Source organism: Meriones unguiculatus, chromosome 4 (genome assembly GCF_030254825.1).
Source record: "Meriones unguiculatus strain TT.TT164.6M chromosome 4, Bangor_MerUng_6.1, whole genome shotgun sequence".
Taxonomy (NCBI): domain Eukaryota; kingdom Metazoa; phylum Chordata; class Mammalia; order Rodentia; family Muridae; genus Meriones; species Meriones unguiculatus.
The window spans coordinates 62,801,320-63,073,639 of NC_083352.1; the positions used below are offsets into that span (position 1 = coordinate 62,801,320).

Sequence of the window (272,320 nt, forward strand, 5' to 3'; positions counted from 1 at the left end):
ACGCCAGAAGAGGGCACAAGATCTCATTATAGATAGTTGTGAGTCGTGATGTGGCTGCTGGGAATTGAACTCATGACCTCTGGAAGCGCAGTCAGTGTTCTTAACCTCTGAGCCATCTCTCTAGCTATTTACTTCTTAATTCTATGTGCATTAGGGTGAAGATGTCAGGTCTCTTGGAACTGGAATTACAGACAGTTGTGACCTGCCATGTGGGTGCTGGGAATTGAACCAGGGTCCTTTGGAAGAGCAGACAGTGCTTTTAACCACTGAGCTATCTCTCTGGCCCTCTCCCTTCCCCTAGTTTGTTTTTCTTGAGACAAGTTCTCTCATTATGTAGCTCTGGTTGTCCTGGAACTTGCTTTGTAGATCAGGCTGGCCTCAAACTCACAGAGATCAGCTTGTGTCTGCCTTCAGAAATGTTGGGATTAAAGTGTACACACCGAATGTGTAGCCCAGGCTGGCTTCTAGCTCATGATCCCTCTGCTTCTCTTGTCTGTTTAGCGTGTCTTACCAACATGCACAGCCACAACTGGCTGTAATTTGAACTTCTAACTCTGCTTCAGCCTCCCTGCTGCTGAGGGGAAAGGTAGGCGCCATTACCCTGCCTTTTTTTTTTTTTTTTTTTTAATACATTATTCTGCCTGCAAGTGTGCCTGTACGCCAGAAGAGGGCACCAGATGCCACTAGACAGGGTTATGGGCCATCATGTGGTTGCTGGGAATTGAACGCAGGTCCTTTGGAAGAGCAGACAGCTCTCAAACTCTGAGCCATCTATCCTTGTTTTAAGAGGCTCTGGGGGACTCTCCTCCAGCCAAGGCTCAGTTCCAGCCTCCGGCTGATCCATGGCCTGGGTATAGGCCAGGCTAGCTTCAGGCATGCCGTACACCTCCCTCAGCCTTTTAGTGCCGAGATTACAGACTGCGGCTCCGACCCTGCATCCTTCTTCCCTTTACGCCTTCTCATCCTGGGCTGGTCTAGAGCGCCATACCAAGCAGAAGATGACTTTAAACTGATGAACAGCCATGAGTCACCACCGTAAAATGAAGCGTGAGTCGGACAGCAGGGAGGCTGGTGCACTGGCTTGGCCAACCAGCCTCAGTTCACCCGTCTGCTCACGGCGTGGCTACCTGGGACTCCTGGGCTGCAGAACGCCTGTCATTATTGGCATGGAGTGCCAACTCGGGCCTGTGCGACTCCTCCGCTGGCCAAGGTATCGGAAAGGTTGCAGTGGGTCACTGTCGTCGTGCGCCAGCTAAGCAGTGCGGTGCGCACGCGCGGCCCGTTTGATATCCTACGCGCCCTCCTCCCCTTGCAGGCAGACGCCGGGATTGCAGTAGCCCGCGGGAACTGCGGGCTAGATCGCTGTGCGCGTGCGCAGTCGGGAAGCGCACTGGCCGCTCAGCGGGGGCCACGACCAGGATGGTGAGTGTGGTGCTTGCACTGGGTTCCCGAATCTCCCATTTGTCTCTGTCTGTCTCCTCTCTGCCTCTCTCCTTCTCTCCTCTCTTCCTCTTGCCTCTTCTATTTTTCTTTGGCACTTCCCCCTTCTCGGCCCCTGCAGCGTCCCCCCAGTTGTTTTGGAGGGGTGGGGGAGGAGAGTGCTCACTTAGTCCTTTCCCTGTCTCTTCATACCAGTCTCTCCTTCCTCTCCCTCTGTCGTTCTCTGCATCTCCGATTCTGCATCTCTGTCTCTGTGTCTCGTCTCTCCGTCTCGTCTGTGTCTCTGCGTCTTGTCTCTGGGTCTCCATGTGTCCCTCGCACAGTCTCTCCTGGACTGGCCAGTAGCCCGCTGTCCCCAGCCCCCGCTCAGGCTGCCGGGTTGCTGCAGTCTCCTGGCGCGCGGATAACCTTGCGGCCGGTGCTCGCCGCTGCGCCCCGTGCGTGCGCTCCCGCGGCGGGGGCGGGGACTTAGAAAGCCGAGGGCAGGCTCCCGAGCAATGGGCAGCTTCGCGGACCCCGTCGGCGGGGACCCCTTTGGGGAGGGCAGGCGGAGCTAAGGGTGGTCGAAGCAGCACGGCGGGACGCAGGTCCTGTGCCCGCAGGCGTGTGCTCCGGCGGCCGTCGGTCCCCGCGCGCTCTGGGCTGTCGCCTGGGGGCTCCTGCTGCTGGTCCCCCCGCCCGCCGGTGCGCAGCGGGGCAGGAAGAAAGTCGTACACGTGCTGGGTGAGTCCCGTTCGCTGGTGGCCCTCCCTCCTCTCCCCCAACACACAGGCGGTGGCGATGGGGGTGGGCTGGGGTGGCGGATTGCGGTGGTCCCTGACTCGGGGTCCTTGGAGCTCCTTTCCCATCGCAGGCCTACGCCCCCTCAGGGCCCCTCCCCGCCGACCTTTGACCCCTGCTTGGTCGCCCCGCAGAGGGCGACTCGGGCTCGGTGGTGGTGCAGACGGCGCCCGGGCAGGTGGTGAGCCACCGCGGCGGCACCATCGTGCTACCCTGCCGTTACCACTACGAGGCGGCTGCCCACGGCCACGATGGCGTCCGCCTCAAGTGGACGAAGGTGGTGGACCCCTTAGCTTTCGTCGATGTCTTCGTGGCTCTGGGTCCTCAGCAGCGAGCCTTCGGTGCCTACCGAGGGCGGGCCGAGCTGCAGAAAGACGGGCCTGGGGACGCCTCCCTGGTCCTCCGAAACGTCACCCTGCAGGACTACGGCCGCTACGAGTGCGAGGTCACCAACGAGCTGGAGGATGACGCCGGCATGGTCAAGCTGGATCTGGAAGGTGACCGCAGCATGAGCAGAGAGAAGGGGGACAAGCAGAATTAATGTGGCACCGTAGAGATTTCGCTGGGCAGGGGGATAATAGTTCACTGAAAAAGTTTATTACAGCTTTAATTTATACGTATGTATGTATGTAACTATATGCCAAGTACACGCATGTGGTCGAGGCCAGAGGGGCCTCCGATCCCCGGATCTGGAGTTACAGGTGTTTGTGAGCTTCCTGATATTGGTGTCGGGAACAGAACCCTCAGAGGCTGGAACACAAGCAAGAGCCCCACCCCCACCCCAGTGCCTCTTTTTTATTCCTTCCGTTCTAGATAAGGTATCGTTGTGTAGCCCTGGCTGTCCTGGAACCCACTATGTAGACCAGGCTGGCCCTGACTCACAAGTGAAGGGATCCAAAGCAAGGGCCACTGTGTCTGGCCTGAAGAAGGCGTGTTTGTTTGTTTGTGTTTGTGTTTGTTTTAACTGAGCCATCTCTCCAGCCACAGCTTTATGATTAAGACAGGGTTTAGTGAAGCACGGGTTGGCTTTGAACTCATGATCTTTAAAGAAAAAACTATTGAATTTGTAGTGTGTGTGTGTGTATGAGAGAGTGAGGGAGGTGCACGCACCTGCTGTAGTGCTTTCATGGAGGTCACAAACAGCCTGCAGAGCGGATTCTGTGCCAAGTGGGTCCTGGAAGAGAACTCAGCTTGTCAGGCTTCATGGCAAATGCTCTACCTTCCAAGCCATTTCACTGGCCTCTCTGAACATCTTAACAATGGCAAATATAGCTGTCTTCATTAGATTGCTTTCTGTTTGCCAGCCACTTCGCTGAAAGGCTCTCTGGAGTTTCTCATTTAATTTCCCCAAATCCCCAAGGTAGACAGCTATTAACCTGAAGATGAGCTCTGTCTCAAGGAAGGTATGATGCTGCCCTGGGAATCTGTAAGTGAGGGAAGTGGCCGAGATTTCACATCCTGTCCATCAAAGTTCTAGGTCTTCACCCTGGGTAGAGTTTGTATCCTGTCCTGGGATTGCTGAAAGCAAGAGGTTAAGCCCAAGCCCTGTCTTTTTTTAATGATTTATTTGTTTTTATGTCCATGGCTGTTTTGAATGTACATATGTCTATAGGACGGTGTTGGATCTCCTGGACCAGGAGTTATAGACAGTTGTGAGCTGCCATGTGGGTGCTGGGAATTGAACCCAGGTCCTCCTGAAGAGCAACTAGTGCTCTTAACTACTGAGCCATCACTCCAGCCCCCAAACGCTGTCCTTAGGCACTGAAATGTCCCAGAGCTGGGCTGGCTGCGTTTAGGGAGAGATCAGTTCAGCCTGAAGTTGGAGCTGAAGCACTTTAATAATACTGGCAAGTCAAAGGGCTCAACACCTGCCCAGCCCTTTCGGGGGCCAGCATACAGGAGTCCTGCGCTAGGAACAGGCTTTTCCAGGACCACGGTCGCTTTAGGAAGGATTCCGTTCTAGTGCATTGTCAGAACATTGGGACCAAAGACGATTAAGAGATGAGTTTTGACAGCCAGATGCAGTGGTGCATGCCTGTAATCTCAGCACTCGGAGACAGAGGCAGGTGGGTTCTCTGTGAGTTTGAGGCCAACCTGGTCTACAAAGCAAATCTGGGTCAGCCAAGGCTACACAGAGAAACCCTGTCTCAAAAAACAAACAATCAAACAAACAATAACAACAACACAGTTGGTTGTTGTTTTGAAGGATGAATAAGAGGCAGGTGGAGAACAGAAAGAACATGAGCAAGGAAGGGTCTGTGACCGCAGAAGAGAAGTAGACGTGATTAAAGTCCCAAGCTTAATTCAGAGGACCTATAATGGGTGTGAGCTGGCCAGAGGTGCCGCCAGTTCTGAAGGCCAGAGAGAAGAATGAATTAGGTTCTGGTTCATGGAAGGTGCATGAGAATCCGGGAGGAAGGGCACCCTGACAAACTCCCGTTCGTTTTTATCCAGGCGTGGTCTTCCCTTATCATCCGCGCGGAGGCCGCTACAAAATGACTTTCGTGGATGCGCAGCGCGCCTGCGCCGAGCAGGACGGCATTCTGGCATCCGCGGAGCAGCTGCACGCGGCCTGGCGCGATGGCCTGGACTGGTGCAATGCGGGGTGGCTACGCGATGGCTCTGTGCAGTACCCAGTGAGCCAGGCCCGGGAGCCCTGTGGCGGAGCTGGGAGCCCTGGGGCGGACGGCGGCCCCAACGGGGGTGTACGCAACTACGGATACCGTCACAACGCGGAGGAGCGCTACGATGCCTTCTGCTTCACGTCCAACCTCCCAGGTGGGTTAAGCTTTCCCCCTCCCCCCCCCCCCCCGTGAAGAAGCAGGTCTCCAGGAGAGGGGATCTCTCGAAGGAGGTCCGCCCCAGGCCCGATGCCCCGCCCTCAGGGGAAACCTACCCCAAGCGCACTAAGCGCACCCTTCGAGGAAGACTGGCCCTAACCGCCCATCTCTAGGGCCCACTTCAGAAACAGACAAGAGCTTAGGCCCAGTCCTCTAGGGCACAGGCTCCTCTCTTGAGGGAAGACAACCTCCCAACAGGCTCTGTCCCAAGGACAGCGGCTCATTTCCAGTGCATAAGCCCCGCCTCCTAGAGAAGGCCAGTCCGGAATGCTTAGGGCCGTTTGGAGGTTGGTGGTTGAGGTCCGTTTCAAGACCCTCTTCCCCAAAACACAGACCCTAAAGACACGGGCTCAGTCCACTGGCGGAAACTTTCCAAAATATACGAACCGCTCCAAGCAGGTGGCCTACACAATGGGGCGGAGATCTCCCTGGTGTGCATAGACTCCAAGAGTATCGGCCCCACCCCTAAGTGAGCAGGCTCCGCGCCCTCCTCCTGGCCCTGCGTTACTAGAAAGGTGGCTTTCCAGGGCTGCCACAGGGGGCAGTGAAATGCCACATGGCACCGGCATCGCACTGGAAGAAGCGGAGGTCCCAGGTTGCAGGGGATGGGATGGACCGGGAGCTGGAAGCTCCGGGCTGCAGGAGCTCGGCGGGCCCATCCCGGCCCCTACTGACACGCTCCTGGGTCCCGCAGGCCGCGTGTTCTTCCTGAAGCCGCTGCGGCCGGTGGCCTTGGCAGGGGCGGCGCGCGCGTGCGCGGCGCGGGGTGCGACGGTGGCCAAGGTCGGGCAGCTGTTCGCTGCGTGGAAGCTCCAGCTGTTGGACCGCTGCACGGCAGGCTGGCTGGCGGATGGCAGCGCGCGCTACCCCATCGTGAATCCGCGAACTCGCTGCGGGGGCCCTCGGCCTGGCGTGCGTAGCCTCGGTTTCCCCGACGCTTCCCGACGCCTCTTCGGCGTCTACTGCTACCGTGCTCCGGGCGCGCCAGACCCAGCTCCAGGCGGCTGGGGCTGGGGCTGGGCGGGCGGAGGAGGCTGGGCCGGAGGATCCAGGGACCCGGCTGCCTGGACCCCGCTGCGTGTCTAGGACCGGGAGGATGCGTTTGGGTATGTTGGGAGCTGATCCCGTGGCCCACACAATCCCTGGATACAGACCACTTCTCGAAGATCCCTCGGACACGTGGCACAGCCGTGCAGCGCGCTGCAGGCTGACCCAGCTACCTGTGGTCTTTGGACACCGGACACACCTCCTGAGATTTCCTGGGTGTGTGACACACCCTGCGGTGGCCTGCAGGCTGACCCACCTGTTGTGAGCTTTGGTCGCTGACTATGCCGCCCTCTGAAGTTCCCTGATAGAGGCCAAGCCCACTTCTTTGGATAGTAGATGCCCCATCTCCCAGACTTTGTCTAGAAGGGCCACGCTCTCCCCCAACCCCCAGGATCCCAGTAGACCAGCAGGACCCACAGTTTCCTAAAGAGGAGCCACCCTTCTGTGGCCTCCTGGAAAACAGGTGGACACCCCCTCAGTCACCTGGAGGCTGGACCCCCAGGATTAACTGGACACTGGCCACACAAACCCTCTGTATCTCCGGGGAGCTGGAAAGCTGGTCTTGGATAGTCAGCTGTCTACTGACGTCTCCCATCATCTGGTGAAGACACAGAAAACTCCAGATCACATGGGGACCAGGCCCTGTGCTGTCGGGTGATGCGGAGGCTGGCTACTCCACTCTTCCGGAGTCTCTTTAAGTCTCCAAGGTGGCATGCCTTGCGCCCAGTCACTATGGAGGACAGCTCCAACACCTCTAGCCTCATGGGAGAATATCCCCAGCTGGCTCCCAGGAGCAGCGGCCATGCCTACCCCTCAGGTATTTCTCTGGCTGGAGTGTAGACTCACCTGAATGTTCCTTCCCTTTGCTCCTTGAGGGCTGTCACCAAAGAGATCATTCCCTCAGACCAGAAACCCCTAAAAATGTTACTTGTTGTAGAGACAAACTGCTCAGTTTCGTAAGGTCACAAAGGCCACCAGTGCGGCCTTACCTGTTCTGTCACTCATGATACCCGCCTTCCTCTGTAACCATGGCTATCACACTTTTCCTTTCTCTCTGGCCTAGAGCCCAGACTCCTACCACTAAATTTATGACTATCCCCGCCCTGATGTCCACCATCTTCCCCACTGCATGTCCTCAGGGTCACCCAGCATTCCATTCTCCAGGCCTCTCCATGGAAACAGCTGCAGCTTTCCCAATATGCACCTCCCACTCCTCTCGGCTGTCCAAGCCCCACCCCCAGACAGCTTGGACCCCACAACTGTTGCCTTGGAGACCAAACTCTAGTGTCCAAGGTAACAGAACACCTGTCCCTCCAAGGCTTACCCTTCAGGGTCCTGTACTACTTAGCTGTTGCCATGGAAACCAGTAGTGTCTCCATGACAACTGATCTGCAGATCTCAGGAACTTCTTGGCCATGGGCGGAGTACCTCTTACTGGAGTGGCCTACTGTGTCCATTCTTCAGATGGGCTCAGGCAGGACTCTGCTTCTGGAGCAGCTGCCTGCCACCAACCCTTTGCACGATTACTCCAGCAGGCAGCCGCTGAGCATGAGCCACCGCTGCAACCCCCTCCAGCACTTTAAATTATGGCCCCTCGGAAGAGGAAACTGAGGCTGTGGTACTGCACAAGGCCAGAGCTTTCCTTCCTGGGAGATCAAAGAGGATGGAATGTACCTGAACTCACCAATTCAACCAGTTTCTGATGGCCCGTGTGTGCTCAAGAGTCAAGACCAGCTCAATCAGTCACAGCCCAAAGACTTGTGTATGGACAGGGCCAGCACAGATGCAGCCCTGAGGAGCTGCTTGGAGCAGCGAGCACCCTTGCCCACACGCACCTTCCTGCCTGTCCCATCTATCTTGGAAAAACCCACCCTTGAGACTGGAAGCCAGGCGGCTGTGGGAGCAAACCCCACCTTTTGTTCTAAAATGTGCGACCAAGTGGCAGGACTTGTCCAGGACCAGGATTGTTCTGAGTTCCGCAGTCTGCAGCCCAGGGTTCAATAAACCTTTGTTCCTTTTAATGAATGAGAACATGGCTGCCAGGTCCCTCTGTCATCAGTGCTGTGGGCTTCTCAGGCCAGGTTGGAAAGCAGCTTCCCTTTTTTTTCACTGCCCCCAATACAGACCCTGGGAGACACCCTCTGACCTCATGTGCACTGTGGCATGTGTGCATACCCATACATAACAATAACATGTGATTTTAAAATGTGTTAAGTCAGGATCTGGTTGTAGAACTGAGATACATACGTGTGTGTGTGTGTGTGTGTGTGTGTGTGTGTGTGTGTGTTTTAAGACAGGATTTCTCAGTGTAGCCTTGGCTCTCTTAAACTGGCTTTGTAAACCAGGCTGGCCTTTAACTCACAGTGAGCAGCCTGCCCCTGTCTCCCAGAGGCTGGGATTAAAAGTGTGTGCCACCATGATCGGCCCTATAATTTTTAATTTTTGTTTGTTTGTTTGTTTATTTTGAGGCAGGGTTTCTCTGTGTAGCCCTGGCTGTCCTGGAAAATGCTATGTAGAACAGGCTGGCTTTAACTCTACCTACTGAGTGCTAGGATCAAAGATGTGCGCCAGTTTTTATTTTTAGATTTATGTGTGTTTTGTCTGCACTTCATGGGTGCCTGGTGCTGCTTGAAGCCTGAAGAGGGAGCTGAGCCCTAAAACTAGACTGACCGGTGGTTGTGGTGCCGCCTTTGAACCCCAGTCCTCTGGAAGAGCAGCCAGCACTCTTGGTCACTGAGCCCTCTCTCAGTTTCTAAGTTTTCCTGTTAGGTTTGTGTGGTAGAGTGTACAAGCAGCCTGAGGACAGGACGCAGTCTCAGTGGTTGGCATTCACGCAGTCCTGCACCAATCAGGATTACTCTGGGGAACGGGCCTTGCCTGAGCTGGAAGGGGTAGCTCCGCCCCCTCACTTTCACCCAATGAAAATAAAGAACTTCACATGCACAGGAAAGCTCAGAAGCTGGACCCCACTTCAGGAAGATTTATCTAGAGATCCAGTCCTACTCTGGTACATGCTGTCCCAGCACGCGGTACCCAAATAAGCTGGAGATGGTGGCACACACCTTTAATTCTAACACTCTGAAGGTAGAGGCAGGTAGTTCTCCGAGTACAAGGCTAGCCTGGTCAACATCAGAGGTTCTCGACGTGTGGGTCGAGACCCCCACGGAGGTTTGGTTTGGTTTTGTTTTTTTATATCTCTTTGTTGTTGGTTGGTTGGCTGGTTTTTCGAGACAGGGTTTCTCTGTGTAGCCCTGGCTGTCCTAAAACTTGCTCTGTAGACCAGGCTGGCCTCAAACTCAGAGATCCACCTGCCTCTGCCTCCTGAGAGCTGGATTACAGGCATGTGGCACCACCACACTTGGCTCACACTTCTTGTCCCACCACTCAATAGGCTGAGGCAGGAGGATTGCTGTGAGCTCTAGGGCAGCCTGGGCCACAGAGCAGGGCAAGGTGTGCAGTTGTGTGTGTCTGTTTTGGACAGACGGCCTTCCCGCCTGTGCTTCTGCGCTGCTGGCAGGCAGCTGTGCTGCTCTGTTCCTTATCTAGAGATGTGTGTGCGCGCTGGTTACTTTCTCCTCTCTGTGGCCAGAGGCCAGAGGAAATCAGGGGAGGGAGCGTTTATTAGATTCTCAGTTCGAGGATACAGTCTGTCACAGTGGTAGCATCGCGATGGCAGGGGCACACGGGTCACATTGTGCCCACAGGAAGGAGGCCCAGTGGTGAGTGCTGCTGCTCCCCTTGTTTCCTCCTTTCTCACACAACTTTGTGTGTGTGACATTTCTATATTTTGTGGGGGGAGGGGAGGACCCCCTTATGGTTCTCTCCCTCTACCATATGGGTCCAGGAACTGAATTAAAGCCTCTGGCTTAGCCTCAGGCACCTTCCCTGGCACAGCCATCTTGCCAGCTGCTTTTACATTACTCACAGTTTTTCACGATTTTGGTGTTTTCTCTTCTCGGGTCAAAACTGTGGCCATGTGTTCCCTCCAGCTCCTGTTTGCCTCATTCCACCCACCTTGCCTGTCATGCACATGCACTCCTGGAGGGCTGGGACGGGCAGATCTCGAGTTCAGTGCTAACCTGGGGCACATAGGGAGACCTCGAGGGGGGGGGTTAGTGGTGGTGCACGCCTTTAATCCCAACACTCAGGAGGCTGAGGCAGGTGGATCTCTGAGTTAGAGGCCAGCCTGGTCTACAGAGTGAGTTTCAGGACAGGCAGGGCTACACAGAGAAACCCTGTCTTGAAAAAAAATTTTGCTCTTCTCTACTTTCCTTCTGCACCCTGCACAGTATATGGCTCTCGATAATTGCTCAGGAGCTGTGGCTGCGGCTCATTTAGTGGGATGTTTGCGCCCCAGTTAGCAGAGTGCTCTGCTAGCATTCACAAAGGTCCCAGCACCCCAAAAACTAAGCATGTCAGCTCACACTTTTAATCCCAGCACTGGGGAGGCAGAGACATAGAGGTCTCTGAGTTTGAGGCCAGCCTTGTTCACAGAGAGAAACCTTGTTTCAACGAACAAAAACCAACTGATTAGGAGTCAAGACCTCAGATACACAGAGAATCTGGGCCAGCCTGGGCTCCATGAGTCATCAGGGAAGTGCCGGTGCTCAGGGGCACAGGCAAGGGAATGGGTGAGGAGACAGTATCGGGGCAACAGGCAAGTTGAACTGTTAAAAAATTTATTCAAATGTCCAAGAAGTTTATTAACGTCCACAGTGTCAGATACCACAGCACAGCACAGCAACGCTCCCAGGAGAAACCCAGCAGAGCCCGGAGCTGTTCGCGCTCCTGCTCTTCTCATCTGAGTGGCCCAAGCAGAACACACCACAGAGGGGAGGAGCTGGAGATGAGCTTCCCTCCAGAAGAGCCCAACGCCCACTTCACGGAGCAGGTAGGGCGGGGCCAGGGAGCAGCCACTGAGCCCCCAGCAGGGAGGACAACCGTGTCCCCAGCCACAGCCAGAGGCCTGACAGTGCTGGATACAGCAGGGACCATTAGGGATCAGGGTCCAGTTTGCTGTTCTTGACCGTTTTCCACACTTGCTCCGTGTGTGTGTGTGTGTGTGTGTGTGTGTGTGTGTGTGTGTGTGTATGTATGAGAGACAGAGAGAGAGAAGAGAGAGTGTGACAGCAGGTAAGAGGTTTCAATCTCCTCCTTCATACATAAAGGAAAAATTGGGAGCACAAATCAAGACCAGGGTTTGGGAATGGAGCTCAGTTGACAGAATACTTGGAGCTCAGTTGACAGAGTGCTTGGAACTCAGTTGGTAGAGTGCTTAGAGTTCAGCTGACAGAGAGCTTAGTGCAACAAAGCTCTGGGCTCCATTCAGCACCATATACACCATTCATAGTAGTGCATTCCAGCACTTGGGGAAACTGAGGCAGAAGGATCAGGAGTTTACGGCTATCCTCAGCTACACAGTGAATTCGAGGCCAGCCTGTGATATATGAGGCTCTGTCTGAAAAAACAAGACACAACAACCTTACGGCAGTTACAACGTGCAGAACAAAATCCTTCCTCTAGCACTGTCTGCAATTTTGTCTTTCTCTTATCATCATGTGTAAAACGGGAGACTACAGGCCACCAAGGCTGATGAGGGGACTCAGGGGCATCTCCCAAGGCCTTAGGTGGAGGTTTCTACTCGGTCACTGCCCCAGGCTTTCATTACCTCCTGAGAGGGACGCAGGCTCAGTAAACAGTTCTGTCTGTACTGATCCCTTAGGTAGGCCATGCATTCGCTTGGGAAGAGCTGGGCATGGTGCCCAGGACCTGCGCAGGTCTGCCAAGCACTCATCCCTGAGCCGCCCCGCCCCACTAGCTCCCACACTTCCTGAAATTTTTACTTATTTATTTTGTGCTTGTGCGAGTGTGTGTGTGCATGTGGTGGTAAGGATTGTGCGTGGTGGTGGTGGGGGTTTTCGCCCGTGCTGCATGTGGTGGTTGGATGGTTCCCTTTAGGAGCTGGTCTGGCCTTCCAGGTGTTTCTGCTGGGTGCCATCCTAGGCCTCATCCCCCGGGCTAGCCGGCTCACAAGCTCCCTGTCCCTACATCCTCTTTCACAATAAGAGTGCTGGGATTACAGATTCACCCCCCCACCCCGCCCACGGCTTTTCTTTTTTAAAGCATGAGTTCCAGGGATTAATGTGGCTTCTTCAGGCTTATGCAGCTAGCATCTTTACCCACAGGGCTGTGCTCAGGCCCCGAACTTGGGTTCCAACACACAGATTCTACCCAGACTGGAGGGGCTGAAAGGGGACACGAGCTCAGGAGACAAAGGTCTGACCCCGTCCTCGGCTTGGAGGAGTCTTTTCTCGGGTGAAAATGGAAAGAAGGAGCAAAAGGTGGATTCCGTCACAGTTTTTAAAATGTGAAATAAGGTGTATGTATTCTTGCTTCTAAGACCACTTGTCTCTACAGGACAGCGAAGAGGCGTCCCTTCAAGTTGTAAGCATTTCCAGTGGGCCAGGCAGGGTTTGGAGACAGGAACGGGGTGACGGTGGGACCTGAGGCAGGGGATTTACTGAGGTCTGCTGGAGGGGTTTAGTAAAGACAGGCTCAGGGCTAGAAAACGTGGCACCATCTAGGTTCAGGCAGGAGGTTGTGTGTCTCCCTGAGAGATGGAGGGGGAGGGATGCAGCAGCCTCTGTCTACTGCAGTGATCTCATTTCCACACACACACACACACACATGGGTGTGAGAGATCTGTCATCACAAACCCACAAAGTTGCCACACGTGATGGTGCATGCCTGTCATCCCAGCACTCTGGCTGAGAAAGGAGGATTGCCGTGGGCTGAAATGCAGCCTGGGTTACAGAGTGAGAGCCTATGTCAATAAACCAAAAGAAGGCTGAACATAGTGATCCCAGCACGGAGGCTGGGGCAGGCAGAGCGATAAGTTCCAGGCCAGCCAGGGCTGCACAGTGACGCCCTGTCTCAAATCTAGCCGGCATATGTTAGCACGGCTCCAGACCCAGGGGAAATGAGCAGCACGAACCTCCCTGCCCCCACTGCTCCAGGTAGCCTCCCTGCAGAAGCAAGGAAGCCCGGCTCTAAGAGACATCACTAAAATTCAGTATACAAAAATTCCACACTAGATTTATGCACCACGACCAAAGACCAGGCTGGGCTTAGTTAGTGGAGAGCACTTGCCTATACGCACAGGCCCTGGGTTCCGTGTCCAGCACCAAATGAACCAGGCAGGCATGGTGATGCACACGTAGGAGAATCAGCCTTAGCTACAATAGTGAGTTCAAGACCAGCCTAGTCTATGGGGTGGGGGACAGGGAGAAGGAAGAAGAGAGAAAAAAGAAAGCCAGAGAGATGGAAGACCACCCTTGCGGGCATGGGACTACAGTGCAGTTCATGTCCACACTGCTGGGCCTCCGCTCTGAAGTCAGTGACCTTGAGCCAAAGCGGCACCCTGCATTCAGGGTGGGCCACTGTTTACTAAGCCTGAATCTCTGCTGTGAAAGTCACTCCTCAGAACATACAGACAAGCTGTTGCCCCCCGTGGACACCTAGTAAGCAGACTTTAGGACCCCTTTTCAGTGGCTGGGAATTGATCCTAGGGGTTCAGCCAGACCAGAGTAGCCTCCCTGCCAGAAGGACCTCAGTAGGGAAGGCGGGTGATCTGAGCTTTGTACAGAGGACCACAAGGGTATGGGGCTCAGGGGTATCCCCACCCGCTCTCTCAAGGCTGTCTGAGTTCTGGAGGAGCGTGGGAGTGTGTGCTTGCTTAGCCCGGATCTTCAGCAGAGGTCCTCCCCGTCCTTCTCCCAATCTTCCGCCGGGTGCCTCTTGTGTTTCCTGTGTTCCTTGTGGGATTTGTGGTGCCGGTGCTGGTGGTGGTGGTGTCTGCGCATCCTGTGTGACCGCCTGGCTGTGGGGATGGGAGAGAGATGAAAGGGTGATGGGTGGTGGGGCAGCCGGATGTCGCTGGCCTCCTCAGGGCAACGGGAAGAGAGGCAACACGGGGCAGGCCGGGCAAGGTGACAGAGGCAGAGGCAGGAAGAGGCTAGCCAGAGCTGCACCTTGAGACCTTGTCTCAAGAAACCCAAAAAAACAAAAAGAAACTGACTTGGGGTCCAAAAATCAAAGCAACCCAAGCAGGCACAAGAGTCCACCCAGCAAAGCAAGATCTTTATTTCAGTCAGGAAGCGAAAATTGACCGGTCAGGGACAAACGCACAGGCTCGTGAGCTGGCTGCATCTTAGGACACATCTTACTAGGTATTTAAGCAGATGACAAAAATGTAATGTACCAAGGTCGTCACTGATTGATCAGGGCTGAAGGACAGACTTGGGGCAGAACCGCGACCTCCAGCCAGAATGTAACAGAATTTTTAAGCCTGAAATCCATAAACATCTCTGCCAAGTTCCAGCTACATTTTCCCACCAAACAGGGTTTAGGGATAGGAGGCTTCTTCGGGAGCCTGCCTTTGTGGTATGCTTATCCTGTTCCCACTGGTGAGGTTACTCAGCTGCCCAGCATTCCCATCTCAACTTGGCAACCAGGATGTCAGATATCCACGCACACATCTCTCTCTGCCAATCAGGAGAGGGCTTTCGAACCTGAACTTTATTTGACTCTATTCAAATGGAAATTTTATTCAAAACGGCTTCAGTTTGACCCCTTCTTACAGGCAGAGGCTGCAAATGTGGCTCAGTTTACCAAAAAGCCACATCTGTGGGTGGTGTGGTTCTCACTCAGTAGCCCAGGTTAGCCTGGGATCTGCAGCCCCTTTGCACCAGCCTCAGGGCAGCTGAGAATGGGGTCAAATACCCGTCACTTGGCAGTGGACACTTGTGTGCCCCTGTCACTCAGCGCTGTGAGGCTGGGGAGCAAACCTTAGTTACACCTCACAACTTTGAGGCCAGCCTGGACTCCATGAAATCCTGTCTCATAAACATACAAACAAAGGCACTAGGTGGCCTGGTAATTTTTCACTTTTTGCTCTGTTACCAGGAAGGCTTTTTTTTGAGACAGGGCCTCATGAAGCCCAGGCTGGCCTCAAACTTACTTTGTAGCAGAGGATGATCTTGAACCCTTGATCCACTTGCCTCTACCTCCTGAGTGCTGGGATGATAGGTGTCACCACACGTACCTTATCACGGAAATAGATGCCCTGGCTTGAGCAACTGAGCTTCAAGCACTCCTACACCAACCGAGCTACAAGCACTCCACCAACAGAGCCACTTCCTCAGCTCAGCTTTCTTCTCCTGTGGGTTGCACGCCCAGGCTGACATGGAGCTCGTAACCTCCCGCCTCAGCCCCCAGGTTACTGCGGTTACAGGTGCTACACTACTGCATGGGGCCGGGACATTCCAATCAGGACAACTGGAATCCTGTTGGCCACAGTTATTGGGCACAGCACTTACGTTTGGTGCAGACAATCTGGGGCCTGTCCCACTTCCCGTTGTTCCGGCAGCGGATAGTGGCCACGTGGTGCTGGGAGAACCCTTCGTCACACTGGTATCGCACGGTGGCGTGGACATTGTACTTGGCTTTGCGCACCCCGACCAGGGAGGCGTTCTCCACTGCTGGAGGGGGACCGCACAGCACTGGGGACAGAGGGTCTCTGGTTAAGGAAGTGGCTACCGGTGAGGATAAAGCAGCTTGTTGAATGGAAATCCCTTGTGCCATCAGGCCCCTCCCTCTGCACAGCTCTGGGCTCAGAGTCACACATGGCTGTGCTGTCTCTTCCCTTTCACCTAAACCAGGAGCTCCTTGGGGTGGGGGTGGAATCCTCAGGACACACCCCACTCCCTAGGGCATCAGACACAAGAAAGAGAAACTGAAACACAAAAGAAAAATGGGCAGAATGCAAACAAACACTTTCCTTCATATGTAAAGACATCTTAGAAATCATTCACAGCAAGACGAGAATTGGGAACTGGTCAGGTCACAGGGAAACAGCCGGGAGTGTCTGGGAGGAGAGGGAGAGGCGATACCTGTGCCCTTCTTGCAGACATAGGGGAGGTTGTAGTTGCAGGGGACGTCATTCCAGCGCCCGCTCTCGTGAGCCACCATCACCACACAGTCCTCTCCACCCGCGAAGAAATTATCCGGCTGCTTCTCCCTCCAGTTCTCATATTGCTTTGGAAAGAGAGCTGAGGTCACTCCAGTGCTGGGGTGTAGGTCCAGTTTTTGGCACTTCCTGTGTGATTCTTGTGGCCAGACCCCTCCAGGAGGAGACCTGGTGCCCCCTTCTCTGCAGTGGGCTCCAGCCATCACCCCTTCTCCAGCTGGGAGGCTGCAGCCGTCACCCCTTCTCTGCAGTGGGCTCCAGCTGCCACCCCTTCTCCGGCTGGGAGGCTGCAATACCTTCTCTGTTTTCCTCCGTGCCTCCTCTTTCCCTAGCCCCTCACTATTAGGTAAATGGTTGAACAAATGCTGACCCCAGCCTGGAAGTACAGGAGGGCTTCCCTGAGAAGGAAGCACTGAAGGAGAGGGGCCCCCAGGCAGGGTTCCAAGCACAGGGAACAGGTAGAGGCTCAGCAGCAGGGAAGGCATCAGAGCCAGATGGTGGAGATCCTTGATGGCAGAGAGGGCAAGGCCAGCTCTCACGGCACGGCAGCAAGAGGGGATGGAGAGCTTACTAATTGTGTTAGTCTTGCCTTTAAGCTGGGTGTGATGGCACACGTTGAGACAGGGTTTCTCTGTGTAGCCATGGCTGGCCTAGAACTCACAGAGATCTGCCTGCCTCTGCCTCCCGAGTGCTGGGATTACAGGCGTGCACCACTGCCCAGCTACTATTACATTTTAAAAATCTGGGCAGGAGAGATGGCTCGGCAGTTGAGCCCTGGCTGTGTGAGTCTCCTGACTGTGTGCGAGTCTGGAGTTCGCCCCTGAGCACCCACAGGGTGGCTCACATGCTTCTGTGACTCCAGGTCCAGGATTTCTGGTGCCTCCCTTGGCCTCTACCCGTACATGGTGTACAGTATACACGACGGCAAAGCTCCCTACACACTACAGAAGTAGACAAAACTTTATGAACAATTATTCATTTGAGCTACACATGGTGGCACACACTTTCAATCCCAGCACTCAGAAGGCAGAGACAGGCAAGTCCTGAGTTCAAGGCCGGCCTGCTCTACAGAGCAAGTTCCAGGACAATCAGGACTACACACTGAGACCCTGTCTCAAACCTTTGTATTTCACATATGCACACCGTTGGAAGTCCTTTCTTTCCTTGCACACGTGGAGCCCCAGGGATCAAACTCGGGTTCTCAGGCAGCAAGCCTGCACCTGCTAGGTCGGCTCACCAGCCCGCATGTAAAGAATTAAGAGCCATGGTTTCCGCTGTGACCCCCATTTTTAGTGTTGTATAACCATCTGTATCTATTTCCAGAAAATTTTCATCACGACAAACCAAAATTCCATAGCAATCCAGAAAAAAAATAATTCCTCATTCTGCCTGCCCAGCCCCTAGCACACACCACCTAATTCCCCTCAAAGCCCACCCATGCTTCCATCCCCATGATTCCACTCCACCCCACCCTACCCCCACCCCTACTCTCACCCCATCCCATGGCGCTACTCACCCCCATAGCCCAACCCCCACCCCTGGCTCCCCTGCAGGCTTCCTCTCTGAGTCGGTCCCTGTGCTGATTTTTTTTCTTACTGATTTTTTTTCTGAGACAGGGTCTCACTGCTTAACAGAGACTGGTCTACAACTCACTCTGTAGCTCAAGCTCAAGCTCAGACTTGGAGTAATCCTCCTGCCTCAGCTCCCAAAGTACTAGATGTCAGGCAAGCACCCCAACAAGCACATGACTTCAGCGGTATGTGTTTTTAAATATTTAACAGTGTTGGGACAGAACCCAAAACCTCACAGAAGCTAGGCTGAGGCGCGCCCCAGCCTCACTGCAGTGGGAGTGAGTTGTCGGAGCTCTCTTCTGCTAAGGCACACCCATGGCTTCTGAGGATCCATGAGGCTCCGCAGCCCGAGGACAGGGACCTGCCACTCACCAGTCCTGTGTTGTCTGTCCACTGGAAGTCTCTCTCTACTGTCCTGTCATTTAGGCCGATCCAAGAATTCTCATGTCCAAAACCTGTTGAGAGAAGGGGCTGTGAGAGTGTGCTTCTGCCCCAGAGTGGTGGGGAGGAGATGACGGCCAGGGGCCTCCTCGCTTCCTCAGCCTCGAGGGGACTGGAGCAGGAGCAAGCCTGAGGCCGGGGAGAACCATACGCTGCAGAGCTGCCAGGGAGCGAGAGCATGGTGGACGAGCAAGGGAGAGTTGGGCAGTCAGCACGGGCCTGTGAGTCAGGACACCTGAGCGTGAGGGTACGGAGGAGAAAGGACCAGAGTGGGGCTTGGGGGGGAAGGATGGGAGTTAGGAGAAATAAGTGACCAAGTGTTTGTGGGATGGATGGGAAGGAAGAGGAAGGGGCAAGGAGCCTCGCCCTCACCACACACAGTTTGCACAGGTCCAGTGTGCTCTGGAAAGGAAGGCCTCAACTTTCCCTAGTCTGAGGGCAGGCTGTAGAGTATTGTAGCTAGTGGGGGATTACAGAGGTGAGGGAGGCCCAGAGCCCTGTCCGGCCCTGGGTACAGATGTGAGGAAAGGAGACAAATTCGGCAAAGGAGAGAACAGGCTCAGACCCTGTCAGGTGTCTCTGGAAAGGTGGGAGAGGGAGATGGAGCCACACTGGGCAGTGAGGAGTCAGAAGCCATTTCAGACCATAGATGTGAGAGGTAGGGTTGACACGGTAACCAAAGAGGGTGCCCAGAGGGACAGAGCCACACGACTAGAGTAATGAGAACCACTTCCAATGCCTGTCACTGCACAGAGGCTCCGTGTCCCATCCCCTGGCTCTAGGAATTTCTCAGTTCCTAGTGTGTTGAAAAGTTATGTGGAATAAAAGGATAAATATGGAAATAATCCAAGCATCAGGTCACGTTATCCACTTAGACTTGCTTGATGGTCACATGCCTTGTCCCCTCCTGAATGTCACTTCCTGATGACACGCTTGCTTGTCAATCATGAGGCCTGAGCCACTGGGAAGCTAACATGTGTGCAGAAAATATTTGGGGAGCATTGGTGAGCTAACAAGTGATTCCACAGACATGTGACCCATCATGGAGGCGTGAGTGACTTTCTAAGGGACTATCTCCAGGGCTCCTGTCACATGACAAGCTCCACGCCAGCCCACTGCTCTGTCCCTACCGTTAATGAACTTGTGCTCCTCTGGCGAGTGGACACTCGTCAGGTGGCCGGCCCGGCGCCTGCAGTCTCTCTCGGCATCTTCCCAGGCCCGCCGGTGGGCAAAGTAGCGGTAGCAATGGCCCTGGAACTTGTGCCAGCCACGGTCGCAGCCTTCCGTGTCTGGGGGTGGGGGGAGACAGGAGCATGAGGCTGCAGCACACATGAGGCTGCAGCACACGTGAGGCTGCAGCACACGTGAGGCTGCAGCACACGTGATGCTGACATATGTGCAGCCACAACAACCTTACACATAAAACAGATAGTTAATTAAAATGTTTTCAGTAGGTGAGGGGGCTAGCCACCAAGCCTGAGGAGCTGACTAGACACAATGAAAAGATGAGCCCTGAAGGGTTTTCCCAGCCTCCACACATACCATGGCGTGTGTGCCCTCCCAGGCACATAAACAAAATACGTGTCTTTAAAATGTAATTAAGAAGCAAGCATATAAATGAAATGATGAAACTAACTTCCATCCCCGTGGGACCAGCCGGACCCAGGGAGACTTGAAAGTGTCCGGGGCAGGGACTTACCCTTCTCACACAGGCTGCCCCCATAGCTGGGCAGGCAGAGGCAGATGAAACCGTTCACCTCATCGATGCAGGTGCCTCCATTCTCGCAAGGGCTGCACACGCAGTCGTCGATGTCTGGGAGGAGTGTGATGTTAGAGGTCAGAGGTCAGAGGTCAGCCTCTACTCAGATCCCCACCCACAGGAGAAGATGGGTCAAGTTTCTTCTAACCATTCCTCTGGATACTGGGGATGGGGATGGCAGGATGGTTCTGTGGCCGCGAGGAGCCTTGAGCAATGAGCACTAGTGAGCATGATGGGCAGCAGGTGCCACCGGACAAAAGTGTGGCACTCTGGCATTCAGGGCTACTGTAGCCAAAAGCTGCCTCCTTTGCACACTTGCAAGGGCCCAGAACCCTACGGGCAGTGTTTGTAGACAAAACCTGGCAACTCAGTTAACTCCTTTGACCCTGCTCCGTCTGTATGTGAGTGCACACACGGGTACATCTGTGGGAGGCCAAAGGTCAATCTTGGGTGTTGTTATTCAGTGTCATTCCCTTGGATTTTATTTTATTATTATTATTATTTTGGTTTGTTTGATACAGGGTTTCTCTGTGTAGCCTTGGCTGTCGTGGACTCACCTTTGTAGACCAGGCTAGCCTGAAACTCAGAGATCTGCCTGCCTCTGCCTCCCAGAGTTCTGGAATTACAGGTGTGTATCACCATGCCCAGCTCTCACTTTGATTTTTAAATACTATATTTAAAAAGATATTTATTTATGTTGTATGTGTTTGTTTTGTTTTTGAGAAACGATCTCTCAGCTCTGGCTGTCCTGGAACTCTCTATGTAGACCAGGCTGGCCTCAAACTCATAGAAATCCACCTGCCTCTGCCTCCTGAGTGCTGGGATTTAAGGCATGTTCTACCATGCCCGGCCCTTATTTTTATGTTTTTAGTTATGACTCTATAATTCCTAATGTGGTTGTGAAGGTAAGGAAAGGATGCATAGTGATCAAGAAATTACACATAGGTGCTGGAGAGGTGGCTCAGAGGTTAAGAGCACTGGCTGCTCTTCCAGGGAACCCAGGTTTAGTTTCCTGCACCCACACAGTGGCCATGTATGTATGTATGTATGTATGTATGTATGTATGTGTGCATGCATGTATGTACATGTATGTCTGTTGCACCATTTGTGTGCATTGCCTGCAGAGGCCAGAAGAAGGCATTGGATCCCATGTAACTGGAATTAGACGAGCCCAAACTAAGTTTGTTTTTATTTACACCATTTATATTTAGTGTTATAATCTCATATTTAGCAGTGTGGGTGCCCATACTGCTGTCCACCGAGATGAGGGTAGTCGCCACAGCCTTTTGCTTGCTGGGAAGCACCTGAGCCTTTTGTTGTCCTAATTCTGAGTGCTCTGTTGAGCTCCAGCCCCAGGATGCAGCAGCACATCTACCTCATTTGGGCTCAGCTAGTTTCAGTGGATTCACCCAGACTCACGAGGGACAACACAGTGGCCTCTGGGCTGGCACACTCACCGATCTCACAGTTCTCCCCAGCGTAGCCCTGGTCACAGCTACAGCCGTACATGGTGCCGTTGGCGCGACAGGTGCCCCCGTGCAGGCAGGGGTTGTTCTCGCAGGGATCTGTAGGGTCTGCAGGGAGGACAGGAAGGGAGAGGGCAGACTGGCAACCATGTCATTTTCCATGGATTTCAGACCTCGGCCCTTGGAGCCCCCTTCGTCACCTCCCCAGGGCACACTGGCCCCCATGCTTTGGATAAAGACCTCACGATTTTGACAACTGCACTACAGCCTGTGTGGGGTGTGGGCAGGCTCACAGCAGGGCCCTCTCCCAGGCCATACTAGACTGGCTTACCCAGGGGTCAGAAGACAAACTGCGGAAGTTAACTTTGTCTGTCACCACGTGGGTCTTGGAGCTTGAACTCGCGTCCTCAGGCTCGGCAGCAAGCACCTCTACCCACTGAATCCTCTCAGTAGCCCTTTTTGTACTTACTGCTTTTCGTCTCTGGCTCTCCTGACTGCGGTGACATTCCAGATGGCAGCTGCATACCTCATTCACACTTACACTAGTTAAGTGAGCTGACACATGCAGCCCTAGGAGCCACATGCCACTTTGACCACTGAGAGAATGCAGTTGTGGAATATCGGCTTTCGAGGCACAGAACGCAGCGGGCACACAATCGGTCCTGCCTAACTGAACACGGGGCAGCTGGCTGCCGCGCAGTGGCTGAGGCTCGGGAGACAGAGGGGCTGCCTGATATGTGTGCTGAAGCCCTGCGCAAGCACGTCTAGGGCAGAGGCGACATGCATCAACTGACAGCCGTCAGGGGCCCCGCCATGACACCTGCCCACGGCTGGCGCTGACTCAGCCACAGTGGGTTATTTTTGGCTTTATTAGCATTTGTGCTGTGGGCGTCTCGACACTTCTCCCACCGCAGCCACCAGGGTCTCCCACCTGGAGTCCTGACTGCAGATCTTCCTTTGACTCTCCTGCAGAATTTGGTGCTTTCGGGGACCCACCTCCTCACGGCCCCTCTGACAGCCCAGGCCACACACCCTGGACGCAGCATCTTTCAGGCTCCTCCTCCTTCCTTTCTCTCTTCCTTTCTTCCTCTTTTCATTCATCCTTCCTGCCTCCCTGTTCCCCTCTTCCCTCCTTTCTACAGCCTCATGCAGTAACCCATGCTGTCCTTGAACTTAATACTTAGCTGAGGCTAACTTTGAACTTCTGACCTTTACCTCCCCAGCGATGAGATGACAGGCGTGCACCAGTCCTGACTCACAAGCTCTGTTTTTTTTTCTGTCCTATGGTGATTTCCAGCCACAGCTGTATGAACATATTAAGTGCTCAGATCTCCCCTTTCCTCAGTTTCCCCACAAGTTATGGAGAACCATATGAGAACTTGTCCTACGAAACGTTCCAAAGTTGAGCCAAGCTGGCTGGGCATGGGAACACAGGCCCATGATCCTCACGCTCAGGAGACTGAGACAGAAGGGTTGGTGAGATCTCTGGGCTAGCCTGGACTACAGAGTGAGACCCTGTCTTAGAAATGAGGGTATTCTGTGGAGATGGCTCAGACCTGAATTCAATCCCTTGCACCACTTCAAAAAAGTTGGGTGTAACTGGGCATGGTGGCACATGCTTTTAATCCAGGCACTCAGGAGGCAGAGAGACAGATTTCTGTGTGAATTAGAGGCCAGCCTGATTAATCTGCAGGGGTTCCAGGCCAGCCGGGGCTACATAGCGAGAGCCTGTCTCAAAGCTGGGGGCAGGAGGGAGCTCCGCAGCTAAGAACGCTGTTTTAGAGGCTTGTTCCCGGCATCCACCTGGCATTGCACACTGCTTGCTCCGGTTCTAAGGATGCTCCCCGGGCACTAGGCACATATGCAGTGCACACGCATGCAGGCAAACCTGCAGCCCCCAGCTCTGGGAGGTGGAGGCCGAGGGACCCACATAGTGGAGGAAGGGAGCCCTGTTCCCAAAGCTGTCACCTGATCATTGCAAGAGTGCCTGGCATGTGCACACACATCAAAAGAAGGTAATCGAAAAACAAGCAAGGCCCATAGCCTGAGGATGGACCCTGTGGACTGCTCACGTGTTTACGTGTTCACGTGTGAACAGTGTGCGCACTTACCCACTCACATAAGTAAATAAAACAAATGAATGAATCTTAAAAACCAGTCAGGTATGGCGGTCTGAATAAGGACGGCCCCATAAGACATTCACATGTTTAGTCACGAGGGCTGAGGGAATTGGAAAGATTAGGAGGCGTGGCCTTGCAGAGACGTGTGTCCCCGGAGGTGGCTCGGAGGCCCCAGAAGCCCACGCCAGGCCCAGTTTCCTTCTCTGCGTGTGGCTGGGGATGTAGCTCTCGCTGCTGCCCAGCACCATGCGTGCTGCGTGATGACAATGGATTAAACCACTGAACCTAAGAGCCAGCCGCAGTTAAATGTCTTATTTTCTGTTTCCTTGGCTGTGGTGTCTCTTCACAGCAATAGACAGTGACTAAAGTACTGGGCATGAATGCATAAACCTATTATTCCAGCATGCTGAAGGCTGAGGCAGGAGGATTGCTACCAGATTAAGGTCATCCTGGGTTACACAGTGGCCAAGCAGGCAGGGTTGTTGGTCACTGAGACTGTTCCTGCCCCCTGCTCTCTCCACAGCTCTGGTCTCTGCCACCTCCATGCCAGGATCAATCCAGCTATGGCTCCTGTCCATCCTAGATACTCTTTGAACCATGTCCTATCCTTCCTTTCCTGCCTGGGATGCAACCAGATCCAGGTCTCCCTGGACACCCAAATCATTTAAGGCTAGCCCCCTGCATCACACTGCATTGCCCTCTCAAAGTGATTTGGACATTTGGAAACGGAACTTCGCTAAATCCAATCCCAATGCCTCATGCTTTGGTCAACGACCACATGCTTCAAGTGGAGGAAATGTCCAGTGTTAGTCAGGCAAGGTGCTGTCTACTTTTAAACCCAGCACTCAGGAGGTAGAGGCAGGTGGGTCTCTGTGAGTTTGAGGTGAGCCCGGTCTACAGAGCAAGTTCCAGGACAGCCAAGACTATACAGAGAAACCCTTTCCAAACAAAGCACGATACAATTCAACACAGAAAGGCCCAATCTAACCTGCCTCCTGACCTCTGACCTCCAACACCATTCTTTGTTAGAAAATTCCAGCCCTTCCAGAGCATTTCCTCTGCTCAGGGAACCCCCAGCTACCAGTACCCATATCCTGGCCACATTAGGACAGATGGAGAACCCAGAACTTACCCTCCTGTCCGCTGGCCACCTCTTCCCAGAAGCCCTCCAAGCCTGGACTCCCAGCCACAACATTCAGGTCTGATTCATCCAAGCCCAAGGACACAGGTATCAGCGTGCTGGAGGCATCCCACGGACTTGTGGGCTCCCCTGAGGAAACTGAGGCCACTTCATTCATGCTTGAGGCCAGAGATGACCAAGGATGAGAAGGCAGACTGATGAGAGGCCCTGCTGACCCCTGGGTCACTATGTGGTCCTCTGGCTGTGTGTGGTCTCTGGAGCTTTTGGAGGTCAGTGTGGGCATGCTCTGGGCCTCAGGCATAGTCACAGCCACATGTGTGCTAGAAATGAAACTTTTAGGTTCAGATCCCCAAGTGGCATCAGCCCCGCTGGGGACCAGCTTCAAGGTGGCCTTCATAGGCCCCTCGGTGGCACCTCCCTCCAAAGCCACTGTAGGTTCCACACTCATGGTGACTCCATGGCCTTCCAAGGATGCGGACTGGGAACCTGAGTCCAGTCCTTGGCTGGGCAGTGGTAGCCAGGTGGCCAGCATCTTGTCCACAGTGGCCTGTCCACTGGATATGGGACTCCCTGATAAGTCCCAGGCTCCAGATTCAGTCCCAGTGATGCCAGCATCAGAGGCAACAGGATTCACTGTCACATTACTGGAGTCCATGGACATCCATGGGCCAGAACTGGGGTGCTCTGTAGCCTGGGTAGAGCTGATCCCCCCAGTTTCTCTAGAATCTGCAGCAAGGGATCTGTGGCTGGCTTCAACTGGGACAGCCATAGTGGAACCTCCTGCTCCAAGGCTGGCAGGCCTGGCAGTGGTGATGTCTTCATTCTCTTCTTCCAGGCCCCAGGAGGGGAGTGGGGAAGCTGGGGAGGGCATAATGGGGGCCACACTGGGGACAAGTGTGGAGCGTTCTGGAGGCCACAGTTTGGGGGCACGAAGCATGGCTACAATGGGGAAGTCTGGGGAGCTGTCATCAGGGGACACAGCACTCAGGGCCTCTGAGGAACTGGAGGGAGAGACAGCGGGCTCTGAGGGCGACCAGGGCAGGTGCTGGGTGGTTGATTTCACACTGAGGGCCTCCTCGGCTGCCCCTGGTGGGCCAGGGGTACTGTCAGTGCTTGGGCCACTGGGCGAGATCAAAGATGGGGACCACATCCGGGACTCTGGGGCACCCCTGCTGCCAGGAGAACCTGTGATGTTGAAATGGGTTAAATTAGCAGGGCTTGGTGGCACACCCCCATGATCTCAGAACTTAGGAGCTTGAGGTAGGACCAGGCTGCCCTGCTTGGAGACAGTCTCCGAAGCATTTTAAGCCAGGTGTACTGACAAGTCTGTTAACCACGCAGGCAGGAGGCAGGAGGTTCTGGAGTTCAGTCATCCTCGGATATGGAGAAGTTAGAGGCCAGCCTGGGCTACATAAGAAGCTGTCTTGGGGTTGGAGAGATGGCTCAGAGGTTAAGAGCACTGGCTGCTCTTTCAGAGGTCCTGAGCTCAATTCCCAGCAATCACATGGTGGCTCACAGCCATCTGTAATAATATCTGGTATCTTCTTCTGGCTTGCAGGTGTACATGCAGATAGAACATTATATACATAATAAATAAAATATTCAAAAAAAAGAAGCTGTCCTAACACCTCTTCCAGCAAACAGACAATAAAAGCCAAGCGTGTTGGGGCTAGAAAGATGACTCGGTGGTAAAGAGGACTTGTTGCAGAAGACCCGGGTTCAATCCCCAGTACCTTACAAGAGCCTGCAACTCCAGTTCAGAGGACCCAACACCCTCTTGTGCCCTACAGGGCATGCACGCGTGCGCACACACATACACACACACACACACACACAAAATCACACATGCACACACTCAAACTTACTCAGTCACATGCGTTTACACACTCACACCAGCACATGCATAAACAGAATGGAAATTTGGAGGCAGGACTATGGGCGAGGCCAGGGAGCTGCGGGAGCAGTGTGTGGCTCGGCCACCCTCCATTTCTCCCCGGCTCACTCACCTGCCCCTGGCTCATCCACTTCGTTGGTCAGAATGACCCAGGCACTGCTGTTGCGGCCACTGTCTGAGGCCTCTGTGGCTGCCGAAGGCCCCGTGTGCTCAACGGGAACTTCCGGGGTGGGAGGCTGGGGGCTGGCCTCTGCTGTCTCAGGCTGCTGGCCACCTGGGCCCTGCTGCTGGAAGTGCCGACCATTCAGGCCTTTGAAGCGGCCCCTCCTTGTCGTGGGAGCGGGGGCGACCTGTGTGCCAGAGGGTGTTGCGTCCTCCATTTCCACTGCCATACTGCTGGGGACAGCTGTGGAGCCTGAGGCCCCTGGAAGCAGCCACTTTTCTGAAGAGGGCCAGGAAGCCAGTGTGGGGCCTCCTGGGGCAGAGCTGAGGCTCTCCTGAGACCCCTGGGTCCATGTCAAGCCCAGGGGTTCACCTTCTCCACTGGACAGAAGAGGTTCCTGGAAGTCAGGTGCCACCACCTCCTGCTCCCCCAGGCTGGGCGCTAGCTCTCGGGCTGGGGGCCCCTCTGCTGACACAATCTCCCCCTCATCTCCAGAAGCAGGGGTCTCGGGGTCTCCGTGTTGTGGTGTGAGGTGATGAGCTATAGACAAAGCAGAAGAGGTGTGGGTACAGGCATGCTGGGAAAGTCCTGCACTACGTCTGCGCACACTCCAGCCTGCTCCATCTGGGCGTCTGTCTGTCTGTCTGGGCGGTTTCTGAGATTCCCCAGCCTGAGAAGAGGGAGTGTACCATTGCTGCTACACCAGAAAGTGCTCACATGAGCACCTGAGACAGCTTGGCTCACTGGCGGACGCTGAGACCACACATCAGGGCTCCCGATACACCTCCACCCGGCTGGGCCTGTGGTGTGACTCCAGGTAGGGAGATAAGTCCCACCAAGGGTGGATTTCTAGGGTTAAAGGAAACAGAGCCCGTAGGGGAGAAGGAAACCTTCCCCAGAGCTCCGCCCACCAGTGCTGTCTTCTGTCTGTAGCCCAAGCTAACCTGGAACTCAAAATGTAGCCCAGGCTTGCTTCACAGAGCTCCTCCTACCTCCGCCTTCTGAAGGCTGGATGAGAAGAGTGGCCCGTAGTGGCCACATCTAAGGAAAGATCCATTCAGGGGCGGGGGTGGGGTGGACAGTCCTGCAGAGGGAGTGGCTTGTCACAGGGCTTCTGCCCCTCTCTCTGTGGGTATGGGAATGATCTTGTTGTTTTGTTTCTGGCTTTGTAAAAACAGAATACCAAGTAGCACAGGCTAGCCTTGAACTGACTGTGTAGCCCTGGATGACCTTAATACTTCTGACTCTTTTGCTGCGCTCTCTCAGGTGCTCAGCCCACAGCCAAGAACAAATAGAAAGGAAGGTTTCTGGGCACAGAGGCCAAAGCACTGAAGCCCAGCACTTGAGAGGCATGAGCAGGTGTGCCCCAAGAGGACCAGGTCAGCCAGGGTTGCACAGGGAGACCCTGTCTCAAAAACAAAACAAAATAAGATAAACGGAAATGGAGGCTGGAGTGACGGCTCAGTGGTTAAGAGCGCTGGCTGCTCTTCCAGAGGTCCTGAGTTCAATTCCCAGCACCCACATGGTAGCTCACGACTTCTGGAATGGAATCTGATTCCCTTCTCTGCTGTACACGAAAGACAGAGCATTCATATGCATAAAGTAAATAAACAAACATTTTTTTAAAGAGAGAAATGTAAATAAAAGAAAGCAGGCAGGGATGTGGCTGTCATTTGCCGGGGTCTGGAAGCATGGCCATTGCCCGGTGCGGCACGCGCCTGTAATCCCAGCACTCAGGGAGGCAGAGGCAGGTGGATTGCTGTGAGTTCGAGGCCAGCCCGGTCTACAACGCGAATCCAGGACAGACGAGGCTACACAGAGAAACCCTGTCTCTGAAAACCAAACCAAACCAAACCAAAAAGCATGGCCATGGAAGCATGCTCATCATCAATGATCCTGGTAGGGGTATGTGTACAAGGCATAGGATAGGATACGGCCTCCACATCCTGGTTGGGGACATGATCTGGATGGGACCCGGACTCATGGGGGCACATTAGCAGGATATGGTTTGTTCTGCCCAAAGCAGATGATGGGTGTGGTCTGAACCCATGGAGGCGTGGTTTTCGCTAAGCACTTTCGGGGGAGTGTGTGACGCGCAGCAAGGCCATAACCAAGCTTTCCTGGTGTGGGTGCAATCTCAAGAGAACTTATCCAAACGCACTCCGAGCAGCTGCAAAAGTTGGTCAGGGGACTGTGGCCAGGCAGGGACCCACCCCCCGGACGATGGCTCTGGGCGTGGCCTTCAGGGCCCTCCTGGGGTCACGTCCAACGCACCTCGGAAACAGTAGGCGTCGAAGCGCGCTCCGGGCGCGGGGAAGCCGGTGCGGTTGGCGAAGCGGTAGACTGTGCGCACACCCGGGGCGGGGCCTCCGCACCGCCGGCGGGGCGTCTGGATCGGGTAGCGCACGCTGCCGTCCGCCAGCCAGCCCGGGTCGCACTGGTCCAGGCCCTCGTGCCAGGCCAGGTGCAGCTGCCCCACCGAGGCCAGCTCCGCACCCTGCCGCTGGCACTGCGCCCGCGCCCCCGCCAGGGTCAGTCGGCGAGCGGGGCCCACGTAGAAGACTTCGCCTAGGAGAGCAGCAGGGTGGAGGTCAGAAAGGGGTGGGAGAAGGAGGGACGCTCAAAACTGTGGAGAGGAAGCTCGGGAAACGTGGACGGAGTCACGGCTCCAGCTTTGGAGAGCTTTGAGGGGCCTTGGGAGGACTTGGGGCCTGGGAGACACCTGACACTCAGGGAGAGGTGGCCCAGGTCCCCCCGGCTCTGGGAGGCACTAAGCCTTCGGAGAGATTCATGGGGGCTTAGGGAGATACGGGGCGCAAACGCAGCGTGCCTTACCCCCCAGCTCGCGGGCAAAGCAGTAGACGTCGTAGAGTTCCTGCGGGTCGCGTCTCCCGTAGCTCCGAACCCCGGGCAGACTGCTGCGGTCACCATAGCAACCAGGACGCGACTGCGTGATGGGGTATCTGACCGCGCGAGGGGAGTGGCCATCAGACGCTTGCTCCGGAGCCCCCTTCTCCGGGAGAGCCCCAGTCGCCGCCCCCCGTGCACACCCTCACCGAACCGTGCGGTCCGAGAGCCAGCCAGCGTCACAGTTGTCAAAGCCGTCCTCGAAGGCAGCCTGCAGGTGCCGGGGGGCGGCGATGGTGGCGGAGCTCAGGCGGCAGGCCTCCTGGGCGTCGGCGAAGGTCAGCGCGTAGCGGTCCCGCGCCGCCCGGTAGTGGAACACCACGCCTGTGGGGAACAGCAGGAGGCCTGAGAGGGGCCTATGTGGACTCTTAGCCAACAGACCTCCCTGGAGTAGATTTTTAAAAGACGGGGTCATTTCAAAAAAGAGTGTGGTTGGCACACGTCTTATTCCTGGCACTCAGGAAGCAGAGACAGGCGGATCTCTGTAAGTTCGAGGCCGACCTGGTCTACAGAGTGAGTTAAAGGCCAGACAGAGCTATATAGAGAAACCCTGTCTCAAACAACAACTATGAAACACACAACGAAAACAACAACAACAACAACAAAAGACATCCTCTCATGTAGCCTAGACCACCTCAAATTCCATATGTAGCGAAGAATGACTTTTAATTTCTGCTCCTGACTTCTCAGCCGTGTTTCATATCTGGTTTCATTTCTTACTTTGGTTTTTCGAGATAGGGCTTCTCTGTGTAGCTCTGGCTGTCCTAGACCTAGCTCTGTAGACCAGGCTGGCCTCAAACTCAGAGATCCTCCTGCCTCTGGAATTCAAGGTGAGTGCCACCACTGTCTGGCTTCATTTCTGTTTTTGAGAGGGCAGCTCAGTATGTAGCCCAGGCTGGCCCTAGACTCACAAAGCTCCATCTGCCTCCGCTTCCCAGTTCCCCACCACAGCCCCTATCCCAGCTCATTTTTTCTTAATCAGTTGGCAAAACAGAAATGACTGGAGTTTAGCAGAGGATCTGGGCAGACACACTTACATGGTGTCTCCTGAGGTGTGTTAACTGACATTTTAAATATAGGCTCACTTTAACATTTTTTTAAAAGATTTTTTTTCCCCGATACAGGGTTTCTCTGTGTAGCCTTGGCTGTTCTAGACTTTGCAGACCAGGCTGGCCTTGAACTCACAGAGCTCTGCCTGCCTCTGCCTCCTGAGTGCTGGGGTTAAAGGTGTGCACCGCTTTGGCTATTTACTTATTTTCTCACACATATTACTTATATATGTGTGAGTGTCTGCATGTATGATGTGGGGTCTAGAGCATGAAGAAGGCTCTGGATCCTCTGGAACTGGACTTGCATGTAGTTGTGAGCTGCCATGTGGTGCTGGGAATGGAAGGAGGACCTCTGGAAGAGCAGCCAGGCCCCCCTTAACCTCTGAGCCATCTCTTTCCAGCCCTAATTTACTGAATCTTACGCTTCATGTATTGGGGTGTGTGTGTGTGTGTGTGTGTGTGTGTTGTGAGTGCGGTGCCTGAGGGCAGAATTGACACAGCCCCTAGAGCCACCTGACGTGTTCTGAGAATCAAACTCAGGTCCTCTGGAAGAGCAGCAAGCGCTCTTAAACACTGAGCCCCTGGAAGCCCAGCCTCACTGTTTTCTGTTATTTGTGGTTTTGAGACTTGATGTTTTGGTGATCTTTCTGCTGAGTCTGGTGATCTTCAGACTCCAGAGTGCAAGGATGTATGTACTACCACATGGACATATTAGTATTTTGATGGAAAACCATTAATTTAGTGTTCAGTAAATTAGATGAGGGTAAAGGGCCTTACAGTCCAGCAGCCTCAGGCCCTGCAGTGTGCTCATGCCTCGGGCATAAAGGAGGAGCCTGAGAAAGGGCTGGGCCTAGACCCAGAGGATCAAAACCCTTGAGAGCCCTACTCAGGGCGACTTCTAAGTGAGAACCCAGGGCCTGGGCTTCAGGCTTGGTCCTTTTCACCGACTTAGTCCCTCTGCTTCCATCTTTAAGATTTATTATACATACAGTATTCTGCCTGCACACCAGAAGAGGGCACCAGATCTCATTATAGATGGCTGTGAGCCACCATGTGGTGCTGGGAATTGAACTCAGGACCTCTGGAAGAGCAGCCAGTGCTCTTAACCTCTGAGCCTCCTCTCCAGTCCCCACCCTTTCTATTGGGACTCTTCATCCTCATTCCCTCTTTCCAGCCTTCCTTCAGTCCTACAATGCCCACTTCATCATCAGGCCCTCCCCTTTCATGATTGGCCCCTCCTTTTTTGTCCTAGCTCCTGCTGTACCATTTAGTCCCTCCCCTCTCGGCCCCTCTCCTACCATTCTATCCCCCCTTCTTAGCCCGCTCCCTGCCATTTTGGCCCCTTCCCTCCTGTCATAGTCCCTCTTTTACCATTTTAACTCCTCCCCTTCTTTTCTTTCTTTTTTTTAAATTTTTTTTTTTTTTGAGACAGGGTTTCTCTGTGTAGCCCTGGCTGTCCCAGACTCGCTTTGTAGACCAGGCTGGCCTCAGATTCACACAAATACACCCACCTCTGCCTCTCTGAGTGCTGGGATCCCAGGCATGGGCCAGGTGTCCGGCTGTCCCTCATCTTCTGTCCTTGACTCCTCGCTTGCCGTCTCCCTCCCCTCCACACTCACCCTGCTCCCCCATCTTTGTTTGCTCTTCCTTTAACTTTGGCCCCTCTCCTTCTGTCCTAGGAATCGTGCTTTTCATCCTCAGGCCCTCTTTTTCTAGCTTCCTCTTTCTTCTCTTGTCTCTCTCGCTATGATTCTCTGGCCCCTCCACCCAGCCTCAACCCTTCCTCCTTCATCCTAGGCCCCTCCCCTTTCATACCTGCCCCATCTCACCTGTCACTTCCAGGGTCACCAGGTCCTGCTCATCTTCGATACCTCTCACCACCTGGCAGCGGTACAGCCCGGAGTCGCTGGCCCGCAGCGGCCCCAGCAGAAGCGTGGCATTGGCTCTGTGCCGAGGGTAAGCTGGCAATGACACCCGTCCCTGCCAGCCCTTGGCCACACGCACCACATTGTCTTTGGCCACTAAGATGGGCAAATCCTGTCGCTGACCTGATGCAGTCCGAACCTTGGTCCACTTGATCCGAGGAATGTCTCGAAGGGTGCCTGGCCATGGCTGCAGGGTAAAGAGGCAGGGCAGGGCCACCAGCTCTGCCAGGGCAGCGCGCACGGGTCTGGGCCCCAGCTTCAGCATGTGAAGCCCCTTTTCTGTGGTGGTATCCTGTTTGTCTGGGGTGGAGAGAAAGGACCTGAGTCAGAGGCAGAAGTCAACCGAACACTGATGTTTCTTGCTTTAGTGTCTTTCTTTCTTTCTTTCTCTCTCTCTCTCTCTCTCTCTCTCTCTCTCTCTCTCTCTTTCTTTCTTTTTGAGACAATGTCTCACTATGTAACCCTGGTTGGCCTGGAGACAATGTCTCACTATGTAGCCCAGGCCGGCCTCAAACTCACAGAGATCTTCCTGCCTCTGCCTCCCGAGTGCTGGGATTCAAGGAGTTCAGCACCATACTCGGCTTCACTTTATTATTGTTTTCCTGAGACAGGGTTTCTCTGAGTAGCCCTGGCTATCCTAGAATTACTCTGCAGACCAGGCTGGCCTTAAAGATCTACCTGTTGGCCTTCTGAGTGCTGGGATTAAAGGCATGCACCACCACAGCCCGAGTTACTAACCCTCTTTACAGAGGGATAGAGGCCAGAGAGGCCAGGCTGCGGCACCGTACAATGTCACAAAAGGGACTCCCAGGCCAGGACCATTCATGGTTCTGCCTTACTCACAGTGACTTGCAAAAAGGCTTCTTATGTGGGTGAACTATGACTGTCATCATCACTGGCTTGCTGTGTGGCCCTGGGAAAGTCACTTCCCTTCTCTGATCCTCAAAAGCTAAGCCACAGGCAGACACTGGCTCCCAGTGTTTGTGGGCTATATTTTTTTTTCTTTTTTCTTTTTCTTCTGTTTTCAGACATGGTCTCAAGTAGCACAGGTTGGTCTCACACTACACAGCCAAGGATGACCTTGCACTTCTGATCTACTGCCCACATGCTGGGATTACAGGGCTGCACCACTATGCCCCCTGAGTGCAATCAAGTCCCTGAACTCCCACAGCCATCTGCAGCGCCAATGTCTTGTCTTCTTTTAGGGACGCTGGGGAAACTGAAAATCAGAAAAATAAATATTCTTGCCTATAGCCACAGGGAAACTCAGTAAAGAATCCATGAAGTCTGGACTCTTGACCACCATTGGGGAGGTTCCAGGAGAGGCACAAGCTCTTCCTTCCCTTGTCCCGCCATGGCAGACATCAGTAATCAACGCCTGTGCTGTTGTCTCTCTCTCCCACCTTTCGTCTTCAGATCATTTCAGCAAAAGACAGTGAGAGGCGGGGACCTCCAGCCTCTGCTGGTTATGACTAAAAATAACTTCTCAGGTATCATGTTCCCTTTTGACTGTTCAAAGACTGGTTTCAGCTATTCTTGCTTTATTTTGTAGACCCAGCTAGAGGATCAGCAGGAAAAGGTTCTGGAATGAAAAAAGCTTCATCCATTCCTGCTGACCCATGGCTATGACTGTGGAGTGCAAAGACTCCCCCCCCCCGTAAACCCAACTTACCCTGATCCCCAGTCACTAGGATCAGCAGCCACAGCACCAGGAGGCCTGAGGCCCAGGTAGATTTGGACCCCATACTGGAGCTAGGAGCAAAGGAGAGAGATGGAAGGTGAGTCATGGCAGAAAACTCCCCTCCACAGACATTCAACATGGAGGAACCAGACAGCCCCAGGAAGAATTAGGAACCAGAACTCAGAAAGACCAGCAAGTCACTGAAGGTCACACAGTAAAGGAAGCAGAGGCCAAGCAGGATTTTCTCCCGAGCCTCTCCCTTCAGAGAATCCAGGCCAAGCTGTGGCTTAGTGCTGGGATGCCTGCTGAGTGCACAGGGGGTCCTGGGTTCTGGCCCCAGCACCTTCCAGGCTTACCTAGGCCTTGGGTTCTGTGCCCAGATCTTGACACACTCCTGTGGGGTCCCCAGTTCTAGTCTCTGACTCCAAAACCAGCGGAGCACCTGTGAGGCCTGGGCTGGTTTTGGTGGCTCAGACCTGTGATCTCACATCTCAGCCTGGAAGGGGAGAGACACAGTCTACACAGGTTTAGCCCAATCTGGTCTCCTTGGCAACACCCCTGCCTCTGCCCCTGCCCCTGCCTTGCTGTGAGACTTCAGGTAAGTAGCTTAGCTTCTCTCTGCCTCCCTTTCCTTGTGGGTCAGATGAGGACAACAGCTGGCTGGAAGGACAGATGAATCAACTTATAGACAATGCTTTGAGCAACTTGGCTAGCAGGAGAATATTCTAGTTGTGGCTGATATTATCACTAAACTTCACACTGCCAAATCTGAAATCCTATTTTCCAAGTTAGCTTCCACCATCAGAATGGGAGCTCCTAAGGGAAGCAATGGGTCCGCATCCTTTTGGGGGTCCCCAGGCCCTTCCCAAGCCCAGTTCTCCCAGCTGACTGCAGCCCACAGAAGCTGCCTCCGCCTGGAGCTATCCCCTCCATAGGTGCCAGGCCTCACCTGCTGGGTGGTAAGCAATTATCGAGTGCCTGCTGTGAAAAAAGGTTTACCCCAAATGCCTGAAAAACATTCATTCATTCCCCAAGGATTCCTAAAACTTTGCCCCTCTCTGAACTCAAGCCCCTCACAGAAGTTCAAAGGGGACAGGAGAGGGGAAGCCAGAGCGCAAATCTGCCCTTCAGCCTATCAAAGAAGGGGAGGCCCTCGCGGGTGGGGTCTCTAGAGGCTCCAGGAGGGCAGCCCCCTTCACCTCTCCTCCGGGTTTCTAGGAGCACTAAGGGAGAGCCGGGCGGGGACCTGTCCTTGGTGCTGAACCCTGCCGCCTAATGCGGTGGCTCTGGCCGCAGCCTGCCTTACCCCCAGACACCACACGCTCTTTGCTTTGGGATGCACAGCAGAGCACAGGCTACAAACTTGTAAATAAATATCCACAGCCTCTAACTCCAATCCAGGCCGTTCCCGTTTCTTTCTCTGGAAACGCTAAGCCCAAGCAGGTTATCCTAGTGGCTGAGACTATCCCATTTTAGGGGAGATCAAGACCAGAAAATGTGTTCTCTCTCCCCATTCCTCTCCACATAATTGAGTTTAGCTGGGTACAGTAGCCAAATACTGTCATCTCCATTACTGTGGAAGATGGGGCAGGAGGGTCAAGGGTCTGAGGCCACCCTAAGCTTCATTTTGAGTTTAAAGTCAACCTGTGCTACATGAGGTCCAGTCTTTAAAAAAAAGATCCCAGGCGCACACCATCACACCATTAATCCCAGCTCGGAGGGAGCAGAGGCGGGCGGGTCTCTAGTTTGAGGCCAGCATGGTATATAGGGTGAGCTCCAGGACAGTCGAGGCTGCATAGAGAAACCCTGTTTTGAGAACACCTGTCCCGCTACCCCACCAAAAAAAAAAAAAAAAAAAAGAATCTGTCACACTCTATTTACCCACTATGCAACTCTGCTTCAGGGGCCTTATCCTCCATGCCTCAGTTTCCCCATCTGTAGAATGAGCCCCGTCCAGACAAACCCTCTGAAATTATCAGGAAGAAATGAACTAGGACTTGTAATACATCACCCTTTAAAACAGCTCTGTACACAAAACCTTGGGAACACCCTAAAAATACCTAAAGGTAGTCCAGCACGGTGACAGACACAAAGTCAGCCTCACGCTCCTCCCTTCTCAAACACTCTTTCTCCCTTCCCCTCACACCCTCACACGCCCACATCCTACTCTTAAAATACTTCCTTCCCTGGGCCACCAGAGGTGAGTGACAGCCTTTGGGCTGAGGTCTGGGCCCACCCCCTCATGAATGATGCATTAGCCTCATGTATATGCAAAGAGGAGCCTGCAGGGGAGAGGGGAGACACATCCATGGGCCTGTGTGTGTTTGTGTCCCGGTCCCATTCCCAGCCCCCACCCCACTCCGTCTCCACTGAATTGGAGTTGGACGTTTGTCATCTGGTGTCACTGGATCTGTGACCGGGCGTGCATCTGTGGTTTGCGTCTGGGCAAGGGTATATCTGTGTCTACACCCTGTGGTGTGGGGGCATCAGCTCCACGAGATTTCTGGTCCCTGGCAGAAGCCTCTCACAATCACCCACGCGCCTTTGCACACACTGTGGTTCCTGGCTGGAGACTCACACTGGGTTTGTGTGCACACGCACGAATGTGGAACACGGTGAAGGAATAAAGAAGCTGAGCCGGGGATCTCCATCCCGCCAGCTGCTCCTACGGCGACTCCTCAGGCCACTAGGATAACCTGCTTGGGCTTGCACCTCCACACTCTGGGTCCCCGTTCCCTACCCACAAGACACACCCCAAGAGAGACACACACACAGACTTCCAGAGACATTAACAAAGGGAACCCATGCCAGCATTCACTGGGTAGGCTGTGCGACCTCTACACAAAGGCACCCACAGTCTGGAGCCCTCGCCGAAACCCCTAACGGATCACACAGCAGGGCTGGCTCCTCCCACCGGCTGCCACACCAGCCCTGGGAGGTACAGACTGGGATGCTGTGGCCTTGGTGACCGACCCATCATTGTCACTAGCATTGTGGCCCCAGCAGTTTTGTAACAAAAGACACTAACTGTTAGCAGTTATAGAGACCCCAGACCCTGACATGCTCTGCTCGTGGCCTGCTGACACACAAAGACCCCACTCGCTGGGGGAGAGCCTTCCCTGTTTACCTGTGGGGATGTCCAGGGCCACAAAGACTGCCGGAGCCTGGGGTGGCTCAGTGTTCCCCCATCTCCACATGCCCAGCTTGGGCCATGCCCGCCCTGCCGTGCCCCAGCCTGGCTCCCTCCCCTCTTCCCAGCCACACTTAGAATGAACAAAGCCACACTGTGGTGTGTGCATGGGGGTCACTGACACCCCAGTGCAGGGTCCTTTCCCTTCTCAGACCTGGTCACCCAAACAGAGTTCTAAAATGCACCACACAGACAGACTAGACTAGTAAAATGCTTCACACTAGGTGTGAAGCAGGGTGTGGAGAGCTGAGCTGACGCGTGGCATCAGGGGTCCCTGTCTCTCCGCAGGGTCCGTCTAGGTCCTGGATATCCATTTTGGGGCATACCAGAAGCCCACACCCAGCATGCTCCCTGGGAAAAGGGACTGCACCCCAACTTCGCACCTGATACCCACCCCTCGCTTAGGATGGGCGCCTGAGTCGCCTTCTTAGCTCAGGATTCAGTAAGAAGACAGAGACCTGTCTGGCTTCTCTTCCCAGAGATGAGACTCCGCTGTGCACACTCTAGAATTGGGAGCCACCTCCCCACCCCAGCCCTTCATTCATGTGTAAATTGGAAGGCCCCACTTCAAATTCCCTGGGTGTTTCAGCTAAAACACCAGGGTTCCCAGTCCCAAGATATCCTGGTCATGCGCAGGATGCCCTTGTCTTTTCTCCAAACTCGGGGTGCCCCTGCCCTAGCCCTAGCTCTCAGCGACTCCTGCTTGATCCAGAGAAGTATCCTTAGCCAAAGACCCTCCCCACGGGGGGTTGGGGAGAGACGTTTTTTTCATTCAAGACTCCCATTCCCAACACCACTAAGACCGCCCCTCATGCGTTCCGCGCCCCCCCCCAAAAAAACTTGGCTCCCCCTCCCCCATCGTTCCCTGCCCATCTCCATCTGGGAGAGGGGCTTCTCCTTCATCCTGGTCAGTCCTCCCCAAGTCCGATTCCCTGTTGCCCCCCTTCTTTGCCAGGCCCCCACACCTGGCTCCTTAACGCGGATGCATTCCCACCGCTCCGGGCACAAAGGACGAGCCGCCCGGCTTCAGGTGCTCCTTCAGCCACAGCGCCTGGCGCTCAGCACGCCAGGCGCAGCCTCCTCACTTATAAAGGACCACAAAGATGCCCTGCGCATGCGCAGCTCCAGGCCTCCAGCAGCGTTTGGGAGAGCGGCTGCCTGCCTGAGATTCCTTTCACGTCTGTCCGGACCCGGCCCGAGGGCTGGCTATATCTGACTCCGCCTCCATTCTCTTTGCCCATTTAGCAGGTCATTAAATAGCCCCATCATGCCTCACCAGGCCGCAGGCTCCAATTTACAGGTGGGAAAACTGAGCCTCAGGGAGTTAAGAGTGTTTGCCAAGGTCACTCAGAGGGAAAGGGCAGAGTGGAGATTCGTAATGGACTCTCCAAGGCTCCAAGGACAGTCAACCGTTCCTAGAACAGAAATGCGCATGGGAGGAGGCGCTGGGTCACACAGCTGCCAAGAGTCACCAGAGAGTCAGTGAGATAAAAAAGGGTTTGCTGCCAACCCCCGGGGCCAACAGGTGGAAGAAGAGAAGTGGCTCCTGCTACTCGGCCTCTGACCTCCACAACCTCACACAAAATAACACATAACAAAATAGAAAATGTTAAATCATCACATCAAGCCTGGCTGTGCTAACCGCAGAACTGCTCCAGCGGCCAGCCATGTCCATTCCATTCACTCACTCCCTCACTCAGTCACTCAGTCACTCAGTCACTCACTCACTCAGTCACTCACTCACTCAGTCACTCACTCACTCACTCAGTCACTCACTCACTCATTCACTCACTCACTCACTCAGTCACTCACTCACTCACTCACTCACTCAGTCACTCACTCACTCACTCACTCACTCAGTCACTCACTCACTCAGTCACTCACTCACTCACTCACTCACTCACTCAGTCACTCACTCACTCATTCACTCACTCAGTCACTCACTCACTCACTCACTCAGTCACTCACTCACTCACTCAGTCACTCACTCACTCACTCACTCACTCAGTCACTCACTCACTCAGTCACTCAGTCACTCACTCAGTCACTCACTCACTCAGTCACTCAGTCACTCACTCAGTCACTCACTCACTCAGTCACTCACTCACTCACTCACTCACTCAGTCACTCACTCACTCATTCACTCACTCACTCATTCACTCACTCACTCATTCACTCACTCAGTCACTCACTCAGTCACTCAGTCACTCAGTCACTCACTCAGTCACTCAGTCACTCACTCACTCACTCACTCAGTCACTTTGTCCTATCATCATTTAATGGTGCACACAGGGCCATGTGTTTAGGATACTCCTACTTTAGGCAGGAGAATGTGGGACGTCTTGGTTCTTGTTCTTTAAAAGCCAAAATTTTAGGGGCTGTGGCTGTGGCTCAGTGGGTAGGTTAGGTGCTTGCTTAGTGTGCAGGAGCCTTGGGTTTGGTCCCCTCACTCCATAAACCAGGCACAGTAGTGCAAGCCTGTAATCCCAGCACAGGGGTGGGGAGGCAGGAGGATCAGGAGTTCAAGGTTCTTCTCCAGCTTCACACAAATCGGAGCCCAGCCTGGGCTACATGAGACCACAGCCTCAAAAGCAGTGAGGGTGGGTGTCAGGAAGGGGCTCATGGGTGAAGTGCTTGCCTCGCCCCAGCACCCATGTAGAAGCTGGGTTCGGTGGCGTTCCTATAACCCCAGTGGGGGCAGAGACAGGTGGAGCCTGCCCTGTGTCTTTTTTTTTTTTAACTTTTTATTGGTTCTTTGTGAATTTCATATCATGTACTCCAATCCCACTCATCTTCCCCTCCTCTCATACTCACCCTCCACCCTTGCCATCTCCCCCAACAGAGAAAAAAATCTCACTGCGGAAGCTGGAGTGTTGACAGTATACCCTTTTGTCCACACTTCTTTGCTTGCAAATGTTCATTACAATGACTCGTTAGTCTGGCACGAGGCCTCTGGCTTCTGCTGCTCTATGGACACTGGAACCTCACTGCTCTAAGGACACTGGAACCTCACTGGGACCCCTCTCAGATATTCTGTTGCTGCCCCATGTCGTGGAGACCCTGCAGTTTTGGATCTGCAGGACTGGTCTCCTCATCGATGGGGTAGATGTTGGGGTGGGCCTCCTCAGAGTCCTGGATCTGGGCCTGAGGGGTCTCTGAGCTGAGCAGCCCACCAGCTCTGTCTCTTTCACACCACTGGGGCCAGCTCACCTGCAGCCCCCACTTCCACGGCGGGATCTCCATAGTGCTGCAGTAGGTGAGGGGCAGGGCCTGCTCTCCTGCCTACAGTAGGGGCAAGAGGGGGCACCTCTCCCTCCCATGTCACTGCACAGCAGGCAAGTGGTGGAACAGCTCTTCCATGCTCATAGCCTCAGGGCCAGCTTGCCTGTGCTCCTGCCACCAGGGCCAGCTCTGCTGTTGCTGACCAGGTGAGGGGCAGGGCCTGTTCTCCCAAGTGTTGATGCTGATGAGAGGCAGGGCCGGCGCTCCTGCTCTCATGCCCTCAGGGCGAGGTCTTCTGCCTGTCACAGGTGGTGAGGAGATAGGCAGGACTGGAGGGAATATAGCCCTCATGAATGGTAGAGCCAGCTCTTCCACACCCATAGCCTCAGGGCCAGCTCACCTGCCATGCCAGGATGCCCAGGTGAGGGTGGGGCCAGTTCTGCACAGCCCTCAGACATCAACATGTCCCCAGGTGGCAGCCCACACCAGGGCAACTGCCTGGCCTCTAGTGTGCAGCAGGACCTCCTGCTGCAGCAGGGCCTTGGACCCAGATGTGTGGCCCCTGGTGGCAGCAGGTCAGGATCTGCCCATGGTTCCAGGCGGCATCCCTGGCTGCTCACATCAGGCTGTTCCTTGCTGCCCTCCAGTTCTGCGTCTTTATTGTGCGCACATCCTTCTGTGTCTCTTTCTCTTCCGTTGCTTTATCACTCACTTGCTCATCTCAGTGGCGCCTGGTGTTTCTGAGTGTCCGGGGTCAGCTCAAGCATGTCCTGCCCGCCCCCATGCCTGTGGGGCGCTGGTCTGGTGATCTTCTCAGGTTCGCTTTTTTCAGGTTCACAGGTCAGAGGCTGAATTCAGACACGGCCTCTCTCCTCTCTGCCACCTAGTGATGCTCATGTGACACAACAGCCACTCTTGCAACGCCTCTAGGGACAGTCTTTTTGTTGTTTTTTGCTTTTTGTGTTTTTGAGACAGGGTCTCTCTGTGTAGCCCTGGCTATCCTGGAACTTGCTCTGTATACCAGGCTGGCCTCAAAATCAGAGATCTGTATGCCTCTGCTTCCTGAGTGCTGGGACTAAAGGTATGTGCCACCACTGCCTGGCCCAGAGCCCCAGAGCCCTGTGTCTTGGGGCCAGCTAGTCTAGCCAAAAATGGTGAGCAAGCCTCAAACACAAATTAATGGGTAAACAAGTATGTTGGAGAGAAATAGAGGGAGAAACTCCATGTGGACATCTGACCTTCATCCCCAACCACGTGTACTTTTATCCAGACAACACGGCACACACCAGTGGAACCAGCACTCAGCAGGCTAAGGCACAGGATCCTGAGTCCACATTCAGCCTAGACTACAAAATGTGTCTCCAAAGGAAGCAGAACAAATCTAGAATTCTGAATGGAATATTATTAAGCCGTGAAAAGTTCTACACACAACACCGCAAGGATAAACCTGGAAACAGTGATGCCGAGCCGTCAGGGACAGACAGGCACAGAAGACTGCATCTTGAATGGCCCCAAGACAGGAAATGTCCAGAATGGTCCAATCAACAGAGTCAGAAAATAGAACGGGGCTGGGAGTGACTGCTGCGGGCAAGTGGGCTTTCTCTCAAGGTGTGAAATTTCATTAGAGGAATAGGGGGCTGAAGAGATGGCTCAGAGGTTAAGAGCATTGGCCGTACATCCAAAGGCCCTGAGTTCAACTCCCAGCAAGCACAGCCTGCGGGCACACATGCAGGCAGAATACTGCACAAATAATAAATAAATAAAATATTTAAAAATATTTTAAAAGTAGAAGAGGTTGTGATCTTAAACTATTGTAAAAGTTCTCAAGCCGGCCTCACCGCAGGACCACTACTGGCTGCAGGGTTTTGTTTGTTTGTTATTTATGCTTTGAGACAAGAGCTCAACATATTACCCTGACTGCTATGGACTGGCTATGATGTAGCCTAGGCTAGACTTGAACTTCAAATGAGCCTCCTGTCTCTGCTCCAGAGCAACAGGATTCCGGTGTATACCACCATACCCATCCTTGTCATTGTTTTGCTGGTTTTGTGATTGTTCATAAGATTTTCTATATTTAGGTGTAGGAGTGTGTGTGTGTGTCTGTGTGTGAATACCCACGAAGTCAGAATGAGCCAGGCCCCCTGGGGTACATCCCGGCTTGAGTCTTCCACAAGATCAGCAAGTGCACTTAGCTGCCTGGCTGCTTCTCAGCACCTGCCACCTGCTTTAAGAAACAAAGCCAGGTCCCACATCTCTCGGCCTGGCCTAGAACTTGCTGTGGCGTGGTGGTGCTGGGCTGGAACTACGGGGCTTTGAGTACGCTGGGCAAGCAGGCTACCCATAGAGCCCTAGTCCTAGCCCTCCGGCCTTGGTTTAGTTTGTTCTTGAGACTGGTTGAGCATGGAAATCACACTCAAACATACACACTCACACATATTTACACACACACACACACACACACAAAGTTTTTTGTTTTGTTTTGGTTTGGTTTGGTTTGGCTTGGTTTGGTTTTTTGAGATAGGATTTCTCTGTGTAGCCCTAGTTGTCCTGGACTCACTTCATAGACCAGGCTGGACACAAACTCTCGGTGATCTGCCTGCCTCTGCCTCCCTGAGGAAAAGTTCTTTTAAAATAATGAAATGAAATAAAACACAGAGGCAGAGTTTGCAGAGGGTGCTCTAAAGTAAAGGCAGCAAGCTTGAGTTGAGTTGGTGCCCCATGGTGGAAGGAGAGAACTGACTCCTGCACATTGACCTCTGACCTGCACATTCACACTGGCATGTGTGCACCTCCTCCAATGACTAACAATCTTGCCTATCAGTGAACATGACCCTGCGGCGCAGCACACGCTTTGCATGCACTGTGATGCGCTCAGTCCTCACCGCGCACTCCAGAGTTGTGCTCGTCTGGTAGCTGGGACAAAATATCTGACAATCCTACATGAGAAAAGAAGGGGTTGCTGTGGCTCACAGTGCATGGTGCAGGCCATCATGGCAAGGAAGCACGTGCAGGCACATGGGGCAGCTGCAAAGGCAGGGTGTGCGGCTGCTGCTGCTGCTCTTCCTCCTCCTGCTCCTCCTCCTCCTCCTCCTTGGCAGTCTTTCTCTGTGCAGGTTCTGAGCCCATGGAAGGTACAGCCTCCATTCAGGGCGGATCTTAGCACCCAATCCACTAATCTAGATGTTCCCACATGGCCAAAGGTTTGTTCCCGTAGGGAAACATTTTCTTCCTGGGTCTGGAGCCTGTCAAGTTGACAATCAAATCAAGGTGAACCATCCCTCTCTGCTCCTCACTCCCCCTCAGTGAACTCACCTCCATCAGAGCAAATTACAAATCCTCCAAAATTTATCACCATAAAGTCCTGGGTGTGACAGCTCACAACACTATCACCCTAGTGTTTGAGATGTTATTTTGTCCTTTTTTTTTTTTTCCAGAGCTGAGGACCAAACCCAGGGCCTTCTGGGCTAAATCCCCAACTCTGTATTTGAAATGCTGAGAGAGTCACAATTTTAGGACAGCATGGGTTACACAGCTCTTTCCAGGCTCAACTCAGCTAAAGTAAGATTCAATCCAAACAAGCAAGCAAGCAAACAAACAACAGCAAGAAGAAAAAAAAATAGGTGGTGGTGCACAGCTTTAATCCTAGTGCTTGGGAGGCAGAGGCACATGGATCTCTGAGTGTGAGGCCAGCCTGGCCTGCAAAGTGAGTTCCAGGACAGTCAAGGCTGCCCAGAGAAACCCTGACTTGAAAACAAAAACTTAAGAAAGAGATAAAATGTTCAGAGCTTGGATCAGTACTAGAACTGCCTAGAATCCCCCAGTGAGGGGCAGAGTGCCTGCTTGGCTGGGAAAGGCCGGGTTCCATCCTCAGCACAGGATAAAGTATAGGACCTGCCTTGCTGGGCTGGGGAGGTGTCCCAGTGGTTAAGAGCACCGGCTGTCCTTGCAGAGGACCCCAGCTTGTTTCCCAGCACCCACAACCATCTGTAACTCCAGTTCCATAGCATCCAATGTCTTCTTCTGGCTCCAAGGGCACCAGGCCCACACATGGTGCATATACATACAGGCAAAACAGTCACACACATGAAATATAATACATATATTTTTGAGAACAAATAATGAAAAAAAAGATGTCTTGGCCAGACAGTGGTGACACACACCTTTAATCCTACCACTCAGGAGGCAGGGGCAGGCGGAGCTCTGAGTTCCAGGCCAGCCAGGCCAGCCAGGCCTACACAGAGAAACCCTGTCTCAACAAACAAACAAACACAAGAAATATACTGAATTAATAATTGGAGGGGGCGAACTGCTGTCTTTACCACTCATAATGATGCAACTCTGGACCAGCCATCTCATTCTTTTGTACCTCAGTTTACCCATCTTAACTAAGAATACAAGTAGCCTCCATAGATTGCTGGGAGAATGAAACAGGAAGTGTGTGTGTGTGTGTGTGTGTGTGTGTTTGCTGATTTGTACTTTTTAAGAGCAAGTTCCAGGCAATGCTGCTCATTCGGCAGTTGAGGAGGAGCTTGACTCCTCGATCCTCCTGCCTCCACCTCCTGGGTGCTAGGATGAGGCAAACCACCACACCAAGCAGGGCTACCCATCCTGTTGCTCGTTTTGAAGTTTACTGGGGAAACTGAGGTTTGGGGACATGGGGTGGCCTGCCTGAAGTTATACAGACCTGGGCTGAGGCCCCAGAGCCAAGCTGACCCTCTGGCTCCCCACCAACCCCATTCCTGGGCTGGTGCCAGGGCTAAAAAGAGAGGGCCTGGCCCGGGGCCCAGACCTGCTGTTGCTGGGGCCTGGAGTGAGGGAAGCTTGCCTGGGAATCTGCAAGGCTCAAAGAACTATTTATAGTCCCACTCAGGGATCTAAAAAGTCCCCACCTCCAGCCTGGAAGGCCCTCTTTGTCGCCAGCACCCTGAGGTTGCCATCAGGAGATGAGGTGAGGGAGGGATGAATGGCCTAGTGGCCACACATCCTGAGCAGACAGGTCTCAGAAGCGGTGTTCCTCTAATCGTCTGGGAATGGAGCCAAGGTCACACGTGGACCTCATACACAAAGCGGCCAACCACCTGAGGAGGATTCTTGGCTGCATAGTGAATTGGAGGCCAGGCTGGGCTACAAAAAAAAAAACAAAAAAACAAAAAAACAAACCCATCTCATAAAATAAGCACATCAATAAAAAGGAAAGCCAGGCACAGCAGCACACACCTTTATTCCCAACATTGAGGAGGCAGAGGCAGGTGAATCTCTGAGTCTGAAGCCAGCCTGGTCTCAGAAAAAAAAAAAAAAACAAAAACAAAACAACAACAACAACAAAAAACCGGAGACAGCCAGCCGGGAGATGGGTTGTAGGTGGACCCTGTCCCTCTGGCACCCTCCCTGCCTCAGCGCTGGAAAGTGGTGGGAAGGAGGCGGCTCTCAGGCTCCCTGACTCAGGGGGATGAATGGACCTCATTGGTTGCCTCGCTGGGAACCCAGAGCTACTAATTCCCTGGGGAAACAGCAGGCTCTTTCATGCCCAGGCGCCAGTGGGGTGAGGAGGCGGCGGGAAGAGAGTAGGACTGGCGGTGTCCCAGGAGCCTGGCAGCCTCATGCCTGGGCCAGGAGCAGGAAGGACGGCAGCTGGGATTGGGGGCAGCCTCTCCAGGCACCACTGCCACATTTTTTGTGTTCAGTGCCATAGAGGTGACACCGACAGCCATGGACAGGGTATTGATGAGCCTGTGCCTGGAGACAGACGTTTCTGCGGGCCCCAATGTCTCAAATGTCATTGTTACTGGGGGTTAACTCAAAGAGCCTACTTTTCACAGACAGGAAGCTGAGCTCAGAGGTCAAAGGTTCGCCTGAGATCACACAGCCAAGCTTTTGACTACATATGCTTCCTCCATAGGGCTCAGAGAACAGCCCAGCTGGGTCTGGACCCTGGCAGGAAGTCCTGGCATTTGCAGGCTAGCAGGGCAGCCCTCCTGACGGTGACCCACTTACTCTGCCAGCCTTGCTTCCGGGATGGATTTGGGAGACGCCAGAGAACCCTTCTGGCCTTCACAGAGAGAGGAAAAATCAGAGACTACTTAACCCCAGGGGCTGTTCTATCTCAAGAGCCTTCATTCAGAGAGGCTGGGGTTCCACTGTCTCCCCGAAGCTGCTCCAGACCGGCAGCAGGGGCTCTGCAGGTCTCACTCAGATCTGTAGTCTGTCTCCTGAGGCTGTTCCCTTGCTTTCCTAGTCCCTGAGTGGGAACCTTTCCCAGCCCTCCAGCACGTAGACTTTGTGGTTCATCCCTGAACCCATGAGGTCTGGGGTGTCTGCGTCTTGTTTTCTTTGGTTCCCAATGGAACAAAACCCTCTTCATCCCACAAACCCACCTCACGCCGACTGTTTGAAGAAGCCTTCCATTAACTGATCATTCCTTCACTGAGTGCTGGTGATGGAACAGCACCGAGTTCCATTCCGGGCAGCCCGCTGGCACTGACATCCTTAGCGGAGGACACGGCTCAGGGGGTAAAGCAGCCTGACTGTGCAGTCCCCAGGGCCCACAAGGTAGGAGAAAAGACGTTCCTACACGTTGTGCTCTGACTTCCACATACAAATAAATGCAATTTAAAAAATGTATTTATTTTTTGGGTATGGAGAATGGTTGAGAGCATTTCCCGCTCTTGCAGAGGGCCAACATTCAGTTCCCACAGCCACACTGGAAGCAAGAACAGGAGAGGGATGGACAGGCACCAGGCACGCATGGTATACAAACATTTAAGCAAAAGACTCATTATACATTAAATAGTGTTTTTAATAAAAAAAATTAATCCCAGCACGGAGTGTGGAGGTGCATGCCTTTAATCTCGGAACCAGGCGACAAAGGCAGGAGGAACTCTGGGAATTCCAGGCGACCATTATCTGCGCAGTGAGTTCGGGGCAGCCAAGTCAACACAACGAGACCCTGTCTCAAAAAATATATTAAAATTTTTTTGGGACAGATATTGCTAAATTGTGCGTGTTGGCGCTTCTGGCCTCTTAGAAGGGCAGTGGGATGCTGGGCTCCCAGGCTGCGTCCAGGGAGAGCGAGGCCCGGGAGGCAGACAACACAGGAAGGCGGTGAGAACATTTTGTGGCCTCAAGGTCCACCAGAAACCGTAGGGTGCGGGCCCTTTAAGGGGCGAAGCGGAGGCACATAACCCCGCCCCGGCACCGCGAATGGGCAGGGTCTGTGCTGCACTGCGCGTGCGCTGCCCGCACGCGGTTCCGGGTTCGCGGACGCGCAGTGGGGCTGGGGCTAGGCTGGCTTTCGGTCTCCCTCGGGTCTCCGATCGCCCGCCTGGCCGGATAGAGCTGACCGAGGGGCTAGATCAAGTGGTTTGTAGCGGCGCCGGGCGTCGAATTCGCCGTCCGTGCTGAGCGGGGCGACGTAGAGCGGAGATGACGCAGTCTTTGGTTTGCCCCGGGACCGTGAGCAGGTGAGACTCGGGAAGTGTGGGCCTGGCGGGGGCGGATGAAGCGGGAGCTGAGCGGTGGGGTCGAGGCCAGGTGGAGAGAGCTGGGGTCAGGACCAGCAGCCTGGAGCAGGCTAGGGGCGGGGCCGCGTGCTGGTGTCCCCGCCTGCGGTGTTCCTGGCTGCAGGGGGCGGGGCCGGCCGGCCCGGAGGACTAGCGGGTAGACGCTCAGGAGGGCCGTCCGGAAAGCCTCTATCTAGCCCGGCTTCCTGTCCTGCAGGGTCAGTTCTGTGCTTAATCGCAACAGCCGGCAATTTGGGAAGAAACACCTTTTCGACCAGAATGAAGAGACGTGCTGGAATTCTGACCAGGTGAGCTGCTTCCATGCTCCTCCGTCCCAACTTCGAATTAGATTCAGGGGTGCAGGGTTCCTTGCACTTTGGGGAGACCTAAAAAGCAGGGGTGCTCACACATTCCGGGCTCTGGCCGCGGCACTGAGACTTGAAAGATGAACAGGACGTAATGGGGCCCTGACCTTGTAGTTACCAAGTGCCTCAGTTTACCCATCTGCTTTCAGGGCCCCTCCCAGTGGGTGACACTCGAGTTTCCCCAGCGCGTTCACGTCGCACAGCTGCAGGTGCAGTTCCAGGGTGGCTTCTCCAGTCGCCACAGCCGCCTGGAAGGTACTGGGAAGCCGTGAGAGGTGGGCGTTAGAGGGTCCCCGAGTTCTCAACCCCGCTTTCTCCTCTGCAGGGTCGCGGGGTGGGGAGGCCCTCTGCAAGATTGCAGATTTCTACCCTGAGGACACCAATGCCCTTCAGATATCCTGCGTGGACTGCAGTGGGAGGGTCCTGGAGCTTTGGGCCTTTGGGTGTGGTGGGACGTGCACTGGTTGGCTAAGGCGAAAGGGTCTGGTCAGCCAGGCCAGCCTGACATGACAAGACTAAGAGGGTAAAAGCGTTGGCCTCCTACACCTGAGCAGGAGAGATTGCAAGGGGCTTCAGTGCTCTGGAGGTGAAAGCAGGAGGGTCAGGGGTTCAAGGTCATCCTCTGTTACACAGTGAGTTTGAGGCCAGCTGGGGCTACCTGAGACCCCTCTCAATCAATAAATAAGGTGCTGTTGATTTCTTGCTGGGTATGAGTGGCACCAAGGGTCTGCAGTCACCTGGCCCGTTGGGTGGTCTGAACTGGGAAAGTGAGGATGGACGGGTCAGAAACAAACCATTTCCTTGACTGCACGAGGTCACACCTTCTGTACCCCCACTGTGGAGGTGGACCGGCTGAAGTTGACTTTTGAAGACACCACTGACTTTTTTGGCCGAGTGGTCATCTACCACTTACGGGTGCTTGGTGAGAAGGCAGTGTGAGAGGTCTCGCCGGCCACTTCCTCCAGGAAGCCCCTGGGAGGCACCCAGAAGTCCTTCAAGTTCTGCACAGCTTTATTGGTTCCTGTTGGGGAGGCCTTCCCGCCACTGTCCAGGAGCTGCCTTTCAACACAGTGTGGGCTGACTGGTTCATCCCTGAGTGCCTGGGTTCCCAACAGGCTGTCTTCACTCGGGGTCAGCAGGCCCCAGGCTGCTCTGGAACAGTTTGAGGATGTGGCTCTCCATCACCTGTTGCACTGTGGGAGGAGGTGGCATGAGCTGGGAGAGGGGACTGGAGAGGCTGTTCAGTCGCACATGTAAATGGAGGCAGCGAGCAGGAGGGAAGGGAGACAGATGCAGGAGGCCGCTCACAATGGCTGGTGGTGCTTTGTTCCTGCTGGCTGGGCTCGCTATGCTGAGATCGGTTGCTTCAAGGCAAGGCCCCTGTCTCCCTCCACCCTCTGAACTGTAGCTCTCCCAGCCTCCAGAACCATGAGTCCAAATAAAAAAAATATATATATATATATACATGTATATATATATTTTGGTAAATAAGTCACTCTACCTCTGGTATTCTGTTATAACAACAGAAACAGAAGGCTGGGGCAGCCTCAGTGAAGTGCTCCACCCCCAGCACTGTGAGGCAGGTGGACAGGATGACTAAGATCCACACCTACCCTGGGCTGGGGTTATTTGTATCTCTGTGTCTGTGTTCCCCAGAGTGGCTTCTGTCCTTGACATGGTCTGGTGTCCTACCGCAGCCCAAGAGCCAGGATGAGGAGGTCTACCTGGTGCTAAGGGCCTGGGCACCCCTGGGGACCATCCTTTGTGCCTCCCTGAGGCCACCCCATCCATGGCCCCTGAGCCCACCTTTGCGGTATCCCAGGGCCACCGCGAGGTCCATTGGGGTGTAGCCAGAGTCGGCCTCTGTGGTGAGGTCAGCTCCTCGGGCTGTGAAGAGGAACAGGCTTGGGGCTGGAGTGACCCTCCCCCATGAGAGCTAAAGGTCTGCCCTTTGTCCATGCAGCCCTGGGCAGGGGCCCAACCTCAGCAACCCCCACCGGAAGAACAGGGTTTACAGTCTCAGACATGGAGGGTCGGGCTCAACATGATTGACAGGATCCAACACAAAAACCCTCATACTCCTCTACCTCCTCGTAGTCCCACAGGGGCCCGTGGGCACTGACTCACCCAGTAAGGCCTCCACACACTTCACGTGGTTTCCACGCACAGCATAGAGCAGTGGAGTCCCCCCGTTCTATGGGATAAGATCATGTGAAAACCAATGAATGCAGAGTCTCAGTGCTCTGTCCCTGCCTTCCAGCTGCCAAGTCAGCCTACTTCCTGCCTTCCACCTGGGCTCTCTTTCTGTTCTGAGTCTCTTTAGATGCCCATTCTTCCAGGAAGCCCCCCCTGACTTCTCAGCTGCCTCAGAGCTCTTGCAGCTGCCTGTGAGCCTGCCGTTACAGCTGTACTCATTCTTTCTGTGTCTGTCTCCTAGGCACTGGGAACACGGATCAGGTGTGAGGACAGTTGGCTCATGTTCCTAGAGCCCAGGGCAGGCCTGGCACCTGGCAGGAACTGCACCCGTGTTGGGGAGCAGGAGTGGAAGGCAGGAGGCTGTGACGGGTCTGGGGTGGCAGTGCCTCACCCAGTCGTAGGTGTTGATATCCACGTCACGCTCAAGCAGCAGCCTCACGATGTCCGTGTAACCGCCCATGCTGGCCAGGGACAGGGCGCTCTCCCGCTCCTTGGCCAGGATGTGGGGGTTAGCACCCTGGGAGAGCAGAGAGGGTAGCGATGAGACCCCCGAGATCCCAGAGTCCCTAAGTAGGGCAGCCCGTCTTCAAGGCAGCAGCCTCAGAAGCCGAGACCCCCGCCTGCCCCTGCACCCCTCGGACGTACCCAGTCTAGCAGGAAGCGAACTGTCTCAATTTCTCCAAAGGCTGAGGCCCAGATGAGGGGGGTGAAGCCGCGCTCATCTGGTTTGTTGATCAGGTTGTCGCCTGACAAGTGGGAGGATAGAGCAAGAGTGCCAGCACTCATGAGTGGGTGGGCAGGGTCAGGGGTCCCATGAAGGGGACCGTTACATAAACACACATGCGCACACAAGCCACCCTCCCAAGTTCCTCTCCCAGTCAGGCATGTGCATGCCGGCAACGCGGGACACGCACCCTTCCGCAGATGGTCCTTCAGTTGGCTCAGCTCCCCTTGGGCTGCAAGCTGGTGGATAGACAGGGCTGGGGGAACAGAGACAAGCACAGTGTTCACCACTCCACCTCCTCTTCCGGGCTCAGTTTACCCTGTTCAAAATCGATCCTCTTTCGGGCTTTTTGTTTTGAGATCTCATGTTGCTACAATTTGCTACATGCTTGCTACACATAGCCAAGGCTGACCTGGAACTGCTGATCCTCCTGAGTGCTGGGATGACAAGTACATGCTACTATTTATGAGGAGCCTGAGACTCAAGATATCTGAATGCTGGGTGAGCACTCTACCAACTGAGTTACATTCCTTAATCCCTAGTGGTCTTTTCTTTCTTTCTTTCCTTCCTTCCTCCCTCCCTTTATCTAGGTTGGCCTCCAACTCAGTAAATAGTTAGGGATGATTTTGAACTTCTGACCTCCCTGCTCCCACCTCCCAAGTGCAGGGCCATGGAGTGCCAGGCCAGCCTCATTGGGAATCGTTTAGCCCAAACCCACTTGAGTTCCACTCACAGTCCAGGGTGGCTGGCAGAGCTGAGACCTCATTCCCACGCTGCCGGTTTGTGAGGGTCGTGGAGTGCTTCAAGAAGCTTCCTGCAGGGAGAGGAAGGGCCTGTCACTCTGGTGTCCGTGTCCCCAGGGTGTCTGGACAGATACTGTAGGCTCTGGGCTTAGGAGCCCACCCTCTAATCTCCACGTGCGCACCCACATTCACACACAGACATTAACAGCAGTAAATAAAGAAATGTATTTTGTTTTTTTGATGTTTGGGGGAGGGGCTTGAGACAGGTTTCTCTGTAGAGCCTAGGCTGTCCTGGACCTGCTTTGTTGACCAGGCTGGTCTCAAACTCAGAGATCTGCCTGCCTCTGCCTCCCAAGTGCTGGGATTAAAGGTGTGAGGCACCACCACCCAGCTTATAAAATGATACTTTTAAACAAAGGGTGAAAAGAGCAGGCCTGGTGGCCCAGGTCATGTTCCCACCCACTCAGGAGGCTTGGACCAACAGATCACAAGTCTGGCTACACAGTGATGTCCAGGCCAGTTGCGACTGCGGAACAGAACTCTGGCAAAGCAGCAGCAGGAGGAGGTGGAGGCCTAGGCCTATCACAGTGCAGTGAAGCAGCACTGGCTTAACACATGGGCTGAACTCCAGCACAAAACAAAACAAAGGAAACAGCAGGCTGGAGGTCCTTCATTGGTTAGGAGTGCTCGCTGCTCTTCCAAAGGACCTGGCTCTGGGTCCCAGCACCCGTGTTAGGTGGCTCACAGCTGCCTGTAACCTCACCCAGCACACCCGATGCCTCTGGCCTCTGCGGACACCTGCACTACACTTCACTAAGCTGCGGACGTGGCTGGGGGCTGCGAATACTAGCTGTTCCTCCAGAGAACCTGGGCTTGGCTCACCACACCCACGTTGTCTTACAACATAAATCAATTCCGGTTCCAGGGGGTCCGATGGCCACTTTTGGGCCTTGTGGGGACTGGGCGCGTAAGTGCTGAAGAGACAAGCATGCAGGCACACACCCATGCGGGTAAATGTTTTAAGACTGTAAATAAGGATGAGACCAGGCGGTGTTATGCACACCTTTAATCCCAGCGCTCAGGAGGTGGAGGCAGGCAGATCTCTGAGTTCGAGACCAGCCTGGTCTACAGAGCAAGTTCCAGGAGCACCACAGCTACACAGAAAAAACCTGATTAAAAAAAAATAATAATAAGTAAATAAAAACGAGAAGTAAAAAGGCCATAGAGCAAACAGGCTTTAGGGACACAACCAATCACCCCAGTCCTGGGGAAATAGAAGCAGGAGGGAAATCACAAATTTAAGGCCAGCTGGGGTACACAGTGAGACCCTGCCACAGACAGAAAGAGAAAGAAGCCAGTAGAGGGTACTAGGAAGACTGGACAGTGCACCCTGGGGACTGGAAGTTTTCTCCTGCAGTGATGGCTGTCTTCTCAAACTACACAGAAGTGATGTTGGCACAAGCTGCCGAGTGTGCCAAAATTCACTAAATTGCACTCAGTCATGTTCAAATAGTAAACGTAGATATTTTGCCACAGTAAAGTAATATACAAAATGGCCAGGCCCTCTTTTAATCCCAGCGTTCGGGAGACAGAGGCAGATCGGTCTGGTCTACAGAACAGTCAAGACTCAAAATACAGACACCTTGTATCAAAAGAAAAAAAAATATGAATACAGACATGCCAATATATATGTACACATATACAAACATGTACACATACACACAATAAATGTTTATATGTGTATACACATTTTATATATACACACACACACACATACACACACACACAAACATATCCTGGCTGGCCTAGAACTCACTATGTAAATTAGATTGTTCTCGAACTCACAAAGATCTGCCTGCTCTGTCTCCATGGTGCTAGAATTAAAGGCATGGACCCTGGCTGCTTACCTGTGTAACCCCAGCACTGGAGGGAAAAAGACAGGCAGAGCCTTAGAGCTAACACGTCTAGCTGAATCAGCTTCGGCTTCAGGTTCAAAGACCCTGCCTTGAACATAGGTGGAAGCAAAGACTGGGCCCCCAGTCCTCCCTAGGACCCACGAGGTGGAAAGAGGGAATTGATACTTGGAATTGTCTTCTGTCCTCTGCACCTGTGGCATGGTATGTTCATACACACATTAGATAGATAGACAGACAGACAGATAGATTGATAGAGAGATGTAATCTAAAGGTTGCCAAGCTAGTTCTCAGAGGTTGAGAGCCCAGGTCCGAGCTGCAGCATCCTATTTCAAGGGATTCAGATGCCCTCCTCTGGCTCCCTCAGGCACTGCATGCAACAGAACACATGCATGCAGCAAAATACTCAAAACAATTAAAATCTTTCAAAACTTTTTTGTTCAGATTTATTTAGTTTCTTTCCTTTTTTAAAAAACTTATTATATATACAGTGTTCTAGTGTTCTGTCTGCATTTGTGCCTGCAGGCAAGAAGAGGGCACCAGATCTCACTATAGATGGCAGTGAGCCACCATTTGGTTGCTGGGAATTGAACTCAGGACCTTTGGAAGAGGAGCCAGTCCTCTTAACCTCTGAGCCATTTCTCCATTCCTGTCCCATTTAGTTTATTTCATGTGTATGTTTTGCTTACATATATGTATGTACTCTGTGTGTGTGTGGTGTCCTCAGATGCCAGAGAAAGTCATTGGATTTTTGGGGGATTTGGATTGAAACTGCAGTTAGGATGGTTATAAGCAATTCTAGGTGCTTGGAATTGAACCCATGTCCTCTGAAAGAATAAGTGCTCTAAACAACTCCGCTATCTCTCTACCCACCACCACCCTTTTTGAAGATGGTTTCTCTATGTGGCCTTGGCTGTCCTGGAACTCCCTATATAAAGCAAGGTAGCCTTAAAATCCCAGAGATTTACCTGCCTCTGTCTCCTGAGAACAAGGACTGGCAAAACTTTATATATATATGTTTGTGTGTGTGTGTGTGTGTGTGTGTGTGTGTCGATGTCTGGTCTCCATGCATATACACACAAATGTGCATGTACCAGTGTGAACACACTCCCTCAGGAACATGCACATATATCACCCTGACACACATACACACACACACTACAATAAAAACCTAGGAGGGTGGAGGGGGAAGAGCCGTAAGGACAGAGGGTTGATAGGAACTTGCCAGGCTCCCTCACCAAAGCCCAGAGTGGTTCTCACCCTGCAGTGAGGACGCACTGGCATCTGCCTCAGGATTCACAGCCTCTGGGGTGCAGGGGAACAGACTGAGGACGACAGTGTCTGAGCTATCTGGGGATTCATCTCTGGGGTCCTCAGGATCCTTAAGTTCGGGTGCAGGGGACTGCTGGTTTGGGATGAGGTTCTCTGCAAGCTGAGTGGGCTCCATGGAGGAAGCTGGAGTGAAAAGATGACAGTAATTATCAAAAGCTCTTGGGCCCCCAAGATGTCTCAGTTGGTAAAGGCACTTGTCACCAGGCCAGATGACCGAGTTTGATTCCAGGAAAGCACATGGTGGAGGGAAAGAACCGACGCTAATAAGTTGTCCTCTGACCTCTACACCAACTCCACAGCAGTTCCATCTCCCAAAGTAAATTAATAAATGAGATCTTACCAGGTGCTGGGGCTTGGTTAGGTCGAGCATGGTGGCGCACACCTTTAGTCTCAACATCTGGGAGGCAGAGGCAGGCAGAGCCCTTTGAGTTCAAGGCCAGGCTACTATACATAGTGAATGAATTCCAGGACAGCCAAAGCTATGTTAGAAAGACCCTATATCTAGCACGCGCGCGTCGGGCGCACACACGCACGCACACACACACACACACACACACACACACACGGCATGGCTGCATACTCCTCAGCCTTGCAAATTAGGGTGGGAAAACTGGGGCTTTACATAATTAACATTGCTAAAAAATTAACACCAGAATCCAAGGTACTTGTACCAGGCAACAAAATCGAGGTTCGGACAGCGGTCTGGGTTCCATCGACAAGCTGTGAAAACCTGGTCTGTGAGTAAGTTGAGCCTCTTCCTCCTTAATAAGGTGAAGGTGTGAGGCCTCAGAGAGCACAGATACTAACACTGAACTTCTCACGGCTCCTCTGCCGTTATTTAGGTCAGGGTGCCCCCGAATGACTTAGGACTCAACAAAAGATGAGACTCGGAGGTCCACTCACCTCCCTCCAGCCTCCTCTGTCCCCCTGCACTCCCAGCCTGGCTTTCCCAAAACTCGGAAAGCTCTATTCACAAACTTTTCTGGTCCAGCGGATCTAGTGAGGAGCAGGTTGGTGACCGACGCTCAGCACTCCAGCTTCCTCTGCTGGGACACAGTGCAGCAACTTAATAATACGCGACGGCTAGTCCGACTGGCGAACTCCTCCACTGCGCCTGCGCATCCTTGCCAAAGTGCCAAAAAAATCGAAGCAGCATCTAGCCTTTTAAGACCAGAGGCGGGGGCATGGCTTCCGCTGAGGCCAATAAATAGAGCAGCGCATGCGCATGCCATCTCTAGACCAGGCGAAAGGAGCCTTAGACCCGCTGAGGATCTCAGTGCGCATGTGCTCCCCTAACCCGCGCACCCCCTACCACCGTCTTCCCCAATCGGATCTACTTAGGATGGAGGGCGGAGCAGTCTACGGACGGGGGCGGAGACGTGGGCGGGCCTTACCGAATTTAAAGGCACCTCTGTTTAAACAATGTCTCTGCCCTGGTTCCCGAGGACTGTCAGCATGTGTAGCAAGGAGTACTTGACTAGGTGTCCTGGACCGTCAGGAAACTGTCCTCCACACGCACGCCTGGATTGCCTCTTTCCTCTCCATCCCATGTCCGGATAGAAGCGGGCGTAAGAGGAGACAGGACACCGAACATCAGAAACGGAGGCTTGCAGCGGCCCGTTTCAACCCGGAACGTTTAGTTAGACGGCCCAGCCTCCCGACTTCCGGTTCCGGTTTTTGGACTCTCCTGACTGCCTTCGCTATGGAAGAACCTGAGATGCAACTGAAGGGAAAGAAAGGTGTTGCGGGACCCCGGGAGCCTTGGAGGGGGCGGGGCCTGGAGAGTGCAGAGCGGGGAGGTGGTCGACAGAGTGAGCCGCCTTAGACTTTGCGGCCCGCAGGGCTCGGCGGAAAAGGGAGGCTCGCGTCTCCGGGCGAGAGGTGATGTGACAGCCGTGCAGTGTAAATCCGGGCAGAGAAAGGTGCTCACTCTTGCTGTGCGTCTGAGATAAGGTCTCAGGATGTAGCCCCAGCTGTCTTGGAACTCGCTATGTAGACCAGGCTGGCCTCTAAATCATCTGATTCCCAAGAGCTGGAATTCCATACTCACTGTAATTTGTTTTTTAGCGTGTGAACACTTAAACGAACGTGCGGGTTTGGTGGCATAATGCTCTAATCCTCTCCACTCAAAAGACAAGAAGCGGGATCGCAGATTGAAGGCCAGTTTGGTCTACATAGTGAGATTCAGTCTCAAGAGAAGAGCTGGGGCTGTAGCTCAGTTGTGAGCATGTTCAAGGCTGTGGGTTTGATCCCCAACATTGCAAAATAAAGACCGGATTAGTGGGTTATTTTCTTTGGTTGGTGGGATCCCTGAGTGGTTAAAAAAAGGCGGGGCCTATGTCATTTGTGCCTTGGGAGTTGGCGCTATCTGCGGTCTGAGATTGTTGGTAGAGCTGGTCTGGTACAATGTGCAATTGCAAGCAATAGGATCTTTTATAGGGGCGGGGGTGGGGGAGCGGAAGAATGGAGACTTGACTGACTGGGAAGGCCCTTAGTCGAATTCTACCCTGGGGTGATGGTTTATGTGCAGTTGACTTGTGGGAAAAACATGAGTTCTGGGGCAGAGGAAGCTGGTGGGCTTAACAGGAATTTGGATGATTCTGTAGCGCGCAGTCTCAGCAGGCCCACTGATAGGACAGGGCTTGTATAGCTCAGGGTTGGGTGTGGCCTTCCACACCATTCCCATTGCAGAGTAGAAACCACACCAGGGTGTGGAGTTCAGGCACCTTCGGGTTCTGTGCGCATCTTCTGGTCAGCTGGGCAGGCAGAGGCAGGATGATCACGGTGAGTTAAGGACGACCCTTGGGTGGCTTGTGAAGGAGACAGCATGGTCTCTGTTGGTGACAGGCAAGGTGAGGGAAGCCCAGGGAAGGGTGTGCCAGGCAGAAGGAATCGCCAGTGCGACTGTCAGCACAGTGAGTCACAGAGAAGCCAGAGCTGCTGGATTCTAGTACATGTTCCATCCTGGCCTCTAGTGTAATGTTACAGAGGAGCCAAGGGTTCTCAGTGGCAGTAGTACTGTCCATCATTGTCCCCTGAAAGTGAGTTTGGGGAGAAAAGGCTGTGAGTTCAGTGTGTGCTAATGTCCCCTTGAGTTAGGCCCTGCTGTTACCGCCTCTTGCCGTCCCAGAGTCTATGGATGACAATTACGGGGGTGTGCCCTGGCACTCAAAGATTGAACAGTTGGGAGTGACTGAGGCTCAGCTGGCAGAGTGCTTGCCTAGCATGCATGGAACTCTGGGTTACATGTCCAGCCCCACAAAAACTAGGCGTGGTATCACACATCTGCATTCCCAGTGCTCAGAAGGTGGAGGATTGATGTTTAAAGTCATCCTTGGTTACAAAGAGCCTGGGCTACCTGAGACCCTATCGTTAAAAATGTATTTTTAAAAAGAGGTTAGAGAGATGTCTCAGTGGTTAAGAGCCCTTAGTGGTCCTACAAATGACTGGAGTTTGGTTCCCAGCATTCACATCGTGCAGGTGACAACCACCTTAACTCCAGCTCTTCCGGCTTCCACTGGATCTGCACTTACCTGCATGTGAGTGCACACAATTCAAAATAAATACAGGGGCCTAATACTTGTTCCTTATTTCCACCCCACCATGTGAAACCCAGTCACAGACAAGTTCACTGAGAGTGTCTATGTGCTGGCCAACGAGCCATCAGTGGCACTGTACCGGCTACAGGAACACGTGCGCCGCTCGCTGCCAGAGCTGGCCCAGCACAAGGTGAGTTCTGCCAGCCTGCCAACTATCTCCCCCGGGTCCACTCCCAGCCCCTGAGCGGGAGCGGGATGCTACATGTGGAGGGGCTGAAATCAAAGCAGAGACCCTGGTGAGGTGGCCTGTGGCGGCTGAATCAGGTTGGACACTGTGAGGACAGCCCTTGGGTGGCATGGTCTGTGTTGGTGACCAGCAAGGTGAGGGAAGCCCAGGGAAGGGTGTGCCAGGCAGAAGGAATCACCTTAAGAACTGTCTTAAGGCTCCCAGTCACACAGAGCCCCAGGGGGAGAGAGGGCTGCAAGGAGGGAGGCTCTGTGGTCTACACACGTGGTAGGGGAGCCCCAACCAAGACATCTAGGGGAGGTCAGTGAGCTCAGGGGCCAGGAGGAGGGAGGCACTCAGTGAGCTCAGGGAATGGGGAACTGCGGAGGTCTGTCGGGTCACTGGCTTCAACAGAACCTTCCTTCCTACCCCCCAACCCTGCAGGCAGATATGCAGAGGTGGGAGGAGCAGAGCCAGGGCGCCATATACACCGTGGAGTATGCCTGCAGGTGAGATGCCCTTCCACGTCTTCACAGGGCAGGGGGGCAGGCCTTCCCTGTCCTGCCCCCATGGTGGCACTGCCATGGCACCTCTGTTGGCCTCCCATGGTTATACCTGGGGAGTCTGGGGACTTGACTGCTTGCCTCTTGCGCGGTGAGGGTGCTGGATGGCTCACTGGATAAGGTACTTGCTGTGCAAATTCCACCTGAAGCATCCATTTTGGCAGTTGATGTGCACCTGTAATTCTTGCTCTGGGGAGATGGAGCCAGTAAGAGGCTCTTCTCTTAAATGAGGGGCTAGGGCTCAGCTGATAGAAGAAGAAAAATCAGGTGGCGAGCAATTGACAAACATTGGAGGCCTTTGGCCTCCATGCACTCACAGATTCACACACCTGTGCAAACACCCATAAACCACACGGACACAAAACCCCAGCTGTGTAGCAGCACAGAGCTGTAGGCTGGACCCCCGCTAAGGAGAGGGGAGTTGCCTGCCACCCGGTGCTGTGTCCTCTGGTGCAGAGCCACTGGCTGCTGAGCTTGCTACCGCCTCTGCCTGCCCTGCTGTTTCTGAGTGTGTATGTCCCAGGCTGACCTTGAATATCCAGGCTTTGCTTTTTTTTTTTTTTAAGATAACTTACTTAATTTTATGTGCACTAGTGTGAAGATGTCAGATCCTTTGGAATTGGTGTTACAGACAGTTGTGAGCTGCCATGTGGGTGCTGGGAATTAAACCCGGGTCCTTTGGAAGAGCAGACAGTGCTCTTAACCACTGAGCCATCTTGAACACCCAGACTTATGCAGTTCTCCTGCCTCAGCCTCTCAAGGAGCTGAGACCGTTCTGCACATGAGCTTTGCTCTCACATGAGATTTTATTCAACATTTAGTTTGAGTGTATGTCAGGTGAGTGTGAGAATGTGTGTGCCAGTGAGTGAGTGCCTGTGTTCAAATATGTGTAAGTGTGTTTGTGAGAGACTGGTTTTTTTGTATGACTGTGTGTGAGGGTGTTTGTATATGTTTGTGAGTGTGTGAGTCTGTGTGAGTGTGCATGTAAACACACATGTGCATGGCGCTTGTGTGCAGGTCAGATGACAACTCACAGGACTCTGTTCTCTCCTTCTGCTTTGTGGATCCCAGGCACTAAGCTCAAGTCAGGAGGTGGCAAGGGTCTTTAGCCACTGACCATATCTTTGGTCCCTCCTGTTCTCTTCATTGAGGTCCTTCTTCTTCGGGTCCTGGGAGCGTGTGTTTGGCTCAGTGACTGTGGCCTTTCAAGTCCTTGTGCTGTGCCCACTGGCTCTGTCCAAAAGCGTAAGCCTGTGGAGCCTATAGGACTCCATCTTTCTCTCTGCACAATTGTTTTTTTTTTTTTGAAACAAGGTCTCATTATGTAGCCCTGGCTATCCTAGAACACACTCTGTACACCAGGCTGTCCTTGAACTAAGAGATCCACCTGCCTCTGCCTCCCAAACACTAAGCTCTGGGATTAAAGGCATGCGCCACCATGCCTTCAGAGTCCACTCTTAGACCTAGGCAGCAGGTCAGCTCTTCTTTTGAGCCATTATCCCTGTGGCTAGCTCTGCCATTTGGTCTCTCTCTGCCTCTTAACACACTTAAGTCTCACTAAAGTGCAGATTCAAACAGCCAGTTGCTTTTGATGTGCACAGTCCTGAGCCTGTCACAGATGAGGACTTGATTACCTCTTTGCACAGTTCTCTGGGGTTTTCTGTACATAGAGTTATAAACCCCTTAACACAGGTCACCTCTGCTGCTTACGGGGCAGGCTGTTGGGCCAGTGGGCTGGCTCAGCAGGTGAAGTGGCCTGCTCCGAGCCTGCTGACCCCACTGTGGAAGAGGAGAACTGACGCCTGCAGGCTGGCCTCTGCCCACAGAGCACCTCTGCAGATGCAGCCCTCCAGACATAATGTTTTTAAGGGATTTGTGTAATTTTGAGATAGGGTCTCACTCTGTAGCCCAGGCGGGCTCCAAATTCAGGGGATCCTTCTGCCTCTGCCTTCCAGTCCTGGGAAGGCAGGCAAATACGTGCATGCCTGATTTCATCATAAAAGCAAAATTACATGGCCAGCCCCCTTTTAAACACAAGACACGAGCAGCTCCGTCCTCGCAAAGCTGTGCACCAGCAGTCGGCGGTCTGAGGGGTGTTTTCTTTACAGACATAAAACCTCTTTTTGATCATTAGTAGGTACACGGTGCTGAGAGGATGAGGCCATCTCTGCAGCCCTGCCCTGAGTGATCCAGGCTGCTGTGATGGCCACAGCTGGCTGCCCTCAGCTTGACCCTTACTCCCTTCTGTTTCAGCGCTGTGAAGAGCCTGGTGGACAGCAGCGTGTACTTCCGCAGCGTGGAAGGCCTGCTCAAACAAGCCATCAGTATCCGGGACCACATGAACACCAGTGCCCAGGGCCACAGGTAGCCCCGGCCACCTGCCCTCACCCCAGCCCTTGTCACTACCCTAACCAATGAGCTCTCCTGGTGGTCTGTGGCATCTGTGGCACCTATATTCTGTAACTCAGCTGGTGTGAGGAACACAGTGGTGCCAGGCTCATGGGGACAGTGACTGGGAGATGCAGATCAGAGGAAGTGTGGGTGACAAAGAGTAGCCTGCTGGTCTCCCCAGGATGTCACCAGAGCAAGGGCCCTGAGGCTGGCTCTCCGGACCCATAGAAGGAGCAAGAGGAGTGGTGTGGTTGGGGAGCTGGGCCTCTCCACCCTGCCCTTCCACGGTTTCCTCAGCTGAGGCCCAGTGCAGTGAAGAGTACCTGCTGTCTCAGCCTCTTTTGTGTTGGCTTTAACTCAATAAACACATACCTGACCTGCAAGAGCCTCCGCCAGCCTTTGACCTAGGCTTCCCTGACTCTGGCTTGTAGCTAGAAGGAGAGGAGCAGCAGGACCAAGTGCTGCAGACCCCTCCCTCCTCAGCCCTCTTGAATCTGGGTTGCGACTCATCTGCCCAGGCAGTCTGACCTGCCACCTTACAGTAGACTCAAGGGTCTTGGGGGACCAGGGTGTGACTCCAATATCTAGTCAGCTCTGCTGAGCAGCTCACTTAGGGCATCAGTCTCATGAGTTCTGCCTGTTTTGCAGCCAGGAGAAACCGACCCCTCCTTCCTTGGCCTGACCCTGACCCTGGAAGACCTGGGGCCACCAGCCTTCCCACCCAGGTCAGTACAGAGGCTATCACTCTGCTAAACTAACCCATTTCTTTGTGTCCCTGCAGGGACCTGCTGTCTAACTGTTGGTTTCCTGGCTGCTCTTCTGGAATGGTTTCTCAGGGGGTTAGCTTGGAGGGGCCCACTCTGAATCTCTGTTGTTCAGGCCTTTGTTATCTCATCTTCTTCCCTTAGGCTGAGGCCTGCCTACTATGCCCAACCACTCAGCTGCTGTGTGGCCTTGAGACTGTACCCTCACTTCTCTGGTCTTCAACTTTTTCCTCATGTTAAACATGGCTCATTCAGCTGAGGCCAGTTAGGGCTGGGTGTGCATTGTGACAGCTGCATCAGTGTGAGAGAGAAACACTCAAAATCCTACCACCTCACAATACTGTAAACTGGCCAGCCCCTGCCACTGCTCCAGGCTGCACATAGCTGGGTGTTTCCTCTGGCCTTTGCCTGTTGCTATGGCCTGGGGACTGGGTGGGAACAGGGTCTTCTCACCCCCTCAAGCAGAGGGCCTCACCCATGGGACCCGCTGGTGCTGAGCATCTTCTGCTGCAGAGGCCTCGGGCTTGGGTGGAGACTGGCTCCCAGCCCCGGAGCCCAGGGGCAGCAGGGGGTGCTTCCTGGCTTGTACAGCAAGCATCCCTCAAGCTCCTTGGGTAGCAGGCACTTACGGGCCACCAGTCAGTGGGCATTTACTGAGGGCCTCAGCTTGCCAGGTTTCATTGCTTGTCACCCCCACAAGAGATGAGCCATTCTTTCCTGGGGAGTCCCATGGGGAATCTGGGAGGACCCAAAGCTAGAAGGGCTCGCAGGTGTGTGCACTGTGACCCTGTCAACCGTAGGTGCATTTGCAGTGTTCATTTTTAAGCTCTTTTATTTGGGATTCCTTAAAGCTTCTCCCTTCCCACCCTAAGTAGGAGAGAAGGTTAGTGGGGAGAGGGGCACAGATGCCTTTACCTCTCCTGGCTGTTTAGGGTCAATGGGTTCTCCATCAGCCGCAAACGCAGAAAGTAGTCTCCGAGCCCTGCGCCCCAAAGCATCCCTCTCCCCTCTCTTTGGTCTCTTCAAACTGCCACACACCACCACCACGGCACTGCCTCTTTCTGTGCCTCACATTTATATTCTCAGGGCCCTAGACCACACCCATTTACATGCCTAAAGAGGCAGGCGTTTACCAGCTGTCAAAGGCCATTCCCCACAGGAGACAATTATGAGCCATGGACATACTAAAGCCTAACTAAAACCTCACACTTGGGATTAAAACAAAAACATATTTACATAACATAACTGAGTTTACAAAGACACCAAAACTTGTGTTTCGTGCACTCCTGCTCCCAGCCCAGCCCACGGCCGGACATGCTCAAGAATATCCTCTGTCTGTGGCTGTCTCCTGCACTGCTCACCCTGTGGCACCCTGGGCTCCTCAGCTCAGTCTCATCTGCAGACTTGTTTACCTGCCTGGGATTGCGTCCCTCTGTCCCCAGAGCTACTCTCGGAGTGACCTTCATGGGGTCAGCTCCTCTTTGACTGTCTAATCCCAAGACCCTCAGCACAGCCAGCCCCAGCTCCAGCCCGCAGGTGCCTGGATTCACATGCTGGCCTTCTGAGCCTAGCTCCCCATCTCCCAGTCCTGCCAGAAGCGGCACCTTGGACGCCACATTGAGAATGCAGCAAGAACTGAAGACCTAGCAAGATGGCCAGTACCTGCTGCCGTGGGGCTCAGCCATAATTGTCCCCCTTGGTTATGAACTAGGGTCACTGTTCCAGGAGCACCCTGTGACAATCCTGCTGCAAATACACTTAGTGTCCAGTGTCTTCTTCCATGCTGGGTTCACATGGCTTCCACCAGGGATCATATCTGAAGACCTCCCCTGCCTGACCTGTTTGGTACAGGGCGAGGTGCTGGCCGCCTCTGAAGCTGAGGTGAAAACATAGGAGCCCCTGGGTAATCCTCTCCCGCTCCATCCAGGGCAGGGCCTAAGACGCTGGCTTGGCCACTGACTCCCTCTCCTGGGTCGTGGTGGGGCAGGGCCTGCACTGGGCCCTGGATTCCATCCCCAGCGTAATACACATCCCACAAACTCCAACAACCAAAAAAATGTTGCCAAAGTCGCTGGACAGTTGACTGCAGGAGAGCCAAATCAAAGCTCTGCTTAAGACCCCAGCCACGCCCAGGCACAGAAGGTCTGCCACTCCCAGCTTTGTGCCACGCCTTTCTGCCAGTTAGACATGCTGGCGGCTGCAGAGAGGGCCCAGTGAGCAAGCTTGTCTCAAGAGTGAGGACCTGGGTCTGCTCAGCAGACCCACAGAAGCAAGCAGGCGTTGTGGCTAAAGCATGTTGTCCCAGCAGCACACAGATCCACCTGCATAGGTACACACACATACAGAAATAGTGCCTGTGAAAAGCACCCCAGGACTAAGCCGCTGAAGCAGCCGGCCGCTCGGAGCATTGCGGGCAGTCCTAGGGTGCCCAAGGCCCTGCCAGGGCGCAGTAACACCGCAGCCTCGGTGCCCTCAGCTTGTGGCTGGCACTTTTCAGAGGTTTCCGGATAGTCTATCCCCCACCCCAGCACCTGTTGTCCAGGCCTCAGAAGGCCGTGGTGACTTTGCATTTCATTTGAATTCCCCCACAAGAGCAGAGCATTGGTCCCGGTACATAGTGCTGCCTACTCTACAAACCAGGCAGAGTCTCCTGGTCCTCAGAGCAACTGAGCCTCCCAGGGCCTGAGTCAGCAAGACCTTAAAGGCCTTAAATTTGTCCCTACTGCCGCCAGCCAAGTCTCACAGTCTTTCCCCACCACGTGGAGATCGTCAGTGACCTTCCTGTGCCATGGGGCATCCAAGAAGGAGCCTGGCTTTCACTGATGAGGGATAATCTGGAAGGGGTCTGACCCCAAACGAAGCATCAGCTCCCCAGATCTGTGTCGTGCCAAAAGGGAGCCCATAGCAGCCTGTGCTTAGACTTCTTAGAATCTTTACTGGGAGTGGGGCACGCTCGAATGGCGCGTGTAGAATGTGTAGGGGCGGTCAGGGAGCAAGCTGAGGAGTCCTTCCACCATGGGATCAAATCCAGGGCCATCAGGTCATCTTGGCAGCTAGCAGCCTTACCCACTGAGAAATCTCACAGACCTTGGATTTATTTTCTTTTAGACAAGTTCTGGCTATGTAACCCAGGCTGGATTTACCCAGTTTACCCTCTGCTTCAGCTGCCTCACTGTGAGGTTACAGCAGCAGCGCCAGGCCGTCTTGCCTGCCTTTTAAAATATTACAACTCTAAATAAAGTATAAATAAAGATTTGCTTTATTTTTTGTTCTGTGTGGGAGTGCAGGTGGCAGAGGTCAGAAGAGGGCGCTGGATCCCCTGAGCTAGGGGTTGGCTGTGAACTGCCCATTGTGAGGGCTGAGGATGTGCTCCGAGCCTGCTCCCCAGCCCCTCTGGCTGGCTGTCTACTCCCCTCCCTAACCCAAGTCTGACTTTCTTTTCCTGCTTTCTCTGCTAACCTCCTGGAAACCCTTCCTCCCCAGGAACAGACCTCTGTGTGCCCCAGTTGTGGCTCTGTCCACTCCTCTGCACAGACTGTCTCTGGGGTCTTGAAGAGACCTAATGGCAGCAGTCTTTGGTGCCAGCACACTGGGCCTGGCCACAAAGCACAATGGTGAATATGGAGTCTGATGTATATACCCCCAGTGCTGGAAAGGGGGGTCTCAGCATGTGAAGGGCACCAGATTGGTTCCCCCAGCACCTATGGCTTTTGTCTCTACTTTTTCCCCTAGCAGAGAGGTGAAATGGCCAGCCAGAGAGCACACAGCAAGCCCTGCAAAGCAGGGTTGTTTTCTAACCCTAGTATAAGTGGGCCGTGGAAAACCTTCAGAACTTCCCTGCTGGGTGTGGTGGCTCCTGCCTGTCACCACAGCACTGCTGCTAGTTTGAAGTCAGCCAGATTGCAGAGTGGGACCCCATCTCAAACAGCCAGGCAAGCTGGCACCTGCCTGATTTCCCAGTGCATGGGAGGTGGAGGCAGGAGGTCAGTTCAGGGTAGTCCTTTTACTCTTTTGTTTCTGAGAAAGGGTTTCCACTGTGTAGCCCTGGCCTGATGCTCAGAGATGCACCTGCCTCTGCCTCCTGAGTGAGTGATTAAAGGTGTTGTCATCACACCAGCCTCAGGGTTGTCATTATTACGTAAGCAGTTTGAGACTGTCCAAAAAGACAGCGAGAACAAGGCCCAATAAACAAAGAGCCTTGGCTTTCAGATCCCCTCATAGCCCACCCCCACCCCACCCCACCCCACCCCACCCACTCAAGGGCTAGATACACCCCTCGCCTGAAAAGCCATAGCTGGTGACTTATTGTCCCCCTCCCCCCACCATGAATACTGTAAGTGGTGGGATCAGGAGGGTCCAGGGCAGCAGATGGGCCTCTGTTGGGTGGGGCTTTTCATGAGTGAGTAAAGGTAGGTGTCTGTGTCCTTCCTTCCCCCCCCCCCAGCACAGGGGCCCTGCTGCAGGTGCTGCTCTCATGTAACCAGAGCCTTCAGGTTGCATCAGAGCCAGGGGGAGGTGGCCAGGTAAACAGCGGCCCCCGGGGGCCTGGCCTCCCCAGGCTCCTTCATCTGTCGGTGCCTCATTATTCATTGTGGAGCCCAGGCAGAAGCCCCCAGGCTTGGCCTGAACCTCCGTGTGTCCTGGGGACACCTGTGCGCGTGTGGAGTGAGCAACTGGATGAGGGTGGGGCACCCACCTCATAGCACAGCAGGAACCTTCCGTTTGAGTCTGAAGTTTGTTCCTGTGGCAGTGGTTGGCTGCTGAAATCCAAATGCTCGGAGGGTAGGCAAAAGGATTGCCCTGAGCTTGGGTTACAAGAATGAAATACTGTTGGGGGCAGGGAGTTGTGCGGAGAGTACAAGGTTCCAGTTACACACATGGGGAATACATCAGGGGCCACCCAGTCAGCTGGACTCCTGCCCCACACCCCAAAGTCCTTTACCCAGGAGCAAACTACTCAGATTGGAAAGCCCACTGCAAACTCCCCACTTTCTGGGACTCACGTCCCCATCCTTCTGGTGTTGCCCTTCTCCCCAGTTCTGGTCTGACCTCCCATTGTTCCCCCTGGCTCAGCAGGACTGGAGGGAGACCTGGAGAGTCCACTTTCATCATACTGGGGTCTTTATCCCTGACCTCTGACCCTTTTCCCTTTGATGCTCACCTCAAGTGCTCCCCCTTTGGGTCCTCCTCTGGGCCTGGGCTGGGACTCCAGGCTGAGGGTGGAGAGGAGTCCTACAAGACCCCACACAATGACTTTGCAAAGCCAGAAGTGAGCTGAGACAGGTATGATGGGAGAAGACAGAGGAGGGCAGTAGGGTCACAGGGTCAGGAGGTCCAGTGGAAGGAGAGAGCCCACATAGGAGGCCCAGATCCCCATGTAATGGTTCCAGTTTTCTGAGGCCATGAGCCAGCATTAAAGGCTGACTTGGTCCGTTTTGCCAGCAGGATCAGGGCTCCAGAGAATTCTTTTATTTCTTTATTGGGCAGGGTCAGTAGCTGAGGCTGCCCTGGAACTAGAAGCAATCCCCTTGCCTCAGCCTCCTTCACCCCAAGATTCCATTGCTTTTTTTCCCTTTCAGGGTTGGAGCTTGAACGTAGCTTTCTGCACGCTAAGCAAGCACTCTACCGCAGTCTCACACCTTTTATTTGTTGGTGTATTTATTTAGAGGCAGGGCTGTCCTAAGTTGCCCAGGCTGACCTTAGACTCACTGCCCTCATGCCTGCTGAGTACCTGGGGTTACAGATGTGAGCCACAAGCAGTCTCAAAACTGCCCAGGGTCCCCTTGAACTTTCTGTGTGTCTCAGACTGGCCAGAAATTTCCCGTGCTGCCGCCAGCAGGCTGTCATCAGACTAGCTGGGAACTGTATTTTACCCCGGTTAAGGTGTCTGGTCCAGGCTAACAGTGGTTGAAAGTAAGGGCAGGGTCGCAGTGAGGACCCGGAGCACTGACTCCTCAAGGGGAAACCTAGCTGTCTCCGTGCAGCTTTGCCCTGTATTATTATTATTAGTAGTAGTAGTATGTGTGTGTTTTTCAAGACAGGGTTTCTCGGTGTAGCCTTGGCTGTCTTGGAACTCATTCTGCGGACCAGGCTGGCCAGGAACTCAGAGCTCCGCCTGCCTCTGCCTTCCAAGTGCTGGGATTAAAGGCTTACCCCACCACCGCCCCGGCTTTTTTTTTTTTTTTTTTTTTTTTTTTTGCTTATGTGGGGGCGGGTGGCACGTGTGTCACAGCGTGCGGAAGGCGTGGGTTCTGTCCTTCCATCTTTTGCATATCGGGGATGAAGGTTGAACTCCGGTCAGCATGCTTAACCCCTGAACCATTTCACTCCCCGACCCCGTTTTGTTTTCTTTTTTTATCTTTCTCTTTCTTTTGATTTTTGATGGTGGTGGTGATGTTTTCTTCCAGACACAGTTTCTTTGTGTAGCCTTGGATGTCCTGGATCTTGTTCTGTACGCAAGGCTGGCCTCTGCCTCTCCGAGGGCTGGGATTAAAGGTGTGTGTCACCGCCCGCGGCTCTGTTTGCTGTTTCTGTGGACAGGGGCTTGCCCAGTCCTCCGGTCCCGGCCTGCGGAGAGTGCGCCTCAAGCCTTGCCTCTCTTAGCTCGGGATCCCGGCATCGCCTCTGGACGGAGTACGGAGTGCCTGGGAGTTAGGATACCGCAAGTGTCCGCCCCTATGCAAATGAGTTTCACCTCCATCCAATCATCTCTCGGGGGCGGGCCCGCACCTGCGGCGGGGCCGGCGGCAGCAGTAGTAGTAGTAGTTGGGCCGGCGCGGAGGCAGCAGTAGGCGCCAGGATCCCCGCAGTGCGCAGCAGGCGCGGCCGGAGGGACGGGACTCCCGGACTCCCGAGGTGTGCGGGGCTGGGGCAGATGGGGTGCAGAGGGCGGTGTGGGTGCTGTGTGTGCGGGAGGGGGCTGGGTTACAGGGGTAGGTTCTCTGTCTAGCCCAAGCGAGTCTGGAAGTTACTACGTAGCTCAGTCCAGCCTCGGTCTCCAGAAGGTTTGTTGGGCTCGCAAGCTGTGACCACACTCCACTGTTTGAGGTTTCTTTTGTTTGCTTGTGTTTATTTTTTTGTTTTTTTCAAGACAGGGTTTATTTTTGTAGCCTTGGCTGTCCTGAACTAGGCTGGCCTTGAACTCACAGAGAACCGCCTCCCTCTGCTTCCCTGAGTGCCCCTGCGCCCACGCCCAGCTTGTTGGAGATTCCTTTGAGAATCTGAGTGAGGGTCTCACTCTATAGCCCAGGTTGGCCTAGAAGACTGTGTAGCTGTGTTTGGTGCTGCATGCCTTTAATCCCAGTCAGGGAGATCTTCCAGGCCAGCCTGGTCTTCATAGTGAGCCCTAAGCCAGCCAGGGCTATATCCTTAGACCTTGGCAAAAGCAAAACTCTGTAGCTCAGGCTCGCCTAGAACTCAGGACAGTGCCAAGATCACAGATGTGTACTCAATGGTGGCTGTTTGTGGTCTTCTTGGGGTGAGGGGTAGTGGGGAATTGGGAGGTTGAGACAGGGTCTTTATATGTAGTTCAAGCCAGCCTCGAGCGTTCATCAATCCTCCTGCCTCAGTTTCCAAAATGTGGGATCACAGGTATGTCCCTCGTGGACGCTGTGATTGAGGTTTTGTGAGGGCCGGTTCTGTGGCATGGGTATGTCTCTGAGCTGAGCCTGCCCTTGCCATCCATTGCCCGTGTTTTACTTTGGGTATGTCCATGGGCACGGAAGGGAAGCGGAAGAGACCGCCCTTGCTCCATGCCTGTGTCTTCCCTGGAAACTTCAGCAGGAACAACTCACACACCTCACCTCGGAGGCAGGGTCCCTTTCCTGGTCCTCGCCCCTCCTTGCCTCTTAGTGACCCATCCTTGCCTGGCCCCAACACCACATGGAGACAGAAGCCAGCCAGCTTAGGCCTCCACGTGCTTGCTGGGCAGAGTTAAGGACTGTGGTCCTGTGGGACCGGGAATAGGAATTCTGATTGTTGGTGTGAACAAACCTGGGCACAGAAGAGCCCTCGGTGTGCAGGGCCTTGGGAGAATGCTTGACTACAGTCCGTCAGTGAGAATCTGGGAGGGCGCTCAGGAACGTGTGCAAGCTCCCAAGTTCTGTCCCAGGCACTGGAGGTGGCCCACTACTTCAGTTTAGCGGGATCAGTGCTGACCTGTGTGATTGTTATGGCTTCAGGGACCGCTGACAAGGTGGGCTTGCTCCCTGCAGGCTGGGTCTGTCACCCGCTCCCTAGCTGAAGACCAGAACAAAACTGTTGTGAAAGGGACAGAATTTTGGGACACTTAAGGCACAGGGGCCATCTGAAAGCTGATTTGGAATTTTCTTTTCATTTTATTTTTGTTTTTTTCAAGACAGGGTTTCTCTGTACAGTCCTGGCTGTCCTGGAACTTGCTCTGTAGACCAGGCTGGCCTTGAACTCACAGAGATCCACCTGCTTCCCGAGTGCCAGCTCTTTTTGTTGTTTTAAAGATTTGTTTAATTATTATTATTTTTAATCATATGCATGGAGCAGGGAAAGGATACCTATGAACAGCTGGATTGGATCCCTTGGAGCTGAAGTTTTGAGCCTTACTCATTGTGGGTACTAGGAACCAAACTTTAGGTTTCTGCAAGAGTAGCAAGTACTCTTAACATTAATTAGCCCAGGAATTTAGTCTTTTTGAGCCAGGGTGTTAAGTTTCCCAGGCTGGCCTGCTACTCCTGATCCTCACCTGGGATGACAGATGTGAACCACCAGGCCCCGACTAGAGGAGACAATACTAAGGCCAGGCAGGGACACCCAGCCCCCTGGAGAAAGAAGGGACTCAAGGCCATTCCCAAGTCTTTGAGAGAATCGGAACAGCTGCTGAGGGACATAGCCTCACCACCAGCCTGTCTCTCTGAGCTGTCTGCCTTTGTGACCACAGCAAGGCAAGGAGCCCAAACATGGCTTCTTGTTTGTCAGAGATAGCCTTGTGTATCTCAGGCTGTCCTCACAGTTGCCACATAGCTGAGGCTAACCTTGGATTGTTGATCCTTCTGCATCTCAGAGCTGGGGTGACAGGCATGTCCCACCATGCCGGGATTTGCCAGTGACACCTGTGTGTGACTTGACATACCTAGCCTGGGACCTAGATTTCCATCCTGGGATGACAATGCGAGCTGGTCATGAGCAGTGAGTTTGGAGTGTGGCAGGCAGATGCTGGGGCCCGAGTCTGCTCCTAGCTGGGAACCCAGGAGTCTTGCCATCTGGCACTAGGGCAAAGCCCACTCTCCCAGTAGAGGAGGACCTGTGTCCTGGTAGCTGAGCTGTTTCTGTGAGTAGGGCCTGTGTTGACGGCCTGGGCAAACAGTAGGTGCTTGGCCACAGCAGATACCATGAGCTGTTTCCAAGCAGAGAGCTGGGGAGGGTCCGCTTGTCCCTGACTCACCATCTTCTTTAGTTCACCCCAGGTCAAGGTGAGAGCTAAGAGGGGAGCAACAGTGGTGGCTGACGTGGCCTCCGTACAGCTGTGGACTTCTCTCATCCTCTTTCCCTCTTTCCCAACCTGCACGCTGGTAGTCCAGGCCACAGCTCCTCCTGAGGTGTGCTGTCCTGCCGTCCTGCTCCCAAAACCTCTCTCCCCACCACAGCACTGAATCCAAGAACTCTGACTCAACATAACCTTCCCATAGTGCTCTGCTCCTGCCCATAGTGCTCTGTCCACTGCCCTCACCCTGTCCAACCTCTCTAAGGGAGCATGCTTTCCCTCAGGGCCGATGGCAAGACAGCCAGGTGTCCTTAGGGCAGGCTGCAGCAGCCGCAGCCACCTCCCTCTTCAGGACTTTTTTTTTTTTTTTAAAGATTTATTTACTATTTATACAGTTTTCTGCATGCATGCCAGAAGAGGACACTAGATCTCATTATAAATGGTTGGGAGCCACCATGTGGTTGCCGGGAGTTGAACTCAGGACCTTTAGAAGAACTCTAGTCAGCGCTCTTAACCTCTGAGCCACCTCTCCAGGCCCCTCTCCAGGACCTTTGCACTTGCTCCACTGTGCACCAGGCAGGCTAGCCCTTTGTCCCTGCCTGGATGGCACCCTCTTATCCTCAAGACCACTGCTCAGACAGGCCTTCCTGGACAATTGCACACCATGCTCACCATTACCCAGCCTCAGTCTCCCCATTTTTCCCTTTTTCTTTTCTGTTTTCTCAGATAGGTTGTTATGCAGCCTAGGCCACCCTCAAACTCAATGTGCAGCTGAGGCCACCCTTCTGATCCTCCCTCCTCCACCTTCCAGCTGCTGATGACAGGCACGAGGCAGCAGACCAAGCTGCTCTTCCCGTTCCTTCCCCAGACTCCCTAGACACAGCCAGGAGTCTGCTGTCTACCTGCCAGAGGACAGCCCAGTGTCCAGCCCCTTGCCTGGGTGTCCCTGATAGTTCTGGGCCTACAGAGGAGGACACAGGATGCCCCTCACCTGAACTCAGGCTCCCATTTGGTATATCTTGGGGCTTTTGAGGCCATGGGTAGAGTCCCTTCCGCCCAGTGCTGACAGATGTGTTAATTTCCCAAGCTGGGAGGCCTGAGCCTCTAAGGACCAATTCCCCATGGGAAGCTCTTTTTGTGCAACAAAGAGGGAAATCTTGGGCTGTTCCTGCAGCCCCTGTGGAGGCCTTGGGCACCCCTCACACGGGGCAGCAGGCTCGGGCTCAGAGCACGTGTGGGCCAGGCTGGTGATCCCACCCGCACGTGCATGCCTCCCTACCCTCGAGTCTCTCACCAACCTTAAGTTCAACCATCTTAACAAGAGTGGCCAGCCGTCAAGTCCCCGGGATCTGCCTAGCTTGTATGTGGGCTCTGAGGATCAAGCTCAGGTCCACAGGCTTACAAACATCACCCACTGACCTTTCTCCTCAGCCACCTCTCTGTCTCTGTCTATGTCTGGCTGTCTTTCTCTCTGTCTTTCTCTCTCTCTGTTAAAATTAAATTTTATGTGTAGAGTTTTGGTTTTGGTTTGCTTTTTTTTTTTTTTTCATTTTTGCTGTTTCTATTGTTTGGAGACTGGGTCTCACTATGTATCCTTGGCTGGTCTGGAACTCACTCTGTAACCAGGCTGATCTTGAACTCAGAGATCTGCCTGCCTCTGCTTCTCAGTGCAGGATTAAGGGTGTGTGCCAGCAAAACAGGCTTGTTTTAATAGAGGGTCTCACTTAGCCCAGGCTGGCCTTGAACATCTGAGCGCTAGGATCACAGGTGTGCCCCACTGTGTCTGATTTCATGGGTGGTGGGGATGGAACCTGGCTTCACGCATGCCAGGCATCATGACTGACTGGATGAGAATGCCGTACAGAACAGGGCCCCACACTGTGGGCCACAGGCCATCTGCGGCCTTCCGTTTATGTTGTGTGTCATGAGATCCTTAAAAGGAGCCTGAGAGCCAAGAATGGACTCAGCAGCACAGGGCTTGCCTGTCAGCATGTCTTCAGCCTGAAAAGAAAAAAGCAAATTGGATCAGTACTTGTTGGCCCTTGACCCAGCTCTGGACAGTCATCCAGCAGCCTCTATGGCCCTGACACAGTGTCTGTCCACTGAATTCAACATTTGTTCCCCGCCTTCAGCAGACCAGGTGGACCTCAGGTTCCTCAGTGATGCCAAGGAAACCTGTGTACACAGGGACTCTGGGTACCTTCCTAGAGTTGGGGAAATGAGGTTTGCCCCTGAAGCCCTAGCAGAGCTGGTTCCCCACAGAGGCAGGAGCACGGGCACATGTGTGTCAGGGGGGACCAGCCTGGATCTGGAGGTCTTCATATGTCTGAGGAGTGAGAGCTATTGAGAGAGGTCCATGTACCTTTGAAAAACATGTGAATGTTTGGGGGTTTCCTTATGTGTCTTCAGGGACTGGCTGGGCTTGTGACAATCTGTGTGATGGAGGATGCATGCATCTGAGGATTGTTACTTCTTGGAGATTCTATGGTTGGTCTCATGTTGGGTTAGTGTTTAGAGAGCAGTGTGAATTATGGATTTGTCTGTGCTCTTGTTTTGTGAGACAGGATTTCACTGTAGCCCAAGCTATTCAGGAACTCACTATTTAGCCAAGTTGGCTTTGAACTGAAAACAGTCCTCCTGCCTCACTTCCTGAACTCTAGGGTGACAGGTGTCAAGGCTAGGCCAAATCCGGATCCAGAGTGTGGGGATCCACTGTGTTCCATACTGGTGGACCGAGGTGTTCTCCAAGTGTGGATAGAGTCTCCCTGTCTTTCCCCAAGCCCCTAGCAAGCCCCCAGCTTGACTGACTACCCCTCCCGACCCTTATACCCAGAGGCTGAGGAGCGGTGACCGCCTATCCCTGAAGCCAACATAAAGGACTAGGCAGTCAGGCACCCGGCGGCCCGGACTGACCAGGTTTTGGTGGTGAAGCTGTGGCTGCCGTGGAGAGGTGGGGGGAGTGCTGGAGTCACAGTCTCAGCCAGTTTTGGTGGTGAAGCTGTGGCTGCCGTGGGGCGGTCGGGGGAGTGCTGGAGTCACAGTCTCAGCCAGGTTGCTGCTCGGCCCAGCTTTGAGGTGGGCGAGGCCCCGCCCCCTGCCCTCCAGGCCCCTCCCACCCAGCGCGGAGGGACTTGTCGCAGGCTACAGCGATGGGGAGCCGGGCAGCTGGGGTCACTCTCAGCAGCCCTGGTCCCCAGGAGAGGGCGGGGAGGGGTCCCGAATTTCCAGGGGGCGCTTCCTGTCGTCGTAATGAGGAGTCCTGGGAGCAGGTGATGAAACCGCAGCCTGGGTTGCGTGAGGCCGCATGTCCCGCGGGCCTGACTCCCCACCTGCCTCTCACTTCTGCTTTCTGCGTTCACTGGGCTGTGGGTCCCTGTGCAGCCCGATGGCCCGTCGCAGGGAACAAGCCAGAAGCTGGACATGGCCTGGCAGTCAGCGCCCTGATGTCCAAAGTTGGCTTCTGGAAGGAAAGACAAATTGAAAGCCCTTGGGGTAGGGGGAGACAGGGTTTCTACTTCCATTTACCGAGGAAAGGAGGCCTCATGGGGGCAAGAGGCAAAAGGTCACCGGGAAGGTGGGATCCTTCTGGTCACCCTGATTTCCATCACCTGGGACCCAGAGGCCTCACCAAGCTAGGGAAGTTCATGGTTTGTAAGACCTTCAGAGGAGTTTGTTGGTTGACTTACTAACCATAAATCCCACCAGACAGAAGAGTTGAGTGAGTATGTGAGTGTGTGTGTGAGAGAGAGAAAGGGAGAGAGGCCATGTTATCTTCTATGTTAATTTAAAAAAATACATCCATATCCAGGTGTGGTAGCCCACTGCTTTAATCCCAGGAGGCAGGGCAGGTGGACCTCTGAGTTTAGGCCAGCCTGGTTTACACAATGAGTTCCAAGACAGTCAGGACTGCATACTGAGACACCCCCGCCTTTAAAACAAAAATGTAACAGCCATTAATTTAATCTGCGTGCACACCACACCTGGTGCGTGGAACTCAAAAAGCAGTGTCCGGGCGTGGGTGGGTGTCCTCCCACGTGTGGGTCCATGCTCACTCTCAGCTCCTCAGGTTCAGCAGTGCCTGCTTTTGTCCCGTGAATCGTATTGAGTGACAAGGGTCTTCTGCCCCGGAAGGGAGAGCCCCCGGCTCTGCTGGGTCCGCAGAAACTTACTGCCCCTTGCCCAGTCTGTCAGAGAGGATTTATGGTTGTCCCAGCACCTCACTCCATCAGTGCCCAGACCTGGGACTGATAGCCCACCCACATGCCAGCTCCCCGGGTCCCCCGTGTCCTCTGCACCACTGGGGACCCTCCAGGACCCAGCCCCTCCTCTCCTGTCACATCGCTCTGGCCTGAATGGACACAGTCCTCGTGGCAGCCACAAGCCAGGAGAGGCATTTTAGTCTGTTTTTAAATTTCACTTTATTTATTCATTCATCATGCACCCATTCATTCATTCATTTCTGAGGCAGTCTCCTTAGTCCAGGCTGGCCCCACTGTCTACAGAACCGTGGATGCCCTTGGCCTCCTCATGGTCCTCCACCTCACCAGTACTGGCTGATAGTGCCCATCCTTGTGCCCAGCCGAGCACCCGGTTCCTGGCTGGACACACTGGGAAGGTCCCTGCGTATGGAAGGCTCCTCACCAGTTCTCAGCTTCCTCCGGATGCCGGACATAGTCATAGCGTGCCACCCCTCCTCCCACCTTCCGACCACTGACATCTGGAGCAGAGGCACTTGGGTCGTCTGCAGCTGGGTAATTTGCATGGAAGTACAAATAGGTCTGGCTGGCCCTGCGCCGCCTCCGCACTCCCCCTAGCCCTCCACACCTGGACGGCACAGGTCTCCAGCTCGTGCTTAGTGATGGGAGATTTGCATTCGCTAGTGTATTTCTGGGCAGGGTGTCCAAAGAAGAGGAAGTGTGCAGCGAAGAGGGGGTGTCTCAGCCTCAGCTTTCTCTCATGTGCTGTATAGCGGTCAGACATCACATGGGGGGGCTCCCTCCATCACTCTGCATGCTTTTCTCTTCTTTAGACAGGGTCTCACTATGTAGCCCAGGCCAGTCTGGAACTCACAGAGATTCCCCTGCCTCTGCCTCCCAAGTGATAAAGATCCGGCTCTGATGAGCAGTCACACTGGCTGGCTGGCCAGTAAGCCCCACCGCCGTCTCCCCAGGGAAGATGGGTGCAGGCTTGGCTCTTTATGTGGGTGCTGGGATTTCAACTCAGGCCTTCATGCTCAGTCAGCCACTCAGAGGAACGGAGCCCTAGCCTCTTGCCCATCCCCCAGCCACTTACACCCTGACCCCAACCTCCTGCTCCTGAGAATTTGAGTGTCATCCCAGCACTCAGGAGCCTGAGGCAGGAGGATCAGGAGTTCAAGCCAACCTAGACAATATTAAACCATGTATAATAGCCAGGAGTGGTGGTCCCAGCACTGGGAGACAGAAGTAGGCAGATGGCTGTGAGTTCAAGGTGAGCCTCGTCTACACAGTGATACCCTCTCTCCAAAAACCAAAACAAGCCCCCAAATCGCTTATACACATAACAAAGTTTAAGTACAGAGTTGAAGAGATTTCTTATGGTGAAGAGCCCTGGCTGCTCTTCCAGAGGACTCGGGTTGGATTCCCAGCACCCACATGGCAGTGCATAGCTGTGTGTGACATCCGGCTGCCATGGACAACAGACAGGCAGGCAGGCAGGCAGATGTTGCACAGACATACATGCAGACCACACACACACACACACACACACACACACACACACACGGAATAAGTTAATTTTTATTACAGAGAAAACAAGTAAGTAAATCCAGCCAGGTAGACGTGTGGCCTCATTGGAGCCCCTGCTGGCATGCAGATCCGGGCTCTGTGCTGGGCACCACACAGAGCATGTAGGAAGTGGAGACAGGAAGATGCGTTCAAGGGCACTCTCATCTAGGTAAGAGTGGGGGACCAGCTTGGGCCATATGAGACACTGTCTCAAACTAAAATAAGAAACAAAAATAATTTTTAAAAAAGTCTATTTTGCTGGGTGTGGTGGTGCATGTTTTCAATCCCAGCGCTTGGGAGGCAGAGGCAGGAGCATCTCTGTGAGTTCGAGGCCAGCCTGCCTATATACTGAGTTCCAGGACAGCTAGGGCTATAAGAGCCCCTGTCTCAAGAAATAAAAGTTAAAAGCTGATCTCTCTCCACAGCTTCCTCTCTGCCCTCAATGACAGAGTCAATCCACCTCTGCTCTTGAGGCAGCCCCGCCCCCAGCCCTGCTCCCAAGTCAGGGCCCTTTCACCTGCTGTTCCTGCTGCTCAGAACTCACCTCTCTTGCCCTCAGGTCTGTGTTCAGAGAGAGCCCACCTCCCTTCTCTCTACATCCCACCCTCCAGCCCTCCCCCTCACTCTATCTCAGGGGCAGAGGGAGGCTGTCCTCGGGTCTTCTAGGACCCAGTGACCAGGTCTAAGCCTGGCTCTCACAGGACCTGGAGTGGGAGGCATTTCCATAGTTATCTTGGCTGGGGAACCTCCGGTCTAGTGCCCCTTTTCAGCCTCCAGGGACCTGGCTGGGTTTTGACAACACATCTCAGCCCTGGGAAAGGCCTGATTCCGGCCAGCGGTTAAAATTAGCAAGGAGGTTAAATTTAGTAAGAGAAGCTGGAGCTGGGGACCCTGATAGCTTCTTAGACTTTACTCAGAGAGGGTGGAGGCTAGCCCACAGCATCTTGCCTATGCCAGCTGAAATGTCCCACACTGCTAGATATGCAGGGTTCCTAGGTGCTGGGAGCCACAGCCAGGCCACTTGGGTGGGGACTAGGAAGCAATCATGGCTAGCAACTCAGGAAGCAACTCAGTGGATCTGGACTTCAGTTTCCTTTTTGTGAAGAGGGAAACGGGGACTCAAGCCCAAGCTAGCTTCATTATTTCGCTGAGGCTGGCCTTAAACTCCTGTTCCTCTACCTCTCCACTTCTTCAATGCTGCCATGATATCTGACGTTTTGTTTTGTTTTGTTTTGTTTTGTTTTTTTCTTTTTTGAGACCAGGCGCTCCAAAGCTCAGGGAAGCCAGGCCTCAGCCTCCAGAGTGCGAGCTCGCTGGTTTGAGCCACCACTTGAGGGCTCCAGCTCTCACGTTCTTAGGGGCACCCTACTGGCGAGTGTGGCCCAGCCAATGCTCCAGGCAACAGGCAGTGACGGAGGAACAGGCATCGCCTACAGAGGAGGGGTGTAGGCAGGACCATGCAGCCCTGAGGTGGCCACTGATGGGAGCCTCAACCAGCTGTGAGGCAAGAGAGGTTGTATGGCCCCTGAGTCTGCAGAGGGAACTGTCCCAGAGGGCTTTACTGTCTGTTTTCTCCCTGTGTTGTGAAAGGCCTTGGGAGCTGTCCCATCCCCAACAAGGGACAGCTTCAGCTACACAGTGAGTTTGAGGCCAGCCTGGGTTACAGGAACGTCTGTCTCCTAAAAAATTAAAAGAAAGAAGAAATCCAGGTCATCTGAGAATGGCAGTTCCTTCTCTGTCTCTAAACTGTGTCCCAGGCCCAGCCTTCAGCCTCCCTGGCCTCGGTCTCTGTGAGCCCAGACATTTGTGCAGCACGGAGTGCCCTAGGCTTTGGGTGCCTCTACCTTCTTCTCTTTGTGTGTGGGAGCATCTGGGACCAGAGGTTGCTGTGAGATGTCATTGTCTGTTGCTTTCTGGGCTTCTCTGTGTATCTGCAAGTGTGTGTGTTGTGTGTGTGCATCTGTGTGTATCTTTTACTTGTGTGTCTATGTGTATGACTGTGTGCTCATGTGTTTGTGTATGTGGGTGAGTGTGCGTGCTGTGCATTGTGTAGCAGACATGCTCTATCACTTTCCACCTCTTCCTTTTCAGACAGGCTGACACTGATCCTCGGCCTAGACTGATGGCCACCGAGCCCAGTGCTCCTCCTGTATCCCACAGTCTCACTCAGGGGTTAGACATGAGCACCCAGATTTTCACGTGGGTCCTGGGATTCAAACTTAGGTGCTCGTTCTTGTGAAGAGTGCCCTTACCCACATGCCACCTCCCTGGAGCCCACTTCATGGTTTTGAGACTTTGTCTTTCCCTAAGTCCAAAGCTAGCTCTTTGGCCACACTGGCTGGCCCTGCCCCTGGGTTCTGCCTGACTCTGCCTGAGTCCAGGCCTGTGCTCTTGGGGGTCCTCACTCTTGCACAACAAGTACTTTAACAACTGGATCATCTCCCTAGCCTCCCTGCTCTTGAGACAATCCTACAATGCAGCGCAGGCTAGCCTAGAGCTCCTAGGCTCCAGCAATCCTCCTGCCTCAGCTCCCAAGTGCTGACACCGTGGTGTGTCACCATGCACACCTCAGAGACTTTATCTTGTTTTCTTTGTTTGAGATGAGTTCTCACCATAGCCCAGGCTAGTCTAGAAGCTCTGGAAGTCCGACCAGGGAGGCCAGGGACTCTTCAAGTCCCCGTGTGGACCGTTTGGTGGGGTCTCCGAGTCTGCCAGCCTAACCCAGCAAGGGTGAGTTTCTGTGATCTCACACACGCCGCCTTTTCCTCAAGCTCAGGCAGAAACCACAGCAGAACATCTTTCCTGCAGGGGTGTGGTCACCACACTCATTCTGCTGGCACTCTGGAGGCTGAGACAGGGGAATTCTGAGTTCTGGGTCGGCCTAGATGACTTAGCAAAACCATGTCTCAGAACACCCTCCCTCCGGGGCCCCCAGCGAGCATGAGAGAGCCCCCAGTCCCCTTGGCATGTGACCCATGTGTGGAAATGCCCAGAACAGGTAGCTCTACAGAGCCAGGAAGCAGAGGGAATAGGGGGAAGGAGGAAGGGAGCAGGAACAGCAGCTGCCTTGATGACCATGGAACGTCTTGGAATCAGATCCAGAAAATGCTCACACAGTACAGAAAAGCACTAACCGCCACGTAATTGTGCATTTAAACATAAATTTCACTAAATGAAAACAAAAGAATCTGGGTGTGCTTGTGCATGCCTGTAATCCCAGCCCTGGGGGAGGCAGGAGCAGGGTCTCTGTGAGGGGGCCAGCCTGGTCTACAAAGTGAGTCCAGGACAGCCAGGGCTTCACAGAGAAACCCTGTCTCAAAAAACAAAACAAAACAACAACAAAGAAGAAAGAAAGAAAAGACAAAAGCTGGGCATGGTGGTGAATGACTCCAGTGTTCTGCAGGCAGGTTGGTGGATCTCTTAGTTTGGGGGCAGCCTGGTCTACACAGCAAGTTCCAGGACAGCCAGGGCTACACAGGGAAACCCTGTCTCAACAAAACAAATAAAAAAGAGGATGAATGAAGTGGCTCAGCTGACAAAGGCATTTGCAGCGCAGCATGAGTGCCAGAGTTCCATCTGCAGGGCCAGTGTGAGGGACAGAGGAACCCGAAGGCCATTCTGTGCTTCATGGCTGCACCAAGTAGTGAGTGGAAAGCCGCCATGTCTGTGCCCGCTGCCCAGAGCACACTCTATTAGTCCTTTCCAGTGGAGGAGGTGATGTTCTTACTCCACAGGGAAGATAGCCTCCATCTTCTCTGGAGCTGAGGCTGCCTGGATCCCAGCCTCCTGCCCAGCATCCTGGGTTGCAGGGCGGTGGAGGTGCCCGGGGCCTCCACATTGCATTGCATTTTTGAGCATGTACTACACCTGGCTAATGCCCAGCAGGGCCTGCCTGGGTTAAACGGCCTGCATTCTTTCTCCCTGTCATCTTGCCCTTCTTTGTCACACTGGGACTTGAAGTGGGCAGGACAGAAGCTGGGTACTGTTGGCCTTATTCTGTTTATGCCCTCCCTCTGCTCCCTCCTACAGAACAGCCACTCTGCACAGCCACACAAAATGGGGAGGAAAAAAATCCAGATCTCACGAATTCTAGACCAAAGGAACAGGCAGGTAAGTTCCCAGGTGGCATATTCGCCATTAGGGAGGAGTGGCATTCCGGACAGGGCACAGCCAGGCCAAGGTCAAAGGATCTTACAGGGAGGTCTGGGTCCCGAGGCCACCTTGGGGAACCTGGATGTGACAGAAAGCGTGGGTTCTGCTTCTGGGCCCAGAACTTAGAAGGGAACTGGACACTTGGAGTTGCAAACACGCAGAGAAGTTTTGCAGGTTCAGATGGGAACTGAAGCAGAGAAACTCGCTCTGCAGTCTCCTTAGGAACACCCGCCTTTAACGCCCCTACCCTCACCTCGACTCTGCGGCTGCGACACAGGTGACGTTCACCAAGCGAAAGTTCGGGCTGATGAAGAAGGCTTACGAGCTGAGCGTGCTTTGTGACTGCGACATCGCACTGATCATCTTCAACAGCGCGCAGCGCCTCTTCCAGTACGCGAGCAGCGACATGGACCGGGTGCTGCTCAAGTACACTGAGTACAGCGAGCCGCACGAAAGCCGCACCAATGCGGACATTCTGCAGGTACCTGAAGCCACACGCAGTCCCCGCCGCGCTGTGGGGACCCGAATCTCGGGGGAACTAGCTGAGGTTTTAGTCCCTGGGGTCCGGTTGGAGCAGGCCACGCCCATCTGTAGCCCTCTGTGCAGCCTGGCTGGGGAAGGTCTGCTCTCCCAGGTCCCGAGCACCGAGTTCAGGACTCGAGGGCCCACCCGGTCATCTGCTGTTCCCACAGACACTGAAGAGAAGGGGCGTGGGCCTTGATGGGCCTGAGCTGGAGATGGAGGAGGGGCCAGAGGGTCCGGAGGAGAAGCTGCTGAGGACGCTGGGCAGCCACCGGGGCTCCGCCTCGCCGCTGCCTCGGATCTATGTGAGAGATAGACCCTATTTCTTCTTCCCCCACCCCAGACACACTTCCAACTCAGAGTCTGAAGCCGAGTCTCAGGGAGTAGTGGTAGAGCCAGACGGGGGAGCCATCTGCGAGGAAGCTAGGCTAGTCCTGGGTGGGTGATGAGCCAGTCCCCGAGGAAGGCGCCTTATGGCCTGGGCTTCGAAGGGCAGTAACGGTTCAGCAATCAAGTCCTCACGCCACAATGTCTCAGATGATCTGAAACCCAGTGCCTGCAGAGAGGCTGCGCAGCAGACACGGAACCCACTGAGCAACCCCAGCCTTGGGTCTACAGCGGCCCTCAGAGACTTCGGGGGCACAAAGTCCCTCTTTCTTATCTACCCCCTCCCCCCCGTCTCTGTCCACAGCCCGTGGCCCCTGCGATGTCGGTCTCAGAGCTGTCATACCGGGTCCCACCGGCCGCCCCTGGCTGTGACCCTGGTGAGCTAGGGGAGGCCCCGTCTGCCCACAGCCGCCCGCCTCACTTTCGACCCCCGGGTGAGCGTTAGGAGCAGCCAGGGTAGGGAGGGGAGAAGGGCGCGAGGGATCCGGGCTTTGGGTGACACGACCGCCCCTCTCTCCCTGGATCTTTCCCCAGGCCTGGGACACCCCATCTTCTCTCCAAGCCATTTCGCGGGAAAGACGCCCCCACCCCTGTACCTAGCGACTGATGGACGGAGGCCAGACCTGCCCCCGGGCCTGGTTGGGACCCGAGGGGGACTAGGCACCTCGGTGAGAGGGAAGGGAGCTGGGAGAGGAGGAAGGAGGAAGAGGGGGGAAAGAGAGAGGGAGGGGGCAGATGGTCACGCCCAGGCCTCAGTTCTTCCTTGCTGTCCTACAGAGGAGTCTGTACAGCGGCCTGCAGAGCCCAGGCGCCGCCCCGGGCCCGGCTCTGGGTAGCTTTGCCTTCCTGCCAGCAGGCTCCGCAGGTGCGCTCCCCCCCGCCGCCCCCCCCCGTCTGACTTGTCTGCCCCGCTGGGGTCCCTCGCCCCAACCCTGAGTCCTCGGCGTGGGAGGGCTGGGGTACTGACAGGAGTCCCGCTCAGTCAGCCTCTGCCTGCAGAGTGCAGCCCCGGAGACACCGCTCAGCTCCCGCTGCCCCCCTCGCCCTGGCCACCAACGAGGGACGCCGCGGATCCCGCCCGGCCAGCGTGAGTTGGGCACCCCCTGGCGGCCGGGAGTTAGACTCGCCGGGGCTGTGGGTGGGGCTGTGAGCTTTGGAACACCAGGGTCACAAGCTTTCTTCTGTATCTTGTGGGTCTCCCCCTTCCTGCCCCTCTTCCCCCGTCCCTCCAGCAGTGCCCGCAGCCTATGTGAGGAGGGTCCTCCCAGCCGAGTGGCCTCCCCTCCGACGCCTCCAGTCAGCATCAAGTCCGAGCGTCTGTCTCCAGCTACTGGGGCCTCTGGTGACTTTCCCAGGCCCTACCCCTACCCACTGCTCCTTGCTAGGCCCTTGGCAGAGCCATTGCGGCCCACGGCCTCCCTGCGCCGCCTGACCCCTGACGGCTGGCCGCGGTAGCGCCCTCGGGGTCTTCTCCAGCCTCCACGGAGATCCCACGGTCTCGGGTTCCCTGCACAGCCAGGAGGGCGAGGACACCAGTGTTCAGCACTGTGAGATCCCTTCCTGGGGGCCACTGCAGTCAATAAAGTCCAGGGATCCGGGGTGGGGCTCTGGGCGGCTACCCGGGCCAGAGCCCCCGCCCCGAGCTCGGGATAGCCACATCCGGTCTCCTCAAAGGCCTCCTTTATTCCTACACTGGTTTAGGGTCCACACCGCAGAAACGGATTCTGAGAGGAAGGACAGGTGGACGGTGGGGGTTTGACAAAGGAAGAAGCAGCCACAGGGGACGCCGCCGAGGGCAAGCCAGAGGGTCCGGGCTGCCCCCAGAAGTGTGAGACTGGGACGGGTCCATAGCCAGGTCACCATAGCTGGTGCCAGTGGAGATAAGAGTGGGTTGTCAGTGAGGGCCAGGAGTTCTAGGCCAGCCTGGGACCGAAGAGACACTGCTTCCAAAAAATAAACGGGAGGCCACCCAAGATGGCTCAGGGGGTAAAGGCACGTGCTGCCATGCCAGTCTTGTTGACCTGAACTCTACTGCTGAAAGTTCTATTGGAGGAAGGAAAGAACCAGCTGCCTGCACACTGTCCACAGATGTCTACGTGGAGGCACCCCCACACAGACACAGACACACTCTCAAAAGGAACAAAAAAAATATGTAAATGGGGAGAGGGAGGGAATGGTTCACTGGTAAGAGAGCTTGCTGTGCAAGCAGTAGGAGCTCCAGCACCCACATGAAGAGTTGGATGTGGTCAGCATCTGTAACCCAGGGCCGCTAGGGAGGTGGAGACAGGCTCACTGGGTTTGCTGGCCCGGCTCCAGATGTAGTGGCAGGCCCTGTCTGAAGGGAGTAAGCCACCTGCCCCACCTTCTCTGGCCTCCTCAGCTGTGTTGGCACTGTCCCACAAGTAGACAGACATAACATAAGTACAAAGAGGGAAGCCAGGGCTTGTTCAAGGACACCCTCCTTCAAGTGTGTCTTGGGCTGAAGAGGCTACGATGAGAATATGTGATCATGTGACTAAGTTCAGGCTCCCGACACCCTGGTAACTAACCCAGGGTCCTGCAGCACATCTGTTAACCTGAGCTCTGGCTGAGGCTGGCTAGCTGCCTGTCTAGCCTAGAAAACTAAGCCTTGGGTTCAGGCAGAGTCCCTAGCTCAAAGGGGACACCTGTTGTCCTCATAGCTTCTGGGAGGTCACACACACTCACCTGTGTGATTATTGCACACAACATCTTTTAGCTTTTAAAGGGGTCATTCCCTGGGGCAGGTGAGATGGGTCCGCCAGTGGGAAAAGGCACTTGCCACTCTGCTTTCTATCCCGGGAGGGAACTCACATGGGGAAGGAGAAATGGACCCCAGAAGTTGTCCTCCCTTTGCAGCATCACCCCGTCTCCTTTCTCCAGTCCATAGGTCAGTGGTTCTCAGCCTAAGTCAGGAGCCGGCTTGCAGGGTCGCCTGAGATCATCTCAGAACAGATATTCACATTACAATTCTTAACAGTAGTAAAACTGCAGTTAGGAGGGAGCAACAGAAGTGCTAATTTTATGGCTGGGGGGTCACCATGACATAAGGAGCTGTATCAAAGTGTTGCAGCATTAGGAAGGTAGTTTTTTGAAACAGAGTTTCCTCTGGCTGTCCTGGACTCACTTTGTAGACCAGGCTGGCCTGGAACTCACAGAGATCCTCCTGTCTCTGACTCCTGGAGGGCTGGGATCACAGGCGTGTGCCACACCCGGCTGTTGTTCTTCAGGACAGGCTTTCTCTGTGTAGCCCTGGCTGTCCTGAGACTTGCTGTGTAGACCAGGCTGGCCTCCATCTCAGAGATGAGTGCCTCTGCTTCATTCATGCTTTAATAATTACTATATGATGATGGTGTGTGTGTGTTCACATGTTCGTAGAAGCGCCCAGGAAGGTCAGAAGAGGACATGAGATCTCTCGAGCTGGAGTTACAGGTGTTTGTCTGTGAACTGCAGGGTGTGTGCTGAGAACTGAACCAGTCCCAGGTGTCTGTGAACTGCAGGGTGTGTGCTGAGAACTGAACTCAGTCCAGGTGTCTGTGAACTGCAGGGTGTGTGTGAAAACTGAACCCAGTCCTCACCATAGAGCAGCACCCCTCTTACCTGCGAGCTTTCTCCCCAGCACACCAACCTCCACGCTTACTTTTCTAGACAGGGTCTCACTCTGTACAAGGCATAGCTGTCCAAATGGTGTGGTCTTTGTTTTCGAGACAGGGTTTCTCTGTGCTGGGATTAAAGGTGTTCCCCACCACACTCAGTACTCAGCTGTGTGTGTGTGTGTGTAAAAACAAGTTTTAAAAAAACAGGTTTCTAGGGCTAGAGAGATGGTCCAGAGGTTAAGAGCACTGGCTGCTCTTCTAAAGGTCCTGAGTTCAATTCCCAGCTCACAACCATCTATAATGAGATCTGGTGCCCTCTTCTGGTGTGCAGACACACATGCAGGCAGAACATTATATACATAATAAATAAATAAAAATTTAAAAATAGGTTTCTAGGCTCAGCCCTCCCCTTCCACCTAAGCCCTGAGGCTCATTAAGAAACAGAAGCAATGAGCACCTGCTGCATGCAAGACTGAAGCAATGAGCACCTGCTGCATGCACACAAGCCAGGTTGTGAAGCCTGAAAGGACCCAGGAGAGGCTGCTGGGTTCTAGAAAGATTCCTCGGGTTTCCATAGCCCAGATGTTGAGCCAGAAGGGTATAGAAAGGTTCCTAAGAAATAAATAGGCCTGCTCACAACTGTCTGTAACTCAAGTTTCAGGGAATATGACACCCCACACACAGGCGAATGCAAGAATAACACCAATGCAAATAAAATTTAGAAGAAGAACCTAGAACCACCAGTGCAGGGATGGCACCAACCATTCACCCATTATGGGTTGGCCTCCCACATCCATCACTAATTAAGAAAACGACGACGTATTTGCCTACAGCCCAACCTTATGGAGGCATTTTCTCCATTTCCTTCCGCTCAGAGGACTTCAGCTTTTGTCAAGCTGACGTAATAGCACACTGGACCAGACCATAAATGAGACCCAGATGGTGCACGGAACAAAGTGGCTGCACCTCAAGCATAATTACATGAGTTCAAATCCCGCACTTACAAAAAAGCCAGGTGCGGTCTGGTGTTTGTAACTCCAGCAGAAACACCCACCTTCTCTCAGCAGAACGTTCCGAGTCTAGAGGATCGAAGTCATCGCGAATGAGCTCACACAGACATCCACAGAGATTCATAAACAGTGACAGGTTCACACAGAAGCAGCATAGTGAAATGTGTAGACGTCATTCCACGGGAATGCATGCCGTAAGGCAGTCAGACACCCAGCGGTGCCCAGGGCTCAACAGAGGCAGAGCTGTCCTCTCTCCTTACCCCGGAAGGGCGGTCCCAAGGTCACACTTAGTTCTTGATCAAGGTTTGTCTGAGACCGAGGTTGTAGCATGTGACGGCTTTTGTTTGGTTATAAAATGGGGTCTCCTTGTAGAACTCAGACTGCCAGCTCAGGCTGGTCTCAAACTCACGAGCCTCCTGACCTGGCCTCTCAAGCCCTGAGTCGCACGTGCGCACGACCGCATCACACTGTCGATCTTTTCCCAGCGTTTTTCATTACATAAGCCCAAAATTTCTTCCTGTTGAGCCTTTTGGAATTTGTGTTTTAAGACTTATTTTGTGACTCAGAGCCTCACAATGTATCCCTAACTGGCCTGGAACTCATTATGTAGATCAGGCTAGCTCTAAACTCATACACACACACACAAAAAAGACCCCAAAAGAACCTTCTCTCTCTCAATCATGCAGGAATTAGAGGTATGAGCTGACAAGCCCAGGCAACATCCCTTTAAAAATTTAATGATTATTGTATCAGTGTGTGCAAGTGCACAATGTATGTTTGAATTGTGTGGAGGTTAGAGGTCAGAGGTCAGAGATCAACTTGCAGGCATTGGTTCTCTCCTTCCACCATGTGGGTGCCAAGGTTGGAACTCAACTTGTCACCTTGGTAAGAACCTCCTTTGTCCAAGGAAACATCTCATTGGCCTAGCAGGTGTCCCTTCCTGTTTTTTAAACTTTGTTTTTTGTTTTGTTTTGGCTTTTGTTTTTTTGAGACAGGATTTCTCTGTGTAGCGTTTGCTGTTCTGGACTCACTTTGTAGGCCAGGCTGCTGGCCTCGAACTCACAGAGATCTTCCTGCTTCTGCCTCCCTAAGTGCTGGGATTACAGGCATGCGCCACCATGCCTGATGACTACACTTTGTTTTTTGTTGTTGTTTTTTTTGAGACAGTTTTATGATAAGCAGCTCTAGCAGCCTCAAATTGGCTACCCAGCCCAGGCTGTCTTTGGACTTAATGCATTCTCCTGCCTCATCCCTCCAAGAGAGCAGACAAGCCTGTGCTCAGCCACATCTGGGAAGAGTATGGCTCAGAGAAGTGAGCCACAGCAGATGTCCAGACTACACTCTGGATCTGGGTAACCGCACAGTGAGCTGAGGAGGCCGCTCACACAGTGCAGGGCTTGCCTGTGTGTATCTGAGCTCCACCCCCAGCAGGCGCAAGGTGTGCTGGAGGATCAGAATGAAGGCCATCCTTGTCTAAGCAACAAAGTTCAGACCTCCCTAAAAATAAACAGAGCCAGAAAGCCTGTTGAGTGGGCTGAGGCCTTTCCTGTGAAACCTGAGAGGGATCCCCTGCGGCTGGATGGTAGAAGGAGAGAACCGACTCCAGCAAGGTGTCCTCTGCCCTCCACACACACAAATAAATAAAAACAACACGGGGACCAGAAAGTTGGTTGGTTGGTTAGGAGTGAGCACTGCTCCTGCAGGGGACCCAAGTCCAGGCCCAGCCCCTTCCTCAGTCTATAGACAGCCATGTGTACCTTCACGTTCAAAGGAGCTGGTCCCGCCTTCGGACCCGGGGCACGCTGCACTTACCCAGACACCTATGAGCTGTGGTGCAGGACTTTAACCCCAGCACTCTGGAGGCAGAGGCAGGCAGATCTCAAGGTCTGAGAGTCCACGTGGCAAGTTTCAGGACAGCCAGGGCTATGCATAGAAACCGTGTCTTGAAAAAAAAAAAAAAAGCACTTGAGTAGGCTGAGGTTGAATCCAGGACAGTCAAGGCTTGGATTAGTTGGGTGTGATGGCTCTGGACTGTAATCACTAAATCTGTCTTAGTTTTAGTTTTTTTGTTTTGTTTTTTAACAGTTTTTTAATTTATTATTTGTACAGTTTTCTGCTTGCTCGCCAGAAGAGGGCACCAGATCTCACTGTAGATGGTTGTGAGCCATGTGGTGCTGGGAACTGAACGCAGCCTTTGAGAGAGCAGCCAGTGCTCTGACCTCTGAGCTCCTATCCAGCCCCCATCAGAGCTTGTTACACAGAGAAATCCTGTCTCAAAAGACAAAACAAAAACAACACAAGAGCATGGGCTACCACCGCCCAGGCTAACCAAAGAATCTTATCTGTCAATCTCTCTCTCAAACTCTCTCTCTCCCTCTATCTCCCTTTTTCCTTCCCTCTCCCCCCCACCCCCGTTTATTTTTGGAGACAGGGTTTCTCTCTGTAGCATTTACTGTCCTGGAATTCACCCTGTAGATCAGGCTATCCTTAAACTCACAGACATGAATGGAAGCTTTTTTTTTAAGGTCCCACGTGTTGATGAGTGCCTTAAATCTCCACCCTAGGGGAACAGAGGCAGCAGACTGGTGTTAATATCAGCCTAGCCTGGTCTACATAGGGAGTTCTAGAACAGCCCAGCTGAGGTTACATAGGGACTCACTCACACACACACACACACACACACACACACACAGCCCAGCTGAGGTTACATAGGGACTCACTCACACACACACACACACACACACACAGCCTAGCTGAGGTTACATAGGGACTCTGACACACACACACACACACACACACACACAGCCCAGCTGAGGTTACATAGGGACTCACACACACACACACACACACACACACACAGCCTAGCTGAGGTTACATAGGGACTCTGACACACACACACACACACACACACACACACACACGCACACACGCACACACGCACACACGCACACACGCACACACACACACCCCACACGGGGGGGAAGAAGAAAGGCACGTAAGAGAAAGAAGGAAAAAGAGCAGACAGAAAGGCTCATGCACCAGCTAGAACTACAATTCCCGGCAAGCATTGCGCACCCTTTCGTAGCCCGACGACTGGCTTTTTCGGATGCTCGTCAACAGGATCCGTATTCTAATTGGCCGAGATCCCGCGACGCCTTCCCGCCTCCAGCCTTGTGCGTGGGTGAACCTGGGGAGCGGACATGGTGAGTAGGCCCTGTGGGGTTCCTCTCGGGGGCCGTGCGGCGTCCGGCAAGGCGGAGGGAGGCGCGGAGATTGCGGGGAAGGAGGACGGCCCGGCTGAGCGGAGGGCACCCCGAAGGCTTGGCGGCCTGGTGGGCGATTGGAAGTGGGTGAAGTGGCGCCGGGCGCGCGCGGTGGGAAGGAAGCAGGGCTCTGGTCAGGACCTTCTGCGTCTCCTGCCTCCGGGGTGCTGGGATGACAAGCTTGTGCAACGGCTTTCTGTTTTTCTTTTTAAGCAGTTTTTTTCATTACTATATTTATTTGTTAAGTATGCATGTTTTGTTTGTGTGTCCGTGTACCACATGTGTGTCTGCTCTTACTAGCGGCCAGAGAAGCCACACAGACTCCTTGGGATGGAGTTAAGGCCATGAGCTGCCGAGTGGATGCTGGGAACTGACCGTGTGTCTTCTGGAAGAGCAACCTGAGCCTTCTCCCTAGCATCCCCCTCCTTTATTTTTTTATTTTAACCCGTTAAAAAAATGTTATTTGCAAACGGTCTCACCGGGCAGTGGAGCTGGAGTGGTGGCCTGCGCTATTCCCAGCACTCAGGAGGCGGAGGCAGGGCACCTCTGATTTCGAGGCCAGCCTGGTGTATGCAGACCAGTTCCAGGACAGCTAGGGCTACACACTGAAACCCTGTTTCTAAAAACCTATGCAGACCTGTACACCTGCACGCCTGGCTCACAGATTATTTTTAATGACCAGTTGGTTCTAATCTGAATCTGTATGTCATGTTAGTTGGCTATAACAGTAGAACACTGGCAGACGGCTCGCCTGGCACATGGTTTGGATGATTAGATAATTATGGGACTTAGTCCTGTGTGTAGCAGGTGCCTGGCTCAGCTCTGACTGGAAGGTCTGGGAGGCTGTGCCCTGAACTGTCTAGGATGTGGTGGAGGGCTGGGGCCTCGTTCTTTGGTGAGGTGGCCACCCGGCATGGGAGGCTCCGTTCCTGCACCACACAGACTGGGTGTGGGTGCACACTTGTCTTCCCAGCACTCAGGAGGCAGCAGAGTCAGCGGTTCAAGGTCATCTTCAGCCACACACTGAGTTCCAGGCCAGCCTGGCCTACAGAAGCCCTTTCCCCTCTCTCTGGCCTGGAACTCAGGCACAGTCCTGAGAGGAAGGGAACATCCTTTAAACAACTAGTTGGGTGTGATGGCTATGGACTGTAATCACAACACTGGAGAGCCAGAGGCAGTCAGATTTCCATAGGTTCCAGGCCAGCTTGAGCATAGGGGCATAAAACAACAAAAATACACCAGGGACAAAGGGTTGAAGACCCTTTGATGAAGCAGGGGTCAGCACCAGGTCAGCTGGGACTCCCAAGATGGACTCTGGCTTATCTTCTGAGAGCTGGCCCTCCCCCTCCGCCCACCTTCCCTATAAATAGCCAGGGTTACTTCAGGGAGCTTGCGACTTTCTGACCAGAGCCACTCCCTCAGGCCGTCCTGGGAGCACAGCTGGTGGTGACGCTGTTTGCGGCCACCCTCATGCACAGGCTGGCGCCGCACTGCTCCTTCGCCCGCTGGCTGCTCTGCAATGGCAGGTAAGGCAGCGCTCTGCCGCTTTGGCCCTCCCCAGGGCACCTGGTGGATGTGGCCTCCTCCTCTTTCTCCTTTTTTTACTTTTGGTTTTGTGTAGGCGTGTGTCTGTACATGCGGGGTTGTACCCAGGGACCTGGGGGCGACAGAAGCGTCAGAGCTGGAGTTACAGGCAGTTGTGAGCTGCCTGGCTTTGGGGCTGAGAACCCAGCCCGGGTCCTCCAGAGAAGCCAAGTCTTGTTGTTTTTAGACAGAGTTTCACACTGTACCTCAGGCTGCCTTTACAGGCAATTGCTCTACCTCAGCCTGCCATTAGCATTTAAAAAACAGATTGCTTTTCAGTTGTGTGTGTCACATGTGTGTGTGTGTGTGTGTGTGTGTGTGTGTGTGTGTGTGTGGTCTGTGCCTTTCCTAAGTGAGAACTGTTGTTACAGGTGGTTGTGGTCTTGAGACTAGAGCACTGGGCATTGGCAGAGCTGGGGCAGGGTTATCCTGTGGGAAGGTGAACCAGGGCGCCTGGGTGTAGCCATAGCTAGGGGAATTCTGAGATCATGGGACGAGGAGGACTGATCCAGCCACAAGGGGCTCAGGAATCAAGGACACCCATAAATCTTTGCCTTGGGCCCCCTGGCCAAGCTTTCCTAACTTTTTTTCACCTTCAGTTTGTTCCGGTACGTCCATCCATCTGAGGAGGAGCTGCGGGCGCTGGCAGGGAAACCGAGGCCCAGGGGCAGGAAGGATCGGTGAGTGATCTGCTTTTGACCCCATGGAGCCCAGGCAGAGCTATGCCCGCCTGTCCAGGGAAGGCCTCACTCCTGCCTGAGGGCTCCAGGCTGGGGAACATGGCCTCTCCTACCACTTACAGTGCTACTTGCTGGGTGGCTGCAGATAGCATCTTGTGTTCCTGGCTGTTTGCTCTGGGCTAGCCCTGTCCCAAGCTAGCACCACCGCATCTAGGAGGCCCAGAGATGTCACCTCTCACTGTTCCCATATGCTCAGGTGGGCGAATGGCCTTCATGATGAGAAGCCATTGTTGGTGCCTCGAGATGCCCATTTCCAGCTGGCGACCTGTCCCCTCACGTCTGTGGATGCCCTAGGTAACACCCAGTTCAGTCCCTACTCCCCTACCCCATGCTGGGGTCCAGGCTGTAGACCAGGCTGACCTGCCCAGGAGGGCTTTGGGTCAGGCAAGCCTGGAGCAGACTGCTGAGCTCCTGTTCCTGCAGTCCTGCGCTTCTTTCTGGAATACCAGTGGTTTGTGGACTTTGCTGTGTACTCCGTCGGTGTATACCTCTTCACGGAGGCCTACTATTTTGTGCTGGGCCCGGTTCAGGAGACCAACATCGCTGTGTTCTGGTGCCTGCTCACCCTGGCCTTCTCTCTGTATCCTTCCCCTGGGGCTCAGCGTGTGGGTGGGTGGGACTCGGGCCCCTCTAACTTGCAGTGTGTGGGGTCTCCCACTGTGCCTGAAACCTGCTCCAGAGTCGGAGGTGTGCGGGCCGCTCCGCTCTCGACCTCCAGTGCTCAGCTGACGGGTGTGTAGTACTGTGTTACACACGGTCTGTGTTTGTGGTGGGCTCCTTTCCCTCCACGTCTGTAGAGTCAAGAAAACCAGGGGACAGCTGGGAGTCCGCCCATCCTTTTTTGTTTGTTTTGTTTTTTCGAGATGGGTTTCTCTGTGTAGCCCTGGCTGTCCTGGAACTCACTCTGTAGACCAGGCTGGCCCCAACTCAGAGATGACCGTGCCTCTGCTTCCTAAATGCTGGGATTGAAGGTGTATGCCATCACTGCTTGAGCCATCTTTTTACCCAAACCTTCTAGCATATTCTTTGTATCAAAAAGCATGTCACCAGGCCAGCTGAGCTGGGAAAGACCTGTCCTTCTGCATTGAGAGCCGAGGCCCAGGTGTGCTGGGGACCCCAGTCTGAGAAAGCACAGACCCCTCAGGGATCACCTGGTTACCCAGTGCTCAGGGTGTGAGTCGGAGGGGACATTTCAGAGTTGAACCCTTTTGAGGGGGTTGCATCTTAGGGGAGTTTTAAGGTGGCTGATGGAGGCAATGAGTGTCTTTTGCTTTTAAATACTAACTAAAGCCTTGTACAGGGTGTCCTGTGCAGGTGAACTTGGCTCAGAATCGGTGGATGTGGCTGAGCACATAGGAAGAGGCCCCTGGGTTTACACACAAGAGGCTGGGGTTCTATCCCCTGTCCCCCTAGAAGCAACATGGCTTCTGCCTTTTCCATAGCATTCAAATGCTACCTCTGCATGGGCTTTTTACTGTCCCTCCTCCCATAGATGCAGCTGCCGTGATGATTTCTGATTGACCATAGGTCATTAGGCCACCTTCAACCAAGCACCAGCGCCCCCAGCTCGTCTGAGCCCAAAGTTTAAACTTGAGGCACCCAAGGCCAGTTCCTGCAGTGTTGTTTGTACCCTGGAGAAGTGGCTCTGGGGAGCCCCCCCCCCAGCCTGTCCCTGGCTTTCTTAACTCTACCTCCAGCAAAATGTTCCTCATGGTGACCCGGCTGTACTTCAGCGCCAAGGAGGGCGGCGAGCGCTCCGTGTGTCTCTCCTTCGCCTTCTTCTTCCTCCTCCTGGCCATGCTGGTGCAGGTGGTGCGGGAGGAGAGCCTGGAGCTGGGCCTGGAGCCAGGTGGGTGTGCCTCCATGCTTGGGACCCAGTCCACTTTGTTTTTGTTTCTTTCCAGACTGGCCTCACTCTGTGGCCCAGGCTGGTCTCAGAGTCACAGAGATCCTCCTGACTGCCACCAGAGTGCTGGGATTAAGATTTAGCTGTTATTATTATAAAGTGAACCAAGATTGTGCAGTACATGCAAAGGGCCAGAAGAGGGCACTGGAGTTAGAGAGGCTTGCAAGGGATACGTGTGTGCTGGGATACAAACGTGGGTCTTGTGAAAGGGCAGCAAGGGCTTTTAACTGTTGGGCCATCTCCCTAGCCCCTGTTTTGTTTGTTATTATTTAGTTATTTGTTTTATGTATGTGAGTGCTGTGTCTCCATGCACACCAGTAGAGGACATTAGATCCCATTACAGATGGTTGTGAGCCACCACATGGCTGCTAGGAATTGAACCCAGGACTCTGGAAAAGCAGTGTTTTGTTTTCCCCTGAGACAGGGTTTCCCTGTGTAACAGCCCTGGCTGTCCTGGAGTTGCTTTGCAGAGCAGGCTGGCCTCAAACCTGCAGAGCTCCACTGCCTCTGCCTCCTGAGTGCTGGGATTACGGGTACACCACCATGCTCAGCTACAGTTAGTGTTCTTTTTAAAAGATGTGCTTATTTGTTTATACAGTGCTCTGTCTGCATGGACACCCGCAGGCAAGAAGAGGGCCCCAGACCTCATTATAGATGGCTGGGAGCCGCCATATGGGTACTGGGGGTTGAACTCGGGACCTTTGGGAGCCAGGGCTCTTCACCTCTGAGCACCTCTCCAGCCCCCGTTAGTGTTCTCAGTTGTGCCATCTCTCCAGCCCCCGTGCTTCAAGATTTATTTACAATTTTTATTATGTGAATGTATGTGTTAGTGTGGGGGTGCTACTGGAGACTGAAAGAGGGTGTTGGGTATCTCAGAGCATGAATTACCCTCTGTGAGTCTTGGGAACCAAACTGGGCTCCTCTTGGCCAGTGCCTTCTCGTCTGAGCCACCTCCCCAGTCCTAGGTTGTTTCTTTCTTTTTATTTAAGATTTATTTATTTATTTATCACTTAGACAGCATTCTGTTTGCATGTATGCCTGCACACCAGAATAGGGAACCAGATAGTTGTGAGCCATGTGGTTGCTGGGTATTGAACTCTGGACCTTTGGACGAATAGCCAGTGCTCTTAACCTCTGAGCCATCTCTCCAGCCCCCTTGTTTGCTTTTCAAGACAGGGTTTCTGTGTGTAGCCCTGGCTGTCCTGGACTCACTTTGTAGACCAGGCTGGCCACTAACTTAGAGATCTGCCTGCCTCTGCCTCCCGGAGTGCTGGGATTACAGGTGTGCACCACCATGCCCGGCTTCTAGGTTCTGTTTCTTGAAGAATCCTGCACAGTCTGGTCCCAGCAGGGCTCACTGACAGGGCACCTTTGTAACATGTGTGGAAGCCCTGGGCTGCGCTCCAGCACAGGAAAATACAGGTTCAATTAAAATAGATGTCTAGCCCATAGTTTGGGCCAGTATGCCAGCGTTTGCTCTGCAGGCATGAGGACATGAGTTTGCACCCATGTAAAAGGTGGAAATTGGCCACCCACACCTGTAAAGCCTGAGGGCGGTGGGGCAGCACTCGGGCGGCAGAGACAGGCGGGTCTGAAAGCTTGGAAGGCCGGTCAGCCTGGCTGCTTTGGAAACCATAGCACTGAGGCCACTTGATCCTCTCCTTCCCTCAGGCCTGGCCAGCCTCACACAGAACCTAGAGCCTGTTCTGAAGAAGCAGGATTGGGACTGGGCGTGAGTCCGGGGGACCTGGGGGGATATTGGGGGTGGGTGCAGGTAGGGGAGCATCCATAGCCCACTCCCTGCGGGCTGAATTCTGACCAGTCGCAGGTGGGTTTTTTGAGACCATCTCTTCTCCTCAGACTCCCTGTGGTCAAGCTGGTTATCCGCCTTGGACTGGCAGTGCTAGGCTCTTTGCTGGGAGCCTTCCTCATTTTCCCTGGCCTGAGGCTGGCCCAGACCCACCAGGATGCGCTGACCCTGTCTGCAGACCGACCTCTGATGCAGTTAGGCGGGTCTCCCGGGGTGGGAGGGAGGTTGTGGTAGGGGCCAGGGGTCAGGAGCCTGGTCCCACCATGCTGCTCGCCCCCAGGCTGCTCCTGCACGCCAGCTTCCTGTCGCCCCTGTGCACCTTGTGGCTCTGGACAAAGCCCGTTGCGCGGGACTTCCTGTATCAGGCATCCATGAGGAACGTGACCTTTTCTCTGTGCGTGTTGGGGGCTGCTAAGAGACCTGGGGTGTCTGAGGCCATGAGCTGGAAAGATCGTGGCCTGGGGAAAGAGGGCTCACCCAAACTCCTTACCTGCTTGGCTCTTGTTGCAGGCCGTCAGAAGGGGCCTTTGACTCCTTGCGCCTCTGGGTGCTGGTGGCCCTGTGTCTGCTGCGGCTGGCGGTGACCCGGCCACACCTGCAGGCCTACCTGTGCCTGGCCAAGGCTCGTGTGGAGCAGCTGCGCAAGGAGGCTGGCCGAATTGAGGCCCGAGAGATCCAGCAGCGGGTGTGTGCTCTGGGAGGGACGGTCCTGGGGCTGAGGGGACCTGGTTGTGGGGTCCCTTCCCTGGAAAAACCACCCCCTCTGCAGTCTCACTGCCTCCCCCCCAGGTGGTCCGAGTCTACTGTTACGTGACTGTGGTGAGCCTGCAGTACCTGACTCCGCTCATCCTCACTCTGCACGGCACACTGCTGCTCAAGACCCTGGGTACAGGGCTGCTGGGAAAGGGCGGGCCAGCAGGAGAGGGGGTGGGGCTGGTGGGTAGAGATGGGGCCGTGGTCTGGTAAGGATTGGGCAAGGCTGAAGACAAGACCTTCAGGCAGTAATGTGGGTGGCGTCCCTGAGATATAACTTGGGGTGTGGCAGCCTCTAGACTCCCTCCATTTTGTCTCCACCCATAATTCCTTTCTTCACCCTTGCAGGTGGATACTCTTGGGCCCTGGGCCCTGCTGCTCCTCCAGTGGCCCCATCCCACTCCTCAGACACTTTGATCTCTGTAGACCCAGCAGGAGATGAGGCCCAGCAAACTGCTGCCCAGGTCGCAAGGGTCCTGGGTAGTCTGCTCACGCCCCTCTTCCTCCGTGGGGTGCTGGCCTACCTCATCTGGTGGACCGCTGCCTGCCAGCTGCTTTCCAGCCTCTTCGGCCTCTATTTCCACCAGCACCTGACAGTCTCTTAGCATGATGCTTTCTAGGTGCTGGCCACCAGGACTGCGACTGTCCCCTGTGTGTGTGCCTCAGGGCCCCTAGAATACCTAGGGCTTAAGGGTGGGAACTCCCCACTGTCTCTCACTTCAGTGCCTAGATCATGGACTCCTTGAATCACTTTTCCGTGGGCCCCTGTGTGTGTATGTGTGTGTGTGTGTGTGTGTGTGTGTGCACATGCACGTGCCCTTTTTACAGAACTATCCAAGAGGCTGGGGAGATGAGCAGGGGAGACCTAGATGGTGTGTCGGGTCTGAGAGAGAGCTACTAGGAAGGAGTGGGAAGCTGGAGGTCAGAGGTGGCTACGAGAGTGGGGCTCTGGCTGTCACTATGACCAGGAGGGAGGCTGAGGAAGGAGGATTAGCCTAGACTAGTAACAAGATCATGTCTCTAAAACAAGAAAGGGAGAGAAATTGTCACCGTCCTCCAAAGCTGTGAGGATAATGGCTGTCATGTATTTCGAGGCCTTGGTGACTGAGACTCACCCTAGCTCCAGGGTTGTCCTCTTGCTGTGACTTAGTGTGCATGTGTGTGTTTGTGAGGCAGGCATGGGCTGTGTGACCCTCCTGCATATACAGACTGTGTCCTGAGAATAAAAACAAATGGAGGGCTCCAGCGAAGCCTGACCGCGCCACCAGCGTCACCCGACCCGGCTGTCTGGATGACATGTGCAGGGGCCAGTGCTCAGTCTGGTCTGGGGAGAAGGCACCTGGTCTCTGTCCAGGAAGACTTAGAGTGAGTGCCTGTGAGCACAGACTCAGGTCCCACGATATGATAGGTCTGTGTGTGAGCGCAGGGAGCAGAGGACAACTCAGGGAGCAGGTCCTGCGTCTTGAGACAGGGCCTCTTGTACTCGCCCGAATCCTCAGGTTAGCTGTCCAGTAGCTTCAGGGAGTCTCTGGTTCCCACCTCCCACTCTGCTGTAGCAGTGCTGGGATTACAGACTGATGCAGCAGTGTCCCACTTTATGTGGATTCTGGGGACCTGAACTCAGGTCTTTGTGATTGCAGCAAGTCTGGCTGAATGAATCCATGGGATTTCCTTGAAGGTCTATCTATACAGTTTCTCTGCCTTCAAACTGACCCTGACAAAGAGCTGTAGGAGCTTCTGGAAGGTCCAAGGGAATCAGAGATGGGCAAGAAAAGGGTAATGCCTTGCAGGGGGCACAAAGGAACAGACAGTGCTGGAAAACAAAGGCTCTGCTCTGTGGGACTAAAGAGTGTAGATACACATCTCAGAGGGCCCCACCCCAGGCACTTGGCTGAGGGCAAACCCCGGCTGGGATGTTTCTGAGCAGAGGTTCCTAGGCTTGTAGCTGATGCCTCTGGTTGCTGAGCGTGGTGGAGCTCAGCTCATGACTCCGCAGGGAGAGGCAGGCCAGCCAGCATTATGCAAGAATTTGAAGCCAGCCTGGATTACACACTTTTGACATGTAAATAAATCTGAGGCATTTCATTTTTGGCAGATTTAGCTCCGTGGTTACTCTATTCCTGGATCTTTGTCTTTTTTGTGCTGACAAAAGAACCCAGGGCCCTTTGCATGATACATGTTCTGCCCGAGTTACCCCCAGCCCCTCACTGGGGGTTCTAGGGAGCTGTACTGCCCCAGTCCAGGTCGCCATCCTGGGCTATCGGTTTCATTCCTAGTAGCCTGTGTCACACTCACATCATGAACAGAAAGATGCACAGTGCTTGGGGTCTGGAGAGGTGGCTTAGCAGTGAAGGGTACTGACTGATTTGGCAGGGAACCCAGGGCCAGTTCTGAGCACCCACACGCTGACTCATGGCCCGATAATCCTAGTCTCAGAGAATGTCTTACGGCCTCAGGCACCGGGTGTGCAGCATGCATTCATGCAGGCAAAGCACCCATACACAAAATACTTTTTTAAGGTGTCAAATAGTGGCCAGTTGGTCATGGCACACACCTTTAATCCTAGCACTTGGGAGGGAGGCAGAGGTGGGTGGATCTCTGTGAGTCCAAGGCTAGCCTGGTCTACAGAGTGAGTTCAAGGACAACCAGGGCTACACAGAAACGCCTGTCTCAAAAAATACTAAATTGTTTTCAGCCTGTTTCAGGACTAAAGTTCACAGTATGGGAGAGGGTCCAAATTTGAAGAAGTGAGAAGCAGAAGTTATTTAAATTTTTATTAAATATACTCTCTTGGCACAAATCTTTAAAATATATAAACATTATATATAAACAAAGTATCTTCATGGCATCAAAATAGAATTCCATACTAGACCCTGACCATGGAAGAGGGCAGCCACAGAGGCCAAGAGCCCCCCAGGCCAGAACCTACTTGGGAGGCATATGGGGAAACAAGAAGATCAGGAACCCATAACACCTTCAACTCTCCTGCCCAGCCGGCCGCCCTGTGTCGGGCTTGGCCCAACCATCCACATGGCGCTACCTGCTGGGGTGGCCCAGGAGCCTCCTGGTGTGGGGTGCATAGCCTCTCCATCCCAGTATGGGGGCCAGGCAGAACACTCGGAAGAGGACAGTCTCTCAGCTACCACAGGCTGCTGGGATGCCTGGGCATATGGTAGGGACAGCCTGTCAGCCATCTGCAAAGTAGTCGGGGATGTGGCCAAGAATCACAGGCACAAGGTAAGAAACACTGAAAGAGCAAGGACTGCAAGGAGGGCTGAAGATAGCTGGGGTCAAGTCACACTGCTCAGGTCCTACATGTGAGATGCTGCCATCCAGCTCTGCAAACCTAGCTCAGCTGAGCCAGAACCAATTGCACAGGGCAGCGGTTTTGTGTGTGAAGATCCAGGGCAGGACAAATGGAACACTAGAAACTAGAGGCAGGAGGATTGCTGCAAGTTAGAGGCTAGCCCAGATAACACTGAGGAGCAGGCTAGCCAGAGCTTCTGACTAGGTAGAACTGTCTCAAAGGCTCTAAATCAAGAACCCCAGACATCAGGAGAGACATTAGATTCCCATGACACCTAGGAGACCACAGGGAGTTGTCCTTGGGGTCAGCTGGCTGATGGTCCCCAGGTGCCCTGGCCTTTCTTTACTTTCCAGGCCACAGATACCTCTGTACTCATTCACATAGGAAAAGCTGCCCATCTTAGGCCTTACTTGGCCTGGCTGAATGACTGTCTCAGTGGGGACCAGGAACCCACAGGAGGCCCAGAGTTCTGGGTTGGGCAGTTTCAAGAGCTTGAGCCCTACCTCCATGAGTGCTATGCATATGAGAGCCTTTGGGCCTGCAAGAGGCCTGGGTGGTGTGCTTTGGGGTACACTCCCAGGTGAGTGACTTCCACATGGATATCTCCAGCGGGGTCTGTACCTGACCCCTTGCCTGGTGGCCGCAGGGCCTCTTGGAAAGGTTACAAGCCAAGTAGCTGGCAAAGGTCTGGTGCAGCCCTCAGGAATGAGATGGGCACAGTACTCTAGGGAAAAAGCTATGTGAGCAAGAGCAGCCATCTGTCACCTGGAGAGGATGGGCAGGCATGGTGGAGGACTGAGGGACACAGGTACCACTGAGCAAGCTGTGACCCTCCAGAGTGTGGCTTTGAAAAAAAGGCCATCACATCTGCAGGCCAGGCATGGTCATAGCAACAAGGGATGGGCTCTGAGCCCAGTGTGCCAATGGGCACTAGAATCAGCAGCAGGTCAGAGGACACAGGGCCAGGAAGTGCAGTTGACCCCTTAGGGGCCTTTGGGTAATGGCCCTAGGAGACTCACCAGCCACTAGCAAGGAGCTGAAGGGAGGGGCACAGCCAAGATCCATCATCACACTGTCACACTCTGAGGGCCAGCACCTTGCTATGGGGTCCTGCAGCCCCAAGCCAGGTCCCGTCCTCAAGGCACCACCAGCACATGGCTACATGCCCTCGATCTGCCAGCTCACCGTCTACTGTTGTGTGGGTCTAGCTCTGCAGCTGGCGCAGCAGGATCTGCATGAGGTCAAAAGTGGTGAAGCTGATTCCCACAGCAATCGGGCCTTTCAGCCAGTTCATGCTCAGGCCCTTGTAGAGGCCCCGCACCGCACCCTCTTCGCGTACGATGGAGCGCAGCGTGCTCAGGATGGAGCCATGCTGGTGGCCTGTGACACCTGCAGTCTGCATACGCCGACGCACCACATCCAGAGGGTAGGAGGCTGACTGCCCGATAAGGCCAGCACAGGCCCCGAAGACCATGCGCTCAAAGGGGTAGGGCTGCGGGCGGCCACTGTACTCTGCAAGGCAGAGGTCACATGAGTGTCATGCTTGCAGAACCTAAGCCCCAGTGCCTGGCCACCCTCTCTCAAGTTTTGTGCTGGGAATGGGACCCAGGGTCTCAGGCATGCCAGGACAATGCTCTGATTCACACTCAAGCCTAACATAGTGAGACTTACAAGGTCACCCAGGCTACATGTGTAGTAGTTTCCCCTCATCTATGGGGGTATAGGTCCCCGTCCAGCAGTTTTCAGTGCCCCATCATCTGTGGGGGCAAATTCCAAGCTTCTCCATGGACGCCTGAACTCTTAGAATACAGGCTATACGGCTTTCTCCTACCAGGAGGACGGGGTAAGCTAATGACTGACTTCAGTAAGCTAATGAGGACTGCGGCTGCAGGGGCAGCTGTGTGGGTGTGGTCTCCATCCTGTGTCCTGCAGGGGCTACGGGCGGGGGGGGGCATTTACTGCTCCATGAGAGCCAGTGCCTAGCACAGCCCGAAGCACAGGGAAGAACAGAGAAGTGTGCTGCTGTGCGTTCTCAGGTCACGGCGGCCAGGGGTCACCAACCACCGGCTGCAGGCACAGCACAGGCTGCAGAACCTCTAAGGACAGGTTCTATCAGTTGGCTGGTCAGTTGGTGTTCTATGACAGAGTCTCACTGGGTAGCCCAGGCTGGCCTCCACCTTGTGCCCATCCTTCTGCCTCAGCCTCCTGAGTGGAACAGCAGGCACCACACCCAGCTAGACTGAAAAGGTTCAGCATCCTGCATTTGTGCGGGGTGTCACTGTTGCCAGCTAAAGGCGGTGTGCACAGCATCTCCGCATCCAGGCGGCCTGCCTTGCTGGAGGGTGAACTGTGGGAGATGGTGCAGATTCCACGCAAGCACTGCACCACTGCACAGAGGGGACGCAGGCACCATGCACTGGGTGCATGGTGAGGGCCCAAGAAACTGTCCCTATAGATAGGCCACTATCTTTCCAAACAACTGAGTTTTTAATACAGGGTCTTGTTATGTAGCACAGGCTGGCCTTGAGCCTGCAGCAATCCTCCTGCCTCATTCTCTGGAACAGTTAGATCACAGATGCACCCACCACTCCTGGATTCTGAAGCAATTTCAGGAGTGGTGCCCACAGACCCAGTGAGAGGTTTAAACTTCCCCAGATATTTATTAGTTAAATACTGAGGGTTGGGGGTAGGGGCTGCTGCCTGTTTGCAAGAGTGTGAGAGGCTCTGGGTTTTCTCCCTTGCATATTACAAGTGTAAGGAGGCAGGCCTGGGAGAGTTGGAGGAAGGAGGCAGATCTTTGTTTGTTTGTTTGTTTGTTTTTCAAGACAGGGTTTCTCTGTATAGCCTTGGCTGTCCTGGACTCACTTTGTAGACCAAGCTGGCCTCCAACTCACAGCAATCCACCTGCCTCTGCCTGCAGAGTGCTGGGATTACAGACATGTGCCACACTGTACCAGGCTTGAAGAAAGCACAATTTAAGGTCTACTACAAGGCAAACTTGAGGCCATCCTGAGATACATAGTGAGACCCTTTCTAAATAACTGAATAAAAACTAATGAACACATTAAAAGTTATAATCTAAGCTTCTGGGTTCCACTGGACATAGGGTATTTTGAATTGAGCACTGAGTCCCTGCCTGACCTCATGTGGCTCTGAATGATGTGGGGTCCACAGAGACAGCTCCCTGAAGTCCCATCTCTCCTCTCATCTCTCCTTACCTCTGTGCAGGCTCTTCAGTGACTCGTAAGTAAAGAAGCTGAGTCCCGCATAGGGAATGACACCCAGAACAGTGGGTGTGAACCCAAAGTACAGGGTCTTCAGCCCTTCTTCTCTCGAGATGCGAATGAAGACGTGAAAGATGTTGCTGTACCTGCCAGGACCATGTAACAGGACTCAGTGTCTGCACACCACCACTCCTTCCATCTAGGACAGAGTGAGGGGACTCCATGGAGACTATACCTGCCCTGCCTCCCACACTGCAGTCACTGGGCTGGCACCAGGGCCTTGTACATGTGCCAGGCAGGTGTCCTGAGCTGCTAAGTACACCAGGAAGACCTCAAACTCATAGAGATCCATCTGCCTTTGCCTTTCATTAAAGGTGTAGGCCACCACAGCCAAGCTACCCTTAGGTGTTTTTAGAACAAATGATGCTTTCTGGAACCCTGCAGATCTCACACATAGGAGGGTCCTCAGCGTGTACCCCCACATACAGCAGCATGGGCCCCATGGCAGGACTCACATCTCTTTGGGTGTCACAGCCATCCTTGCTCTGACCAGGTCCAGAGGGTATGTGAGGGAAGCAGCGGTGGTTCCTGCCAACGCGCCAGCCAGAAGGCGGGGCCATGGGGGCAGTGCTCTGTGGACAGGCAGAATAAATTGAGACCTGGGTAGGAGCAGCACCTGCCCACCCCTCAGCCTAGGGGGACACAGAGGAACATGACACCCAGGTCAACATGACAAAGTGACTGAGCTTATGGGGTCACTTAGACCAGCAACAAATGCAACCTCCTCTCCCTCCCCATCTGCATGAGTGACATGTCTACTCCAAGGCTGGGCTACATCGTGCCCTACACTCTTGGGACTCAGATCTGGGGAGAGGAATAAGCTAATGAGGGTTGAGAAGATGGCACAGGGCAGTGACGTAGAGGAAGGAACGGAGGGTAGGGTGAAGGATGTGGCCCCTCCTGGAGGAGGGGTTAGTGAGGGGCAGAGCATGGGTGAAGAGGGCAATGCGACAGAAGCCTTAAAGTGTGTGTGTGTTGGGGTTAATGAGCGGGCCTCAGCGAGGAGGGGTGGGGCCAGGCGGGCAGGGGCCCAGCAGGCCTTACTCTCCACGGAAACCATAGTAGCGGCCCAGGATGCGCTTGTATTCCTCGTGTGCGCTGAACTGGATGGCAGCATAAGGAATCACTCGCACCATGGTGGCCGAGTTCCCGCGCCATAGGCTGAGAAAGCCTTCGTTGAGGTAGGTGAAGTAGAGGAGCCGGAAGGCCTCCTGGGGAAGACAGGGAATCAGCACCTCTTTGCCACCGCAGGCCCTGAGCACACCATGCAGGGAGCACCTCAAATGCAGACGCTGGGCGGTAGCACCCCACTCTGGGCCTGCTCGCCTGTAGCAGCCTAAGCTGTGATCACGAGGAGCTTCCAGCACCCGGTTCTCAGTCCCCCTCAAATGCTGCAGTGATTGACAGAAATGGTGTTGCAAGGCTGGCTGGGAGCCGGGCACACCCTGCATAGTTGTTGGTCTGACAGGGTGGCTTTCAAAAGCATTCTAGCGGGAGGGGCTGTTTAGAGGTATGGCACACAGAAAGATAGGCTTTGAGGTCCTACCCCTGAGGTATGTTACAGTGGCAGGACAGGAGCCTCAAATGTCCCCAGGAGACCTATGCATGAAGGTCTTCTTGGAAACCTGTTCTCCCAGGCCACCCCATCCACCCAATTCCTCTAGCAGCTCACCTTGGCAGAAAATCTTTTTGAAGACACTGAAACAAACAAAAGCACAGAAGATCATGAGGTGTGACTACCAGGTTTCTGGGTCTGCAACCCCCACACTCAGGGCTGGGCCTGACCTGCACTCGGGGCTTCGTGTGGGTGGTGGACAGAATGGGCTGGGGTGAGGAGAACCTCTGGTGTGGCCAGCAGACACCCCATCCCAGCCCCTTTGTAAAGCCTGAGTACATCTCCATCCTTTAGCACAGAACCGACACCTCAGGCCGAGTGCTACACCCATGCTCAGACAGCAGGTGATAGGGACTATGATCCCTCACAACAGATGGCTTGCCATCCCATCCATCTACTGACCAGCCAGGGGACATAGTAAGTGTGAGCGCCCCTACTTTAAAGCACATGAGGGGCAGCAGTGGTGGACAGCCCCCTTCCCAACAGCTGATGGAGGCTGCCACCATTTGACCATCAGCAGGAGGTTCAGCCTTGCTCAGGCCTGGCTGGCCCTGACACAGTATAGCACCCAGGGAGGAACATGGGCTCTGGGATGTGTCCCCCAAAATTACATCCATACCCTCATCCAGGTCTCTGGGTTTGAAAACAAAGTCTTTGTGGGTGTGGCAGACTCAAGGCACACAAAGGTGACCCTAGAGCAGTGACTCCGAAGAACATAGGGGCTGGGTGTGCTAGCAAACACAAGTGATCACAGCACTTGGGAGGCTAAGGCAGGAGGATTGTTGCAGATTCAAAGCCAACCTGCTGTACAAAGTGAGTCTGAAGCCAGCCCAGGTTCAAATGTATTGGGGCAGTGGGAGAAAGGAGGCGGTGCCTGGCAGCCTTCACACTGTACAAGGGCAGGGGCATGGCTGTTACCTTGGAAGATGATCTTGGTCCGGTCCAGGGGGGCTACTGCTGTCTTGGCAAGTGCACCAGCCAGGGCTCCAGACAGCAGGGAGCTGAGCACTTGCCTGTGGTCTCTCTGCAACAGAACACAAGATCAAGGCCACATAGAGGCTGGAGGAGCGGCTTACCAGAGGGCCAAAACCCAGAGAAGCACCAAGAGCCTTTAATGTTTGTGTTCTCTCATGCACCCACGTGCACGGAACCTGTGTGTATGGAGGCCAGAGGTCAGCGTCGGTTGTGCTACTCTATCACTATTTTTTGTTTCTCAGTGGATCTGGGGCTTACTGGACAGTCAACAGGTTCTGGGATCCTCCTGTCTCTATGCGTCCCTGCCCTAGCATGGACTCATGTGTGCACTCACGGTTCCATGTAAGTCTTGGGGGTCTGAACCCAGGTCCTCATGCTTGACACTTTTTTTGGCTTCATCTCACAGACATCCTCCTGCTTCTGCCTCCTGAGCCACGTAACCATCATTTCTCCCCACTCTGAGACATGGTCCAGACTGTCCTCAATCTTGCAATCCTCCTGCCTCAGCCAACCAAGAGGAGACAACAGGTGTGCACTACCATCTCTGGCTCACCTCTTTCATGGTCCTCATTCAGCCTCAGTGTTGTCAGAAAACTTGATTGGACTTGTGCAGTTAGCCCCTGGGGGTGAGGGTGACAATTACCCCTGTAAGTTGTCCTGAGCTGTTCTTCCTACTTCCTGGTTTGCATGATCCCCATGTGCAAGCTCTACCTCCCCATTCCCACCCCTTGTTCATATAACTGCAGTGTGGCACTTTAGAGACAATTTTTAAAATTTGTTTTTTGATTCTTCGAGACAGGTTTCTGTGTGTAGCCTTAGCGGTCCTGGAGTTGCTTTGTAGACCAGGCTGCTCTTGAACTCACAGAGATCCATCCTCTGCCATCCAAGTGCTGGGATTAAAGGCATGTGCCACCACTGCCTGGCCAATTTTTTCAAATTATTTATTTTATCTTATTTTATGTTCACTGATGTTTTGCCTGCATGTAGATCTATGTGAGGGAGTCAGATCCCTGGAACAGGAGTTACAGATAGTTGTGAGCTGCCATGTGGGTGCTGTGAGTTGAACCTGGGTCCTCCAAAAAAGCAGTCAGTGTTCTTAACCACTGAGTCATTTCTGCAGCCCCTACAACCATATTGGGGGGGGGGGGCGGAGGAGCAGGGTTTCTCTGTGTAGCCCTTGTTGTTCTAGAATTCACTATTTAGACCAGGCCGGCCGGAACTCACAAAGATCTGCCTGTCTCTGCCTCCCAAGTGCTGGGAGTAAAGGCATGCACCAGCACTGCCCAGCTGAGATTTGGGGGCTAAGATCATAAGTGTGTGCAATGTGCTGAGCTGGTAATTGTCTCCTATATGGAGCTACCATAAAGGCAGAGAGCATACACAAGTAATGGCCATTCGGCAATGTTGGGGATCCAATGGCCAGTAGGGGGTGATGTTGAGAGTTTAGTGGCCAGCAAGGTTGGGTTCCAGTAGTAAAGGGTAGTGGTGAGTGGTGATTGAGAGAGTTCACTGGTAGTGGTGCCTTTGGAGAGTCCCGAAGGATCTCTAGAATGCAGGTGGCTGTGTACAAATCTTTTAACTTCTGTCAGGCCTCTAAAGAACTATGCCTAAGTGCCCCATTTGTGACCTCCAGCTGGCCCTGGTGAGTGCATCCTCTTGTCCCTGTGGCAGTCCCAGGTGCCTCCTGTAACTCAGGGAAAGGTTAAGAGGATCACAGGGTACTGCCAGCTCAGCCACTGACTCCACGGACTTTGAGACTGTTGGTGTAGCACCTTCCAGGCCCTAGGGAGGCCTGTAGGCTGCATCAGCCTGTTTTGGGTCCAGCAAGAGGGCAGCCATTAGTGGCAGATGTCCACAGAGAACAAGGGTGGGCCAAGCTGACTGTTCTGCTGTTGCTAACGCTTTGAGATGGGTCTTGTTTACAGCACAGGCTGGCTTGGAACTCACAATCCTCAAGCTTCAGACTCCTGAGTGCAGGGGACAGATGTATTCTAGCATAGCCAGCCCAACTCTCACTTTCTGAGGAACAGTCTCCTTCAACTGCAGCAAGAGCCTCAGGGATGAGCCTGCCATCACTGCTCTGCATTCATCAGCTCTCCAAGTGCCTCCCCTAACTATGGGTAGGGAGTTGGCATCATACCAAATGCTGGGCCTGGCTGGATCTGTGCACCAGCCTGAGGTTGACACCTCAGGCAGCAGACATCTTCCTGTGATGCATCATGGTCCTTACTTGCAGTGACATAAATGGGTACCTGCTATGCAGAGGGAGTAAGGATGGCAGGGACTGTACTATGTTCTGCTGGCTCAGTGGGGATCCCAGAAATCATCCTACAGCAGTGGTTCTAAACATGGGGGTCCTGGACCCTTGGGAGGAGTATCAAATGATCCTTTCATGGGGTGGGGGGTGTCACATATCAGATACTTACATTATAATTCTAACAGTACTAAAAAACAGTACTAAAGTTACCGCTACACAGTAGCAATGAGATAAGTTTATGGTTGTGGGTCACCACAATACGGGGAGCTGTATTAAAGGGTCATAGCATTAAGAAGGTTGAGAACAACTGTCCCTCAGAGAGATGGCACTACTTGCCTTTGAGGAGACGGCCCCAGATAGGACAGCTTCGGCATCCTCGCGCAGGTGCACAGAGCCTTCCTGCACACCATTACCCATCCCAGGCGTGCTGGACAGTGGGAGGCTCAGTCCTGAGGAACAAGAAGGTCTGGTGAGATGAGCTGGACTCAGCCAGATGGCAACGGTTCAGCTGAGGGTGGCTGCTGACTTCCCAGGCTCATCTAGGCTGGCTCTGATGGCCTTTACCTTACTTGACGCTTGGCTCTCCATCCCCAAGAGGGAAAAGATGTGTCCTTGACCTTAGTCAGATTCTGAGGCCACTATACTCTGGGTTGATGGCTTCAGCAAAGCAAACATTCTTTTCTGTTACTTGCATATGACCATCACAGAAGTCTGTTTTTCTGAACTAGTGCTAGCTGATCAGAAAGGGTAAAAGTTCTGTCTGAGGCCACACAGCAGGGAGAAGATCAGGACACCCTTCTGACTATCACCAGCATGGCATGGCAGGGAATGGAGGTCAGGGGACCCATATGCTCAGAACCATCTAGCGCCAGCCCCATCACCAGTCCGGGGTGGTCTAGACCCAAGGGCTCCATTCATGGAGACATGATTCTTTTCCTCCTATGCCAGCTGCTTGTTCTCTGCAGAGAGAAGTCACGTGAAGCCTTGTTTCTTGCGTTCTCCCTGAGCAACCACCTGTGCTCAGGCCTCACCTTCTCAGGCCATTGGATCCCAAGGGAGCAGGGAGAAGAACAGTAGAGATAACACTGTGCACCAGTGTTCTCTGAGGTCTCAGTTTTGCACAATCCAATCACCAGACTTGGTGGTGCCTATCACCTACCAGTGTGGGAGGCTGAGGCAGGAGGACCTGAATCCAAGGCCAGTGAGCTTAAGGTCAGCCTGGGGACAGGGAAAAGTAAAAGAGGGATTTGGGTGGCTCAGGAGAGAGCACTCGCCTAGAACCATCAGTGTGGAGATAGGGCCTAGATTGCTCATGACTAGCCTAGCATACTTGGGGCTCAAAGCTTAATCCTCATTGTGGAAAAAATATCCAATCAAACAGGATGGGAGTGTGGCTCAGGAGGAGAGCTTGTGTGTGTCTGGCAAATGCTCCCATTTGTGTCTGGAGCACCATTTCAGGACCAACAACTGAAAGTACAAATAGCTGGGCATGGTGGCGCCTGCCCAGTGCTGGTAATCCCAGCACTCTGGGAGGCAGAGGCGAATTGCTGTGAGTTTGAGGCCAGCCTGGTCTACAGAACAAGTCCAGAACAGCCAAGGCTACACAGAGAAACCCTGTCTAGAAAAAAAAAAAAAAACAGTACAAGTAAATGAAATAATGTAACAAATCAGTACAGTACAATGTGATGATGAGCAGCTAGGGCGGATCTGCAACATTAAGGACAGCAACAGCACTGGCTGTTAAGCCCTATGCTCCCTGCTCTGCCCTCAATATGGGCCTGAGCCTGAGTCCAGGAGAAACAGAATACACATCCCTGGTCCTGGGTGCTATAAGAAAGCAGGTTGAGCATAATGGTGCACACTCTGAATTCCAGTACTCAGGAGGTAGAGGAAGGCAGGTCTTTGAATCTGAGGGCAGTCTGATCTACATAGTGAGTTCCAAGACAGCCAGAACTACATAGTGACAACCTGTCTTGAGCAAACCAAAATAGATAGATAGATAGATAGATAGATAGATAGATAGATGAAAGAAAAAAGAAAGCAGGCTGAGGCTGAGCAGGCCACAGGGAGCAAGCCACTAAGCAGCATTCCTTCACAGCCTTTGCATCAGCTCCTGCCTTCAGGTTCCTGCCCTAACTTCCTTCAGTGATAGCCTGGGACCTGAGCTCTAAGCTGCAATAAACTTCCCAAGGGGCCCTCCTTTGTAGAGAAAGCCATACTTGAGAACCATCATCCACCATGCAACGTGGGCTTATGCCACGGTGTGGACTGAGGATGAGATGGGTCCCAAGAGGATTTGGAGCTACAGCTAGGCTCCACCTGCAGTCCCCTTAAAAATAATAATTACCAAGAGGCTGAAGAGATGGCTCAGGGGTTAAGACTGCTTGCTGGCCACTCTTGCAGAGGATCCAGGTTTGATTTCCAAGCAGTCACATATCGGCTCACAAACATCTGTAACCCCATTTCTAGGGGACTGGACACTCATTTCTGGTCTCAGTAGACACTGCACACATGTGATGCCCATGCAGGCAAAACACCCATATACATCAACATAAAAACAAAATTATCGTAAATAACCAGTGATGTAAAAAGACGAAAATGAGGGTTTGGGCTACATCTCAGCTGTAAAGTTCTGGCTTAGCAGTCAGGGAGCCATAGTTTCTGATGCCAGCACCACATAAAAGCAGGTGCAGCAGGGCATACCTGTCACTCAGGAGACTCAGACATGGGGGTTTGCATGGGTTCAAGGACAGCCAGGGCAACAGAGTGGGGACCTGCCTCAATTGAATAAATAGATAAAATGAAAATGACCCAGGCATAGTGGCACAGCTGTAATCCCAGCACTCAGGGAGGTAGAGGCAGGCAGATCACTGTGAGTTTGAGGCTAGGCTGTCCAGGATAGCCTACACAAAGAAACCCTATCATTTTTTTATTTTAATTTATTTTTTACTCTTCAATAGTGTTTATCTTTTAATTTTTATTTTATTTTTATTAATTACAGATTATTCACTTTTATCCCAGCTGTAGCCCCTTCCCCAATCCCCTCCCAATCCCACCCTCCCTCCTTCTTCTCCCATGCCCCTCCCAAAACCCTATACTGAAAAACACAAACAAACGAAAACAGAAAAAAAAAAATAAAAGAAAAATGAATGGGTAAAATAAAGGCTAAAAAACAAACAAACAAACAAACAAACAAACAAAAAACTATGCTAAATGAAGACTAACACCTCCTGGCCCGTGCCAAGTGTCATGGGCTGAGTTTCAGATGTCTATGACTGTGTGGTAACTGGCCTAGTAACCTGGCTCCACTTGCCTTTGGGGCAGTATGAGCAGACAGAGCATAAGCAGAGTGTTAAGGGAGGCACCTTCTGGAGGGCTTTGTGCTAGCTGGTTTCCTTGGAGACCTTCTTGGCAAGGCTCACATTTACACTCACCAACTCCTCTCCTCAAACCCGGTTTCTGAGGCCTTTGGCGAAATGTTTCCCATGGCCTCTGTGTTGAGTATGAGGTTGGGGATCAAGACATATATCACAGACAGGGCACAAGAGCAGCTACTGTCTGTCAAATGCCAGACCCATTCTTATCTCACCTGTTCTACAGACAGGGAGCTGGGGATAAAACTGATAGAGAATGCATCTGAAATCCTCAGGAGAGGGGCTTCGGTCATGGCTCAGGGGTGGAGCTGTGCCAGGAATCCCCCAGCGAGGGGCTGGAGGATTCAGGGGAGGAGCATCTGTCTAGAATTCTCTAGTGAAGGACAAGGGTGTGAAGTGGGGTAACATCCTAGGCCATGGATGGCTGCCCCCTACTCCCCACCCGACTGTCAGCACCCTAAAATCTACAAAACAAAGGAACAAAAACAAAAACTGTTTTGTATGTGAGGAGGCTTCTGGCGTCCTCCTTCTGGAGGAGGGTAACAGTGACAGTGACTCCAGGTGGTTACAGGGGTCCATGGTTGCTCACTTACCCATGACTGAGGCATTTCCCTTATTTTTCCGAGCTCAGTCAAGCCTAGCACAGGACTCCAAAGCTGCAGATCTCTTACCTAGGGAGCCAAGTCTTGTCCTAGAAAACCATGTGTTCTTAATTAAGCCTTCACTAATCCCAGAGGAGCAGCCATGGACTTCAATTCCCAAACAGACAGAACATAACCCTGTCACAGGCAGTGTCCTGAGCAGCTCAGCACCCTGGATGCTAGCTCCAGCACTTGGGAAGAACAGCTCATGTCCAGGGATGGGGACAGAAGTCAGTGTCTGGACCACATTAATCAGCCCCTGCTGTTGGCTAATGACATAGGCCGCCTGGTAGAGGAAAGGGGAACCACACCTGAGGGACTGCAGCCAGGATCCCTATCCCTACCTCAGCTTGTTGGCTTTCACAGGCCTGGAAACAGCCTGAGGGAAACAAGTCTGAGAGAGAATTAGAAACTAAGCTTGTGTGATTTTTAAAATCTTGGGACAGAAAATGGTGCTTAGTGGGAAGGTGATTTCCTGGTCTATGCAGTGTGCTGGCCTCCATCTTCTGCACTGCCAAACAGCCTGTCGCCCAGAACTGGGAGGCTGTTGCAGGAGAGTCAAATTCAAGGCTTGGGCTCTATATAGCAAGACTTTCTCAGGTAAAAATAATCACTCTGGCCTCAGTGAGATACAAGACCTTGCAGGCAAGGAGGAGCAGTAGATGAGCCATCTGGTGTCTGGAGCTCCTGTCCTTAGGCAAAGCTGGGCGGGGTTAGCTAGAGATGCCAGGTCAGGACATGGTGTAGTCCCTGCACCCACACTGGGATGTAAGGAGTCTGGTAGAGTGAGTGTGGCCATGTGTGGGGCTCTGCTCCCCAGCAGCAGATAGGTCAAGTGGACAGTGACCCATGGTAACTTGAAAAGCAAACATGGGAACTGTCTGCAAGAGCTGAGGGTGTAGGCAGCTTGCTGAGCAGGCGCCAGGCCAAATACAAAGAACATTGGCATTAGGCATGCTTGCGGTTTCGTAAACAATACAGTGGGCCGGCTCTTTGTTATTTATTTGCACTCTACGCTGTATTCCAGCATTTAAGGAGGGCACACTCAGGGTCTAGGTAAACAGCAGGGACCCAGGCTGAGGGTTTGATGACTTAACTAAAACCAAGCTCACATGTAACAGCAGATGGCAGTGTTGTTAGCTTGGCACTACAGCCAGGCTCTGTTGGGGATCTACTGATTATTCCTTTGTATTCTTCCCCAGTGATAAGCAGTTAGCAGTCACACACTGTGTCCAACCACCCCCATCCTGTCTTCCTGGATCTGTTTTATCTCTGCTCTCCTCTCCTTGGCCTCTGTTGCTGAAGACCTGATGCCCATGGGGACACTGGCTGTGTCTAGTAGCCCTGCCCTTCTCCCAGTGCTGGACAGATTAGCTGTGCTCTTGCAGTGAGCCTGGGAGGACACAGCATAGGGTTTCTCTGGGTGCTCAGGCTTGGACCTCCTGGTTAAGGTAAGGTCAGAGTCTCCAGGTCAAGTGGCCATTTTGCTACCTCTGTGCTCTGCTCTCTGGGATCACTTTGCTCTGGGGGTGGAGGTGAGGCCAGATGAAGTGCCAACTATGGAATGGAGAAAACACTGGCCTAAATGACCCAGATATGTTTACAGGAATAGATATGTCTTCTCTCCTGTTTGTTGTTTGTTTGTTTGTTTGAGACACAGTTTCTCTGTGCAGTCCTGACTGGCCTGTAACTCACTTTGGAGACCAGGCTGGCCTCAAGCTTGGAGAAGATCTACCTGACTTTGCCTCCCAAGTGCTGGGATTAAAGGCTTGTACCACCACCACCCTGTGTTGGTTTTGTTTTTTGAGACAGGGTCTCACGTAGCTTTGGAAGTACTTAAACTCCTGATCCTCCTGCCTTAGCTTCCTAAATGCTAGATTCATAGATGTGCTATACCATGCCTGGCTCAAAGTCAATTTTATCAGTACTAGGGGTTGAACAGCTTCCTGGGTGCTGAGAAACTGCTGAATCACTGAGGTGTATGCACAGCTCTCCCCTACTCAATTTTCTTCTCTTTCAGACAGGGTCTTGTGCAATTCCTTGAGGTTGGCCAAAAACATGCTGTGTAGCTGAACACAGCTATAAACTCCTAAGCCTTCTGCCTCTACCTCCTGTGTGCAGGGATCACGGGCATACATCACCACACCTGGCTCATACTAACTTCTTTTCAGTACTAGGGTTGGAACCCAGGACCCACAGGTGCAGCAAGCACTCTAGCTATGGGCAATCTTGCTCTTTCCCACTGTTTTACTCAGGCCATCCGTCCACTGCTTAAATGAGCAACTGAGTGAGGAGTGATACAGTAACAACTCACAGGTCAGATAAAGAGCACATGCTTAACCTGTGGGAGGCCTTGGATTCTATCCTCAGCATCCTTGACTGTCAGAGCCTGGCTACCCAGGGAGGCCCAACACCTGTGTCACTGCTTGAGAGCTGCAGCCACCCCCTCCTATATGTAGAGGGGCACCTTCTCAGCGACAGGATTTCCAAGCATACCGTGGGTCCTATATTGACAGCCATTAGAAGCCAATTACCATCTGTCTGCAAATGATAAGGGCTGTTTTCTTTTCTAGATCAGTTTGGTACATCTGGCATGGTGGCTGTTACCTGCTAACCCTGACTGTCTGCAAACCTCAAAGACAGACAGGAGCTCCTCATTCTGTGCTTTGGAGACTATAATTGTCACCCTGGCTGGGAACTCTATGTATGCCTCACAGTCACCCAGACAATGGTGGCCACAGCACACTTGCCGACCCAGCACTTGAGATCTAAGGTACAACTTCCGGGACAGTCTGGTGGGATACATGGCAAGCTCCAGGACAGCCTGGACAAATTAGCAAGACTCTGTCTCAAAGACGAAAAAGTACTTAGACAAGTGGGGATACATATAGCTTGGGGAAGATTGCTTGTGTCTGGGTTCCATCTCTAGTACTGAAAAGAAAAAAAGAAAAAGAAAGGCCAGCCTGAGACTTTCCTTGAAGCCTGGTGATCAGAGGTCAGTCTCTGGAACACACTTGGTGAGCTGAGAGAACTGACTCCTCTGACCACCACACACATGTTGTAGCAATATACCCTCCCCAGTGGAGTGACATAAATAAATAATTGTATAAAAAGTCACTGCCCTGTACTCTTGCCCCCACCCCACCCCTGTCACAGTAGCCCAAGGCACTCAAGCCCTATGCTGAGTCCCCTTTCGCTATTGTTCCTCATCCCCAAAGCCTAGGCCTCACCACATTGGGTGTGTATGCTATGCACCTGCTCACTTAACAACTATCTATTTAGCAGGTAGGTGGACATTCTGAACTCCATATTTTCATGCTCCGCTCTACTAGGAAAATCTTCTGCATCCTCTGAAGCCTATCCTGAAAATCCCATCCACACTGTTTCTGGTGCTGAATATTTAAGAAGTGGCCCCCCTATCCCTTCTACTTGATTCCCACTTAGGCCGGGGGTTCCTGGAAGGCCTAGCAAAGGCCCAGATGTGCAACACCTGCATGGTGCTTTAGCCTTTCCAGCCCTGTTCCTGCCCTTGAGCATGTCTCCAAGGCTACCCAGTGCAGCTCTTCCTGCTGACCCTCCCAGGTGGGAGCAGATCAAGCTGCTGACAAGACAGAGGCCACATGTGAACTCACTATACCTGTTTTCCACTCTGTCACTCTTCCTGGGGAAGGGGTGTGTGCTGGTAAGTATGCCCACTTCAACAAGGAAGACCCTTTATAGCCAATGGACCAAATGGGCATAAACCTCCCCAGCCCACTGCTCCCATATCATCTTTCTGTTTGTTCGTGAGACGGGTCATACTGTGTAGCCCTGGCTGGCCTTGAACTCAGGGATCCTCCTGCCACTGCTTCCTCATCAGTGCGACTAAGAGAGTGTCACCACACCTGACTTCTATATTAGAGAAAGAGTCTTATATACGGCCTTAAAATCAACTAGCTAACAGAGGATGACCTTGAACTCCTGATCCTCCTGCTTCCACATCCTGAGTGCTAAGAGGCTACTTCTAGCTGTTCCCTGATATGTTTCAGTGCCATGTGCTCTGAAGAAAGGCCTGGAAGGCAGCAGATCGTCCTCCCACCATGCCGGGAGCTGGCACCAGGACTGTTTTCCCCAGGGGGTGATGAGGGGACAACACACCTCAGAGGAGGATGCAGTGGCTGAGGGCCAGGGCCTCTGTGGTCCACCCCTGCACTTCACTGCCGGGCATTTCTCAGGCCAGCAGCTACAGGACCCAGGGACCCTCTGGGCAGGATTCCTAACACCAGCCTAGACTTGCTGCTGAGAGTGGAAAGTTTGCTGCACCCACCCACTCTATAAAAAGAAAGCCACACCTGAACAAGCCATGAGTGGTCATTGGGGCTGCTTCTCTTGTCTTATGTCCCTAAACAATACCATGTTTTAGCTGAGACTCATACACTGTCAGATGACTTGTAGTCTTAGGACCTCGTGAGGTCAGGCCAGACATCTACAGCTACTCAGGTAGCTACAGCAAGAGGACTGAGCACAAGTCCAGGGGCTGGAGGCACAGCTCCAAGATTAAGAGTACTAGTTGGCTGGGCATGGTGGTACAAATCTTTACTCCCACTACTCGGGGAAGCAGAGGCAGGTGAAGCTTTGTGAGTTCAAGGCTAGCCTGGGTCTACAAAGTGTATCCAGACTAGACAAGGCTACACTCTGTCTCGAAAAAACAAAAACAAACAAAAAAGCACTAGTTGTCCTTGTAGACAGGGGTTTGGCTACCAGCACCCACATGGTACCTAACAACCACCTGTAACTTCTGTTCCAGGAGATCTGATGCCATTTTCTGACCTCTGATGGCACCAGGCATGTGGGAGGCACAGAACCATCCATACACAAAAGAACAGAGATCCAGGCCTAGGCTATGGTGTGAGACCCTTTATCAAAATAAAACATAAAAAACAGCGGGGGTATAGCTTAGAATTCTATGGGAGAGCGCTTGCCTAACATGCACAGTGCCCTGGATCCCACCCCCAGAACCAGAGATGGAAGATGTCTATGGGAGAAGGCAGGCATGGCAGCACATACCTGTTTCCAGCACTGGGAAGGCTGAGGCAGGAGTATCACAAATTCAAGGCTAGCTTGATGTACATGGTAGAATCCTTGTCAGAAAGAAAAGAAGGAAGGAAGAAAGGGAGACTGTGAAAAGGGAAGGAAAGGAGAAAGAGAGACAGAGATGAAGGGCTTAAAGATTTAGGAACCAGCACAGGACTCTGGAACTCCCCAGCATGACATGAGTAGCCTTTCTCTGACTGGATTCACTCTTGCTGTGTGCTTGTCTGTTTTGAGACAGGATCTCAAGCAGTCCAGGCTGGCCTCCCACCAGGTACATAGTAGAGGATGACATTAAATCCCAATGTGGAGATGCTGAGTGCTGGAATCTCATGCCCAGCTGTCTTTGTTAGGTTTTAGACAGGATCTCGCCATGTGGTCCAAGCTGACCTTGAATCTGTGGCCTCCTCTTGCCTGTTCCTCCCTACTGCTGGAGTCATAGGCATTTATACCCCCTTGCTTGGCTGAGCCCAGTGTTTCTGTCAGCAGGATGGCTTGTGGGAGAAGCAGCTAGCACACTTCTGCTATAGGCAGTACCTGGCGGCTTTGTCCACACACCTCCTGTATTCACTCTCTATAGCTGCCATCACTACCATGCCTCAGGTGATGTGAGACTGGGGAGAGTTCTCTGTTTGGCTGGGAAGCCTGGTGGAGGTGCTGGCAGAACCAGGTCCCTCTGGAAGTTCAGGGAATAATCTGTCCCAGGCATAGTAGCTGCCAACAGCCCTGGAGGGTTTTGGCTTATAGCTCCATCATTCCAGGAGCTTCTTCAGATCCTACTATCCCTCTCCCTCATAGGTGTCTCTGTGTCATTTCTCCTCATGAGGATGCCAGGTATGAGGTTCTGGACATCCCTAGATCCACACTGGGCCTCTTGTGTTTGATCCACAGCATTTACATTTTTTCTCTATGCACATAAACTTAGATAAAGTCTCATTTGTAAGTCAGTCTCCCAAGTGCTGGCCTGTGGCATGGTGCTTACTTAGCTCACAGAGAAAGCTGGATCACCAATAATGAAAAAGCAAGACAGAATGTAGTAAATGTTGTGTGTATGTCTCCTCTGCTCCTCTCCACAGAATAAAAGCCCCTGGTATATGAGCACACTGCAAGATGGTCACAGCAAAGGTGCCTCAGTGAGAAAACAGATGTCCAACAGGCACATTTAAAAATAGCTTAATGACCCAGGAGGATCAACAGGGGACAACAGACTACTTCTCCACTCTGTTACTTGGTACTTTTTTCATATATACTTACTTTCTTTTCACACCACATGATACTTTTCTTTCCTTTTTATCTATTATCTATCTACTTGTTTATTTATGAAACAAGAATTTTTTTTTTCCTTTTTTCGAAAGAATATTCTCTGTGTAGAGGCAGAGGCAGGTGTATCTCTGTGTGTTTGAGGCCAGCCTGGTATTCCAAGGGAGTCCAGGATAGCCAAGAGAAACCCTGTCTCAAAAACAAACAAACAAACAAACAAACAAAAGACTTTTCTGTATCCCGGGTTGTCCTGACACTTACTCAGGAGACAAGGCTGGCCTCAAACTCATAGAGATCCTCCTCCTGCCTTCACTTCCAGAGTGCTGGGATTAAAGGCATGTACCACCATATTTGCTTTTTTATTTTCTTTCTTTCTTCCTTATTTAAACACACACACACACACACACATATATATATAGAGAGAGAGAGAGAGGAGAGAGAAAGAGACAGGATCTTACTCTGTAGCCCAGGCTGGGCTGGAATGCTCTATCTTCCTGCCACAGCATTCTGGAATTACAGAAATGTACCACCTCCACCACAACAGAATATTACTTCTCAGGCATTTAACACTTAAAATTAAAAATGCATTTCTGGGGCTGGAGAGCTGGCTCAGCAGCTAAAAGCACTGGCTGCTCTTTTAGAGGACACAGGTTCCATTTCTGGCACCCACATAGCAGCTCACAACCATTTGTAACTCCAGTTCCAGAGGATCTGACTCCCTCTTCTGGCCTCTGCTGGCACTGGACACACATGTGCATAAACATATGCAGGCAAAAAAATTTTTTTTGACATAAAATAACAAACAAACAGAAAAACCTTTTACTCAATTTCTGAGTCCAGAGAGATGGCTTGGTGGGTACCTGCGCTTGTAAAAGCAAGATGACTTAAGTTCTAGGTGTATAGAGGGCTCAAAGGTAAGAGAGGGGGTTGCTGCCAATTCTGATCCGCTGAGTTCCACCTCCATAGTCTACATAGTAGAAAGAAAGAAGCAACTCCCCCAAGTCTTCTGATCTCCATCAACACCTGCTCCAAGTCACACGTACCCCATCCTCCCACAAATAAATAAATGCATGTAATTTGAAACTTTTCAAAGAGGATTTGAGTTCAAATCCCAAGCACCCACAAGAAAATTCTGGCATGACCCTGTATATACATAACTCCAATGTTGGCTCCTAGCAAACCTAGTCAAAATTCAAAACGTCAGGTTCAGTGAGAGACCCTGTCTCAAGGGAATAGGGTGTAACATGATGGGAGAAGATATCTAGCATAATGCTCCACATACCGTGCACAGGTGCAAGCATACACCACCACCACCTCTCAACAGACACAAATGCATTTCTGGTGCTGGGGAGGTGGCTTGGTGGAGGACATGTGTCACACAAGCCTGGGAACCTGAGCTTCAACACTGAGGAGCCCCGTGAAGCCAGGAGGACTGGTAGGTGTGCATCTGTAATCCCAGTGGTAGATGGGAAGTGTAGACATGAGAGTCCTGGAAATCAAGGGCCAGGTAGCCTGTCCTACAGTGCTGAGAGCAAGGGGCTTAGTCTCAAGCTGAGGTGGAAGCTAAGGAGGACGCCCAAGGTGTCCTCCAACTTCCAGACACACATGACCTGTGCATGTGCACTCTCATGCAGAAATGATTTAAAAAAATGAGTAAATAAAATGCATGTTTTTGTGTGATGATAAGAATGGAACCATGGCTTCACAGGATTGGGCAGGCACCCTACATCTGTGCCATGCCCCAAGCCAAAAGCGAAATGATTATTTTTTTCCCTTTCCCCAACATAATATTTTTGCTAATTATTTGGGAATTTCATACAATGTACCCTAATCATACTCGCTTCCCATTCCTCCCAGGTCTACCCTCCCACCCTTGTGACCTGTCCAGCCCCCCATAATAATAAAGAAAAAAAAACAAAAGCAAAAAGAAAAACAAAAAACAAAAAACAAAACCCCACCAAGTCCAATTTATGGCCCAGATTGGTGTTGAATCCAGTCATCTTCCAGCTTCAGTCCCTTGAGTGCTGGGATTACAGGTTTGGGCCCCATGCCTGAGTACAAAATGAACTTTTAAAATTAATACATTCATTTATTAACTTTGAAGAAGATGTATTTCTTTTTATTTTATGCATATGAGTGCTGGCCTGAAGGTATGTCTGTGCACACACGTGTATGCAGTGCGTGCAGGAGGCAGAAGAAGGTGCTGTCTTCACCGGGGACTGGAGGCAGCCAAGCGTGAGTGCTGATGGTCTAACCCTGGTCTTCCTAAAATGTAGCTCTAGCTTATATCTACTTAATTTTTAGACAGAGTCTCACTACATCGCCATGGCTGGCCTGGAACTCTCTCTACAGACCAGGCTGACCTCAAGGAGATCTGACTGCCCCTGCTTCCTAGGAGCTGGGTATAAAATTATGCACAACCACACCAAGCCCTTTTCTTTTTTGAGCCAGCCTGAGACAGGGTCTCATATGGCTCAGGCTGGCCTCAGACTACCTTGCAACTGAAACTGCTCTGAATGTCTAATTCCTCCTGCCTCTACCTGCCAAGTTCTGGGGAAACAGGCATGCACTACGTACCACATCTGGCCAGAGATACATTTTTAAAATAATCTCCCTTTTTACTATTTATTTTCATCTTTATTTTTTAACTTATGTACGAGCATGTGAACAGGTGCCCATGGAGGCTAGAGGACAGCACGCAATCTGGAAAGGAGTCACAGGCAGATGTGATCTTCCTTGCAGGTGCTGGAAGCAAGCTCGGGTCCTCTGCAAGAGCTGCCAGGTCTCTTAAATCCTAGGCCAGCTTCCAGCCCTCTGCAAATGCATTTTTTTAATGCCATTTATTTAGGGAGGGAGCATGTGGAGGTCAGAGGACAACTTAAGATACCATATGGATCCAGAGGATGGAACTTAGGTCATCAGGATGGCTGCAGGCGCCTTCACCCACTAAGTCACTTAACTAGCTTTCAAAGAAATAAATATTAAATAGCTAGGCAGTGGTGGCACATGCCTTTAATCTCAGCATCAGGAGGCAGAGGCAGCTGGATCTCTGAATTCTAGACCAGCCTGGTCGCTTCTATAGAGTGAGTTTCCAGGCAGCCAGGGATATGTATCCTGTCTCACAAATAAACAACAAATGAATCTGGGAGCATAGCTTCCTGGTAAAACACTTGCCTAGTTGCTATCAATCCCTGACCTTCTTTCCAGCACCAAAACAACAAACAAGTGAATAGTTCTTCTTATGTGTGCATGGGTATGTGCATAAGTATGCATACATGTTTGTGTGGGGTATGTACAGATACATGTGTGCCTGTGTGCACACACGCATTCATTTTACATATGTGTGTCCTTATCAGGTGCCTCCCTCGGTCACTCTCCACCTCATTTATTTACTGTGTGTGTGCATGCCACAGTGTATGTAGGATCAGAGGACAACTTGCAGGAGTGCCTGTAGGACTGAACTCAGGTCTTCAGGCTTTGCAGCCAGCATCCCTACCTGCTAAGACATCTCGCTAGTTAGTTTTAGTTTTAAAAATTATTTTGTTGCATATGGGTGCATTGCATGCATGTATGTTTATGTATCACTTGTAGGTAGTACCTAAGGAGGCCAGAAAGCAGCTTTAGATCTCCATAGAACTGGAATTACGGATGGTTGTAAGCTACCATTCAGATGTTGAAAATTGAACCTGGGTACTCTTAATAGCTCAGCTATCTATCTAATCCAGCAGTTCTCAGCCAGTGAATCGTGGACCCCCTTTGGGACCGCCCCTTTGGGGGGCCCATATCAGATATCCTGAATGTCAGATATTTACACTATAATTCACAACAGTAGCAAAATCACAGTTACAAAGAAGCAATGGAACAATTGATGGTTGAGGGTCCCTACAACATGAGGAACTGTATTAAAGGGTCACAGCATTGGGAAGATTGAAAAAAAAACTCATCTAGCATTATTTCTTAAACCTTATTTCTCTCACTGGCTTGGAGTTTGACATGCCAACCTAGGCTGTCAGGCCAGCAAGCCCCAGGGATTCACTGGTCTCCACCTCCCCAACCTGGGGTTCCAGACTCTTCTCTTCCATAGGCTCTATGGGTTGAACTCAGATCTTCATGCTTGCACAATAAGAACTTCTGTCAGCTATCTTCCCAGCCTTGCTATTGTTTTTCTTGGGTACCTTATCCTAAAATATCAAGACCCACGTTGGGGTGCTGTTTAGAATGAGGTCCCATCTTCTGTGTTAAGAGGGAAATCAATCCCAGCACCCCCACTCCAGGATGACAGGTCACACTTTGTCTCCTCTCCAAGGTTTCTCTTGGCACTTTGCAGAGAGGGACTGGGAGAGCACTGACATTGTATTGTGAGGCCTGCTTCCTGAGCCAGGGCATTGAAGGGGACAGATCAAAGGTTCTCCAGTACTGCTGCTAACCTGCACAGGGCCAGGTCTGAGCCCTTGATCCTGTCCCAGATGGCTACTGGAGGAAGCAGGCCTTCCACTTTCTCCCTGACAGAACAATGGCCAGTTAGGCCCCTTGGCCTGGCCCTGGCAACTACACCTAAACATGAAGAAAGGGGTTACTCTGCCTGGCTGCACAGCTGGGACCTAACCTATCATGCTCATTCCCACTGGCCCCCTCAGAGGTAACAGCTTAAAGAGCCACCAGTGAGGCACCTGCGACTCATCTGGGCCCTGTGCAACAAGAGCCTGGGCAGATCCCACAGTCAGCTATCATCTTTTTTGATATCTGGTTTTTTTGTTTTGTTTTGTTTTTTCTTGACACAGGGTCTCAAGTAACCCAAATAGACCTTGAACTTGTTATGTAGCTAAAGATGACCTTGAACTCCTAATATTCCTGTCTCTACCTCATAAATGCTGCGATGGTAGTTATAAGCACCAAACAGGTACTTCTGAGGTTTTTTGGTTGTTTTGTTTGTTTAAACAAGGTCTTACTATGTAGTCCAAGCTGGCCTCAATATTTTCTCAACTTCCCTCATACTGGAATTACAGGCCCTCACTACTATACTCAGGTGGTTAAGATTAATTTATTGTTGTTTTGTTCTAATAGACTCTTGCTTCGTATCACAGGCTGACCTTGAGCTCAAGACCCTCTAGCCTCAGTCTCTCTGGTACTAGGATACAGGTGTGCATAGCATGCCTGACAATACTGATTTATTGAAAATGGTTTCACTATGTAGCCTTGGCTATTACTAAAACTCACTATGGAGACCAGGCTGGCCCAAACTCACAAAGATCCATCTGCCTCTGCCTTCCAAAAGCTAGCATGTACTGACTTTTTTAAACTACACATATCACTTATAAAATCAAAATTTAGTTTTATGTACACATGCTATATATATGTATATAAAAGAATGTGTACAGAGGGGCTGAGCAGATGGTTTCTCAGGTAGGAACTCTTGCTGCAGGCAAGTGTAAAGAATCAAATTCAAATCCCCAGCACCCATGTAAAAAGCCAGGCATGGTTGTTGGAGCAACACTAGACATCGTCCCCTGACCTCTGTTTTTGTACAAATATCTCACATACACCACACTCATACACAAAAGAACTATGCATACAACTCATGCAGACACAACCATATATATAAGTATATACACCATGCACATATTAATATATAATAACATATATTAATAATACATATTAATATATATATTTAAGGCTGGGGTGAAACCCAAGACCTTGAAAATATTAAGGAAGCATTCTACTGAGCTGTACCCCATGACCTTGCTTGAAATCGAATGGAAAGTCCCAAAGATTACAGTTTCACAGGAAAAGCTGAAGGTGACATGACCAGGAGGAACATTCTGGCACTGGCCTCAATGAAGGGAGAGACCACTGAGGGTGACAGCCTCACAGGAAATAAGACCTTTATTGATTTTCCACAACAAAGCACCATCATCCCTCTATGCTGCACACGTGTGACTGTGACTCAGGGGAACTAAAACATTTCCAGAAAAATCTTTCTTCCCCGACCCAGGCCCCTACCTTTTTGCATTGAAGCTTTAAGCGGTTGAAACATTAGCCTTCCCCAAGTCTGAGAAGTATTTCCGTACTGTTGAACAGCGGCAAGGAGCTTGGGCAGGTCACGGAGAGGGCCGGGTCTGACGGCAACAAACAGCGCCCCAGATGTTCAACACTCCCCCATCCCCCACCCCGGCCGGCCTCCACCCCCGCCAGGGCCTGGAGATACTCCTCTCGGGCAGCCACCTAGGGGCAGTCCCTTCCAGCTAAGCGTTTCCGGATCCAATCAGTCACGACTTGGGAGAAATGCCTTGGAAATGGGGTGGAGTGTGGTGGGGTTCCCCTCCTCCACCAGCTCCAGAGATAAACACAAGCAACCAGTCACTGAAAGGGGCTCGCAGACAGGGCTCAAAGGGACAGGCAGCGCCTGCAGCATCATCCAAGGGCTTCAGACTTGTGGCTGGTAAAACAGGGATCACTCTGAGCATCAGGCTGATAGGATTATTCGAATCCAGAAATTACTTGAAAGCTGTCAAGCCTTGGGTTTTTTTGTGGTTGTTGGTCTTTTGAGACAGGGTGGAGCTAGAGCTAGATATGAGCTCCAGATCCCCTGCTTTCACTGCCAAGTGCTGAGATGACAAGTGTGTACCTCCATACCTGGTTTTTGTGGTGTTAGAGATGGAACCCCGAGCTTCAAACAAACACTCCACCAACTCAGCTCCAGACCATGCTCATTTCATTTTTGTTGTTGTTGAAACAAACTCTCAAAGAGTGCAAGCTGGTTCAAATTCACTATTTGCAAAGTCAAGGTAACCTTGAACTCCTGATCCTCCTACCTGTCCAGGGCTGGGATGACAGATGCAAACCACCATGCTGTCAATCTTTTAAAAAAAATGTATTGCATTAAGGCCGTGCGTGCGTGCGTGCGTGCGTGTGCGTGTGCGTGTGCGTGTGTACAGAGTCCATGTACAGGTCAGAGGACAACTTCTGGAAGTCAGTTCCCAAAAACAGTTTGCTGAGCCACCTCGCCGGCCCTCAAGCACTCTTTATAAGACTTGACCAACAAACAAATACAATCAAACGAAGAAGTAGAAAGAGACTGAAAGCACTGCTGAAACACTGAGGGAGCCAGGCGCAGCAGTGTGCACCTTTAACCCCAGCCCTGGCCAGGCAGGGGCAGGGAGACGCGCAGGCCGGCCGGCTGCACACAGTGAAAGCCTGTCATCAAAACCAAACAACCCCACACAACTACACGGGGGGAGACGAGAAAAACCATTTCTAAGCCGCAAGGGGAAAGTGGGATGGGCTTCGGCAGCGGAGCGCTGGCTGCGTGACGGCCGGGCGAGGCCCGCAGGTGCAGGTGTGCAGCGAGGCAGCCGCAGCCGGTGGCACCGGAGCCTGCGCCCGACGCTTCCACCCGGGTCCGGCGGGGAACACGCGCGGGGCTGAGGAACCTGCCCCAGGATGGGCCGCCGCGGCCCGGGGGAGGGGCGTGGGAGCAGCCGCCTCGGACTCCCGGGGCTTGTCACCGCAGGGCGGCGCGCTGTGAGCTCAAGGTTCGGCCTGGCCCGGGGACCCCGAGGACGCCGAGCGTGTGAGGGGCTCTGTCACCTCTCCGCGCACGCGACTCTGCTGTCACAGCGAAACGGGCCCGTGCCGCGCCTCCGCCCGGAGCGGGCCGTGAGAACCCCGCCACCCCGCGTCGCGCCCGGGCGCCTGCGCTCCTCGGGTCGCGCTCACCTGCCCGGACGCGCCGCCGCCGCCGCCGTCGCCGCCGCCGCCGCTGCCACAGCTGCCTCAGCCGCCGCAGCCCCGCCTCGCGCCGCCCGAAACTGCAGGCCCGGGCGGGGCCCAGGCCGCCCCGCCATTGGCCACGCCGTGACCAATCCGTGACGGAGGCGGCGAGAATTGGTAGGCATGACAATGACGGACATTGTTTCTGACCAATCAATGACGGAAGGGGCGGGGCTACCCGGAGGAGCGGCTCTGTTTCTCCGGAGCGTTCCACACCCAGGAGGCCCGGCGGGGAGGTGTGCGAGAATTGGAACCCGCAGGAAACGGGCAGAGCTCTCGACCAATAGCCAAGGGGCATAGGCGGAGCCACATGGAGGGGCGGCTCTTGTCCTCTTGAGAGTTCGCGGCCCCGGGAGGCAGAAGCGAAGATTGGAATCTGCAGAAAACGGGCAACGCTTTTGACCAATAACTGAAGGGAAGAGGCGGGGCCGGGAGGAGCGCGAGGATTGAGGCCTGGCATCAAATGGGCAGCGCTCTCAGCCAATCTCTGAAGAGGAAAGCCCGGACTCCGAATAAGCGGGCACGCCGGGCCCCAGGCTTGAGGAGCGGAGGGTGTAGCCCAGAGGGCGGCGCTGATTGGCTTCAGCGTTGAGGATGCACACGTCCGGCAGCCAACCGCAGCGGCCGTAGGCGGTGCGGCCTTGGGGGGGCACTGGGCGCACCCGGCGCCGCCGAGCTTAGAGAGCCGCTCTGCTGGGCGCGGCTTCTCAGGTTCCCTCAGGTCGCGGAAGCCTCACTCCTCCCTGAACTTGGACCTTGACAGTTGAAGGACTCTTGGTTAATTCTCAGCCCCTCCCTCCCTTACTGCTCCCCTGATTCTGCACAAAGGGCAGAAACTCCAGATCACTCAGCCTCCCACAGCAACTCGACCTCGTGTGCAAATGTGGAAATCAAAAGTGGAATCCTGCAGACGCGATCTGACTTTCTGAGAGTGACGTCCCTTCTCGAGATCTTAGGGCGTCCTGCGGGACTTGTCCCTACTAACCGATTGGCGAATTACCCGAAAAATAAACACAATCACAGGTCAAAGGGAACACAAAAACTAACGTAGAGTGCTCTTTGACCGAGCACTGTAGCTGTTGAATTAGCTTGTGAGGTTCTGAGCTACTCAGAAAGGGTAGAAGGGGGTGGGGAACGGAGTGACCTGAGCTATTCAGCCTTCGAAAGCCGTGGGCAGAACAGTCCTGAGGCTCAATCAAGTCCCCCACCTCCCCTTGTGGAAACAGAACAAGTGAGCCAGCAAGATGTCTCAGTGGTTAAATATTAATTCTACAGATTCGAGGAGAAAGACCACCGACCCAAATAATGGCCAAATTAATTAAAGCAAGCAATTAGATAAATCAAACTTTTTATTTGTGTACGTGGGCTATCTCTCCCTTTACAGGCAAGGTTTAAGAGATCAGCATTGGACTTGGGGAAGATTGAGGTGGTTTTTGTTGCTGTTGCGGTTGCTTTGTATTTTGGGGGTTGTTTCTGGTTTTGTTTTGTTTTTCAAGACAGGGTCTCACTATGTAGCTCTGGCTGCCCTTTAGCTCACTATGTAGACCAGGGTGGCCTCAAACACACAGAGATCTTCCTGCCTTTGCCTCCCAAGTACTGGGTTAAAGGTTAAAGGTGTGTGCCACTACACCCGGCTGGAAGATAAGGTTTTGTTTTTGTGTTTTAGATTTGAGAATAGCCTTCTTTCCCCTGGGTCACAGCTACCACCTACGCTACCTTTACCTGCCAGCCCCATCCCACACCATCTGCTGTAATAATTTCTACTGGGCTACCTCCCATCCATTATTCCGTAAATACTTGTTGATTTTCTCATCTGGGCTGCTTCCTCCATCCATGCCTGATCTAGCCATGTGCTTCCATGGCTGCTCTCTTTTTTCCTTCCTCTTCCTGTTTCTTTCTCCTGAAGGTAAGGTTTTTATAGCTCAGGGGTAGGGGGTTTCCGAATGGGGGGATTTGGCAGGCAAACAGATGGGGTTACAGAAGCAGAACTAAGGGTAACAAGTTGGTCATAACACCCTCCTGAAACAAAGACATGGTTGCAAGGTGGTCACAACAAGCTTCTGAAACAAAGACAGAGTTGTCTTTTCCTGGAACAGCCAGTACAAAAAGAACCATTTGTAATTAAGGTTACTGGTGAGACATAGCCCAATTCTTGAGAAACAGAGGTTTAATCATAAACAGGAATGAGCCTGGTTTATCTTTACTATAAGATGGCTTTCAAGCCCAAGATGGAAGTGGGCTGGTTCTTCCCAAAAGCACTGGCCTGGCCACTAGGCCCAGTGGCTTTAATTTAGTATCCCACACAGTGGAAAGAAGAGATTCCCAAAAGTTGTCTCTTGACCTCCGCATACTTGTGCCATGGCATGTACATGCCCAAGATCCCGGATCTCTGTGAAGCAGAGGGTCACAGCCCACAGCCAAGGGACAGACAGCACCCTATGCCTCTTGTTCCCAGGACCATCTGCAAACCCTCTCTCTTCTCTCACTTCCTAATAACATCTCTCTCTCTTTTTTAAAAATATTTATTTATTTTTATGTATATGAGTGTTCTATCTTCATGCGCACCTGCTTGCCAGAAGAGGGTATCAGGTCACATTACAGATGGTTGTGAGCCACCATATGGATGCTGGGAACTGAACTCAGGACCTCTAGAAGAACAGCCAGTGCTCTTAACCCTCTGAGCCATCTCTCTAGCCCCAATAGCATCTCTTTAATCTTCCAGATGCAGATGCGGAGAAGACAGAAATGAACTCTTATTTCCCACATGTTCAGACAGGGCCAGTGAATATCAAGTTCAGCACCAAAGGATCTCGGCAGGAAGCCGGCCTAAGCCTAACATTAAGGACTCCAGCCACAGCTTCTTCATCCCCAAAGTTCAAATGGGCAGGCTCACAAGGTGGAAGCCACTATCTGCAGACCACCATGGGTTTCCCCACGGATTCATTCACTGTAACCTTCCTGGCAGGAATGAAGACAGTCTAACTTGAGGGGCTGGAGAGATAACTCAGGTTAAGCGTACTCTGATCCTTCAGAGGACCAGTGTTCAGTTCCCAGCATCCACAGGGGAGCTCACAACTGCCTGTAACTCCAATTCCAGGATCTGATGCCCTCTTCTGGATCCACAGACACCACACACAAGGTGCACATAAATTCACATAGGCATACATACATACATACTTATACAAGGAGGCACTTGTGCCCCTCCCTTGCCTATCAGAATATTAAAGAAAGGACCCCAACACATTAGGATTTCCCCAGGGATCTCTTGCTGCAAGAAGGAGAAAGCTGAAGCTTGGGGCAGCCAAATTGGGAACTTAACTTACACAGTTCCAGCAACCTGTCAGACTACCTTGCAAGAGAAGTTGAAGCTGAGACAGTGATGGGTCAGTGACAGGCAAAGCCTGAACAGAAGCTATACTCACCTTTTGCCTTCTATTTAAACAAGAACCTTGGTCTTGTGAGAAGATAGCTCAGCCAGTAAAGGGGCTTATCTCAAAGACTGGCAACCTGAGTTCAACCCTGGGCCCACGGTGGAAGGAGAGAGCTGACTCCTGAAAGTTGCCCCCCGACCTCCACATGAGTTTTGTCATGTGAGGCACATACTCACAGTGAAGTAAATAAGTAAATGTGGCGCTGGAAATTGAACTCTGGACCTCTGGGAGAGCCAGTGCTCTTAACTGCTGAACTGTCTCTCTAGAGCCCCACAAATAAATAAATGTAATAAAAATTAATATTGAACCTCAAATCAGGACCATAAAAGTGGACTTGAAGACCACCAGACTTCTTCACTTGCTTTGCCTTCTCCTCGCACCGTGGCCCTTCACTCCTGCCTGCCACACACCTGCACCAAGAACAGAGGAGGAAGACAGTGTGGCTATCTCCTTGAATTTGGATATCAAGGCTGGGCTGACAGCCACTGAGCCCCAGACATCCTCCTGTTTCTATTCACCTGGCCCAGCCTTGTAGTGACAATCATGTTTGACCATACCTTGCTTTTCCACGAAGGTACTGGAGTTGGGATTCCAGGCCTTATGACTGCACAGCATAGCAAACTATCCTTAGCTGACAAACCATCTTTCTCAGCTCTCAGCCTTTGATGAGACAGGCTGTCACCCTTGCTGGCCTGGAGCTCACCATGTAGACCGTGTTTGCCAGAAATTCAGAGACCCACCTTTCTCTGCCTCCCCAGTGCTGAGTCATGAAGGCCTGCGCTGCCATGCTCTGCTTCCCACATTTGGTCTTTGAGACAGGGTCTCATGTAGCCTACACTGGACTCAAACTTACTTTTTAGCCAAGGATGACCTTGAATTCCTGATTCTCCTGCCTCCACCTCCTGAGTGCTGGGATGACAACTCTGTGCCATCATGCCTGGTTTAATCAGTGCTGGAGATAGAACCCGGGGCCTCACACATGTGAGGCGGGCACTGTTCCAACAGAGCCCAGCGCGAGACCTAGTTGTGTCTTTAATTGGACCACAGAGGATGAATGGGTCAGCTTGACTTGTTAGGGGCACCAGAGCCCTGGCTCCAACCCTAACAGCTTTAGTAGCAGTAAGGTCAGATGGTCAAGGAGAGAGGATAGTGTCCCCATTCCAGAGAATGGAGAACCTCACTGTGGTCCTCCAGGCTTTGAGACAGGAGGGAGAGAGGGAGAGTGAGAGAAGGAGGGAGAAAAAAAAAAAAAGCTCCCAGAAGGCCTCATGGCTCCCTACTGACAATGCCAACTGAGGCAAGGGTCAGGCAGTGGTCCAGCACTGAGCTGCCTCTGCCAGGCTTGGCAGCAGCACTAGCTAACACTCCACTGTGGCCTCACGGTGGAGATCACTTGGCAGGGATCGCAGCCTCTCTGCATGCTTGGCCCCAGGCAAGACAGTGTTGGCACTTCCCTGTTTCCTCTCCATCTGAGGACCCCAGGGAGCATGTCTTCAGTCCACTGTTGGCCAAGGGCCCAGGATCAACTAAAACCAAAGTGTCACCTGCCCAAAATTAGGGAAGGCAAGCTTGGCAAAAGAGGGTGGGGCAGGTGGGGGACCCAGGGTCTTTGCAATGGATGCAAGTCTGTGTCTCATCTAGAAAATGGGGTTCATGGTCCTAGTGTCTCAGGGTTTTTGTAAACAATGAAAAGACATTAATGGCAGAGTGTGGTGGGGAATGCTTGGGATACCAGCCATAGGGAGGCAGAGGCAGGAGGATCTCTGTGAGTTTGGGCTATCCTGATCTACAAAGGAAGTCCCAGGACAGCCAGGGGTACATGGCTAGACTCTGACTCAATATACAAAGAAATAGAATAAAAATAGAACCACACAAAATTGTCAGTGCTGTTCTATTCCCCAGACCCTAGGTTGATCCCTGGCTGCAGGCGTCCTGAACACAGCCAGGGTGTCTCTGAATCTAGACTCTGAGAGGCGATGTCACTCATCCTTCAGGACTCAGAGAAGTCAGTCCAGTTCTCTAAGAACACAAGCAGACGCCAGGCCAGACACTCGCACATGAGCTCTTGGGTAGACTCTCCCTCAGCCCATCTCTCCATGTCATTAAGAGGGACACCGAGTGTTAAGAAGCAGAAGGGTCCCTCCTCAGAGGAGGGGACACCTTGGGAGGGACATCCTCTGAGTTAGGAGTCTTTGGGAGCTAAGACTGTGACACATCTAACCGAGACAGGGGAGGCTGCTGAGTACAATGAAATGGGGAAGGGGTGTCCTCAGCCCTTAGCAAGGTCCCAGCAGGCCTAGAGTCACTCAGCCAGCTCCTAGTTCCACAGAGCAGCAAGCAGAGTGCTCTATGGGGCTGGCCCAGTGGAGGGGCTGGAGCTGAGTATGGACTCCTGGCCTCTGCTCTGCTGAGGCTTGTTTTATTCAAGAGACATTCAGTCTCCACTGGCTCCTTGGGGGGGAAGGAATGAATGCACAGAGTGGGAGAGACAAATGTGTGAGGTTGCAAGCAAGGTGACCTCTGCTGGTTGGAGCAAACCAAGCGTCTGTTTCTCCAGCTCCATGTGATTAAAGGCCCTCTTTGGCCTCCATGCCTCCCGAAACACATCCTCATAAAAAAATATTAAACACAAAACAACAGAGCACTGGGGCAGCTGAAAAGTAAGCAAGAAGTGACAGGGGATACAGTAGGAAGTGGGTTGTGGGGTGCAAAATGAAGTTTGGATTTGAATGGAGGGCAAAGGAAGGCGGGGCAGACGGACTGCGATGGGGTGAGAGCCCCAGGGCCAGCCCCCTGGGTGTCCCTGCCCGTGTCCCGGGGGCATTACCCCGTGGCTGAGGAGCAGGGTTTGAAGCCTGTCCATGGTCACATGCGTCACTGACCCAGACACCAGGTCATCTAGTCTGGGCAGTATGGGACTAGGAGACCTTTCACCTACATCCTGGTGCGTCCCCTGAGTATGGAGAAGGGTGGGGTGACCCAGTCCAAGGTTCATGTCTGTCCTTGAGCTGGCAGGGCCTGTCCCTGTCCAGAGGGGAGCCTCAGACATCTGAGTTAGGATAACCCTTCTGTTGTGTGTGTCCTCGCAGCAACAATGACTGGTTCCCATGGAAACCAAAAGCCTTCTGGGAAAGGCACACCAGGTCCAGAGCTATGAGAGGGGGAAGGGAATGTGAGATAGGAGGTCCTGAGGCCACTCCGAACCCTACAGGCCACACAGGCCCAGGAGTAGCTGCTGTGACCCTGCCTCAGCCTCCACTTGTGATGTCAGCTGCTTAGGGACCTGCAGAATGTTGGGGAGGTGGTGTGGGCATTTGAGATGGCATTTCACATGTGGGGAAACCGAGGCTCAGAAAGGCGGGGCTGCCTGTGACACTCAGTGAGAGAGGACTCAGGGTGAGACTTGGGTGGGTGGCTTTCCTCGGATGACAGGTGCTAGAGCCAATGATGCTCCTCTCCCTGCCCAACACAGCCCGATGTTTTGGGAACAGCCCCATGTAGTGCCGCTGGGGCTGTGCTGAGTTTCTGCTCCCTCAGCACAGCTAGAGTGACCTTGACCCTGGCCTCAGTGGCCTATAGAGACCAGGCCATGCCCCAAACACCTCTGGTGCCTGAAGCAACTGCAGGTGCCAGGGCCCTCCTCTCTCTGAGGCTGTGGTCACAGGCCCCACAGAGCTATGAAGAGACCCCTGTAGGCTGCATCAGCAGGCTGCAGTATCAGGGACCAGGGCTGGAACAGACCTGGATGGCTGAGCCTGAAATCCCTGCCTCTGCCAGCAGTGCTAAGGATTCTGCACCCATTTTACAGGTAACACTGAGGAGCAGGACTTTTAAATTACACTTATTTATTTATTATGTATGTGTGCACCACAGCACACACATGAAGCTCGACCATTTGAGAGTCGCCCCCTCTTCCCAGCCCATGGCCCTCTACCCAGGTGCCTGCCCGAGGAGCAGGGCTCTGAATGGCTTGGAGTGGCACCTAGACTGCAGCCCAGTGACCGGCCCTGCCGGGACACCAGCTCGCAGAAGCCCCAAATTCCAGGCAGAATGCTGTACTTCCACGTGCCCTTTGCCCCAAAACTGCTGAGAAAGTCTGTGGGCGGGAAAGGGCACTGCGAGGGGTGGGGCACGAGGTCACCACTGTTGCCTGCTGGGACACAGGCCCCAAGGACTGCTTCTGCCCCCCTCCCCCGCCACGGACCTGCTGAACACACCTGGGTGACATGGGTGGGGGACAGAGTGGCAGGGCCCCACAGCTACCCATGTTCTGGAGCCAGAGCTCACTGAGCCAGCGTCAAGGCGCCAGGTCTCCTTTCTTTCCTGTCCACAGTTCCCGAAGCTCCACACGGCAGCCCAGGTCTCGCAATGCAGCCTTGGCCACATCCTCACAGTCTGGGTGGGCAGCTCGGGCTTTCGAAATGAGCTCCTCCGCCCCCAGATCCAGGATGGGCTTGGAGAAGACCGGGCTTCGGGACACCAGGTTTCGGATCAACATGCAGGCCTGTTTCTGGAAGACAGAAAGGCTGTGAATAGGGCGAGGGGCCTAGGCTGGAGCCCACTCTGACCTTAGTGTACTCCTTGGAGTGTGATGAGACAGACATTCAGCAGACGACCAGGCTAGACACGCGTTCTCATGTGACCTTCTAAGCCCATGTCCCACATCTCCTAAGTGAGCACTCAAGACAGTATCTGGGACCCAGACTACGATTTAGGAACAAAGAACTATCCATAGTCCCCTGAGGCAGGCCCTGGAGATAGTACAGTGAGGCCAAGCGTGGAGGTGCCAAAGTTCATTTCTCAATGAGTCTCCCATCTGAGTTGGCTCCAGGAACCTTCATGAGTTGGTTTTTGTTTTTTTTTTTTTGAGACAGCATTTCTCTGTGTAGTCCTGGCTTTCCTGAAAACTCTGTAGACCAGGCTGGCCCCAAAGTCACAGAGATCTACCTGCCTCTGCCTTCCACGTGCTGGGATTAAAAGTATGTGCTACCATGCCCAGCCCTTCCTTCAAGGGCTTTAATGTCCCTGAGGCACCGGCGCCATCTGTTAGAGCTAGGGCTAAAGAGAGTCATGTACAGGCCCCAGACTGTCTTCAACGCTCGGTGGCTCAGAACACCTGACACAGTGAGGATGCCCCGTGTGCATGGTGACACAGGCTGATGCCCCAGTGCCCAGGAGGCTGACGACACTGAACCCTGACCTCCAGGCCAGTTGGAGCTACAGAGCTAGAGCCTATTCAAAGGGAAACTGGGGTGGGGGTCAGATTCAGTGGTCAACTGGTAGCGTGTTTACCTACCATGTACTGGCATCTGTCCCCATCAGGAGTGTGGCATCATAGGCCTGTCACTACAGAAGAAAGCAAGAAGCACCCAAGCTGTCCGGCAGGCTCGTCCTAAATTTGCGGTAGTTCTGCCTCTTGACTGGGTGTATAGCCACCATGCCTAGCTCAACATGCTTCGACAATGAGAAGGGAAGGAACCCTGTAGGCTTGGGCTGTGGTGGGCTGCCTACTCACCTGGACCCCGGCTTCCTGTGGGTGCGCCTTCATGGCCTGCAGGGCAGCTGATGCCCCGCCGCCCTCAACAATGACCCGGCTGTTCTCCGGCTTGCGTAGGGCCAGAACGCACAGCGCTGCACAGCTCTGCTCACAAACCTGTGAGTGTGGGACGGGCGCTGAGGCTGATGAGCAGATCCCCTCCCCATGTCAGTGCAACTGGCCACCCCACCCTGGGTATTCTGCAGCTCCCCTCAGTAGGCTTATGTGTCACAGCAGTGGTGGGCTGGGTGTCCAGCGGTAGTGAGGGCACTGGCCCCGTGAGAACCTGACAGGATACAGGTTACCAGGAGCACCGCAGCCATAGTCCTTTACCTAGCCTTGCTGACCGTGAGGAGGCAATCCCTGGAGATCACTGCCCAGCCCACGTGTCTGAGGTGGGTACCTGGGGGCTGGCCAGGTGTCGTGTCATGGCGGCCACAATGGAGCCAGTACCGCCTGCCTGGACAATGGCATCCTTCACGTCATCGTTGCCCGCGATGGCTCTCAGCGCGCTGAGCACTTGCTTCACGAGGTCCTGCGTGGAGGCAAGGTGAGGTCACTCTGGCTTGTGTGCCAGCTACAAGCCTCCTGCTTGGCTGCTTCTCAGCTTAAACACAAGTGGCCACCCCAGGGTCAAAGACCTGCCTGGAACAGCATGGCAGAATGATGACCCACTATGCAGAGAAAGGGAAGATTGCAAGACAGACTGGGTTTTGTGGATGATCTGCCTAATCTACCTCATGTGAGTTAGGCATGAGGTGTGGCCCAAGGAGAGCACTGAGCAGCCTGAGCTGAGGACATCTTTTCCATTTCCTCATTCTTGCTCGGTAGAGAGTGTACAAGTGGGACCCAGGCACTGGCTCACACAACAAGGCCCCGAGTTCTAGCACCCACACCAACCAGTGAGCCTACGCAAGACAATACACATGGGTCAAATTCAAAGCCAGCCGGGACTACGTGAGACCTGTGACCCTTTCTCACTGTCTCTCGAATGCACGTGCGCGCACACACACTCCAGCATGGTGGCTCATGCCTGGCATCCCAGTACTTGGAAGGCTGAAGTAGGAGGATCCTAATATCAAGACTAGCCTGGGTTACATAGACTAAATGGGCTGCAGTGTGACTCACTGGCAGAGGGCTTGCATGCAGAGTTTCACCAATATCGGGAAACAGGGGGAAAAAAAAGGACAGAATGGAACCAGAGCCCTGAGAGTGTGGACAGGCCTTCTGTGCCCAAACCTTCACCCTTGTCTTCCCCAGTGGGGTCAGTCCAGCCAAGAGCCCTGAGGAAGAAGGAAGATTTTGGGCTCCACCTGGTGGTCACTGCAGCCAGCCAGCAGGGTCACAAGAATGCCAAGGCCTCCCAGCTCGATGACCTCCTGGCAGAACTCATTTCTCACAGCCAGGCGGGACAGGGTGCTGCAGAGCTCACTCAGGACTCCCGGGTTGTCAGGGAATGCTGTGCAAAGGTAGGAAGAGAGAGTTGGAGTCGGGAGGGACCAGGGACAAACACGTCTCAAGAATCTGTTAGCATTAGGAGAACTCCCCACTTCACAGGCTGGCCGGGGTCACCGGACAGGCCCAGGGGAGAATCAGCCCCTATCTGGGCCTGCCATGTGCCATGCCAGCACAGCTGGCTACCAACTGCCAGACCTGCTTCTTGCACCCACAGGGCAAAGACGTCCAGGGCTGGGCAAGGTGTACACGTTAATCCCCTGCACTCTGGAACTCTTTTGTGAGTTCCAGGATAGCGTGGTCTACATAGCAAGTTCCAGAGTCTCACAGAGAGACACAGCCTCAAAGGAAGGAAACAGCCTGGCTGGGAAGGACCATGTGCAGATGGACTGCAGGTGCACCTGAAGGCGATGGTTACTGGCTAGCATCTACAGGGATCTCAGAGCACTTGCTGCCTCTACCCACCTGACACCCCACTGTCCTGCACAGGCTGATCTGAATGGGCGAAGGATGTGCTTGAAGTAATGGGACGAGTGTGGTGCTGTGGGAGGGCCATCCAACCAGCCACGTGGGAAACTGAGGTTTTTCAGTGGAGAAAGCCTCTCCTGCCCCAGGCCTTCAGACTACCAGGTGAGTTGTCCTCTCTAAGTGGGTGCAGCTTAGAGGTGGGGCCTGGACCCAGTGCTCAACATGAGGCACGACATCTGCTTCCCTGGAATCCACCGCAGCACTGGCAAGTAAAAGGAAGCCTGACAGGGCTTCACATGTCTGTCCCCTGATCTCACTACCCTAACCCAGCCACAAACAAGCACGGAAGGTACAAACAAGTCTTCAAGAAGCCAACCGGCTTTGCAGATAGTCAGGCCCCATTTCTCGGCTGGAATGTGGAACAGGAACTGAGACAGGCCTTCCTAACTCTCAGATGGAGTGAAAATCCCACACACAGGCCTGGCCATGCAGCTAGAGCCATGGGACAGGCAGGGAACTCATCCTTCTAGCACCTTCTCTGCTCCAATTCCCAGTCAGGTTTTCACAGCTATTGTTGTTTTGAAACATGATCTCACTGTGTAGCTTTGGCTGGACTCGAACTTGCTATGGAGAGTAGTATATGCGAAGATTAAAGGTGTGTGTGACCACTGTGGCAGTATAGACAGTTCTTTCTTCTTCTTCTTCCTCTTCCTCTTCCTCTTCTTCTTCTTCTTCCTTCTTTCTTTCTTTTTTTTTTTTTTGAGACAGGGTTTTCCTGTGTAGCCTTGGCTGTCCTGGACTTACTTTGTAGACCAGGCTGGCATCGAACTCACAGCAAACCACCTGCTTCTGCCTCCCAGACTGTTGGGATTACAGGGATGAGTATCACACCCGGCTTCAGATATTTCAAATGGATCAAAGGGACAGGTCAGAAGATAGTGGATTTACCGTATGAATACACAGCTGGCTCATAGCAGCCACTCTGAGCTACATACATGTATGTGCCAAAGAACTTATACACAAGGACAGACAGAAGTGTAGGGATGTTTGTTAGTTTACAGTGCTGAGGATGAACCCAGGACATCCTGAATCCAGGCAGGTCTCTGAGCCACGCCTCCATCTCCTCACTGGGAGATTCTAGGCAGGGGCTCTATGGCTGGGCAACTCTCTTAGCATGCCCTCCCCACTCTTACCAGTGCTGCTCCTACCTTTGGCAGCCTCAATGAGCACCTTCAGGCCTCTATTTTCTTGAACAATCATCTTGGCATGCTCATGGGCATGGCCAAAGGGCACTCGGATGTCATCGTCGAAGGTCATGACCCGCAAGGCCCAGCAGGCCTCCTTGACCACATCGGGGTGATGGCCATGCTGTGTAATAGCAGCAGTGAGCAGGGGCAGCACTCCGGCTTTCACCAAACCTTGCCGATTCTGCTCGTGTTTCAGGCAGGCATGGCGCACACAGCGGATCCCACAGCAGGTGAGTTCAGTGTTAGCGGTGTTCTGTGCCAGTGTGGCCACGAGAAGCTGCAGGCCCTGGGCATCCAAGAGGTCAGGCTGGCCATCAGTTAGCACTGCCAAGGCATTGAGAGCCTGGAGCAGAAGGCCCTGGTCGCTTGTGGCAGCCAGCTGCCAAGCAGCCAAAAGGATTGGGTAGGCCCCCTTCTGGGCTGCCAGGTAGCGGCTGGCTTTCTGCTGCTTGCACTGGTCACAGAAGCGGGAAAGGTGGGCAGATACCTCCTGGAGCCGAGCGCCAGTCAAGGACTCCTGCAGATCACTGAGAGTCTGCGAAGAATGTCAATGTTAGTTGCTACTCACAGGCTCTGTACCACAGGGAGCTGCACCCCATAATCTGGGCCCAAGACAGAAGAAGAGCCAGATCCATCTGAAAATTTCTACACCTATTCTGCTATCTTAAGCCAGAACTTTCATTTTTTTTTTTGTGTGTGTGTGTGTGTGTGTGTGTGTACAATACTCTCAGAGGCCAGAAAAGGAGGTAGGATCTCTTGGAGCTGGAGTTACAGGCTGTTGTGAGCCACCATGTATGTTTGGGGAACTGAAACTGGGTCCTCTGTAAGAGCAGCCAGCACTCTTAACTGGTGAGCTATGTCTTCAGGGCCATCACAGGGTCTTAATATATAGCCCAGGTTGGCCATGAACTCATAGAAAACCTCTTGCAACAGCCTCCTCAATGTTGAAATTCCAGGTATGAGCCACCATACATATAATCACCTTATTTAAAGGAAAGTCTTGGTTATTACTTTACGTGTGTGGGTGTTTTGCCTAAATATCTGTCTGTGCACCCCTAAGGTACCTGATGCCTGAGGATGCTGGAAGAAGTGTCACATCCCCTGGAACCCAGGTCTACTGTAAGAACAGCCCATGCTCTTAGCTGCTGGGCCACCTCTCCAGCCTCTTCCGCCTGTTTTTAAGTACTATGGATTAAACCTGGGCTTCATGCACTTCTGCTGAGTTACACACATCCCCAAGCCCTTGTTTTTATTTTTCATTAAAAAATTTTATTTATATGTCTCTCTCTCACACACATAGACACACATACATTACAACATGCATAAAGAGAACAGACAACTCCCTCTGCCTGTGCATTCTGGTGATCCAACTCCTATCAGACTTGGTGGCACACACCCTTTCCTGTTGAGTCCTCTAACAGCCTGTTCTTTTCCAAGGGAAGTGAGGATATAATGCAGGGTCTGCATACTAGCTGTGTGCTCTATTGCTGCCTCACGCCTGTAGTTTTAGGAGCCCTGAGTACCAGAGGCCACAACTACACTGCTGAGAATACACTGAAGTGGGCTGACTTTCTTTTTTAAAGATTTATTTATTATTATTTATACTCTATTCTACCTGCATGTGTACCTGCACGCCAGAAGAGGGCACCAGATCCATACTGATGGTTGTGAGCCACCATGTGGTTGCTGGGACTTGAACTCAGGACCTCTAAAAGAACAGCTAGTGAGTGCACTTAACCTCTGAGCCATCTCTCCTCCCCAGGGCTTACTTTCTTCACCTTTCAGTATCTGCTCCATCAAAAATCAGAAAGCGAGGTGGGCATGGTGGCACACACATTTAATCCTAGTACAGGGAGGCAGAGGCAGGTAAATCTCTGTTAGTTTAGAGCCAGCCTGGTCTACAGAGTGAGTTCCAGGACTACACAGAGAAACCCTGTCTTGAACACCCTCCCCAGAATTAAATAAATAAATAAAATTTTAAAAATCAGAATGTTAGCTCTTTCATATGCCATTTCAATGTTCTGTGGAGAAGTGCCAGCTATCTCAGTGGCCCTGCTAAGCACGTGAGTAGAGACATACTCAGGCCTAGCCCTAATTGCACCAAGCAGCCCCAGAAGGGAGCAGGAGATGCTGCCTGTCTGGGTCCAGCCACTGGAGCCACTGAAGTGGCTGCTGGGGGTTGTTATCTAGTCTAACTGTTCCTCTGCGTGCTCCTGGGAGGAGAAGGCCTCTTCCTCGGGCCTGACCATTGGGCAGCTCCCTCTCATCATCCAAAGACATTTGCCTGCCCCAGTGAAGCCTCTTTACATACAGATTTCTCAGGTGAAACACCAAGCCGTCAGGGGAATTATGAGAAAAACATCAAAAGCAGAGCCAGCCAGTCTGGGTGACAACTCGTGTGACCTTAGGATGTACCCCAATGTGAGCCAAAGTTTAAGTCAATGTGCCCAATGCCCCAGAGGCTGCTGACAACTCGCCCATGAAAGGGACAATCAGCAGAAATCAGCATCCCAGAAGGGTTTGGTTGGAATTCAGCTACCAAGACAGGGAGAGACACCTGCAGGCCAGCAGTGGGTAAAGTGCTTCCTATTGCCCTGGGTTGGACCCCAGGACCCACAGACTGGAAGGATACAACACATGGCTGAGAGTTGTCCTCTGACCTCTGAATATGCACCTCAGCACATGTGCCCCCATGACAGTTCTACTGTTGTTGAAACAGGATCATATTATGTGGTCCTGGCTAGTCTAGACTCACTATGCCTCCTAAAGGAGGAGGGGGTATATTAAAGGCAGGTATCACCACACTTGGCCAAAAAACTGTTTTTATAAAAGTCAAGGACTGGTAGTAGGTACCTGGGGTGGGGTTTCAGCACTGGCTGGGTAAACACAGGACCTGAGTTCAGATCCCCAGAACCCACAGAATGCTGGGCCAGAGACCCTTGATACATATGTGCCCTTGACCCCAGCACTTGGGCAGTGAGATCACGCATGCACTTGTGTGTCTCAAACATGTCCTCCACATGGCTCAGCTGTCCCCCAGAGGCTGGGCTGCCCTCACATGGACGTGGGACACATGGCTGTAGATTTCCACTGGCCACAAGGTTGTTCATTCAGATCCCGATTTCTGCCATATGGGGCCTAGGAAGAGGACTCTCCGGCCCCCAAGACTGCCCCACAGTGATGAGGGAAGCAGCTGCTCCTACCTGCAGGACATCATGTGTGGGCTCCTGGAGTCCATCTGAGGACACTTTTGGTGCTGTCTTCACGATGTTGCTCAGATCAACCCCTGCAGAAAGGAAAAACGGGGAGAAGTGCTGAGGACACAGGACAACTGCCCCTCCTCAAGTCCCTTAAGTCAGCCCCTCCCTGCTGGAGGCCTTCCTCCCAGGGTTCTGCCAACATCTTCCAGCCCTCCGTTCCGCAGGCCAGCCACAGGCCGCAAGCAAAGCTACCACCGTGCTGGCTTTGTGTGGTGAGGTAGCAGCTCCCACCTCGCAGTGAGATGGGAGGAGACTCCACAGAGCCTCTCCCTTGAAACTTGCACCCCTACTGGTCCCACTTCTTGCTTATGTGGGGGGGGGGGGGTAGGAGAAATTTTTTAAACTATTATTTGTTTGTTTTTGAGACATAGTCTCACTATGTAGACCAGGCTGGACTTGAACTAATAGAGATCCACCTTCTTACATCTCCCAAAGTCTGGGAGTAAGAGAGTGTCACCACATCAGCTAGGGGATAATGTGGAAGCATAATGGCCCAGGATTAATGGGAGAAGAGCCGAACAGAGTTTCAGCCTTGGGTACCTCATCGAGCATGGCACGAGTTGGCTCCATCCTCTCTCCCAACCTGGCAGCAGAAAGCCAGCTGCACTACCATCAACCTTGGTAAGAATGTACTATCTTGACAGTTATCAGGCCTCACTCCTTGTTTGACCTTAGAAGGTTTTTCCCCCTCGACCTCCCAGCCCCTGAGTATGCAGAGGAAGTATCTTTCAAGACTCCTGTTCTAGTCAATTGTACATGTCCACACAAACCTTGCCCCAAAGACCCTGCCTACCTGCCCAGGGGTGTAAAAACCCCAATAAACCAAACCAGTGTTCCCAAGCTGTGTGCCTGCTCTGCCCATGCACGCACTGCCTACCAAGGTCCTGCGCTGCACCTTCCTGCCCAGCTAAGCTTCCCCACTGCAGCACAGCCTAGGGCACACCAAGCTGTCTATCCCAAGGGGGAGAAGTGAACTCAGAGTGACAGGGTAAGGTTTTGCTGAGGTAGTATCTTGTTACGTAGCCCAGGCTGACCTCAAATTCAGAGTAATCTTTCTGCCTCACTTCCCAAGTACTGAGATCAGCTGGTATTTATCAGTTGATAAATACTTATTATCCCAACATTGGGAAATGGAGGCGGGAGGATCAGTGTTCAAGCTAGCCTTAGCTACATAATGAGTTGAGAGGCTAGCCTAGACTACATGAATCAGTCTTTAAAAATAAACACACAAAAAGCAAAGACAACTCCCCTCACACACACAGTAATTCTCCTGCTTTAGCTTTCCAAGTACTGGGACCAGCTGGTAGTGTTGGTGTACACATATTCTAAACTGGGAGGCAAGAGGAGCAGCTAGCCTTACTACATAATGAGTTAAGAGGCTAGCCTCGGCTATACAAATCAGTCTTGGAAACAAACAAACAACCCCAAAAAATAGTAACAAAGATAAGGAAGACCTGGGATCACAGGCATGTGCCACGATGCTGTGCTTTGCTGGGCACCATGTGTGTGTTTATGTGTGAATGTGTTTGTGTGTGCGTATGCTGGTGTGTGTGGATAATCACGTGGGCAGATGTACACATGTGGGGGGTAATGGAGGACCAGAGTCCAACTCAGGTCCTTCCTCGGGAGCTGTAATCCTTCCTGAGACAGGGTTTTCCTGAACCTGAGGCTCATCAATTAGGCTAGACCAGCTGGCCAACTAGCCCCAGCCATGCACCTGTCTCCACCCCACTGCTGGGCTACTGGCTGGCTGTGTGTCAACCTGACACAAGCTACAGTCATCCCAGAGGACGGAGCCTCAGTTGAGGAAATGCCTCCATGGGATTCAGCTGTAAGAAATTTTCTTGAGCAGGTGGGTGGGAATTTAGCTCAGTAGTAGAGCGTTTGCCTAGCAAGGCCCTGGGTTCGGTCCTCAGCTCTGGGGGAAAAAAAAAAAAAAGAAAGAAATTTTCTTAATTAGTGATTGATGGGGGAGGTCCCAGAACCTGGTAGGTGGAGCCATCCCTGGCTGGTGGTCCTGGGTTCTAGAAGAAAGCAGGCTGAGCAAGCCATGAGGAGCAAGCCAGTAAGCAGCAGCCGTCCATCTGATCAGCTCCTGCCTCCAGGCTACAGCCCTGCTTGAGTTCCTGTTCTGACCTCCTTCAGTGATGGACAGTGATGTGGAAGTGTAATCCATCCAAACCCTTTCCTCTCCATGTCGCTTTTTGGTCGCAGCAATAGAAATCCTAACTAAGACACTGGGTGGTAGTGGTGCATGCCTTTGATCTCAGCACTCAGGAGGTAGAGGCAAGATGATCTCTGTGTTCCAGGCCAACCTGGTCTATAAAGCAAGTTCCAGGAGAGCTAGAGTTACACAGAGAAACCCTGTCTTAACTGCCCCCCCCCAGCCAGTTTTTTACACTAGTTCTGGGGCAAACTCAGCAAGTATTTCAGTGAGAGAGCCTGGAGCAGACCTCTGACCACTGAGGCTGGCCGCTCTCTTTTCCCTTCTTGCTGCCTTCCCTGGTGCAGTGAGAGCTAGACTTGAGAACAGAGATAGCAGGGAATGGATCTGCTTCTGCCTAGCACCCTGCCTCTACCGAGGGCACGTGTAGTCACCGTTGTCTTGAGCCTCTGCTCCCTGCCATGTGGCTCAAGGTCTCCAAACCCTAGCAGCACGACCGCCATCCCCCAATAGGCCTACTACCCTCTGTCCTCATGACTGACTCTAGAATGTGGCATCTGCCATGTGGCTCTGTGGCTGATGACGCCACCCCCACCCCGTTCTTATTTTGAGGTGAAGTGGAATGCTGGTGACACATGGAGATGGGGCGGGGTCATCCTGCTATGTCAGGCTGAGGGCTGGGGCCTCATGGTAGTCTTGCCTCTAAGAGCCACTGTCTTACCTTGTGATTCAAACTGCTCCACAGCCTCTCGGATGGCCTCCTCAGTGCCCATCTCAAACTCCTCAACGTTCTCCCGAACTGCAGCATCAAAGGTTTCCTGGGTGATGCGCTTGGAAGCCATTGCTGCCTGCTGAGTGAAAAGGAACATCTGGTCAGGAGACAGCAGTCACCGGGGCCGGGCCAGGTCTAGCCACCTGAGTGATCCCAGCACTAGGAAGGCAGAGACAGAAGGGTCCTGGCCAGGGGGAGGCCAGTCTCTGTACTACATAGTGAGTAGTCAAAAAGCCAAAAAGAAAAAAAAAAGGGCAAGCTAGTAAGACGGCTCTGTGGGTAAAGGTCCCTGTGCCCATGTCTCAGAACCTACGCTCAGTCCTAACAACTGACGCAGCAGAGACAATGAACTCCTGAAAGTTGTCCTCTGACGTTTACACGCAGGCTGTGACATCTACACACAAAAGAAAATAAACAGAAAAGAAAAAAGAAAGAAAAGGCCACTGAGGGACTGTCTACCAGGCCACAGCAACGACAACTGGGAGAATGCTCTTCTCACCTAGATCACCTTGATCTATCTTTGGAGCTTCTAAAAGTGCAGAGGCGCTTAGGCCTGGCATCCCTGAACACAGGGGCAGAGGCAGTTGGCTATCTGGAAGTTCAAAGTCAGTCTCATCCACATACAGAGTTCCAGGCCAGCCAGGACTACATAGTGAAACCTTAACTAAAATCAAACAAGACAAAAGCAAACATCAAAAAAAGAAATGTTACTTACTGTGTGTGTATACACATATACACACATATATATGCACACATATATATGTACACACACATTTTTTTCTATTTTGATTTTCAGCCAATTTAAATCTCCCTTCCCTTAAAAAAAATAAGCATGTGTGTATCTCTCTTTCTTATGACATATTTACCTACTATTTGTGTGGGGAGGGTATACCTAACCCATGGCACAGGTGTGGGAGTTGGAGCACAGCATTCAGGTGTCAATCTTCTCCCTCCACCATGTATGTCCTGGGGACACTCAGGTCATCAGGCTTGGCAGTAAGCACCTTCACCACTGAGCCAGCTCACTGGTCCCTGAGTCTCACTTTACCTCATAGTTAAATATAATTTCCTACACAACTGTATACAAAGACAACATTACACATAAACAGTCAAATGGCAGGGGCCAGGAGTACTGAAGTGGAGACGGTGGCAAACGTCATATCCTAGCACTTAGGATGCTGAGGCAGGAGGATCTGGAGTTCACAAGCAGCCTGGGCTACACAGTGGGCTAACCTAGGCTACATGAAACCCCCTCTCAATAAACAATCTACCCAAGATGAGGGCAATGGGTATTCAGCTACAGACAAGGCATGAACAAAATACAATGAATGACAATGCTACTGGCAGTGCAGGGATGGTGCCCAGGGCCTCATGTATGCTAGCTAGCACGCTCCCCCCAAACCAAGCCTGACAATGTTCTATAATATTAGTTTATTTAAATTTTTAAAAATTGCATTTTATCCATGTGTAAGTGTTGGCTTACATTTGCTATGTGCACATGTAGAGGTCAGAGAACCGTTTGCAGCTCTCTTCAACATGGAGGTCTGGGGCTTGAACTCAGGTCATCAGGTGTGGCAGATGACCCACCTCACTGCTTGAATATTCAGTCCATAATCAACTTTATCAAACTTTCCTGATACTGTTCTTTAGGACAAGTCATATTTGCCCATTCATTCCAGAATCATGAATTAGTCTGGTGTCAGCTGTCATCTCAGAACTAGAAAGGGCGAGGAAGGAGGATCAGGGATTCAGGGTCAGCCTGGGTACCACAGACTGTCTCAGAAAACAGAACCAGAATTCCATCCCTGAAACCTGTATAGTGAAAGAAGAAAACTGACTCTCAGTCCTCTGATCCCTACCATATGCATATGACAGACACACAAAGTAAATAAATGTATAAAAATCCAATTCAAAAACCACACTCTGACTATTTCTAACAGGAACTCAATGACTGGCTCTTTGACCTCCCCACCCCCGAAGGGAGGAGCAGTCCTGCTAGGCCACAGAGGAGGGCTTTGCAGCCAGTCCTGAAGATACCTGATAAAACAGGATTGGATGGATGGGGAGGAGGTCCCCCCATCAGTGGACTTGGAAAGGGGCACGGTGGAGATGAGGGAGGGAGGGAGGGACTGGGAGGGAATGAGGGAGCGGGACACGGCTGGGATACAGAGTTAATAAAATGTAACTGATAAGAAAAAAATAAAATTAAAAAAAAATAAAAGACAAAACCAACCCACACTCTGAGCCAGTGCGGTGGTGCATGCCTGTAATCCCAGCACTCTGGGAGGCAGAGGCCAGCCTGGTCTACAAAGCCAGTCCAGGGCTACACAGAGAAACCTTGTCTCGAAAACCAAAAAAATCAAAAATAAATAAAAACAACAACAAAAAGAATCAACCATCCAAAACAAAACAAACAAAAACCCTTACCCCAGCACACCGAGGGCAAATGTGGCAGACCCCTGTGAGTTCCCAGCCAGCCTGATCCACAGAGTGAGACCTTGCCCTTCCACACACGCCCGAAAGGAAACGAAACCACACTGATTCAAGCAGCCCTTCTCTCATGTTTTTGTTCTTTATAAGATAGGGCCTCGGGCTGGAGATGGCTCAGCAATTAAGAGCACTGTCTGCTCTTCCAAAGGTCAGGAGTTCAATTCCCGGTGACCACATGGTGGTTCACAATCATCTACAATGTGAACTGATTCCCTCTTCTGGCAGATGTAAATGCAGATAGAACACTTATATACATAAAATAAACAAATCTTAAAAAAAAAATACGATAGGGCCTCGTGTAGACCTAACCGTCCTCCAGTCTCCATCTCCCGAGTTCAAATAAACCCTTGGTTTATCTGTTGCTTTTGAGGCAGGGTCTGGCTATGTAGCTCAGACTGGTATGGAACTCTCAACAATCATCCTGCCTCCCTTCTCGAGTGCACCACATCGCCTGTTTTTGCTGCTGTGCTCGGTTGTTTTTATTCTGAAATATGGTTTGGCTACATAGTCGAGGCAGGTCTCGAACTCACAGCAATACTTTGCCTCTGCCTTCCTAGAGCAGGCATGAGAGATGCAGCAACCACGCCCGCTTTATTATATGCACAGCAAAACCTGAGCCCAGTGCCACACTGTCTCGAACCCTTGTACTACTGTTCCACTGCCTAGAAAGCAGCAGAACACGCAGCAGGTGCTCAGCACACAGCTGCAGCACGAATTAATAAATTGAATGAAAAGAACGTGCACCCCAAAGAGGCGAAGCATTTGGTTCCCAAGTATCTTTGGTACGATTCTCTCCTTCCCCGAAACCAGGTCCCCGAGGGTCCCGCAGACCCCCCCAGCCCGACCCCGCAACGCCCACTCCCCGCTGCGCCCCCCACAAGAGAAAGCGCTCCTCACCCGGTCTATGCACGTGGGGATAGGGTGGGGCTCGCAGCTGTCACCGGAGGCTTCGCCTTTGGCTCCTTCCGGCCACCGTACGCGCGCGAACGCGGAGGCGGCACCTCGTTTTGACGTCCTCGCTCAGCCGAGAAGTTCCCTCCCGGGGCAACGAGGGCGAGCGCGAGCACAGGTAAAGCGAAGGGGGCGACAGAGCCGTGTGGGCTGGAAGCCCTCGCCGTCTTTTCCGCACTGCTACTAGCAGTCGCTTCCCCTTGAAAGAGAGTTTTCATCTCGGTACAATCTGCCCTGAGAAGCAGCAGCGCGCCTGCGCTGGAGAGCCAAGATGGCCGCTGCCGACGCCTGCGCATGAGTGCCTAGGCGGTGGCAGCCAGCGCCTGCGAGCCCAGGCGAGGCAGAGGCTTGCGCCTGCGCCACTCGGCGCTGCGGAAACCGTTGGCTCATTTGCATCTCCCCGCCTCGCAAGGCGGTGGATAAGGAGCCTAAGGCGGCGGCGGGGGCGGCACCGCGCGCGGCGGGCTCGGGGTGAGGCCCGGGCCCTAGAGACCTGGGAGGGCGGGCCCGGGGTGGGGAGGACTCTGGGTGGCCCCGGGGCGAGTGCGCTTCTCCTTCGGGCTCGCGGGTCCATTCATTCCGCTCGAGCCCGCAGTCGGCCGGGCGAGCTGGGCGTAACGGCGAGTAGGCTTTGCTTTGGGCCTCCAGCTACTGAGAACCGCTGCAGCCTCCGTAGCTGCCGGTCCCGCGTGTGAGAAAACGGATATGCAGACAGATTAGGTACCTTGATTAGCTCTCAGGACCAGCTGACCCCGAGGAGACCCTGGTCACAACTGACAGAAAACCAGGGCTGCCCTCTCGCTTTCCCAGGGCGTGGGGAAACGGGGTGATGGTTATAGAAATGACCAGAGAAGGCAGGTTTGCTTCTTGAAGTTGTGTCATGAGGCAGGCTGTCACTGATATAAATGCTGCCTAGTTTTTTCCTACTTAGAGAAAGTGCCCTCACAGCGAATGCATTGTTGGTCAGGTTCAAGACCAGGCTTACTGACCTTGGTTGGATCACTTCTCCAAGTCTGCTTTTTATTATTATTATTTTTTTATTTTTATTTTTTTAAGGCAGGGTTTCAAACTGAGTATGATGGCTCACATCCATAATACCAGTGTCAGGAGGCAGAGGCAAGGAGGAGCAGTGCACTTTCGATGCCAGCCTAGTCTGTGTACTACATTTGAGGCCAGCAGGGCTCTGCAGGTAGAACATATCTGGAATCCCTCCGACTCTACCCTGCCAAAAAAAAAAAAAGTAAAAAGAAATAAAAATAAAGAGTCTCCTGAGCCTGGCAAGTACTGGTAACCCTAGTACTTGGAAGGCAGAAGCAGGAGAATCAGAAGGTTAGTGCCAGTGACAGCATGGACTACTCTTATGTAGTTGCAAAAAAGCAAATAAAAAAAAAAAAAACAAAAAAAAACTCATGCATAGCCATGCGCTCTGGCACACACCTTTAAGCCTAGCACTCAGGAGTTGGGGGGTGGGGGGTGGATCTCTGAGTTTGAGGCTAGCCTGGCCTACCAAAGTGAGTTCAGGACAGCCATGGCTATTACACAGAGAAACCTTGTTTTGAAAAGCCAAAACAAATGAACAAACAAACAAACAAAAAACCTCATGCATATACAAAACTGGGCTTTGTTATGTAGCCTAGGCTGGCCTGGAACTCACTTGGTAGCCCACACAGGCTTTAAACTTGAAGTCCTATTGCTCAGTCCCATAAATAGCTGGGGTTACATTCGTGTATCACTAGGTCCTTTGAGTGTGTGTTTGTGTGTGTGTGTGTGTGTGTGTGTGTGTGTGTGTGTAGGCCAGAAATTGATGTCTGATCACTGATTGGCAAGTCTGGCTCACCACCAAACTCCAGAGATCCTTCTTGTTCCTTCTGCTCAGAACTGAGATTATAGGCACGTGTCCTTGTGCCCAGCCTTTTTTCTTTTTAATTTCATGTATTTCTGGGTACATGTGTGCCACAGCACATGGGTGGAAATTAGAAAACAACTTGCCAGATTGAACTCTGTTCTCTAACTTGGCCCCCTTACTGAGCCGTCTCAGCGTCTACCTCTTTGTAAGATTTTATTTATTGGACTGGGTAAGGGCAAGTAGATACGGGTACCAGTGGAAGCCAAAAGCTGTTGTCAGATTCCTTGGAACTGGAGTTGTACGTAGTTAGCTGTCCAGTGTGGGTGCTGGGAACACTTGTGGCTCTGTGCAAGAGCAATAAGCACTCTTAGTCACTGAGCTACCTCTGCAGGCCCTCTTCGGCCCCCTTTTCAGGTTCTCACTATGTAGTCTTTGCTAGCCTGGAACTGGAAATCCCATTGCCCCAGCCTTCCTAATGCTGGGATCGCTGGCCTGCAGCGGCACGCCTCCTGTGCTGCACTGTCTCGGGTCTGTGCTATAAGCACTCAGCTCTGGGGTGTGTTGTTGAAAGAAGCAGAAGAGATCTTTCACTGAGACTAGCGCAGAGTGAACAGTGGCTAGCTTACTGTCTGCTTGTGACAATGCCACTCACTCATCTCAGAGGTGAAGTGAGCTCTCTGTCAAGCCCTTCTCCAAACTGTGAGGTTGGTGTGTGACACCTTTCCCAAATACTTTTTTCTAGGGTCTTTCGTCCAATTCGGTTACCCCTTTTTTGGTGGTGATTTTTGGCCCTTTGAAGGCTGTCTTGATCAGTTTGGCTTCTCTCACTTTAGGAGAGAAAAACATGGCGGCAAGGCGGATGGCACAGGAATCTTTGGACACTGTATTACAGGAAAAATCTAAACGGTATGGGGATTCTGAGGCTGTTGGTGAAGCTATCCAGCTTAAAGCTCAAGGTAAGTTAAGATGTTTGGCCTGTGCAAGAGGGGCTCTGTGGACTCTAATACTCTGGGTGCAAGCCGAGCTACTGTGAGCCCTGCTGGACTTGTCAAGAGAATCATGGTTTTTTGTGGCCCCCCTCAAGCTAAGTCAGTTTGCTGTTTGTCAGTAAGAGAGCATGTCAGCCACACACCCTCCCCACTAAAGAGTTTAATCGTGTTCTGGTGGGTAACGCAGGGCCTTACTCATGGCAAAACACACACTCTGCCACTAACTGCATACCAGCCTCTACAGAAGGCGCCCTTTGTGAGGATGCACACTGGAACACAGAGATCAGAGGACATTGCAGAAATTGATTGTCTCCTTTCACCGTGTGCGTTCCAGGGACCAATCTCGGGTGTTAGTCAGGCTTGTGGCAAGTGCCTTTCCTCAGAGCCATCTCAGCAGCTGTTCCCCGTTAAGACACTGATTGTCTTAGCCTCCAGCAAACTGGCTGAACTGAAATCTTAGTTCTTGTAGGCAAATCTAAACCACGACTTAAAGGTTCCTATAGAGGTGGCCCAACACAAAATCATAAAGATTTGTTGTTGTTGTTGTTGTTGTTACCAAAAAAAAAATTTATTTTAGCTTGAGTAGCTCTCCAGTGTAAACTTTGTAGACTATAACCTAACATTGCAGTGTCAAAAGGGCGAACCTGCTACAGTACTCAAGTGTGTGGCCTCGACCGTGGGTGTGTGTGCATGTGACCATGCCTGAAGATGCTTGTATGTGTGGAGGCTGGGGCCTTCCGTAGTCGCTCTGCACTATTACGCTTTGTTTAGTTTTTGCTGTTGTTGCTATTTTGTGGGGTTTTGTTTTGTTTTTGAGGCAGGGTCTCTATGTCAGTGTTACTCAGCCTTCCTAATGCTGGAATCCTTTAATACAGTTCTTTATACCGTGGTGACCCTCAACCATAATTATTTTTATTGCTACTTTATAGCTGTAATTTTGCTACTGTTATAAATTGTAGTGTCAATATCTGTTTTCCCATGATCTTAGGTGACTCCTGTGAAAGTGTCCTTTGACCCCCCAAAGAAGTCACAACTCATATGTTGAGAAACACTGTTCAGGGACTGGAGACATGGCTCAATGGTAGTGGTTAAGAGGCCCTGAGCTCAATTCCCAACAACCACAGGGTGACTTGCAGCCATCTATAAATGTGGTCTGATGCCCTCTTCTGGTGTGCATGTGTACATGGAGATAGAGCACTCAAAAACATAAAAGATATATGTCCTGCAGCTTGCTGTGTAGATCAGGCTGGCCTTGAACTCACAGAAATCCTCCTGCCTGTGCCTCTCAAGTGCTGGGATTAAAACCTTGGTTAATATACTAGTTTTTGTTATTTTAGGGTGGGGGTTATGAATGAGAGTGGGAGAGTCACTCACGAACCTGACACTCAACATTTCAGCTCGGCTGCTGGCCAGTGAGTGCCATGTATCCTCCTGATCTGCCTCTCAGTGCTGGGGTTATAGCCATGGGCAGCGATGTACAGCCATGTCTGGCTTTTTTGTAGGTGGTAAGAATTTGAACGTAGGTTCTCTCCTTACCCACTGAGCCATCTCCCCGAACATCACATCTTAATTTCCTCAAGAAGACTAATGGGACTTTGTGTTGTGTTACGTAGTGAGGAGCCTGAGGTAGGAGGATACCTGTGAGTTTGAGGCCAGGCTATATAGCAAGACCCTGCCTCCAAAAGAAACAGAAAAAAATAATTGATTGGCAGAAAAATGGTAAACCTTATAGAGTGCTGCATGGTTCTGGAACAGAGCTGTATGATCTGTCAGTCATACTCCCTTAGGCTTCTGCTCTATCCTGGACATTTCTTTTCTGTAAACCAGGAATGAGAAATGCATGGTGCAGCCACCATTCTTGCCTCTCTTTGGTGGGGGTGTGGGAGGGGGTGTTTTTGTGTGTGTGTGTGTGTGTGTGTGTGTGTGTGTGTGTGTGACAGGGTCTGTCTGTGTTGCCCTAGCTGTCCTGGGACTCACTCTGTAGAGCAAGCTGTCCTCGAACTCAGAGATCTGCCTGCCCCTGCCTCCCAAGTATTGGGATTAAGGCTCTGTTTCTGCCTCTTAACTCTGCCACTTTGACTGCACCAAGACCATAGTCAGGGCCCAAATGATTTCAGTTGTTTCTCGCTGGTGGAACTTCATGTCTGTCCCACCCTCTTTAGCAGCCCTTTAGTTACTATCAAGAGCTGCTACTTCACACATAGTGGGGCTGTCTGAGGAAGGCACTGGATTGCCCTTCTTAGCACCCACCTTCCCTCAGTGTGTGGAAGGGGGTGGGGTGTCTATGTGTGCGTTGTTTTCATGTGCTCAGGTTTAGGACTTTGCCACTAAGGCATCTCCTTTTCTACAGTAATGGCAGTGTCTAGTGTACACAGTAGATGCTCAGAAGTGCTCACTGAAGAGGGCACCTTGTATTTGCCCAGGAGTGTGGCTTTTGTGTTTTCTTTCATTATTCGACTTCCTGGTACCTGTCCTTTGCTTTTCAGGGGTGTGTGTGCATCTGTTCGTGTTTGTGTGTGTTTGTGTAAGGGTGCGCAGGCATGCATGTGTGTGGTGGCCAAAGGTTGATATCTAGGGTTTTCTCATCGCTCTCCACTTTGTTTTACTTTTAAAAGATTTTGTATTTTTAATTACGTGTTTGTGTGGGTATGTGCCTGTGTGAAGGTGCCTGTGGTTGCCAGAAAAGGTCATTAGTTCTCTTGAGCTGGAGTTGCAGGCAGTTGTGGTTTGGTGCTGGGAACTGAGCCCAGGTCCTCTAGAAAAACTGCAAGTAATCTTACAACTGAACCATTTCTCCAGCCCCACCTTGCTTTTGAGACACTGGGAGCTTGCTGATGTGGTAGATTGGTTGGCCTGTGAGCCTGAGATTCTCCCCTCTCTGCCTCTTGAGCATGTGTCTGACGGATGCAATGCAGGTCTTCTTGGTTATTCAACAAACACTTTACCCACATCTCCCTAGCTCCTCCCTGCCAAAGTCTCATTCTGTAACCCAGAGGGGTCTCCAGCTCACTATGTAGCCCAGGCTAGCCTTGAACTCTCAGTCCTCCTCGTCTCGTCTTCTGAATGTTGGCCTTCTGGGTATTCGCTACCAGTCCCATTTGTCAGATTTTTTTTTTTTAACTTTGTTGTAGATTTTGTTTAAAGATCCAAATGTGAGAAAGCTGCCCAAGGCCTGCCGCTGCCATAGGTGGCTTCTGCGGGCGTTCTTGTAGTGTTTCTGTGCAGTGATACCTGGGTACCCCCTCCCAGGGGACCTTCCCTCTCCATCGTACCTTCTCTTAGTGTGGCTTCTGCTTCTGTCTACCTCCGTGTTTGCTTCCGCCCCAGAGAGAGGAGGGTTAATGCGGGCCTTTCTTGCACTTTGGGGTGTCAGCCGCCCCGCTGTCCTCCGGGAGGCAGGAGTGGCACCCTGTCTAAACTCCGCAGTGGGATCCAGGCTGCACAGAGACCAAGCCCTTGTCTAAAGGGTAGGTGGAATGATGATGGGTTGGTGGCTGGTGTTGAGTTTGGGAACCTGCGTGATACTAATGTGTGCCTGTGGGGTCACCCCCTGTCCTACCTTGGCTGATGGCCACAAGGGTAAGCACAAGCCTGGCGCTTACAAACGTGTCTTCCTGAGTGTGATCATCCCTCAGTGCCCATTGGACATGGGTCTCCAGCCCCTATATAGCATAAGCTTGGAAGATGCTCCCCCTTCGTGTGTAATGGCGTGGTGGTGTTGATACAGCGTGGACATGTGCTAATCTTCCGTGTGCCTGAAGTTTCCCACACAGCCCAGAGCTGGGTGGCAGTGCTCCACGCTGTTGTATAGGGAAAGAGCTGGGGAAGGCCGCACAGTGAGTGCAAGTGCAAGTTTTTTAGATATTTTTATCAGACTTGGTTAAATGGATGGCTGCAGTTCTCAGGGGTCAGCACAGAATGGCCAGGGAGAGTGAAGGTGGCACCATGGGCATTCTCTTGGCTGCTGTTGTTTTGTGTGCGTGGTGCCTGTATGCATCTGTATGCGCAATGTGTGCATTTGTCTTCCCCCATCACTCTCCACTTTATTTATTGAAGTTGGGTCTCTTGCTGAACCCGGAGGCACCAGTTCCGGCCACTATAGCTGGCCAGCTTGCCTTGAGGGTTCCATGTCTCTACCTCCTGCTACAGCAGCCATGTCTGCTTGGTGCCACTGTGGGTTCTGGGGACCTGACTTCATGCCTCACAGGTGCATGGCAAATACTTTATTCACTAAGCCGTCCTGACACTTCTCTACTGATTTTAAACAATGTTAACAGCAACCTGAGTTTGTACCTCACCGTGGCCTAGGGTGTGCCATTCCCGTGTAGTCCATGCTCTAAAGTACCTTCTGTCTGTCTGTCTGTTTATTTCAGATCTCCTAAGGACAGGCTCACGAGCCAGAGCAAATGTCTATGAGGACATTCGCAGTGACAGCAGGTACTCCTCCAGTGGATCTGGAGTGTACTCACTAGACTTGGGGAGAGAAGGCCTCAGAGGTGACATGTTTGTGGGACCCTCCTTCAGATCTGGCAACCAGTCTGTCGGTGAAGACAACTATCTCCACAAAGAATGTGGCCGGGATCTGGAACCAGCCCATACTGACTCCCGGGACCAGAGTTTTGGCCACCGGAAACTGGGACATTTTCCTTCTCAGGACTGGAAGCTTGCTCTCCGTGGTTCTTGGGAGCAAGACTTGGGCCACCCAGTTTCTCAAGAATCCTCCTGGTCACAGGAATATGGTTTTGGAACCTCAGTATTAGGGGATGTGGCCTCCTCCAGGCGGATAGAAAAGGAGAGTCGGGATTATGACCTGGACCGTTCTGGGGAGGTGGACTCTGTGCCTAGAGGCAGTGGGCAAGTACTGGCCAGAAGCCGGTCTCTAAACATGGCTGACCAGGAAAGCACTCTCCTGGGAAAGGGGGACACTCAGGGCCTGCTTGGAGCAAAGGGTGTCGGGAAGCTTATCACACTGAAGGGCATGGCCACAAAGAAAATACCTGTTGTCAGTCGTATTACTTCCAAACCTCAGGGCACTAACCAAATCCAGAAAGCCACCCCAAGTTCTGATGTGGCCTTCGGGACAAACCCTGGGCTGGATGAAATCCAGTTGGCTGCTCTGAAGATTCCTTTGGGGCTAGACCTGAGGACCCTTGGCTTCCCTAGAAGGAAGCTGGGCTTTGATGCCATGGACAAGGCAGATGTGTTCTCAAGGTTTGGCATAGAGGTCATCAAGTGGGCTGGGTTCCACACCATCAAGGATGACCTCAAGTTCTCCCAGCTCTTCCAGACTCTGTTTGAACTGGAAACTGAGACCTGTGCCAAGATGCTGGCCTCCTTCAAATGCTCCTTGAAACCGGAGCACAGAGATTTCTGCTTTTTTACTATCAAGTTTTTAAAGCACTCTGCTCTGAAAACACCCCGAGTTGATAATGAGTTTTTAAATATGCTTTTAGACAAAGGTGCTGTGAAGACCAAAAACTGCTTTTTTGAGATCATTAAGCCCTTTGACAAGTACATCATGCGGCTCCAGGACCGGCTGCTGAAGGGTGTCACACCCCTGCTCATGGCCTGTAACGCCTACGAGCTGAGCGTCAAGATGAAGACCCTCACTAGCCCGTTGGACCTGGCTGTGGCCCTGGAGACCACCAACTCTCTGTGCAGGAAGTCCTTGGCACTCTTAGGCCAGACCTTCTCCTTGGCCTCTTCCTTCCGGCAGGAGAAGATCCTAGAGGCTGTGGGCCTCCAGGACATCGCGCCATCTCCGGCTTTCTTCCCAAATTTTGAGGACTCCACTTTGTTCGGAAGGGAGTACATAGACCACTTGAAGGCCTGGCTTATGGCCAGTGGCTATCCCCTCCATGTCAAGAGAGCTATGCCCCCAGATCCTCGAGAACAGAAAACCGCAAGTCAGACCTGGGCTGCGAGCACTCTGAGCCAAGGTAAGGATTTTTTTTTTTTTTTAAACAACATCATCACTACCAGTGTTACGGTATCTTTATTGGCGTGTGTGTGTGTGTGTGTGTGTGTGTGTGTGTGTGTGTGTGTGTATGGGTATGTGATTACCAGGGTGCATGGTTAGAGGTCACCAGAGGACAGCTTGAAGGAGTCAGTTTTTTCCTTTACCACAGGAGTCCTAGGGGTTGAACTCCAATCATCAGGCTTAGATGGTTAGCTGTAAGCACTTTGACCCACTGAGCCATCTTGCTGCCCTGAGGTTGGGAAAGACGTGCAGCTGCATGTATATGTGTGAAGGCTAGAAGACAGCCTCAAGTGTTGCTCATCGGGAAAGCTGTCCACCACCTTTTCCAGATGTGGTGAGATGTGAGAGATGTGGCCTCTCCCTGAACCTGAAGCTCACTGGTGAGGCTGGCCAGCAAGGCCCAGGGCCTCCTCTCACCACATCCCTGGTTCTGGAGTATGCATGCATCCCCACACCTAGCATTTTGTCAGACCTGAGGTCAAACACAGGTCCTCATTGTTGCAGGATAAGTGCTTTGCTAACAGACAATGCCTCCAAAGAGAGGCTCTACTCCATTTGAGATTTAAAAAGTTTAAATTTGTTTGTATATATGCATATATAAATATTTTGGTATTTATTTATTTAGTTACGTATATGTGCCTGAGTATATACACTACATACATGAAAGAACTGATGGAAGTCAGAAGGTGCCAGGTACCTTGGAGTGGGAGTTATAGGCATTTGTGTATTGTACTGGCGTGGAACTTCTGATCTCTCCGCCTCTGCTTTTGAGTGCTCAGATGATAGGCATGTACTACCCTGCTTTCAGGGAACAGGATGGAGCCCAGGGCTCTGTGCATGCCAGCGCTGTACCCACTGAGCCCAGTTCCCCAGCTTCAAGATTCTTTGGAAAGGGACCCATCTGGGAACCAGATGAAAAACTGACTGGCTCTTACTAGGGAAAACTCTTGACCCCTTTCAGCATGGGATCAAGGTTAGGATGTGTTCTGAAGCACCTTGTCCCTAGGTCTCTCTGAAGGCAGAGGAAACAGGACACCAAAACCTAGTAGATCTTGTGCCCAGGGAGTGGAAGGGGTGGTTACTGGGGAAGCTGTGGCTGGGTACTGAGGGGTGTCAAGGACCAACTTAGTCATTCCAGGTGGTGCAGGTACCTTTTACCTCATTCCTTCTAGACAGAAGTCAGTGACAGCTCTGGTGATGGCCAGGAAGTAGGGATGGAACAGCTGCTTAGTTTCCCTCTCCCTTCCTTCTGTGATCCCAGCATGCTGTCAAACCCAACCTTCACAGACATCGGAGGACATGGTAGCCATCTTTTCTCTCTTGTGACATCACCTTTATCACAGGGGATGACACCTTTGCTCCTGCCCTCCTCCTCCATGGAGCCCTGATTGCACTAGGCAGCAGATATCCCAATACAGATGAGTGGCCATGTCGACTTCTGAAGTGGAGGTTTTTCAGAAGCAGGCTGTATGTGTTTTCCTTCTTATTCCCATGTGCTGGAGGAGAAATAGCGGAGTAAGCACCAGGTGCTGTGGGTGTAGTCGAAGAGAGAGAGGTAGAGAAGAGCTTTGGACTCCCTGTCTCCAGGCAGGGCAGCAGCAGGCACTCTGACCTGAGGATGCAGCTGCCTCATCTTCTCTCTTTTTAGGATGATTGCTTTTCAAGAGTCCTTTTATGTGATTGCCCCAAATAACCTGGAACTCACTCACTGTGTGGCCAGGCTGGTCTCAATTTAGAGAGATACACTGCCCCTGTGCTGGGTTTAAAGGTGCATGCCATCTCTCCCAGAAAGATTAATTTTTTTATTTGCATGTGTGTATGTCCACCTGTCTGTAAGTATATGAGAACAGAAGCCTGAAGAAGGTATCAGATCCTTGAACTGGTGTTACAGTGAAGAGATGGGCTTGTTGCTTGGGTGCCCTCATCTGAACTCTGGTCCTCATGAGTACCAGCAAGCACTGTTAACTACTGTAGCCCCTCATTTGTCTTTTGTTTTGCTTTTGTTTTTAAGATGGGTCTTGTATAGCCTAGGCTAGCTAGCCTCAAGCTTTTAATTCCTAGCCTGGGCAACCAAGAGACACAAGATTGATGTAAGCTTGAGGCTAAGCCTGTGCACTGCATAACAAGACCTTGACTCAGAAAACAAGGGATGCTAAAGAGATGGATCAGCAGTTAAGAGCGCTGGCTGCTCTTCTAGAAGACCCATATTGTAGCTCACAACTGTCTGTAACTCCAGTTCATCAAGGTGTTCAATGTCTTGACCTCTGGATATCAGGCATGTAAACAAAGCACCTATACATATAAAATTTTTAAAAACAAAAGAGGAGCCAGCAAGATGGGTCTTCAAGTAAAGGCATTTGCCACTCAGTATGACAACCTAAATTCAATCCCTGTGACCCACATGGTAAAGGGAAGACAACTGACTTCCTCAAGTTGTTTTCTGGCTGCCCCCTGCAGGCCATGATATGCACGCATCCTTTCACACATTAGTTATTTTCCTAAAAAAAAAAAAAAACAGGGCTAGTGAAATGGCTCAGTGAGTAAGAGCACTTACTTAAATTAGCGTGAGGACCTGAGTTCAAATCCCAGCAGCGATGTAAAACTGTGGGCATGTCCTTAACCCCAGTTCTGTGGGACCAGAGACAGGAGGATGGCTGTGGCTTGTCATCCACTGGGCCTTGCTACCCGCCAGCCTAGCTCCATTCTCAATGAAAGACTCCATTTTCAAGGAAATGGAGTAGAGAGTAACAAAAAGAGTAAATATAACAGAAAAGGTAAGAGTGACTGAACAGTAGGCCCAGCATCCTCTGACCACCACATTTGCACACACATCACACATGTTTACATGTATATAGATGTTGTCGGGTGACAGACACGCACAAGGCTTATCCATGAGTGCTGGGATCTGAACTTGGGTTGTAAAGTAAGTGCTCTCAACTAAGCCATCTCTTCAGCTCCATCAATGGTGTTTTTTGTATTTTTTGTTTGGGGGTATTTTGTTGAGTTTGTTGAGGTTTGGGTGTCCTATGTGTTTACATATAAGTGCAGAGTGCTAGAGTGTAGTGTATGTACAGGCTCTATCGCTCTCCATCTTATTCCCTTGGATCTGGAGCTAGGCTAATATGTAGCAAGCTCTGGTTGCCATCTCCTACAGCACTGGTGTTACAGGCACTCACTGTCACACCCAGCTTTTTAATTGGGTGCTGAGAATTTGAATTTAGGTCCTAATACATACACAGGCATTGAGCCATCTCATCATCTTGTTTGTTTGTTTGTGTGTTTTCAGAGACAGACAGGGCTTCTCTGTGTAGCCCTGGCTGTCCTGGAACTCATTCTGTAGACCAGGCTGGCCTCAAATTCAGAGTGATATACCTGCCTCTGCCTCCCTAGTGCTGGGATTAAAGGTGTATGCCACCACTACCCTTTTTTTTGAAACAGAATATTACTATGTTGCCCAGGCTATTTGGAAACTCTTGGGGTCAGACAATCCTCCTCTTGACCTCCTTAGAAGCTGTGCACAGGCAAGGCCACCTCTGCGTCTGGTCTCACAGGTGCCTGTTTTCTGGGTTGCTCCTGAAGCAGTCAGGCTTTAGGCAGCCTATGTGGATCGATGCTTACCAGCTCCTTTCTGGAGTCTCCACCAAGCTCTCTGTGCAGTCAAGTGATTCACTACTCATGGCTGAGGTGGGACCTTTTTCAGCAGGGCATTTTCTATCTTAACCAGGCTTTCCTCTTTTTAACACCAGTGTCCCACCATTGAAGGTTCCAGTTGCTGATGGCCTTAGGGTTTTATGCTGCCCTCCAGTTGACTGTTCTGGTCTCCAGGCTTTTGTTTTAACAACATCCATCCGTTCTGTGTATTGCAGCAGTCCCCCAGCGGGCAGACCACAGGGTGGTGGACACCATTGACCAGCTTGTCATGCGTGTCATCCAAGGAAGACTGACTCCCAGAGAGAGAACACTTCTCCTGCAGGACCCTGCTTACTGGTAGGCATGCTTATTTTGTCTTTTTTATTATTAATTTTTAAGGACGTGTTCTTATTTTAAAAATAAGTAAGTGTATGAGTGTTTTGCCTGCATGTATGTCTGTGTACCACACTCATGTAATGTCTGAGACCAAGAGCAGGTGTAAGATCACCTGAACTAGAGTTAGCTGCTGGGAATTGAACCTGGGTTCTCTGGAAGAGCAGCAAGTATTCTTACATAGCTAAGCTGTCTATCCAGCCTCGTTTTTATTTTATTTTACTTTTAAAGGTTTATTTTTTGTTATATATACAATGTTCTGTCTGCATGTGTGCCTACATGCTAAAAGAGGGCACAGATCTCATTATAGATGGTTGTGAGCCACCATGTGGTTACTGGGAATTGAACTCAGGACCTTTGGAAGAACAGTCAGTGCTCTTAACCTCTAAGCCATCTCTCCGGCCTCTCCCCTGCCCCACCCTCCGACTCTTTTTTATCTTTTGCAAGAGCAGTTGAACACCACTCACCTTCCCTGCTGGACTATCCTAGGGTGCAAAGAGACAGGTGCCCCAAGGGCACATGGTAAGGAAGGGAGTGTCACAGTCCTGGGAGGCAGGAAGGTCAGAACCAGCAACCAGCCTTGACTACGAATAAGAACTCTATGAAAACAAAACCAAAGGCTAGAGAGGTTTTGCATGCATGTGTGTCTGTATACCACATGCCTGGTGCCTGGAGAGGTCAGAAAGAGGCATTGGATCCCCTGGAATTGGAATCATAGATGGATCTAGTGCAAGAACAAGAAGTGTTCTTAACCACTGAACCATCTCTCAGGCCCCTCCGATTTTGTTTGTTTATTTTTTAATTATAAGAGATGAGGTCTTATGTTGTGGCCCAAGTTATGCCCAGACTCCTGGGCCGAAGGGAGGCAGTCCTCCTGCCCCAGCCCTGGTTGCTGTCTAAATGCTCAGTGGTATTCTGAGCTACTGTTGACTCCACACTGGCTGCTGTGAGTTGGTCTGTGGCCATCCTTGCTTTACATATGGAGGCATTGTGCTTGCAAGATGCACAGCTGAGATGAGCTGCAACAGAGATCAAATGCAAAGCCAGTGCTAATCAGGGGAGGAGGCTGGGTGGCCTTAGATTGGTGAGGGAAGCTGAGACCATTTGGTCAGAAGGCATCCGGGTACAGCGGCCTAGGGATGATGTCACTGGAGAGGCATGCTCTGAAGAGGACTGCCTCTGCCACATGGGCACTGGGCATAGCCTAGCAGCTGATGGTCCCCACTATGGTGGGGTTAGAAGCCACAGGTGGTGGTATATGTGATGGAGGACTGAATCAGATAGAAGATCAGAAATAGGCACTGAGTGAAAAAGGCAAGATTTGAGGAGAACCATTGAAGGAGAGATGCCCAAGCATCTCATTACCTAAGGAGAGGAGTGAGAGAGGAGATTTAATATAGAAATGTGCACTTACAATGGGTATTCAGTGGAGAATGTACCAGAACCGTGAGACAGGAAATGCTGCTAATGAACAAGAACCTAATTAAGGTGTCTGAAAGGAAATCAAGGACCTTGGAAATGAGACTTATCCTCTTGGTTTTTCTTATTTAGTTGTTGTTTGTTTTTGAGATAGGGTTTCCTGGCTGTCCTAGAACTTTATCTGTAGACTAGGCTGGCCTTAAACTCAGAAAAAGTCTACCTGCCTCTGCCTCCCAAGTGCTTGGATTATTTTTATGTGCATTGATGTTTTGTCTGCATGTGTGTCTGTGTGAGGTGCCAGATTCTCTGGAATTGGAGTTACAGACAGTTGTGAGCTGCCATGTGGGTGTATGGAATTGAAGCCAGCTCCTCTGGTAGAGCAGCTGTTAGGCCCAATTCGGGACCCATCTACCGGAGATGCGCACCAAGGAGACTCTTTGGATCAATGCAAACTGCAAGAGGTTTATTCAAACTAATGCACAAAGGGGCTGCCCTGCATGCAAGTGAGAGACAGTCCTGAGGAACAAAGGCTTTGGGTTTTTACAGGGAAAAACCTCAAGCAGGGAGTTACATGCCTTGGCGTTACAGGATTTTCATCTCTGCTTGTGTCCTTCTGCTTTCTGGAAAATTACTGAGAGAACTTAGTTTGACGAGGGGCCTAAAAATTAAAATGGAGTTTATGATGCTAGTTTGGTCCTTTCAAAGTCCCCCCACCCCCCTTCTAGTAACTGTTTCAATCATGAAGCAAGTCTAGGCCTAATTTAAAGTTCAGCATATTTACCCTCTGGTACTGTTGCCTTAACATAAGCACTTGTACTGTATTAATTCTTTCTCTAATTAATGCAAGCAGGCGGTTTAGAATGTAGCGTCTGAAAGTTAAAAGAATAAGCAAAACAACCAAGGGTCCCAACAGGGTTGACAACAGAGTAGTAAACCAGGATGAGCTATTAAATCAGGATTTTAAACCATCCTCTGAACTCTCTCTCTCTCTCTCTCTCTCTCTTTCAGGATCTCTTTAGGCTTTTAGTCCAGTTGCTGCAATACTAGTTCCTATTTCAGCTAAGCAAATTCCCAAGATAATAGCTAATGTCAGGGGGCCCCCTTTTGACTTAGCATTTTAGCCTGTCAGGTGGGATTTTGGGCCACAGATCTTGTCTTCTGAATCTGCTTCAGTGCTAACAGTAGGACCGTTGACATAAGGGGCTAGGAAGGCTGAAATGCCCATCAAAGGCTGGGCAATGGGGCAATCTATAGAAGCATCTAGTTAGTTGATCCAACTGAGGAGACAGGGAGCAATCATGTCAGCTTCCAGCAAGTCTAGATTTCAGCTTGCAGTCCGTAGCTGATCCCAGAATAGAGTCAACCAGGTGAAAATCTGCTGAGACAAATTTAGACTAGAGACAGAGGTTAAATTTTTTTCTAGTAAATGGGAAGAGTGAGGAATCCCAAGACCAGGGAAAAACTCATCTGGGGTTCGTTTGAGCTATGCCAGATCCAGGTCTCGTGATTTTTTGCTTTCCTAAATCCTGTGTAAAGGTCTACCTCAGAAATGGCAGATATTAAGAATACCATAGTGAAGGCTATGGCTTTTGTGTCAGATATATACATTAAAAAGATGTTTTTACCATAATGAGAAGTACCTTTAAGTCTATTTCCAGAAGACAATCAAAAGGTAATTAAAGTCTCAAGCTTGTGACTGGATAATAAGCAGTCAGTATTTCATCAACTTATCAGAATGCTATTGGTTAATGTCAAAATTCTGAACTTCTGAAATCTTGGGGGGGGAATCTGAAATACCTTCCAATATTATTATTATTATTATTATTATTATATTATTACTATGTTTTAAATTATTTTTCTATATCATTATAACTCATATTTATATACCTTAAAACATCTATTTAGACTCTCCAATCTTTCTTGCATTTATCAACCCTGAAATATTTTTCTCAGACCAAACATCATTCTCTAGATTCTCATAACTTAAATTCCTATATCCTCAGACCCTACATAACTCCATTTCTTTTTATCTAGCTATTCACCATAAGCTAGATGGCAACTAACATGAAGCTGTGAGCAAGACAAACCTGTTTGCCTTTCTAAATAAGAGATCTAGTACCTAGTAGTTCTAACTAATGAACTGGCCAATAAGCTAACAGTGGATCTAATTGTCTGCTCTTTAGCTGCAAAGTTACCATAAGCTTAGCCTAGCCTTCCAGCCTAGCTGTCAATTTGATTAGAGACCTGAGAAGGATAATTTATAAGCTAAATAAATGTACCAATCAAAATGACAGAGATGATTAGTTAGTCCATCACCTAGGCAGTTGTCCCTGGCTCCTGTGATCTCATGGCATCATGAGCAGAGGTGGTCCAGCCAGGCACAGAAGATGAGAGACTGCTTCTGTGGAAAGAGGTACATGAGAGATTGACCTCATCTTGCCTCCTGCAATGTGAAACAATGGCTCTCCAGATGTCCACAGCTTTATCTACAGTTTAGACTGGGCCCTAGCAGTGGGCCAGTTGAGGCAGTATTGCCCAGTGGTTAGCATACCACAGTCCAGAGTCGCAGTCATCTGTCGTTGTGCCCAAATCTTCTCTGAGACCTTTGGGAAGCTACTGCCAGGATTTTGGGACTCTCTGTGATAATAAGCCTATACCTGTTAAAATACCATATTAATCAGATCTCTGACAAGCTTGAGGGCCAGCATATCTGAATTATTCTTTGTCTATCTTTATCATCTGCTGTAAACTGCATCCTATAAAACAGGATGCTATAATCTCTATTTCTGGCATATTCCTCAGATGCATGTTTTAGAACTATATATTAGGTAGATCTACATAGGCAAACTTTATAGTTACCCATCCTAGGCTTAACCTTAAAAAACCTAAACAAAGACACTAGGTAAAGCTCAGCATTGTAACCAACTGCAGTCGTTAGCATGACTTTAAATCTGCTCTTTCTGAACTAAAAGCAAACCTTTTAATCAGATACAGTTCATAGAGGGGCTAGCAAATCTTGCTGATCCTACCACATTGCATTAAAACTGAACAAAAAAAAAAAAAAAGCTTTGCACTTAGCATTAATCAGAGAACTGAACACAGCTGGGAGCCCTAAACTAAGACAGCAGCAAAACCATAGAGGTTCCACCCTCTGTCCCTGAACCAATATGGTGGCTAGTCATGTGTTGCCACAGGTTGTGGCTGACAATATAAAACATAGCCATTAGGTGTAGCTGATGGCATTGTTACCTCCCATGATACAGTAAGCTCTGTGGAACATTTATAATTTCCTATAACCAAAAGCTCTAACATTGTGACCAAATAAGTTTTAGAACCAACTGCATAACAGAACAGTACAGAACAATTTTAAACTTGTATGGAACTATTCTGGCCACACCAAACCTATCAGCCAGAATTCTTTCCCCTTTAAAGAGCATTAGAAAACATTTTGCATTGAAGAAACACCAGCCTTTTAAATGAAGAACAACATATTTTACAGGTCTTTCTCAAATCATATTTGTAGGTATAAAGAACCAAAGCAAATATAATTTATATGCCCTCTGACTTTCCATACATATACTGACCTTGTGTAACATTCTACATACCTTCAGGTTCCTAACTCCATTCTTATGATTTAACCAGACATTCTTATTTTAGACAAGCTATTCTTTTCTTTAATATCCCTCTTTTTTCCAGTCTTTTACCTTATCTCTTGCTTTTCAGATACCATAAAAACTTCCATTAAAATCCTTCTTGTGCTTTCTTTCAGTGGCCTAGAATATACTAAATCATTTCATGGGTCTTTATTATCCTGCAATTTTCTTAATTGGCTCAAACAGCATGGCTTGGTTTTATTTGGCAAATAAATTAATAAAATAAGTACCAAGCAAGGTTTTTTTTTTTTTTTTATTTCCCTCAAAGGGTTGAGAACCTGTTTCAAGTTCTTTGTTGTATTGCCCAAGGGTTAGCATTTTAAAATACCCGATAAATTCCAAAATGTTTTATAGCCTTAAACATTTGAATATTCCTCAAAACCTGGTTTTACAATATCAGAATAAAGCACCCTCTTTAGGAGTGAAGTCACAAAGCATAACCTTAGTTCTAAAAGTCAAAACCAGATTTTAAAAACAAAATTCACCAGTGCAAACAATTCAATCTCTAAAATCAATACCAATTTAAAATGAGACTTGTCTTCTTAGTCTAAAAGGAAATAGAAAGAAAAAAAAGATTACAGGACCTCTTAGTCGAAATGATTTTTTATTTCCTTTCAGACTAGGAAGTTCTGCAAATTTTTTTCTTCCCTGAACCACACCACATGGCAATCTACATTGTTGGTATTTAAACACATGCGTTTATAGTCCTTATAAACACATAGGCACACATATATGTTCTAAACAAGAGTTTGAATTTAACCTTTAAACATACCCAATAACTCTTAATTTATAATCAAGACATATAAAGCATATTAACTATTTAAGATCAGTCAAAGACAAATATATAATGGCCATATATTTAAACAGACAGATAAATCTCTTACTGGATCCAGCTGTAATTTTAAACATCATAGCCAAGAGTGGCTCTCTCCCCATGCTGCGCCCCACGGCTATGGCTATCAACTGAAGCCGTCGGAAGAAGGGGTGCACACTGCTGGGTGCTCAGCTGCTGGGCATTGTTGCACCGCAGCCCTGGGGAGGCGGGGGCGGGGGGGGGGGGAGAAAGGGGCGGGGAGGAGCTCTGACTGCAGGAGCTTGGGATGAAATGCAGTGTCCTGCTCTCCCGGCCCTGAGGCGGTTCATGTGCCCGCCGCCGCCCCCCACAGGCACTCTCACCTGCCTAGCTTCCTCATGAGGCTCACAGGGTCTCAGGCCAATTGTGGCTTGGGGCCGCTGCGCCGTGAGGAGCCAAGGAGGAGGGCTGTTCGTCGGCTGGTCACACCGCCCTGGGCACCTGAGGCTTGCGAGTCTGCGGTGCCTTCTGCTGCAGCACTCCTCCTGCCACCAGTGCCCACTTGTCGGGTGTCTCTGAGGGCAGGGCTATTCCTGCCTGCCGAGTTTTCCATGTGCCGGCCCCCTCCCTGGGAGCACTCTCTTTTCCTTCCTTTCTTGATTATAACAGATAGATTGGGAGCCCTAGTTCTAATTTCACGCCAGTGGTCCAGGACCAAACTCAAGAGGTGTTAATTTAAACTGTCCCTTGTCCAAATTTCGTCAGTCTAAGTCCAACAATTAAAACAAACAATAAGACAAAACAACCAGGATAACCAGAACACAGGTCTCATTCATGATCTCGAGACTACAGGTTGCCTTATTTGGCTTACACTGGTTCCAAGGCATATAGGTTGTTGGAGGAGTGGAATCCCTCCTTCTCCTTCTGGGACAGCTGGAGCATCCTCCAGACTGTCCCGCTGTCACGGTTCTCATGGCACATCTGCCCACTGTATTGGACCACCCAGATGGGAGACTAGAACCCCCCCAGGGGACTCAAACCCTCCTACGGATGCTCACAAACTGGAACCAGAAATGCACACAAGAAACAGAGACCCAGAGTAGACACGTAACAGATGCGAGACAAAGACAAACAATGGCTGTGATACCTATTAGGAGCTTGAGCTGGTTCCTCCGATGGCCGTCATCTGGAGTTCCCTTCAGCACCTTGATTCCCTGTCAGGGAACCAAAATGTTAGGCCCAACTTGGGACCCATCTACTGGAGAGGCACATGAAGGAGACTCAGAGGCCGGATAGATGCAAACTGCAAGAGGTTTATTCAAACCAATGCACAAAGGGGCTGCCCTGCATGCAAGTGAGAGACAGTCCTGAGGAACAAAGGCTTTGGGTTTTTACAGGGAAAAACCTCAAGCAGGGAGTTACATGCCTTGGCGTTACAGGGTAAAAGGGTTATAGGGAAATTGACTTTTAAAAAAATTGATCTATTTTAGGTGTCAAGACCGGTCTGGCCATCTGGAGGATATCTGATCCTGAGCAATGCCTGGAATGTCCTGTTATGTGCAGATTTGGCTGTAGCGAGGGGAGGGGGGAGCAATTAGCACATCCTGTGGTTTTTCTGAGAAGCGGGGCTATGTAACTGGTCACAAACCAGGGGCTATCTGGGTGGGAAACTGGGGCCATCTGGGTTAGTTGCCAGACAATGATATCTCGAAATTGCAGGCCTGGTCATTCTTTTAAAACAGGATGGGTCCGAGGGTCTGTCTCAACTTGCCCGCTTTCTCATCTCCGCTCATGTTCTTCTGCTTTCTGGAAAAGTACTGAGATAACTTAGTTTGACGTGGGGCCTAAAAATCAAAATAGAGTTTATGAGGCTAGTCTGGTCCTTTCAAAGCCATATCTCCAGTCCCCCATGGCAACTCTTATAAAAGAATGCATCGAGCCTGGAGGTAGTGTTGTACACCTTTAGCCCCAGCATTCAGGGGTCAGAGGCAGTCTGATTTCTATGAGTTAAAGGCCAGCCTGGCTATCGAGAGAGTTCCAGGACAGCCAAACCTAAACAGAGAAACCCTGTCAAAGAAAAGAGTAGATCCGGGTGGGATGGCACATGCCTTTAATCCCAGCACGTGGGAAGTAGAGCCAGGCAGACCTCTGTGAGTTCGAGGCTAGTCTAATCTACAGAGTGAGTTCCAGGACAGTCAGGGCTAAAATAAGAGAAACCCTGTCTCGAAAAACAAAACAATCAAACAAACAAAAAACAGAAAAGAAATTTTTAAAATGAAAGAAAGAAAATAAAGTAAATAAAAAGAAAGCATTTAATTGGGGTTTGCTTAGTTTCAGGGGTTTAGTCCATTGTCATTCTGTCAGGGAGCAAGCAGACATGGTACTGGGGAAGGAACTGAGTGTTTTACATCCTGATCCTCAGGGAGCAAGGAAGAGAAACCCTCTGGGCCTGGCTTGGGTTTTTGAAACCTCAAAGCCCACACTGAATGACACATTTTCTCCAACAAGACCACACCTACCCCACACTCCTAATTCTTCTCACTAAAGCATCCAAAAATGGCCTATGGAGGCCATTATTGAAACCACATTTCACTTCCTAGCCCCCAGAAGCCTATAGCCATATCATAATGCAAAAATACATTCAGCCTAACTTCAAAAGTCCCCATAGTTTATCATAGTTTCCACAGAGTCTCTTCTGAGACTCAAGGCAGTCTCTGTAACCCCCTGTTAAGTCAAAATTTAAAAAGCAGATCACACATTTCCAACGTAACTATGGTACAGAATATACATTATCATTCCAAAAAGGAGAAACAAGAGCACAATGACGAAATGCTGGACTGAAGGAAGGAAGCAAACCAGCTGGGCAAACTCCAAACTTTGTGTCTTCATATCTGATTTCAAAATCTGTAGATCTCCAACTCTTTTTCAGCTTTGTTGACCACAAAACGTCTCTCTTGGGCTGCTTCCATACCCACTCTGCAGTGCCCTTCAGCAGTTAGCCCACTTGTCAGGCACGTCTGACATCTTGGTGTCTCCAACATAATTCAGGCTTCATCTTCACAGCTTCAGGCAATGGTCTCTGGGTCTCCCTGCAAGGACACCCCTGACACACACCTGGCTTCAGTGGCTTTCCCTAGCCACAGATGGGGATTCCACAACCCCTTTCTCGTATCCTTCACTCTAAAGCCAGAACCATGTGGCCATAGCTGCCAGGTTCTTCTGTTTGCTGGGGCTGGAGCATGGCCCTCGTTCAAATACATTTTCATCAGCTTTTTGTTTCTGATGGTTTCCTCCACTGCTTTAAACTTTCCTTTAATTCCTTTTCATAAGATGATTTCTTAAACTTGGCTGTCCTAGAAACGCAGAGATCCATCTGCTTCTACCTCTGCAGTGGTGGGGTTAAAGGTGTTCACTGTAGCATCAGGCCCTAAACTTTTCTTTAATTCCTTTTCACAGGTTGGAACCTTAGCTTGGTGGGCTCCTTCCCTGAGGGCCCCACTCCCTTTAAACACTTTATCTCCTTGAGCACAGAACTTAGCTCTGTTATGCTTCCTGCTGCTTTTCTCCTCAAACTGTACAGTATGTGTTTTTCCTTGCTCAACTTGTTCATTTCATTACAAATCTACATGAGAGTAGCCACTAATAACCACATGAGTGAATACTAGACTGTCTTGAAGCCTCATCTGCCAAAGCACCCACATTCTTTACCAAGATATCACAGGAACGGTGTCTGGGCCACATACTGACATTCTCCTCTGAAGCCTCTTAAGCCAGGCTATCATAATCTACATTGTTCTCAGTGCCACTATCTATGCTATCTATCTATTAGTACGGCCCAGTAAGTCCTGATTAAGGTGTTCAACTGTGACAGTTCCTAAGTAGCTAAGCTGTATGTTTGGCCAGAGAGAAGATGCTTAAGCAGCCAACTCCAGGGATGCAAAAGAGATGAGTGGCCCACGCTGAGGAATCTGTGGCCTACCAGGTGGGAGACAGAAGGGGAAGAAGGCAAGGCAGAGAGGATGACTTGCCTGCTGCACAGCGGCTTTGATGAAAATGCATAAGATGTGGGACCGGCCCGGGGCCTCCGTGACCCTCGGATGTCATACCCCTGCTAACCTGCTTGGTTTCAATTCAGTGTGGATCCGCTTAAAATCCTTTACCCTCAGTGCAGAGTCAAGGCCATTTTCCACACTGGTGGAGGCAGGAAAAGGGGCGGGGGTAGAAATCCGAAACTCTTCTGGCTACCCACTAGCACTTCTTTCGGAGTCGTGCTTGCCCAAACCGACTTTTAGACATAACCCCGGATCTTCCCTTTTTGTGTGACCATGAACAAGTTACTTAGCTTCTATGAGCTGTCTTCTGCATATAAAAGAAGAAACGTATCTAAAAAAATAAAAGTGTTCAAAATAAAAGTGTTCAACTGCTTTCATAATCCAAAGTCTGTATTTGGCCAATAAGAACATTATCAGGCCTGTCACAGTAATATCCCATTCTTGGTACTAGCTTCTGTCTTAGTCACCGTTCTCTTGCTGTGAAGAGACACTATGAAATATATATAAAAGAAATCATTTAATTGGGGCTGCCTCACAGTATCACGGGTTTGGTCCATTATTATCATGGTGGGAAGCATGGCGGCAATCAGGCAGCTGTGGTGCTGGAAAGGGAACTGAGAGTTCTACATCCTGATCTGTAGCAGAAAGAGAAACACTGGGCCTGGCTTGGGCTTCTGAAACCTCAGAGCCCACCCCTAGGGACACACTTCCTCCAAGAAGGCCACACCTTCTTCTTAAGTAATGTCATTTCCTTCTGACTAAGCATTTAAATATATGAGCCTGAGGGGGCATTTTTATTCAAGCCACCACACAGTGCTTATGACAGTGACTCCTTTCTGTAGTGCAGTGTTGGGATTGGGACCCATGGTGGCCTCGAAGGCTGGGCAAGTGATCTGCCCCTGAGCCACACTTAAGCTTGTGTGTATATGTGTGTGTGCGCACATATACATATATATAAATATGTGCATTGTATGTATAGGCTAGATCAGACTTGCAGTGTGGACAGAGCTGGCCTTGAACTCTGGCAGTCCTGCTTTCGCGTCTGTAATGCTGGGAGGCGTGCACACAAGTATATAGCTGTGCTTCTCTTTGCTGGCTTTCTCAAATGTAAGGGAAATAGGGTTTTACCAGCTATCCTCTTGGCCTCTGGGGTACTCTCAGTCACTGTCCCAGGGACTCTTTGATTGTTACCTCCAGTATCAGCAAAAGGCTGGCTTTAAAACCCCTGGGTACTAACGACTGAGTGTTCAGTGCCCACGCAGAACAATGTACTGTTTGCCGAGACACACCACCTCCAGACTTGAACTTTGAGATTCTCTGTCTCAGTCTGGGCTGAGCTAGAACTTGAGATCCTCCTCCTTCAGCCTTCCCAATGCTGGAGTTTTGTGTGTATGCCACCTCATCCCCCGTCTTGTATGCTTCACATAGTCTCCAGCTGACTAGAAACACTAGAGGCGATGTGCTGTGTCCATAGCTGTTGGGCTGCCTTGGTAAGGGCTAGCGGTGGCAGCTAGCCTTCTCTCTCTGTGTTACATCCTTCTCTCTCTGTGTTACATCCAAGCTCGGTTGGCTCCCAAGCAGCAAACCTGGATGTGGAGGACCAACTGTGACAGTTGTTTAGGTTTTTTGTTATTTTTGTTGGTTTGATTTGGTTTGATTTTATGAGCTGGTGAATTCCAGGGTCCAAATGGAGGACACAGGTTCCCATTCCTTTTACAGCCAGAAGAGCATTGGCATCCTTGTGCCTGAGGGAGGCGGTAAGGTGACACCCTCAGCCTCGTGCGTTCAGCTGTCCCTAGTGCATCTGGAAGTGGCTCAGACTCCCCTGAGCCTTGCCACATCTGCCTCCATGGCACAGGGTAAGTGCATGAAGCACTTGACCACTGGCTATGTGAAGGGTGCCCCTCTAGTATTCTAGGATGCTGCACAGCACTGTGAGCTTACAGCTTCTGAGGCTCTGGGCTCCCTCCTGGCTGCTGACCAAAGTGAAAAAGGAATCTCACAAATGCCCTCTTTGCACGCTTTTAATCCCACCCTTTTTGAACACTCTGAAGGCAGAGCTGGTGGATCTTTGCAAATTTGAGGACAGCCTGGTCTATCCTGTGAGTTCTAGGCTAGCCAGGGCTACCATATGCTCATGTTGTAGTCCACGTTGACCCCAAATTCTCTGCAGTCCTCCTCCCTCAGTCTCCCCAACGTTAGGATTAAGAAGAAGCCTCTATGCCCAGCTGGATCAAAGCTTCTGACTTTCTTAGGGCACCTGGACAGCAGAGGGCAGCAGGTACGTCTCTTAGGAGGGCAGATGTGCCTTGCTGAGCACAGTGCTGCTCTCACAGAACCTGCTTGTGTCTTCTGTTCCGCAGGTTTCTGTCTGATGAGAGCAGCCTGGAGTATAAGTACTACAAGCTGAAGTTGGCAGAGTCACAGCGGCTGAACCACAGCTGGCCTATGGTGGAGCGGAGGCCAACCCCAGCACAGTGCGCCGTGCGTGCCATGCTGTATGCACAAGCTGTGCGAAGCCTCAAGCGCAGACTCCTCCCATGGCAGCGCAGGCGGCTGCTTCGCTCCCAGGGTCCTCGAGGCCTAAAGGCTAAGAAAGCTGTCACTGCCCAGCAGACATCCCTGGCCTTGGGCACTCGACAGAGACAACATGGCCGCCACGCTTCAGGCTCCTTGCGGGTGAAGCCACCACCACGGGACTCAAGTGATGCTGCCCAGGACTGCCTACCAGAGCCTGCCAAAGCCCATCCTCAGCCCTCCAGCGCTGGAGTCTTGGGCCAGGCTCCTCGGCCAACACCAGGGGATGACTCAGAAGCCCTGCCGGCCTCTTCTCCCTGCCCCTCTGCTAATGGTAGGTGTATACCCACCCCTCTTGTCCCATGCTCATCTGGGTCCCTTGAGGTGGTAGGAGTCCAGGTGCCAGGTGCTAAGCAGTCTGGGCCAGAATGCAGGCTAGAGTAGCCAAAAGAACTTGAATAGGATGAGCATGTGGCCATGCTGTCCTTCGCATTCCTCTTGAGCCCCAGCTCCTGATAATCCAGCTGACGAAGTGCTACCCAGGTCCTTGCTCGGTACTCCCCAAAGGTGCTGATGTTGGGGCAGCCAGGCCAGGCCTGAGCCTCCATCGTAGCACCATCACTCTCTTGTGTTCTAGAGTCTACCAGGGTAAAAGTCTTATGGGAAAGAACACAGTTTTAAGAGAACCTGCACGCACCCTCCTACTGCTTTGCTTGGTTTTGTTTGTGTTTGAGAGGTTTGAGATAGGATCTCTTCATCTAGTTCTGAAACTCACTATGTAAACCAGGCTGGCCTTGAACTCACACAGATCCATCTGCCTCTGCTTTCAAGTGCTAAAATTAAAGGTGAGCACCACCATGACCTGCAAGAGCTTATTTTGTTTGAGACAGGGCCTCACTCTGTAGCCCTGGTTGGCCTGGCATTCTCTATAGCTGGGACTGGTGCAACTTACAGCCACTGACCTGTTACATCCTTGTCTCCATGCCTGGCTTCTACTCCATTTTCATCTTCTCTGGGTGGCTTACAGCATCTTAATAGCACCCACACTACACAGAACCGGCTGTTGTGGGGCTCACCTGTCATCCTAGCACTTGGAAGGTAGAAGCAGGAGGACCTAGACGTCACAGTTAGCCTCATCTATGTGAGGCCTTGTCTATCATCTGTAGAAATGACTATTCCTGTATTATTTGGTGGCAGTGAAAACACAAAGTATGGACAAAGGCAGGTGCTTTCTAAGTGTCCTCAGTGGCCTGAGAAATGAGAGATGCTTAGTGCTGGGCATAGTGCTGGCCATTGAGTGCAGGGCCCAGACCTGCTGCACAAACTCTCGCCACCAAGATGTACCCCGAGACCATTGCAGGTGTTTCCCACCTGGCCAGTCGAATCTCCAGGTGAAGGGTCCATTCAGCCCAAGCATGGCGGCTCCTTGGATGCCTTTTGTGCCACGCTGCCTCTGCACAGCTTCAAGGCCAATGATGTGACCCGTTTGGTCACAACACCAGCTTACCTTTCCTCTGCCCAGGGCACCCATCTAGCTTACACTGGGAACATGCACAGACTGCATAGTGCCCAAGGCTCACCACAGACCACCCATGCTTCTTTGCTCCTGACTAGCTCCAGCAGTGTCCTGAACCGCTGCAGGGTGTCTGCTGACCTGAGCTTTGTGAGTCTGAGCAGTAGGCTAGCAGCTTGGTAGGTGCAGCTTGGGTCAGTCGGAAGAGCCACAACCTCTGGTTTCTGTTTTGTAGTGGATGCAAAGACCATGGAGACTGCTGAGAAGCTGGCCAGATTTGTGGCTCAGGTGGGCCCAGAGATTGAGCAATTCAGCATAGAGAACAGCACCGACAATCCTGACCTGTGGTACGTGCCTTGGACCCCACCACACCCCCCATGCTGTGAGCAGGCAGGTTGGGTTCCACCTTCAGCTGAGCCTGGCCTAGAGCTGGTATCTGCTCGGGTCAGTCTTCACCTAGATCATCAGGAAAAACCTCGTCCTCTTTTCCATCCACCTTCACAGAAAGACAAAGGGCTGCGTACTCCAGCAGCATTTGTTTGTGTGCCTTACAAGTTGTCTGACAAAAATCTAAAAACCATCCCTGAACAGCCCCAACTGCTGAGGGACCTCTAGCCTGTGGTGGAAGGCTTCTGTGATGGAGATGCTCCTGCACCCCTCCAGAGGCCATGTGAGACCTCCCGACTTCCACTGTACCCATGTGTTCCTAGGACTAAGCCTGGCACTGTTGTTTCCTCCCGCTTGCTGGAGGGCTGCATGACTGAAAATGCACTTGAATGTGTGCTAGGTGCAGGAGGCCCGGCTCTGTCCCTGGTGCCACAGTAGAGTGCAGTTGGAAACTTACAGATTTGAGGCAGGGCTGGAACTCGATTGATAGACTTCCTCCCAGGTGTGCACAGATCCCTGGTCTGCCCAAGCACTGCATATGTCACATGGGGTCACATACCTGTCATTTTATCACTTGGAGGTGGAAGCAGGAAAATCAGTAGTTGAAGGTCATCCTTGCTTTATAGGGAAGTTGATGTCCTCCTTCTAAGCCTAGAATAGACGCGGATGGAAAGCAGACAGGATGATCAGAAGGCAGACAGGGCTGGCTTACATGTCTTAAAGAACTTATGGGTCCGATGCAAACAGAGCATGTTGTTCCGGCTGCCTGGGCATAGTGTGTACGTGCTGTGTCCTGCACTCCTCAGCCCTGGCCCTTGACTGTCTGGTCTAGGCTGCCTCCTTCTCCCAGGAGAGCCAGTATGCCATTCTCAGAGCCCACATGCACTGTTAGGGCTGCTCTCAAGTGTACATCCTGGCAGATGCTTCGTATCAGGCCATTACTTGGGCCTTTTTCTAATTCAGTGAAGATTACTGTTTGAAAAGAAACCTTGCTGTTCTGGCACGTGGGCTCCTGCACAGCACACACTCTTACCCCCTGAGGCATAGCCCCTGGCCCCAGTTGAATCTGTTTATTTTTACATGGTTTCTTTACGTTGTGGTGATGTGTGTGTCGCAGTGCAAGTGTGGAGGTCAGAGCACAAGTTGCAGGGGTTGTTCTCCCCTTCTACCGTGCAAGTCCAGGGATCAAATTCAGGTGTTAGGCTTGGAGGCAGGCAATACCTTCATCCACTGTGGACCTTGCTGACCCTATATTTGAATTTGTGGGGGTTTTCGGGGTGGTAGAGAGGAGAAGTTTGAGTTTTGTTTTTGAGACAGGGTCACACTGTGTAGCCTTGGAACTCAATATTAGATAGACCAGGCTGGTCTCTGCCTCCTGAGTGTTGGGATTGAAGGCGCCACCACCACCCGCTAGAATTTTTAATGTATGTTGTTCTAAAGTAAAAATCATCCTAGGGAAGCCTGCCTTTCCCACTCATCTTCTCAGCAGCAGGGAGACATCTTGTATCTTTCATTTTTCCTTTGGACAGCCCAGTGCCAAAGCACTAGCTCAGCTCTGCAAAAAAATGTTTTCAGGCCCCTCTCCTCTCCCCACCTGCCAGCCTACAATATCATGCATAATACTCCTTTAACAGTGTTGTACAGAGGCCTTGTGTCTCTGTGTTCATGAAGGGAGCCTCAGGACCTCCGGTAGGTCCTATCCCTCCTCTGTGTCAGAACAATTGCACAAACAGTGTAAAGGAGAGATGCTTAGTTTGGCTTTGTGGCTTCTGAGATCTCAGTTTGTGGTCCAGTCTGGCTCTACTTCTCCCAGTTAGAGACAAGACAGAGAGGCACAGCAGGCCTCAGGAGGCCTGGGAACAGAGCATGTGTGTGCTACCAGGGGGCTACTTTTTCTTCCCCTCTGCTCCATCTGAATACCCCAACAAATGGTGTTGCATGTACTTGCAACAGGTTTTCCAGTGCCCGCTGCCCCACAGCCATGCAGCTTGGCCCCCCAAACTCCTTTGCACCATCACCCTGTGTTACTTTCCCACCTTCTGTCTGCCTGTTGTCACCTCCCAGACAGCGGCTAATCCCTGCCATTGCAGTTTGTACTTGCTAGAACTTGAGTGAACCTGAAGCTTACTAATTTGTCTATACTGTTTGGCCAGTGAGCCCCAAGGGTCCTCCTGTCTCTCCAGCCTCCAGGACTGCTTGGATACAGGCCGCCATTCCTGGCTCACGTGTGGGTTCGTGAGTTTGAGCTTGGGTCCTTTTACTTGTGCAGCAAATATTTTACTCACTGGGCCATCCCCAGCCCAATTTCCTAGACATTCACATCAGGAAATCGCATAGGTGCTTTTTTCTGTCTGACTTCTCCCTCATTACGGCTGCTCACATTGAGCTCTGCATTCCTCTGCTGAGTTCTCCCCTCTCTATGCTGAGTGCTGTCCCAGCAGTGACTATACCTGTCTGTCCGCCACCTCCTTATTCATGTGGAACATTGGCAAAGTGGCATTTTCACAGGGGTTAGGGGTGCAGCAGTGCCAGGCCCTGTGTTCCAGCATCACTAAAGAAGATAAGGACTTGTGTGGGTACTTCTTGGCATCTTGGGGGACAAATCCTGAGATCAAGAAAGGCTGGTGCTTATCATACTTGCAGGCTGAAGAATGCCAGCTCCTTTGGCCAAGGCCCCTGTGCTTCACACTCAAACATACACACACACACAGTAGGCATTTGTGAAAGTCAGGAAACAGAGTCTGAGTGGAATATTGGTTCTGGGGATTGAGCTCAGTTCTCAGGTGTTTGTGTGTAGCAAGTGTTTTTATTGGTTGAGTAGACATTTTTCTTTTTCTTTTTCTTTTTGAGTTTGCTAGGGATAGAATGGGAGTGCCTCGGACTGGAGAGATAACCCAGAGGTTAAGAGCACTGGCTGTTCTTCCAAAGGTCCTGAGTTCAGTTCTCAGCAACCACATGGTGGCTCATAACCATCTATAATGACATCTGGTGCCCTCTTCTGGCGTGCAGGTGTACATGCAGACAGAACACCATACACCTAATCTTTAAAAAAAAAAAAAGGAATAGGGATACCTCATGCATGTTGCGCAAGCATCTTGTCTTGAACTCCAGGGCCACCTTGTCCATCCAGGAATTATTAAACTGAATCAGTCCTAGTTGTGAACATTCTGTTTCACCACATTAGCTGCTCTGTGAAGCCATAGCAGGTCATAGGGAGGCCTGGCCTCTGTCCTGGGCCAGCGGGAGCTTCGCACTCCTGCAACTCAGCAGTACATTTCACCCTCAGGTTCCTGCATGACCAGAGCAGCTCAGCTTTCAAGTTCTACCGAGAGAAGGTGCTGGAACTGTGCCCATCCATCTCCTTCCAGTCTGCTGGTACGACAGGGGACTCAGTGCAGAGCCCCACAGCCTGCAAGGAGGGTAAGGGTGAGCCTGAAGAGGGGCACCGTGAGCAGGAGGCTGCCATGGAGGGCCCTGAGGACGAAGAGGAAGATGATGAGGAGAGTGAGGAGGACGAGGGCGAGGAGACCTGCACCCTCAGGCCACAGGCAGGAGCTGTCAAGTGTCCAGGCTCCGAGGGCAGTTCCCCCACTGACAGCATCCCTGGAGAGGGATCCAGGGAGGACCAGGCCGGCACCCCTGGCCTGTCACAGGCCTCCTCTGGCAGCTGCTTCCCCAGGAAGAGAATCAGCAGCAAGTCACTGAAAGTTGGCATGATCCCTGCCCCAAAGAGAGTGTGTCTCATCCAGGAGTCAAAGGGTGAGTGCCACATAGTCCTATAGGGGACATGCCCAGTGGCCATTCTGGCCATGTCAGCTGCAGCCAGTCACCCCGCCTCCTGCTAACACCTACTGACCGTGTGTGTGTGTGTGTGTGTGTGTGTGTGTGTGTGTGTGTGTGTGTGTGCGCAGATGGGCCTCAAGTGCCTGGCACAGTACACAGGATTCTTCTCTCAGGGCTTAGGATTTGGGTGACTTTTTGGCTTTTGTGGTAGTTTTCTTTGGGACAGAACATACATGTTTAGCCCGTGCTGGCCTCATAGAGTAATTGTTCTGCCCAGCTCCCACGGGGTGAAATTGCTGGTGTGTCATCACAACCATGTTCTCCTTGGTGTGTAGTACTGGCAGGGGAGCCCAGCCAGGCCAGTGCTGTGTGGGCCTAGGCCTCTGCTTTGGCTTGAAAGTATTTGTATCCATTGTGCGCTGCGCTCTAAGGTGTTATCACAAGATCCACATGTCCAGACGAGGGAGCTGCTCTCCTTACAAGGGGCCTCTTCTCCCTGCTGGGCTCTGTTACCACCAGGCTGTGATAGAAGCTCATCCTGCCACTTCCCGCCCGTGACTTTGAGCCACATCCCATTTCTGAATCCCCCAAGGCTCCCATACCTGTAGTGAAGGTGGGAGGACAGTAGCCATTGGTCCTTGCAGTCCCTGTGTGTCACGTCTGTTACCTTATAGGCGGAGATGTCCATTTGGCACCGTCCTTGGGTATATGTCCTTAGCGTATGCCACTGTGACCCTTGTGTCCTGTATCTTGGGAGCTGAGCCCTGTATAGGGGAGCTTTACATGGGAGCTGAGCTTTACTTCTGTCTTACCTCCGGTGTCTTGGTGCCTTGGGCATCGGTGACACAACCTTCCTCTTATCTTCAGTGACTTCCATGAGAGCTTGCTGCTCTCCTGAGCTCTGTGTTCTCAGCTGGACAGTTAGGGTGCTCAGAACTGTCCCTCCAGTGTCCTCTTGGGGGAACTAGGAGGGCACAGTGCTACTGTTGCTTATCTACAGCAGGAGAGTGTTGTGTAGCCGTGGGAAGCAGCTGGTCCTTGTGAGGGCCAGTGCTCTGGGGTTCAGTGGTGCCCTTGACACTGACAGTGCTGCTGGCTTCATCACAGCCATTCACAGCCCAGCTCCGCAGATATAGAATATTGGAGCTCTGGAGAGATGGGAGGGGAGCCAGCTGCTGCCCTGTAGGGCAGACACAGGTGTGTGGACTGTCTTCACCAGGCAGCATTTCTGTCTGTCTCTTAAGAACATGGAGCAAATGTTCAATGTTGACAGATCTCTCCCTTTTTCTTCCAGTCCATGAACCAGTTCGAATCGCCTATGACAGGCCTCGGGGTCGTCCCATAGCCAAAAAGAAGGTGTGTGTGACTGCATTGTGACACCTGCTCTCCCCTTGGATTGGGATGGTTGACTTGCTGCTTGTGATGAGGCTTCAGGCACTTGGCAGAGCTGGGTGTGGGGTTATGCACATGAGTGGGAGGCATGCACATGGGTGGGGGGCATCCACCTGGGTGGGGGGCATGCACATGGGTGGGAGGCATGTACCTGGGAGGCTGCATGCACCTCAGAGGCTGAGGCAGGAGGGTTACTTACATGCTGGATCCATGCTGGCCCTGACATCACAGCAAGCCCCATCCTTAAGGCAGGCAGGCAGGCGTGGCCGTGCCTGTCATCCCTGCTTCAGGAGGCTGGGCTACAAGATCTCAGGGCTGAGGCCAGCATGGGCTGGGGTGTGAGATCCCTCAGCCCCTCCATTATAAACTGTGCAGTGCTCAGAGATCAGTCATTGGTCCCTCACAGAAGAGGCCAGCTGTCAGAGTGCCGCTCGTCCTTACAGTTTCTTGTTCAGTCATTCCTGTTCTGGCCTGGTCCCCACCCTCCTCACAGGGTTTCCCTCACAGGGTTTCCCTCACAGGCTCAGCACAGGGCAGCAGCATGCCACCCCACAGCCAGTTGCCAGTTCTTACCCTGGGGTAAGGGACCTGGCCTCAAGTCCTACCCAAGGGATGTTAGAGGGAAGCTGGAGGTGAGTGGGGCTCACCATTCCAAGCATCCGGGGTCAGGAAAGCACTTGGGGATACAGTGTACGCTTGAGGAGATGGGTCCACCCACCCTCCTCTCTCTCCTCAGAAACCCAAGGACATGGAATTTGCCCAGCAGAAACTGACAGACAAGAACGTGGGCTTCCAGATGCTGCAGAAGATGGGCTGGAAGGAAGGCCACGGCTTGGGCTCCCTTGGGAAGGGCATCCGAGAGCCCGTCAGCGTGTATGGCATGGCTGGGGGAACCCTTGGGTGCCTTGTATTGGGGCTTGACCAGAGTATACAGCCAGGTCTTTTTTTATTAGCGGTTCATTCTGGTGTACAGGTGTGACACGCACCTTCCTGTACATACCTCTGAACAACTTGGCCCTGAAATCTAAGCAGTGTTCCTGGGTAGTTAGGGCACACGTGTATCTGGCAAGCACTCTGCCCCAGCCCTGTACTTCCTCTCTGGGTGTCTGTCCCATGTTCCTGTGCACCCTGGTTGACCCTTGACCCTGGCTTTGACTATCGCCTCTGTTCTGCAGGGGGACTCTATCAGAAGGAGAGGGCCTTGGGGCTGACGGGCCCACACAGAAAGAAGACACATTTGACGTGTTCCGCCAGCGCATGATGCAGATGTACCGACACAAGCGGGCCAGCAAATAGGTGCGTGCCGGGACCAGACTAGCCGCTTGCTCTACCAGGGAGAACAGGAGTGAGGCAGGGCCCTTTCTGCCAGGTGTCCTCTTCCTGTCCAGGCATGCGGAGGAGGAAGCTTCCCCACAAAGGCCCCCAGCCTTTCTGTCTCCCCTCCATTGCCTCTGCTGGGCTTTAAGCATGCTGTCATGCTTAAATGACACCCTGGCCCTACCTGTTCTTGCTCCAGGTTTCTCTCAAAGATGAGCGTCCCCTCCGGGGTCAAGCAGCCAGGACAATCTTGATGATTAGTGGCCTTGCTCAGCTCACACATTCCTCCAGTGCTGTTCTTGTGAAGGCCTCAGGTCTCCAGGCCTCATCCTCCCCACTCTTGGCTATTTATTTATTTATTTATTTATTTTTATTTTTACTACGTGCATGTGTGCAAGCAGGTGTGCTGAGGTGCCTGTGTGAAAGGCAGAGGACAACTTGCGGGCCGTTCTCCTTCCACCATGTGGGACTCTGGGATTGAACTCAGATCCTCAGGCTTGGTACCAAGCATCCATACCTACTGAGCCCTATTGCTGGCCCTCATTCTTGGTTCTTGACCTTTTCATTCACTGTGCTCCATGCTCAGTTCTGAACAGCCATTCTTTTCCTGACTAGATCAGAGCACTGACGACAGAGATAAGCCTCGAAGCAGCCTTGCCCTTCCTGTCACCCCGCCCCGGACGCCTGCAGCCTGAGCCTCGGTGTGTACTCGGCCAGCTCCACATCCCTGGGTCAGGTTCCACCAGGCCTTGCCACTCTGGAGGGCAGCAGCCACTCTTAGGCACCCTTGCCTTTCCTGCTTCTGACCCTGTCCTTCATCTTGTTCCTCTTTGCAGCGTGACTCCTTGGCCCGAGTGCCCAGGGCCTGGCTCCCCTGAAAGTTCTCCACACAGCCCTGCCTCCCCAAGCCCTGTCCCCTTCTCTGTCCAGAGCTTACCTGGAGACACACATGGCCTCCAGTGGAGAGCAAGCTCTGTGGGCTCTTGCTTTTGAGCAGCAGTGTCTCAGCTTGTACAGAATTCTGAGAGCTCTGCAGACTGAGGCAGGGGGATCTTGGGCAAGTTAAAGTCCAGCCTGGCTATGTAGCAGGACCCTATCTTGAGAGACTTCTCAAAATCTTAGCCCCAATTTAATATAACTGAGGCTCCTACACCTGTCTCTGTCTGTCTCTGGGGCGTGTGTTCGGAGGAAAGCCCAGGTAGTGCCCCTCCAACCTGTGCGGCTTGTAGGCCAGCGCTGTGAGACTGCAGTGCTGTTTCCATAGACGGTGTCTTTCTGAACCTCCAGAAGGATGGGGCACTGCTCAGCAGAGTAGATGGCTGTCTTGGAGCTCCTCTTGTGCCCAGCTCTGCCTATGCCTGCCACCCCTAATCTGGACAGATACTCTCACTGGGGTCTCAGCCTCCCCATCCCAGTGGTGAACCTTTGAAATACCTGCAGAAGTCTGGAAAGGCTTCAGGGCTGGGAACATGTGGTCAGGTGTCAGCCATGAGCACAGCTGAAGGATCTTGCTGTTGTAGCTCCGCTGTCATGGGCATGTGCTTGGCTCTGCCTTCTGTTCTCCACTGTGCCCCTTCTTCACAGCTGCTGCAGCCCAGGCCCACCCCACTCTCTTCTGTTGTCTTGGCAACCCACAGGTCTTGGTAGCTGTGGAAATGCTCCACTTGAATGAACATGGCAGTCTACAGGGTGGGAGAAGACAAGTCAGGGACCCCACCCAGGCTGCGTCTTCATCTTCAGGTCTCTTCTTTCACTTTCTAGCAGCTTCCATGTGGCTGTGGGTTGCAGTGGGCCCCTGGTCCATGGTGGGCTCTTGAGACAAGTTCCTATCATAAGTGGGCATGCTTCTAGCTCCATCTCTCTAGCTTCTCTCCAGGCATCTGCATATGTGCTGGGCCATTGGGTCTTAAGATGATTGAGGAATTGTGGGTAGGTGGCCCTGGCACCAAGTCTCCTGTTACTCTGGGAGTTAAGACTTTCAGGGGCTGCTTCCCAAGTTGAGAATGATATTCTTGGGTGCTCTTCTGGGGACAGGATGGTGGTGGGGAGAGGGAACAGCTACCTCATACCGGTCAGTGTGAGCTGCCATTGACCCTCCTCACACACACCCTGATGTCCTCGCCCTCCAGAGGCCACCTTGTTCTCCAGCCAAGCTGCTCTGTGGGCAGGGCTGTGGAGGACAGTTGTCGAATATTCTTGTGAGGCCTTGTCCCTATCACACTGTTTGTCCTGTCCTTCTAGTTCCAGGGTCACACCCACAAGGGCCATGGATTCCAAAAGTTGTGCTGGCCTGGCCTGCCCTGGCTCTGGCACGCTCCTGTTCCTGGATGTACATCGTGAAAGTTGATTCTGGTACCTGGTAAAACCTAGAAGATACTTGTGATATCACCACTTGGACGTTGTGTTTGTGAGGATCTAAGAAGTCATGGTGTTGTCGATATTGAGTGCTTGGAATAAATGCAGAGCAGACCTGCTGCCCAGCTCCCACGCCGCAGTCACTGAGGCATCCATGGGTTCGGAGACATTAGGAGTTTGGGGCCAGCCTGAGTTATGCCATATTCTGTATTGAAGAACAGCAAATATAGTGGCTCAGCCCTGTAATCTCAGCACTAAGGAGACTGAGAAAGGAGGATTGCTATCACTTCTAGGATATCCTGAGCCACAGAGTGAAACTGAGTCAGTCCTGTGAGGAGGATGTGAAAGGTGGCAGTGCAGACCTAGGCCTGACAGGTGTCTAAAGGCCCAGTAATGGGTTTCTGAGCCCTGATGACCAGTATCCCCAGATCTAACAGTGTGTCTGTCCCCAGGTACAGCCCTGACTACAAACATCCCCAGGCCTGACAAGACAGCAGTGTTAACCCAGACCCAATGACAAATGTCCCTAGACATCTCTAGCCCTCATGAGTGTCCTCAGGCCTGATGATGATGTCACTAGTCCCCCCAAATAGGTGTCTTTCAGGACCCCATTCCCTGAACTTTGACGGATCTCTCCCAGGCCTAATGATAGGCTGTTTCTTGTACATGATGACAGATCTCTCCCAGGCCCACTGTACTCTTCAAACCTCCAATGACTAGGTTTTCCCCATAGATGTCTCCTGTGACCCAGGCTGGCCTTGAACTCAAGATCTTCTGCCTCATCCTCTGGAGTCCTGGGATCATGGCTCTGTCACCACACGTAGCCTCTGAGAGAATGACTGTCCATGGCTTACTTGCCTTGTCCCTACCTGGAGCAAGAGCTGCTTTGTATCTTCCCACTGAACAGTGGGACCTCGGACGTGATTTTGTTCACTGTGGATCCCTGGCCTCTGTTTTTTCTACCAACATTTCCCTATCCCTAAGCAGGAGAGTTACGAGGAGACCAGGCGGGAGGAGCATGGTACCCAGGACGGGCAATGTTGCCCTCAGAAACCTGGGAGCGGCATGGAGACTGACAGGCGGCACAGGGCCCTTCAGAAGCTTCTCCCCACCTGTGTCCTGGGGGACTGCTGACCGTGACGGTGGCCCGATTGAGTCTTCTCACCACAGTCATGGTGGGGTCATGGGGGTGGACACAGGACTGGGTCTCCAGTCCCAAATGGGCTCCTCATTCAGGTTTTTACCTCAGTCCTCAGTTTCCTTTGACAAATTGGAAATGGCCATCAGAAGGTAAAATATCCTTTGTCATAGTTGGTGTTTCTGTTGCTACTGTGAAGTACCATGAGCAAAAACACAAGGTAGGCAAGAACAGGTGTTTTTTTAATTGTTGTTGTTGTTTTGGTTTGGTTTTGGTTTACACTTTTATATCCCTGTTCATCATCAAAAGAAGGACAGGAGCTCACACAGGATAGAAACCCGGAGGCAGGAGTTGATGCAGAGGCCATGAGGGGTACTACTTACTGGCTTGCTCAGCCACTTTATATTAGAGAACCTAGGACCACCTACCATGGGCTGGGCACTTCCTCATCAATCACTCATTAAGAAAATGCATAGCCTGATCTAATGCAGTGATTCTTTCAGAGGACACCAGCTTGTGTCAGGTTGACGAAACTCTCTTTTCTGTGACTTTGAATTTAGGGCCATGTGATAATTAAGTGTGTCTCATACAGGAGATTGCTCCCTTCATTCAGCTTCTGGTCCAGGGAAGTTGAGGGTGTATCTAAGCAACAGACTGAGCTGGGCGGTGGTGGCATGTGCCTTTAAGGGAGGCAGAGGCAGGCGCATCTCTGTGAGTTCAAGGCCAGCCTCGTCTACAAAGTGAGTCTAGGACAGCCACGGCTACACAGAGAAATCTGTCAAAAAACCAAAATAATAGTAATAAACTAAGCAACAGACTGAGACATGGAAAACAAATCCCAAATAGCAAGCTTGTGTAGTGCCCACACACAGGGGCTCGTCTGCTTGGGACGCTGAAGCAGAAGGGTCACTTGACATGGGAGTTCTAACCCTACGCGAAGGCTAATCAGCATAACCCAGATGCACATGGAATCGAGCATGAGGGGCCCCTCTAACCCACACATGAAAAGTAAAATGTCAGGCACACGTGAGCCCTAGTGAGGGGAAGCAGCCGGTAGCTCCCGAGTATTTACTGGAATGCTTGGCCAGGTGGAGCGGAACAGAGACCTGTCCCCTTCCAGAGTGTTCTGCTTCCACAGCTTTCAGACAGTTGGATTTGAAAGTATGATTCATACTTTCACAGCTATTTTGTTGTCTCTTAAAAGTTTTTAATTACATTTATTAAATTACACTTATTGGGGTTGAAGAGATGGCTCAGTGGCTAAGAGCACTGGGTCTTCCAGAGACCAGGGTTCAGTTCCCACATGGCGACTCACACCATCTGTGACTCCAGTTCCTGGGGATCTGATGCTCTCTTCTGGCCTCAGTAGGCACTGCACACATACTGTGTATAGTCATACATGCAAGACACCCATACATATAAAAAAAATTTTAAGATTTTATGTATGAGTGCTCTATCTGTATGTACACTTGCATACCAGAAGAGGGCACCAGATCATATTACAGATGGTTGTGAGCCGCCATGTGATTGCTGGGGCCTCTGGAAGAACAGACAGCCATCTCTCTGGCCCCTAAAATTTTTTAGTTAAAAATTGGTGTGTGTGTGTGTGTGTGTGTGTGGCAGGTGAATGTGGCTGCGTATACCAGCACACCCGTGTGCAGGACAAGGATTCAGTTCTCTCATTGCACCTTGTGAGAGCAGGGATTGAACCCAGGTCATCAAGCTTAGCAGCACACACCATTACACACTGAGCCATCCTACTGGCCCCTCAATTCTTTCTATTTAAAATACTGGTTTTTAAATACATTTAATTTTATATGTGGGTGTTTTGCTTGGTGCCTACAGAGGATGGAAGGGCATCAGATCTCCTGGACTACAGTTACAGGTGGTTGTGAATCACTGTTGACTGCTGGGAATCCTGGTCTTCTTAAAGAGCAGCTAGGGCTAATAACCTAGTCCCTAGTCCCTAGTCCCTTAGAATATTCTTGGTTTTGTGTTAATGCTTTTGGTTGTTGTTGAGACAGGGTTCCTCTGAGTAGCCCTGGCTGTCCTGGAACTCACTTTGTAGACCAGGCTGGCCTCGAACTCCCAGAGATCCACCTGCTGCTGCCTCCCTAGTGCTGAGATTAAAGGTGTGTGCCACCATCACCTGGTTTATCCTTATTGTGTGTGTATGAGTATCTGCCTGCATACATGTAGTGTCCACTCCTTCAGATCACATTTTCCTGTCTGACATGACAGCTGGCAGCCATGGCTTCAATCTCAGTATGAGTTTACATTCTGGTCCAGAGATCAGGAACCTGGTTCTGAATGGGAAGTGTGGACAGGGAAGGTGCCTGCACCCGGGCCGCCTTGACTGGGCTGACTCCACCAGGCTCCCTGCAAACCCAGCTCCTGGCTGCCTTTCATTGGCATGAACACAGAAGCCCTCTGTGGAAACCAGCCCGGCCTAGAATCTGATTGTCCTGCTGAGAGGACATGAGTGTGTGCCCCCATATTAGTATCATGTATGTATCATGCTTTTATAAAAGCAGGAGTTTCAACACCATATGTATAAACTGGGACATAGCCACCCTAAGGTCTGAGGGAGAATACAGTCACAGGCAGCTCGGAGCAGGGAGGGAAAGTAGGTGGAACGTGGCCAGCAGGCTGAACTAGGTGAGAGGAGAGAGAAGTGGGCAAAGGAGACCTACGGGGCCCAAGAAAACACAAGGCTGAAATGGTGGTGTGGGTTAGGAGTGAGGCTGGAGAAGGTTGGAACGTGGGTGAGGATTGCGAGTGGAGCCTGAGTGAGCCTGGAGGCCAGCAGACACTGGAGTTGGGCGTTTCTCCTGAGCTCCTTTTGGACCTGACACACTTGCACTGTAGGAACAAGAACAGGCAGAGACGAGAGGATCAAGAGTCCAAAAGTTCAGGCCTTGCTCTGGTGATAGCCCAACTCCAGAAATGGGGTCCACACCTTCAGTCTTAGTGTCTGGGTCCAGCCTGGGCTATATAGCTGAGATTTCTATCAAGAAGGGAATGGGTTGGAGAGGAGGAAAATCTCACACAAGTTCCTTTTTGGTAGGTGGTGCTCACGGGCCTGAGCTCACTTCTGTGGTCTGTGGGACTGGCTGGTCTGCCCTTGTCTAGTATGACCTGATGGGTGAAGGCTAAGTAGGGATCGGGTAAACAAGGCTGAGACACTTGGTCTGGGGATAGTTTTGACAAAGGATCTCACCACGTGAGTCCCAGGAGCAATTAATGCACACAGACCCTGGGACTATGCCCCTGACCGGATGGTGACCGGATGGTTTCCGGATGCTGGGGCTAGTGCCCAGGATCTCTCCCACACTAGGCAAGCACTCTTCACAAAGGCCCCTGGCTCATCTGCTTTAGAGGCTCCTGCATGTGCAGCCTTGAACCCCAATCCTGCCTCCTCGGGATGTCAGGCACGCACCACCATACCCAGCTTCCTGGAGAGGCTTTTAATAACTGCCGCTGAGCAAGATCCTCATGTCGAAGTTGGGGTGCCATCTGCTCCCCAGTCTGGACCCTGTCGGAAGGAGAGTGCCTGCACGGCTCCAAGAGGAGCCAAAGAAGAAGGCAAGCAGGAAGTCAAGGTGGCAGGCTGGCATAATCCTGAGGGAGCTGCAACCACTGGCTTTTGTTTGGGAAGCAGCTGTGAGAGAAAGGCCTCAGATTTGAATGAAAAGACCCACTTCCACCCTGCCATTGTGCAGGCACCCTGCTTCCCACCACACACCTGAGAGGTGTACAAAAGAAGGAAAAGAAGACACAGGCCTGAAAGGAGGACCCAGAGCCTGCCAGGAGAAGGGGTCAACTGCCAAGGCCCTGTGGTGAAAAGAACTGTGCTTGTTCGGCTGTCCTACTGCTGTGATAACCTGAGAAAGCTTTTAAAAAGGATTTTAAAAATATGCTTGTGTCTTTGTTGGGGTAGAGGGAGGGGAGGTAGCAGTGCCCAAGGAGGCCAGAAGAGAGCGTCAGAGCCCATGGAGCTGTGAGTACCATGTGGTCCTCTGATAAAGTAGAGACTGAAGAAGTTTGCTCTTGAATTGTCTTGAACACTTGTTCCCTCGTGGATGGTTTCAGAAGGGTCTGGAGATGCCAGTGGGGGCATCTCCAGAATGGGACCACACTGGGCCTCTGGGGATAGAAGTGGAGGAATAGCTTTGTGTTCTTTTGGGGGTGACATAGGGACACAACACACACTTGAGAATAAGAAACCCAACCTGAGACAGACTTTTTCAAGCGGCGGGGAGGAGGATGCCCAAAGCGGCTGAGCATTAAGGAGGGGCCATTTCCCCTAGAGTTGAGTTACAAGTGGCTTTGGGTGCTCTGGTCCTCTGCAAGAGCAGCAAATATCCCGAACTCTGGACTTTTCTGGCCCTCAGCCTGTACTTTGTGTAAGTAAGATTCAGCAGACTCGGGTGGTGATGGTGCACGCCCTTCGTCCCAGCACTCAGGAGGCAGAGGCAGGTGGATCTCTGAAGTCCAGGCCAGCCTGGGTTATACAGAGAAACCTTGTTTTGGGAAAAAAGGTTCAGAGATGTGGAATTTTAAGCTGGGAATAGGCTGCACATGCATCATTCCAGCACTCTAAAGGTGGAGGAAGGAGGCATCTGTGTCCTCTGTGTCTGTCTGCTTTGACTTGGGTTTGTGTGCTGAGAATAGAAGCTGGTTTTTTTGCAGTGGCAGTGTGTTGGGCAAATGTGCCACCATCAGGCCACACCCCAGTCCCTCACCAGTATTGAACTGTCGCTACTGCTGAGCCATGCTCCTCAGTATTACTTTGGTGGCTGGGTACAGGGTCAGGCCTCAGCACAGAGTGATGGCCACTGATGCTGGGTAGCTTGCCTGAGTTCCGCGCCATGTGAACAACCTCATGACCTGTGGTCATCCATCATCAGGCCTACTGTCCATGGCAACCTGCCTACAAGAGGGAAGCCAGATGGTGGGCCTGGACAGTGGCTCTGTGTTTGGGTCTGAACAGGCCCCAAGGAGTCCTGCTGCCTTTTCTCACATACCAGAGGAGAGTGTTCACATAGTCTTAGCCATAAACATCTTCAGGCAAAAATTGACCTTATGAGCTCTATGCTCTTCAGATTGCCCCCAAGTATCCAAATGGAAGTAGATTGTTCGTTTTGAAAATTATTTGACTCTATACATTCCACTGAGTTTACAGTCAGGGGACTTTCTAACTTGGCAAGCTTCTATTCATCCTTCAAAACCCTTCACTCACTCATCCTCCTTCATGCCTTCACACAAATGCTTTCTTTGCCTGTCCTCTCTATGCCAGAACAGAGTGATCTCTTGGCACCATGTGTCTCTGTGTTGTACATTTGTGCGTGCGCGTGCGTGTGTGTGTGTGTGTGTGTGTGCACATTTGTGTGAAGGTTAGAGGACAATTTGGGTGAGTTCTCTCCTACACGTGGTTCCCAGGGATCAAACTCAAGTTTTCAGGCTTGGCAGCAAGTACCTATACTTGCTGAGCCCTCTCGCCAGCCCTTGATCATCTTTGGACAGTTGTTTTTCCAGCTCTGGGCTCTGCCTGATAGACAGTGGGACCTCAGTGAAATGTCTAGCCTTTAATCCCAGTACTTAGGAAGCAGAGGCCGGCAGATCTGTGAGTTAGGTTTCCAGGACTATGTAATGAGACCTTGTTCCCCCAAAAAAGAAGTTTGTGGGCTGGAGAGAGAGCTCAGTAAAGTGTCATAGAAGCATCGGAGTCTGAATTCAAATGCCAGAACCCCTTAAAAAGCCAGAGCTGGCATTACCTCTACCGCCAGTGCTTGGGAGGAAGAGAGACCCCTGGGGATCACTTTCCAGCTGGTCTAGCCTAATCTAGTTCAGAGAGGCCCCGATCAGAGAAAGAGATGTTGGCTCAAAATGAAGCTGGGTGGCTCCTGAGGAAAACCTGAGGGTGTTCTCTGGGCTCCGTGAGCACAGACACAGCTGCACAGAGAGCAGCAAAAGCTTCCCAAGTCCGGGATTCCACACCTGATATCTCAACCTCAGGGCATTGTCCCAAAGGAGAGCCGCCCCCGTCGGCAATCTCCCGCCCTTCCCAAATCCTGGCAGCCTCTGCAATGCCTCCCATCCCTGGACCATGCTGTTCTGGGTGGGGTCACACACCGTGGGGCCATTTGTGCTCGGCTGCTGTGACTGACATGTTTTTCCATTCATCCATCCACATTGTAGCTTTTGTTGGAACTTCCATCTTGGGTAACATTCTGCTTTATGAATGGACCACAGTTTGTATCCATCTTGACAGATATCAAGACATCTCACACCTTTTGATGTCTGTGTACTATGCTGCCGTGAAGTTGGGCATATGTGTGATTGTGTGGCTGAAGACTTTATTTCCCTTACACACATACCTAGCCAAGCAGTCACTAAGGTATGTAGAATGAAGATCAAAGCATCTGCGACACACCTGTGAGGGAGCCTGCATCCCCCTCTGAGTACACAAGGCACAAGGGTCCCCTAGGTAGGCAGGCACACAAAGACTCTAGGAACAAACTTCTCGGTTAATGCTCCCTCAAAGTTCCCTTTACATTATGTAGGTCTGTTTTTCAGTGTCATGCAGCCCAGGCTGGCTTCACACCCGGTGGGGAGCTGAGGGTGACTGTGAATTCCTGATCCTCCTGTTTCCACCAAGTGCTGGAATACAAACATCCAACATGCTTCGATCCCTTTTACGGCTTAGAGCAGGGTGCAGTGCCTGTAGGGAACTTGCAGGTCCTCCTAGGCTTTTAGCCCTTAGATCGCCTAGAGCAGTGGTTCTCCCCTTCCTATGCTGTGAGCCTTTAACACAGTTCCTCATGCTGTGGGGACCGCAGCCATTAAATTACCTCCGTGCTACTACATGCAACTTCTCTCTATTACGAACTGTAATGTAAATACCTGTGGCTTCCAGTACTCTTTTGGAGGTCACAACACAGGTTGAGAACCACTAGCCTAGAACACCCAAGAGCTGAGTTACAGTTGCTATACAGACTCCTGAGAACACTCACTGCAGCTGTGACCTCGGGGGAGTCCATGAGTTCTTCTGACCTGTGACTCTCTCTGGCCACTCTCCCCAGGGGGTGGGAAGGCTTAAAGGCCACAGACACTTCTTTCTGGAACATTCGGACAGGCAGGTTCTCTGCTGGCTGTGATTGACATGCCATGAGCCCAGCACTTTATAGTGAGATTTCTGTCTCAGAAATCAAGGTGGGGGAAAGAGGGAGGAATTTCGTTGAGGCAAGGCGCTGTGGCACACCTGAGACATGACCACCTCAGCTTCATCAAGAACCATCAATGAATGAGTGAACAAGTGAACAGGTAATTGAGTAAGTGGCTGAGGGAATGGACAGTGGCTGCAAGGGTAAACCAGTGGGTGAATGTTGAATGAATGAGTAGATGAATAAAGGAATGAGCGAGTGAAGATACATGAGTAAGTGAATGGATGTGTGAATTAGAAAGTGAGTGAATTTGTGAGTGAAGAAATGAGTGAGTGAATGAACATCTTAGCATTTCATTGCTGTGAAGAGACACCATGACCACAGCAACTCTTTTTTTTTTTTAATTATTTTATTTTACATATATGAGTGCTCTACCGGAAGGTCACTTGCATGCCAGAAGAGGGCATCAGATGCCAGTATAGATGGTGGCTGGGAACTGACCTCAGAACCACTGGGAGTGGACAGTGCTCTTAACCACTGAGCCATCTCTCCCGCCCAACCGCAGCAACTCTTAAAAAGAAAAACATTTAATTGGGGCTGGCTTACAGGCTCAAAAGTTTAGTCTATTATCATGGTGGGAAGCATGGCAGCATGCAGGCAGACGTGGTGCTGGAGAAGGAGCTGAGGGTTCTACATGCCTGATCCTGCAGGCGTGAAAGACTGAACCACTAGGCCTAGCATGAGCTTCTGAAACCTTAAAGCTGAACCAATGACACACTTTCTCCAACAAGGCCGCACCTCCTAGTAGCACCAGTCCCTTTTGGCCTATGGGAGCCATTTTTATTCAAACCATCACAGTAAACAAATGGACTAGATCAGTGCGGGAGTGGTGGCTGAGTGAGTCTCTCAGGGTTTCCACTGCTGCAATGAAACACCACTTCCAAAAAGCAAGTTGGAAAGGAAAGGGGTTATTCGGCTTTCGCAGATCGTAGTCCATCGCCAGAAGTCAGGATAGGGCCTCGAGCAGGAGCTGGCTCACATGTCATGGAGGGGTACTGTTTACTAGCTTGCTCTCCGTGGGTGCTCAGCCTACTTTTTTTGTTTAATTTTATTTTATGTACATTGGAGTGAAGGTGTCAGATCCCTTGGAACTGAGTTACAGACAGTTGTAAGCTGCCATGTGGGTACTGGGAATTGAACCCCGGTCCTTTGGAAGAGCAGTCAGTGCTCTTAACCACAGATCCATCTCTCCAGCCCCCTCAGCCTGCTTTCTTATTGAACCCAGGACCACCAGCCCAGTGATGGTACCACCCACAGTGGGCTGGGCCCTCCTCCATTGATCACTAATTAAGAAAATGCCTTACAGCTGGATCTCATGGAGGCCTTTTCCCACCTGACGCCCTTCCTCTCTGATGACTCTAGCTTGAGTCAGGTTGACACACAACCAGCCAATACAATTGGCCCCTTGTCAAGCTGACACAAAACACTACATCACTATTAAGCCATAACCTCTTTTTAAAAAAGATTTACTTACTTATTTACTTACTTATTTATTATGTATACAACATTTATTTGCATGGACACCTGCAGGACAGAAGAGGGCGCCAGATCTCATTACAGATGGTTGGTAGCCACCATGTGATTGCTGGGAATTGAACTCAGGACCTTTGGAAGAGCAGACAGTGCTCTTAACCTCTGAGCCATCTCTCCAGCCCACCTTTCTTTTCTTATTCCCCCTCAAGATCTATAACTTAAAGACTCACAGTCTTTACAAATTCAAACACATTAAAATTTCAGTTTCTTTAAAATAGCCAACCTTTTAAAAACCAAAGTCTTTTAAAACTAAAAATCTCTTAACTGTGGGCTCCAGTAAAATATTTTCTTACTTCAAGAGGGAAAAATGGGGGCATAGTTGTAATCAAAGCAAAGCAAAATAAAAATCCAACCATCCAATGCCTAGGCCCCACTCAAGATTTTCTGGACTCCTCCAGAAGGCTTAGGTCACTGCTCCAGCTCTGCCCTCTGCAGCACACACAGCTTGTCTTCTAGACTTCTGGTTCCACTCCACTGCTGCTCTCCTTGGTGTTCATCCCACGGTACTGCTATCTCCAAAAAGCTGCCGTCTTCTGCTGTAACTGGGCTGCAGTTTCACCACTAGCTGCTCATAGGCTCTTTTCATGTGCCAAGCCTCAACTTCTCTCCATGACCCCTTCAGTCCTGGGCCTTCAGCTGTCAATGAGGCTGTGCCTTACCAATGGCCTCTCCTGGCCTCTCAGTGCTGGGCGTCAGCCGCTCCATGACCCCTTCATGCCTTCAAAGCCAGTGCCACCGGGGTGACTCTTCCATATCGCTGAATACGGCTGCCAGCACCAAGCCTCTCAGCTGCCTCTGAAACACAGCCTCTTTGTGCTCTCAGAAATCTCTTCCCAGAAGGTTTCATCTCACTGGTGCTTCTGTCTTCCTAATACCACTAATTTCTTTTTTTTTTTTTTTTTTTTTTTTTTTTTTTGAGACAGGGTTTCTCTGTGTAGCCTTGGTTGTCCTGGACTCACTTTGTAGACCAGGTCAGCCTCGAACCCACAGCAATCCACCTGCCTCTGCTTCCCAAGTGCTGGGATAAAAGGCCTATGCCACCATGCCCAGCTTTAATACCACTAATTTCTTAGCTCCAGCTGACCAGCATCAATTGTCCCAGTAATGCAAACGTTTGGCTTTAATAGTTCTGGTATCTTGTTAACCACAGCTGGTTCTTCAGCCCCAGCTAACCAGAACCACTTAATCTTCAACTAGCAAACACTCCCAATAGAGTCTTTAAACTTCCCTCTGAAATTTCATAAGCCAGGACTCCATCTTCTGCACTGTTCTCAACATTCTTACCTTCCAAGCTCCCACTGAGGCCTCAACACTCAAAGATTCTCCTAGTCTAAAGTTCCAAAGTCCTTCCACAATTCTCCCCAGGTCTGTCATAGGAGTACCCCACTCCTGGTACCAGCTAGTCTTAGGGTTTCTATTGTTGTATCAAAACACTTTGGCGAAAAAACAAGTTGGAGAGGAAAAGGTTTTAGTTTGGTTTGGTTTTTTGTTTGTTTTTATTTTTATTTTTTCGAGACAGGGTTTCTCTGTGTGGCTCTGGCTGCCCTGGATCTCACTTTGAAGACCAGGCTGGCCTCAAACTCAGAGATCCATCTGCCTCTGCTTCCTGAGTGCTGGGATTAAAGGTATGTGCCACCATGTCTGGCTAAGGAAAGTATATATTTGGCTTACACTTCCACACAAAACCAACCAATACAGCGAGTGATGGGTGAATGAGTGATGTGCACACTCCCCATTCTAGAAAACTCCAGGTCCTTTGAGAACCCACAGCTCCTGAGCTCTGCCTTTCTGGAATCAGCACCAAACACAGCCCAGGAATGTGGATGTAGAGGCTCTAGGGGCTAATTACACTGGGTGCTGAAGGGCGAACAGGAATCCATTGGATGTGGAGAGCAGAAGCTGAAGCCAGTCAGGGTAGCACAGATCCATCCCCTCAAGACCAGACACACTCCAAGCCAAGTCCAGTCCCAGAGGCAGAGTCACACTCAAGAATGGCGTTCAGAATGGAGCTTGTAGTGTCAGCTGAGGGCTCCTGCTTCAGGGGTGAGAGGCAACATTCGTCTTCACCCAGGTTTTCTGGGCAGAGTCCACTGCTTTCCTTCAGTTTTCCAGAGTGAGTGGAGCCTGAGTAGGTGTTCCCAGCACAAGGTCTTGGAGGTTGGTTGTGCATGGTTGTATGGGCCTGCCACCCCGCACTAGGAAGCTGAAGGCTCAGTAGGGAGTTCAAGGTTATTCTTAGTGTCCTACTGCTGTGAAGAGGCACCTTGCTAAGGCAGCTCCTAAAGGAAAGCATGTAACTGGGGGCTTGCTCACTGTGTCAGAGGTTTAGTCTATTAGGACAGGAGCATGGTGGCGTGGCATGGCACTGGAGCAGTAGCAAGAAACTATATCCTTATCCATAGGCAGCGACAGACAGGCAGACAGACAAAGACAGACTCTGGGCTTCGCATGGGCTTTTGAAACCTCAAAGCCCATCTCTAGCGACACACCTGCTCCAACAAGGCCAGACCTCCTGATCCTTCTAATTCTTTCAAATACTCTATGAGCCTCTTTGGTCCATTTTTAGTCAAACCACCATACTTGGTTGCCTTAGTGAGTTGGATGAAATCCTGCATGAAAAAAAAGGTAAAGGATAGTATTCTAGCACTCCAGCCGTGTCAGGGATGGTGCCTGGCTGGACACCGTCCTTTCTGGGACTGGCTGCACCTCCACACCCAGCCTTTTTTCAGTGTTTGATGTGAAATACAAACAGAGAAGCAGAGTTGCTGGGGTGCAGTTGGCAGAATGCCTCCCTAGCATCCTAGGGCCTGGGTTCCAGCTCCCCCTGGAAGAAAGCTCCTCCCCCTCTTCTGTGTCTTCCCTGTGACCTGGGGACCATTTCTCAAGGACCAATGACTCAGTGAGTCTGAGTGTGTGCACAGGGGAAAATAGGGGCCCAAACCAGGGTCTCTGGGTCCCAGGTGGAACCCAGTTGATTCAGAACACAGTTCTTGCCCCTCTTAAGTAAGCCAAAAGCAGTCAGGATGTGCTAATACAAAAGTGCAACTGTCACCTCAAAGGGGATAAGAAGTATTTTGTTCTGGAGCCAAATGTGTGACCACGGCTCAGGAACACAGATTCAGGTTACCCCAAACTCCATGCTCCAACGTGGTAACCGTATCCAAGTATTTATAGAAACAGGACAAAGACAATCATTAATCAAGACACTGTCAGATGCAGGTGAATCAGGGGTGGGGCACGGCAGAGGGGGAAGCCTCAGCTACAGGCCTGAGCCTCCTAACTGTCGCAGCCTTTGATGGGTGGGACTTGGTGGTCTGCAAACTTAATTCATGCTGAAGGGTTCACCTGAGACTTAACAAAGATGTTAGGCTGGACCCAGTGGTGGCCAAGGAATGAATGGCTCCTCAGGGGCTAACCATAGCCAAGGTAAACTGCAATTGGGCGCTGGGGCTGAAAGTTCCCATCAGTTCATCAGTCTTGCAGCAGGCTCTCTGTAAGGTGCAGCCTTTTCCCAGAACCTTCCTTCACAGATTCCAGCCCGCTGTTCTCCAGGCTCAACCCATGTCACCATGACTCTGCAGGTCCCCACCCATCCTGGACCATATCCTCAAGGCCTGCTGAGGGAGCTTTGCTTAGTCAGCGATACTGAGCAAGGCTGGGAGGAAGTGGGTGTGGCCGCCAGCCCTCCTCCTGCCAGCTCTGAGCCAGCCTTCCAGAGACAAGGCCACGCTGGCGCTGTGGACACAGGACACAAGCACCTGGCCCAGCTGGAATGTTCTTGAGAGAGGAGTCATCTGGACTGTGGAGTGCAGCCAAGTTCCGGGCCTCACTCTAACTAGTCCCATCCCCCAAATCTCCCAGATCAGTGTTGAGAAAATCTTGTTCTCCCTAAACTCCTCCCTCAGCCTCTAGAACATTATTCCGCTTGACCATCTTTCCATGCCTGCCCTGAATCGAGCCATCTCTTTTCCCAGAAACTGCTGGAGCTCATTCTTAGCCTCCCTGACAGCATCAACTCCCAGTACTTCCTGTGGCAGCTGTGAGAACATTTCAGAACTGTCAAACCCGTCTGTGTTAGTCACTGCTCTGTTGCTGTGAGGAGACACACTTATAAAAGAGAGCATTTGACGTGAGGCTTACGGTCCAGGGTTAGTCACCCCATGACCGTCCTGTCGGGGAGCAAGGCACGGCGCTGGAGCAGTGGCTGAGAGCTTACATCCAGTTTTCTTACTGGTAAGTTGGAGGCAAGGGTTGCGGAGACCGGACCTGGACTGGGCTTTGGAAACTGTAAACCTCACCACAGTAACTCACCTCCTCCAACACCATCTAATCCTTCCCAAACAGTTCCACCAACTGGAGAGCAAGCATTCAAATACATGAGCCTGGGGGCCATTCTCATTCAAACCACCATAGCCTCCAAACCCTCCTGTGGCTTCCAGAAGAGAGGCAGCAGCCTCCTCGCCTCAGACAGGAGACCAGTGAGCACAGGAAGCAGCTTCCCGCCTCAGGGCCTTCACACACGCTGTGCCCTCCACCTGGGGCATGCGTGGTTCCTGTGTGCCTGGCTTTTCTTCTGCCAGCTCTCAGCTCAAATGTCACCCCCGCGTCCATGCCCTTCCCAGGCACACTAGTTCTCCACGTAAGTTTTTCCTGTTTGAATTCCTTCTCTGACAGGAAACCTCTCCCAACTTTACATGTGTGTGCACATATGTGTAGGTATGTGCCGAGGTCAGAGGTTGACATCAGGTGTCTTCATTAACTGATCACTTTCCACTTTGTTTTTGTTTCATGTTTTCTCTTTATTCGCGCTGATGTTTACCTGCATGTCTTTCTGTGCCACATATGCATGCAGTACCCGAAGCAGCCAGCAGAGGGCGTCAGATGCCCTGGGACTGGAGTCACGGTGTTTGGAGGCTGCCGTGTGGGTGCTGGGAACTGAACTCAGGTTTTCTCTAAGAGCTTTGAGCGCTCCTAACGACTGAGCCATCTCTCCAGCCCTGAACTCCTAAATTCTGGGTCTTCTGCATACAAGAGGGAGGCTGAGCCCTAACACCTTCTACACCTCTCTCAGCTCAAGTCCTGTCGGCAGGCCCACACCTATTCCTAGCCTCAGTTTCCCCAACTTAAGAGGCTGAGGTAGAAGCGCCACCCTATGGCAGGTTTCTGGGCTCGTTCTTAGTTTTTAGTATTTGTTCTGGGTTGGGATGGCAGAGGCTCAGCGAGTGTACGACTCCTCTAAGCCACACATCAGGTCAGTACGCATTCACTCCCTTATTGAGACAGGGTCTCACTGTGTAGCCCTGGATGGCCTGGAGTTCCCTCTACCTTAAACTAGTGCAGGCCCACCCTCCTCTGTCTCCAAGGGCTGGGATCAAAGGTCCCAGTTATTTAATTTTATTTAGAGACAAGGTTTCATGTCCTCTAGGCTGACCTCAAATTTGTTAAGTACCTAAGGCTGGCCCTTGAACTCCTAGTCCTTCTGCCCCATTCTCCTGGGTGCTGGGATGGTAGGTGTACACCACTGCACCTAGAACCTGCTTCTAAAACACCCCTATGTCTCTACCTGTCACCAGACCCCGGCTGGGGGAACAAGCCCTACCAATCCCTGACAAGTCTAGACAAAGATTCAAACCCAGAGCCGGGCGCAGTGGTGCTTGCCTGTGATCCCAGTGAAAGAATCAGACTAACTTTGGAACCTATGTTTCTTTTAATTGCCTTATAACTTATATTTGCAAGTTTTAGGCCCATGTTAATGAAAGCCTCTCAGTGCTTCTCCAGAGAACCGAGGAATGTAAAAGTTCCTGACATTAGCCATCTGTGAGGGCAGAGATAAGGAAGAGAACAAGCAGAGATCTCTACTAAATGGAAAAAAATCACTGGCTGGCGCTGGTGAGATGGGCTTTGTTTAGAAACTGGGCCAAATGACCCCAATCGTTCTCCTGCATAGTTCCTGACCTTTGATCCAAAGCCTGTAACCCCCATTCCTCAGAATAGACACGGGATAAATTAGTTACTCTCCCATCTTTAACTGTGGCTATATCTCATGTGGCAAGAAATTCCAAACTGACTTGGAGATCAGATATTTACGGCAGGACTGACTGGACCTAAGGGTGCCCAGAACCAACCAATTATTTTAAAAGTTAAACACTTCATCCAACCCTAAATCGCCAAGAAGGCAACGCCAGGAGATTCCCGCCTTGTGTCTTTTAAAAACCCAAGGTCTTTGTCTCCTGGGGCCACTCCTAGCTGACCAGCAGAGGTGACCCCACTGCAATGGTCAAGAAGAGTCTCTTGCGTTTTTGCATTGATGGATGATTAGTTTCCTGAGTTCTCTTCATACCTTCTTATATTTAGGCTTTTGCTGGGCCTAACACCAGCACTAGGGAGGAAGAGGCAGGAGGATCTCTGTGAGTTCAAAACCAGCCTGGTCTACAGAGTGAGTCGGGGACAGCCAGGGCTACACAGAGAAACCCTGTCTCAAAAGCCCCTCCCCCCCAAAAAAAAAGAAAACATCAAACCCAGGTCCTTGGCGATGTGTGTGTCTCCTTGTGCAAACAGTGGGTACCTAATATAGGGCTCAGTAACACCCTTGCTGCAGGCCAGGGCCTGACACCTTGGGCTGGGGTGTCCCTTCTTCTCCCGGAAACAGGTGTTCTTCCTGCTACTGTGGCTGGGACTCAGTGATAAGACCTAAGGGCCCCTTGGAAAGAGGAAGGCAGGGGCAGGAAGAGGGCTCCAGGGATGGGCTTCCTGCCGCGTGGGAGGAAAGTGAGCTCAGCTCATCCTTGAGGAACAGAGGATCACACACAGACACACACATGCAAGCACACCCTCCAGTCCTCTGCCACAGGCCTGGGTGTGCTGGGCCCTGTCATTCCATGCAGGGGTGGTGGAGACAGGGGATCCATTCACAGCCTGGCTGCCTATTGAGTTCAAGGCCAGCCCGGGCTTCGCAGTGAGTGTGTGAGAGCCTGTCCGCAAACAGGCTATGCAGCTCCTGAGCATGGAAGGGCACATGGGAGTCCTCCTGCTCAGGTGCCTTCAGTGGCTTCTCCAGGGCCTTCGGATCCTCGTCACTCTGTTCCAGACACTGTGCCCTCACCTCCCGTGCTAGAGCACTTCCCATCTCAGGACACACACACACACACACACACACACACACACACACACACACACTGTCTCCCCCTCTCTCTGCCTCACACACAGACACACATGCCCGAGCACACACTCACACAGACACACATGTATGAACTCACACGCTTTCCCTCTCTCTCACATACTCACAGACACACACACTTTCTCACACTCTCTCTCTCACACACAGACCCTCCTCTTCCCCCACCTCCTTCTTCCTTCTCCTCCTCTCCCCTTTTCTTTTCCCTCCCTCCTCCTTCCTCCCTCTGCCTTAGGAGGCTGCTTCAGCCTGAGATAGGGGATCACAAACACCAGCCATGGATGGCGGGACAGTGTGTGGGTTGTGTAGCTGGCCGACAGTGAAAGTTTGAGTTCTCCACCTGTGTGATGGAAGGAAAGAAGAAACTGGTCAGCCCAGGGTCGTCTGCACACCCCAGCCTCAAGTTAAAGAAAAACTTCCGAACCACAACAAAGCTCAGGAGGGTGGCAGAGGGGACACTTCAAGGGGCGGGCCTAGGGGACCTTCTAGTCCTGCTTGGTCACCTCTCATAGGCCCCAGGAACCTTTGAAACTTCTGGAGCCGGAGAAATAGAACAGGGGTGTGTGTGTGGGGAGGCGTAGGGCCCCTTGGTGGGGCTGGTCTGGGGAGGGCCCCGGCTCAGGGCCACCAGCCCAGCTGGGGGCAGCAGGAGCTGGGGCTGGCCTCCCTGTGCAGACTGCAGCAGGAGGCTTCAGGCTGAGTCACAGGCTGCTGGGGAACATTCGGCGCCCAGAGGCCTCGCGTGGGCTGTCACGCAGCGGGAACGCGGCCCCCGGAGCCCCTCCAAGCCGCCTTCCCCACTCTGCTGTTTCCACAGCTGCTCCGCAGAAGGATTGTGGGAGGTGGGAGCAGACGAGGGAGCCGAGGCCAGGCCAGCAGTCCCGGGCTTCCAGCAAGGTGCAGCCTCTGTGTGTCTGGGGGACTGCCCAGAATGGGGAAACTGAGGCTCTAGGAAAGGCAGAGTTGGCATGCAGAGTTGAAACCCTGCCGCGCTTGCAGCGTTCAGCTGGTCACATCCGCCTCCCTCTCTGGCTCCAAAGTCTCCCATGGCTCCTGGTACCCTCAAAATACACAAACACCTCCCCTTGGCCTCTCAAGGCTCTGCTCAGCTCCTGCACCTTCACATCAGGACTCACAGCCACCTCATGGATCTCTGGCTTATTTGCATCTGACCACATTGGTCTTCCAGTAAAACCAGTCTGTCTCTACCTCAGGACCTTTGTGCTTGCTATGTGTCCCTCTGCTCCATAAAGTGACAATTTTAGAAATCATGATGGTCAGGCAGAAAGCCACGTGGGAGTCAAGTTTCGACCCCATGCCCATCTGACACACTCCCCTTTCTAAAGTGCTCTTCCAGGCAATGCCGTGGTTTGGGTTTGGTTTGTTATCTGTCTGTCTGTCTGTCTACCTACCTACCTTTAATGCAGGGTCTCTCTATGGAGCTCAGGCTCTCTCTGTGTAGCTAAGGCTGGCCCTGAGCTCACAGCAATCCCCCTTAGCCTCCTGAGAACTAAGAGGTGTGAACAAAACCATGTTTGAAGCTTTCTTTTAGGTCCACTGCTTGATGAAGCTGGCTGACCCCCAGGCCGAGTGTCCCCTGCCTAGGTGCCAGAGACCCTTGCCACCATCCCCTCCCTGCTCACATAGCTCTCCAGAGTCCCTCCTAATGTGGCCACAATTCCTCCGGCCCACTTTCTGCCCTTCACAGGCATGGATGTCGGAGCCTACAAGGACGAATTAGCCAAAAATAATCCTGTGACCTACTCCTGAAAATGGGCCGGCCCCACCCGGCCACCTGGCTCCCAGGAGGCAATTAGCGCACATGGTAAATGAGGGTAATTAGATCTGTGGGAATGGAGTGCGGCCCAGCACCCAGCATGCCTCCTCCTGCTGCTGCACAGCAGGCAGCCCCTACACCCTGGCCTCTTCCTGTGTGAGCTGGAGAGCTGGATCCTCTCACTGAATCAAACTTTTCTTGGGCGAGAAGTCCAAGTTTGCAGAATCACTAACACAGCACTTCCCGCCCCTGTGCTATTGGGACACACTCAGACTGGGGAGTCACAAACTGCACAGAGACCTGGCACAAAAGAGAAAGGACTCCTTGGAAGTGAGGGCGTTGGGGGTAGGTTTCTGAGGGATAAATAGGAATTTTGAAGGAGGAGAAGATCTGAAATCTGTCCCACTGGGTATGGCTAGCCGTGTGGGGGAGCAGGCTGGAGAGAAGAGCAGGCTGGAGAGAAGAGCAGGCTGGAGAGAAGAGCAGGCTGGAGAGAAGAGCAGGCTGGAGAGCCGCACCGCAACCACACTGCACCCATTTATTTCCTTACTTATAGACAGGAGCTCACTGTGTAGCTCTGACTGTTCTGGAGCTCACTCTGTAGATCAGGCTGGCCTTGAACTCACAGAGAACCCCCTACCTCTGCCTCTCAAGTGCTGGGTGTGTCACCACTGCCTAGCTAAGGAATTATTTTTATTTAAAAATTGAATTATGGCTGCATAGTGGTGCCACACCTTTAATCCCCATCACTTGGGAGGCAGAGCTCAAGGCCAGCCTGGTCAACATAGCCAGAGCCCAAGGTCAGGAAACTTGTTTTCTGGAAAGGGATTTGTGGCAGGTTGGCTTGCTCTAGCTGCTGGGACAAAGCCTCATAGGAGAGGAACAGTGAGCGAGCCACACGGACAGGAGTTAGGGGGAGAGGGAGTGAACCCCCAGACAAAGACAGTCGTGCTCTGATGCAGCAGAGACCCTGATTGGAAGCCAGTGCTCACACAGCCTCTGCTGCTCAGTGTGGGTGGCGGTTCCCAATCACTGACATTGATCTGGCTCCTCCTGAGCACAGGAGGCTCATTCAGTCAAGTAAAGACATCCTGGAAAGACTGTCCTTGAGGCCCAGGGGAGAGAAGGACTCTGGACGCTGCCTGGGTCCCCCAGCCCCTCGCCTTGGCCTAGTCCACTGCCACATGGAGGAAGCCACAGCCACCCTTGGCTTGCTCCGGGCTAGCCCTGTTCTAGCCCTAGCTGAACCACCAAAGCCAGGATAAGGTGAGGAACCCTTTTTTGTTGTTTGTTTATTTGTTTTGTTTTTGAGACAGGGTCTCTTTGCCGGCCTGGAACTTGCCCAGTAGCCCAGACTGTCCTTGAACACACAGAGACTCACCTGCTTCTAGTATTTGTTTTTGAGCAGTATCTCACGTAGCCCAGGCTGGCCTTGAACTCACTTTGTTGCTGAGGATGACCTTGAACTCTATCAGTCTATCTCCACCTCCCAAGTCCTGGGAAGACAGGCACCTATCAGCCTTGTTTCAGGAGAACTCTCAACTCTCACCCTTTCTCGTGTCCACACACAGCACAAAGCCTGCCTGAGCCTTCAGTTACTCCCCACCCCCACTGCCCAATAACGGTACCTTGGCTCTGCAGCCAGCCCAGTGCCTGACAGACCAGAACACTTCCATGAGCTCAGATATGTGTGTGTGTGTGTGTTGCTAATAAGGAGAAAGTCCCTGTGAGCACAGCAGATGGTATTTTCTTTGTTCCTAGTGTTCACACATCCTGTGGCTCCAGGCCTGAAAGGCTAAGCCAAACGCTTTGCTTTACATCTGCCTCTCAAGATTTGGAGCAGTTGGAGAGGACCTTGCTTTCCCCAGCTGTGGATAAGTGTTCTGTCAAGGAGGTTAGGGGTTCAGGGGCTCCTACATCTGCTGTGACTCAGAAATCAGCAGAAATATGTCCACATATAATAACTTTATCCAGAGCGTCAACAGGAGGAAGGCCAGGGAGGCCCAGGGGACTCAGGCAGCCCTGGTTTGGGCTGTCAGAGGCAGGGCACAGCACCGCACAGCCTGGATGGACAAGGAGAGGACACTACTGGGAGGATGGAGGGAGAGGCACTCACCTCCTGGACAGAGACTGTCTCCACGAAAGGTAGCCACCTGCTCAGACACCCAGCTCCAACTAGAGAAAGCAGAGAGGCAAGGGGGCTTGAGCCTAGAAAAACTGTCGGACAGGAAATTCAATGCTGAGAGCCCAGGAGGCTCACAGGCTTCTAGGTGCCAAGCTGCACATTTGTCCCCAGAACACTGAAGCCCTTGTAGAACCTTCTAGAAAAGGACAGTAAAGGGATTTTCGAGGGGTACCCCCACGGGACTGGGGAACACAGGCAGATAGGGAATCCCCTAAAGAATCCTTGGCTGGCTGCTGTGGGCAGACAGACTCCCAGGGCCCAGTGGCAGGGGCATGCAACAAAACCCCCAACGCCTGGATCTTGAGGCCCTGTAACAATTAAGAACCTAGTTAGCCCCAGCATTTTTTGAAAATCAGGGTCTCACCTTCTAGCCCTGCGTGGCTTAGTACTCATTATATAGACCAGGCTGGTCTAGAATTCACAGGCATCTGCCTGCTTGTTCCTCCCAAGCGGGAATTAAAGGTGTGCGCCGCCTGGCCCAAAAGATCTGGTGCCCAGATGGAGCCTAGGGCTCTGCTCGGCGAGGGTGTCGCTCACTGAGGTGCTGCCCACCCCCACCCGTTTGGGGAGCTGGGCTCAAGCTGTCCTCACGCCTCAGCTGCACGAGGGTCCGGGAACTTTCTCTTTCCGAAGAAGCCACCTGAAGGCTCAGAGCCACCCTTGGCAGGAGGCAGGAAGGCGCAGGGTCATTGTCCATCCATTTCCTGTGTCTCTCGCTATCTCTGGGTCACTGGATCATACAGGACGTCCGCTTCTGTCCCCACACCCTGGGCGTCTACCACCCACCACCAGCAGCTTCTTCAGTCTGCTCAGCCTTCAACCCTTCAGCCCAGGGCTCTCCCCAGCGACCACCCCGGACAGCCCCTCCGGAGCCTCCCCACCTCTCCCACCCCCCGCCGCCTTCACCCCTTAGCTACCTTCTGCTTCTCCCCCTGCCCCTAATACCTCTGCTCCCAACCCCTGACTTCATGGCTCCTCCCCCTTCATCAAAGGCTCCGCCCTTCCATCTTCCTTCTGTTCCTCCCACTGGGTCCCTACTCCAGGAGTCCCTCCTTTTGACCTCCTGGTGCCCTCCCCTTCCTCTGCCCCTTCACCTCATCCCATTTCCCATCTCCCACCCCACCCCCCGCCCCCCATCTGCTCCATTTCCCAGCCGTTCTTAACCCCTCCCCCAACACCCTCCTCTGTCACCCGTTGGAACCCTTCCCCCTCCCTGTCTCTCCTCCCCCTTCTCCCCTCTCCGGGTACCCTCCCACCTCCCCACCCTGAGTCTCTGGCCAGCAGGGGGCGCTGGGCAGAGGCGGGGCGGCGCGGGGACTGGCCGCGATGGGACTGGAGGCGGCGCAGACAAAGGCGCGGGCGGCGCGGGGCGCGCGGAGGGCGCGGGCCGGAGGCAGCGGCGGCGGCGACGCGGGGTGAGCAGGGCGGGGGGACCCCAGCTTCCAATTTGCGATCGGATATCGTGGCGGGGGGGGGGGTGGCTCAGGGGACGCAGGGGACGCAGATAGTTTCCAAAGTTGCGGACTGTGAGGCGGGGCCGGGGTGCTGCGGAGTGCAGACTGAGGGGTTGGGGTCCTGGGTGCGGGCTGGGGTGCTGGCTGGGGTGCTGGGGCGAGGGTGCACCAGGTCCCCCAGCTCGGGTCTGGGTGTCGGGGAGCCGCGTCGCGAGGCTCCGCTGCTGGGAAAGTTGCGGGTCACGGCTCACGGAGTTGGGGCTCAGGTGCTGACCTGGCGCGGGTAGGGACCGGTCCCAAGTGGGAGTCGGGCGCCCGGCTTCTTGCAGGGCCCCCGCCGCTCGCGCTCGCGATCCCCCGCCCCGTGCTGCTGCTCCGAGGCGCGTGACAATTCAGTGAGTAACTTTTCCCCGATCTCAGCAAGTCCAGGCAGGAGCGGTCCGACCGGAAGGGCCTGGGTTCGGGGACCCCTTTCCCTCAATCTCCGCCAGTCCCAATCACGTCCGCGACTCGAGCCGAGCCGCCCCTCCCCTCCCCCGCATGGGGGTTCCAGTTTCAGACCCCGTGACCGCAACAACAGCTGCCCAGAACAGCACGGGGTTGGGGGTGACCTCAGGCGCCGGCCCTGACCTCCCGCACCAGAAAGGACCCTCCTCAATTCTCTCAGGTGCAGATCTGGAGGTTCAGGAGGGTATCCGAAACTGGTGGGTGATGTGTACAGGCACCCCCATGGGAGGCTGGGAGCCCCTTCACCAGTTTTATTTGGGCCACTTGCCTGCTGTGAGTGTGTGTGTGTGTGCGGCCCAGGTTAGCTTCCAAGTCTCCACACTCTTCTTCCTCACGCTCCCCAGTAGTAGGATGAAGGCCGCCATGCCAGGCTTTCTTTTTGTCCTTTCAAATAGTCTCCCTGGAACCTCCGACTGAGTTCTGGCCTTGCTCTGGGGGAGTGTGCTAAGTGGTCCTTTTGTGGGAGCAGAGGGGAAGCACCCCACTTTTACTCTCATAGGCGGGGGATCTTTCAGTGATGTCCAGGCTGGCCTGGAACTCCTGACTAGCACTGTCCCTGTTTCGCAGGGCCCTGAGGGGGCAGGCGGGTGAAAGGTGAGTAAGTCCTACTCACTTATCTCGACCTCATGCCCAGTTCTTTTGGGAGGACACTTTCCTGGTAACCTGGATAGCGAGTTTAACATTGGCTTGCTGAGGACCTCTGGGCTGTTCTGGGAGCCATCTCCTACCCTGGCAGTTTGGTGGCACTCTGTCACCTCTCTGGTGATACTCAGCCCAGTTGGGAGGGGGCTTCTCCTTAGGTGGTAGAGGCCCCACCTGGCACTTAGGACCCCCTGGGCTCCATCCTCGCCATACAAACTGAGTGTGATGGCACAAGCCAGCCTTCCCCGTACTTGGAAGGTGGAGGTTAGAGGATCAGGAATGCAAGGCCATTCTTGGCTGCATTTCGGAGGCCAGTCTGGGCTGAGGCTGAGGAGGCGAATGGTGGACCTGCAGCTGTTCTGACTGACCAGTGACATCCCCTCCCTCTCCTGCTGGTGTGGCGAGGTCACCTGGAGCCCAGCTTGGCCTGAACATCTCTTGGAGCCTTGTTCACAAGCTCCTTCTCTCCCCAGGGGACAAACAAGCCATTCCTGTCACCCTCGGGGTACCCCTTAGAGGCCGTCCAGCCCAGCCTGACCAATGTCCACAGCCAGGTGAGCGTCCACCCACTGCGACCCGGCCATGCCCCCCTGGGTGGCATCAGAGGCCTGCAAACTTGTGTTCCCCTGCAGGGAACAGCCAATTTTCAGCACCCGGGCGCACGTGTTCCAGATTGACCCCACTACCAAGCGGAACTGGATCCCCGCTGGCAAGCACGCACTCACAGTGTCCTATTTCTATGATGCAACTCGAAATGTGTACCGAATCATCAGCATTGGCGGTGCCAAGGTCTGAGCGGGGCCTGGGGGCAGGAGTGCAGCCACTGGCCAGGCTGGGATCAATGAGCCCTCCACAGACCTAGCTTCTTCCAGAAATAGCTGTGTTGGGATCTCAGTCAGGGGCATGCAGACTTTCAGTTAATTCCAGACCTCAGTGGGTCAGGAATCCTCCAACCGTAAGCCTGCCTGTAGCTCCTCACGGGGGGGGGGGGGGGGCGGAGGGAGATTCTGGGTAGGCATCTACTACTGAGACAGACGCCTAGAATTAAGTTTTTCTAATTTGACTTTTAAAATCCAATGTATAGCCCAAGGTTGGCCTTACACCTGAATGCTCCCCAACCCTGGCCTGTCAGGCTGGCTGCTTATGGTGGCCGTTGTCACTCCTGCTGATCGGGAATCTTGCTCCCCCTCCCCTAGGCCATCATCAACAGCACGGTCACTCCCAACATGACCTTCACCAAAACCTCTCAGAAGTTCGGGCAGTGGGCAGACAGCCGAGCCAACACTGTCTATGGCCTAGGCTTTGCCTCTGAACAGCAGCTGACCCAGGTGGGCAGTGATTGGCATCTGTGTTCCTGGAGGTGGGCTCGCACCTGACAGGACTGCTTGAGTGCCTGAGTAGTGCGGTCTCGGCACCTTGCCCCGACTTTGCCTGCCCTTATGCCCCTGAGGGGCATCAAGAGGAGGCGTGAACTGGGCCCATCCCCGAGCCCCAGCAGGTTCTGCCATCACACTTGGTATTGAGTCCTTTTTTTCATATATATTTTCATGTGTTTGTGTGTATCTGTGTGCATATGCCATGTGTGTGCTGGTGCCTGCAGAGGTCTCGAAACGGCTTTAGATCCCCTGCAGCTGGAGGTGCAGGCGTTGTGAGGGCACATGATGTAGGTGCTGGGAACTAGATTCATTTGGAAGCACTCTCCAGCCCTCCAGCCCCTCTCTCTCTCTCTCTCTCTCTCTCTCTCTTGTTTGAGACAGGGTTTCTCTGTATAGCCCTGGCTGTTCTGGAACTCATTCTGTAGACCAGGCTGGCCTCGAGATCCACCTGCTTCGGCCTCCCAAGTGCTGGGATTGAAAGTGGATGCCACTACTGCCTGGCCTTTTATTTTATTTTATTTTATTTTATTTTGAGTTTTAAGGCAAGGTCTCACTGTCTTCAAACTTTCAGCACTATTTCTGCCATTAGAGTGCTGTGGTCACAGGCTTATTTGTTTACTTAAAATCTCTCTGGCCTCAAGGAATCCTCCCTCAGCCTTTCTGGCTGGGATTAGTCCTTGCCTGATTAAAAATAATAATAATTTCTTGATCAAGAGCGATGGCTGCTCTGGCAGAGGACCTAGGTTCCATTTCCTGCCCTCACACAGCAGCTCACTGTAACTCACACAGCTCATCACAACTCCCATTCTAGGAGCTCAGACACCTCTGGCCTCCCGGGCACCAGGCACCCACATGGCAGCCAGATACACATAGCTGATACATAGTTATTTTTTTTTTCTAGTTTTCTTTTCTGTAGCCTGGCTGGGCTGTAACTTGCTCTGTAGGCAAGGCTGGTTCTAAACTCACACGTTGTAGCTGAGGCTCACTTTGAATTTCTGACGTGCCTGCCTGAGCCTCTCAGGGCCACACGGTGCCCGCACTGCAGCTGGGGCTAGATGGTGGCTAGGAGTCTGTGTGTGCTGTGTGTGCTGCTCTTGCAGAGGAGGGAGTTCAACTCCCAGACCCACACGGTGACTCACAAACATCTGTGACTCCATGGAGGGGACAATTTGATGCACTTTTCTGGGTGCACTTACATGTATGTATATACACACAATTAAAAGTAATAAAAAGAAATTAAAAAAACAAGTTCTCTTTTAAAAGTTCTTATTACATTTCTGTACTCTTTCTGTGTTGTATGTCAGTGTGGGTGCATGTGTGCTGAGAAAATCAAAGGACAGCCAGTGGGAGTCAGTTCCCTCCTGCCGTGTAGATCCCAGGGACCAAGCTTAAGTCACCATCTCAACAGAAGCTTACTGAGCCAGCTCACAAGCCTCACTTTTCTTTCTTCCTTTCTTTCCTTCTTTCTTCCCTCCTTCCCTCCTTCCTTCCTTCCTTTCTGTTTTTGAGACACGGTCTCTCTGTGTAGACCACACAGGCCTAGAGACCCCCTGCCTCTGCCTCCTGAGAGCTGGGGCTAAAAGGTTTGCACCACCCCCACTGGGCTTTATTTTAATTTTATGTATAAGCATGTTCATGCCTCTGTATGTGTGCGTGCGTGTGTGTGCCTGCAGAGGGCATTGGAGTACCGGGCAGTCTCAAATTAGTTGCCTGAGGTGGTGTGTGACCTGGTGCAGCTTTTCTGCCACATCAGCTGACACTCTACCACTGAGCTCGTCTCAACCTAGTATTTTTGATAAACAAAACTATATTAAAATGAAAATGCATTATTGTGAGCAGGGAACCAGCACTAGTCGTCAGCTGACCCCTTTAGGAGAAGGAATGCCGAGAGGCCGGCCCTCTCTGGCTGTGGACGTCCTTCCCTGTGCTGTGAGGTACTGGCGGGTGTGAAGGACAGATGGGCAGCCAGCCTCAGGCTGTCTACTCTGAGCCCGCCTGACAGGAACAGGGAGTCCCCTTCTGTGAGGCTCAGAACCTCTAATGTCACCTCTGCTCTGCTAGACCCCTCCAGGGGTCACCCTGATGCCTAAGGTGCTCACAGGGTGGGTCTTTTCCAGCCTTCCCCAGTGTGACAGGGCCGGCAGGGGATGGGGTGCTGGGATGGGAGGTGTGGGGGAGTGCGTTCTGATTGTCCCCCTGCCTCACCCCCAGTTTGCTGAGAAGTTTCAGGAGGTGAGAGAAGCTGCCAGGCTGGCTCGGGAGAAATCTCAAGATGGCGGAGAATTCACTAGTCCTGCCCTGGCTCTTTCCTCCCACCAGGTAGGTGTTCCTGTCGCCCATGCTTACCACACCCCTGAGGCGGCTATAGGCCTGGGATCTCTCAGGGGCCGCGGCAACTGTGCTAGTGTCTAAGGCTTGGTGGCCTTACTGCGTTTATTTGTGTGTGCATGTATGTGCACCTGAACATCCAGGGACCCCGTGTGGGAGTCAGTGCTCTCCTTTCAGCAGGGCGCCAGGCTTGGTGAGCAGCTCCCTTACCTTCTGAGCCATCTTGCTGGCCATGCCTCAATTTTAAATGGGATGTTTGAATTTCTGTGCCCAGGCAGAACAGTTCCAAGTGTCAGACCCCAGATTCTCTGTAGGTTGTTCCGGTTTGGTCCTGTGGAGTTAGTGACGACCCAGGCAGGTAGAGCACAGGTTTCCCACCCAGGGTCCCCACGGAGCTCTGGAGAGTGAGGAGGGAGGAGAGACACTGGGCTTCATAGCTCAGCTCAGAGGCTCAGGTCGCAATGCCCCCAGTCTTCCCCTAAATCAAGCCTACTTCCGACGGCATCCTTGACTGAAGCAAGCGCCCCCTGTGACCCAGTCCTGGCTCCCATGCACAGGTCCCCCCAAGTCCCTTGGTCAGTACCAACGGTCCAGGAGAGGAGAAGCTGTTCCGCAGCCAGAGTGCAGACGCCCCTGGCCCCACTGAGCGGGAGCGGTTGAAGAAGATGCTGTCAGAAGGGTGAGGGGTACTGCTTGCTCGGCAGGTGTGCTGGGCGGAGCCTGCTTGACGCCAGGATGGTCGTGGTGGTGCCTAGGGGCTGTTTCCTGGCTGTGACTTAGCTTTAGGAGTGGCAGGGTGTGGTATTTCTGTGGTCAGGGTCTTGACTGGCACTGAGGAGCATGGGTGGCACCAGGGGTGTGCTAGGGCGGGACGCACCCAGGACAGACCTTGTGGCAGGGATTCAGGGGCGTGGGTAGTGAGGCGGGGCCTTGGATGGGTGGGGCCACATGGGGGCGTGGGTTGCGGAAGGTGCAGCTGGGTGGGAGTGGGGGAATCTGCACTGCAGACCCTGAACGGAGGAGACAGTCGCTTCCTGCCTCGTCTGCTGAGGCGCTGCCCCCGCCCCCATTCCGTTGCTCCAGCGAGCTATCCCGTGGCAATCTGGGGCGGGGCCCAGGGATAGGTTCCCAAGTTTGTGGAGGTAGGGTCTCACTTGTTGCCTGTTCCACCGTCTGGCCTAGAACTCATTGTGTATAACCTAGGCTGACTTCGTTCTCATGGGATGGCCCGGCTCCGCCTCCCACGAGCCGCTTGCCTGCGCCACACCCCTTGGATTCATGGTCCCCTGCTCCTAGCTCAGTGTTGCTTTGGCCCTGCTTTTAGCCCAGGATGCCCCCACCAGATGCCAGCCCCCTGACTGCGCACACCCCGGCCCGGTGTCTTCCCGCAGCTCCGTGGGCGAGGTCCAGTGGGAGGCCGAGTTCTTCGCGCTGCAGGACAGCAACCAGAGGCTGGCCGGGGCCCTCCGCGAGGCTAACTCGGCGGCTGCTCAGTGGAGGCAGCAGCTGGAGGCCCAGCGTGCGGAGGCTGACCGCCTGCGGCAGCGGGTGAGGAGCCCGCTTCTTGCTGAATGACTTGGAACTGGGAGAACTTCACGGGGGTCACCAGGCTTTCCACGTCCCCGAGGGCGGCGGGCCTACTGGGCTGTGTGTGTGCAGGTGGCGGAGCTGGAGGCCCAGGCGGCTGCAGAGCCGGTCTCGGTCTCGGCGGGAGAGAAGGAAGCAACCAGCCAGTCCGTGGAGCAACTGGAGGCTCGGGTACAGACCAAGGACCAAGTAAGCCAGGGGCAAGCTCCGGGGCCCTCACCCACCTCTCCCGCGGAACCCAGGAGCCTCTGAGCAGACCCGGGCCCCCTTCTGCTCCAGGAGATCCAGACTTTGAAGAATCAGAGCACAGGGACCCGAGATGCTTCTGACGCCACTGAGCGGGAGGAGACCCAGCAGAAGGTTCAGGTCGGCTGCGTGACCCCGCCTATGGGAGGGGCCTGGGCAGGGCGGGTTCCCTCCACCTGTGAGTGCCATGGTGAGTGCAGCTGCAAAGGCGCCTCATGGTGGTGCCATTTGAGCAGTCTGAGGTCCCGGGAGCAGTCTAGAGACCTCACCCCAAAGTGAGCCTTCCCAAGAGATTCCTGGGGAGAAAGTTAGCGAGGTGAGCCTGAGGAGGGGTGGCTGGCGGCGCGGCAGCCACTCAGGACGGTCCACTGGGTGTTTGTGGATACAGGTGCTTGTGCGCAGGCCCGAGCTGGGCTTCGGTGGGCTTCCCCTTCCACTTCATTCTTTACGATAATCCATCTCCCCGCGCCCAGGCTGGCTGGGCGCTTAGTCAGTGACCAGCAGGGACACGCTCTTGGTGCTCAGCAGCTAGCTGTATCTGGGACCCTGGATTTTACGTGGATGTGAGGGATTGGAATTCAGGCCTCTCAGGTTGTGGCAGGCTCTTTACCATCTCTTTCACCACGGAATCAACTCTCCAGTCCTTCAGCTTGTTTAGAAGTGTCTCGTACTGGCCTGGGACGGCTTAGGCAAGTCACCGTGCTCCAGGAATCGTGCCCATCACCCCAGTCCTAGGCCGACAAATGTGTGCCAACCATGCTCAGTTTTTTGTTTTTTTTTTAAAGACTTATTTTATTACATATAGTGTTCTGCTTGCATGTACACCTGAAGGCCAGAAGAGGGCACCAGATTTCACTAGAGATTATTATGAGCCACCATGTGGTTGCTGGGAATTGAACTCAGGCCTTCTGGAAGAGCAAGCAGTGCTCTTAGCCATCTCTCCACCCCAGCTCAGCTTTTTATGTGGAATGTTGGATTCCAAGCTCCGTATCTGTGCCTCACACTTTCATGGCACTTGACGGACTCCTCGCCACCTCCCAAATCCAGCAGGACTGGCAACCAGAGCTTCTCAGATTGCCCCACGCCACCCCTTCCTCCCACTGCAGGACCTGGAGACCCGGAACACGGAGCTGGAGCAGCAGCTGCGGGCGATGGAGTGCAGCCTGGAGGAGGCTCGGGCCGAGCGGGAACGGGCGCGGGTGGAGGTGGGCCGGGCCGCGCAGCTCCTGGACGTGCGGCTGTTTGAGCTGAGCGAGCTGCGAGAGGGCCTGGCACGCCTGGCAGAGGCGGCGCCCTAGTCAGCCTGGGAGGGTCTGTGCTCCCAAGGGGCCCTGCCAGGGCCCAGGGGACCCCGGCTGTCCTGAGCTTTGCACTGTGTAGTTTTCTAGAACCCTGAGCGGCGCTATGCCGGGATTACATTTCTGAAGTGGCTGTACAAGTGCGTGACGTTGCTGGCACCTGTTGCGGCTGGCTGCCGCCGCCCAGCATCCCAGGGACACTGCGAGGGAAGGCAACAGTGGTCATCCATATGGGCAACAGGCTTTGGGGACCTAAGTCCTGCAGACCCATCCCTCTTCCTTCTCAAGTCGGACTGCCAGGTTTAAAGAGCGTTTACTGAGGCCCTCTGTGGCCCACCCAGGATACCTGCGGCCGCAGGTTCTCAGCTCATGCCTGGGCCTTGGCCAATGCTGGGGGCCGAGCCCCTCGGCCAGCTTTCTTCTGTCGAAGTGTCTGCTCCACCTTCTCCTTGAAGCGACGGTTCTGCTGCTTAATCTTGGCCAGCTCCGCCTTGCGCTTGGCCTCCAGGTCAGGGTCCTGAGGAAGGGAGCTCTGCTGAGCCTGGAGCGGGGCAAGCCCCGCCCACCACCGCTGGCCACACCCCTATTCCTGGCCCTGCCCAATCGAGGCCTCCCACCTTTCCCTCCAGAATAAGCTGCTTCCGCTTGTTGATCTCCTTCTTTTCATCGAAATGAGTCGCCTCTAGTTTCTAGAAGGATGGGGAACAAGGTCAGGTCTTGCCCCCCAGCAGGGAGCCCCCTCCCACACCCCCGCAGGCCGGCCACACTCACGATCTCGCACTCCCGGCGCACCACGTTGACCTGAGTGAGGATCTGCAGGACCTCGGCTTCCTCCACTGCCAGCTCCTCTAGCTGCTTCTCTGCGGGCAGCAGGGCAGGACAGGCAAAGTGAGTTGGGCTGTGAGTGCGCCTCGCCCCCTGCACCCCAGTTCTGGATGTCTGGATCCAACTAAACGTGGACGATAGTCAAAAAAAGCAAAATTGTGCCAAGCTTGGTGGCACATGTCTGTCCTCACAGCACTGGGAGGCTGAGGCAGGGGTGTCACTATGTGTTCCAGACCAGCTCTGCAGAGCAAGAATCTGTCTCAAGTAAATGAATGAATAAATAAATGAAACGAAAGAGTGAATGGGTTAAGATCTTGTGCCTGTGACCCCAGCAACCTCGGAAGCGGAGGCAAGCTTCTCTTGGCAGCCCAGGACTTCTAGGCCACTGTGGCTTACTGTGAGAGCTCAGGAAAGCTTGCTTGCTGCAGGGAGCCCCAGATGGTCTGTCTCAGCGGCTGCTTAACATGGGGGAGGCTCCCAGCCACACAGCCCCCTTCTTACCACAGGCACACCTGCAGGAGTGAGGCCTGTGTGCCGCAGCCTTTCACCGCGTCGGATGAGCACCAGGACAGGGTGGCCGGGAAGGGGGCTCTCTCTCAGAGCTGGACAGGTCCCACCCATGGCTCCCCTGAACCCCAGCCACTTACTGATCTGCTCCTCGATGGCATGCAACAGGTGGATGTCATACTGCGTCACCAGCGTGATGGCCTGTCCCTGCCTCCCTGTGGGGACATGTCTGTGACAGGACCTGGCCTAACAAGAGGCTCCCCCCTGCCGGACAGAGCCACGATCCTCCTCAGAGGCATACTAGGGAAGGGGACAGCTCAGAGGGGCTCCACCCAGGATGCTGGAAGGGAGCCAGGGTTAGTTCTACTCTGTAGCCCTTTCTACAGTGGTGACCGAGTGGCTGCTGCCTACAGGGCCTCTGACCCACGGTGGCACAGGGTCAGGATGGCAGGTCCAGGCTAGCCCTAGCAGTCTGGTCTCTCCTAGTTGCAGGCATGAGGGAATGTCTCCCTGGCCCCTGGGTCAGCATCCACGTGCAGCAGCAGGCTGAGGATGTCACTGGGAAGGTGTCCCCAAGCCTCAGCCTCCGAAGGACAGAGGGAGCTCCGCAGCATCTCACTGTGACCTCCCAGGCCTGGCTTACCTGCACGGGCTGTGCGACCAACTCGGTGGATGTAGATCTTGGGGAGCCCAGGGGTGTTGTGGTTGATGACTACCTGCACGGTGGGGATGTCCAGGCCCCTGGGGATACAGAGCACCCAGCTGGGGAGTCCATGTGGGGGACCAAGGCTGACACCCAGCCGTCCCCAAGCCCGGCTTCCTGGCCTCACCGCCCATGGGAGGAACAGTTAGCTGTGGAAACCTGCTCACCTCGAAGCCACGTCAGTGGCGATGAGAATCCGGTAGATGCTGGACTTGAACTTGGCCAGGGCTGCAAAGCGTTCTTTCTGTGCCACAGGTGGGAGAGGTTTGTGAGCAAATGGAGGGAGCCTGGGGACAGTGCAGAGACCAGAGGGAAGGTGGTCCCAAAGCCAAAGGGGACAGCAGGACTACATGGGTGAGCTCTGACGTCGTGTCCGTGCGCGCACGCGTGTGCGTGTCTGTTTGTGTGTACGTGTTTTAAGGCAGGGCTCTGCTGGGCACTGGGGAAGCAGAGCCAGGAGGATCTCTGGGTTTGAAGAGACATAAAGAGCTCTAAGACCCTGTCTCAAAAAACCCAAGAAAGCAAAACCCAAAAGATGCCCTTTAGCCTAAGCTGGCCTTGTGTTTCCTATGTATGCAAGGCTCGCCTTGAACTCCTGATCTTCAGGCCTCTGTTGCTCCAGGCATGCACATCCATGTAGCCCCCAGTTCATGGTGTTAGGGATGGCCCTGGCTCTCACACATGCTGGGTAAGCACTCTACCCACAGGCTTGAGACCAGAGAGTCACCTGCTTCATCATGGAGTGCAGCGCCACTGCGGGGAAGCTGAACTTTCGAAGCATCATACAAAGGATTTGGCAGGTCCTAGAGGGAAAAGGGTGGCTGTGGGTGTGCTGCCCAGCCGACCAAGACATCACCTAGGTGGTAGAGATGCTAGGTTGGCTGCCTATGAGCGTCTCAAAGCCAGAACCAACAAGAAGCCGCCCTGACCAAGTCGCTGGACCCTGCTCTGCAGCCTTCATCCCCCCTGTGGACAGACAGAGACCCTCTTCCCTCTGCCCTTCTACACTGACCCAAGCTGAGACAGCCAGTAGCATGTATTTGCTATATTTGTTTTCTTTTGAGTCAGGGTCTCACTGCGTAGCCCTGGCCTGCCTCCTGGGTGCTGGACTCACTCAGCAGCACCTAGCCGAGCTTCATGCTCACATGAAGGAGACCAGGCCAGGACCTCTGGTACGGGAGGCCAGGACCACTCACTCACTTGCAGGTGTTGGTGAAGATGATGATGGAGCAGTCCTCCACCTGGTCTTGGAAGGTCTGGACCAGGTGAACCAGGTAGGCGTCCTTCACCTTCTCCGGCACCAGCAGGTAACGCTGGTCAAGCTGCTCCACTGTGCGAACGCTGACGGTGGAAAGGCAGAGCGGCTTACCCCCAGCTGCCTCTGCCTGGCTGTCTGGCGAGACCCTCACCCACAGCCTTGGAACTCACGGGGCCTGCGCCTCCCAGAAGAAGGGCTGGTTGGTGGCTAGGCCCTGAAGCTCCTTGAGTGTGTCGGTCAGTGTGGCACTGAAGAGCAGTGTCTGCCTGTGTGCTGGAACGGCTGCCAGGATGGTCTCTAGGTCCGCAGTGAAGTCAGTGCAACCCTGCTCCAGCAGCCGGTCGGCTTCATCCATCACCTGCGTTGGAGGGGTAGGAGGGGGCTGCAAACAGTCCGGACAGCGTACGCTAAGTCCCAAGCCCAAACCACCTGCTTTTCAGGGACCACGAAATGAGCTCCTTGAACACTGTCCCAGCCTCCAGTCCAGGTCATGTGCTCTGATATGCTGCTCTAGCATTCCTCTAGGGCGGTCCCCTTCTACGTGCCTTGTCTCTACCGGACTTTGTTTTGTATAAGACAGGGTCTGGCTGTGTAGTCCTGACTGTCCTGGAGCGCTCTGTAGAGCAGGCTGGCCTTGAGCTCATAGAAATCCTTGTGTCTCCACCTCGTGAGTGCTGGGTTGGAACGAGAGGCCCACCACACCCAGCTGGCCTTCATCTTTATTTCTAGCCCTTTGCTCAGTGACCTATGAAGAATGCTCCAGCCAAGCACACTGGCGCACATCTATACAGACAGATCCAGGACAGTGGGACTACAGAGAGACTCTGTCTCAAAGAGAGAGGAGAGAAGAGAGAATTGGCGCATGTCCTCTGAGCCCCGCCTCCAGCCCCAAGCCCCTGAGAGGGAGCACAGCTGGCTAACCAGAAATCGAATTTTCTTCATGTTGAAAGTGTTGGAGCTGCGCAGGTGGTCGGCCAGGCGCCCGGGGGTGGCAATGACCACGTGAGGCTTCCGGGACAGCTCCAGTGCCTGTGCCACCATGTCTGCAGTGGAGGGAGAAACAAGGCTGAGTGAGTGGGTCAGCAGGGACCCCACGGTCCACCCCAGCCTCATAGGCCCCATACCCATGCCGCCGACAATAATGCAGTCCTTCAGGCCCAGGGGCTTCCCCAGCACCCGGAACTGCTCCGCGATCTGGTAGGCCAGCTCCCTATGGGTGCAAAGAACAGCTGGGTCAGTGAACACCTGTGCTCATCTCCCTCCCTTCCCCCAGGCTCCTCATGGCCTCCACTTCCCTAATGTTGATGGCCTCCTCAAAATCAGTTCTAGGGGGGATGGCAACGTCCCAGCAGGTAAGGAACAAGCTAACAGCTGGAGTTCCATCCCCAGAACACAAACAGAATAAGCACACAGCAGCAGACTGCTCACTGTGCAAGCATGATGACCCGGATCAGATGCTCAGCATCTTTGTAAAAGCTCAGTGCGCAGCCATATCTCCGTGGGGGAGAGGAGGGGCACTGACACAGGAGTGGGGCTCATTGGCCAGCCAACCTAGCCGATCAACGAGCCCTAATTTCAGTGACAGATGCTGTCTCAAAAAAGAAAATGGAGGGCTGGAGAGATGGCTCAGAGGTTCAGAGTGCTGGCTGCTCTTCCAGAGGTCCTGAATTCAATTCTCAACAACCACATAGTGGCACCACGATCTATAATGAGATCTGGTGCCCTCTTCTGGCCTGGAGGCACACATGCAGGCAGAACACTGTATACATAATTAATAAATAAATCTTAAAAAAAAAAAAAAAGATGGGAAGCTCCATGCAGTGGCACATGCCTGTAATCCCAGCATGCTGGGAGGCAGAGGCAGGTGGATCTCTGAGCTCAAAGCCAGCTGGTCTACAGAGTTAGTTCCAGGACAGCCAGGGCTACACAGAGAAACCTTGTATCAATCAATCAATCAATGAACAATAGAAGGCCAGGGCAAAGAGGCAGCTAAGGAAGCCCTCTTCCGGAGGTCCTTCCTTCAATTTCCTTCCTTCAATTTCCAGCGCTCATATGGTGGTTCACAACTGTCTACAATACAATGCTCTCTTCTGATCCAAGGCACAGAAATAAACAGATCTTGTTGTTGTTATTGTTTCTCTTTTTGGTTGTTTTTGAGACAGGGTTTCTCTGTGTTAACAGTCCTGGCTGTCCTGGATTCGTTTTATAGCCCAGGCTAGCCTCGAACTCAGAGCTTCTGCCTCTCTGAGCGCTGCAATTACAGGCGTGTGTCACCATGCATGACTAGCAAACAAGTCTTTGCCATTGTGTGGTGGCACACTCCTTTAATCCCAGCACTCTGGAGGCAGTGCCAGCCTGGTCTACAGAGTGAGTTCCAGAACAGGCAGCGATACACGCTGAGGTGGTGGTGGTGGAAAGGAGTTCAAAAAATGACCCAACGGTTCAGAGCAAAGGACCTCAGTTCAGTTTCCAGTATGCACATGAGGTAGCTTACAATAGCATGTAATTGCGGGGACCTCACCCCTCTTCCGGCCTCTGTGGGCACCACACTCACAGGCAGAAACACACATTAGCATTAAAAATAAACCCTTTTTTTAAAAAAAAGAAAATAAGGTGGAGAGCAATTGAGAAACATGCCTGAGGTTAACTCCTGGCCTCTACACAACTTAAGCCCACGTGTAAACACACATACAACCTAACCCTCTGTGTGATACTTGAGACCCATATTCAAGGTGCTCTAATAACATTCTTTATGTTCCCTGGCCCTCTTAACCTATGCATACAGGCGCCTTTACACCTCCAATATCTTTTGAAAATATTTATTACACTTATTTGTGTAGGTGTGCACGTGTATGCTGTTGTACTCTGGTGGACAGAAGCCAATCTGTGGGAGTCAGTTCTTTCTTTCCACCATGTGGGTGGGGTCTCCAGGAACTGAACTCAGGTCATCAGGCTTGTGGACAAACACCTCTGCCTGCTAAGCAATCTTCCTGGCCCAAGAACATCATTTTGTTTCCCTAGCTGTTAGACTGCTGTAGCTCCCTCCTGGCCAGCTTCTTCCTGACTCAGTTCCTGAGTCCTGGGAACACTTCACACACACTGTTAGGCCCTCCCAGACTCTGCATCCCTACAAGATCGGGATGATTCTTTTCCCATTTCACACCAGGTCAGGGCACTTGCTTCAAGAAAGCCCAGCCAGATTAGGCCCCTAGGGGCAGCGTGTTGGCGGCTCACCTGGTGGGTGTCAGGACCAAGCAGAAGATGCCGTAAGGGTCCTCAGACAGTTTCTGCAGGATGGGAAGTACAAAGGCTGCTGTCTTGCCACTTCCTGTTTTTGCACAGCCCAAGCAGTCCCGACCTGGGCAGAAGGCAAAGCAGTATCACCATGAAGTAAGGGCCATGATTAGTCTGTTGGGCATTCACTCTTTACTGTAGATGGCTATAGTCTGTTTTCAAGTATGAGGTGCGCTTAGAGTTCATCACTTACAGATGAGCGCTGCGCCTTTCTCTCTCCTAGTTGGTGGATGGCACCCATATGTCCTAGATTTTTAACTGTTGGATAGTTACAGTTATAGGTGGTCAGCTATGAGCCCAGGATCAGAACAGGGGGCAGCCTCAAATCAAAAACTACTGAGCTGGGGAACTGAGAGGGGATTCCTGAGATTTGAGGAAAGGCTTCAAAAACTTGCTTGAAATCAGCATACCAGCCATTTTTGCCTTTGCTCTATGCTGGCACCCCTTTCTGCAGAATGGAATATTAAAGAACTGTCTCATTTTCATTAGTTCCTTGGGTGTTATTATCTAATTTACAACAATTATTGTGATTCCTTGTTTGAAATAAGTTTTCAAGTAGCCCAGGCTGTTATGGAACTTGCTGTTGAGGATTACTCTGAACTCTTGATCCTCCTACTTCCACCTCCTCAGTACTGGGATGACTGAAAATCACCATATCCAGCTCCAGGGCGTCTCTTTAACGGTAAAAGTAAACTGGGCAGAAAAGCACTGACGCAAACACAGAGCTCTGATTTTTATCTGGAATTTGATGGCTTCTGTTTCTGTTTGCTAAGTCAAAGCCAGGTCTACTCTATTTTTTCAGTGCCATTGATTAGTCATTCTTCAAACTCTCCCTAAGCTCGAGTAGTACGATTTCAGAGGTGCTATCGTCTGTGTGACAATGCACATGAGTCAGCTGCAGCCTAAATGCCAACGATGCGGGTCAGGGTTCCCAAAACATACAATACCACTTCTGATTCGTGGAACGCAAGTGGGGCTAAGGAACAGAGGACAAAGAAAGGCACGAAAAGAGAAAAGAGGACTCACCCTCCAGGATGGCCGGGATGCAACCGAGCTGCACCGGAGTGGGCTGCTTCAACCCCAGCTGCCGACACTGTTCCACGAGCCATGACGACAGCCCGAGCTCAGCGAACCCCGCCATGCTCAGGACCAGCACAAGGACTCCAATGATAAATACTTCCGGCGCGCGAATCTTACGTCACGGCACCCTGGCGCGGTCCCTCCTGGGAAAGCTAAGAAACTAGTTGGCAAGTGAATGTGACGTCACGGAGAGGCACAGCGCAGTCACCCTCTCCAGATCCTTCAGCCAATCCCAGCTTTGACCGCTTTTCTGGTGTCTTTGGGCCTGAAGGCCTTGTGCTTGTTAATTGATTCGAACTACAATTCCCGGGAGGCTTTGCATTATAAAGCAGCCTATATTGGTCCCATAGAACTACGTTTCCCATAATTCCCGGAGGTGGTGCCCTGCTTCCGTCCTACGTGTCTCCCAGGAAGAAGTCCGGTTAGAGGTTTGGTGACATGGCTCCTCCGGCTCCCGGCGCGGCCTCTGGAGGCTCCGGAGATGTAGACGAGTTGTTTGACGTGAAGAACGCTTTCTACATCGGCAGCTACCAGCAGTGCATCAACGAGGCGCAGCGAGTGAAGGTGGGTGGCAGGTGGCGCTACTTCCGGCGCGCGCCCTGGCTCTGCTCAGCGGTCGCTGTTTCTCTTGTAGCCAAGGCTGGTTTTGAACTGTGTAGCCGAGGCTGACCTTGAAGTCCTGCGCCTTCATTCTCCACCTCTTCAGTGCTGGGATGACAGGCTTACACCCCTTTGCGTTGCTCTTAAAATTCAATTGGTTGATTGACAGGGGCCCAGGCTAACCTGAAGTCAGGGTGCTGATGAAGTGACAGATGTGAGCCACTGGCTCCATCTTAAAACCTCTTACTAGTTTGTTTCGTGTCTCTCTTTTTCTCTCCCTCTCCCTTTCTCTCACCCTCCTCTCTCGTTCTTGTGTAAGTGTCTAAAGCCAGGCATAGTGGTGCATACCGTCTATCCCCGCACTTGGGTCGCAGAGGCAGGCCGATCTCCGTGTCAGGACCAGCCTGGTCTTCATGGGTATAGGTCAGTCGGATAATACTGCAACCCTGTCTTAAATAATAGGCCTGTGCCCGAGCGCAGAGGCTCACACCTGTGATCCCATCACTCAGGGAGACAGATACTGGCGGAGGCCAGCCTGGTGTACAAACTGAGTCCAGGACAGCCAAGGCTACATAGAAAAACCCTATCTCGAAAACAATCAGCCAAAAAAGAAAGAAAGAAAGAAATAATAGTAGGCCTAAGCTGTAAGTGGTGGTGCACGCCTTTAATCCCTGCTTGGAGGCGGAGGCAGGCGGATCTCTTGAGTTCAAGGCCAGCCTGGTCTACAGAGGGAGTTCCAGAACTGCTAGGGCTACGTAGAGAAACCTTATTTTGAATTCTAATTCCCGTTTAAAAAAGAAAAAAAAAAAGAGTATAGTTATAAAAGGAAGACAGGGTCTCCTTTAGCCTAGGATGGCCTCAAGCTCCCCGTGTTGTTGAAGAGTGCTGAAATCCTGATGTTCCTGCCTCCCCTCTGCAGTGCCAGGATCACAGGTGTGCATAGCCACACCCAATTCATTCAGTGCTACACAGCTTCGAGGTAAGTGCTCTACCAGCTAAATCCCAGCCCTGGTTTGTTTTACAGTCTCATAACCCAGGCTGTCTTCAGATTTGGCAGTCTTGCCTCAGCCTTCCATATGCAGGATGTGCCACAGTGCCCACCTTGTCTTTAGTTCATAGAAGGTGAGAACAGTGTTTGCAATAGCCAGGCTGTTCTTGACAAGGTCACCCAGTCATTCATTCCTCCCTGCACATACATGTAGGAAACACACTCCTGCTGGGCTCAGTGGGAGATGGAGTTGATAGAACTCCAAACTTTCTGATACATTAGCCTTGGCAACAGAGACAGAGCAGGCAGTCAGAAAATGGCAGGAGAATGGGCTGTGGAAAGGGCTGGTGGAAACAGCCTACCATTCCAGTGATGGGCCATGGCTTCTACTTGTAGCATAGTTCTTACCAAGCTAAAATATCCTAGTTGGTGGCTCTGTGTTTTGTTTAGGGTGCAGACAAGTCCCATTTCCTAGCTTTTCCTGTGGGTATATATTAGCTGATGACTTCCTGAGCTCCTAGAAGGTTCTCTCTAGTCCCTGGCTCCTCTCTTATCTCAGAACAGCCAGGTGTGGGGTCCAGTCATCCTCAGAACCTTTATGTCTCCCTCTGGTTGCTTTCCTTATGTGGTAGTGTGTAAGTTCCTGATTCTGGACTCTTGGAATGCAGGACAATAAATATTTAGTATGTGAGTCGTGAGTCACCAGTCACTGGCCCAGGAGCCACCTCAGTGACCCTCTGTGAGCACAGGTATCTTCCTTTCTTCCTCTCCTTTCTGCTTTTTTTTTTTTTTTTTTTTTTTTGATTTGGTTTGGGTTGGGTTGGGTTGGGTTTTGGATGACACCAGGGCCCCTATGTGCCTGTTAGATGCTCTCTAGCCCCACCCTGTGTCCTTGCCCAGTGCTGAATGAAGTTTGGGTTACCTTTGTCTTATCTTTCCTTTTTCTTTTCTTTTTTTAAAGATTTATTTATTTAGTACTTGTACAGCATTCTGCCTGCATGTGTGCCTGCGCACCAGAAGAGGGCACCAGATATCACTATAGATGGTCATAGAGCCACCATGTGGTTGCTGGGAATTGAACTCAGGACCTTTGGATGAACAGCTAGTGCTTAACCTCTGAGCCATCTTTCCAGCCCCTCATCTTTCCTTTTTACATCTACCACAGGCCCACCACAGCCTCGCCTCAGACACCAGCCACCCCAGTCTCCGTCTGGGGACCTCAGGGTGTCTTGTCATAGTTCAGGCAAGTCCTTCAGCTTTCTTCCCAAGACACCTTCTGCAGCCCCTCTGGAACCTTCAGACCACAGGTGGCCTGGTCACACTCCTAATAGGGAGGGCACTAGGATTGTAGGTGGCTTGTGGCAGGGCCTCTCCCTGTTTTAACTTCCAGCCCCATGAGAGATGCTAGTTGCTAAACTGTGGTGATCAGGAACCTTTCAAGATTGTGTGGTCCTAGCTACTCCAGAGTCTGAGGTAGGAGGCTCAATAGAAGCCATCCTGGGCGCTGGCTAAAATAAATGCATGTATCCACTCACCACAGAATGGCCTGGCCTGTGCGCCAAAAACTTCAGTGGGTCTAGTCTCCCTTAACTCACATTCCCACCTCTGTCTTTATTTGAAGTGCTGGGGCCTGTACACGCTTCACAAGTGCTCCAACTTCTTATGGCTCCTCAGCCCACACCATTGCAGTTCACTTAGCCATTCCCCTGCTATGGAACATACAGGCCTTCAGCTTCAGAAAAACTAGCAACTCTCAATTGCCTCAATTCTTCTGAAGCTATCTGTCTTCTTCACATTCAGCTGTACAGCTCTGAGGAATGCTGGGAAAGCCTGAACTCTTTATCCCCAGCATAGACTCCTGGCTGACCTTAAGCTAACTGAAATCCTCCATCCTCAGCCTCCTGGCTGCTGGGATCACAGGCTGGCAATTTCCACCAAGCAGGTCTGTAGGGTGCATCCCACCCTCATTTCCTGCTGCAGTGTCCTGGGGGTATTGGCCCCGAAGGGTGGTGAAACTACGTCTTTCATGGACAGGGCAGCAAAGGCTGGAGGGTGCCCACAGGGACCCCAGGCTGGCCATGTTTGATGGTGCCCTTCTCTGAATGTTCTTTGAGAGTCACTTATTTAGCCAGGCAGAGTGGTGCTCCCAGCACGCAGGAAGCAGAGGCACAAACATCCAGCTTATTCTCAGCTACAGAGTGAGTTTGAGGCCAGCCTTGTCTTACATGAAACCCTGTTGGAGGATGTTTTGTGCACTGTGTATTCAGAGGCTGATTTCTGTGCCCAGAGATCTGGTTGCAGTCCAGACGTTGGTTGGCACTATCATTTCTATAAAGCATCTCCTGTCTCAATATTGTGTAAAAATTACTCTTCACTTCTGATTGGTTAATAAAGAGCTGAACAGCTTATGGCTGGGGAGGAGAGTTAAGGCAGAACTTCTGATTGCAGTGAGAGGGTCCCAGGTAGAGAGCAGGGAAAGAGAGAGAGATAGAGGTGGCACAGTGAGAATACAGATGAAGCACAAGCAGCCAGGGCAAGACTAAGGTGGCAGGTAACAGGTCACGTGTCTGGGAAGTAGGCCAGTGCCAGGATTAGTGAGATTAATTTAGATTGAGCTAGCTGAGAACCTGCCCACCTATAGCGCCTAAAGCTGTTATTAGTAGATATAAAGGTCTCCGTGTGATTATGTAGAGACAAGCTGACATAGACAGCCCGTACTTTTACACTTGGCCCCAACATGGGCACCAATTAGTGTAAGGCCCTAGTGACTTGCCAGCCATAAAAACAAAGACATTGGGTCCTTTTAGTATTTTAAAGTTTAGGCCTTAGCTGGGAAGATTCTTAACTAGCTCATCTACATTAACCAGAACACCTAGCCTGGCCTTGCAACCTGGCTAGTGTCCTCCCAGGCCTATAGTCACGTCTGTCTCCTGGAAAAAGACCGTACTTCCTGGAGTCCCTTTCTCCCTACCAGGAAGTCCTGCCTTCCACTCCCTGCCTAGCTAGTGGTCGTCAGCTTTTTATTAAAGCCAGTCAGAGAATGCCATAGGTAGGTGAGGAAGGACAGAGACAAACCTTAATGTAACCCTGCTTCCCAAACTCCCCCACAGCTGATCAAAACCCAGATCAGCTGTGACCCGGGCTTGTGGGCCCCCAGTGGGGCTGGCTTGCAGCTGGTGCGGCCATAACAGCACTGCTCATTGTGATACCTGGGGTGGCAGTGGAGCCTCAGGCTCACACTGAGATGACATTAAGGTTTTCACACTATGTTTCCTCTCTGGAGGCTCCCTTGGGGCTTCTGGGTCTCCAGAGTTCCAGCTGAGGCCCAGAGCTCTTAGCTGACCAGCAGGCCCCTCTGCCCATCTCCCCACAGCTGTCCAGTCCTGAGAGAGAAGTGGAGAGGGATGTCTTCCTGTACAGAGCGTACCTTGCACAGGTGAGTATGGGTGGCCTGGGGAGGGGCCCAGGTACCCTAGGAAAGCTGTGGACAGGCAGGCCAGGGTCTGAGTCAGGGTTCTTCATCATGGGAGGGGTGGGTCTGCATGGTCTGAGGACAACTTGTCGAACTCCACTCTCTCCTTCTATTGCATGGGTCCTGAGAATTTAACTCTGCTCATCAGGCTTGGCAGTCTCTCACATAGCCCAGGCTGGCCTTGAATTCACTATGCAGCCCAAGATGACACTGCCCCTCATGGTTCCACCTCCCCTGTGCACCATGCCTACCTTCATCATTACTTGCATCAAATTGTGAGGTGTATTTTCACCTATTTGTTCTAAAACCAACCCCAAGCTGTACAGGTTGGAACAGGCCTGTCACCCCAATGCTAGGGAGGCTGAGGCAGGAGCTCAGGTTTGAGAGTGGCCTGGGCTACACAGCAAGATCCTGCTCAAAAATACATATTTCTAGTAACCTATGAAAAGCTCTTTTTCACTCTGGCCCAGGGCAGGTCTGAGGTGCCCTGGGAGTGGAGCCTGACAGGCAGCCTCAGCACAGAATGTGCGTCACCAGCCCCATCCTAGGTCCCATCCTTCTCTGTGTGGATCAGGGAAAAACTTGGTGTGACTTTTCAAAAGGGTATGGTGACAGGTACGTGATCCTCAGCACTTGGAAGATGGAGGCAGGTGGATCACTACAAGTCTGAGAGCAGCCTGGGCGAGAGAGACTACAGCAAGGGGCAGCGTGCTGCAGAAGTAGCCATCCATGTCAGGAATAGGCCTGCCACGTGGCACAGCGGACACTCTGGCACCGTGGTCCGAGCCACCGCAGTGGGGCCTGTGTGGCTGGTGAAGGCAAACTGACCACCTTGCTGCCGCTGCTGGCTCGGAGGGCACTGTGCTGGCTGGGGCAGTATGTCGGTGATGTTGGCTGCGGGTTGGGAACACCCTTCAGGAAGGAAGGACTGATGTGCATCTGTGACCGTAGAGGAAGTATGGTGTGGTCCTGGACGAGATCAAGCCCTCCTCGGCCCCAGAGCTGCAGGCTGTGCGCATGTTTGCTGAGTACCTTGCCAGCGAGAGCCGGAGGTAAGGCTTGGCAGGGGGAGGTAGCACTAGGCCCACATCGCCTGGAGCCCAGGTCTGCTCCAACCTATAGAGAAAGGGCGAGCTGTTCTTTCCTCTACCCTTTCACTTCCTGGTGTTTCCACTTCCCTCGCCCACGTAGTGGAGGCAGAGATGGCCCTGCTGCACAGTGCTGTGCGAGGCTGGGGCATGGCTGTGTGCTGCGTGTGTGCTGCATGCACGTGGGTTTGCCTTCCACTCCCAGCACAGAAAAGGGCATGGGGTCTCTGCGAACAGTTCACCAAGCCTCGTCCCAGAGCCTCAGACCCAACCTGTGAAGGGACCCGAGAGCACTGTCCTTCCTAGCAGCCGTCTGGCCACACCCAGGGTCCAAGTATCCTGCCTCCTTCACCAGAGCTCAAGCCTGCTGCTGGGCTCAGCACAAGGCCTGGGCAGAGCCTGGAGGAGTCTCAGCCCCCAGAGGATGACAACTTCTGTCCTGTGCAGCCCTCCGCTGCCGGCCTGGCATGCCCTCTCTCAACCTGTTTTGCCATCTGCATGAGAATGAATGGCTCAAGGCTTCAAGGGCTGGGCACTGTTGTGGCATTTTATTGCCTGGTGCTCTGTAAAGATGGCCAGGCCACTCTGTTGCTCGTTGCTGTGCACCCCTGCACTGACACACCTTGGGTTTCTGAAGAGTGGGAGCCCTCACTGTTACAGGACTGCGGCCACTCCTGCCTCAGCCTCCCTCAGAGCAGCCATATCCCACAGGGACGCCATCGTGATGGAGCTGGACCGTGAGATGAGCAGGAGTGTGGATGTGACCAATACCACCTTCCTGATCATGGCTGCCTCCGTTTACGTCCACGACCAGAACCCAGATGCGGCCCTGCGCACTCTGCACCAGGGAGACAGCCTTGAGTGGTGAGTGGCCTGGGGCCTGCTTCCGCCTGGCTTGTCTATGGCAGTGTCTCACTGTTGTCCTCTGATAGCCTCACACGCAGACACACACACACAAAGAAAATAAAAAGAGAAGGATCCCAGAGGGAGGGTAATGTGGGAATACAAACAAGCCTAAAGTTACTGAAAACTGAAGATAAAAGATGAAAGATAAAAAATTAGGATAAGCAGGCCAGGCACCTCTCTAAAATGCCAGCTCCTAGAAAGTTGAGGGAGGCGAATCAAGGCATATAGACAGAGATATGTGGGAGGTCACTGTGCATGTGCTGCAGACCAGAGGACGGTTTGTGGGAGTTGGTTCTCTCTACCATGTGGACCCTGAAGATCAGACTCCAGTCATCAGGCGTCATAGCGAGCGCGTACCCTCTGATCCATGTCTCAGATGCCTTAGGGTTTGAGGCCGGCAAGGACGTTTTCCTGTTATCCCAGAACTTGGAGGTAGAAGGAGTAGGATCTGGAATTGAAGGTCACCCTCAGCTAATCTCAAATTTGAGTCTATCCTGGGCTACATGGAGCCCTGTCTGAAAGATAACAAGGGCAGATGATCCCAGGTTCCATCTTGGAACTGGAGAAGTGAATAGAAGGGCACAGATGGAGTTGGCCGCTGCTGGACCGCTCCCGTCTAGAAGGGAAAAGCCACATGCTTCTCTGCCTTCCTGGGAGCGGAGACAGAGGCTGTGAGGGCAGGTGAAGGTGTTCTAGACGTCAGCCACCCCACACAGAGGCAGTGGTGGGTCTGGGTCCCTCTGCCGGGCCTAGGAGTACACTCAGCATGGCCCGCCTGCAAGTCTGCCCCATGGAGCCATGGAGATCCCAGATCCCTGTGAACACACTGGCAAAGTGGGGTGTTTTTCTTGGCAAGGGTAGGAGCATGCTGACCATCGCCTCTGCCCTGTCCATAGCACTGCCATGACGGTTCAGATCCTCCTCAAGCTGGACAGGCTGGACCTAGCTCGGTGAGCCACGGCCAGGACCACAGTGCCCAGACATCAGCCTCACTTCCCTGACGCCTCTCCTTATTTCTTCTGCTTCATACAAGTGACATACCTCCCCCTGGGGTCCTTTGCTGGGAACAAGAATGTGGGTGCTCTGCCTGTGTTGCTCTGTAATGCTGTGGGTGGAGACTGTCCTGCAGGGTACTGGGGGCTCTGCACAGCCCTGTGGGAGTCCAGGTCCTGTCAGAGTGGGATGGGATGGGGGTGGGACTGATGCTGGGGCAGAGGAGGAATTCCAGAGCCTGTGGAAAGCCTGGGGCTTACCCCAGCACCCCACAGCACACACCTGAGCTCGGTCCCCAGGGAGCATCTCTCTGGATCCCACTATGCAGGTGAGCCAGCCATGTCTTCTCCATGTCAGCTGGATGCAGATTGGCAGGAGAGTGTGCCAAGGTCTGTCCCCAGGTTCTGGGACCCCAGGCCACTCAGTGCCTGGTCTCCTATGTCCTAGGAAGGAGCTGAAAAAGATGCAGGACCAAGATGAGGATGCCACCCTCACCCAGCTGGCCACTGCCTGGGTCAACTTGGCTGTGGTAAGCCCCGCAGGCATAGGGGTCTGGGGACTAAGAAGTGTCGCTCCCATGGCTGCACCCCTCTGTCCAGCCATGCCTTACCCACAGCCTAATGGCCGAGCCCTGCAAATAGTGGAGGAGGCTCCTGGAGAAAGTGGTCCAAGCTGGGCAGCTGGCCAGCTCCCCAGGCCTCCTAGATTTGAGCGTCTTTGCTCTGCTCTTGGGGCTCCTCTAACTGGATTGGTGACAGGCGGGCCATCCTTGGCTCACACTGCCCTGCCTCCTGGCAGCTGCCCTGTCCTGGCCCCTGGGCTTGGCCTGCTTTCCTGTGCTCTTTTGTCAGTAAGTCTTTACAAGAGCCTGGGCTCTGGCTTCACACATGGTGCTCCTCTTGGGTTGGAATGACCCAGGGTTTTGGAGTTTTACTTCCTTATTCTCAGTTTGGGATCATTTCTTCTTTCCTGGGACTGGCATGGAGCCCAGGTTCTTACCCATCCCTGCCAGATTTTACTTACTGTTATATAAATTTAGTTTTGGGGGATTTTGTTTTGTTTTGTTTTAAAGACAAGTCTCCCAAAGCCCAGATTAGCCATGTGGCTGAGGCTGGTTGAGGATTTCTGGTCTTTGCACCTCATCACCCTGTAGTCCTGGGATCCAGGTACACACTGGCCTGGCTCATCCCCCACCTCTTTAAAAGACTGATTTGTTCTTAGGAATATGTGTGCGTATGCATGCAGTGCCCAGGAGGCCACAGGAAGCTGTCAGGTCCCTCACAGGTAGTTGTGCAGCGCTCAGCGGTGCTGGGAACCGGTCCTTTTAAAGCATAGCGAGCGCTGGCAGCTGCTTGCTGGCAAGGTTTTCTGGCAGCTGTCTTCAGCCCCCTGACGTTTTTCAAAATTAATTTTTAATTTTTGAGCCATGTGGTGGTGGCACATACCTCTTATTCCCAGTATTCTGGAGGCAGAGGCAGGTGGACCTCTGTGAGTTTGAGGCCAGCCTGGTCTACAGAGTGAGTTCCAGGACAGCCAAGGCTACAAAGAAACCCTGTCTTGGAAAGCCAAAAAAAATTAATAATTTTTGTTTTGAGACAGAGCTTCATTAGGTTGTTGACAGTGGCTTTGGGGTCACTGTGGGCAGGGCCGTGTGTGCCCGAGTCCACTGTGGTGGGCCATGCATGTGCGGAGGCTCTTCGGGCTTGGCAGGCAGCAAGCACCTTCACCTGCCAAAGCGCCTCACCAGCCCAAGGCTTGACCTCCAGTCCTCCTGTCTCAGCTGGGGTGAAGGCTAGCTCTGACAGGCCTCAGTGCTGTTTTGAGATAGCGTCTCCGTGTTCCAGGGTGCCTTTGAGTCTTGGAGGTCAGGTGACTCACTTCAGTGTCCCTGTGCTCCCAGCACATACACACCACATCCCTGGAAACCCTTTCCAGAGTATCCAGTAGTGGTTAGAACTGGGCAGTGTGGCAGGGAGGGACTCCTGGCCTGTGGCTCACAGCCCTCACATGGGGTTCCCCATAGGAAGCGAGCAGGGGCCTGACTGAGCTGACTCTTCCTGAGCTGTGTTATGGAGCATGTTGGGCCAGCAGGTGGCCAGCAGTTGACGTGGGTGTCCCCACAGGGTGGTGAGAAGCTGCAAGAAGCCTACTACATCTTCCAGGAGCTGGCCGACAAGTGCTCGCCCACGTTGTTGCTGCTCAACGGCCAGGCAGCCTGCCACTCAGCTCAGGGCCGCTGGGAGACTGCAGAGGGCGTGCTGCAGGAGGCGCTGGACAAGGTGGGTGGGGCATGCCAGCACCCCATTACCCACCAAAACCCAAACAAGTGAAAACTCCAGTCATAGCTGGTCCTGAGATGGTAAACGTAGGTACCTTGAGTAGTGGGCACATGCTTTCCAGACCCACTTCTCCCTCAGCTGCCCGCTGTGGGGCTCTCCAGGGAGACCCTTCACCCTTCAATCCTTGTTCGTTGGTGTCCAGAGGGCTGGGGTGATGGACCTGACTTGAAATCAAAGAGGCACAGCTGGGCATGGTGGCTCATGCCTTTAATCCCTACACTTAGGAGGCAGAGGCAGGTGGAGCTCTGAGTTCGAGGGCAGCCTGGTCTACACAGTGAGTACCAGGCCAGCCAGAGCTACAGAGAAACAAACAAAAACGTTGAAGAGACCCCACTAGCAGACGCTGGGAGCAGGGGCTTTGGGCTGAGGTATTCCCTGGGCTGGCATTGCTTGGAGATGAGCCCTTATGTCATATGCACAAGACTCTGAAATGACTTGATGCCTGTCACCACAGCACTCAGGAATCTACAACAGGAGGATTATGAGTTTGAATCCCCAAACCAAGTCATGTATGGAATGGGCGCCCCATAGGGGAAGTCTGCTCAGTTGCTGCTGGGTACCACCAGGCTGTGCGCCAAGAACATGCTACTGGTTGCGCCAGACCCCGTCTCTCCTTAGGACAATGTCGGTGCCCCAGCAGTAGGCGGTGGTCTCCTGCCTTACCTGAGGTCAGCAGAAGCCTTTGTGGCCACAGGCTTTGGGGCTTTTAGACACAAGTACACTGCTGTGGGACTTGGTGCATCTTGGTTCCCAGCTGCTCCCCCAACCTTCACCTGGAGCTGGCCTGCCCTGATGGAGAAGGGCTACCCCCTCATCAACTGCTGGGGAGTAGGCCTTCACACTTTCATGTGGAGCCCACAAAGCTTGGAAGACAGCTGAGCAGGAGGCACAAGGCCTCGGCCCCTCTGCCTTGCAGAGTGTGTGGGGAGGAACTCTGGGACAGCCGAGCTCCACCCACCCTCTCTATGGTGGCTTAGGCTGCCTGCGTTCTGGCCCCAGCCAGTTGCTGGTCTTGGGTTCAGGGCCTGGGTTTGCTGATTGCCTGTCCCCATCTGTTTGCAGGACAGCGGCCACCCTGAGACCCTCATCAACCTCATTGTACTGTCACAGCACCTGGGCAAGCCCCCTGAGGTAGGCTGTAGCATGACTTAGGCCTAAGCTTCTTCAGGATGGTGGTGGAGACAGCAACAGGACAGGCAGAGTCCAGTGGGGACCTGAGGGGAAGGAGGAAGTTGCTATGGCTTTCTGCATCGATAAGCAGGATGCAGCCTGCTGAGCCCTGAGTCATCTGTCCCGGTAGAGGGCAGACAGCCCTCCTCCGTGCTGAGTGAGCTAGAGCCTCCTTCATTTTAGATCCTCAGTCTGGGGGGTCACACATGAGACGTCCCGCATGTCAGATATTTATGTGGGGATTCATAACAGCAGCAAAATTACAGCTATAACGTTGCAACAAAATACTATGTGTTTGGGGTCGGCACAACGTGAGGAACTATTAGGGGCTGTGGCGTGAGGAGGGTGGAGAGCTACTGTCCTGGAATTAGGACATGTCAGCTCACAGCTTCAGCAACCTGTCTCCCCAGCGTGTCCCTTCCTGCCCCGGCCACTTCCTCTTGGGACCTCAGCTCCACACCTAAGGCTGGTCCTGCACCCAGCCCAGCTGCCTGGGCTCCTGCAGGAGAGCTGTTGGGGTGGCGGGGCGCAGCGGCTTCTGTGGTTCTGCGTTCTGCTTGCTCCATGCCTGTCTTCCGGGTCACCCAGCCTACGTGCCCCCAGCTTTTGATCCCCATATGTGGCTAACCCCCACAGGTGACAAACCGATACCTGTCACAGCTGAAGGATGCGCACAGAGCCCACCCCTTCATCAAGGAGTACCAAGCCAAGGTGAGCGGGAGCTAGGGATGGCGGCGCCTTCCTGATGGCAGAAGGCTGTGCTGTCTCACACACGGTACCCCCGTTTCCCTCCACAGGAGAACGATTTTGATCGCCTGGCACTGCAGTATGCACCCAGCGCCTGAGGAGGAAGTGCCCTGGTGACCCCAACTGTGTGCCAGTTGTTGTCGTCACTTCTTTGTCTGCCAATAAAGTCTGTCCACCGTCTCTGACTGATACCCACCCAGCGCTCACTCAGCCACTCAGAAGTATGTGGAGGAAAGAGTCTCAGGGTCCTGCCTTACCATACACCACCATTCCTACCCTCCAGACTCCTGGGTACCCCACCATGGTCCCCAAGCCTTCCCTACCCCTTAGTCCTCAGTCTTTCCTACAAACAACCCCAGGTAGCCTCGGCATGCAGGGAAGCTGAGGTACAGGCCCAACAAGCAGCCATCATGAAGGATGTTTTGAGTCACTCCAGGGCTTACAGGGCCACCACTGTGTAACGCGATGGGCTCGGGGTCGCTGTCAGCACCATCAGCCAGGATTGACCCTTGCTGGGCCCTGCTTACCAGGCACAGCTACAGTGAGGGGCCCTGAGCACACAGGCTCCAGCTAGACAGGAAGGAAGAGGGCCAATTAGAGCTGCGATGGCCCTGCGGGCTGTATCATTAGGCCAGGCTCCAGAGGACAGCCTGGTGAGATGGCCCTGGGCCCCTAGTCATGCTTGTGACCTCACCTTAACTGTTGGAGTAGCCACCTGACAGCAGCTCATATCACTACAGAGCAGAGCGTCCACTGATACCGGTGCTGTGGCAGGAAGGGACCATGGGCCCAGCATGGGCTCTGCTAGGGCCCAGCAGCCTTAGCACAGAGCCCTGCTGGCTGCTCAAGCCTCAGTGCCCAGGAGCCCTTGTCCTAAGCCTACAGCACAAGTCCACCCAGACCTCATGGGCAGGCACCTCACCTCCACTGTCAAGGAGAAAGGCTGAGCAGGCATCTTCCCTCACAGGTGGGCACCATGTTTGCCAGATAGCACCAGGGTTGCTAGGAGGGACTGCAAGGGCCCCAGTCTGTACCCCGCCAGCTGATAACGCAGGAGAAAGTGCGAGAACCTCTTACCTACTTGGGTCTACATTCAGGGATAGTTCATGGTAGGCCACACCTACCATTTGGACATTCCTAAGGGGGAGGTGGGAGGGTCAGGAGTTCAAGGCCAGCGAAGCTACATCATGACACCCTGTCTCAACACAAAGGAGCTATGGGATGGCCCAGTAGTGTGCCTTCTCCAAAAGCATGAGAGTCTGTGTTTGGATCCCTAGTACCCATGTAAAAGCCAAGGGCACAGGTGGCTCATGTCTGTAACCCCAGAGTTGGGAGGCTCTCAAGGGCTCACTGGCCATATGGTCTCAGTGAGAGACCCTGCCTCAAAAACTGAAGGGTGGGTCAGTAGTTTAGAGCACTGACTGCTCTTGCAGAGGACTGAGGTTCTGATCCCAGCAGCAGTGTCCACCCAGCCAACAACAGCCTCCAGGAATCCACCTTCCAGTCCCTGTGGGCACTTAGACACAGGCCACATGTGCACGCAGACACATCAAAGTTTATAAATCCCGATGGAGGAAGATGGTGGACATCTGGCCTCCACACTCGTGTGCTTGGCATGTGCGAGTGTGCGCATGCATGAGGCGGGGATGTGGCTCCACTGGTGGAGTGGGCACGCAGCATGCACAGAGTTCACCTGCCACACATAGCGATGCACGACTGGGAAAGCGGAAACAGGGAGACTGTGAGTTCAAGGCCTTCCTCAGCTACCATGGGACCCTGTCTCAAAAACCAAAAATGGCCTGAGGCAGTACTCAGTTGGATGGTCAGCACAAGAGGCCGTGTGGCTCTTGAGTCAATAGAGTAGAAGAAACAGACCAGGCTAACCTTGGTAGTTTTGGCTCCAGGAGGATGGTCTTCCGATCTCCCCTAGCCGACCTCTGGGTAACTCCCCCCACCATCTGTCAGCTCCCGGCTCTACCAGTGAGCCCGTAGGCGCCAGGACACGGACAGGCTCCAGAGCCGGCTGCAGCTACACATCCAGGCGCCGGGTGGGCAGAGGGTGGTGCGGACCCAGGCTTTAAACTCTCATTGCATTGATACATTTGTGTGAGTGGGGGCCGTCCGTCCTCACCTTCAGGACGGTAATTTGGTGGCAAGCCTCCTCACTCACGGAGCCATCTTCAGAAGAACCCCGGGGTAGTGGCAGGCTCGAAGACCCCTTGGTCTCAGAACAGCACCCTGGGAGGGCAGCAGGAGGGACGCCTGCACCCGAGGGGCGGGGCCTGAGCAGACCACACCCTCTTCTTGCTCCGGCGGGCGCCCGCGCGCCCCTGGCCTGGCTGCAGCGCGTGACGCGGCGGAGACGCGCGGCGGTTCGGACGCGTGCAGGCAGCAGCGGGGACGGCGGGCGAGCGGGTGGCATGGCGTCTGCGGTGACCACCACCGGGCTCCAGGCCCCAGAGCCCATGCCGAGCTACGCACAGATGTTGCAGCGAAGCTGGGCCTCGGCGCTGGCGGCCGCACGGGGCTGCGGGGACTGCGGCTGGGGACTGGCGCGCCGCGGCCTGGCGGAGCACGCGCACCTGGCTGCGCCCGAGCTGCTGCTGGCCGCGCTCTGCGCTCTGGGCTGGACAGCGCTGCGCTCGGTGGCCACCGCGCGCCTCTTTCGGGTCAGTGCGACCTGGGGGCCCCTGAGAACTGCATGCGGGAGAGTGAGTGGGGCCTCTGCTCACGCCTCCCTATGTCCGTGGTGGCCGCTAGAAAGTGGGGGGCTCCGGGCTGGAGATGCCCAGGATGTTGGGGCCTCAGAGGCTATCGCGAGACCATTTTAACAGGGTGGGGTGGGTGCTGGGGTGTGTCTGAACTGGGGCGATGCTGTGACGGATTGGTGGGTGTCCTGGGTTCAGGGAAACCAGATCCACACCCTGTCCTGGGTAGTTTCCATAGAATCTAGGGCGATCTGCTCGGTACGGCCTCTGCGCTGATGTGGACCCGAGGATTGACCTGGGGACCCTTCTAGGAATCAACTTGGGGAACAAGGATCCTAGATCCTGGACCAGGAGGCCTCGAGGTGCACAGAGGTCACCTGTGCCCTGTGTCACGGGGAGCTGCTGTGCCTCCACCCCGTCTGTGCAGGCGAGGCCCCGCCCCTGTCTGTGGTCTTCATCATCCCCGAGAACCAGGGAGAGCACAGACCTGCGTGTCCTCGGCCACGCAGAGGGACTCAGCATTGGCAGTGACCTCTGTCTTCAGGCTTGGATTCTGCCGCCGCCCTGGGGCGATGGTCAAATGTTCCGGTTTTGGCGACTGAGAGGCCACCGCCCAGGTCTGAAGAGCGACCCTGGTGGTGATGACATTGGCACCTGACCCTCTCCACCTCTCCTGGGGAGGGGGTTCTCGGTGGCATTTGGGCCAGTACCGTGGTGGATACTCCCCAGGGGACTGGCTGGGGCACCCTGCCCCCGTCTTACTGGAAGTGGCAGGGGGTGCGGGGACAGAGAGCATTGCGCCAACAAAGGGCCTTTCTCTGCTGGCGGGAAGAAGCTGCTCCTTGTTAGGTCAGACAGAGTGTTGCCAGCCCACTAGCCCACCCTGCCTGGTGTCACCCACTGGAGGGGGCGGCCTCAGCCCCCCCGCTGCTGGAGAGAGGTGGAGGCGAGAGTGAGGACAGCCGGCTCACAGGACAGCCCGGGTGTCCAGCTGCCTTGGCGCCTAGCTGGGGTGCTGGAAGCCTTCAGGCAGCTTGCTGCCATCTCAGTTCCATCCTCACCCCTCCCAAGAAACAGGCGGAGGGGCTGCCCCATTCTCCAAGCTCAACTTGGCAGCAGCCTGGTTGCTAGGGGTTACGGGAGCTGGGCTCTGGCTGTCTCCATGACAACCACTGGGTGCTCTGGGCTCATCTGGGCCCCTCAGCCTTGAGAGGAAGGGGGCAGGGTTTGGCACACAGCTCTAGTGCTCCGACGGGGTGCTGGAGCCTTTCCTGACTCTAGTCAGCCCATTCTAACAGTTTTTCTGTAATTTTGAAGCCCAGTCTGGTCAAACTCATGGCAATCCTCCTGTCTCTGCTTCCCAGGTTCTGGGGAAATAGGCTTGTACTGCTGACCTTCTAATTCAGGGTACACTACCCTGTGATGCCTCTGGTGTCCCCAAAATCAGCTTGCACATGACTCCCTTTTACTTGTTCCGCTCTTCCTCCCTCTGACATCACCCTCATTCTCTCAGTAGTCCCCAGCCTGACAGTCTTTGGTCCCCCAGCTTCCTCTCCCAGGAACCCTCTTCCCTCAGTTTTCCCTTCTGCCTTCCTCTCAATGGGCCTGGGGTGGGGGGCATTGGTGTTTTCAAGTTTCTCTGCCCCCAAGGGATTTTCCTTTAACCATCTGCCCCTCCCTGATATGCCCTCATTCCTGCTAGGAAAGAGCCTCCCAGGTTCTGGGGACTCCATTGCTTCAGGCCTGGTGTGCTGTGCGCCCCCCCTCCCAGGCCACACAGGACAGGTGGAGGCTAAGTTTAGCGCTTCATAGCCACACAGACACAGGCTCTGGTTACCCCAGACGAAATGGGCAGAGAGGACCAGCCTTCTGAATGCCACTGAGCCTGGCAAGTCCCCCGGGAAGAGCACCGAGCTCCCCAGTGACAACCATTACCCACCGTGTCCCCACAGCCCCTGGCCAAGCGCTGTCGCCTGCAGCCCAGGGATGCCGCCAGGTTACCCGAGAGCGCCTGGAAGCTGCTGTTCTACTTGGGCTGTTGGAGCTTCTGCGCCTACCTGCTCTTGGGCACCAGTTACCCTTTCTTCCATGACCCGCCCTCTGTCTTCTATGGTAGGAGCCCTGCGGGCCCAGCACAGGGGGTGCTGTGGGCATGGGTGAGAGGGCACGTGGGGTAAAGCCAAGCCTGACAATCCAAGCTGTATCCTTGAGACCCACAGAGTGGAAAGCGAGAAATGACTTGAAAGTCATCCTCTGACCTCCACAATGTGATACATGCGTGCATGTGCGCACACACACACACAAGGACACACATGCACTCAGGCACACACACACTTGCACTCGCACACTCTGGAATGGGCCTAATGAGGTACCTCGTTGGAAGTCTTGATGTCAAGCCAGTCCCAAGAAAAGAGCCCTGGAAGTGGGGTGGATACAAGGGGGTCCTGCCTGAGGTGGAGCTGCAGGTCACAGACAATCCCACAGACTCAGCGCAGGATCACTGGGGCTTTGTGGGTGTAAAACTGTGCGGTGGGGGGGGGTGCTTCGCGCTGGGGAGTGTGCTATGGGAACCACCAGTGATCTGGGGGGCACTTCTGGACATGGCAGGGGAAGGATGAGAGGGCGCTGGTGGTGCGCAGCTGGGTCCTGAGGCGACGTCCCGCCTGGGAAGCACTACTCAGTCTTCCTTCCCTGTGTAGTCCAGAATGGCCTAAAGCTGGGGACGCCCCTGCCTCAGCCTCCTGGGTGTATCATACTCCAGGAGCAGCGAGCGGTTTTGACTTTGAAAAGGAATGGTGTTAGCTGCCCTTCAGTTTGCTTTTATGTAGATAACTCATAGTTTTGCTTTGTGTTGTTATTTTGAGATAGGGTCTTCTTATGTAGGCCTGGCTGTCCTGGAACTCACTCTGTAGACCAGGCTAGACATAAACTCACAGAGATCTGCCTGCCTCTGCCTCCCTCAGTACAGCGATTAAAGACATGTACTGTCGTGCCCACCTGACAAAGCCATGACTGATGTATGATTGGACTCATGTTTGGGTGAGGGGGCTGTGTGTTTATTGAGCACACACAGGCCTTTGTGTGTGTGTGTGTGTGTGTGTGTGTTTTTCTGGAGATGGAACCAAAGCGACTCTGGCATTGTGGATAGCGTGCAGCAACTGATCCTGTCCTCACCCCTCACTGGGAGGGTTCTAAGCTGTCCCTCTACCCTTTGTCTCCCCCCCCCCAGCCACTGCCCCAGGCTTAAGCATGGTGTACCTGGTTGGCTTGTGCTAGATACAGTCAGGAGGCCTCAAACCCTCCAGACAGCCAGTCAATTCATAGCAAGAAGTAGCAAGAGAAAATGTAGAGGGGCCTGGGGGCTCAGGGAGGGTTAGCAGGGACAGAGAGCTACTGAAGGCGACTGGCTGGAGTGTGGGGCAGGGCGGTAGACTACTGTGAGGGGCTTCTAGCGGATGAGGAGAAAGGGGGGTTCTCTCCCTTTTAAAACTTACCTGTTTAGATCAGTGTGGAAGGGGACACCTGTGTGCCACCATTTGTACATGCCCATGAAGGCTAGAGAACAACTTTTGGGAGCTGGTCCTCTCCTTCCATCATGTGGGTTCCTGGAATCAAACTCAGGTCATCGGCTTGGTGGCAAGTGCCTTTACCCACTGAGCCTTTTTACGGATCTTTCTGGAGTTTGTACAGGATCTCATGTAAGCCTAGGATGGCCTCAAACTTTTACCATCCTCCTTCTTCAGCCCCCAGAGTGCTGCGTGGGGGTCAGATGACAGCTCTGCAGAGTGACTTCTCTCCTCCCACCGTTATGTGCGTTCTGGGGATGGGATTCTGGTCTCCAGGCATGCGAGGCGAGCATCTTTGTCTCTGGAGCCACCTAGCCCCATGAATCCCTCGGTGACTCTGTTACTTGGCTGCCAGAGCAGAGGCTGTGAATGCAGCTGGGGACCACCCGGTTGTCATAAAGGCCTGGATAGACTCAGAGGACCTTGGCCGGCAGAGCATCATGGCAAAAGAGAGGAGGAGGCACAGGTGGGAAACACTGGGTAGGGGGGACTCACCTGGTAGGAGAGAGGATTCCTGAGTGAAAACAGGTATGCCTGGAGGCCTGGGGCAGTCGAGGGGAGGGCACAGGCCCCCAGGCAGAGCCCTCTGTGGGAGACCCCCCCGCCGGCCTGAGTGAAGTGTCCTGGGCCAGGAGTTGCCAGAGGAACCCTCTATCTGCTGGGTGAGCCTGGAGAGATGTAGCCAGGCATGTGCATGTTTGTCATTTCTGCACTAGGTGTTCTCAGGCCGGCCTGGGTTACACAGGAGACTCCCTAAAACAAAAACAAAACCAAGCAAACAAACAGGGATGGGTGGTGGGGAGCCTGCCTGGCGTGAAACAGCTCTGCTGCCTCCGCTGCCCGGTCTCCCAGCACTCAGGAAGTGGAGGCAGGAATGTGGCTTCAGGGTCATCCTTGGCCACATAGGTTTTGAGGTGAGCCTGGCTGTATGAGACCCTAACTCAAAAAGAAGGAAAGGCTGGCATGGTGGCTCCCCTGGCAAAGGTGCTCGCTGGTGCTTACCTGGTGGCCTGAGTTGATCCTCGCCCCAAGGAAGGAGAGGACGGACTTGTGAAAATTGTCCTGTCGCCTCCACAGGGCCCCGGGGTAGTAGGTGCCCACACATTCACAATCATTAATCTTAAGAGATAAAATGGCTTAGGGCCACCCCACCTTCAGAGGACACATGCTGTGTGGGGCTGGTTTGGGAGGCCCTGAACATGACCTTGACTCTTCCCAGACTGGAGGCCAGGCATGGCGGTGCCCCGGGACATAGCCACGGCCTACCTGCTCCAGGGGAGCTTCTACTGCCACTCCATCTATGCCACCATCTACATGGACACCTGGCGCAAGGACTCCGTGGTCATGCTGGTGCACCACGTGGTCACCCTGCTCCTCATCGCCTCTTCCTACGCCTTTCGGTGAGTCCAGGGGGTGGGCGGCATGTGCAAAGGGCCTGGGGCTGGAGAGAAGGCTGAGGAGAGAGCCAAGAGGGATCCTGGACCAGGGGTGTGCAAGGCCTGGAGAGGGGCTCCGAGACCCTTTCCTCACCCACTCTTCACTCCTTTGGGCATAAGCCTGCGTGACACCCCTTTCAAAACCTTTCACACTTGCTTATTTGTGAGGGTGCGGGTGTGTTGTGTGGAGGCCAGAAAATACCTTTGGGAGTTGTTTCTCCTCCCACCACGTGAGTCCTGGGGATTGAACTTAGGTCATCGGATTTGGTGGCAAGTGTCTAATCCACTGAGCCATCTCGCCAGCCACTGACACACAGCAACTCAAGGGGGATCCAGAAACACGGCAGATCTGGTGTGCTAGAACCCAAGAGCTGAGACAGGAGGATTGCTTGAGCCAGAGTTCCAGGCCTGAGCTAGAGTAGGGCCCTGTCTCTGATCAAGAGTGACGAAGCTGGGCAGGGCTGAGACAGGGGAGTCTGTGTGGCTGGGATAGGCCAGTGAGAGCTCCGACAGACCCGCCCCAACGAAGATAAGGGAGGCAGAGAAATGGCTGAGGCCAGTGCATGGGCTGCTCTGTGTACACACGGTGGCTCAGCTGCGACTCCAGGACACTGTCCCCCACAGGTGCTGGTGCCCGAGGCACTGGCACATCCCACACAGACAACAGGTTACACAGTAGTGAGGGGCTGGAGCCACGGCTCGCGGTCAACAGCTTGCGAACTGTTCTTTTGCTTTTTTATGTACATGGGTGTTTTGTCTGCACGGAGTAGAATCCCCAGGAAGTGGAGTTAAAGGTGGATGTGAGCCGTCACTGGGCACTGGGAACCGAACTCCACTTTGTAACGGCTGCCCCATCATTCCCGGCTCAGTTCCCGGCCCTGCGTCAGGTTGTGTTCAGGGGATCCGGCACGCTCTCTGGGCGCCGCAGACACTGCACATAGACACACGCTTAGACACACAATTAAGTAGTAATGAAACCCCACCGCATGGCCTGAGCTGATGGCCCCGACCGCAGGCCTGGTGTGACTGTCCCTACCCTGCAGGTACCACAACGTAGGGCTCCTCGTGTTCTTCCTGCATGATGTTAGCGATGTGCAGCTGGAGTTCACCAAGCTCAACATGTACTTCAAGGCCAGAGGCGGCACCTACCACCGCTTGCACGGGCTGGTAGCCAACCTGGGCTGCCTCAGCTTCTGCTTCTGCTGGTGAGATGGGTAGAGCATCTGTGGCTGCGTGGAGCCAGGCAGGAGAAGGGTGTGGCCCAGAGGGTGGGTGGAGCCAGGCAGGAGAAGTGCGGCCCAGAAGGTGGGTGGGGCCAGATGGGGAAGGGGTGTGGCCCAGTGGGTGGGTGGGGCCAGATAGGAAAGGGGTGTGGCCCAGTGGGTAGGTGGGGCCAGATGGGGAGGGGTGGGGCTTCCTGGGGGTAGAGGTATTCATGGATTGCGACGTGTGGTTGGGGCGGGATTAGAAGGATAAGAGACAGGGCCAAGGAAGAGCCCATCTAGCTCAGGGCAAAGCCAGCCTGGGGCTGGGGTGATCTTGGTGAGGTGGGTTAGGCTAAGCAGGCAAAGACTGTAGCCTAGTCCAGAAAGGGCTGGGCCTGGGCAGACACAGAAGGCTGCTAGGCAGGGAGGGGCCAGGGTCCGAAGGCACGGTTGGTGGTAGTGGGAAGGGATGCAGCAGATGGATCAGAGGATACTGGTGGATGAGTTCAGAAGGGAGCAAGGGGTTGGCAGAGTCAGGAAGGGGTGCTGAAGCCGAGGAGCCTGCACATCCTCAACCCCTGTCTCCCCCAGGTTCTGGTTCCGCCTCTACTGGTTCCCGCTCAAGGTCCTGTATGCCACCTGCCACTCCAGCCTGCAGGCCGTGCCCGACATTCCGTACTACTTCTTCTTCAACACCCTACTGCTGCTCCTCACGGCCATGAACATCTACTGGTTCCTGGTGAGTCAGCCCCTCCGGGTCCCCTTCAGGCCTGTGAGGCCCGGTGCAGCTGCAGGGACCTGTGGGGACTGTGGGCCTCAGGGGCGCTCTTCTCCTCCCGCAGTACATCGTGGCTTTTGCAGCCAAGGTGCTGACTGGCCAGATGCGCGAGCTGGAAGACTTGAGGGAGTACGACACCCTGGAAGCTCAGACCGCCAAGCCCTCCAAAGCCGCGTGAGTGAAACGGGCTCCGCTCCGAGCTCCTTCCTTTAGGAACAGACATTGGTGTGAGTCCCTGAGAATGCTGGGAGCCCATGGTGAAGCAGCCTGAGACAGAGGCTTGGGTCTGTAGCCAGAAATCCAACATCTGGGGATGAGACAGAGGAGCCTGCAGACCTGGGAGCTGTTTGCTAGGCTGGAAGGAATGAGCAAGACATTGGGCCAGACCCAGCCATGACCGCCAGCTCCCAAAGGAGAGCAAGGACTGACGAAAGCCCAGGCGCTGTCCACCTGGCCCTGGTGGCTTGCAGTCTGGGGTTGGCTCAGCAGGCAGGCAGGAACTGGAACGACGCTGGGGATCGGTAGACCTCTGGGGCTCTCTGCCCTAGGCTGGGTAGACAGGCGGGGTTCGGGGCATGCAGCCCCTGAGACAATGTGAGGAACATCAAGCAAAAGCAAAGGGAGGAGGCTGTTGAAGGCTCCGGATGGTGCAAACCAGCCAGGCCCTGGAATACGGTAGATGCATCAGGCAGATCCCATGGGGCAGGAGGTGAGGAAGGGGAGAAAGAGGGTTTAATAATTTTGTTTTTAAAGGAATGGAGGAAGAGGACATAGTTTTTACAATTATCTACTATCACGGTGGGGTTGGGACGTGCCATGGTGGGTGTGTGGAAGTCAGGGGACACCTTCTGAAGTCAAGTCTCTCTCCACATGGAGCCCCAGGGATCAACCTCAGGCCATCAGGCTTGCCTGCAAGTACCTTTCCCTGCTGAGCCGTCTTGTTGTCCCTACATTCCTTTGTTTTAATTTGTTAGGTTAGTTTCTATTTTCTTGTGTGGGTGTCTGCCTGCATGTTTGTGCATACAACATGTGTGCGCAGTGCCCGAGAGTGCTAGAGAGGGCCTTGGATCCCCAGAACGGGTTAAAGACAGATGTAAGCCTCCCTGTGCTGAGAACTGAACCCACATCCTTTGAAAGAGCAGTCAGGGCACACACTTTGAATCCCAGCACTGGGGAGGCAGAGGCAGGTGGATCTCTGACTTCAAGGCCAGCCTGGTCTACAGAGCTAGTTCCAAGACAGCCAGGGAGGGCTACACAGAGAAACTCTGCCTCAAAAACCATAAATAAATAAATAAATAAATAAATAAATAAATAGACAGACGATAGATAGATAGATAGATAGATAGATAGATAGATAGATAAGTAAAGGAGAGGAGGAGGATGGGGAGGAGAGCAGTCGGTGGCTCTCAACCTCCCACTGCTGGACCCTTTAAAGCAGCTCAAGTTGTGCTGACCCCCAGCCATAGCTACTTTGTTGCTACATTGACTGTAATCTTGATGCTGTTATGAACTGTGATGTAAATGTCTGATATGGGCCCCTGTGGGCTCTCAGTTGAGGACTGCTGCCCTAGACCCTGGCCCTAAGTTCTTCCCTTTAAAAGTTATTTGTGCGTTCTTTGTGTGTATGGATGCTTCTCTGCACGTGTGCTGGCCCCCCGCCACCGCCACTGCCTGCGTGGCTGACTCAGAGGTTTGCAGGGCGTCTGATCTGAAGAGCTGCATTTTAGTCGCTGCTAAATCCGGGGCTGCAGAGGAACTGTGTTGAGTCCAGAGCTAGCGCCAGGGCATAGTGGGTGTCCTAGTTTGCTGTGATGAAACACTGACCAAAGGCAACTGGGCATGAGGGAGAGTTTGGCTCACACATCCCAGTCAGCAAGCCCAGAGAGAAGTCAGGGCAGGAAACTGAAGCAGAGACTTGTTGCATTGTTCCCATTGCTCACTCGGCCTTTCTTTCTTTCTTTCTTTCTTTCTTTCTTTCTTTCTTTCTTTCTTCCTTCCTTCCTTCCTTCCTTCCTTCCTTCCTTCCTTCCTTTCTTTTTTTCTTTCTTTCTTTCCTTCCTTTTTCCTTCTTTCTTTCTTTCCTTCCTTTTTCCTTCTTTCTTTCCTTCCTTCCTTTTCCTTCCTTCCTTTTCCTTCTTTCTTTTCTTCCTTCCTTTTTCCTTTCCTTTTTCCTCTTTCCTTTCCTTCCTCTCCCCTCTTTAGTTTTTGAGACAGGGTTTCTCTGTTTGCCCTGGCTGTCCTGGAACTAGCTCTGTAGACCAGGCTGGCCTTAAACTCACAGAGAGCCTGTGCCTCCCAAGTGCTGGGATATAAGGTGTGTGCCACCACCTCCAGACAACCTATCCTACAGCACCCAGGAGCACCTGTCTAGGGGTGGAACCACCCACAGTGGGCTGAGATCAATCACCCTGATCAATCAATCAACAAAATGCTCCTCAGGCTCGCCTGTAGGTCAGTGTGGTGGAGGCCTATTCTCAGTTGAGGTTCCCTCTTCCCAGTGACTTCAGTTTGTGTTAACTTGACAAAAACTTAAATAGTACAATTGACACACAAACACATCACAACCTCTCTCTTATTTTTCTCCCCAATATCTCACGTTATGTTAATGTTAACTGATGTTAATGTTAGTGTTATAGAAAACACAGAAGAACTTTTACAAGTCCCAAATCTTACAAGTTTTATCACTTGCTAGGCATGGTGGCATGGGCTTTTAATCCCAGAATTTAGGGGACGGTGGCAGATAGAAATTTGTGAAGTTCATAGCCAGCCTGGTCTACATACTGAATTCCAGGCCTGCTAAAGCTATGTAGTGAGACCTTGTCTCAAAAAACCAAACTAGCTAGGTGGTGGCACGCATTTAATCATAGCACTCGGGAGGCAGAGACAGGCAGATTCCTGTGAGTTTGAGGACAGCCTGATCTACACAGAGCAAATTCCAGGACAGCCAGGGCTACAGAGAGAAACCCTGTCTTGAAACAACAACAAAAACCAAAAATTCCATCACTTAAAAGTTCAACCACTCTTTAAATGTATTCAAAGTCTCTTTAACTGTGGGCTCCTATAAAGTTTAAAATAAAGCATTTCTTACTCCAAAATGGAAGAACCAGGATATACATAATCAAATAGAGCAAAACCAAGTCCTAACTGTGTGACTTAAATCTGTGCCTCAGTGTCACAGGCTGGGGATTCACCAGATCTTCTGGGCTCTGAGGGTTGTGGGCTTTGGCATACACAGTGCACCTTGTTTCGGCTCCTGTTGGCTCCGCTCCACTGTTGCCAGCACCCTCCCGTGGCCCTGGAATCTCCACCTTCACTGGTGGCCTCAACCTCCCAGTGACCCTTCATGCCCTCCAGTACCACCTCGGAGACTCTTACACTGTACAGAGAAGGTGACCACAGCGCTGACCCAAGGAAATACTCCTAGGAAGACGTCACCTCAATGATGCCGGTCTCAGCCACAGCTGATTCCTAGTCCCAGTGGACAAGACACTGTTAACCCCACTGGGCGAGAATAAGACCACTACCACAGTTTTTGAGCCAGATTTGAAGGACAGTGGACAACGGCCAGGTCCGTACTCAGAATTCCCAGGGAATAGCACTTAACTAGTCAGGTTCTTAGAAGGCCAAACCCATGAGGCTACGCACTTCTTGCCTTCATGCAGTGGGGCACACACCCTGACGTACTTCCTGTCTCTGCACCTCTGGCCTATGTGTGATCAACACATTCTGTGCAGTCGGGGCAGCCAGCCTTGCCTACAGAAGTGAAAACACAAGGTTTGTTATCTCACGTGAACAGCCCAGCATGCCAGCAGGCGGGCCTTATGTCAGAGGCACTGCTGTTTTATAGTTCTCTTGAGCAAAGTGATTTAAACTTAAAACACAACTTTAGCCCTCACAAAACATTACATTTACAGTCCTGATAGAGCCATTGTTCTTTTTAGTGTCTTGTCACGGGGGCATGACGGCAACAAGCCCCATGGTAGCCAAAGCAAAAGCTGGGGTCATGTCCTGAGCTGCAGGCACTCAGCAAATAGAGCAAACCTCAAGTTGGGCGAGGCCTAAAGCCCTGAAAGCTGCTCCTGGGACACACTTCCTCCCGAAAAGCTGCAGCCTTAAATTCTGCCCCCACAGTCACCAACAGAGGACCAAGTGTTCACGTACAAGGGGTCAACTGAGTCCAGGGGCCCAGGATCGGGGTGCAAAGCTGCTCACAGTGCAGAGGATGAGGTCTTCTCTGAATGCCCATAGGAGGGACAGCCAGTCTGTCTTGCTCTGATGTAGGCGAAACCTCGGAATCAAATAGCTACCGAAACAGCTTGCTTGGGAGAGCATGAGGCAGAAGAACCAGTCAGCTTCTGGCTGACTACTGTTTGTCTAGATGGGGTCCAAAGCAGGGTTGCATGTGCTGGGGATACGGAGTTTATTTGGGGTCTCATCCCGGGTGTGCTGACCTGAAGTTGTGTCTTCTGTTTTACTTTTGAAGACAGGGTTTCTCTGTGTAACCCTGGTTGTCCTGAAATTCACTCTGTAGACCAGGCTGGCCTCCAACTCAGAGGTGGCTTGCCTCTGCCTCCTGAGTGCTGGGACTGAATGCATGCACCACCACCAACCAGCCCTTACAGTGAAATGCTTAAAGTGGAGAGATGGTGAGGACATATTGAGGAGGCTTCTAGAACATTCCAGAAGCTCCCACAAGGCTTAAGAGAAGGGTAGGGAGACAGACGCTTAAAAGAAACCGAGGCAGGAAGGGCTGTCTTGCTACAGAACGCATATAGAAAAGTGCATGGGTGTAGCACACGCCGCTCTGCAGGCATGACCTCTGACCTCCAGCCCTGGAACCATCTGCTTGGCAGAGAATACCAGGGACCCCCTGTCAGCCAGCCAGCTCCCTGTACCCCTCCCTTAGGAGCTGCCTCAACTGAAGGTTGGGAGGAGGTGGGGCGGAAGCTGCTGGACTCTCCCTTCTCAAAGGCGCCTCAGGCTGGCTAGTAACTCCTAAGTCCTGCTTAGCCATCTGGCTGCCACTCTCCGGGTGTCAGAGGACGAGACTTACTGTAGACTAGTGTCTGGCATGGCGGCACTCGCCTTTGACCCCAGCACAGGGATCCCAGCAGAGCAGGTGGATCCCTGAGTCTGAGGCCAACCTGCTCTACAAAGAGAGTTCCAGGCTAGCCAGGGCCACAGAGGGACCCCATCTCAAAAAAGAAAAAAAAAAAGCCCCAAACTTCCCATAACTGGAGCTGTCGGGGTGCAGCTTGGCCATAGACCAAGTGCCTAGTGTAGCGGAGGTTGGCATTCTATGCCCAGCACTGAAGGACCCTGCAAATTTTGCCAGAGGTTCTGAAGAGGAGTTTGGGGGTCAGGCAGGCACACAGGACCTTGGCAGAGATGGACTGGGTGCAAACCAGGGAGCAAGCTGGGGCTGCCTGGTCAGTTCTACCTGCCTGGGAGCAGAGAGGGTCCCTGCGGAGGTGGAAGTAGGGGAAGGGAAGATACTTAACCAGGAGAGGGAATCATAGAGTTCCCAGACTAGAGTGTCTCGACCTCTGGCCCCTAGGAAACCGCTGAGGAATGGCCTGGTGAAGGACAAGCTCTTCTGAGTCCGCTGTCCTCAACGCCGGCCTTCCAGGACTCAGTCCCACCCTACCTGGGAGACCGGCCCCGCCCCCGGAGATTCGACCTCGTCACTGGAGGCCTGGCCCCGCCTTTGGGAGCCTGGCCTCGCCCCCAGGACGCCAGCCCCGCCCTAAGATGCAAGATGCGGCCCTTCTCCAGGGATTCCGGCTGCCAGCAGCTCCGCCCTCCAGGTCACCTCTCGACCACCCACCTTCGGACGGTCGCCCAGGCCTGCCCTCCCGACCAGTGAGGTCCGAACACGCCCCCTCCAGGACCTTAAAGTCCCCCGGACGTACGGCCACTAGCCCACCGGTCCCCGACACAGTGGCCCCACTGACTCTCTTGGACACCGCCTCGGAGGAAAATGCTCCCTGTTCCTCGCCCATCTGGCGCCCAATTCCTCTTTCTGCTCCTGCTCCTGCTGCCCTCGACGCCCCTGGCCAGGGGCCCAGCATCCTCAGGTCCCGCCATGGCGGCCCTACTCCAGGCCCTCGGACTACAAGACGCGCCCCGGGGCGCCCCTCCGCTCCGACCTGTGCCTCCTGTCATGTGGCGCCTGTTCCGCCGCCGAGACCCCCAGGAGGCCAGAGGGGGGCACCCTCTGCCACCATGCCACGTGGAGGAACTGGGGGTCCCCGGAAACATCGTGCGCCACATCCCGGGCAGCGGTGAGTGGGGGTTTGTGGTGGGATAAGGGTTCGCGAGGCTGAGGGAGCCCCACGCGCCCCTTCCAGCCTGCTGGCCGGATAGGCCCATTTTCTAAGTCTTCTGCACACAAGGACAAATGCTGGGGCTTCCCAGGTCCCAGTCTCTGCCCAGCCCCCACTCCAACACCTCCCATTCTTCGATGCCTTCCTTCGGGTCACTTTCCTGGGCCCCCAGGGCCCGGCTGGCCGGTTGCCTCCTGCCTCCAAGCGTGGCCTTGGCGCCCCACAGTGTCCCTTGCAGCGGGTGCCCTGCCCCCACTCCAGCCGGAGGCGCGCTCCCCCTGCTGGAACCCCGCGCCATGTCTGCCTCTCTTCGCACCTCCAGGCCTGTCCTCCAGTCCCCCAGAGCCCGCCAGGACCCCGGGGGTGTGCCCCGAGTGGACTGTCGCCTTCGACATGTCGAGCGTGGGGCCCACGGAGCACCCGACACGCGCGCGCCTGGAGTTGCGGCTGGAGGCCGAGAGCGAGGACGCGCGAGGCCGGGAGCTAAGCGTGGCGCTGCCGGCCGGGCGCCCCGAGCTCCTGCGCGTGCCGGCGCCGCCCGGGCTGCCGCTGCGTGTGGACCTACTGGGGACGGCGGTGGCCGCCAACGCCTCGGTGCCGCGCGCGCTGCGGCTGGCCCTGGCGCTGCACCCCGGGGCCTCAGCCGCCTGTGCGCGCCTGGCTGAGGCGTCACTGCTGCTGGTGACACTGGACCCGCGTCTGTGTCCTCCGCCGCGACTGCGGCGCCACACGGAGCTGGCGGTGGGCGGCGGCCCCGGGGGCACGTGTCGCGCCCGGCGGCTGCACGTGAGCTTCCGTGAGGTGGGCTGGCACCGCTGGGTGATAGCGCCGCGGGGCTTCCTGGCCAACTTCTGCCAGGGCGCGTGTGCACTGCCGGAGACGCTGCGGGGCCCCGGCGGGCCGCCCGCCCTCAACCACGCCGTGCTGCGCGCGCTCATGCACGAAGCCGCCCCCGCCCCGGGGGGAGGCCTGCCCTGCTGTGTGCCCGCGCGCCTGTCGCCCATCTCCGTGCTGTTCTTCGACAACAGCGACAACGTGGTGCTGCGCCACTACGAGGACATGGTGGTGGACGAGTGCGGCTGCCGCTGAGTGCCTGGGACACCCCTGCAGGGATGGCCCCAAGCGGAAGCGAGGCTCGTTTGTTCACGTTTTATTGGTGACAAAAAGCTTAAAACAAATTTGACCAAAAATTAAGTTCCATTGCATTGGCGCAGGTGCCTGGGTAGGGGTCGGGTGGCTGCCGCGGGAGGTGGGGGGCCGGGGCCGGGCGCCCAGCACTGAAGCCTCCACCCACGATGGGGAAGGACCCGCGGGCCGTCACGCATTGGTCACGCTCACGAGTTCGCCTGCGGCCTATGAAGCTCAAACTCAAATCCTCCGGCCGCGGTGATCCCAGGCTGCTGCGGGGCTCGGGCTCCTCAGTGCTGCCTCTCTGGAAGCTTCTCAAATCTCCCAGGTCCACCACTCTGGTCTTAGAGACAAACTGATCCACGTACTTCCCATATTCCTTTGAAAGAATCTTTAGGATAAAAAAAAAAAAAAACAAACCAAAAAAACAAAAAGACAAACAAACAAAAAAAAAGGACAAACAAAACAAAACAAAAAACCAAAAAAAAAAAACCAAAACAAAAAAACAGAAAAACCCCCAATACCGTATTTCTTTAAAATGAAACCCCTTAGCGCTGGGACCGCGCGCTGATGCTCTTGGCCGCCCGCCTGGGCACAGAAACGCGAAGTTCGTCCTGCTAAAACGTAGCCCCTCAATCACGAGAAACAAAGAAAAAGAACAGCGGGCCGGTCCTGGCGAGGCCTCTCCCTCTGGTGGGCGCGGCGCCGGGCCGGCCTCGCAGCGGTGCGGGCCTCTCTCCTCTCGCCGCCCGCAGGGGGCGCCCGCTCCTCGGCGCTCCGCTCCATCGTCCTCCCTGGCTGCTCTCTGCTCGCTCTCGCTCCTCTCCTTTCCTCTCCTCTCGGCTGCTCACACAGTGGTGCTTCAGTTTTAGCAGTGGAAAACAGGTATCCATTTATTTTTATATTTTATTACCCAGAATAAGATGCTGATAGACTAAGCCACAGAGCTTAGCTCCTCCGCCACCACCTGTGATCAAGGACGGGGTGAGAGGTCAGGTCCAGCTGAGGAGGAACCTGCCCGCAGCCCACATCTACTTGCCTTCTAGTACTGGGACAGCCCGGTGACCCCGCCGTGCTGGTACGCCCGCTCTCCCTGGTAGGTGGAGTCTTGGGAGAGCGCCACGTCGATCTGTGACTTAAACTCGTCCCCGAGGTAGCTGTCCTGAAAGCAGAGCCAGGGTGAGCAGACCAAGAAACCCAGCAGACCCCACCCACCCCCTCCTCAGACCCCATACTGTTAGCCACAGCGGCAGAAGACAGGCTCAGGCCCATAGCACAGTCCAGTCAGGGACGTACTCCTCAGAAAGGCATCTCCTCCCCCAACCCCCTCTGCAGGGTGCTGGCGAGGGCCCACCTGGGACAATTCTGGCTGGGAGAGGCCGGGCTGGCTCATCTGGGAGGGCTGGCTCATGGACACGTAGCCCTGTGTGAGGGCACCCTGCGAAAAGGGCTGGGAGGCCACATCCTGGCTGGCCTGGCTGCTAGGCAGGGTGGTCTGGCTGGGCCCGGGAAGCCCGAAGCGGTTCTTCTGGCGGCCCCCACGGCCAGTCTTGCTTTTTGGGGTGCCCCGGCCTGAAAGACAGCAGTTAAAGATGGCGAGCACCAGCTAAGCCAGCATGTCAGGCGAGGCGCCCCGATGGTGATGATCAGCCACTTACCCGCAGCCGGCCCATTGGCTTGTCCAAAGTACCCAGGTGGTGGCATGGGAGGCATAACCAAGTTGAAGGGAATAGGGATGTTCATGGCGGCCACGTGGCTGGGGCCTGCACTGATCATGCCGATCTGGTCATGGGTCTGAAAGTACATGTTCGAAGGCCGGCCTGCAAGACACCTGGACTCAGACAGGACCAGTGGACATTGGCTGCATTGAAGTAGCCACTGGTCCAGCCAGACAAGCAAGGAATCGGAGGGAGGGGGAGTGTGTCTGCCATGCAGGGTGCCAGTACAGGAGAAGAACTGACAGGGGCTGCTGAGACTCTGGCCATGAAGGCGCTTTCTAGGCAACTCGGAAGCTTCCGGAAGGCAGAGGCCAAGACTGACTGAGGTGGTCATGTGTTTGCCCCAGGATCCAGGCAGCAACAGGCACTAAGGCTGTTATGCGAACGGGCAGCCCCAGCACTATCGAGGGGCCACGGTGCAAACCATTAGCAGAGGCCAGAGCAGCCCTTGGGGGCCAGAGCCTGGGAGGGGCGGGTGCAGACGGGGACGTGGGGAGGTAAGCACGCTGGTGCTTCCAGGAAGGCTCACCCTGGCTGCTCCGGTCATACACTGATCCGGGGATGATGGCTTCCCGGGCATCATACATGGCTGTTGTCATGAAGCGGGCCCCCTGCAGGGTGGCACAAGATCGAGGAATGTGTCAGTCAACAGCAGCAGCTGCTGAGAGCGCCCGGCTCTCCCGGCTCCCAGCAGCCCCTGGCCCACCGGGTTGACGGTGTTAACGAGCTTCCGAGGCTTGCTGAACTGCATGAGGCTCTCCCGCAGGTTGTTGAGCGGCCCTTCCACCAGCGCCTTCTGCTCCTTGTAGTAGCTCAGCAGGTGGTTCCACAGAGGCTGCTTTGATAGCGCCTTTGGGTTACCCACAATGATCACACCGTACCTGCAGAGCAACCGACATGCTGAGAGCCCGGGCCACACCCACCTGACCCTGCCGTCTAGGGCTAGCCCCTGACCGTGAAGAGCCAAACCCTGGCCAACACATGAGGCAGCACCTTAAAAAGCAGCTGCCACCACCCAGGAGCCAAGCTGAGAAGAAAGCCGCAAGAAGAGCCCCAGGCGGTGCCTGCCATGGGCCTCTCTGTGACCTACAGGGTCACGTTGTGTCCCTGAACCGACAGGGCACTAAGGAGGCCATAATGCCCAGATCTCAGACGCAGTGCCAGAGCACACATACAAGACAGACACGGGAGAACAGAGTGGAGGAGGGGCTTCCTGTTCCTGGCTGGGGGTGGATGGCAGCAATGGGCAGCGGCCTACCTCGCTCTGGTGAGAGCCACGTTGAGACGCCTGGGGTCGTTTAGAAACCCAATACCCTGGTGCTCGTTGGCACGCACGCAGGAGAGGATGATGAAGTCCTTCTCCCGGCCCTGGAAGGCATCCACACTGGCGATCTCCACTTCCTGAAGGAGATAGTGTCCCGTCAAGCACAAGCTGGCCCCTTGCTCTCTTACCCCTTCCTTCAGGTGCACAGGAGTAGCTGCAGCACTGAGTACAGTACAGCCTGAAGCCCCAAGTCCGCAGTGACAGACAGCCCACAGGCCCGTCACAGACAAGCAAGAGACTGTGTGTGCTGTGTGGTGCCAACCTCAACACAAAACCCGCCAGAGCTCTGCATCGGTCACACGCCCAGGACCAAGTGCTAAGTTCCCATTAGACTGAAAGAGCCTTATCCCCCAGGCGGTACCGACTGCCCTGCCCCTCACTGCATAACTCCGGACTGCTCTCTGAGACAAACTCTTACTGCATAGTTCTGGCTGTCTTGACGCTCACAGGCAAGGCTGACCTAAAAGTCAGAAGCCACTTGCCTGGGCCACCAGAGCACTGACATTCAAGGCATGCCACCACATTCCTTGGCTACAGCATGGCCTGGAGGGCATTCTGTGGCGCTGATTGTGCCTGATGGCGCCCCAACGCTGGCAATGTGCTGGCGTTGTGCTGGCTCCTAACTGCTCCCGCTTCAGGGCACATTTTAAAATGTATTAATTAGTTTAGGACATTGGCTACGTGCCCTTACGTATATCCCACCGCAATGACAACAGAGAACTTCATCAGTCCTCTACTTCCAGGACGGGGGTCCCAGGGAGTAAACTCATGTCATCAGGAGAACCACTCAGCCATGGCCCTCAGGCATCGTCTCACAGGGAGAGAAGACGGGCACAGGGTACCTGGTAGAGCTTGGTGTGCAGGGAGCCGCTGAACTGCATGTACTGCACCAGGTAGGAGCGCTGGCCCTCGTAGGGTGTGATGATGCCGATCTGGTCAGGCTTCGCACCCGCCTTCAGCAGCTTCGTAGTTATCTTCTCCACATTGGCTGCCTCCGTCCTAAGAACACCTGGCTGTCAGTGCCAGGGTCCCCACAGGTCCCAGCCTGATAGACCTCCAGCAGTCAAGGGCTCTCTGGAGGCCCTACCCTCTCCTGAGGCCCCAGGAGAAACAACAGCCTTGCTCGTGCCTTGCCCCTCATACTCTGGTTACAACAAGCAGAATGTCCTAGGAAATAAAATGCTGTGGTCTTGGGTCTAAGAGGCAAGGGTGAGAAAGTGGTTTTATGCCAGACACTCAGCTGCATACCTGTTGAGGTAGGACGTCCCGGAGCTGGCAATCTCCTCCTGGCCCTGCGTCACGTAGAAGAACATGGGCTTGTCAGGCTGTGGCCACTGGAAGTCAAAGCCCTTCTTGACACGATCAGCTGTGTCAGGAAAGACAGACAGCGTCAGTGCTGAGAAGCCCCAGCGGCTGGCTCCAAGTGCACCCACACTGAGGGCCGCGAGGTCGCTGCGCTAGGAGCACCACCTCCAGGGCACCTGAGCCACAGGCCTGTGACAGAGCAGGGCAACAAAGGGGCAGGCCAACACTGTTTAAGACACCTCTGCCTTCTTGGGAACACAAGGACACTTCTCGTCCTGACTAAGTGGTGATCACAAGCAGCCGACAACAGGCAGCACCCAGGAGCCCTCCCATGCCCCAGCAGCCACACAGGGCAGAGCAGGTGCAGCTAGGGCCTGGCCAGCAGAGTGCTGGTGCCCCACCGTGGTTGCCGGGACCTACATGCCAGCCACAGAGGCACAGCCCCAAGCAGGCTCTTTGCTGTCACAGTTCATCCGACACAGGCATCAGATCACAGCCTCATGGAGAAATAAAGGCACTGTGTTGAAGCTGTGTGTGCTAATTTGAGATAGGCTCTCACTATCTCACTATGCAGCCCTGGCTGGCCCTGGCCTTACAGCAATCCTGTCTCTCTGCTTCCTGGGTGCTGAGATTAAAGCTGGGAGACACCATGTCAAGTTCTTACAGTTTTTTTAAGTATGGAACGTTTCATATTTCACGCTTGCATGTCATCCTTGCATAGGGGCCATGCTGATAACCTTCTCTGTGTCATCCCACTTTTAGTGTATGTGCTGCGGAAGCGAGTACTCTTACATTGTCATGAAAAATAACTTTATGCTGCAAGACATGTCAGCCTTTTACTCCTTGTGGCCAAATTGCTCCACTTTTTACTCTCAGGCTTCATGGAGGATGGCTGGGCCCAGCTGCTTCCTGTGTCAGCCTTGACACAGTGACAAGTTTGAGCCATGAGAAAAGTAGCTTCCAGGGAACAAACAGCTTGGCAGGTGTGTGTCTGAGATAGTTCCAGGCCCTTCTGGGTAACTGTGGCCCATCTGACACCACAGCAAGCCCACACTCAGGCAGTGGCCTCTTCAGCTGATCTATCTACTGCCCAGGGCCCCTAGGTCCTCCCAATGGACACTGTGAAAAAACCGTGAAGGGGTCACCACCATAGATAGTCTCAGGACAGGGCCAGAACCACATTCAAAGGTACCCCTAGTATCACAGATCACTGCAGGTGACAGCTGGTGACCTTAGGAGACAGGCTCGCACAACCCACCTTCCTGGTCTCATCACCCTGACAGTTCACCCTGTCCTCCTCACCTAGGTGACATCTCAGCCACCATCACAAGGAAAGGGCTGTCAGGGCAGCTCAGTTCTAAGCACGGGACTGTCCAAGGCCTCTGTGAGGCACCTAGCTCAGCACCCAGCATAAAGCAACAGCTGAGGAGGTGGAGCTACTGCGTGTCCTGACCATGATGAAAGGCACAGCTACCCTAGAATTCCCATGAAGATGGGCATTTGCAGACAGCTCTGTGTGTCCACCATATACCATACACTCCAGAGCATGTGGCCGCAGAGCACTGTGCCTTAGGAGCTGTGTTGAGTGGCACCATGAAGGCCTTATGGAGGAGCCACGAGGCATGGCCCAACTGTTACCTGCAGTGACGCCGTTCTGCAATGAGCCCTCGTAGAAGATGTTGGACGGGAAGGCGCTGAGTGCGGGGTGCATGCGGTACTGCACCTGCAGGCGGATGGGCCGGATGCCCAGCACCACCAAGCGCTCGAAGAGTGACTGTGACAGTCCGGCCTTGGCTGCCTTCTTGCACATCACTACTGGACCCAGCTGGCAATGGTCGCCCACAAGGATCAGCTGCAGCAAGAAGTCCCTCAGATCAACACCTCAGGCTCCGGGAAGTCTAAGTGCCTCCCGCAAGGGACTGGAGTAAACCTCCACCATCTAAAAGTTAACTAGGAATACCCCTAGGCAGGAGATGGCTGCTCTGGGCACACTGCCCACACACCAATTGGCGGCAGGTCTAGTGTCACCCAGCACCACCGCAGGAAGAGGTTGTCAGGGGCCACAGGAGTGGCAGGCACCCACCTGCTTGGCCCCGAGGACCACAGGCACCATGCACTCGGGCTCAGTGGCCTGGGTGCTCTCATCAATGAGGATGGAACGGAACTGCATCTTGGCCAGCCTCGGATCACCAGCACCCACACACGTGCAGCAGATGACATCTGCATTCTGGGGAAGGCACAGGCATCAGAACACATGTGTGGTCTACCTCACATGGACAGGTGGCTTAGGATGGGACCTGGAGAGCCCTGCTCTACAGCCGCCCAAGACCCGTGTGCACATGTACAAGCTGTTCTGACAGGGTCTTGCATGTTGCTTCAGGCTGGCTCTCCACATGCAGTTCTCCAGCAAGTACATAAGCCAATCCTCCCCTAGCCCAAGCACGCATGGCATCACAGGCCACCAGAAGCATCAACTGTCACCACCCAGCACAGACAGCTGTGTCTGCCAACTGTCTCCAGAACAGTGCTGAGCTGGTAGCTCCCCACGGCTGAGACTCCAATTTTGGTGGACTTATTTGTTAGAGCCGGGAGGCCGACAGGGAGTGACGGCAGCGGTCTCCCTGACTATGGGCATAGATTGAGGAGAGCAGGGGCCTCCAAGTTCTCCAAAGCAAAGGCACAGGCACCCTCAACATCTACCAGGCTTCTGAAGACCCCAAGAAGCCCTGGGGTCCCAGCCGTCCCCAGCTCTTTCAGGCCCATGCCCACAGGAAGCAGCCCCCAGCCAAGGCTCCTGGGCTGGCCCCAAGCTCACCATCAGCAGCTCTCTCTCAGCCGTGCGCTTGAGTGCCCGGTACCGCTTCTCATCTGCAGACGACAGCTCGCCTGTCTCGTCCTTCAGCTGCTGTAGTTTCTGCAGCTCAGGCATGCTACAGAACACACGGCAGGAGTCAGCACCAGCGCAGGCTGCAGCCTGTACCGGGCCCTCTGCTAGAGACACTCACCTGTCCATGTTCCTGATCTGATTGTGCAAGGCCAGGAAGGACACCGGGGAGTCAATGGCCTCGCGGCTCTTGGCGCAGAGGCGTACAACCTTCAGCCCTGTCTGGTGTATCTTCTCTGTGAGCTGGTCTACGGCGATGTTACTTGGGGCACAAACAAGCACAGGCCTACACACAGTGGAACAGACTGTCAGCATCACCCATGGCTCAGCAAAGCCGAGTCCATGGCAAAGCTGCATAGCTGTGACTGGCAGGTGCATTTATGCCAAGGTAGAACAAGCAAAACCTCCTGTCACCTGCTAAGCCGCTATCAGCTAAATGCCACCCTCACCCTCTTGTTAATGCAAGGTGGGCCTATGGGCTGTGGGCCATACAAGGTGCCTGTATGGTGACACTGCTTGTGTTTGCTATGTGGTCCTGGCAGGGCTGAAGCACAAACCACCAGGCTATACAAGACACTGCCACGTCCACCCACAAGGCTGTTGCTGTTGAGTACCTACCCATTGCCCTGCCGAGCTAGGTGGTAGACAATTGTGGCTGACGTGACAGTCTTGCCTGTGCCTGGAGGGCCCTGGATGAGGCTGAGTGGTCTCTGCAGCACGGTCTTCACAGCGTACACCTGCAAGGACAGCGCATCAGCAGAGCTGTGACGGCCACAGCCCCCACAGGCCCTGGCTCCAGGGGCCCCATGTTACCTGAGAGTGGTTGAGGTCAGGGAGCCCCTGAGCCGTGAAGCGCTTCGGCAGCTGGCACTTGATGACCACGTCCTCCACCTCGTGGCCCAGCAGCTTGTGGTAGATATACCCTGACACGGAGGTCTCGTCCACAGCGAAGGTCTTCAGCGCACTCTGCATCCTGCAAACAGAGCCAGGGCAGAACCCACGTGGGCCACAGGTACTGGAGGGGGAGGTGGCCCCCAAGGGTATGGCCCTAGCACCTTGGGCCATCGGCAGACAAACCTGTCAAAAGAGGTCGACTTCCACACAAAATCCACCTGGAAGTTGTGGGTCACTTCCACGGGGGCGCCCACGCTGCTGCGGAGCTCAATAGCAATCTCATCACCGTAATCTGGCCGCTGAGTTAAGTCTGCTTCCTGTTAAAAGCCACCTTCCACAGGGGCTCTGGCTTCAGTCACTACACCAGCTCCCCTTGGTTAGCAGGCACAGGAACTACTGCAGCCAGGCCCCCGGTGCACGGAAATTGCCCACACATACACGCACAGCGTGAGTGGTGGGGTAGCCTCTAGGCAAGGCATATGTGGCACCACCATGCGCATGTCCCACACAGAGAGAAGATACAGAGGGAATCGGCCATATTAAGGCCCCAGGGACAGCCAGGCATCCTGCTGTACCACCCGTCCTCCCAGCATACGTGGCAAAGGATACTATCGGGGACCTTGATGACATGGCCAATCCCCTTCCATAGGGGCGCCAGGTCCCCTTTGTACCGCAGACAGATCTCATCACCCTGCATGAGCCGCATATCTTGCAGAAAAAAGCAGCAGAGTTAGTGCTTTCAAGAGGGCCGTGGCCTCCACCATGCAGAGTTCACATAAGGGACATGATACAGGGGAACTAGGAATTTTATGCTACTTATGGTCACAAATATTTTAAAACTTAAAATCACCTCTTAACCAAATTATGACTAAATCCTCATTACCAGAGTCAGTCTTGGGCAAAGTGAAGAAGGCGATTCTCTTCTTGTTAAGGCCCAGGTCCCACCTGACCGTGATGTTATCTTGAGTCTGAACACACGAGAAACAGGGGCCCAGTTAGCCCCCCCACTCGTGGGCTGAGCTCCCCACAGGCCAGGGCCTCTAGGAAGGCCATGCCTGTGCTGTACGTCTTTGGGGTGCAGTGCACAGCACTCACAGACAGGAACTCCAATGTCTGGGAAATAAGCAACCAGGACCCCCCAAAACCCGCTGCCTAAGCCGGTCCCAGCAGCAAGCTTTGCAGAGAACCTCAGGAGACCCCACACGGACAGGCTCTGGGGGGAGAGAGGGCGCATGAGGGATCAGTGGCCTGGGCCCCACCTCCCAGAGATGTTCTTAGAGCTGTGGACAAAGCTGTGAACCAGACATATGGGGTTCTCCCTGGCCTGATGTTGTCTGTGAGCCTGCTTCCATCCAGGGTCAAGCCCTAGAAGAGTCCCTGACTTGGGAGACCCTTTACTAGAGGGCCAGCCACATCACCTGTGACTCCTTGAGCTTCTTGTCATAGTCAGCCTCTAGCTTGACCAGCGGCCCGAAGATGTTCTGGTACTGGTAGGCATCCTCATACCGCAGGAGCACATGCTGTGGCTCCTCATCCACACCTGGCTTCTCCAGGTCCTCCAGGGTGGCTGAAGGATTCTCCTATGGCCGAGAACAGTGCTGTTCTTGCCATGCTTAACCCACAGTTCATGAGCAAGAGCTTGGAAGAGCACAAACCCTCATGGGTGGACAGTGGCCACTGTGCCATGGGCCTGCACCCTCTCCTGATGGAAATGCCCAGAGAACCAGACCCCAAGAAACCTAACAGCAGCAACCCCAGGGTCCAGCACAACACTCAGGCCCACAACCAAGAGCCTGAGACTTAGGCTTCTTCAATGAGCCAGGTCCACCTCCTGTATCCTGTACCAACAAGAATCCTGGGACCCACTGCCCTCAAGCAGTCATACTGCCAGGCAGGATAGAACCTGGGCACACTGAGGTGACTGGAAGCTTATCACCCAAGTAAGTGCAGAGACGAAGAAGGACAAGGCTTAGAATGTTTTTGGGATTCCTGGTCAGAGGGTGCTCAACTAACATCCCTAGGCAGATGTGAAGAGCAAGGTGAGAGCCTCAAGCCAGCCCCAGCAGAAGCCCACACCTGACACCTGACGTGACACCCTGACCTGTTCTTTAGGACAGGGACAGGTGCTCTCAGAAGAAGCAATCTCATCACAGTCTAACCTAGGCACTCAGACCATCCACCATGTCCCCTTCAGGCCCTCATCAAGCATACAAAGATCCAAAGGCCCCTGCAGAAGCCTGGGGCAATGTCCTTCCCCCATCTCCCAAAGGCCCCAGCGTCACGCTGACCACGCCCTTTCGTCTGTGGATGGCTCACCTTCCACAGCTCCTCCAGCTTGTTGATCTGCTGTGCAGTGATCTGCCGTGCCCGCAGCTGCTCCTGCTCTGAGGGAATCTTGACCAGCCATGACAGGAAGCAGCGGTCCTGGATCAGGGGCTGCCACTGTGAGCTGTCCCAGTTGATGTCCTTCAGGCTGCTCTGGCTGGCACAAGGTTGCCTGTACAGACATGGGGCAGGAGAGAGGATTAAGACCTGGGCCAGGGGCCTTTAACTAGACAGCAGCCAGCAGCCAGTAGCCTCCACACACTTCAGCTCTTTCTTCAGCACACAGCACCCACCCTTCCACCCTTCCTTCCTTCCCTCAGTTTTTGGAGACACGTTCTCACTGTGTAGACCAGGCTGGTCTTAAGACTCAGAGACCCAGCTCCTTCTAACTCTGCCTCCCAGTGCTGGGGTTAAAAGTATGCATCACCACATCACACAGACTTCATTTTCCAATCTGAGCGGAACGCACACAGAAGAAGCCCTGGAGTCCCAGCCATCCCTGCCCAGCCCTGGCCCTGCTGTAGGGTGCTCACCTGCACAGCAGCACCACCACGGAGTCAGCCTTTGCAGGGATGAAGCCCAGCAGGAAGACGTTGCGGCAGCCGCAGTTGTAGCACTCCAGCACTGTCTCACCCAGGGGCCCGTCCTTGTGCAGTGTCACTTCCTTGCATTTGGCCCTCACGAGGTGATTTACAATGTGGCTGAGACCAGGAAACCATCAGCAGTTAACACCCCAAGCCTGGCTTTTCAGCACTTCCAGTTCTGGGACCGGGTGTAATGATCCAGTACTGTTCAGAGTCCGTTACCACAGGCGTGACAGTCACACCCCGCGCTGTGTACCCCAGAGCCACAGCCCCTCCCCACCTGCTAGCAGGTCCACACAACCTCCACTCCCACTTTCTTTAGCCCCAATTCAGGGTGCTAACACTTCTGACAGTTGGGCACAGCACGGCTTTCTCTCATTGCTACTTACAGAAGCAGGTCACCTCCTAATCTCTGCAACAAGGGGCTGCCCTGAGGACGACAGCTCCCAACCCTTCCCTCTGCCACATCAGGTTGGCCATCTCATCCCAGAGAGCCCTTGGGCTCTGCCAGATCTTCCTGTCACAGGTGGTACTCTTCTTGTATGATCTCACAAACAACCTTCCTCAGAGGCCCCTGGTGGCCATCCAGCCACTCTTAGCAGGCCTAACTCCTCCTACACAGTAGCCACTGGATACCTTGCTTCAAGTGGCCAATTCTCCCCCTCCCCAACCTCAATTTAGGACAGGCCTTCCTCCTGCCAACTGAGCTGATGCCAACAAAGCAACCCTACACTTAAATTATCCAGAGCCTTCTGAGAATGGGACGTCTTGGTCCCTGAAGATGACTTTAGGACCGTTACAAAGATATCAGCCTCTGCTTCACTGTAGACCTGGCATCTACAGGCTTTTGTGGCATTCCTTCTACAAAATGTCCTCAGAAACCTAACAGTGCTGGCAGTGGGGCACAGGCAAACCAGGCCCAGCCTCTTCTCTGCAGCAGTAGGAGGACCCTAACACCAGCGTGGAGAGCCAGCATGGAGTTGGGGCCCAGCAGGAACACCCAGGTAGTGATAGCTCTAGTGCTTCCTAATCACTTGGGATCTGCCACCATTTGCCCAAGAGACATCCGAGTGATTTGGCCCAGCTGGATGCCCTCAGCCTCCCAGGAAGGAGACAGGCCATGCCAACCTCATCCCATGAGACAGGCACAGACTGAGAACAGAATTAAGCTGAAGTCCTCACATCATGAGTGAGCCAGAGACTCAATCAAGGGTAAACATGCAGGGGCGTTCACAAGCCACCATCTGTTTCAAGTTACACAAGTTAGGGGGAGCCCAGGTTCATCAGCACCATTTCATTCCGGCTTCACTCCAAAATCACTGCAACGCACAGCAGCCCAAGCACCGCTGATTAAACACACATGCATGTGTTAGCTACCTGCCAGAAGTATTTCCTCGACCGTTGCAGAACCACTTCTTGCTGGTATTGCAGTAAACTACGCAGGCAGGATCATGGATTCCGCAGTAACTGGAAAAGTCCACACACGAACAGTCAATGCTGGCCTGCAGCCTCAGGGTTGGGTTTAGCAGTGTGACGGCCCTTCCTGTTACACAGCTTCTGGTTCCCATTAAAAAACTCAACCCCAGCAAGTGCGGTGACACCTCCACTAACCCGGCAGGCTGAGGGCAACGCAGACACAAGGGCAGCACAAGCCCGAGGTGACCCCGGCCCCTCCCCTCCAGCCTGCAGGTCAGGAGCAAGGCTGTGGCCAAGGGACCATCCGACTCCAGAAGGTGATGGGCGATGGCTCAGCACCTAAACCATTGGTTCTTCACAGCTCTCCTGAGAACCAAACAAGCTGGGGCATGAGATGTCAAAGCAGAACATGCTCTCGCTGGGTTTCCTAGGCTAACCCTGGCAGCGAGGAGGACTAGGGCTCCAGCTCGGCCTGCCTGTGGCTCTGGAAAGCCGCTCTATCTGCAAAAGCACTTGTCAATCAGGAGAGAGCCATAATAGAAAGTGACAGACAGGTCTGTGGAGGGGAGAGACCAAATTCGCCCTGCAGAGGGCAGCAGGTAGCTGCAAATGTTCCAGTGAAGTCACCAGCTCTGGCAAGGAGGTTGGGGGGAAGAGCAGCAAAGTTAGCTGAGCTGGGTGTCCATGGCAAGGACATCCCAGCTCTTGAAGCCTCCATGCCCTTGCAAGATCCTAACGGGTCAGGATGCCTGCACCAACTTTAAGCATGGCTCAGGGTCCCTGGGCAACCGAGTGCCTATGGATGCTGTATCACCTAACAACTAAAGAGCTGGGCTGGTGCAAGACCCACAGAGCTGACATTTGGAGTGTCAGCTACTATGGCCAGGACCACGAGCTCTGGAGCTACCTGCAGGCATGGACTGGGAGGTCCTTGGTGTAGTATGTGTCCTCTTCATCTTCCTCAAAGTTCAGCTCTGCCAGCAGCTGGCTGGTCTTGGCCACACTGTCATCCACAGCCCCATTTTGCAAGATGCCCTCTGGTCCAACCTACAGAAGAATACAATGTCACCAAGGCAGGCCACCAAGAGTGCCCAGAGGCCCTGCTCCTGAGTTTGTGTCACTGGATTGCGTGTTCCTCTGCTGAACAAGAGTCCAAGGGTCAAAGCTGGCCAGCAGCTTGGGGTCCCACTCACTCTGGTCACAGAGCTCTCAGGGAAGCAAAACTGTCCTCACAGTCAAGGTGTACAGGAACAGGATGACTGTTCCGAAACCCATCACACATACCCTACAGATAGCCATGTAACATGAAGGCAGAAGCCTGAGGCAAAGGCTGGGCAGCTACTGCCTTCCATGTCCAGGTTGTGCCTTACAGTGAGGGACACACAGCCAGGAAGGGCCTCAAAGTCATAGCAAAGAATGTCCCGCCTCTGAGACCATACTGCCATGGCTGGCCTGGGGGGGGGGGCAAGGCTCCACCTTTGATGGCCCCAGGAACCTCATCTCCAAGCACTAGAGGTCAGCTTCCCCCAGCACTTAGCCACTGGACTCAGGCCAAGCAAGTCTCTTGTCTGAGACTCACTCAGACAAGAGAGTGTGTCTCGGGGGCTGCAGAGATGGCTCAGAGGTTAAGATCGCTTGCTGCTAATCCAAAGGTCCTGAGTTTAATTCCCAGCAACCACATGGTGGCTCACAACTATCTACAATGAGATCTGGTACCCCTCTTCTGGTGTGCAGGCATACATGCAGACAGAACAGTATGTAAATAATAAATAAATAAATCTAAAAAAAAAAAAGAGAGTGAGTCTCACCAACTATGGTGAGCTCTTGCTACCCTCATCAATAAACTCCTTCAGCACCCAGTCCCCACCTGCAGCCACCCCGCAGCTGATCCCTGTGGAGCTGAGCCTTGCAAGCTACATGCAGGCATTTACCAGTTAAGATAGGGGCCCACAGGAAGCCAGGGTCCTCGGGGTAACTGCCGACACCACCAAGACGCATCCTGTGACGGGGCGCTATCAGTGTACACTCAGCCAGGCTGCAGTCACCCCAGGTCTACACTGGCTAGTATGCTCTGCTGTCTAGAAACTTTAGACAAGGAAGACTCAAAGTAACTTCTGGATTCAGCTTCCTTAGCACTAGGGACAGAGCCAGGGCCTCATGTACCAGGCAGGACATCTACCAGCACTGTCTCTAGCCCTGGCCCCATTTTCTGGACCACAGCATTGTGCCATTACAAATGACTCCTTGAAAATTGTGACAAAAGACAGGAGCAAGCCAGGTAATGGAGGCAGGAGGATTACCACAAGTTCTATGCTGGCTGGATCCGAGCTGCTTTTAAGTGAGTATGTCAGTGGCCTTATTTCTCACCCTGTGACATACCTGTCCCATCATGGCCACTCAACACTCCCTTCTCCAGAGCTGCAATCATTCTGTGTGTGACGACACTAGGAGGAGCCTATAATGTGGGTTACTACGGACCTTGACCTGCTCACCTCCCTGAGCCCTGCTCTGTGGCTTAGGACCCCCACCTTACTCAAAATCCAGCCTTGCTGAATGGAGCCTCATAGAGCTCACTGTCATCTGCCTCTGAGGCCACGCGTTAGCAAAGCTGCTGAAGGGCACAGTGACCCAGTGCCACATCGGCCTCTGGGAGGCCCACCGAACATGCTGAAGCTCAGGCAGACAACAACAAGTTTGCTCCACTCTTCAGCAGGAGCGTCCACCTCAGCACTTTGTGGGGCACATGAGATGACACACAGAAGATGCCAGCAAGAGTTCAGAGCCTGCCTGGAACCTGAGCTCTAATGGGGCAGGCCGCATGGCTCTGGTCCTTACAGGCCTGAAAAGAAGAGAAGTGGAGCTAGGAGGCTGTCAGTGTCTCAATTCTGCTTCCTAGGCCACACCATTTCTCCTACAGGCACAAAAGCTCCAATTTCTGCCTGTCTCTGCCATGAATGGGACTGAGGTGGAATCCCAGGGTGGTCCTGAGGCGCCATCCCAGTGGCCGTGCAGCTCAGGTCTCCTCACGTGTTGTTAGCCACTCTGTCCCCTTCCCCATACTCCCCACCTCATGTGGTGCCTGGCCTGGAATTTTGACAGATGGTCACTGCTGCGAACAGATCAGGAAGGAGGGAGGCATCCCAGTGGTGGCCCTGATTCAGCTAACCCCATAAAGCCTGCGTGTCCCCAGCCAGTCCTTTAGGGGAGCTGTCTACTACTTACCAAGGGTGGGAGGAGGTTCTTACTTGTTACAGCACTGCTGGGGTGGAGCCCCAAGAATTCTGGGTGGGTACACCCTGCTAAAGCACACCAGCCACAGGTTCATGTTAAGAAACAGCCTTTTTGGGCCAACCGTAGCGGTATAGGAGGCAAAGAGAAGCAGATCTCTCAGAGTCTAAGCCCAGCCTGGTCTACATAGAGTTTCAGGTTAGCCAGGAGATCCTGTCTCAAAAATAAAAAGGAGAGATGGAGCTATCTTCTGTGCATGTAGAACCACTCAGGCGTGGGAGTGGTATGGTACCACTTGGGCAGCAAGGTCCTAACAGCACTGTGCTCATATCCCCCATGCAGGTGAGGGGACAGGAAGACCTGGTCACCCAGAGAGACGGAAGGAAGGAGGACTCTCGAGCACCCCACAAAGGCCAGACTGGGAAGATTCCAGGCTCGCTGCATAGCCTGAGAGTACGCTGGCATCTCACCTATTGCAGCCGGGCTGCCCCTACTACACTGTGACTGTTAAGGGCAAGCACCCTCACGCTCTCAGAGACACATCTGGTCCCAGATGGCTAACAAGATGAGCTAAGACCAAGGGACGGCACCTGGCACAGAACAGGCCCAGAACTCACAGCAGGTAACATAAAGGCTGCAAGGACACCACTGCCTTGGCCAGCATGGGGCTGCAAGTCCCATGGGGAAGTCCAGAGCACAGCTCCTATCTCACCAGACCAAAAGGCACGCTGTCAGGTCACTCTCCCAGCCAACTCAAGGGCCCAAGCTGGGCCTGTCAGGCCCACCTCAGGAGAAAGTCTGCTCTAATATACTAACATTTAGGCCAGCTCTGACGCTGTCAAGTGAAACAAGGTCTACAAAGGTCCCTGCCTGAAGGCCGATTCCTACAAGACACAAGAACTCAGGCCCTGTGACAAGTTTCCAGAGGAAACAATGCAGAAAGGAAGTCTCCGCTGTATGCTGTCTGGTGTACTCCAAGGGTTCATGACACCACACTGCTTGGTCTGCTGGTTGGCACCTCAGGATCTTGGTTGGCATGCATCACCCTCTCGCCCTCAGCTAGGCTGGCTAAATGCCTCTAGAGGTGCACAGCACCTGCCAGGGCTGCCTTGGATCCGTATCTGGCCCCAGGGGCCACTGTTTGGGTTGCTCCTAGAGAAGCCCCATCCCTGAAGAGAGCCTGCCTTCCAGGAGGCCCCAGAAATGTATCCAAATCCATACCTGCCCTCTAAAACACAAACGCTGGGATATAAACTGAGTCACCTTTTGTTCTCCCAGGCAGTAACCAAGAGATGAGTGGGAGCTTTGTAGCCTGGGGCAACTGGCTACAAAGAAATGGGGTACCCCATACCCCAAACGAGAACAGCCATATCATTTAAGCTGGCCTTTCTAGCCTCAGGAGAACAGGGCTTAGTAAGTGTCTGGATTGAGACCCAGCCAGGACTGCTCCTGACCTGTGTGGCTCTGAAGTTCCTTAACCTTACTATGAACCCAAGCTGAGTCACGGCTGTCCTGACCTGCAAAGAGGTGACCTAACTGGGTCCAGCTCAGCAAGAAGCCCTATCTCCATCCTGTAGCCTGTGGTACAAGCTGTCCCTGCCCCTCACAGGCACAGAGAGATGGGACCACACAGGTAGCAGAAAGAGGCAAGGCCACCAGAGACAGAAGAAACCCATGCTGAATGAGAAATGCAGTGCAGAATCCTGGGAGCCACGCCACACAGCGCTGTCTCCTGAGTCCCAAGGAAGCAGCAGTGCCGCGGGCTCCCCACCCAGCACAAGGCTGGGCAGAGCTGCCCTGACATAACACCCCCCTCAGTGGCCACCAATCTGATAGCCATGGCTCTAGAAGGCTCTTTTCTCACTAAAGAGGCAGAGTCGGGGCTCAGGGTGGGGTTTGCTCTGCAGCCTGAGGAAAGCGCTCCACTCACAAGCAGCTTACACATGTCCAAACAGGCAGGCGCACAGCACTGCCACAGAACCCCCTTCTCACACTAGGGCTCTACCACAATTACACAGTGCCACCCACTGCCAGTTCTCCTTAGTGCTGCCTAAGGCCCTTCCGCCCAAGGCAGATCACAGTGCCCGACACCCCAGGCACCTCCAGGCTACACTCTCACCCAACTAAGAGGCCAGAGTTCCCAAAGGCTTCTACAGGCATTCAGGTCATCCTGATTGCTACTTCCCAAGAACAGGCACTATGAGCAGCCGGCCAGGTTTTCCCCCTCCAGTCCTACAAGCAGGAAGAAAAAAGGTGCTGTTAGGCTGAGGGTAGAAGCCAGGCCACAGGCTGCCAAGAGGTCATGTGGGCACAGAGGAACATCTGAGGGCACAGGTAGATACTAGTCCCAGCCAGGAGCACAGTGGGCTCCCACCTGCCTCATGTGTGACCACTGGGCAGTGGGCATCATGGGCACAGGTGCTGCCCAGAGGACTGCACCACAGTGGCCACTAAACTCTGTAAGTTTACAACTGTGGTCCCCTCTCCAGCGCTGTCCCAGCAGCGGACCTCAGAGTGGCAGCAGAGGCTGTCTTGATTGCTCACTTCTCCCCTGGCAGACAGCGTGGTGAAGAGGCTAAGTATGCCAGGCTTCACAGTTATGCGTCCTGCGGATCTGTATTCAGGGCCACAGCATTTGAACTGAGCACAGGTCTCCACACCGCCCAATGGGACACTGAGGTGGCTCAACAGTCTTTAGCTCTAACAATAGCAGGTGTGGTGTGGCCTATCAGGCTAAGGAGCCACCCACGCACAATGAAGCTGGACAGGATGGTAGCTCCCTGAGAAGAGGACAGACAAGCAAGCTGGCTTTGGGTCCTGCAATCAGGGCTGGAGGTCCCTAGAGCCTGAGCAACATTGTCCCCACACACTGGTGTGACCTCCCTGAACAGATCCTATTTGAGGACAGCTAAGGACAATGAGCCAGCAGCCTGTAGGCCACTTTTCTGTGCACATTATCACTCTCCATCCATCTCTGTGTGGACATGACACTTATATCCTGTTGGGTCACCAGGTCATAGGTACTAGACCCACAGCAACACATCAGAGTCCCAGGTGGTATGCAAAGCCATTAAAAACCCCCAAGTCACCAAACAGTAGCACCTGTCTCCTAGCATTTTGATTGTTGCCATTTCACTGATAACAGAAGGCCTATGTGTCACAGAAAGCATGTGATGGTAGAGACCACCACAGATCCCCAAAGACTCATCACATCACAAGGGCAACCAGTCCCACTTGCTATCCGCCATCCCACTGTAGCCTGTCTGTATCCTGATGGTTCCCAAAGCCCTGGCCCTGCCCTGCTGTCTGCAGTAGTGGGTCCTTGTTTCCACCGATTTCACTGTTAGAAGAAAGGTGATAGCAGTGCTTAGGAGCTGAGCACACCACAGGGTTTCTCCCACCAGCATGCAAACAACACCTCAAGTTACCTTTCAGTCCTCAGAGGAAATAGGGATCTGGAAGGGTCAAGCACTGGGGAAAAAAAAAGAAGCCGCCTGTCCTATCCCAGGGACTCTGTAGGACAGCAACAACACACTCCACCTGAACTTCCAGGGTTCTGACAAACACTGGGTCCTTTCACACAGAAAATAGGAGCTCTCTGACACTGACCAACAGTCCTCTACCTCTAGACTTCAGGGTCAAATCCCCGATGAGTCGGTTTCCAGAGCCACACACTGGGCAGCAGCCCTGCAGCCCCAAAAGCAGAACTCCAGGACAAGCTCCTTCCCCTAGGAACATCTCCACAGGCTCTGACCCACAGCAGATAGACAACAGGATAGCTCTATACAGCACAGCCACTTAGTCACAGAAAGGACACACCAACACATGCC

At 53.0% G+C, this 272,320-nt stretch overlaps 16 protein-coding genes, 1 long non-coding RNA gene and 2 other non-coding genes across 41 annotated transcripts in view; 10 read left to right on the forward strand and 9 right to left on the reverse strand.

Moving 5' to 3' along the window:
* Positions 1–643: 643 nt before the first annotated feature.
* Positions 644–8,138, forward strand: Hapln4 (hyaluronan and proteoglycan link protein 4). Of its 3 annotated transcripts, none has more exons than XR_002476446.2 (7): positions 644–1,210; positions 1,316–1,422; positions 2,043–2,163; positions 2,355–2,717; positions 4,675–4,998; positions 5,755–6,924; positions 7,640–8,138. XR_002476446.2 is itself a non-coding variant. In XM_021637992.2 (6 exons), exons 2-6 carry the CDS (start codon positions 1,420–1,422, stop codon positions 6,144–6,146), a joined length of 1,203 nt encoding a protein of 400 aa, XP_021493667.1. In that variant the 5' UTR covers positions 644–1,210; positions 1,316–1,419; the 3' UTR covers positions 6,147–8,138. The 3 variants fall into 3 exon arrangements, 1 of the variants encoding a protein (XP_021493667.1); XR_009591410.1 differs by having other exon boundaries at positions 7,643–8,138; XM_021637992.2 differs by having other exon boundaries at positions 5,755–8,138.
* A 2,631-nt stretch (positions 8,139–10,769) lies between these two features.
* Positions 10,770–38,553, reverse strand: Ncan (neurocan). 2 transcript variants are annotated; one of them, XM_021638140.2, is made up of 15 exons: positions 38,407–38,553; positions 34,243–34,322; positions 32,475–32,870; positions 29,746–29,920; positions 29,525–29,652; positions 28,964–29,257; positions 26,639–27,229; positions 24,624–25,817; positions 21,363–21,479; positions 19,846–19,959; positions 19,277–19,435; positions 18,078–18,160; positions 16,058–16,202; positions 15,485–15,667; positions 10,770–13,982 (listed from the first exon to the last, which is right to left on the reverse strand). In XM_021638140.2, the coding sequence occupies exons 2-15, from the start codon at positions 34,313–34,315 to the stop codon at positions 13,843–13,845; spliced, it is 3,792 nt and encodes a 1,263-aa protein (XP_021493815.1). In that variant the 5' UTR covers positions 34,316–34,322; positions 38,407–38,553; the 3' UTR covers positions 10,770–13,842. The 2 variants fall into 2 exon arrangements, with proteins under 2 accessions (XP_021493815.1, XP_021493816.1); XM_021638141.2 differs by having other exon boundaries at positions 10,770–13,986.
* A 2,919-nt stretch (positions 38,554–41,472) lies between these two features.
* On the reverse strand, positions 41,473–41,600 carry LOC132653866 (small nucleolar RNA SNORA17). The gene has a single exon (XR_009591702.1). It is a non-coding gene; the product is annotated as a small nucleolar RNA SNORA17 (small nucleolar RNA).
* A 5,703-nt stretch (positions 41,601–47,303) lies between these two features.
* Nr2c2ap (nuclear receptor 2C2 associated protein) lies at positions 47,304–50,018 on the forward strand. Of its 2 annotated transcripts, none has more exons than XM_060381916.1 (5): positions 47,304–48,123; positions 48,380–48,470; positions 48,677–48,736; positions 48,853–48,920; positions 49,349–50,018. In XM_060381916.1, the coding sequence occupies exons 1-5, from the start codon at positions 48,086–48,088 to the stop codon at positions 49,464–49,466; spliced, it is 375 nt and encodes a 124-aa protein (XP_060237899.1). In that variant the 5' UTR covers positions 47,304–48,085; the 3' UTR covers positions 49,467–50,018. The 2 variants fall into 2 exon arrangements, with proteins under 2 accessions (XP_060237899.1, XP_021493734.1); XM_021638059.2 differs by having other exon boundaries at positions 47,330–48,123; positions 48,677–48,782; positions 49,347–50,018.
* Positions 49,521–56,968, reverse strand: Rfxank (regulatory factor X associated ankyrin containing protein). 2 transcript variants are annotated; one of them, XM_021638058.2, is made up of 9 exons: positions 56,830–56,968; positions 55,364–55,558; positions 52,181–52,261; positions 51,638–51,703; positions 51,369–51,469; positions 51,115–51,240; positions 50,655–50,721; positions 50,334–50,414; positions 49,521–49,720 (listed from the first exon to the last, which is right to left on the reverse strand). In XM_021638058.2, the coding sequence occupies exons 2-9, from the start codon at positions 55,548–55,550 to the stop codon at positions 49,650–49,652; spliced, it is 780 nt and encodes a 259-aa protein (XP_021493733.1). In that variant the 5' UTR covers positions 55,551–55,558; positions 56,830–56,968; the 3' UTR covers positions 49,521–49,649. The 2 variants fall into 2 exon arrangements, with proteins under 2 accessions (XP_021493733.1, XP_021493732.1); XM_021638057.2 differs by lacking the exon at positions 56,830–56,968 and adding an exon at positions 56,339–56,637.
* Positions 56,969–57,043: 75 nt separating this feature from the next.
* Positions 57,044–66,171, forward strand: Borcs8 (BLOC-1 related complex subunit 8). 3 transcript variants are annotated; one of them, XM_021638061.2, is made up of 6 exons: positions 57,044–57,174; positions 59,052–59,164; positions 59,645–59,709; positions 62,017–62,127; positions 62,803–62,879; positions 63,063–66,171. In XM_021638061.2, the coding sequence occupies exons 1-5, from the start codon at positions 57,138–57,140 to the stop codon at positions 62,834–62,836; spliced, it is 360 nt and encodes a 119-aa protein (XP_021493736.1). In that variant the 5' UTR covers positions 57,044–57,137; the 3' UTR covers positions 62,837–62,879; positions 63,063–66,171. The 3 variants fall into 3 exon arrangements, with proteins under 3 accessions (XP_021493736.1, XP_021493735.1, XP_060237900.1); XM_021638060.2 differs by having other exon boundaries at positions 64,215–66,171; XM_060381917.1 differs by lacking the exons at positions 62,803–62,879; positions 63,063–66,171 and adding an exon at positions 62,336–62,537.
* A 3,493-nt stretch (positions 66,172–69,664) lies between these two features.
* Positions 69,665–84,856, forward strand: Mef2b (myocyte enhancer factor 2B). 5 transcript variants are annotated; one of them, XM_060381914.1, is made up of 10 exons: positions 69,690–69,773; positions 80,755–80,867; positions 82,167–82,247; positions 82,567–82,770; positions 82,982–83,116; positions 83,503–83,632; positions 83,733–83,866; positions 83,976–84,063; positions 84,198–84,285; positions 84,431–84,856. In XM_060381914.1, exons 3-10 carry the CDS (start codon positions 82,194–82,196, stop codon positions 84,651–84,653), a joined length of 1,056 nt encoding a protein of 351 aa, XP_060237897.1. In that variant the 5' UTR covers positions 69,690–69,773; positions 80,755–80,867; positions 82,167–82,193; the 3' UTR covers positions 84,654–84,856. The 5 variants fall into 5 exon arrangements, with proteins under 5 accessions (XP_060237896.1, XP_060237897.1, XP_060237895.1 ...); XM_060381912.1 differs by having other exon boundaries at positions 69,698–69,773; positions 80,738–80,867; XM_060381913.1 differs by lacking the exon at positions 80,755–80,867 and having other exon boundaries at positions 69,665–69,773.
* Positions 84,857–90,876: 6,020 nt separating this feature from the next.
* Tmem161a (transmembrane protein 161A) lies at positions 90,877–99,972 on the forward strand. 2 transcript variants are annotated; one of them, XM_021638153.2, is made up of 12 exons: positions 90,877–91,025; positions 92,508–92,611; positions 93,269–93,349; positions 93,606–93,703; positions 93,833–93,989; positions 95,107–95,258; positions 96,987–97,047; positions 97,176–97,319; positions 97,406–97,519; positions 97,636–97,810; positions 97,915–98,011; positions 98,227–99,972. In XM_021638153.2, exons 1-12 carry the CDS (start codon positions 91,023–91,025, stop codon positions 98,481–98,483), a joined length of 1,443 nt encoding a protein of 480 aa, XP_021493828.1. In that variant the 5' UTR covers positions 90,877–91,022; the 3' UTR covers positions 98,484–99,972. The 2 variants fall into 2 exon arrangements, with proteins under 2 accessions (XP_021493828.1, XP_021493829.1); XM_021638154.2 differs by lacking the exon at positions 90,877–91,025 and adding an exon at positions 91,033–91,168.
* A 666-nt stretch (positions 99,973–100,638) lies between these two features.
* On the reverse strand, positions 100,639–127,476 carry Slc25a42 (solute carrier family 25 member 42). Of its 2 annotated transcripts, none has more exons than XM_021638121.2 (8): positions 127,378–127,476; positions 109,653–109,765; positions 107,003–107,108; positions 106,142–106,167; positions 105,514–105,680; positions 104,925–105,041; positions 104,404–104,555; positions 100,639–102,697 (listed from the first exon to the last, which is right to left on the reverse strand). In XM_021638121.2, exons 2-8 carry the CDS (start codon positions 109,731–109,733, stop codon positions 102,390–102,392), a joined length of 957 nt encoding a protein of 318 aa, XP_021493796.1. In that variant the 5' UTR covers positions 109,734–109,765; positions 127,378–127,476; the 3' UTR covers positions 100,639–102,389. The 2 variants fall into 2 exon arrangements, with proteins under 2 accessions (XP_021493796.1, XP_021493795.1); XM_021638120.2 differs by lacking the exon at positions 127,378–127,476 and adding an exon at positions 125,662–125,811.
* Positions 127,477–134,690: 7,214 nt separating this feature from the next.
* On the reverse strand, positions 134,691–149,302 carry Armc6 (armadillo repeat containing 6). Of its 2 annotated transcripts, none has more exons than XM_021638082.2 (8): positions 149,152–149,302; positions 145,714–145,840; positions 142,772–142,854; positions 139,530–140,103; positions 137,712–137,857; positions 136,802–136,933; positions 136,378–136,515; positions 134,691–135,372 (listed from the first exon to the last, which is right to left on the reverse strand). In XM_021638082.2, the coding sequence occupies exons 2-8, from the start codon at positions 145,832–145,834 to the stop codon at positions 135,160–135,162; spliced, it is 1,407 nt and encodes a 468-aa protein (XP_021493757.1). In that variant the 5' UTR covers positions 145,835–145,840; positions 149,152–149,302; the 3' UTR covers positions 134,691–135,159. The 2 variants fall into 2 exon arrangements, with proteins under 2 accessions (XP_021493757.1, XP_021493758.1); XM_021638083.2 differs by having other exon boundaries at positions 145,714–145,843.
* On the forward strand, positions 149,228–188,507 carry Sugp2 (SURP and G-patch domain containing 2). Of its 3 annotated transcripts, XR_002476447.2 has the most exons (12): positions 149,527–149,676; positions 151,885–152,007; positions 156,414–157,979; positions 161,887–162,007; positions 174,324–174,811; positions 176,226–176,337; positions 179,664–180,136; positions 181,455–181,516; positions 182,289–182,425; positions 182,728–182,848; positions 183,485–183,570; positions 185,111–188,507. XR_002476447.2 is itself a non-coding variant. In XM_060381918.1 (11 exons), the coding sequence occupies exons 2-10, from the start codon at positions 151,896–151,898 to the stop codon at positions 182,846–182,848; spliced, it is 3,192 nt and encodes a 1,063-aa protein (XP_060237901.1). In that variant the 5' UTR covers positions 149,228–149,323; positions 151,885–151,895; the 3' UTR covers positions 185,111–188,507. The 3 variants fall into 3 exon arrangements, 2 of the variants coding, with proteins under 2 accessions (XP_060237901.1, XP_021493754.1); XM_060381918.1 differs by lacking the exons at positions 149,527–149,676; positions 183,485–183,570 and adding an exon at positions 149,228–149,323; XM_021638079.2 differs by lacking the exon at positions 183,485–183,570.
* Positions 188,508–199,829: 11,322 nt separating this feature from the next.
* LOC132653644 (uncharacterized) lies at positions 199,830–207,130 on the reverse strand. Its single transcript, XR_009591411.1, has 4 exons — positions 206,622–207,130; positions 206,189–206,247; positions 205,454–205,568; positions 199,830–202,635 (listed from the first exon to the last, which is right to left on the reverse strand). It is a non-coding gene; the product is annotated as an uncharacterized LOC132653644 (long non-coding RNA).
* Positions 207,131–207,497: 367 nt separating this feature from the next.
* Homer3 (homer scaffold protein 3) lies at positions 207,498–216,822 on the forward strand. Of its 3 annotated transcripts, XM_021638068.2 has the most exons (12): positions 207,498–207,672; positions 208,041–208,106; positions 208,786–208,812; positions 209,334–209,414; positions 209,493–209,649; positions 210,057–210,188; positions 212,448–212,555; positions 213,122–213,243; positions 213,956–214,112; positions 214,224–214,340; positions 214,431–214,517; positions 215,504–216,822. In XM_021638068.2, exons 4-12 carry the CDS (start codon positions 209,401–209,403, stop codon positions 215,693–215,695), a joined length of 1,086 nt encoding a protein of 361 aa, XP_021493743.1. In that variant the 5' UTR covers positions 207,498–207,672; positions 208,041–208,106; positions 208,786–208,812; positions 209,334–209,400; the 3' UTR covers positions 215,696–216,822. The 3 variants fall into 3 exon arrangements, with proteins under 3 accessions (XP_021493743.1, XP_060237905.1, XP_021493741.1); XM_060381922.1 differs by lacking the exon at positions 208,786–208,812; XM_021638066.2 differs by lacking the exons at positions 208,041–208,106; positions 208,786–208,812 and having other exon boundaries at positions 207,501–207,672.
* Ddx49 (DEAD-box helicase 49) lies at positions 215,680–223,466 on the reverse strand. Of its 2 annotated transcripts, XM_060381919.1 has the most exons (15): positions 223,309–223,465; positions 222,678–222,730; positions 222,223–222,346; positions 220,113–220,198; positions 219,910–220,031; positions 219,159–219,346; positions 218,931–219,071; positions 218,458–218,533; positions 217,898–217,974; positions 217,671–217,768; positions 217,168–217,242; positions 216,467–216,555; positions 216,313–216,384; positions 216,042–216,212; positions 215,680–215,895 (listed from the first exon to the last, which is right to left on the reverse strand). In XM_060381919.1, the coding sequence occupies exons 1-14, from the start codon at positions 223,389–223,391 to the stop codon at positions 216,063–216,065; spliced, it is 1,434 nt and encodes a 477-aa protein (XP_060237902.1). In that variant the 5' UTR covers positions 223,392–223,465; the 3' UTR covers positions 215,680–215,895; positions 216,042–216,062. The 2 variants fall into 2 exon arrangements, with proteins under 2 accessions (XP_060237902.1, XP_060237903.1); XM_060381920.1 differs by lacking the exons at positions 215,680–215,895; positions 222,678–222,730 and having other exon boundaries at positions 215,993–216,212; positions 223,309–223,466.
* A 272-nt stretch (positions 223,467–223,738) lies between these two features.
* Positions 223,739–235,845, forward strand: Cope (COPI coat complex subunit epsilon). Its single transcript, XM_021638135.2, has 10 exons — positions 223,739–223,926; positions 228,324–228,386; positions 229,374–229,474; positions 230,222–230,374; positions 231,313–231,366; positions 231,857–231,938; positions 233,533–233,688; positions 234,811–234,879; positions 235,555–235,629; positions 235,716–235,845. The coding sequence occupies exons 1-10, from the start codon at positions 223,801–223,803 to the stop codon at positions 235,761–235,763; spliced, it is 927 nt and encodes a 308-aa protein (XP_021493810.1). The 5' UTR covers positions 223,739–223,800; the 3' UTR covers positions 235,764–235,845.
* A 2,152-nt stretch (positions 235,846–237,997) lies between these two features.
* Positions 237,998–251,056, forward strand: Cers1 (ceramide synthase 1). Its single transcript, XM_021638055.2, has 7 exons — positions 237,998–238,334; positions 240,326–240,485; positions 243,159–243,339; positions 244,419–244,580; positions 245,172–245,319; positions 245,423–245,532; positions 250,916–251,056. The coding sequence occupies exons 1-7, from the start codon at positions 238,086–238,088 to the stop codon at positions 250,956–250,958; spliced, it is 1,053 nt and encodes a 350-aa protein (XP_021493730.1). The 5' UTR covers positions 237,998–238,085; the 3' UTR covers positions 250,959–251,056.
* A 282-nt stretch (positions 251,057–251,338) lies between these two features.
* On the forward strand, positions 251,339–252,878 carry Gdf1 (growth differentiation factor 1). The gene is made up of 2 exons (XM_021638053.2): positions 251,339–251,642; positions 252,007–252,878. Exons 1-2 carry the CDS (start codon positions 251,339–251,341, stop codon positions 252,771–252,773), a joined length of 1,071 nt encoding a protein of 356 aa, XP_021493728.1. The 3' UTR covers positions 252,774–252,878.
* Upf1 (UPF1 RNA helicase and ATPase) overlaps positions 252,820–272,320 on the reverse strand; it is a 22,171-nt gene continuing 2,670 nt past the window's right edge. Inside the window, exons 2-24 of one of the 4 annotated variants that reach the window (XM_021638052.2) lie at positions 266,170–266,309; positions 265,224–265,313; positions 263,796–263,963; positions 263,254–263,434; positions 262,356–262,517; positions 261,821–261,905; positions 261,547–261,645; positions 261,121–261,229; positions 260,857–261,016; positions 260,662–260,780; positions 260,165–260,329; positions 259,975–260,089; positions 259,243–259,386; positions 258,798–259,011; positions 257,103–257,220; positions 256,697–256,853; positions 255,789–255,931; positions 255,237–255,411; positions 255,060–255,141; positions 254,471–254,632; positions 254,167–254,384; positions 253,852–253,974; positions 252,820–253,779 (exon numbers count right to left, since the gene is read on the reverse strand). In XM_021638052.2, coding sequence (XP_021493727.1) covers positions 253,855–253,974; positions 254,167–254,384; positions 254,471–254,632; positions 255,060–255,141; positions 255,237–255,411; positions 255,789–255,931; positions 256,697–256,853; positions 257,103–257,220; positions 258,798–259,011; positions 259,243–259,386; positions 259,975–260,089; positions 260,165–260,329; positions 260,662–260,780; positions 260,857–261,016; positions 261,121–261,229; positions 261,547–261,645; positions 261,821–261,905; positions 262,356–262,517; positions 263,254–263,434; positions 263,796–263,963; positions 265,224–265,313; positions 266,170–266,309 — 3,126 coding nt within the window. In that variant the 3' untranslated portion in view covers positions 252,820–253,779; positions 253,852–253,854. Of the gene's footprint in view, positions 253,780–253,851; positions 253,975–254,166; positions 254,385–254,470; positions 254,633–255,059; positions 255,142–255,236; positions 255,412–255,788; positions 255,932–256,696; positions 256,854–257,102; positions 257,221–258,797; positions 259,012–259,242; positions 259,387–259,974; positions 260,090–260,164; positions 260,330–260,661; positions 260,781–260,856; positions 261,017–261,120; positions 261,248–261,546; positions 261,646–261,787; positions 261,906–262,355; positions 262,518–263,253; positions 263,435–263,795; positions 263,964–265,223; positions 265,314–266,169; positions 266,310–272,320 lie in introns of all 4 variants that reach the window. The other 3 variants (XM_021638051.2, XM_021638050.2, XM_021638049.2) reach the window with 3 other exon arrangements.
* LOC132653928 (U6 spliceosomal RNA) lies at positions 257,838–257,945 on the reverse strand. Its single transcript, XR_009591748.1, has one exon. It is a non-coding gene; the product is annotated as a U6 spliceosomal RNA (small nuclear RNA).

Excerpts from the sequence above, each read along its gene's own strand:
- Hapln4 (XM_021637992.2), top strand. Across the intron at positions 2,164-2,354 it reads GAAAGTCGTACACGTGCTGG|AGGGCGACTCGGGCTCGGTG; the intron begins GTGAGTCCCGTT and ends GTCGCCCCGCAG. Across the intron at positions 4,999-5,754 it reads CTTCACGTCCAACCTCCCAG|GCCGCGTGTTCTTCCTGAAG; the intron begins GTGGGTTAAGCT and ends TGGGTCCCGCAG.
- Ncan (XM_021638140.2), bottom strand. The coding sequence starts at position 34,315 with ATGGGGTCCAAATCTACCTGGGCCTCAGGCCTCCTGGTGCTGTGGCTG. Across the intron at positions 19,436-19,845 it reads GGGCAGCCTGTGTGAGAAGG|ACACGGAAGGCTGCGACCGT; the intron begins GTAAGTCCCTGC and ends CCCCACCCCCAG. Across the intron at positions 13,983-15,484 it reads CCAGATTGTCTGCACCAAAC|GCGGTCACACAGGATGCGCA; the intron begins GTAAGTGCTGTG and ends CCCCACAGCCAG.
- Nr2c2ap (XM_021638059.2), top strand. The coding sequence starts at position 48,086 with ATGACGCAGTCTTTGGTTTGCCCCGGGACCGTGAGCAG. Across the intron at positions 48,783-48,852 it reads TCGCCACAGCCGCCTGGAAG|GGTCGCGGGGTGGGGAGGCC; the intron begins GTACTGGGAAGC and ends TCTCCTCTGCAG. Across the intron at positions 48,921-49,346 it reads AGGACACCAATGCCCTTCAG|ACCTTCTGTACCCCCACTGT; the intron begins ATATCCTGCGTG and ends GCACGAGGTCAC.
- Rfxank (XM_021638058.2), bottom strand. The coding sequence starts at position 55,550 with ATGGAGCCCACTCAGCTTGCAGAGAACCTCATCCCAAACCAGCAGTCC. Across the intron at positions 51,241-51,368 it reads TTCGCTTCCTGCTAGACTGG|GGTGCTAACCCCCACATCCT; the intron begins GTACGTCCGAGG and ends CTGCTCTCCCAG. Across the intron at positions 49,721-50,333 it reads GGCCCTGGGATACCGCAAAG|TGCAACAGGTGATGGAGAGC; the intron begins GTGGGCTCAGGG and ends CTCCTCCCACAG.
- Borcs8 (XM_021638061.2), top strand. The coding sequence starts at position 57,138 with ATGGAAGAACCTGAGATGCAACTGAAGGGAAAGAAAG. Across the intron at positions 59,165-59,644 it reads CAGAGCTGGCCCAGCACAAG|GCAGATATGCAGAGGTGGGA; the intron begins GTGAGTTCTGCC and ends CCAACCCTGCAG. Across the intron at positions 59,710-62,016 it reads ACCGTGGAGTATGCCTGCAG|CGCTGTGAAGAGCCTGGTGG; the intron begins GTGAGATGCCCT and ends CTTCTGTTTCAG.
- Mef2b (XM_060381913.1), top strand. The coding sequence starts at position 82,194 with ATGGGGAGGAAAAAAATCCAGATCTCACGAATTCTAGACCAAAGGAAC. Across the intron at positions 82,771-82,981 it reads CCAATGCGGACATTCTGCAG|ACACTGAAGAGAAGGGGCGT; the intron begins GTACCTGAAGCC and ends CTGTTCCCACAG. Across the intron at positions 83,117-83,502 it reads CGCCGCTGCCTCGGATCTAT|CCCGTGGCCCCTGCGATGTC; the intron begins GTGAGAGATAGA and ends CTCTGTCCACAG.
- Tmem161a (XM_021638153.2), top strand. Across the intron at positions 93,704-93,832 it reads CACGTCTGTGGATGCCCTAG|TCCTGCGCTTCTTTCTGGAA; the intron begins GTAACACCCAGT and ends CTGTTCCTGCAG. Across the intron at positions 97,520-97,635 it reads AGGAACGTGACCTTTTCTCT|GCCGTCAGAAGGGGCCTTTG; the intron begins GTGCGTGTTGGG and ends CTCTTGTTGCAG.
- Slc25a42 (XM_021638120.2), bottom strand. The coding sequence starts at position 125,695 with ATGTTTCAACCGCTTAAAGCTTCAATGCAAAAAG. Across the intron at positions 109,766-125,661 it reads TAAAGCTTCAATGCAAAAAG|GACTGAGCCTCCCACTGTCC; the intron begins GTAGGGGCCTGG and ends CTTGTTCCTCAG. Across the intron at positions 105,681-106,141 it reads CAAAAAGATTTTCTGCCAAG|GAGGCCTTCCGGCTCCTCTA; the intron begins GTGAGCTGCTAG and ends TGTCTTCCCCAG.
- Armc6 (XM_021638082.2), bottom strand. The coding sequence starts at position 145,834 with ATGGCTTCCAAGCGCATCACCCAGGAAACCTTTGATGCTGCAGTTCGG. Across the intron at positions 137,858-139,529 it reads GCTCATTGAGGCTGCCAAAG|CATTCCCTGACAACCCGGGA; the intron begins GTAGGAGCAGCA and ends ACCTTTGCACAG. Across the intron at positions 135,373-136,377 it reads CACAGGAAGCCGGGGTCCAG|AAACAGGCCTGCATGTTGAT; the intron begins GTGAGTAGGCAG and ends TCTGTCTTCCAG.
- Sugp2 (XM_060381918.1), top strand. The coding sequence starts at position 151,896 with ATGGCGGCAAGGCGGATGGCACAGGAATCTTTGGACACTGTATTACAG. Across the intron at positions 180,137-181,454 it reads TCTCATCCAGGAGTCAAAGG|TCCATGAACCAGTTCGAATC; the intron begins GTGAGTGCCACA and ends TTTTTCTTCCAG. Across the intron at positions 182,426-182,727 it reads ATCCGAGAGCCCGTCAGCGT|GGGGACTCTATCAGAAGGAG; the intron begins GTATGGCATGGC and ends TCTGTTCTGCAG.
- Homer3 (XM_021638068.2), top strand. Across the intron at positions 212,556-213,121 it reads TGGCTCTTTCCTCCCACCAG|GTCCCCCCAAGTCCCTTGGT; the intron begins GTAGGTGTTCCT and ends TCCCATGCACAG. Across the intron at positions 214,113-214,223 it reads CTGACCGCCTGCGGCAGCGG|GTGGCGGAGCTGGAGGCCCA; the intron begins GTGAGGAGCCCG and ends GTGTGTGTGCAG.
- Ddx49 (XM_060381919.1), bottom strand. The coding sequence starts at position 223,391 with ATGGCTCGTGGAACAGTGTCGGCAGCTGGGGTTGAAGCAGCCCACTCC. Across the intron at positions 220,032-220,112 it reads CATTATTGTCGGCGGCATGG|ACATGGTGGCACAGGCACTG; the intron begins GTATGGGGCCTA and ends CCTCCACTGCAG. Across the intron at positions 217,243-217,670 it reads TGGTCGCACAGCCCGTGCAG|GGAGGCAGGGACAGGCCATC; the intron begins GTAAGCCAGGCC and ends ATGTCCCCACAG.
- Cope (XM_021638135.2), top strand. The coding sequence starts at position 223,801 with ATGGCTCCTCCGGCTCCCGGCGCGGCCTCTGGAGGCTCCGGAGATGTA. Across the intron at positions 230,375-231,312 it reads CAGGGAGACAGCCTTGAGTG|CACTGCCATGACGGTTCAGA; the intron begins GTGAGTGGCCTG and ends CCCTGTCCATAG. Across the intron at positions 231,939-233,532 it reads CCTGGGTCAACTTGGCTGTG|GGTGGTGAGAAGCTGCAAGA; the intron begins GTAAGCCCCGCA and ends GTGTCCCCACAG.
- Cers1 (XM_021638055.2), top strand. The coding sequence starts at position 238,086 with ATGGCGTCTGCGGTGACCACCACCGGGCTCCAGGCCCCAGAGCCCATG. Across the intron at positions 240,486-243,158 it reads CCCGCCCTCTGTCTTCTATG|ACTGGAGGCCAGGCATGGCG; the intron begins GTAGGAGCCCTG and ends GACTCTTCCCAG. Across the intron at positions 243,340-244,418 it reads GCCTCTTCCTACGCCTTTCG|GTACCACAACGTAGGGCTCC; the intron begins GTGAGTCCAGGG and ends CCTACCCTGCAG.
- Gdf1 (XM_021638053.2), top strand. The coding sequence starts at position 251,339 with ATGCTCCCTGTTCCTCGCCCATCTGGCGCCCAATTCCTCTTTCTGCTC. Across the intron at positions 251,643-252,006 it reads GCGCCACATCCCGGGCAGCG|GCCTGTCCTCCAGTCCCCCA; the intron begins GTGAGTGGGGGT and ends TCGCACCTCCAG.